This window comes from Paralichthys olivaceus, chromosome 9 (assembly GCF_024713975.1).
Source record: "Paralichthys olivaceus isolate ysfri-2021 chromosome 9, ASM2471397v2, whole genome shotgun sequence".
NCBI classification, from domain to species: Eukaryota; Metazoa; Chordata; class Actinopteri; order Pleuronectiformes; family Paralichthyidae; genus Paralichthys; species Paralichthys olivaceus.
In genome coordinates this window covers 17,934,743-18,161,986 of record NC_091101.1, presented here as the reverse complement: position 1 = coordinate 18,161,986, position 227,244 = coordinate 17,934,743, and the positions used below count along the sequence as shown (strand labels likewise).

The 227,244-nt window shown below is 41.2% G+C and overlaps 4 protein-coding genes and 1 long non-coding RNA gene across 23 annotated transcripts; 2 read left to right on the top strand and 3 right to left on the bottom strand.

Annotated features, from left to right (window-relative positions):
• The first annotated feature begins 28,756 nt into the window (after window positions 1-28,756).
• On the top strand, window positions 28,757-30,939 carry LOC138411421 (uncharacterized). The gene is made up of 2 exons (XR_011244055.1): window positions 28,757-29,176; window positions 30,592-30,939. It is a non-coding gene; the product is annotated as an uncharacterized lncRNA (long non-coding RNA).
• Window positions 30,940-62,087: 31,148 nt separating this feature from the next.
• Window positions 62,088-149,663, bottom strand: fgf13a (fibroblast growth factor 13a). Of its 6 annotated transcripts, none has more exons than XM_069531769.1 (7): window positions 149,440-149,663; window positions 147,120-147,282; window positions 107,782-107,949; window positions 83,665-83,775; window positions 78,191-78,294; window positions 67,250-67,448; window positions 62,088-64,087 (listed from the first exon to the last, which is right to left on the bottom strand). In XM_069531769.1, the coding sequence occupies exons 2-7, from the start codon at window positions 147,166-147,168 to the stop codon at window positions 63,951-63,953; spliced, it is 768 nt and encodes a 255-aa protein (XP_069387870.1). In that variant the 5' UTR covers window positions 147,169-147,282; window positions 149,440-149,663; the 3' UTR covers window positions 62,088-63,950. The 6 variants fall into 6 exon arrangements, with proteins under 6 accessions (XP_069387870.1, XP_069387869.1, XP_019938105.1 ...); XM_069531768.1 differs by having other exon boundaries at window positions 149,469-149,663; XM_020082546.2 differs by lacking the exon at window positions 149,440-149,663 and adding an exon at window positions 147,546-148,073.
• Window positions 149,664-159,371: 9,708 nt separating this feature from the next.
• f9a (coagulation factor IXa) lies at window positions 159,372-163,567 on the top strand. The gene is made up of 8 exons (XM_020108746.2): window positions 159,372-159,454; window positions 159,648-159,895; window positions 159,976-160,000; window positions 160,190-160,303; window positions 160,665-160,799; window positions 161,480-161,814; window positions 161,926-162,049; window positions 162,901-163,567. Exons 1-8 carry the CDS (start codon window positions 159,397-159,399, stop codon window positions 163,488-163,490), a joined length of 1,629 nt encoding a protein of 542 aa, XP_019964305.2. The 5' UTR covers window positions 159,372-159,396; the 3' UTR covers window positions 163,491-163,567.
• Window positions 163,568-164,096: 529 nt separating this feature from the next.
• Window positions 164,097-185,222, bottom strand: mcf2a (MCF.2 cell line derived transforming sequence a). Of its 8 annotated transcripts, XR_011243984.1 has the most exons (31): window positions 184,969-185,222; window positions 180,063-180,131; window positions 179,837-179,951; window positions 179,301-179,391; window positions 177,149-177,268; window positions 176,439-176,555; window positions 175,946-176,095; window positions 175,734-175,849; window positions 175,420-175,549; window positions 174,966-175,085; window positions 174,676-174,867; window positions 174,399-174,590; window positions 174,072-174,243; window positions 172,769-172,845; window positions 172,517-172,602; window positions 172,313-172,379; window positions 172,006-172,121; window positions 171,309-171,378; window positions 171,106-171,198; window positions 170,793-170,885; window positions 170,354-170,479; window positions 170,014-170,235; window positions 169,389-169,481; window positions 169,015-169,093; window positions 168,697-168,760; window positions 167,318-167,418; window positions 167,075-167,177; window positions 166,756-166,868; window positions 166,380-166,492; window positions 166,189-166,292; window positions 164,097-166,089 (listed from the first exon to the last, which is right to left on the bottom strand). XR_011243984.1 is itself a non-coding variant. In XM_069531141.1 (30 exons), the coding sequence occupies exons 1-30, from the start codon at window positions 185,081-185,083 to the stop codon at window positions 166,049-166,051; spliced, it is 3,357 nt and encodes a 1,118-aa protein (XP_069387242.1). In that variant the 5' UTR covers window positions 185,084-185,222; the 3' UTR covers window positions 164,097-166,048. The 8 variants fall into 8 exon arrangements, 6 of the variants coding, with proteins under 6 accessions (XP_069387242.1, XP_069387243.1, XP_069387246.1 ...); XM_069531141.1 differs by lacking the exon at window positions 167,075-167,177; XM_069531142.1 differs by lacking the exon at window positions 167,075-167,177 and having other exon boundaries at window positions 175,420-175,534.
• A 1,022-nt stretch (window positions 185,223-186,244) lies between these two features.
• atp11c (ATPase phospholipid transporting 11C) lies at window positions 186,245-226,020 on the bottom strand. Of its 7 annotated transcripts, XR_011243983.1 has the most exons (32): window positions 225,378-226,020; window positions 211,761-211,880; window positions 210,245-210,334; window positions 204,962-205,042; window positions 202,898-203,005; window positions 202,200-202,328; window positions 201,699-201,787; window positions 200,994-201,044; window positions 200,498-200,562; window positions 200,303-200,384; window positions 200,053-200,203; window positions 199,165-199,362; window positions 198,096-198,266; window positions 197,461-197,672; window positions 197,228-197,299; window positions 197,062-197,135; window positions 196,851-196,954; window positions 196,526-196,707; window positions 195,485-195,751; window positions 195,210-195,387; window positions 194,983-195,085; window positions 194,741-194,886; window positions 194,372-194,431; window positions 193,607-193,734; window positions 193,011-193,146; window positions 192,844-192,909; window positions 192,589-192,692; window positions 192,298-192,454; window positions 191,495-191,585; window positions 190,481-190,589; window positions 189,118-189,149; window positions 188,702-188,876 (listed from the first exon to the last, which is right to left on the bottom strand). XR_011243983.1 is itself a non-coding variant. In XM_069531134.1 (31 exons), the coding sequence occupies exons 1-29, from the start codon at window positions 225,402-225,404 to the stop codon at window positions 190,485-190,487; spliced, it is 3,456 nt and encodes a 1,151-aa protein (XP_069387235.1). In that variant the 5' UTR covers window positions 225,405-226,020; the 3' UTR covers window positions 186,245-188,876; window positions 189,118-189,149; window positions 190,481-190,484. The 7 variants fall into 7 exon arrangements, 6 of the variants coding, with proteins under 6 accessions (XP_069387235.1, XP_069387237.1, XP_069387240.1 ...); XM_069531134.1 differs by lacking the exon at window positions 191,495-191,585 and having other exon boundaries at window positions 186,245-188,876; XM_069531136.1 differs by lacking the exon at window positions 191,495-191,585 and having other exon boundaries at window positions 186,245-188,876; window positions 190,481-190,586.
• Between the last annotated feature and the right edge of the window lie 1,224 nt (window positions 226,021-227,244).

Below are 227,244 nucleotides of genomic sequence, written 5' to 3'. Positions count from 1 at the left end.
CTATATTATGGACTGATTCACAGTGGTGGCCGCACATTAAATGGGCAATGACATTCATAATGGTCATGTGAGGGACAGAATGTGTTTTGCTTAGAACCTCGGTGGCTCTGTGAATAGCAGAGCAGAGTAATTAAATCAACAATGTATGGTAGGATGTCCGAGGAAAGGCCAGACTCTGCTCCCTGAGGGGATTCCCACTGAACGTCTGCCTGTAAGCCTCCTGTTTCACAGTCTTTTGCAGAGCACCTTTCTACATCAAAGCTTGCTCAGCACCATGTCTCAAAGTACCACATCTCCAGGAAAGAATGGCCTCTGCTGAGATATGGACACCTCTGGCCTCATTTAACGTGCACGGCCCCCTCCCCCTCCCCGGGCATGAATCCGAGGATAGAGTGGCTATATCTGACGAGATCACACAGAGAGGTGCGGGAACTTAAAGGCAAAGAGTTACCGTGCATCCTACCAGGAGTCTCAAAAGGGTTCTATTAAATCACGTTCAATATGCCGGTCAGGGCTTTCAAAGTGCTGCACACCCTCCAGCCCTGGAAAACTCAAAGGGCATCAGTGCACATTCAGTAAGGGGAATCTGGCCCCCATTAATTTAATGAGTCCAGGGTATTAGTATGCCATAGCCAGTTGTGAAGTCTCCCCTTTTTTTTTATCTCGTGTGGAGTTTTAAGGAAAGATCCACCAACTTGGGAGTGACAAAGCCGAGCTGGGAACGAGGTGCGCTCATCTAATCTGAGATCAATTTCTAGCAGTCAGTCCTCGGAGAGCAATTTCCAGTGGTTAAGATGTCTGTGAGCGAGCTGAAGATCCCGCTAAAGAATGCAGAGTGGCACATTTACTGTCACCAGGAGAACTTTGCTGTCTCTTTATCATGATTGCATCCTCTGAAAACACACGCCAAACTATGGGCAGGGGATTGGTGCTTGGATACATATTTGCATAACATATTTGGAAACATGCTGTGGTCATTATAGCACTGTGAGTTGTTTTTTTTTCTTCCATTCACATCTTGTCTAGACTCACTTCACAGTTAATTAGCTTGGTAAACAGGAGCGCTGCTTTGTAAAGCTCTAACACCTGACTTAGAACGCACAGCCTGACGCTATACAGTGAGCTGACACGCAACTGACAGTCACCTGTAAGAGATTACAGAGACAGCGGAGTTTGCCAGGGCCTGTCAACCAGGAAGTAGCAGCTGCTGGAGCTAATTAAAAGCAAAGTAACATGGTAACATAGCCGAGCTCAGGGCTACATCAAACACTCCTCTTCATGCCAGTCTGGAGTCTCATCTCTGGGATGTGGAGGCCCTCTGTGACCTGTGCCGGCAGCCTGCTGGGCTCCAGGTCTGACCCGCGAGCTGAGGGGTGAACCAGCGTGGGTTAGGATCACTGTGGGGTGCACCTGGACCAGACTTACCTGCGTCTGTGTATCTGCATACCAAAATGTGACCATGCGGCCGTGTGGGCGCTGGTACGTGGACTCTGACCTGCACAACAAAGGCAAAGAGAGAGGCCTGGGTGAGAGGTCAGGAGCAGAGAGGAGGCTCAGAGAAAACACACGTAGGACACATTGGCTAAACACGATCAGAGGGACACATGTGGGCTGAGGCAGAACCAGATGCCCTCAGATGTCCCGATGAAACATAAAACCAATGTAAACACGTCGCCTCCACGTGGATCGTGCTTCAATTATGCATAATACAGCGATAAGCTTCAATTACGAGTCAATAATGCTGCGTTTATCAGGTCAGCTCTGATGAGAAATATTACATTTGCCAACTCACAAATAAAAAAAGCTGCTCCAGATTACCATCTCTCAAAATAAAACTGAGCTCAGCCATAATGAGAGCTCTCACGGAACAAAAGTACCTGAAGCCCACTGAGGGAAGGTTGTTCCAGCCAATATTTATAGACATGTGATAAAAGAAAAAGATAAAAGAACAGATAGTTGACTCTCTCCCGTCGGTCTGTTTCTTCTCTGAATCTGTATGTCAGCCGTAGTGTGTATCTAACCAGAAGAAACCTATCCAAACAAATATCTTATGAAATTTACGCTCAGATGCCGTCTCAGCGGGTAATAAACCAGCAAAAATAATGGAAATAATTTTACCCCATTATAGAAAATATATTTTGACCTCACCCAAATTTCCTTCCCTTAATTATGAGTCAACCCGTAGATAAGCGCAGAAATAAGAAGCACTTTCTCTGCGTTTAAATTTTCATCACTTTCTGAGCCAAATGTTTTCCTGTTTACTCACTTAAAAGTAATTTTGAAGATATGTAACAGCGTGGCGGGGTTGATGAGCACAATCACATAGAGGTGACAGTTGCAGGGCTGATTCAATGTTGAATCTAAAAGGAGTGTGGCAGAAGGGTGTGGGCGTTGTCTGTGTGCAGTGATCTGGCCCTGTGAGGTGGACGGCTCCGTGTACTGCAGCTCTCAGGGCCGGTCCTGCTGCCATATCTGGGTAGATATCTGCAGTACGGCACCATGGTGAGTCTCCCCAGGGAGCCACGCGGCAGCACAAGAGCCACCTGAAGCAGGTCTCTGTCTCCACCTGCTACACAGAGCACTGACACTACATCATGCGGGGCTGCATGTAGGCAGGCCCGTCTGCAGGCATGTCACTGTCAGCCGAGACACAACAATTTGCCACTGTGTTCGGAGGTGAATAAGGCACAAATATGCAGACAGCATGTTCGAAACTGCACCAAATTCTTTTTCTCCTTGTCTCCTTACACTTCACAAAAGTAGTGAAAACTTCAACCGAGCCCATGTTGGATATTTCGCGTGCCTGCCGAGTCGTGGGCCTGAAGAAAATGAGAAAGCCCTTGACTGGATTTTGAAGGCCTAATATTATTCTGCCACTGTGGGCAGCCCAGGTTCTCTTGTTGTGTAAAATAGAGTGAAGGCAACTTTCCGCTTCACGTCGTTATGGCTTCATGCTCTGAGTGGCTGGCTGTGAGGGTCTGACTGCTGTGTTCTTTCAGCAGTCGTCGTGTGGTCTCAAGTTCTTTACACCTTTCACTGCCAGGCTCCTCTCGACCAGGCCTCCCCGAACTGTGTAATCAGCAGATGTCTTTATAAAGCAGCCCACTGCCACACCCTGCATTCTTTGCCAATTTCCTTTTTGGCAATGTACAATTTTTATTTCTTTCAGATTCTTCTTATTCCTTCGAGCTCAGCAGCCATGTTGAATTGGTACTTAATGTGCCCCAAGGTTGCAAACACTGCTTCATTCAGCAGTTTGAATTCAAATGCCTGAGTGATATATCCACAATGTACTTAGATTAGTCCATTCAATACCTGCAAAGACCTGCTGATTTAAACAAACTGACGCAGAGCAATTCAACAGAATCCTTCGCCCTTCATACTAAAGACAAAGTCACACCAGCGGAGCAGTTTTTCACCGTCCCAGAGCAGGAGGATTTTCAGGAAACTGACTCACTGATATTATTTTTGCCACAAAACATCCACAGCAGGAAGACAAATAATGCTGAGCTCTGTGTCATTAAAAGGTATCACAGAATAACAGGAGGTAAATATAGAAAATCAACAAATCTCCAGTGCACTGTTAATAAGAAGCTCCAGTTTTGTTTGGTCTGTAAACACCCTCATTATGTCAAAAACTACAAAATGTACAATGATGTGTGACATTTATGTAACAGTGACATTTGAGATATTGTACTAAAATTATTTTAAAAAATGATTCTTACCCATAATGCCTGTCTACGCTATGATGAAATGGACATCCTAGTCACACGCAAACATATGTATTTAACTTTGACTTTTAAAAAATGTCATTCTGCTTCATAGATCTTACTTCACGATGTGTCAGAGGGAAATATTGGTAAAAACTATACAAAACAACCTATAATTTATAGGTATAAAGTTGCATTGATAAGGATTAAGCTACACTAACAATATTTAAGTACAGTTAAAATTAGCTTAAAAAAACCTAACTGGTTACGACACTGACTGGGTGTGTGTGAGTGGTTATCATTACAAATATAACAGTATGAAACAGCAATATGATCCCGACAGAGGCCGCCTTATAAATATTTCTACTTTTGATAAATACTTTTTGCTTCACACAATTCTGCGCAGAAGTGGTGCTAAACTTTCACTTTTAAAAGTATTTCTACAGTGTAGTTTCACAACTTTAACTTCAGCAAAGAATACAATCAGCCTACTTCTGTCGATGTGAAAGTCAAAGACTGTTCGCAGAACTAACTTTTCCCGAACTGAACATTGTCCATCAACGCAGCCTCACTCCATTGTGGGCATGTGGAAACATGCATTTTCAGGACCACGAGCACCACCCTGGGCACAATCAGGGCACCAACATGCCAGTGTTCTTTGTCTGTCGCCATATTCAATATTGCTGCAGAAGGTGGCAGACTTGATAAGGAATGGGTTCTTGTGAATTGAGCTGTCAAAATTAACAGCATTTCTGGTTTGAATAAAAAGGCAAACTGGGTCAGGCGCTGAGGCAACAACTAAGACCCAAGAGGGACGCCATGATGTTTGGCACCAAGTAATTCTTCATTACTTTATGGTATCACATATCACAGGATATTTTCAAATCTCTAGTCGAGTCGGAAATAACGTGGCAGTTACTGCAACTAATTATTTCACATAATTTTGTTATGTTAAGAGTAATATAATAGTGTTGATACCTCTGTCTTACTCCTTAATGACTGACCTGACCTACACAAGCGATTGTGTTAATCACAACTCCATGAATTCACGTTTTATTAATTGGCGCAATTGCGAGGGTAATGACCCTGAGACTGATAGGTGTGTGTGTGTGTGTGTGTGTGTGTGTGTGTGTGTGTGTGTGTGTGTGTGTGTGTGTGTGTGTGTGTAATCCAGGTATTACTGATTTTGGGGGGGACTTGTCTTCCTTATGGGGATGAAAAGAAAGTCGCCATAACATAAATCTTTATATTTCAAGGTGAAAACTAATATTAGCGTAAGGGTTAGCATAAAGCTAGTAGTTTTATATCTATGTTTAAAATTAGAGTCTATTAGAAATGAATGTCGTAAGTCAATGCAATGTCCTCTGAAGTCATGGAGACAATGTTGTGTGTGTGTGTCTCATAAGTGGTGTTGTTAGACTTGGCAAGCTATTTTTTGTTACCGCTCCGTTTGGTGACAGATCGGGTTTAAATAACATTATATCTTCACAGTTGTGACTCACATGCCTCAGCGCTACAAAGTCAGGGAGAGGTTTCGCACTTCACATGAGGACGAAGGAGGACCACGTCGCCGCGCTCCATCTTTTAGTTTATCACTTTGTGCTGGGACTGAATGAACCAGTCACTCAGTCCACTGTGCACCAACCAAACCATTCTGTCTCCTCATCTCCTCACTGGTCCATAACCACAACACCTCCACAGTTTCCAGTAGTAAAACTGAGACTACTTGCTGCACTGTTCTTAAGATACTGAAGTTATATGCTTGATACTACTTAAGATGCTAAAATGTTCAAAATGCTTAAAAATGTGATCAAGTAAGCCACAAATATATTTTTTAAAAGTCTGCATAAGTTGTTATATACGTTAAATTCATCAACTCAGCTGGGCTGTTTTCAGTCATCAAGCGTTCATGCCATCAACGCTACACTTTTCAGCGTGGTTTTGAATCTTTCCGCTGGTGTTCTCACTGATCCCCAGGTAGGAGGGCGTGCAGGGGGGGGGTGGGCTCTCCGCTAATACCGACTCTGCTCCTCCAACATTAACGTTGCACTAATTCTCTGAAACCTGCGCATGTTACTGTCGGCCCTGCCCCCCTCATCAGCCATGTTTGTTTTTGAAGGTGTTTTGCTAAAGGCTAACTGCTATACAGCACCTCCTGGTGCTACCTGGGAGGAAACTTTGTTTTTCTTTTCTGGGGAATAAAGGATGCACACATTTAAAGGTAAACAAAGTTTTTTATTGTATTGTTATTTTTTCATAATTTAACAAAATGGGGTGAACTTGTCATTTTATTGCTGAAGGGATCCAGGTTGTGTGTGAATATGGGGCCTTTAAGATGTGAGGATCAGGGCTGATGATTGTGTTTGTGTCCAAAGATCAACCTCAAACACTCCACAGGTAACATCCTGCTCTCTACTGTTGCCCTTTCACTTTTATCTTTTTCGCTCAAACCTGACTATATGGCAGAAGAAGTATTTACAGGGACACGTCTTTTTTAAGCTCTAAGTGTGGAGTACTTGTTGTCCACCAGCGATCCACTGCAGTGTGGCCCCTGTGCTCTAAAGCTTTGCTTACGCTCCGCTTTGGCACACTTGTTCTGTCCTGAGCTGCCTGTCCTTCAAATCCAGGGCTTAGTATGAGTTGGGGCACAGAGGAGGGATAAGGGCTGTCACTGCTGCTGCTGGGGTGCCCACACCAGCAGTGCGTAGAAACTAATAAAGACACACACTGGCAGGACCCCGTCGTCCAAGCAATGAGATGTCACCATAAACAAGCTGCAGGAAGTTGGCAGTCAACTTCCTGGTTATATAATGCTGACCCATTTTTACTGAAGGGAAGATTTTAGGTCCCACTCACGTGTGCAGGACGAATCTAAATTGTGTGAAACCAACATGGAAGTAAAATTCATTTGTTTTTACATTCAGGTGCAGATTTGTTGTTCTCTTTGTAGCAATAATGTGATTTTAAAAACACGAGCCAAGCTAAAGGTGACTGTAGCACTTGCTCGTTTAAATCCAGCTCCTGCAGTAAAATGTGAGCAGGTCACATATCATGTATGTCATCTTTGCAGATGCTCAGTGACATGCAGAACATATTCCCAACTCAAAAGTGGTGCATGGCAGCTTTCAGCTCAGACATGTGTTGAGATGTGATGTGTTGCGATGGCAGGACAGCTGATACCATAGATAAAAAAAATGTTGATATTTAAAATAAACCTCAGCAGTCAAACCACAGTGCTGACGAAAATCAGATAGATGCGACTTCATTTCTGCAAAGTTGAATGTTTATAAGGCGCAGAGACCGAAAAGTTTCAACCGAAGTAAAAATAGGTGAAACTGATATACAGTTTTTATATTTCTGATAATTCTCTTATAAACATATTATTTATGTCCTCTACAAATATATCTTTATACATTGCTTTGATGAATTTAGTCATTTACTACTGATTGCCTGAATTGTAACTAAGTCAAAGAAAAAAGCCTGAAATCACTCATGGGTCTAAAATATTAGCGTGCTTTAATTTGTGTGTGAAATTGGAACATCTTTGAAGAGCATCCACAAAACCCAACTCCCTATTTATTTCTCATCAGTGCTGTGACTCTGACGACATCTCTTTTGTGCACTAGAATTGTGGCCGACCTCATTTAGGCCACGTTTAAAGAAATATGTGACCAGAAGGTGAATTAGGTGAAGCAATTTAACTCTACAAATTAAAACAGGTGAAATATGCAGGCCTCCCACCTCATTTAATCATTTCCCTCTCAGACACTGTGCTCATAATACTCTCATCATCATCATCATCATCTTCATCATCATTTTAGTTTCCTATATTCTATATATTCTAATTGGTGCCAAAAACATTTGGAATCTCAAAACAAAACGTATACTTCATATTTGTTAATGTTGGTGTCAACACGGTACAGATCCTTTGTATTAGAATTGAACTACAACTAATTGTCAATAACTGAAAAACCACATGTATGTTTTTAGTTTTCAATAATTCCGTCGCTTTTACCTCACCGTCATCATTGTAAAAATAATTTTCCATTTTCCGAACTTTAAAATTCACGGTATTTCCGTAAGAACGAAAAACAAAAATTAATATGACTGCCACATTTTAAGGACAAATGGTTGAATGTTGAAATTGTAATTATTTGGATAAGCGGCACTCTGATTTCTAAATATATCTCAAATTAAATTAGAGCAGACAATAATGTAATTTATATTTTGAACAACGCCGAGGTTGTCAGGTTGGTGGTTTTTGTTTTATCTAATTTTACTTTTTGCAATAGATAAACTTCAAAGTCAATAAAATTATTAAATAAATAATTTATTCAATATGTTAATGTGAAATATAAATACAGGGTAATTTTCAAAAACATTTAAAATAAAAGCGATGTATAAATATATATATATTCATTGTTTTTATTCTGTATTATAACATTAATCAAAATGTCTAATCACTGTATTAACAAAATGAATAAGAAGGCTTTAAAACATTTTGATCATAAAAAATAATGCTGACTCAAAATAATACTTTAAGTGTCATTGTTAGAATAAGCACAGGTGTCCCACCGAAAAAACTACATTTTTTCAATTTCATATTTTGGTCTTATTCGCACTCAAATACTTTTTAATAAATAGAAACAATGATAAGTGGATATCATAGTTTTTATCCTAATTTCTTCAGAGGGAGAAAAGAAAGTTATTTGAAAATCCTTGCTAACTTTTTCAGCTTATGTCAGACAAATATGAAATCTGCAAGAACAATGGGAAAGTAATTAAGCTGACTTTGTGTTAGTTTGTTGAAGAAGCCATCTGTTTATAAATGTCTTTGTGATTCTTCTCAATTGTTTCTACATTTGTGAAACTTAATGTGCAGCATCAAAAGACAAGGGAATTCATTAGCTCCCTATTTCAAGGTGCTATCTAATTGGCAGAAGATTCTTTTATTTCAAGTTTCTTCTTTTCTTCAAGGAACATTGTCTCGATTGGGACGCTCTCATCACAATCTAATAATATGCAACGATAAATAAGAGCCAGCGTTTTTGATCAAAAACTGAGTCAAGTCAGATGTTTGTCTGAGATTGAAACGTGAAACTTCTCTCAGTTTGCAGAATGAAAGGCCACCATCTGTTTTTCATATGTTCATGTGCAGAGAGGACATTGAACTGTCAGCAGTGTCCCTCCTACTTATCAGAACACTTACACATCCCCACAACACAAACCTTCAGTTCTTTACTGCTCCTTTGTATTGTATTTACATCACTGGGTCAACAGTATTGAAGGAGCGGACAATAAACATTTGCTTGTTGATGGATATTAAGTTCAAGTCGTTCTTTTAGTTTGAGCGAACGACCGAAAATCTTATTTTACGGGCAAAATTTTGCTACTCCATAAATTTAAGATAAAATACAGGTTTTATTTTTATGTATATTTTACTTCATTCATTTGTTTTTTTATGTCTTTCTTCGTTTCTTCTCATTGTTTCTACCTTTAACCTACTTTAACCTGTCAGGGAAACTTTAAACATTACAGAGCATATTGTAAAACCCCCCAAACACCTCCATAATCTAAACTTTAAAATCTGAGATCAGTGGGAAAGTACACTGGGAGAGAAAGTTACCAATCTCATCCTTTAAATCTCAATTACAAAGAAAACTATCTCTCACATGAATTTTCCAAAGTTAACCTAACGCATAAGGAGGAGGAGGAAAAAAAAGGATAAAAATTTGAAGGCTTTCCTTGTGTCATACTATGAAGGCTTTCAACTGCAGCGTCTCAAACAGACTTTCATATGAAGCTGTCACATTTTTACTCATCTCATAACTCACAATTCTGGCTGAAAATATTTACATAGTCGTACTCATTCTAACACTGAAGCCTGTTGAAGTGTGCCGCGTTTTTTTAATTTTATTTACGCAATCTCTCCGTAAATTGTGTAAACTGAAAACTATATCATGACAAGAAAACTAAATTACACATTTTAAAAGTCGATCACAAGTTGTAATGTGGGGAGAGAGCGAATCGCTTGTATAACATTACAACACAGACTTTATATGAGAGACTAAATGTGTGAGAGCGGAGAATTTAGCAAACGAGACAATTCGACGACGCGGTGTGGTGCAGCGCCTTAATGTAAAGTCAACTGTGAACGTGCAGCATCCTAAGAGATCCAGCTCCATCTTCTTCCTCCCGTTAGCTTAGCAACAGCGGCCATTTTGTCTGCATTTGTATATGTCCCGGTGTCTTTCTCAGTTCGTGCCACGTGTCACTGAAATTCTGGTTGGTGGACGGTAAATGCCAGTTTTCTTTTGATATTTCGCCGGAAGGAGATCTATTAATTTGTGCCTTGAAGTAGATATCCAGTGGATTATATCAGGCATGTGCTGTGCATGTCCCAGGCATGTATTGCTTTCATTTCCTGCTCAGAATGTACCAGACGGTGTTTAGCATGAACCACATGGCTGTCAGACAAATGCACATGCATACAAGACACATGTGTGTGCGCACAATGTGGGCGCGCACACACCACGCACACACACACACATGCACACACACGTTAAAATAGGATGAGCTGATCCCTTCCAGAGTCTGCATCAACCACCCACTGCTCCCACCACCACACTACGTAGAGAACCCACCACAGGATGTATGAGCCCAGCTGTCCAGAGGTCACCTTGGCGTGTTTACTTGACTTGAATGGATGCACCGAGGCAGAGTGGACCTCCACCATCCACTACAGCTCATCCACCTACATGCGCTCAGCTCTCGAGTCCTCTCGTCGTGTAGCATTGGTAAGTAGCACAATCTGTACTTTTTTTTTTTACCAAAGTCAGCTGCAGCGGAGAGAAAAAAAATGCAATGGACAGATCTGCTGAAGACTTTGCTCCCTTACATCAACTTTTTCAGAATCATGTCATTTACTCACAGGTCTTCAATTAGTTATAGATCTACTGATGAATGTTTTCCCTTTCAAGTTTTGCAGAATTATTCACTGGGACTCAATACATTTTTAATCTATGGTGTTTCTCAGGAGCAGTTGGGCTGCCAGGAAACGACTGTAAGACACTTTGCTGAGGCTGAACTATAAAATGACCACACTGTACTGTAGATGTTGCAGAGGGACAATGTCATGCATCTTTGTGACAACAGCAGCTGAAGACGGTAACGCAAACACACAAAGATCGAGGAGATCGAACGACTACAACATGCTGATGTGTTAACTATGTCTGCGTTTCAGGTTTGTGGGTTTGTTGTCACTTCACAGGCCGAGCTGCCAATCCTCAACTAACCAGGTACCAACTCATCTGCACTGTGTGTTGTCGCAGGCAGCTCTGCACACACACAAACACACACACAAGCCCACACAGACACTCACCTCAGCACTGCACTATGGAAACACTGGAGCCTCATCTGATTCTGGTAAGGTCCACAATCTCCACGTACTGGGCACAGAGGGGTAAAAAGACTGGGAGTGAGGCCCCGAGACTGGGCTTTCTGGGTTTCCTGAGAGCTGCCCTGACCACCCTGGTAAATATAGGAGAGCAAATCCTTTTCAGGTTGAGAGTATGACACAGGACTGCCACATAAATCAGTGCAGGCCCAGCCCGGCACAGACTGGGAGCGCCATGGGAGTGGTAGGCGGCTCTACGGTGAGGTTTTTTGGTGAAGGATTATGGATTGAGACGTACAGCTGGGAGGCTAAAGTTACACTTTTCATTACCACTTCGAGGGGGTCTTGGCTGCCTGGAAGCCAGTCAGATTTGTGAAGACCTCTCTCTCCCCCTGGAATGGTTGTAATTCTGCAGGCGCATTCTTCACCTGAGGATAATTGTTTTTGATATGGCAAAAACAATTTGGCCAAACGCAATGGGAAATGCTGTTTTCTTTTTTTTTCTTCTTCTTTTTTTTTCCCCAACAGAAGAATGAAAAAATAAAGAAAAAGGAGAGGGCATTGTGAAAAGTCCTCATTCACCAAAAGACCAGAGTAAAGAGAGAGCAGTATGCCCCCTTCTGGCTCTTTTCTTCTCTCCCTCTTTTCTTCTCGTCTTTTTTTCCCTGGCGTCTGGAGATGTGAAGAAATGTCTTTTGATCAGCTCTGACAGAGCCTGGGCCATGTGAAGAGGGTGGTTAGCGGGACTCTGCCAATCCATGCAAGGCAAAAATGTTCCTAATAAGAGAGTAATAAGCTAACGAGTGCTGGGTGTCTGTCTGATCCACATCCTGGGTACTGTTTGTGCCAGCACACCCAGTGTCTTCTGACGTGTACGCAGCTCTCACCAGTCTTTGGACTGTTTGCCAGGTCACTGCGTTTCACCTGGACCGTCCCATATGCTTTCACCAATGGTGCAATAGTCTGAAATTCAAGAACCTCGTGGGCTCGACAGAATTGAGAGAGGAAGTGTTTCTATTTCTGATTTTACACACTTTGCTGTTTTATTTAAATGTTCCGAGTATAGGCCACAATACGTTTTGTATTTGCTTTGCTGAGAACATATAGGGGTGGAAAAATAAAGTGCAGGGTCGGTTTTGAGCAAAGAAAATTTGTCTCACCTTGCCCACACAACATCAACGTGGGCTATTTCCACAACTGACTGCTTCCATTGTATGTGTGGGTTTGAAGTGGTCACATATCAAAGGGCTCTGTCTCTGCAGGGTGGATTCTCTGCTACTCTGTACAGCAGGGAGATAGTTACCTCTCACAGCTTCTCACTGCATCATCCCAGCCCAAATAAACACATCACCTCCACTGCAGGGGGAGGAGGACAACAGCACAGCTGCCACCCCCCTCGCTTTCTTCCTACCCAGCAGCACCACCAGCCAAGTCCACAGTGCTGCAGGGCATCCCAGGCATGAACAGGTGCTGTCGTGGTGGAGCCGGGCCTGGTCTTACAGGCCTGCGTGTCTCTGGGCCTGTGCTAAGTGCTGGATGTGTGAGGGCCAGACCGGGCCAGACTTTAATGGTGTGTTGGTGAGTCCCGGGCTCAGCGCTGGTAATTATGGTGGAGAGAAGGCGATTAGGCAGCGCTAAGCAGCCCAGCGAGGGGGACGGGCCCACACCCAGCAGGGAGGGGAGTCCTGCCATGGGAGGGACCAATCAAGTGTAAAGCAGAGCGCAGACCCTGGGCCTTGGTTCAGTGGGAAAAGGCTTGGCCACTGGTTCAGAGCGCCGCAACTTTCACGGATTAGTAGAGACACTATTCTGAAGACTGAAAGGGGGAGCACAGCACGGAGGCAGCATCAATGCATGCGTGCACACACACAAACACGCAGTCACACACAGTCTCTGTCTTTCTTTCTCTCTCTCTCTCTCTCTCTCTCTCTCTCTCTGTCCCTCTTACACAAAAAAAAATCCACCAACAGCTGGGAGGAGGGCCACAGCCATTGCCATATTACCATAGCAACGGCATATCTCACATTTGATCCCAAATGAAGACACTTTGAGCTGCAACCGAGATATTTATTCTTCCAGTTAATGGCAGCATTTTAATAGTTTCTCTCAGCGCTTGTAGAACGCTTCCCCCTGACTGAGTTAATGAGCTGCAATTGAAGGTGCTTGGTGCATCAGACAGGCATCTTGTCGTTTAGTGAATTACAGGATTTCTACACTGTGAATTTAACTCGTGCATTTATGTGGCAAAGGGGCTCCACTGTCAGTCGTGAAGACTTTTAAATTGTTGGTTAACCCTCATCACTTCCTCAGGTCGACGGTGGAATTCAGGGCAAACAAATGGATCAGGTAGTAGAAGCACTTTTAAACATAGCGATTGCAGTTTGTTCAAATTAGACGTTTTGTCACTGCTCAATGCCTTTGGCTGGTCCAACAACTTTGAAGAACAAGCTTACGCTGTGCTCCACATGCATTAGATCCCTTTATCCAATCGGTTTTAAATGTAATTCTTGAAAAGCAGATAAGAAACTAGGGAGCGCCGTGAAACAGCAGGGTTGGCTGCTCTGTGGAAAAAAGACCAGAGTCATGATTAAATGACTAAAAATGACAAGTTAGTGAAAGATTAGTTTTTTAAGAAACCATTTGGTTTCGAAAAACATTTAAAAGTGGTGCAAATAGAGTCAGAGGAAACACTTGACGCTTCGTTATAACACCATTTATACAAGAAATAAAATAAATTGACCATTTCCAATCATTGTGTTAGCAGTGGAAGGTAAAATCACACAAAGTATTCTGTATGTGGAGTTAGTTAAGTGAGGGTATTTAAGGTGAAAACAGAAAAAGAGTAACACAGCAAACATCTGGCCGGAAGTTTTCATCAGTTTTCTTCAGCTTGCTTATTTTCTGCGACTGTTTTGGTTTAACTTTGTCCTTGTTTTTGGAAAGAGCATAAAGTGGTGACTCTGATTTGTTTCTGCATGGGATTGGAGTATACGAGAGCTGGAGTTCTGTTCTGTTTAATGGCGTCTCTTCCCCAGACAGCCTGTGCGTTTGTTTGTGTGTGCACATGTGTGTGTGTGTGTGTGTGTGTGTGTGTATGTGTGTGTGTGTGTGTCTGTGTGTATGTGTGTGTGCATATGAGACTTTGAAATGAGGATAGTGCGCCTGCAAACCCCCCCCCCCCAATCCCATACTTGCTTTCGGTATCATCCTGCAAAGCTCTCTCTCTCTATCTCTCTCTCTCTGACACACATGCACACACATCCTCTCTCTTTCTCTCTCTCTCTATGAGCATTGCTCATCATGCTTCAACTTTGAAGTCACAGCTTTCTCTTTCCCTTTTTTTGTCTCTGTGTGGCTTTGATGCACTAACATCCAGTGACTAGTTCCTCTAATGCCTGGATCCTTGTGCCTCATTCTTCCTCCTCTGCCAGTGCAGGAACGGTGAGTTTCTCGCCTTTGAAACGACGTCCATAAATTACAACTTGTCAAGTGTCATTTTCCTTGTTTACAGCCATTTTGGGCTCCCACTCCCTTATGTTCCTCTCTTGTGTTTCACATTTAATTGCACCAATAATGTTGGTGGTGTTCGCCAGCTCTGCACATGCAGCTTGTTGCCGCTAAGGGGGTGCGGAAACTATTAAAATATTTTCCAGGCTTTGCGAGTTTTATGTGTGTAATTTGTGTGGATATATCCCACTGTGTTACCACCAACTAGGAGAACAGAATGAGATTGTGCTGTGGCCTGCGTTACAATAGTGAGAGGGAGTTTGGCGGAGACAGGGAATGGGCTCAGGGGTAAGAGGAGGAGTTAGAGAGGAAGAGAGGAAGAAAGAGAGCAGAGTCTGAACAGGAAATCTGCACCAAGTGTTCCTAAAGAGCTTGTGTTTTTCCTCCCCTGCACAAACAGCTTAATTTATTGCATGTCTGCTGGAGTCAACAGCCCTTTATAACCCCACAATAATTTCCCATATGTTCCATATATCACCACAGAGAGAGGGCAGAGGAGAGAGAGAGAGCGGAGAGAAAGAGAGAGAAGAAAATGACTGAGGCAGCAAATATGTTCAAGGCCCTACACACACATACACACACACATGCATGCATACACACACACAAACACACATGCATGTATACACACACACACATGCATACACACACAGGAGATCTGGCCAATTGCAGCAGGGACGTACTGTCAGCACCCTCGTCTCTATCAGAACCACATTGGTATGTGTGGATGTATGTGTTATTCCCCTCACACCACTACACCTGTGGGTGGGCTATGAAATATTAAACACTCTTGTTGTGGTTGTTTACTTTCATCATTAAGGGAGAGTCCTTGATAACAGAAAGTTTCTCTCCTCTGGATGTGAAGCAGGGAGTAAACCCTGTGAGGGTCTGGCACCACCTCCACTTCTCCAGCAGGAACAGTTTGTTCCGGTAATAAAAGAAAATACATAGATAAAACATTTGATTTGATTTGAGTCAGCAGTCTCAATATTGTTTTATTATTGCCTTTAATTTAACATTTATAAACACTATGCAAACATCTGATCATTTATAACACACTACATAGTAATTATAAGCTGAGATAAGGAGCTTTCATGGTGTTAATTAATGAACAATAACTATAAAGATATATTTTATATTCATACAATATGTTTGAATATCGTCATTCATTATCTGTGTATAGCTGCCACTTATGGATGCCCACAGTCAGGGTTATAGTTGGCTCTTATACACTTATACACATCTGCTAACATTATACTGTTCATTAAACGTTTGTATACTGCTTATCAATACTAGTGTTACAGATAAATCCACATTAAAGTTAGAAAAACATCATTAAAACAAATGAGAAAATGTTTTCTGAAACATTTATTTCCTTGCAATAAATGACACCAAATCAAATAACAATCATTCAACATGAAATATTGCATCTGTACCTACAGCAGCTTTGCTACCACAGTGGTTTATGGTTCTTTGTGTCAACTTATGTTGGCATTAGTAATAATAATGGTAATGGTAAAACTTTATTTAAATAGCACAAGATAAAAATGAATAGTGTCCTTTGTGCAGCCGTGAAAACCAATGGATGTGGACTTGACTCACTCCAGAGAAAAGAAGAAACAGGCACCCCCCTGTTGGTCTGGCTGATACAGACAGGAACGGGACGGGATGTGATTCTGGCTGATGGGGGTGGTGGTAGTGGTGGTGGTGGTGGTGGTGGTGGTGGTGGGGGGGGTAAGGTTGAGGTTGAGGATGTCAGGGAGCTGATCGATCCTCAGCTGCAGGTGGCGGAGCTGGAGAGCAGCTCAGAGCACCCTGAAACCTGTCCTGACTACCAAGGAAACTGCACACAAAGGCATGTATGCACAAACAAAGCTGCACATATGGACTTGGACATATGGACTATACGCTCCAGCAAACATCTAGTGAAAATAGTTTGCAAGAGTTGTTAGATTCAAATAGTTTTATACTGACTTCACTATCTAGAAAAAATAGGATTGACAAATTAACGCAAAAATGCATTTGAAAAAATATTTGATTTCTGTGCGTAAATAATGATCCTTGGGTTTGTTTGTGATTCATGATTTAAGATGGAGTTCTATTCTACTGGTCATTGTGGGATTGAAAGCTCAGAAAATGCATCCATCACATGATGGAACAACATCAACACCATCATTAATAAGGAACATTGTCGTTAATCATACACATTAGAAAAATATTAAGAAACAAAACGTTTAAAGATATTTCTCTCCACATCTGCACAAATGAGTGAATCATCAAGTATTATGGTGAGAAACCGCTTCATCCCTGCAACTACTTCTTCATAAAGAAATAGGTTAAGCCTTGATGTATAAATCACAGGCAGAGTGTAAATCTCCTCAAATCCTTTCATGCTTGTTAAGACAAAAAGGGTCTTGCTTGGGAACATGTATATAAGATCATAGTTTGTTGTGGCTGCGGCTACATTTGAATCAATATAAGGTGCAATTGTGTAAGAGATGGAGTCAGAGCTGAAAGACGGAAAAGAAAAGAGTCAGACGGGATGAATGAGAGGATTTTACTATAAAGTTGCCCTCACCCTGAGAGCTGTGGCGGCTCCCGCAGATGCACAAGTTAGTTCAAAATGGGAGAACGATTTAGTGTTAGGATCCCTGGAGACAGGAACTATCTGGACATAGTGTGCACTCAATAGCAGATCAATATCCCTACAGTATCAACCAGACCAAACCTGGCTCCCTCCTCCCACTACCCAACGCACAAACAACATGAAATGAAATCTTATTTGATGTGGGCAAATGATTGAAGGCCGCCTTAGGCTAAAGAAGATTTGGCAGGAAAAGAAAACTTAAATAAATCGCTGGTGCTTAATGACTTACTGTATTTACAGGGTCCCGCAGTGGAGAGCAGATGTGTTTATCACAACCATTGCTGTATGTTAATGAAGGTTTATTGCTGTTTAGTCTTGATGTAATATATTACCTTGTTATAAGGCATGTGCGCTCTGGGTCAGGAGGCAAAGGGGAGTTTTACTGCCGCTCCAGAATCGAACAAACAGGCTTTATTTGCCCTTTCCTATTGACCCTGACGTGCAGCAGTAAAGAGCTGATATTTAAAGCAGTGATGAATCCAGCATGTTACAGCTGGGGCCACCAGTCTGGCTCATAGTGGCTTGTTGAAGTTGTTAGAATATAAAGGGGGGAGAATTGCATCCTTGTTTAAATCCTCACCACTCAATGGATAGTCAAAGAAAGGCCGGAAGTTTAAATCAATGCCCCCAAAGACTGTATAAAGATGAGTGGATGATATGTGGTTGAGGCTTGAGAGGATTCACAATCCTGATAAGAGCATCTTTTGTTTCACTTGTCTTTCGCACAGATTCCTCCAAAAACAAACAGAAAAAGAGGGAAATCGTGCAGTTGATTTAGAGGAAATGAGTGAAATGTCAAGGACTTCTCTTCATTACCAGAAAGGCCTTCTCTCAACTCCTCCCGGTGAATGAGCTCCGGTGAATAGGCTGCAGCATTCACCCGCCATCCTATGCAAACAAGTTGTCCAAGTACCACATTGTTTCAAAGGACCTTGTGACATGCAAAAAAGCAGGCAGTGTCTTGGACACACATACTACCCCAGACTCTTTCACGCCCAGGCTAAACGTTTAGCCACCCGGGCTAATTAACTGCTGTGAAAGAGCGTGCATCAAAGGAGGGCCGAATCTGGAGTCGCTGTGGCCAACCCTCGGGTCCAGAGGTCAGCCCTCTCCAAGACACAAGTTGGAACGTCCTGGCCCTGGACCTCTGGACGCTAACCCTTAACCCCTGCAAGAGCATATCAAAGCTCCAGCAGCAGAGAATCGCACAGACAACCCCCAACAATAACAGGAGGACATCAAAGAGCTGGTTGGAAAAAGACGAGAGGAAAAAAAAATAAAAGCAAGCCAATATCAAATTCCCTCTTATTCTGCCGATATTCCAAAAGATGAATATAATTAATCTCTCCAAGTTGTCATGGGTCTAAAGGGCCCTTGCTGTGCTGCAGCCTCCTTGGGGCACTTGAGGAGAATTATGTGATTAAACAGACCTGTGAATTCTGGACACAGGCGGAGAGAAGAAAGCTTCAGTCCTCTTCATAATGCCCCTAATGAAGTGGCTGGTGGCTCCGTCATCCCTGGCTGGGCCTTGTGCAGCCTGTTCACAATCTGTCTAATGACAGAGCGGGGGCTGCCGAGCGCACCAGTGCTTCCCAATGAGCCACAAAGGGAGATCACAGGCTCCATTGTGGCTAGGCACAGGAGCTTAGCACTCATCAGGCCCAATAAACCTGTCTCTAGTCAGGGTAGGACACACCCCTCTGCCGCCGGCCAAGAGCCCCACACAGCACACTCCATCAGTCGCTCACTCTGTCATTATGACATCAGAGTGACATGGCCTCATCACCTGTTGAAATGCAACTTACACCCTCTCTCACTACTGTTTATATTTACATGTTGACACTGGAGTAACAGACCTTTTTTCTCCCCTCTAGGCGACCGCTGTTGTGTGTACTGTCGTGCAAATAATGTATGGGTATGTATCTGCATACAACTGGGTGTTTACTTGCCCGCCCTTTTGCCTCCATTTTAAACAGGGGCCGCTCCTCTTGGCCTGTGCTGCCTCCCAGAGCTCCTGCCAAATGTATGCAAATGAGCATGTCCACAATGGCGCCCACAGCTGCACGCAGTCGGCCAAAGACAGAGGACAAGGCAGCCGTCCCTTTCATCCGTAACCCCTGATCCCCTCTCAGTGACACGTCATGTTCACCCCAACACTGGTCCCCGCCAAAGAACCATGTCGCCTCCCAGCCCAAATACCCACTCCCTACAGCTCCTCTCTATACACACAGATGAGCCTTTGGTCTGCCTCTCAGGAGCGTCAGTCGAGAATGTGCCCCAGACACTCTGCGTCACGTTTCACATACCTCCGGCCCGTCAATGGCCCTCCAACCTTTGTGAGACCAAAGTGAAAAAGGAAATGTTGGGAAAAGTAAACAACTTCTGCCTTTTTTTCACCCCTCCATACTTATTGAACAGGCCTTTCCTCTGTGGTCATTATTTGGGCTAAAATTACTGCGCTGAGCGGACGAGGACAGAGGGAGGGAGGAGGGGTATCCAAAAAAAAAAAAAGTGGGGGTAAAAAACCTGATTGCTTTAATCTCAGTGCTCGCGGCGCACCCCTTTTCATAAAGCTCTTTGGCCGTGTGATTCAGACCCAGGCCCCAGTGTTCTGCGCCCCACTATTGTTCTCACATGAAAATCAATTCCCTTGAAGACTCTCCTTAATCCCATTTTTGGCGTCAACAATGGCCACTTGTGCACGGCCCTGATAGACTAAGAGCCGGGATGATGCGGCTGTCTGCTCTGATTCCAGCCCATTCAGGTAATGGCGGCCCGCATCACTTTGTAGTGCCAAGTGCAAGACTCGACAGGAAGACGTTTGCGATCATAATTTCCTGCAGAGCAGAGGCCCAGGCACCCTACACACCCACAAGACTTTTAATTAGGGGAGACAACCACAGAGATTAGAGATCAGTCTGTAACAATGACTGTCCCTTTGAACGGGCCTCAGCCTCTGTCCCCACTGAGCCCATATGGAGAGCATAGTGCCATGATCACGCTAATAACCATCATCTTAGCAATGGCACACAGTAGTGGTCTCCACACTGGACCACATGTTCTGTAGATCTGCACAGCTCCCTGTGTGCAAATGCAAATACTTATAACAGTGATGTTGGCTACTACAACTAAACTTTAAAACGTGTAAAAGAAAATATTTTATTCTTTCAAATCAAAATGTTGAAGTCTGGATCAAGGCTTCCTCTGACGTGTTGTAAAGGCTGAACCAGAAACCACAAACCTGCTTCCTGCAGGCCTCTGCTCATACATCTGTTTTCAGTTTCAGGTAGATTTTTAGATCCTCAGCCGTCTGTTTTGTGTCTTAAAGACAAAAACAGTTGTGTCTTGGCCCGTCACAAACCCATTTTCGACAAGTTCTGATGTCCGCTGATCTTTTTATTGGATTCATACATCAAAACAGCGCAGCTTCCATGATTGCCGGACTCCAGATATGAGCTTTTGATGCAGCCTTCCTCTAACTCTCCAAAGGCACACACAGGAAAGGCAGCAGAGAGCAGCATCACAGCAACAATCCCCCTTAATTACAGTCAGAGCTATATCGAAAAAATCCTGATGAGGGATACAAAGGCCTAAGTCTACAGAGGAGATTTCATTACTCGTTCCTCTCCTTACCTTTTCTGTGTTTGGCAAAGAAAAGGAACAAAGGAGGAACCCTACTGATTGAAAACTAGCAGAACAGTGAAACAACAGGACACAACTGATCGCTCATGCATGGCTGGGATTAGGATAAAAGTAGAAAGAGCATGGAGAAGAAAGCACACAACAAAAGAAACAGGGGACTGACAAACTTTTTTTTCTTTTTCTTCTGTGGTGAAAAGGATGGAATGAAAGGTCTGGTCATATGAAAAGATAGAGAGAGAACGATTACCAAACAGAGACGGTCCTCTTTCGCCGCTGTGCGCCTACACTCTCGCTCCTTTAAACCAGCGACATGAAAGATGGAGCTCTGGTCCCTGGTGACCAATATGAGACAAACACGCCAGATAAAAATGAATTGTTCATCGTGACATTAGTATTAATTCATTCATTATTTGTTGAAAGGCTATAGCCAGTTGCATGCACACCATCTTCAAGGTGAATTTCTAAGAACGCAAGAATAGAACATTGTGATTCCCATTGACCAACTGGCTTGTGAAACTTGTTCATTACACACTAACTAACAAGACAGCGCTCTTTTCAGCCCCTGCCTCCACTAAGTGGAGATCATCCAACAATACTTAGAGCCTCTGCTGCCTTTGGCCCTGGCTCAAATCGTTTTCTATTCTTTATTTATCTCCTTCAACAAAAAAAGGAGGGGAAGGCAAGTGATTAGAATTTCTGTCTTTGACTTCTCCTCATTTAAGGGGCTATTTGTGAATGTGGGGAGGTGAAGGCTACGCCTCTATTGCCGCCGGCTCGTTTTAAGTAGCGCGCCACTCATCCTCCCTCAGTTTGGACGGAGCGTTAGTGTGGGTGTAGGGTTAGGGGTGGGGGGGCATAGTTAACTTGTCTGGAGGTGAACGAGGTCACGGCGTGAGTGTGAAGTGGAGCACAGGCTTCCTCGATAGGGTTTGAAGAATGTATAGCTATTGTGTGGACGAAAGAAAAGACTTAACTTTCAACTTTCAACGCCTCCAAGTGTTTTTGTTCCATTCAGTGAAAGAGCTGTGTCCAAAATAATTGGTTTAAAATGTACTGTACCGTACCAACGCTGCGTCAGACACCTCTGTCTTTTTGTAAGCAGGTCCATTGTCCCACAGAAGTGATGGATTAGATTTTTACTTTCATCAACTGGTGATAATTGTTGATTCTCTGCCATTCTTGTCTTGATGTTGAGAAAAAAATGTGAAGAATAAAGCTGCATTCTCACAACTGGAGTTCTTACCCAGGTGACATTACATATCTACACAAATCTGATGTGATGTCAGGCATCTTTAAATTTTTTATAAGAGTTAAGAAAGTACAGAACAGTTGTGTTTTGTTTACATTGCTTTCACCCTCACAGAAACGAACAATGAATCATCATCACAACATTTTTCTGTTAAATATTTTTGTAATTTTTCTCTGACCTGACTTTTTTTTCTATGAAAAGTATTCAAATGTTTACTATTCACTTGGTTATGAACTGGACTTTTAATGAAATAACAATGTGAAACTTGTGAAAAACAGGTTTCTTGTGTTATATCTCATATGGGTTGTGTATGACCATATTGAAATTCATTTTTATTAACATAAACCTCATTCGAAAGAAATGTACAGTTCATCATTCTACGTTTTTGTTATTTGCGTTTCAGGTCAGTTTGTCCCTACCACCTCGTTAAATTTCTTATAAAGAAAATGTTGTAAAATTTGAATAACAGAGTTAGGAGATGTAGTGTTGCTTGAACAGTTCATCACAGATATTGAGCAGAGCAATATCAAATGTATTCAATCGTGTCCCACAGTTGGTGTCCTTGAAAGTCCAAACAGAAATGTTGTACCGTTTTCTGCAATGAATTTGTCTTTGGGGGTACTCAACGGATAAGATTAAGTTAATGAAATATTTTGAACAGTAAAAGAGGGCACAGGGTGTCCAGGATCAAATCAGAAACACAAGGGTCAAAATCACATATTCAGTATCACAGTAAATTAAGATAACGTAAGATTATGCAGTGTGAGAAGCAATGTGATAAAACAGACACGGGCAGGATTGGGTTTATCGATAAGATCAGTGTGGAACGAGCCAATCAGAGCAGTGAACTAAAACTCAGTTTGATGGATGCTGTGTTCAGTGCGACACCAGTGAGTCTCCGGAGAACATAGAAATCCCAGAAATACAGTTCAGCATAAACGAGAGGGATGAGTTTCTAAGTGGATGCTGAGATAAAATGGCCGACCAGCTGTGGAAGCACCAGCGAAACAAGGAGCTGAATAAAAGCTGTGAATGATTGCTTTTGCAAACAATAATTACAGGCTCCCACTCTATGACATTTTATAACCATAAAAAACTAAAGCAGTATTTTATTTTTGTAAGCTTTTCAAACATGATTTTAATTGAGGTACCAAATTTTTATGGGAGATTTTTATCTCAATCATGTTAAATGAAAACCAAGTAAAAGTATTTATTTATTATCTATTCAATGGGCACGTTTTCATATGTAGCTGTAATTATGTAGGTTTTTTTTCCCCAGATATGTTTTATTCAAATTTAGATAAACATGCAGTCAACATGTCCTCAGGCTTTAATGTTTGAAACTGTTCATTTGACCGGAGTCAAAACACACACAAGCAACAACCATAATGCTCCAGACTTTCCGTCAACACAAGAGACATCGCTGCGTTTTATTCATGTGTTTGCTTAAGAGCTCCTTTCTCCATGGAGGAAGTTCTCTCTGTTGTCATTAAATATAAACCACACGTTGTCACAGTGGCATTCTGGAAAACAATAGTGTCTGTCCTCGAATGCAAGGGATTCATGGTGGATTTTTCTGTGCCACCCCCAATTCTCTCGCGTCTTGTAGATGGCTCCTCTAATCACCATGACTGGCTGACCTTTAGGCCGGTCCCCCTTTGGGATTTATAGCTTTCACTGGCCTGACCTTTGCCACCCAACACTCCTACAGACACTTCCCTCACGTGAACTGGAGCTGGACGAGAGCCACCGCCGGCCGATGCGTGGGCTGCCACCGCTATACCTCAGCATGTCAAAATCTCTCTAGGTGGTACGATTCAGTCGGTGGTTCATTAACCCCCTCCTCCGACCACCCCCGCTACCCCCCACCACCATAAAGAAAGTTTCCCCTTTGGCCTGGAGCAAGGTAGACCTGCTTACAGCTCGGCCTAATGACGTGTGCCATGGTAGAGGAGGCTAAATGCCACCACCACATGTGGGGATGATTACAGGAAGTGGTGCAGAGTTGCAGGGGACCTAAGGACTTTGGTTGGGGGGGGGCACACTCAGTTGGGGCACAGAGGCAGTGAATTCCCAGAGGCCATTGTATGGGGCAACTCAGCAAAAGCCCCATCCTGGCCAGGTCACGCAAATTTAGGAGCCAATGAAATTTAGGTCTGACGGGGGGGTCGTGCTCTCTTAATCTTTAATTAAACAGCCCTCGCACTTTGTCTCAGTAGATTTCAAAAGAAATCTTCTTTAAGTGGTGAGTATGCGTGTACGTGGGGTGACACTGCAGTTTTTGGGAGCTCCTGAATGAAACCTGCTATGCTCGGTGTCGAAACTTCTAAATCTAACAAAACCTCAATCAGAGGAACGCTCCTCTCTCAGAATCACAGTAGCCAAAGTAATACAGCATTTCCTCTTCGGAGGTCAGTTAATCACCCCTGAGCAAACGCGTGTAGTGGAGCGTGAAGGCACCATTTCTCACACACTCCATAATGAACCTCGTTTTACTCAGCTGGCTGAGCCGGCTGCACAACAACTCGGACAGGCACAGATTTGTTTTTCGGAGTTTGTCTGCAAACGCTGGGAAATCAAAAATGGCTAAAGGTGTGAGATGAAAATGATAAAGCTAACAGGTTTGTCTCAGTTAACAGTTTCAACAGGCTAGACAAGCTTTTATTCAGATCCGCCAGAGTGAAGCTAACACTTCTGAGTCTGTAAGACTTAAGACTTCAAAGGTCACAAGTTATTATTTATTGCCTTGTTTGACTGTGGCTAATGAAATCCCCAGCACCTTAATGGAGCAAGTTGGTAACCTCCTACCCAATGAAGTGGTCTTTTCTCTCCTTTCTCACAGACAAACAAAAACAAAACAACAAAGAGAGGCGGTACATAAAGGAGCTTTGGTCAGATGGGTCACATGCTGTCCATTGAGCCTCCGGTCCATCAAGACCATTCAGCCGACTCTATAAAACCGGCAGGCTGCTTAAATACCTGACAGTAAGAAAAGAAACAAAAACAAAGAGAAAGAGGGGTAACAACAGATAAAATAAATAAGACAGCCCCTGTGACTGATGTGTATAGATGGTGCCAGAGAGTCACTGACAATTCAAGAAATGTGGCTGTGGCTACAAAAGGCGGCTGGAAAATACTGAAGGAGCTTGCTGGGCACATTTTTTAGGACTTTCCCACTTGGACCCCCTTTTGAGTCTTTGTCTGTGGTGTGTTCCATGAGAAAAGTCAATCACAGACACTTGGTTTTACTTCTCTTCCAGCTGCTAGTTCCCCCCGTGCAGTATGAAGCCAAAACCAAGATACACAGTGTTTATGTAACTAATTAAAGATGGGGATGTCTGCTCTGGCGAATCAACAATTAAAGGAAATGGTGCTTTCCCTGTCACACCCTGATTAATATGTTTCTCGCACTTTAGCACGAAAATGTGGCGACATCAAAAGATGAGTGGAGAAGACAGATAAATACTGGGCAGTGATTAGGATCCATATTTATGCACCCAAATTTTCTCTTGCAAGGGAATTCAATGTGTTCATTTTCAGGCTGCATTTGATCTGTGCTGAAAAAAGAGATGTGTGAACCTCAGGGGCCTGTGATCCCTGGATAATGCATGGGGCAAAAACAGTCAATTGTATTGTAAATCATGAAGAGAAGGGTGACAAAGTGTTTGAACGGCACATTTGAAAAAATAGATTAAAAATGTCTGCAAAACACAAAAATAAACAGGTTGGATCCGTGAGCAATTGGCAAAAGTAGGATAATCACAGTTTGTGCAGCGGTGCCGCTCCACTCAAGCAGATAAACAAGAAAAATGACATGACCTGAAAATACCTCACAGCACACAACAATGTCACGTGAAGTCTTTCAGAGACTTTTAAGAGCAAAGTTTACATACAGTAAATGCTTCTGCAATCCACTTCCACGTCTCTGTCCTCTTGAATAGGCAAAACATGAAGTTGGTGTTCAGATCTTTCATTTCCCAATTCCAGTCAAGTAATCCACGATTGCACCAGCCCCCCTCTCTTCCACAGAGCCCCCAGAGGAGCTCAAGCTCCTCCACAACTCTGAGCAAAGATTTCACAGCCTGTGAAAAAAAAACAGCTGTGGCGAAGTTTACTCTTTATTTGAAGGTCAAGTGTTTTCATGTTCAAGCCAAGGAATCAGTGTATAATTTCCCCAATGCCCCGTGTTCTTGCAGTGTTTGCTATAGGTCAGAGTGTATGTGCCCTTGGGCTGTGTGGAGAGCGTTTATTTACACTGTGTCAGGCAGAAATCCAGCTCAGTGTGCAGCCTCAGCCTCATTCTGACTGAAGATATAAACCCTGTAAATCACAAATATTAATGAAATGTTGCTCTTAGTCTGCAGCTAGTTATACATGTAGTTTTAATCTGTATAGTTTTACCCTTTAATCCAGCCTGAAGTATATTTTCCATTGCAGAACAGGAGTCTTTCATGTTGTGATTGTCAGTAATGTCATGTACAGTTTGTGCGTATCTCTATGTATCTCCAGAAGGTTTGTTTTGCATGAGTAATTAGATAATTCTCGAAAACCATTAGATTTATGTCAAAAGTTAGTTTGGTCTTTCTTGTTGTGTGTCCCACCCGTGCACCAATGTTCAAGGAAATTCATCCAATCGTTTTTGTGTAATCCTGCTGAAAAACAATCAAACCAGTGGCACACAGCGGAGCGTATACCTTCGCTAAGGCCCAACATGGCGCCCTTAAATTCAATCAAGCTGCAGCAATTCACACACACTCGTAAATATCCCCCCCCTAAACATGCCTGATTTAGGTTTTCATCGAGATCCATGAATTTTTCCCTGAGAATATGATGAAAATGTCGAAAAATGTCATGTTAAAGAAAGTGAAGAAATAAATCCCTTGTCTGCATCAAAATGTATTGAGTTCTTTCTTTCTTTAAACCACATCCTTCCACCAAGTTTCATGGAAATGGGTTTAGTAGTTTTTGCGTAATCCTAATGACAAACAAACAAACAGGGGTGACAACGTAACCCCCTTGGCGGAGGTAATGATTTTTATAGTAAGCAAACAAATAGAACAGATAAGATCTTTCGGCATCTGCTCTGTAAAATACATCGTGACAAGCTGCAGTGAAGACAAATGATGATGTGTTCAACTGTTTTGTTCCACTCATTCTGGTTTGCTTCACATGTGCATTACCAAAATTGAAATTCCACTTTGTCACAGTGACCGGTGAAGAAAAAGAAATCCACTAAATATCAGTTCATTCTCTGCTTGAAATAGCATCTACACGAGCAATCATCTGTTATTTCTTGCGTGATGAGTTGTGGTCGGCTCTGCGTTTGATCTCGTGCACTCACCAGGAAGGAGTAGATTAAAAGGTTCATGAAATCAAAATAAATCTCGAATGGGTTTTTAGTGGGGGTGCTTAAATAAAGAAAAATAGCTTTATGCAAAACATCATGGTGCACATGGTGGCAATACCAACAGCTGCTTCATATACTCATACATTTCTAACATCCTCCTTTGAAATACAGTGCCTGCCAGCCAGGCCCGGTTTCATTAAGGGATCACGTGTAACCTGAAAATCCACACTTTTAGGTTATGCTTTTACATGTGCTCTGAGATCACAGTCTATAAAATAATAAGCATGTCTTTGGTCATATTGCTGTGTGGTCAGAGGAAAGATGAGGGCTCCTTTTAGTGCAGAGCTGAAGTCAGGGGGTGGCTATTTGAAGTGAGCACAGAGAGCTGGGTTTGATTGGATAAATCTAGGGCTTCACAGAGGAGCTGCCCCTGGTACAGGAGGGGGAGAGTGGATGATTTTTTTTTTTCCTGTGGCATTTTTCACCATACAAGAAAAAAAAAGATGGGCACTGGAGCTAGGCTGGAACGTGATCATAGGCCAGCACCAGACCATAGAGCTCCCCATTAAGGTTTTGGGTTATAAACAGCATCTGTTTCAAATGGGGCTAAGACTAGAGGAGCTCTCACTCCCTCTCTCCCTCTCTCCCTCTCTGCCTGTACCACATATCTGGCACTAACCATCAAGTCTCTCTTCTCTCCCCTTGCTTCTCCCATCTCGTCTCATCGCGTCTCTATTCTCCCTCCTCTTTAGAGTTTTATACGCCTCCTGCTCATTATGACCCACAAAGAAAGGGATTTATTTAGTGCAAAAAAAAAAAATAGCTCAGTACAGCATACGCGTGCGCGCTTGGTTTGTGTTTTGTGCATTAGCTCTTATGTGCAAGCGCTGCCTGCAGCCTACAGAGCCAGAGAAGTGACAACATAAACCACAAAATCACCAGTTTTCTTAACTGGGCTCTGTGACATTGTCCTTATTATCCCTCTAAGCACAAAATAAGAAGGACAAGGACACTTGGAGCAGAAATGGAATTGACATGTGGCCTGCAGTGAAAAATAGTCCTTGCAGGTTCTTAGGTAAATAGCCTGATATTACAGTTTAAGCAGCTTTTCAATTGCCCTAAACTGCAGAGAGTCTGCCAGCTGAGGCCGCCTCTCCTCGCAGGACTCAGAACGAGGCTGTGTGCCGTCCTCTGCTGGACAAGACGTGCAACTATTTCCGTCGCTGCTGAGGGAGCTCACTTCCATAGAAGATACATTTGGTTCAGTTTTCCTCCATAATAAATGTTTGTCTTTTTCATTGATTTACATTTGATTAAAATGCAAGTTAACAAGAGGATTGTTTACAGGCGGCTCATTGTGCCACTTTCAAATGAAAGAACAGCATCTTTGTGTGAAGACGCTATAAAGCTTGAGACAGGCTCAAGTTGTGTCTGCCCAGAGTAAACAGGAAGTGTGTTATATTTACACCACAAGCCCACTAATCCCTCCTCAGTGAACTGGTTTCATTAAGGACGAGCATGAGAGTGCTCTTGGCCACTTTCCTACTCAAATAACAGCTATTATATGGCTGCATGTTTTATTGTGTTTTATTTCCACCAGTGAGCGCGTGATTCTCGGTCTTTCTCTGGATAATTTTTCCGTTGGTTGATTTCAAGCTGAAAGACTGGAGAGAAGGTGGAGGTACTAAGTCTTTGTTCCCAGCTTGTTGTGTGTGTGTGTGTGTGTGTGTGCGTATGTGTGTGTGTGCAGGGCTCTAAACTGCACCTATTGAACACTGTGCATTAAAGTTTATGGCAGCTCGAGGCCCCTGGAGTGAAGGAGAGAAGTGAAAAAGAAAAAAAGAAATAAAAAGTTTCCAGGGAAAAAAAACAACTAGTCACAGCTTTACTCCGACATGACGAAACAAAGTTGTTGCTTTGTTCTTCACCTTTTTACGCTGTGACAGCTGAGCTACGATGATAAATTTGTATGGAGGAGAGGTTGTGTACACTCTGTTTCTGACACTGCGTCAAAATAAGCTCTGCAAAACACTTTTACCCCAATAAGAGAAGAAAATGAACAGCTCACTCTACTATTTAAAAGACTTTCCAGACTAGACAGGTCCACCACAGTGCATTAGACTTTTGGCCGTGATACCTGGCATGAAAGTCTGGGGGGGGTGGACTGGCTTACGCTGTCACAGGACACTGTCTGGACTGAGACTGGTAAACAGATGGTCACCTGGATTAATAGAGTCAATTAATTCATCCCATTATGTAATTAAGGATGGAGTCTGATGAGCAGAGTGGGCCGGGCCTGGCCTCCTAAGATGTTAAGCAACTGATTTATCTCCTAAAAAAAGCAAAGTGGCGCCAGTTATCTATCAAACAGCACAGGGGTGTGAAAAACACAGGCAAAAAAAGTAGTGCACACGCCGGGGGAGGCCACACCTGCTTTTGTACAAATGACAAATTGAAATGTTTGTGTTGCCTCTATCTCTCATCTGGCAGAGGATGGCACCTCCCAAATACACAGTGACAGATGCATGCTTTTTATATACTTGTCTAAAACACCCTCAGCGCTGGACTTTATGTTTTTCCCCCACTTCAGCATGGATGTTCTGGAAGTAAGTTGTAATAAATAGTTTGAAACACAGAAAAAGACCATTTATTATGACTTTATCTTACATTATGTTTCATTCAATTTATTTTGTGTCCTATAAAGGCAAGGCAGGGTGATTTCATACCGAGGTAGATTCAAGGTGCTGTGCAGAGACATTAAAAACAACACACAGATCTGAAAGCACAGTTCAAATTTCACAAACTATTTTCATATAAGGATTAAAAAGAGCAGAATAAAAGAGCTGAAAGAAAGAAAATTGATAGATCTGTGAAGATTTAATAATAAGTTAAAAGAAAAACGATATGACAGATAAACAATGAAGGAATGACCGTGTAAAGTAGCTTAGTTAAAGGCATCACCAGCAGACCCCTCCCCAGTGATCTCAGAAGTCCCACTTAATTATTTTGCACTGACACAGTATAGAAATAAAGGTTTACAATAAAGTAGGATTAAACATTGTGACACTTGCCTCTTTGCTTCGCTTTCTCCACTAGAGGGAGCCCCAGTGCCACAGCAGCAGCAGCAGCTCCCCCTGCTGAACAGATGAGGTGCAGAGGGGACCTGAGGTGAACTCAGTGTTTTGAGGCCACAGCTGCTGAGACGTTGGATCTCAGTGAGGAAGAGGAGAAACATGAAAGCGTCGACGTCTTACTGTTCGCTGCCTTTCTTCCTTTCCCCGAGATCTGCTGCCCCACATCCATTACATCTGGATTCAGACAGAATTAAGTGGCCTAATCTTCATTACGTGCCCTCCTGTGTTATTGCAATTGCTTTGCAAGTCTGCCTGTGTTTTCCCCAATCGCATCATTGTATAATAAATGCTGCATTTACACATCTGGTAAGCTGGAATAGTCGGTGTGAGTGATTTCCTGTCATGATCAATGCATTTGATATTGAGCTCTCGCTGGTTGTCTCATGTTCTAATTATAAACCGTATTTCTGTTCTGATGTAAGCCATCCTTGCAACATGTGTTCTGCCGTGTCCAAAGCAAAATCAAACCACACACTCTCAGTGTATTGCTTTATCTGCTTATAAGAGTTCATTTAAAACTGAAATGAAAAGCAAATGCGCTGAATATGATCCTGTAATTCAAATCACATGTGTGTCGCTCAGTGTCATTGTAATCATTTGTCTGAAGGAGCAGAGATACAGAAAAGCAGGGAACCTCTTAAACGGTGACTTTGGCCAGACATTTCCCAGTAGGGGGCACAATCAGCAGGGGGGGGGGGATGTCCAGCTGGAGGCCTGGGGTGAGCTTGGGGGTCACATGAACACACACACACACATGAACACACTCCAATACAAGCAAGCATTTTGTAATCTCAGCTACTCTTATTAATTACCACTGTCTAATCTCCCAGGGTTTTCACACATATCAAGATCTGGCCCTGTGCTCATTTAATTTAATGTAGGTTAGCAGGAGAGGATAAGAGGCAGGGCAGTTAAGCTGATCCTCCCCCCCCCCACCACCACCACCACCTTTTCCTTAACATCCCTCTGAAAACCCAGCCCAGCCAGAGAAAGAGGATGCTGTCTAAGACGTCTAATCTCTGCACAAACTCTTAGTCTCGCCGGCGAGCAAACTGTTAGATGTCTAAGAACAATGCTGTGTCTGAATCCAATGGCCCCTCGTTGTTGTTTTTTGTGGCCTGAAAGTCGGCCATTTTGGGACCTGGCTGATTTGATTGCCTGTTTATGTGTCTTTGGAGCCTTGAGGTCTGAGCGAGGAAATGAGTCGGCCCTCAGAGTGCCCCTCAGTGTGGCCCTCAGTGTGGCCACCGTGGGTTTGTCTCTCTGCCCTTTGCTGGATTGCGTTTGCTACATCAAAGAGCCTCATGTTCTCTGTGCTCATCCCAGAGCAAAGCTGTTTCCAGTATGGACTTTAGTTCTCACTGGGGAACATGGGAAAAATGAGGTTAGTGCAGCACAATTTACAGGTTAGAGGAAGAGGAGAGGAGAGGAGATGAGGAGATGAGGAGAGGAGAAGAGGAGAGAGAGGAGAGGAGAGGAGAAGAGAGAAAAGAAGAGGAGAGGAGAGGAGGTGACACCAAATTCACAAACTATATTTGTAGCTTTTAAGATTAGATTCTGATAAGAATGACACTTATGTAATATTACTAATCAGTCCCATCTATTTTCAACACCATTACATAGATCCCATTATAAGTTGTTTCATTTATGTTTCTCTGACTAATATGCATCATCTTAACTGTATTTGTTTGTTTTTCTTCTTATTATAATTTACTTATTGATATGTTCTTGTCATTGATCTTCATATTATGTTTTTGTAATATTATTCCAAATGAATAAACTGAAAATCTAATATGAATCTGAAATACATCCTAAATATTAGGCTAAATAGTAAGAGTTTAGAGAAGAAGAGGCGAGATGTGATAGCTGTGTGTTTAAATGCTAACTCCATGATGATCCCTCATCTTAACTAATATCAATTGCACCACAGGTGAGATAAGACACTTTATCAATTTATCTGATATCAAATTGCAGTTATAGTCGAATGTGTACATAGATAGAATATAGATTTACATTTGCTCTTTAAATTCAAAAACATGTCCCACATTTCCTTCTGTTCGACAGCAGATGGCAGCATTGCACATGAAATGCAGTCGCCAGCAAGTGAAACAAAAATCAGTTGCAAGTCACAGAGGTCAGAATTAATTCCATCTGTCTGCTTGATGTATTTATATCCACCTCATTTCTGTTGTCGTCGGACGACAAACGACACAGACTCTTTTGAGGCAGCCAGATCATTTTAACGCTCACGTAAAACAATGACAGAATTCAAGACATGTTTTGACATGAGTCTCATGGGACTGTTGGAACGTGCACCTCTGTCCTCTTATCATCTCCCTACAGTAACATCTGTCTGACTGCAAATAGACTAAATGAAGCAATTGTGGAGAATATGCAAATTTGAAACATTTTTAAAAAGTGAAGGTCCCTTGCTGCACAGAAGATAACAGTTATCTTACAATATTAGTCTGTTGTATTTTTTTATCGTCCCACTTGAACTGAACAAAGTGCTTGTTGAGATTTGAACCATCAGCGTGGAGCCCTGAAGCCATGTCCCCATAAAGAGCCTTTACTTGTATGTCTTATCACACAGGGCATGTTATTGACCCCTCAGTGTGAATGGATCACACTGATAGGCTGCAACTCTACAGGGAAACATTCCCACTTGTGAGGGCTAACCTCAGGAGCACTAACGCAGGCCGTGGTTGACTGTGCGTGGACGCCTAATGCACTAAAACGGAAATGGAGGGGGGCACAGCAAAATCAGGAAGTTGGTGCAAAAGTGGGATGATGATGTGATGTGGCTGATGAGGAGGAGGAGGAGGAGAAGGAGGAGAAGGAGGGGGGATTGGCACAGCGAGCCAGAGGAGGAAGTGTGGAGCTGTTAAGAGAAACATGACCCCGGGGCATTTTGCCATTGCAGAGATCAGTGTAAAGTGAGATTGGCCGGACCACAGGGGGCTTTAACACTGGAGACTCTGGCGTCAGTGGTGGATTGACCGGGGGTTAAACTGAGAGACTATCACAAGATAAGACAAGGTGAGTGTACACAGTCAGATATACAGTAGTCACGTACGGTCTTCAGATAACCTCCGACTTTCTGCTTCTAATTCATATGGAAGTCAATTTACTCAGTATTTCTATGATCTGTGATGAAATGAGTACAAACGGCTGCTTTTCTTTTTATTACAAATTACAAGAATTAAAAGTTTGATGTTAATCCAGCCATGGTGATGCATAGTGTACTTTACTCAAAAACAAAACTGGCTGTGACAAATGTTGCTCTGCAGACGCATCACAAGCATCTTTTCAGGCTTTTAACTTTTGCACATTCCAGAGACATTCCCAGAGACTTTTGAACGGCTGTACGACTTTCACATTGATCTGCACCTATAGCTATGGTGGGTGCAAAGAATTGTGATTGGAGGTCTGCATTTGCACTCTGCTTTCTGTACTGGTTCAAGTAGACGCTGCCCAATTGACAGGACGGACGAGTGAGAGCCTGGGGTCCTCTCTTGGAGCAGTCTCAGACCACATCACGTTAATAGGGATAGAAACCTGCCTCACTTCGTGAACAAATGTGGCATTTAACTTGATTGGTTTGTTCATGCTGATTTACCTTGACCCCAAGATGTTGGGTCAGTCAGAGGATTTAACTGAACTTTATTTTATTTAAAATTCCTCACAATCCTCTGGACTTCATCTGTGAAAATCATTCACTGTTCATTAAAGGAAGACAGAGCTGCTTCACTCCTGCAGACGTCGTCCTCACCCATCACACCGGTCTCAACCCACTTCCTTTGCGACCTCCATCTTTTAAACATCCAACACCTCAAATAGATTTCTTGCTTTCAGGATTGATCAGTTGATCGATCAGAAACTATTATGACATGATGATACCCTCCCACCCAGAAATATCCAATATATTCAGAGGGTGTAGACTTCTCTCTGGAGCTCACAGAGGCTTTCAGGTTTATAAGAGAGATCTATATCTACAGCCCGACATCCAACGCTGTCAGCCTCCACAGGCCCGGCATGCTGTGATTGCATAATCAGGATCTGAATATGAGAGAGAAGACAGGAAGAAATAGATATACTGTACCGGTGATAATTATCCAGCACTCCATCCCAGCACTGCAGCAGCCTCTGATAATCCCGGCTCTACAATAGATCAGAGGCACAAACTTCAAATTCAGACTTAGGTTCTTTGAAAAGTGAACAGATGTGATCTTTTTTGAGGGTGACATTAAAAATAGTCTCTCTGAGTGTAAGATAGCACCTCAGCAGCATTTGTAATGACTTTTTAAATAATGGCTAATCTAATGACGATCGCCCTGCAGTTTACGGTTAATAATTAATGGTGAGGCAATAAAACAAGGGGTGGATGATCCAGATTCAAATACAAAGATTAGAATGGTTCTCATTGGGGTGAAAGTCACAAAGGACCTCAGGGTCAATGAAAATCCACACCGCCGCTCTGTAATAAAGCAGTTGAGATGTGACCTCGGAGTCTAAGAGGAATATCTTCATGATCTTTGAATATTTCATCAAGCTCGGATACGTGTGTGTTTAAAAACCTCCCCAAAAAAAGGAGGCTCTGTTCGTTTTCTGGTCTTTGTTCTTTCATTTCTCAAAGAAGCAATGTTGCATTCTTGTCTCTTTGCTCTTTGTGAAAATGCCAAATGTTAAACCGTGTTTATTCAAGCCACTTGAATTTTCTCTCTCTGCGCTCCAGAGCCAAAAGATGATAAACTTTACGCCCTCAGACTTTTACAGGAGACACATTTGCTGCCGCAGGAGTCATGTTTATGGGCCCAACTGGGTCTGCCTGCGATGCTGCGTCCTCCTGGGATCGGTGAGGTTGGGGCTAAGTGCTGTCAGAGGTTAGGTCAGGGTTGAGGCCATGGGTGACGTGACTGAGCCTGTAAATTACACCGAAGGAAGCAATGAGACAGAAAGAAACTGAACACCAATCTGTGTCGAGGGGAAGTCGAGCATTTTATGCGCCCTCTGCTAACTGTAAAACTCTGCGACCAAAGGCTCACCGGCAGCTCAGTGGGCCAGATGGAGGGAGAAAAGAGAACGACTGCCCTCTGATGTGTCAGCGACATGCGGACTACACTGACACGGACTCTGGGTACGTCCCCTGTGGAACTTGAAAGGGCTCAGTTACGGCGCCATTAATTTCCACCCATAAAGCTGTAACTACAATAGGTTTCTTGAACTGTGTCTCACTATTCAAAGGCCAAAAGAATGAGGTTAAATCAAAGCACTTGAACCTGTAGATGTAGTAATTTGCACATGCAGTGATTGACTTTGTTTGGAAATACAAATTGAAATTAAATTAAATCTAATCTAATAACTCTAAAAAAAACAAAATGAAAATGAAATTTTGAGAAGCAGAATGTGTTGGAGCATGTTTGTGTTTGCAGCAGCAGTGTGTTTGTGTAGCCTCTGCTAACAGGTCACCTGTAACCACTGGCAACCTTGTTTTAAATAAAATTCCAAGTCTGTGCCAGGGTAGAGGCGGTATAAACAATTCAACTGGTTTATAATATTCAGCAATAACAAATGTTTTTATTGATCTGATTCATTAGAGAAAGGAAACCACTGTTGCACTTTTTTCTGTTTTCCTTTCCAGGATTTTCAATGGCTGCAGAAAGCCTCTAGTAAGAAGACACATTGTGAAATGTTTCCCCTTGTTACATCATTGATTTGGTCCATAACAGAAAATGCAGCAGCAGAGAGACAGCACTGACACAATTTGTCACAGAAACATCCGACATGTTGTTAGAGATTTAGCACACAGCGGTGGAAAAGAACAAAAGGTTTGGGGTCATCATGATGTCATGTAATCCTGTCGAGTCACTAATCCATAAAGGGCAGAGGCAAACTCTACTAATCATCGTAAACACCCTGATCATTCAAGCACTATAACTTTCAAAATGACACTTTCTCTCCACAGATTCTGTCCTCGGCGTCTTTGTGTCTGTCCCTTTGACTGTCGGATCATTTTTCTGTCTGACCACACCCAAACCTCTATCTCCGCACTCTGCTCCTCAACCTGTCCATCCTCTGTGCCTCCTGATCCTCCCACAGGATCGGCCTCCTTCTCGATGTCTCTCATGGTGGCTCCTCTGCTCCTGTGCCTGTTGTCCTGGTTGACATGAATTAATGATAACAGCAGTGGCTTCACAGACCAGGCTCATCCATTACATAAGCCAGGCCGGTCTGCCAGCAGATGCACACTGTTCCTGACACTTAATGCACAGGAACTGTACCTCCCCTCCAACGACTGACCCTTTTTACCCTGCTTTTCTCATCTCCTGTGCATTTGTCGCTGCACATGACATATGGAGCAGCCATATGGCAAGTGTCACAAGTACGCTATCGGTCAAAAGTTATAGAACAGCCCAAATTGTAGAGTGAATAACCTTAAATTATATAAAGGTAAGTGGTGAAATGACTGAGGTAAAAAATAATAAGAAAATAAAACAACTATGAACTATTGTATTTTTTCTAATTACTTTTTTATTGATTGAATTGACGTTTCTGCAGCATTGGATGTAAATTAAGCCTTGAAAGTGAATTAAAAACACTTTGTAGAGTTGCCCCAACTTTTGTATACTTAAAAACCTGCTATACAAAGGCAGCACTGAAACAAACTGTGTCACTTCACCCTCTGATGCATATAGGACAGTGCTGTACCACAGGGAGTAAAGGGCTACAGTATATTGCTTCAGAACGGAAAGATAATGTTAAGACAACAAATGAGGACAGAAAATTATCCTAAGCTTCAGAAGAAAAGAACAAGAGAGTGGCTTGGAGCAGCAGCTTCAGCGTCCAGACTTCAACCCCATGGAGCAGGTCTGGGATGAACTGCATAAAAGGTCAAAGCAGAGAAACTTACAACACTGGAGGGAAGTTTAACCAACCTATACCAACAAGTGTGTTCAGCTGCAGAATGAGTCCAAAGTTCAGATTAAATTCAGGATTTAAGATTCCTCATTGTGAGGACCAAAGGTGACCAGACCTTTTCTGTCAGGGCTGCCACTCTTTGGATCAATCTCCCTGAGGAGATCCATCTGGCAAACTCTTCATCCTCTTGTAAATCTTACCGTCTGTTTTAATCATTTTATAATATTTCATTTTATTCATTTTCATTTTATTTCATTTGTCTTTTCTCATCTACAATTTTTTTTTTTTCAGTATCTGGGTTTTAATGCTGTGTGATAATATTTTGAATACAAACACTTGCACTGCTGTACAGAAAGAGAAATCTCCAGATGTTTAACATTCAAAGATTTTTCATTCCAAGTTCCTAACAAACAAAATGTTCACAATCAATCACAAGGACATGGATCGTGTTATTCTGTTATAACACAAAGGGAGGCTCAGTATGTGCTAGAGGAGTGGGAATCTGCAAGTCATCTCTTCACTGCCATTAGGCAGCAAGTGGCTATTATGTGTGATCATTAATAGAAATTCATCTGCTTCAACACCCCAGGGAGGCCTGAATGCCGTGGGTGCTCCCAGCACCTCATTATGTACACTCTGCAAAACCACACAGGAGACAAGTAGGTAACTAGAGGAGGTAACTAGATGCTCTTTTGTTGGAAAGTGTGCAAGCTTAGTCTCAAAAACATTTGCCCTCAGAGGTGTTTCCACAGGTCAATGTAAAATCTTCAGAAACTCTCAACAACGATATTCAAATTCTTATTTTACCTGCTCACGCTGTTCACATGTTGAACTAAGAACCTGCCCTCTGAAAAGTCACTTATTGTGCAGTGTGAATGACTACAGTGTGTTTTTAATGACAGCCCGAGGTGTTTAATCTGACAGTATAAATTTAACATCGCTCTGAGACAGTTAATCAAAGCACTGTCAGAATTTCCCCATATGGACCGTTTCTATTCATCCCACATTCCTTCTGCACAACAACCTAATGAAATATTGAGTAACTCCTTGCAGAATAACAAACCTGCACGCTGCCCGTCCTTGTTTTGTTTCACCCTTTTCTTGTTCCCAACATGCTCGACAAAGTAAGTGCATTGATATGGAACAATATCCGTCATCTCTCCTGTACTGGGGATTGAAAAACTACATTTGGTGTGGAAAAAATCTTCTGCTGTAAATGAGAATGTTTTAGGAACCAGTGCTGTGAGCCAAGAGTCTGTAAATGTCAGTTTTTTTACATCTTATTCTGCACAAATAAGAATATGGCAAAGTTGACAAATAAGCAGCAAGCACTGTTAATGCGACAGAGCTGATCCAACCTTCACATACAGTAGATGTGCATCTGTTCTATTCTCTCAGCCCTGTGCTGTCTTTGTTGACAAGAATGTTAATTTCCTACTGACTCCCTTCTCTTTCTGTCTCGCTTCTGTCTTCTAGACTGAGTCTTACTGTTTTTTTCCTCTTGCTTCATCTGTCTCCCCCTCTCTGTCCCTGCCCCTCTCCTCCTCCTCCTCTTCTTCCTCCTCTTTATCCAGCTTCACAGTTAAAAGATGGCCATTAAAAGCTGTGGAAAAGCTGAGATAGGCTATTAACAATGGATTAGCCATAACAATTCCATTTCCTCTCTGCTCGTGTGTAGTTATCAAATGCTCCAAACCTCTAATTATAGGCTCTTTGAATCATTGTCTCAGAACAAAGGGCTGGGCTGAATCCACTGAATTTGATTTACACAATGTAAAAGGTGTGTGTCAGTTAATACTCAAGTTATTGTCCAAAATGTATATTGTAAGTAAACTGGGTGTAATGCAAACAGTGTAATAATCTAACTTTGTTTTTTTTTTGTCTTGTTTCTTTCCCAGGATGACTGGACTTGCAATGTGCAGTTCTGCTCTGTGGCCAAGGTAGTCTAAATCCAGAGGGCTTTTAATACATACACTGAGACACACACACACACACACACACACACACACACACACACACACACACACACACACACACACACACACACACACACACACACACACTCACACACATACCCGTTCAAGCCAAAAAAGTGATCTTAATCATTTCTGACCTTTGCCAAGTTTGCACAGCTGTTAAAAAGTAGGAAAAGCACAAAAAACACTGTGGCTGTAATGGAAGTGTCATAAATAGTTCATAGCAGTTTTCCTGCAGGCAGCAGCACCTTGCAGCCTCTGAATCGCTGCTCTGCTTTACAGTGGGAACTCCTCCAGAATTACATAATGCATCAGAAGTGTGTCTTGTTTGCCAATATGCTGGCACACAATGTGAGTGCTGCTGGACTTACATGAAATTAGTGCTTTCTTTCTTTCTTTCTCTCTCTCTCTCTCTCTCTCACACACACACACACATGCAAATGCACGTGCACAAACCTGCTTTGTGTTGATCAGCCTTTCCTCTGTGTGTGTTGTCTTGTCACAAAATCACTTGCATCTCTGTATGGTTATGTGTGAGACGGTGAATACGTAAGTTGTGTGGATTTATTTATTCAATAACTGCTTATTTGTGGACCAGATATCTGTGTGTGTTATCCACTTGAATTTAAATTTCTTTTCGCTGCATGCTGGGAAGACATTATTTTAACCAGTTATGCCAAAGAGACAACAGCCCAACTAGCAGGGTGCTTAAATGGAGGCAGAGCAGGGAGAGCAGCTAATGAGCATGCAACCCTGAATCCCCTGTCCAGATATTTCTATTAAACAAGTCCTTACATAGACATCACTTGGGGAGGTGCCTTTGAATGTTTGCCTGAATGTTTATTGTTGAATCACAGCAAAGCGTGAACAAAGTTAATTGAAAAGAAGAGGGGGTTGTTGGGAAATTGATTGCATTGCCTCTGCCATGACTCACTGCTTCCCCCTCCTGTTGTTTCCACCTTCTTCGAATTGCCATAAACTGCATGGTAACAGAGAATGATATGAAACCAGTTCAGTTAATTATGTTTAAGTTAAGTTTTATCACATTTGAATTAAAGTGACCAATGACCAAAATGTACCTTTCTATTCTTCCTTTAAGTGTGAGCACAATGAGAACAATTCTGTATCCCAAAAGCATCTTGATCGCCATCTGGTGGCTGGTTGCAGTATCAGTCGTAATTCCCACCTATGTTTGTGGATGGGACGTTGACCAAACTAAGAAGTCAAAGCACACGTCATCTATCTCAAAGATGTTTTCTGTGATTTTAGGTGACTCTTATCCCACTGATCTATCTAAATTTGGTTTAAATTACTTATTTGATGCTATAGAAAAGAAATAGAAATGTTTTCATCTGAGACTGACCCACAATTGGTCAAGAGCATGTGTTGCCAGGACCTTGATACCATTGCTCAATTGCTACTGTGCAGCATTTGGCTCCAAATTTATCCGGCATATTTCATCTTCATTTCTGGATAGTAGGAGGAAGTGGAGACACATCATCCATCATTTTATTCAGGGCAGCTCTGGCTCAGCAGTTGTCTTCTAACCAGGAGGTTGGAAGGTTCAATCCCTGCCATTCCACATGCCGAAGTGTCCTTGGGCAACATACTGAACCCCAAAGTTGCCTCCTCTCATAAATGCACTGTATGAATGTGTTTGTGAACTGAATAAAACGGTACCGTGAAGCACTTTGAGTGGTCATCGAGACTAGGAAAGAAATATTTAAATACAGAACCTAAAAAACTTGGGGCAATGATGCTCTGTGGTTTGTCCCCCCTTGTAACTGGAAGGAGATGTGTAAGTCTTGAGTATCTAGGATTTGTTTACCATTGTGTCTCCAGCTGTGGGTGTTTCACCAAATTGTTTTTTTCACTTTACCATTTGCCAGTCAGTGTTGTCAGTATAATCAATATGACTAGACTCATGGTTCAAGAGCAAGCCAGAGCAAACCGATTTACATCGTAACTCATATGTAAAAAAAAGTAGTTTATCTGTTTTTATCTTTTAAAGCTGATTTCAAAGAGTGGGAGAGAAGGAACACACAGTTTGTGAGGCCAGAAGAACATGCTGCCTGACAAACAATAGAAAAAAAGAAGGTACAGAGAAATTACCTATTATCACGTAAGCGTTTTCCCCTGAAACCCTCCCGTCATTGATTTCTGCATTAAGCAGACCTTTACACTAACATTGTTCCCAGACACTTCTCAGAGAGCTTATTGATTGCGGTGGACAGCCAGACACCACAGACGCATCCACAATCACCAATTGCAAAATCAAACATGTCCCTACGATAGCTGGGTATCTAATTATAGTTTGAGTTTGGAGGAAGTATGAGTGTTGCTGTGGAGGGAAACAGAGGGAGGGAGGCAGATAGACCCTCTGGCCTCACATTTCAAGATAATGAGGTGAATCACTCGTGCATGGAGCAGGATAATGCAGTATTTGTGTGCAAGTGTCAAGGGTAGGTCTGTACAGATTTGATTATTTGAATGTTAAGATGTTGTGGAAAGATATTTATGGGGTTATCTGCCAAGGCCAAGTCACAGGACATAAGCACACAGCCACAGCACTATGGTAAATCACTGATGTCTAACACAGGGCCATGTGATGTTCTGCAATCAATCTCTCCGTGCCGTCATATCCTCCATAGTTGAACTGTTGATTTTTGGCTCCACCAGTTCTCCTTGTTGAGATGTTTGTCGGTGATTTATGCTGATCACAAGAACATTCTTGTTTATCTTTGGGCAGAATGACATAGCAGTGGTAGTTCCAGTCCCAGAGCTGCACACTGTTTTCCAGACTTTGTACATATCTTTACCCACATCCTGAGGCTTCTGTTTCCTTTCAGTCCACAGACACTTAATGTATAGGAAGATGTCACATGCATTGGTTTAATGACCTTGTGGCCCCTCATACATCTTGGACACAACCCACATGATCTGGTTATTCTCCTCCAACGTAGACAAGCATGTTCCATCCATAGAGACTTGATTCACTTAACACTGTCTCTCATCCTTTACATGAAATATCTCCATCAAGGGTTTTTAGTTCATATAGGTGCCCATGCTTACTATTCATTTTACGACCTGTATCTCTTATTTGCTATGCAATTAAGAAATATCAGGCTGACACGTGTAAATTGTGAGTATACTGTAAAATACATCACTTTGACACACACACACACACACACACACACACACATTATACTCAAGATGCAGTACATCAAAACTGAAAAGAGAAATGTGAGGAGTCAACTGTGGTCTCCATGACAGCAAGATCCGAAGGTGGGCGTCGGACTATTCACCAGGGATTGGCCTCCGCAGTGTGACCCTGATCAGTGGAATCAGAGGAACCAGGCTACTCGCCTCCATTGGCCTGGACCTGGAGCCAGGCTCAGAGATGCCCTCTCCTCTGCTCCAGGCTACATCCTTCTCAAAGGCATATTAAGTCCTGGGCAGCATGATTAAGGAACACAGTCAACACAGAAGCACAGTCTCCTGCATGGTGTTTGGTGTGGAATGCAGAAGCCAGTGGGCAGAATGTGTGGGATTGGTTCTGCATACTGTACTTGGCTTTCTGTGTGTTTGAACAGGATGTGGTTAAAACTGCTCGACATATAAAATATGTATTGGTCTATAAGTAGGTCATAAATGAGAGAAGATTTAACAGCCCCGCAGATGTTTCTACTGCATGCACAAACTATATATGGGTGTATGCATGAAGGTATGTAAGTCTGTCTGTTGTATCTATATTTTCAATGTGGAACTATCCTAATTTTTTTCCTGGAGCAACACTAACATTGGTATGACTGTTGTACAGGATGTGTGTATGCATATATATGAAAGTTTTACCATCACAGTGTTGTTTTCTGCAGTAACATGTCCAAAAAGCGTTGTGTATAATTCTTTACATCAGATATATTTGTATGAATGTACTGCAGAGTTCACTGTGTTTGTGGAGCACAGTCATGTACCTATGTCTTGATCTGGAATAGTGATGGAGGATGGTTGGCGAGCGGGCTGCTCTACCGAAGTGGGGTGATCTACAGGGGTGCATTTCGGCCCCCCTGTTGAGGCGCAGCAGGAGGGTGTGTAAAGGTGAAGTTCTGGGTCTCAAGGCCCACAATGTAGACCCCCCGGAGAGGGTAATCACCATGAGGCCAGCAACAGTCAGCACAGCAGTGGCCTCTCGTCACAAAGACACTCCTCTCCAGAGACATGGCTGCGCCTTTGTGCTGCCCCACAATCTGAGTGTGCCCCACTCCAGGGGGCTTGAGAGGCACCACGGGGTGCCCATTAAACCATTACAAGTGGAGGAGAGCCCTGACAACCTGAAGAGCCCTGACAACCTGATACACAAACACACACACTCACATACAAATACACATAAGCATTCTGAACCTTTACACGTGTACAGGACACAAGCGCCTGAGATGACAAAAGCAACGTATTGTTAACATCACTCTCAGTCAACTAGAGCTCAAATGGCAGAACAGTCTGGCACGTTTGTTTACTCACGCTCTCGCTGGCTTAGTCACTCGCTCACTCGCTCACATAATATCTCACAGTCAAAAGATCAGATCCTATGAAAACCTCACGCTGCCCCATATACTGTCGTGTAGAGTGATTACATAAACAATGACGTACAGCTGTCTTAGTGTAATTTAAATGATTGCTCCCACTGAACGCCCTTGGATCATCATTTTTATCATCAGTGGACATAATTTTGTTAATGGCTATTGCAAACACAGATTTTATTTCTTTGCATAGATAAGGTTGATAATCAATCAAAAAAATGATATATATTAATTTTAATCAAGATAAACTCAAAATATTGATATTATTGGTATGATCTGTGTAAAATAACAAAGTACATTTCATTAGACAACTCCCCATCTATGTACCTTTGCAATAATTAGCAAAGAGAAAACTGGAAGGGAAAAAGATAGATTTACCTTTTTGTGTTGTGGACTTCCAGTTCAATGTTAAAAAACGATGTGTAATTTATTTAAAATATGTTAAAACTAGTTCAACAGCTGGTTTGCTTTAGTAGATGAACAACCTGGAGACCTGGAGACTTTGGCTTGGTTGTCCTCTGTGAAGTGTTCAGTTTTTTTGACAGCACCTGAAGGCAGCACCAAAAAACGTAACCCCCCCCCCCCCCCAAAAAAAAACAACGTCAGGAGAGTGATCGACCCGTCCTTTTTATGGATCGATATAGGATCATTCAAATGAAGATCAATTTTAATCAGACATATAAAATTCAGAAATCTGGAACTACTGACGAGGCGAATGGAAATAAACATGAAACAGAATAAAGTTGACCAACTGTGTGCGCAAAGTACACATTTCTAGAAACTTCTAGATCCAGGTCGATCTGCATTCTGGTCCTCTAAAATCTTCACTGTGATTTATTCTTCAGAGGAACACCTGAACCATCCGGGGGCCACAGGAAGTGAGACGTCACGCAGGAGTACATCCTGTTGGCATATTTGGTTGTGTCACGTGATCGAGACGCACCTGGAGAACACGCGCTCAGAAACGGAGCCACGTTTTCTGAACAGTGTCAAGTTATATTGGTGTCCTGGACTTTCCTCAGGAGGAAGAGCTGAAGCTAACCTGCCGAGCGGCTTGTACACGTCAGACAAACGAGTGTTCAGGTCGAGACAAACTTCAGGAGACATGTTTGACTGATTCTGGCGGGAGGACTGGTTGTGTGACGTCAGCTACCGCGTTTCACCTGGGGCCAGCGGTGCAGGTGGAAGCTAACAGCGGCTAAGAACAGGCGCAGGTTCAACAGAGAGGATTTAACAGACACTAAGAGGACACAGCTCAGCCTACAGGTCTCCAGAGGGACTTCAGCAAACAGTAAGTGAGAGAGGCATTTTTATCTTTCTGCTGTTTGTGGGTTGTTTGTGTTGTTGTTGTTATAACTTGAGCTAACTGCTGTCAGACTTCTTGACTTGAACTTGCTCCAGTGCAGGTTGTTGTTGTTGTTGTTGTGGCTGCTGAGTTGTATCCATCCTGTTGTGATCACTCCTCATCATCAACCCTTTTTAGTAATATTGTGGTTTACGGTTTTGTTATGTTGGCTGCCATCCCATCATCATTTACCTGCGACTCTGCAGTGACACTAAATGTTAAAGTCTGATGTATCAGAGAGGAAAGACATATATATGTAGCCTGATTATTATATGTAGTTGTGGTTAAATTACACTTTTCACTCCCAAGGACAGTGGCATATCCCTGCTTCAGTATTTGAGACATTATTTTGACATAGAATATGACCACAAACTGAGCTGGGCAATAAAAGAAACAAACTTACAAACAAAATCATTTTCATCATTTGAAATATAACAATTGTTCATTATAGAGTAATTGAATGTCTTCGCGTCACATCTACCTCAGATTTGTAAAATTGTATTTGTCATAATCTGCTCATAAAGTGTTTAAAATGGCAGCCATCCCTCAGGATCAAAAATCAGTCTCTAAACTTGAAATAGAAATAACATTTATTATGATAATTACTGATTTCAACAAATAGGACATACAGTATCTCCAGGGCCTATAGCACAAATGAAGTTCAAAGAAAAAAATGGTCAGAGCTTTTCTTCCTCTGTTCTTTTGTAACAAATTTGTGCATAACTGTATATGTTGGCTAGTCCTGTGTTGGTGTTGTAGTGTGTTTACTGCAGGCAGGAACATCTGTTTGCCAGTAAGCATCTGCGTGCGTGACTGTGTGTGTGTTCAAATATGGGATGGATGTGTTCTGTCACATTGTGGCTCATCTTTAGAAAATCAGGTGGATTTTAACTGCCTATGTAGGTCATTGCCTCATTATTTCAAATAATCTTTTTCTCACAATTTTTTGGGGTATGTGGGACATTTGACACAAACAGAGTTTTTCCTACAGCTCTTCTCTCCAGTCCATACACTTATAGTGTAAGCACAGACCTTGGGACCCCAGACAGCTCCACTGCCTGAGCCGGAGGACGAATGGCTCACAAACTCTGTTGTTTTACCCAGTTTGAGTTTGCACGTGTCCGAAAACTCTGTTTGTGTGTGTCTGGCTGTCTGCAGGTCAGCGAGAGAGAGAGAGAGAGAGAGAAGTGAGCCGTGGATTCAAAGTGTGTGTGAGTGTGTGTGTGGTGCCTTTACCTTTCCTTCAAGTTCTGAGACTATCAGACAGAAGCTACACAATTCATTTATAGTAATCAACCGCTAGTAGTGATGAATTTTTCCCGGGACAAACGTGATTACTAAAAGCGGTTTCCTCTGTACAACAACTTTGACTACAGTTTGATGGAGGCGGCCGGCTCACAGTTTTCTATGCAGGAAAATCCCTGACAACTACAGGGCCTGCTCCAACACTGAGTTGTAATTGCACACCTGTAGTAAACAAAACAGGGGAATTTCTTTTCTGTCACAGAAAAACACGAGTATGAATCAATACTTATGAACATATTCTGTCAGCTTGTATTCTGTCTGATGTAAAAAAGATTCTTGCTGTGGGCATTTACAGACCATGATTTATAGCTGTGTAGGAAATTCATGTCACTCTTTAGAAATGATGAATTGCATGCTGTATTCTTGGGAGTGCATTTATACACTTGGGATCAAGTTCATGCATTGGTGTCATAGAACACTACACATATTCAGTACAAGTTAATACGTTTTGCATGTACAGATTCTTCTTATACGGTACACTCTGTCTATGTACAGTGTCTTTGGGACTCTGTTCTTGCTCGTTGGTAAAGTGCAGTTCAACAGCAGCCGTGGTGAGTTTTTCAGCTTAATTTGACCGGCCTCCTCCATCTCTGTCATCGTTGGGCTGTTTTTGGACCTGGCCAACACATTATTAATAACGTTGATACATTCTCATTTGGCCTGCCAGGGGAAATGAATTATTCTAATGGGCTTAATTCCACTGTCGCTCCAATTCCCCCCGTTTAGCGTGTGGGGCAAGATGGATGAGATGTGTGATTGAGTGGAACAGTGACATGGACGCAGCGATTAAATCTCATAAGCTGAGATATGAATGTGACTGAAGGGTCTGTGTGTGCTGCACAGAAAAAAACCAAAACATTCAACATTTTCATCAGACGTTTACTCGAGCGAGCACAACGTGAGAGACAGTGTTGGGGGTAGGGAGCCGTTCAGTGAGTAATGAAGTCATAATGTAATGAATATTAATTATCTGATATGAACAAGGTTCCCTCTGGCCAAACAATCTTTTAACTGTTCACTCATCTGTGGGAGGTCAACCAAGCCAGTGCTGTCCAAACAAAGAAAGCTGTTGTTTATCACAATGACTGCTCTTACTTCCTCAATCACAGTCTCCATTTGAGAGTGTGCTCTCTCCATCTCTCGCTCTCCCTTGTCACACTTTCTGTGTGTGTCTGTCTCTCTCTCTCTCTTTCCCAGCTCTTTCCATCAGCCAGTGTTTTGGTTCAGGATAACTCAGCTCTTCTACACCCAACTTTGACAAATGTGTTGTCTATGATATATAATAATAAAAAAAAAAAAAAAAAAACAGCAACCTTTGCTTGAGTTGGTCCAGAGCCATACTCTAATTGGAAACAGTGCGATCGTGCTGGACTCTAATTATGGTTTCCATAGCAACCACACCAAAAGAAGGCCTCTACAGTAGAGTGGTGATAGCTTTGAGGAAAAAAAAGAGCAGAGTATAGTACGCTTTCATCTTTCCTGTTCCAGCTTGTACTATATACCTGTAACATCTGGTAAGTTTACATTAAATTTGTATTAATGTTTTGATGTCATCCTGCCAAGATACAATTACTGTAGATAGAGGATGGTAGAAATTCTTCTGTGTATATTTCTTCTGCAGTGTAGCTGCGTAAACTTATCTTACCCATGGTGAGATCTCAGGTCTGTGAAGTTATTGAAGTTTAGAGTTGTGGAATAAGTATCCCCGGGTTATTGTTTTCAGCTCCTTCTTCTGCATACTTTCTCTCTCAACTTTAAAAAAACAGTGCACGAAGACAAACACACAAATATGCAACGACTCATACTTTGCTCTAATTATTCATGCATGTACATATGCATATTAAATTATTTTAGGGCGACTACAGTGAGCCAACCTTAAAGCACAGCAGAAGCATATCTTGGTTCTGAGTATGTGTGGGTGTACACATTCGTGTGTGTTTGTTTTTGACAAAAAAAGCGGCTTAGTTAAATATAGTTGGTTGCAGAGTTCATGTTACTGATTAATGAGCTTGTAGATGATTAGATACGACCATTCAGCCCCGTTTAAACAATATTAATAAAGCCGATCTTTTGTAACTCCACACTAATGGGTTTTTAAAATTACCTTTAATGCCAAGAGTAAATACTGTTTTAATATTATCCATGCAAGAGTCTGTATTGTTCTTTTGCTATTTATTCAGTTAAGGTTGCTTAAGATGTAATACTGTATTTCCTGTAGATATTAATTCAGTGTCAAGGTTCTAAGTCTCTGCTTAAATACATCTGACAACACTTTGCCTTGTTCTTTCTATTTTGGTTCTCAAGATAATGCCACATAAAAAGGTAAAGTCTTGTCATTACTCGACACAGAGAAAACCTGCTGCTCTCCTGCAAGATTATGCAACAACGTCAAGACATCTTGTCCACTTGGTAAAGATGTCTTTGACGAGTGCATGCAACTGGGGAGCCGGATGCAGGGTCAGGCTGAGAGTGTGATGGAAGCAGTTTTCCAGTCAGGCGCCACAGTAACGTAATAATCTCCCCTTCACTTAGTAGGAGAATGTAAAGCTCACAACAATAGTCTCTGGCTTTACTTGGGTATCTAGTGTGGGAAAAAAAGTATGTTGCACATTTTAGCCTGATTAGTTAGCATAGTTAGCTCAGAGCGATAAAATACCTTGTTTACTTCATTTATGTGAACGTCATCACTGTTGTGTTATTTGCCTTTTTGTTGAAAAAAAAAAAAGTAAAGGCTACTTGGGCCGAAATTTGTCACCCTTCTTTTTTCACCTGTTGGCACCTATATTCTAGTCACAAATGCAAATGAAACACACTGTCAAACTGTGATGGGATAATGATATGACACATACAGGACAGGGACAGTGTCTGTCTGTTCTTGGAAACCTGTGTTGCTCCATCTGCTGCTGTTAGGCAACCAGCTGCCTGTCTCCCATCGGCCCAGCAACACTAGCCCCAACTACTCTGAAACCATGGAAACCGGCTCCCCTCTGTGGGCTGCCCAGGATGCGTGACCCTCCCCCCCTCCTTATCCATCTTTCCTTTCTCTCATGCTCTTTTTACAACAGCGTTGAGGATTATTTTTAACTGAACTCTGAATTTGAAATTCAACTCTTCCTCGCTCGTCTTCTTTAAAATCTGCATTTAATATTTGGAAAATCCAAATTTAATCCTGAACTGTGTTATACATTGAAATGTACTCACATGAAGCATTTTGTCAATACAGGGTGGCACTGGGAATGATAATGCTCTAACCAAGTGCACCTACATTACACACCCACATCACAGTGTCCCAATTGCTCACAGACTCAGTAATTTGCAGACACAGACGTTCCAGCCATGCACACAGGCATAGTAACTTTTACACCAACTATCATCGTCTCTCCGTCAGCCTGAAGTAAACAGAACTAGGGAGGATTCCTTCCATCCAGCGATGGTCTCTCTTTTCTCCCCATCTCCTGTTGAGAGATTGATTATTAGCTCTCAGAGCTTCAGGGACCCCCATCCCCCCACACTCTTCAATCCTCATCACCAACAGATATTTCACTCACTTCTCTTGTTTTTTGTGGGCATACACACAAAACATCAATTTAAAAACAGTAGAAAAGGCTCAGAGTTGATCCTTAAAGTCATAATTGTAGTCAAATTGTAGGCAGATCATAACAAGTCAAATGTCTAGATTCATTGTATATCTGTTTCTATATTTGTATACCTACACATCTTTATCTATATACGTATGGTATGGTTAATATATTAAACAGTACATTCATTTCTGATGTATATATTTGATGATGCATGCATATATACAGTATATATGAAATTGTTCTTATGTGTGCTTCAATCATTCATTCATATGATGGTGCAACATCTGAGGGAGAGAGTATGAGATGTGGCTATGACTGACTTTCTCCCCCTCTGCAGTTGTATGTAGTGTGTGATAAACTCTTTTGTTATTTAGGATCTACCATGTTGGTCATGGCTGGGCCTGTACTAAGCAGGACCACAGCAGCATAGATATCCTCTGCTGCATAGTGGAATCACAGCATGGCTTGGCATGGCTTATCTCAAGTGTACCATCACGGGCCCATGGAAAAACCCTAACTACCATTCATCAAGGGCAGAAATACTTGATCACATTTTACTTAACTGACTGGGGTTGAGCCAAAATTCCAATATGCTTAAAATGTAAAACCCTCAGCACACACTGCAGCATGGTTTGTCCGTCATATGTGACTCAATGTTGAATGACTCTCTTTAACCGTTGAAGAGAACAAAACAGAAGTTATTTACATGACAGAACAGATCAACTGAAGCAGACCTGTCCTGGTCATGAGAGAAGTTTCACGTCATAATTCAAGCGGGATCTGAGTCGCTACAAGGACATGTCTCGGTTCAACTTTTATAAACACTATGAATGTACAGTATGTGTGATGAAAGCAGGGTTTCTGCTGGGTCTTCAAAATGTCCAACTTTTAATAATCAGAATTTTAGGCCCTAAAAAATCGGAAATAATTTCAAATATTAGGCATGAAGTCTAAATTATGGTAATACTCATTTAATGCAGCTTTTATTGTTCTTAAGAAACATTTTGGCTTCATGCATAGTTTATAATGTCTCCATGTATTGTAGTACTTTGTCAAAGATACATATATTAGTACACTGTTATAAAACTACAAACAAGACCAATGTGGAACTAACTTGCATACGACTTGGCTGTGAGAAACACCATGGATACTGTCTCTGCCTGTACTTTTCAAGATGACTTGGTATTTTGAGGGTTATTCTCTACTAGGCTACTTTACCGTATCTTGGCATATACTGTATGTCTTAAATTACATTTGTTATGGTCTTAAAAGACCTCAAAAAGAAACCTGCAGAAACTGTGTAGTGTATTCCTGTGGTCTTGTTACTCTGTGGGCCCGTATTTGCAAATCTTTGTGCACAAAAGTACATATGTGTTGCTGACTAATAGTGGGCAGTGCAGATGCCATCTTCTTGCCAGCTCACCCAGCAAGACTGGCAGACATTACTGCCTCTTGGTGAAACAGGCTCAGCTCTCGGCTTCTCAATGTAAACACTGGTGGCATTAAATACTTTTGTTAATATCCTATGCGTATGTATGTGTGTGTATGTGTGTATATATATATATATATATATATATCTATATATATATATAGATATAGATATTTAAACATCCTGGTGTTTTAGTACTGTGAACCACAATAGATTGAGGCATAAACGGCAGGGTTGCTTTCTTGAAATGAGATCATAATAATTATTAACAATGCCACTGTTAACTGTGATACTGGCGACAGATTGTAGAGCTTCTGAGTATAATTGAATATTGATACTTTGAGCCCAGCAGGTTGATATGTCTCCCGCAGCTGCTGTCTCCTGCTCGAATTGAAAAGCTGATAGACAGTCAGCCAAGATATTGACATCCTGGTTCATCGGAGCTCAGAGCCTGAGCTGTTAATGGGGATTTAAGCCACATATATCCAAGCATGTGCATTATTCATCCTCACCACAAGTCCTTCTATTGACAAGTGGAATCAACACCAAATGATCAGAGAGAGGGAGAGGTGGATGTACTGGATAAAAGCAATTTCTACAACAGTGGTGTAAAGCACAGAGACAACAATCACCCAGAGATAGAGACTAAAGATATGATGCACAAGTACAAAGCACAAGAAAGCTTCAGCCGTAGGGAGAGAGAAAGTGATGTCGCACAGGAGATAAGACCGGGAGATAGCAGAACAGAGAGCCATGAGATAAACTGAGAATTGGAGTGTAATGTGTGGAAGAGGAGGGGAGACGGTGTGGAGCGGTGTGATGTGAGAGGGAGAGAAATAAAGATGAGAGAGGAGAGAGATCGGAAAGGTAGCTCGGCACTTGGTGTGTGTAAAAAGAGACGCACACTAGAATGTTGGACTGATTATAATGATTAATATGAAAGTGCTGCCCATAGATGCACTGTATGAATGTGTGTGTGAATGGGTTAATGACTGTACTGTAAAGCGCTTTGATTGGTCATCAAGTCTAGAAAAGCGCTATATGAATACAAACTGACATTCTGCTGATGTCAGAATCATTGTTGTTGTGTTGACTTGAGTTTAAGGTGGCTTCTAGCTGTGTACATCTAATAGGATGGAACAGATACAGTAGAATTCTTCAGTTTTCACAGTAGCCTGCTGCTTCTATGCTCTGTTCACAAAACAGTCAATTATTGCAGCAGTCAACCTCCGAGGGCTTCCCTGTAAGGAGCTTGATATTTTGCCCCCCCCCTTTTTTTTTTTTTTTTTTTTACTGTGTTCATTTTATAATCTGTCTTCTCCCTTCACCCATTTCCTCTTGCTCGCGCAAGTCTTAAAGCCTTTTTGTTCATCTTCTGTACACTCACTCCATTCTCTCATCACATGCTTCATGTCAAGGCCATTTCGTTGTGTGGGGGTGTTACTGGTATGCATATGTTGAGGAGGAAACCGCCCTCACACACTGTCGTGTTTTCTCAGCAGAGCAAATTGCTTTCCTCAAATATCAGACCAGTGAATCACGCCATCCCACCAATATGATCAGGACGGTGATATTGATTTGTTCCTGGACCTGGGCTTGTGACAGTCAATCCAGCAGGATATTAAAGCCGCTCGTGTTATGACAGGAAACAACATCATAGACTGCATCGTTTCCCCATTCTGTTTTCATCTAGCTGTTTACCAGTGATATTTATTTTAATGTAATATCAAAATATTACGACACATTTCATTGTGTGATCCTAGTCATGGATTTTTATCAGATATTCTGTAGATATCTCTCTTCTACACACATTTTCTTGTTCAACAGGCAGTGATCTGAGTTCTCATTAATGTTGCCTCAGGCTCTCTCTGTTTATTGTATCCCTATAAGTCTAGTGTACTGTATGTTCCACCTCCTATTTTGGTGGAGGGGTTGGTGCAGGACAGGATGGTGGACCGGAGGCAAAAATGTTTTCCCCACACAGCTGTTTACCAAGTGTTGTCTGCTGTACTGTAGCAGGACAGGGGAAGAATGCATTTATGCTGCAGAGGCTTCATGAATATTGGATGTGGCCCCTGCCGGCCTCTCACTGCCTGCCTGATTGCTTGACTGCATGCTAACAGAGGTGAGTGCTGGTTGTCTGGCTCGTCCGCTCCCTGTTACGTAATGCCTGACTTCATGCACTGCAGTGAGGCAAGAGTTGGGATTCCCTCCTGCACATGGAAAAAAACAGCAGGGAGAATCTAGGAGTAAGACAAATGTGAGGAAGGGAGAGAAAGAGGACAACTTGCAGAGAATAAATGGATGGTTGATAACAATAGCATTGTTGACAGGCAGGATGGAAGGAAAATATTGCATTTCGGCTGCAAAGATGATGCTAAAAAGTGGTTGAGTGGCTGATGATGGGAAATGATGTGGGAGATGATATTGTGAGTATATTTATCAGGCACGGGCAAATATGTAGTACACCAAGTGTTTTCTCTTGTCCTGAGGGAATGACTTTGCTTTGCAGGGCTGAAATTTGAATAAGTTGAGGTTTAAAGTACAGAAGCAAATCCAGTTGGAACGGCTAAAGAGGTAAGGAAACTAAAAAAGGGAAGCGTTCGTGAAATGCTCTGCAGTTGCATAACACTCCATGCTGGTTGTTTGGGCATCTCTTGAATGAATCTAATTTCAAATAGATAGCAAAATTAATTGTTAATGTCCCTGTCTGTAAGATTGTTTTCATGACAAATACTTTTGGTACTATACTGTAGAGAATACACACAATGATGAACTGATAATATAGAAATCTTGTTGGTGGGTCCGACACGAGAAACACCTTGGGTTGACCCAAGCATCTGAAAAGACATGACTCAAATGGTGCAGTAACAAATGAAATGGTTAAATCAAGAAAAGGAGACAATTATGTAACATCTCTCTTTCGATTGGTGTGGAGGAGAGTGACTGCGGAGACTGAGGAGAGGGAGGGTATGACCTCAGACCGTAGCTGCTACTTGAACCCACAATATGAAAGCAGATGAAATGTGTCTTATGCTCTTCTTTTACATAAGACTCACAGCGATACAGTCCCAGACTCAGTGTACCGATGCATAATTGTTTTCTCCAAGTGATATGACAGTTTCATACTGAATATGCAGGAAACAGTCTAAAAAAAACCTTACATCAAAGATAAAAAGTGTTATTGAAAGGATTAAAATACAGCTAATCTTATCTCTGTTGTATCACATATTACTCACTCACAATAGGCAAAGTAAATGAAAAACATAGCTTAGATATTTATCTTTCTGTACCAAATAACAGGTTTTTATTTTTACACCAAAATGTTCGGCTTCCTCACATTTCAGTTTTGTGTCATTGAAGTATATGCAGCATATTTCACATTCCCATCACAGATAATGTCATATCACTTAAAAATATTTTAAAGGAACATCTCTGCAGTAAACATCGAGCTTTGGTGTCAGTGCCTCAGATTCAAAGTGGAAGAGCCAGATAAAATCTTTCACTGACATTTAATAATCCTTCAGGGAGAACTGCATCATTAATGAACCAGAGATTCTACTCTCTCCAGACATAAATGTCAATAGACCAGAATACTATACAGCCACTAGGTAATACTGTAATTTATTGTAAATTTGTTACTTTAGTGCAAAATAACATGTACCTTTTACCACCTATAACCCACCAAACCGTTTTCTTCTGTTATGTCATATTGTCACTACATGCTTCATGTAAAGTGTTTTTTTTAGCTAACATGATGTTGAGCATCTCATTAACTTTGTCGTTGGATAAATTTTGCATGTGTCTCCATAGACTGCTCTTTAAGCATCTTAGAATTAGAGATGTTCCGATGCTTTTACCAACATCAAAAATGCTAGGTCGGGCATTGGCGAGTACGTAAATCTATTTTCTGATCCAATGCCACGTATTTAATGTGTATTCATTTCACCAAGAAAAAACGGCACCAATCTGACAATATTCCACATTGGAAAGTAAAGCACATTTATAGTGTATGCAAGACTTCAGTTTCGAATGGTAGCACTTGAACCATTTGACGAACCATCACATGAAAGAGCATGAGGAATTAACCAAGGCGAAGAGAAAAACAGAAGAACTGCAGCACACTTTGAAAACAGCATTTAAACGACCTGATAAATTCGACAATGAGTCCCAAAGCAAGAGAGATAATGGACACACTTGATGAGTTCATTGTTGTATATTCTCTAATGGTATTGGAACATCTCTACTTCTCTAGAATCATATTGGGGTGAATTTGACAGTGGACTTTACTGCACCTTGAGTAGACTACATCAAGATCACAGTAATTGGATAAAACATGTAAGGCTGGATATTAAAGCTACTGTAACATCCCACATGGATAACTCCTGAGCTTGTCCAGAGTTTACATGAAAATATGATTGCAGCTGGTTCTTTTTTTTTTTTTTTTTTTTTTACCCTAGGGCCATACAGAGGTTAGGATGTGATGTGGATAATAAAAACAATAGTGAAAGCAGCTGCCATACACAACAGAGAAAACATTCCTCCTTACATTATCCATAATTCACATTCAAAGCATGCCCTTCTATGGTATTAACTGGAAATTATTCATTAAAGTAATGGGTTGCTCTCCTTGTCTGGATTATAAAAATGTTAATCTGTCTTTCCTGGCTGAGACCGGGATATGTGCTCAATCATTGGTTGGTCAAAACCCTGTCAGGCTTTTATGGTGCTGCATCAACCAATTACTGTAAATAATGAATTAAAATTGCAGTTTTTATGAAATTTGTTCAAACATACGTTCTATATCTATTGAGATAAAGCAGGGTGATAGTGTAATTACAAGCTTCCACATTATGCAATTTCCCTGTAGCAGCCAGAGGTCTGTGGATGTTCCAAAAAAAAAAACCCTGCATCTCTGATCTTGCCTCTTGAGTGATACCTAACCCACAGCACTGTACACAAGCACTCATTTACATTACATTTGAACGTTTCCAACACTACATTGATCCTGCTGCAGCTACTGTATGTTGTATCAGTGGTAGATGATCTTATATGTAGTGTTTCAGGAAGTATTAGCACAGTGCTAACTTCATTGGCCTGGCTTTTGAGAAAACAATTGTGGTTGGAGAGATGTGCCAATCCACCACTTTGGTCCTTACTGAAATATCTCAAGGGCAACTGTGGGGATTGACAGTAAATTTTGTCCATGCATTCATGGTCCCCAGAGGAGGAATCCCACTGGCTTTGAAATATCTTAGCATGGACTGGCATTTTCTCAGGATTCCACAAGGAAGATGAAATACCCCTCAGTCTCAGTTATACTGTGTGTTTTGTGCTGATCAGCCAATGTAAGCATGTTAACAAGCTAATTTCAGATGGTTACAGTGGTATAAACTACACCTGCTATACATCAGCATGTTTGTATAAAGCTTATGTACAGTCTGACCAAGCTGGTTGAAAGGCTGTAGGCTCTTGTCATGGTGAACTATATTTGGGACATTTTAAATACAGGTTAACAATTGTACCTGAGCCAGGTATATTCAACAATCACAGAGCATGTACCCTATTAAGTGTAGAAGTTTGAGGACATTCACCTATATTGGACAAGTGAACCGTGTAGATCTCAAATCTCTTGCTATGCATGGTCCCAATGTAGCAAGCCAATTTTCTTCAATGTACTAACGAGGCATCCGAAGAGTTAATTACAATCAAACTGCGGAATGTTTTTGACTGACCCAGTAAATCACCGTACCTCTATCTACATAATCATGGCTGAACACCAGAATGGGGTCAAAAAGTCCCAGAAACAAACAAGAAGTGAAAATGGAGAGTTCTTCACAGGCATCCACTGATGTCTCAGGTCCTGTTCATAATTGACATTAACATGCATCGTGTTAATTATCTGATCATAAGTGTCCAGTGCCAAGTGCATCATTTCACACCAGTGAGAATGCGTGACCACTTGTGATCTGATCTCACTTCCCCGTTCTTGCAAATAAACACGTACGTCATTTGTTTTTGACCAAATGCTCTGTTGTTCTTAGCCAGTCTGACAGACGGCTCTGGCGTTGATGATTGTGTGAGTGAGTGTGTCCATGAGTGAGTAAGAGAGAGAGAATCAGTGCACTGCGCTGTACTAACACACACAGCAAAGGGTTGCGGTGGTTAGCGCTCTTACCTCACAGCAACATGGTTCCCTGCCACCACCATAATATCAGCATTGACATTTAACAGGTTCCCAGTTACGCTGATGACCTGTCCAGGATGTATCCTCAATGGATAAGCAGTATATAGATAATGGATGGATGGAATTCTAAACAAAAACTTTAAATAAACATGTATTGTGGTGGTACAGTCACAAATTAACCAATGTAACTTAAAAATATTTTTGGTTCATTTCGGTTGGTGCAGGTCTCACTCATTACTAAAAGATCTAGGCCGAGGTGCCTGGTGGCTCACCTGGTGTCACATGTACAGAGGGATGAGTTTTTGTTTCTCATCTCCCTTTCATACTGAAACTCTGTCCTATTAATTAATGCCATAGTACCCCCCAAAAAAGAATGTGGGCACAGCCACAGATTGTTGCCTGATTGATCTGATCTCAAATGCCTCCTGTCCACTTGTCATCACATCACCAGAGACCAATGTTAATTGCTAAAAGGTTACAGACCTCAATAAATCAGTGATCATCATTATACATGGAAAGGGCAACAATTTCTATTCTGTTTATCTTATGAATGTAAATACTCTCAAATCAAGGCTTAGAGTCAGTTCTGTAACTCTATACGTTCCGGAGTACTGAGCCAACACAAGACAAAACTGCCACAAATTCTATATTATGAATTGTTGCCTTTTTAGTTAATTTTCTGTAATCACAAGTAGGTCAAGCTTCCTCCTCTGATAAACAATACACATGAAATCCAACTATAGCCTGAACAATAAGCAGGAGGTGGCACCCCAGCTGCACTCCACCACTAATGGGGTAGGCAGCAACGTCTGATGCTATTTGTGGTGGATGTTATCAATGTGCATTCTCTGGTGTGTGTCTTTCCCATCTTTTCTGCCAGTCCCTGGTGCTGTGATGTGCTGGTAGCGCTGATAAGCAGAGGTGTGAGACACTCTCTGCTCAGGGTAATCTGTTGAGAATGAAGCTACTGCCTTTTCTGTTCCAACCGGGGGCACAGAGGGAGGATGATGGAATGGAGGTTGTTACAGGGACAAACGGCAGTAAACTCTATCTGGATTCTCGGCTTGCAGAGAGCACTTGGGCGAACAGGGTGCAGTAGGGTTAGCAGCGGTGCATTTCATTAAATTTCATCAGTTTCTCATCCCCGTAATTTGTTTTCTTCTATATTTGCTGAAGACATGAAAAATGTCAGCTTTTTCTTTGACTGCAGTCACCTGATGACAGAGTAAAAGAATGCTAAATTGTCTACAACAAACGGATATGACACCCTGAGAGGGAGCAGAGGAAGAGGAGTAAATGAGAGCTGCAGCTGCTCCTCGTGGGAGGTTTCTGCATCAGTCATTCAATTAAATTCAGTTGTCTTTGTCTTCTCTGTGAGGTTATAAAAGCATCAATACTTCTTGGAAGCTGCACTTTACTGTACAATAAATGCAAAATGGAGCAAATCATTCCAGCTTGTTTCATAATTAGAGTAATTTCATGCAATGACTTCTTGACTGGAAGGAGGAAAATTGTACAACACAACTCTTGTGACAACACAAAGAAGAAAAAGAATCATGAAAGGCAACAAGCCACATTTGTAATGTCTGCATTTTAAATGAGGACAATACCTGGAAAGAGTATTTAGTTAGTGTTGAGTTTAGTTTTCAGCTTTATCTTTGGGTCAGTCTAATATACCTTAACAATCAATATTTATTATCACGCAGGGGTTGTGAAGTGTTATTTATTACTTCCTCAATGTCCATAATTATTTATTATATTTTTATGGTTATGTTATATTTTATTACTGATATGTTGAGTCTTAATCAATAACTTATATGAATATATGTGACAAAAAATAAAAATTGGGAAGTTGTGTCAAAAGTTAAAAGATCATGCTGTGAGCCTTACCATTCAGTTTGCCATATTAAGCTGTTAATAGAAACGTTGATGTCATTTCTGTGCATGAAAAGAATGTTGCACTGTAATTGAGTTTCTAAAGGAGATAACAAAGATGGAGTGGCAGAAAGGCAGATGGGGTGGGAGAAATAAATGAAGCTAGGCAGGGTGATGAAGGGTAATGAGTTATAGCATTCACAGGTACATAGTGCTCACATATATCACAGCTCCAGCAGCTCTGTATGATTCGTGACAGATTATAGCGCAATGCTCTCACTCTCAAATCTCAAAATCGCACTAGCTCTACTTTACGTGTATATGTGTGTGCGTGAGACATCACATCCTCAGGTTTTGCCTCTGTTCTTATTTGGGGCTCTGCAATAACTCATTAGTCTATCCAAGTGAGGGGCAGAATGAGTGATTGGTCAGTGAGTGAAGGAAAGTGAGAGGAAAAGAGAACAGGAAGAGAGAAAGACACCCTACCGAGGGAACAAGGCTGCTCCTCGCATCACCATCCCCAGGCAGCCTCAGCTAATAAATTGGACTGTTCCATGCTAATGAATGGAGTCCAGAGATTAACTAGAGGAAATGAAGGGAGCAGGGGGATGTCAAACTACATGAACGATGAAGTAGCTCATATCAGAGCCTATATTACAGAGGCCTATTAGTTCTCCTGTCTCTGCTGGCAATAGGCGTAATGAGGCAGTCTCCAAAGACCAAATGGATGCCTTCTCTATCTCACGCTCCACGGAATCAGGAATGAGTTTATTGTAGAGTTGTACAACGGTCCACAGTGACCAGCAAACATCTTTTTGGTTGTATAATGACATGACTCATATGTTAAGACCAGTGTAAGATTTTTTCTTTTTCAAGGTCCTTACCAGTGCTTTAAGCAGCAGATGATAACTGCTGTACATTAGCAGCACTCTGAAAAGAAAATTCCATTTCTCTAATTAGAATGTGCAGTCGCAGTCTTTTGCTGTTGATGAGAGAAGACAACTCTGAGCTGAATGCGACTCACAGACTTCTTGGAGCATTAACACGGATCAGGAAATGCATATGGACTTGTGGCTTATTTTCATCATTTCTGTTTATTGTAAAGAAAAATATGCAGCAATATCCAGTGCTTCATTAAATAGAATGTGCCAGTCTGGCTATAGGACGACAGGCTGGTAAAAAAATTTCAGTTGTTGTCTGGGTCATTTGTTTTGTAAAAGACTAAAGATACATCAATGTTTCCATTGAAATTACCTTTTACTTTTTTACTGAATAAAACCAGTTTTATGACAAAAAAGCTAATGTATCTGGTTATTACCCTCATGAATGTTTTTAAATATATTTGTATCTTTTTCTCGGCATCACGTTTCGACACACTGCAGCCGAATCTTTTCTGACATGCACTGTAGGCTACAATCAGGGCAAAGTGATCATCAGCAAAATTATTAAAGATGATCCTTCTTTCTGAGATGAAGGAGAAGGTGAGGAAGAGGGCTGACCTAATTAACAAAGCCTGTTAACACAATGTCATGTCATCATTCAGATCACTCTCTCCCAGCTTCTTTTAGCTATGACAGACTGGCCAGGTAATTATCCTCCTGTCATGTCCTCCCTGCACACATGGAGACCCTATAGCGCAGAATGGTTCCAATTTAATCCATCGAATTGGAGTGTTGTTTTTTTGTACTTTGCTAATTAGTTAAAGACATGTTTGATCTTGTAGCCTATGGCCTGCAGTCTGGGTCTGGATGTGTGATCTTGTGCTTTGGCCCAAACACAATTTCTTCTTTGGGAAGAGAACTTTCGAAATATCTTTACTAAAACCAATCTCAAGGTCAGTAAAATTGATCTTCCTTACTTTGAGATGTTCCTGAGCCAAGGCAACCATCATACAGACGCAGCGAAGAACCACAGCAGCTGAGCAATTTCCAGGTATCTACCCTTTAGCTTTTCAAATCCAGATCAGATTGATTTATTAGATGGAATGAGCCCTGTAAGCCTGTGCACCAGACTCATCTCTGAGGCAATTAAGGTTATATCCCACCTCGATATGTCGGCATCCACAGCTCGAAAAGATGCCATGTATGAATGTATGTTCAGGAGTTCCTCTAGAGAGAAACTTGAACGCATCATAGATGATTCACACTTGTACACCACCAATTATTGCAGATCTTGCCAACTAACATCTACTTCCATAAACCCAATCTCCTATATATTGTGATGGCTGCATTGTATCTGAAAAGAGAAAGAAGACACTCTCACACATTTTAAAAGTATATCTTAATATAAACATTTTATTCAGTGCATTTTTGTGTATACAACAAATAATAAACAACTGGAAGTTATCAGACAGCCACAATGTCTGTCTGTATATGTTGTTTCATCAGATTTAGCCTGGTAGTTTGGAACACATGATCCAACATGGGTTAATACACATAGCCTACATCATGCAGCTCTAGACCAGAATTTCCCTGCTTTCTCCCATGCAACAGATAGGTTCACCTAATACAAACCACCTCCGGAGGAAACCAAGAAAAGAAAGCCTCCCAGAAGCATGTACCAGAAAGAAGTTATGTAGCTGAAGGGAAGAGTACATAGCCCACAAAAAGGGTCCTTTTTGTACATAATTGTGTTTGTACATGCCCTGTGCAAGAAAGGGAAGATGTTCATTTTTGTATGTTTTTTTTTTTTTCATTTTAGTTTTTTCACTTTTACAAATATGACGTGTCCTATAAAATGTTAAGCCACCTAAAAGTCCACAGTTTTCTTTTTTTTTTTTTAATATAGAAAATTTTGTCACCACAATAAGTTACTCAAACACATAACAAGCATCCTGGGAAAGGGCTTGTTGCACCATATTCCTATGGTGAACTTTATCAGTCAATAGAAGTCGACAAAAAAGGATGGCAGGGCGGGTTGAAGCATGACACAAAAGGTTAAAACCCATCACGAGGACAAAAGACGGAGACATTGTGAACACAGAGGTAACAGAGGGAATGGGGACACAGATTAATTGTTTCAGACCTCGGCCATTGAGCACATCAGCAAAAAGCACGACATCAAGCACGCTGCCAACTTTTAAGTGTTTAAAATCACTTCCTTTTACCATTGTTCCTTTTTGCCCAACAAATCTTTGCTTTCTTTCATTAAAAATGTACAATGAAAATAAATTCCAGCTTTGCCTTTATTCTGACTTGGTTTTCAGTGGCTTAAAGGGACACTCTTACGTTCTGTCTTTGGTTTGCTGGAACTTCTTTCAATGATGAAACGGTGACAGAAAATACAAGTACTGAACAATGGCAAGGGAAGAGAACAACAGGGGACAAAAACAAAACCAGTTATCAAATAAAAAGCTCTCTGCTAATTCAGAAAATTAGCAAAAAACAAGGTGCAGCTGTGGTATCTCTGGAAAAAAACTGCAAGAGAGCCACACTGTCCCTTGTATATTTCAGGTCAGCTGAACATAGGCTTCATTTTCCCATGCTAGAGAGCTCAGTCTCGGAGCGTGTGCACTAGGATGCAGGAGAGCTACCGTCTGGCTGGCCACAGTCCCAGCAACTCCAGGCTGTGCCACGCCAGGGAGTTTATAGGCTTTGTATTCACAGAAGCAGGGAAGAGACATAGATCAGGGCTTGTACTGAACCACTGCAGCCTTTGTACACCAGCACCATTACTGGTTGCCCTGAACACCTACATGTCTAACTTCCTGTCCCTGTCTGACAGATGCACGAGTGCTTGGTGTCTAAATGAGCTAAGAAAAGTTATTGTCCACATGAAATTAAGACAAAACAATGTGAGATAAAGATGAGCTAACTGGTATGCAGTCATCACCAAAAGAGTGATCAAGATAATAAATGGATCTCAAGGCCAAAATTAAATATTTAATTCTTTTTTTTAAGTCCAGAATGGTTTATGTGCCTTTAAGTTTCATACTTATTGATACTATTTTTGAGACAGAAACAATGATTGACAGTTTTTTTTAATATATAGATGGGTTGTGGGTCTTTGTGTGTTGTTTATTGTAGCTAGTCCTGAACTGCTGATCGGTGAGAGAAGTCTGCTTGGAGTCACACTCTGCTGGAGGTAAGGTTTCATGGTTCGGCCACAGGCCTGGATTCGGCGACCGGGCTACGTCGACTCGTTCTGGCTCACGGCTTTGCCTCCATTGAGTACGGCCGAGGCGCTCCGACTCTTAGTGGGCGTGCCGCTGCCAGAGCGGGAGAACTCTGTCAAGTCATGGAGGGATGGTTCTCTGTACATCGCCACTGTGGAAACACAAGAGAAGTGTGAATCAGACAGATTGAAATTGGGCAAACATAACAATAAACAAGAACTGTGGTAATGGAAATATTAAGTGATAGTCTGCTTTGGTTATTAGAGAAGGTCCTGCCATAGTATAATAAGGTTTTACTTATAGTTCCCTTCAAACTGCTGAATCAAGAGATCCCAGCAGATCTGCTTGGTGTTAATGTAAAAAAAAAATTCTACATTTACAGCAGAGCATTATAAATTCAGGAGTAGCTAGTGCTCTCGCTTTGCTGTGTATGCAGTTGGTCCAATCTGCATCTCAGCAGTTGCTTTTCAGAAGAAATATCAGAAATCTGAGGTTCACAGTCTTTGGTTTCAGGATGTTGTCAACATCCTTCTGCCTAGAATGCTATTTGATGTTCCTTCCTAAGGGAATCTGTGGCTGAAACAGCAAACATAGTCTTTTAGACACTTCACTTAGCCCAGCAGTTTTTCCTGAGCTGCAATCCAGAGACCATCCTTGTGCATACACATCAATCAATGGCAGGGTACATTGGGAAACTGCTGGTGATTGGTAGCGGTCTTGTTAGTGAGAGTATTGCAAAGTTGCAATGTTTGGCTACTGATCTAATGGTCAGGGTATCACCTCCACAACAACACAACTACTACTATTCATTTTTAAACATAATCCCCAGTAACCACCCATCTAGTCTTTTTTTTCACATTTCTCCACACAAGTCTCATTGTGTCGTCTGTGGAAGACACCACTTAACAGGATACACACTTCCCTGAGCTCTTTGTGTCGTGCATCAAGACTTTCTGCAAGAATCTTAAGAGGATTTTCCTGTTTGGGCTTGACTGACGTGAGCTGAACTTTCTCCATCCAGAGGAAGACAGAATGAGAGGCTGTGGGCTCAGACTCACAGACTGGAACCAGAAGAGCAGTGAGTAATGGCTGCAGGCAATGCCACTGCCAATGCAGAGACAGCTTCTTAATTGGTGCCCTGTAACACCACTGCCTCTGAATCTTTATGAGCTGCTGGAACAAATTCTCCTAAATTTTTCGCCCTCTCTGTCTTTGCCACACAAAGTGCATTACAAACAACTTGTTAGCAACATCTGGAATTTGAATCACGTAGGAGTTTCAGTAAATATTTTGCAGGTCTGGCTTATTTAAAGTGTGCAAAAGATGACTTACATCTTTGAGTATTACATCTACACATCTACACAACACATCTGTTTAATAAAATGTTATCTTTATATTTCTGCCTCTGGATAAAATACATAAAGGGATGCTGAGGGCAAGGTTTTTTGCTGTCTGTTAGAATTAATGTGTCATCCAGCCTATATCTATCCTTGTTGTTCTCTTTCTCAGTTTTTTTGCTCTCAGCATAAAGTGAGGCAATTACTCTTTAGCTGTTGCTCTTAAGTGTGTTGGAGACCCCCTGGACTGCCTGTTAAATGAATGTGAAAAGCTATTATAGTGATCTCGCAGGGCAGACATGGATTCTTAATAAGATGCTTGCTGGAAGGGCTCCAGCAAAGATGCAAGGGGCAGCGTTGCGTTGACAAATAAAAGAAATTGAGAATTTAATTCACTAGTGAAATCGATGTTATGATAATATCTAAGTGAAGCTGCTCATAAGGAGTATTACAAAGATAGTTACAGATGTATTAAATCTACAACCTCTACTTTTTTTGCCGTGAGGATGTAGAGAATCTGGCAAATCTTTTAATAGATGTTTTGTGTATTTTTATCCATTTGAAATAATTAAAAAACGACAAAGTTATATGATACTGTACTGTTTTGTAAGTCGTGATAATATATTTTAATACAAGAATATCCAGATGCATTTCTGTGTTAATTCAAGTCAAAATTGATTCTTTTTCATAAGACATCAAAAAAGGAGATTCATTTAATTGTTGATTCAACATATTAAATTGTTCAAAAACTGCCGGAACTGCCGTTAAAACACCAAATAATTTTCACTTTGACTATTTGACCTAATACTGTATCTGATTCTTCATAAAACCAGTAGGTTAGATTACGTATACAACCAGGATTTCTAGCAGGCATGCCATTGTGTGCACACACAAAAACAAGCATCTCTTATTTTATTCCACTCAAGTGAAAATGGACTAACTGTCGACAGGTAAATCTGTTTCTTATTAAGGATGAAAATGGCCTTTTCAGAATATTTTCCTTGTGTCGTCAACCTGTTTTTTCCCCCAGCGGTACTACCACACACATGGTTTAGGTGGGAAGGGTTCTCTTTGGCTTTCCTGTATAGAAAATTAATCCTGCTACTATTAACAGCATTTAGATATATTGTTCTGGCTGCCTCTGGTCACACATGATGGCCCGGCTGCTCTGTATCTGCAGTGGAGTGTGACCAGCTAGAGGAAGCCACTGAATACATGCTTAATGGCAGAAAGTCATCTAGAAAACATCTCATTTAGCCTTTAGTATAAGAAAGTCCAGATTGAAAATCAGGACTTTTAAGCAAAAAAAGCTTGAGCTCAGAAACTGGCTCTTATTGGGAAAAATACCCTTTTGCCAGCTAGACAAATGATACTGCTGATTAATCAAGAAAAACATTCTCAATAGATCATGTAGCTACAGCAAGTTTATCCCTGATGCCTAGCATTGCACGCTTCTCAAGTTGCCAGTATTCCTGCATTTTTGCTTGTTGGATGGTTGGATAGCTTCAGCAACACAATTCCGCTACAATTTTCCATAAAATGACAAGTCACACCCCCTAAACACTTTGATTGGTCAGCTGTTCAAAGCTGAAATATGAGCACAGATGTGGACTTCTCTTTTTAAACTTTTTTTTTTCTTCGTTCACAACAATAAAGAAAAGGACTACAAATATCTCAGGATGATAGAGATGTGCCACACTCGTAGATGACGCAGGCAAATAGTCAACTTGGAAAGATGATGCGTTTCAAGAGCATTTGTTGATACAGGTCGGTGCTGGTGAAAATATTCTGTAAAAAATAACTGTGTTTCCAGCTGCAGAATTTGTACATCATATCCTTCCCTTCTGCATGCTCTACTGAGCTCTACCCATTATTTCAGACATTTTCTAAAGTTCATATTTAAAAATTCGAGAATTGACAACCTTGACAATGCATCACTGTCGACAGCAGTAAAGTGTGCAAGAGGATATGCTCACCCTTAAGAGGTTTGGGAAGGAAGTGGGCTGCTGGCTTGTTCTTCTTGACGTGGTTCCCCTTCATGATTTCTCCTTCCTTGTTCAGACCGAGGTACCAGCCCCTGCCCGACTGCTGCTGCCGGTATATCATGGAGGAGTATGTCACATAATAGTTCTCGAACACCGACTCCTTGAATTTGCACTCTGGCGTAAAGTGTTCCTGAGGGAAAAGGGAGAAGCAGATACAGTGTATAGTAGCTGTTGAACAGCAATTCACAAGCTATCATAAGTCTTGACATCCTGTTATGAAGAGAAGCAGCAGTTCATTATTGGAGGGGGCAACTTCATAACGGGACATTGCTCTGCACGTCCAGCGCACACTCGTGCACGAAAAGGGCAAAGGGCCCATCTCAAGACGCAATTCCTGCTTTAGGAGTTAGTCTCTTGAGAATTTTCCAAATCTATTCATTCCATTTACTATAGTGAATAATGCAGCACTTTATAGCATAGATAACAGCAATATGACAGATACAGAGGAGCATTAATAAAACATCCAGGCCAGATCAAGAATATATTCTCATTCTGCTCCTAGCTGTTAATTATGCATGGGCAGTTCATCATCTTTCAGAGTGTTATCCACAGTATTTATGAATATGTTGGACATGATAATTTATTATCGTCATTTGACAGACTGTAACACGTAATATAATACTGACCTCTTAAATCACATTAAAATTGAAATGCTGTCACAAAGTGGCTTTAATAGGTTTATATATGAACTGTGTGCACCCTGGTAGTGCACAGAAGGTATCTGCTTCTCCACCTGTAATTGGATGTTATTAGGGTACTTGCTTATCTTGCTTATCGTTTTTAGTCATGGACAAAATTATGAAAAAGTTGTAAGACAGGTGACTTTGCCGTTCATTTTCCAGACTCTGTTCTGTGCAAGAGTTCAATGCTTCTCTCTGTTTGGTTTAAAATACCATTTAGGATTTTTGCCATTAATGCTACAACAGTGTGGCTGAGGTTTATTTCCCCCGAGGCATGGTTTGGTGTGTGGGTGCACTGCCCCAAGTGTATATGTGTATGTCCTTGGGTCTGCAAGTGTGTGTGTGTTTATCCAATTTGCAGAGCTGTTTGGGCAGTGAGTCTACAAAACAGTCTAATCCGTTAGAATGAAATTCCCTTTGAGAGAGACAGAGGCAACTAAAAACCTGTGAGGTTGGGGAGCGCTTAGTTGTTTTTCTGCCATAATTTTCTTGTAAAGACACTGCAAATAAAAAACACAGTAAAAGCAAACACCATCATAACAATCCGTTTGACACAGTTGGAATAACCAGTGGGTCTAACAATTACAACGTGAGCTTTCTTACGAGAACGATGGATGTCTCTTTCAGATTGAACGTCTAGCCAGGATCAGTCTTATCACAGCTAAAAAAAAAAAACATATCACTTGTGGGTGTCAATGGCGAGAGTGATGAAGTGTCCTCGGGCCAAACTCCCTGTGAGTCCATGACAAACAACATGCCACTAACAGACTGAGAGTCATCGATAACAGCCACTCTTTTTTCTTTTTTGCGTCATTCTTCGAGTGCGGCACTAAGAGGACTTCAAAAGGCTGCATGAGGTTCATGTCTGGTTATGATGTCTTTTGATCTATTTTTGAAATGTGCAATACAGTGTAGCTAAAATATTTAAAAGACATTTAATGTAAAACAGTGAACAAAAATGGCCCAGACAATGTTCACTCGTTGAAGTGGTTTAAAGGGAAACCTTGTGTACACGCCTTTTGTCACATCCAGTCAAAGAGCCCATTCAAGACACCAACCCTAGACCTACTAAAATTTCCCTCCCTCGGTTTTTCTTACGCACCCACTACATCCTCAGATCAAAAAAAGACGAGGTATGAACCAAACAGTGGCTCAAAAACCGACGTCCAAACCAAACTATGGATTTGGAGAATCATTACAGCCCTAACATATACCCAAGTGGCTACTTCAAGCAATAGCATGGGGAAAACAACATAACCTTTTTCTTTACTGAGATTAGTCCTCGGACATCGATATGTAATGTCCTGGCTGTTGCAATTGCAGTCCATTAAAGTGTAAGAGGACCAAATCCAAAGTCCTTACTCTGCAAAATGCCTTCCCTCGGTCAACTATAGCTAACACACAACGATATGCGACAACATTAAATCAGTTGACTGGTTTTAATGTTGTGGCTGAACCAATGTAAGGTGGCAGCAATGTGAGTAAGACAAATAGAGCTTGAAATGTTATCTCTTCTATCTAACACTAATTTATTGTAATGTGATGAACATTTTAGCCACTAAGGACATCAATCAGAGTTTATGGTCTGTAGTCTAATGCAGGTATTGGTATATGCAAATCCTTAAGCCATTACTGAAAGATCTCTACTGTTCTACTATTAGATCTTGGAGGGGATTCAAGATCTTTTCCACAACAGACAGTTATTGCAGGATCTTCCTCTCCAAACTGTTAACAGCTCCAGAGCAGTTCCAGCTCAGCCCCAGTGTTTTTTTTTAATCAGCATATTCATCTTGCTAGCTTTGCCAGGTCTGATGATTCTGCCCCAGCAGACTGAAACAATATTGCTCTCAAAACAACCAAGTTGTTAAAGTTATGTAATGTCTTGCTGTGTTAATTAAAAGAAACAAGCTTCCTTAAGAAATAAAGACTGCTTTGTGGCCCTTCCCACAAGCACCTTGGCATTTACCTTCCAGTCCAGTATGAGGGAAATATAAACCTCAGTTTGAATCAGATAACTATAATCTTAATGGGAATCTTTTAAGTGGTCGTCAGATACCAGTATCCTTTAAGTGTTGTGCTGCTTTCAGACATGCACTGACATTTGGACATTTTTCAAATATAATCTGGAGGGGCTGTGTCTCTGAGTTAGTTACTCTGGACATTTTCTGTAAGTTGTCCTGCCAGACCCTTCGTATGATGTCTGGACAATGGTTGTACAAAAATCTCAGGATGAAAAAGAAGTTCCATACAAGTAGAACAGGCAGACAAAGATGTCAACAACAACTTTTGGCGATAAGAGCCAACATCAGAGTTGATGTGTTGTAAACAAAATGATGACCTGCCTCCTTTGTGCTCTACCCAGGTGCCACCACACACCTGATCGTTTTGATTTTTTATTGTTGTGAAAGTGTCTGATCCAGACAATCTCTCGCTGCCTTCTTCTTATGTGAAAGGCAAACTCCAGGAAATTTCCAGGACTCACTGTCTGGACATTTTCTTGTTTCGGCTGATTTGCAGCAGATTTCAAAGAGCTGGACAATATCCATCTCAGTTATGAACGAGCAGCAGCCAGAAGCCATACAACTGCTGCTCAGTTGTTGAGCCAGCTCTCGAGCCAGGAGTTCTGTTTTACCTATAATAATGAGCTTATGTGGATTTGGCTGGTTTCACTCACCTTGGACAATAATAAGAGTCTATTGATAAACAGACACATACAGATACAGGCACATTCAGAGCCAAAATGGAGGAGTGGCTGCTGGCAAGGAACTGCTGTATTGGACTTGATCTATGGACAACAGCCTTGCTCACACTGACACAAGGAGGGGCCAAAATGGCAGGGGATCCCCATTTCTTGTCTGACAGGGCTGTGATAGACAGAAACATTCAGGTTCTTTTGAATGGGTTCCAGTTGTGTCTTTTGCAGTCAATAGCATATCTATTGTTCTCTGAATCAGTCTCCCAATGAAAAAAAACTAATATTGCTTTAATCATGACTCCAGTGCCAGATGGAGAGAGGGGAAATCACTTTAGAAACAGAAAAAGCAGGACATTATCTGCAAAGAAATAATATCAGCATTGTCATCTCCCTCCCTCATTTATCTGTGTTGGTTTGGCTAAATTGACTTTTAATGATCCCATTACACTACATGGACTTTTCCTTGAAATATGCTACTCTGACATGTTCTTGTCCAAATGATGCACAGCTGGCAGCCTTACTTATATAATGTCCAGGCAAGCACTTAAAAAAAAGGATACAAATACAGCATTGTGTATATTACACATACTGCTGTTATGAGCTGTATAGAACCAATTAGGTTAAAAGAAAATTAGATGGGAAGCTCTGGTATGTTCTATGCAATAAAGATTTTGATGAGCTGCATGCATGCCACTGTTTCTGTAGCTATATGAGGAAATTCATAATTGATACTTATTCTCTCCTCTTTTCTAAACCATCAATGTGGAGATTTCACAGTGTTTCTGTTTTACTCTATAGACGTCTCATTGGAGCAAATAAGTGCAGAAGAGCAGTTTAAAAACTTTTTGGTCTCATTTTCTGATCCACCTCCATTTTGTAACCTAATGCAGTCCCAACATGACATTTAGTTTATGCCTTTTCTGCCTGTCTATTATTTACGTATTAATTATATGTTTATTTTCATACAGGGATTTTACATATATGTATGGGGATTTATTTTTTCCATGTTGGACCAGTAATTCAGAAAATGTAGAATTCCACTGTATAGTCTTTATCTTAATGAAAACTATAAACAGAGCAGCCATAATTATTTTTCAAGTTTGGTATCCTGAAATTATCGGGATTTATCTTATATAAATTTCAGTTTTAGATTTATCTTATAGTTAAAAGTAATTACACAAGTAGCCCAAGAAATACTTTCTTTCCTTGGCATTATGCCTGTGTTCTTTTGAACATTTCTGTAGTGCAGCACATTTCAGTGCAGCATATTTTCACTGCACTTGTATATATATGCTTGTACATACTAAATAAAAAATCTTAACTGTCAGACTAAGTGAATTTTGTCTCATGTACAAAGACCAATGAGAGATGGAGGAGGTTCTTGTGTTTTGCAGCGGGGGGGAATCTCTGCTGAAGTTACGATCCAACAACGGCCTTTTAGAGACAAAACATATAAAGGATGATGCAAGTGATGCACTTATGGTACTTAAGGATGTTTCCCTGTCGTTTGTATTATCCATGAATATAAAACCCACGGGCACACATGCACAGACACCGGTCCCTACTGAGAAACTTGTTTTACTTCTATCACACAATTACACATTTCAACAGTGATGAGGGAAATCGTAAGATAAATATACTCGTAGCGAAGCCGCCATGTCAAGTAAACACTATTGATTATGATGAACTCTTAACAGTGTTCTGTTGGCTCCTGGGGATTAATTGCAGCTGAATAATGTTTTTGCGATCCAATCAACAGGAGGAGAAATACTAGCATAATGGATCTCATCTCCTCTGTGAACATATTGGCCAGATTTTACATTCGACAAACCAAATCAATGCTGCAAGCTGCCCTGTGTGTATTCAACAGCCACGTTGAAACTTACGGGACACCAATTATGCCAATGGAATCAGGGCTGAGTGCTGGTTCTTGTTTCTTTACAAGCTACATCAATGCTTGTGAGACTTACAAAAGCTAATCCTGTGGCTGGGCAGTGAGGAGAAATCTAGCTAAATCCGGCTTTTCAATGTCTGTCTTTTCAGTAGAGTGGAAGTGGATTAAAAAAGCACCTTTTTATTCTTAAGCTAAAGATAAAGTACACTCATTTTATTCATTTGTTTTGGAATAAATTGGAGAGGTTTAAGCTAGTGGAAAAGATCCTCACAAATATCAAATACAAATAGACACACACACACACACACACACACACCACAAACTAGTTAATGACACAGCTCAGTGGAGTGAAACCTAACAGCAGTGGTTATTTACCAGAAGCATTGTGCTGGTTGAAAAGGTATGGCTGTGAGCCAACTACATAGTTAATAGTGATGTTTCCATCTGTATCATTATTGATCTTTCAAATATACAACGAATAACATTTTATTGTTAAAATATTCTCCAGAAGCATTCTTTTGAAAACAGAATTTATGCCAACATCGAGACAATTACCTTTCTTTCCATTATACTTCAAACAGTACTTAATGCATATCCAGAGTTTCTTTGACGATGTGATGTAATGAAGGACCTGACCATTGCAGGGGTTTTAACCGACGTGGTATTTTAGGTACAAAGAGATATTAAATCTCCACGCTAGAATGGTGAATAATTTCACCCCCAGAGCCCTGAACTCTCCATTTTACATACACTCACACACAGCAGTCTAGACGAGACTGAACTGGAGCCTCGGTGACTCACACTAATTCAAAAATGACCGAATAGGAAATTAATAACACCACTTCAAAGGCACCACGTACGATATGTGGACACTACTTAGCTCAGGACCTAAAAATAAACCCACTATCGAACTAGAATTATGACACTGCGGTTGTATGCCTCCACAAACCACTGAATTTCCATGTTCATATTTCGAATAACGTAATTACTTCATCTTTGGGTCCAAGTGACAACTGATGAAAAGTGAAAAAAATTCCCTCAAGTAGTCATTCAAGAGGCCAAAATCATGTTTTTGAGGCCATTGTGACCTTGATCATTGACATCGAGTCCAAGTGAATGTTTGTGCTAAATTTGAAGATACATTCAATCAAGCTGATCTTAAGATATCATGTTCAATACAAACATGTCCAAGTGAAATCTTTGTACCAAGTTTGAAGGAAGTCATTCTTAAGATATCTCATTCACGGGAATGGGACAGATGTATGGAGGTACATATGTTCCCACATTGACTTCTCCTGTATTTCTACTAACATAAGGCCAGGCACAGAAAGTCTGCAGAAATTCTGGAGCGTCTCACTCGGACATTTGCGTTCAGAAATTCATTGCATGTATGTAAAGCAGCAAAATTTGTCCGACCACTGGCTATCAGTGGTGCAAAAGCAGAAAAAGTTCATGTTTTTCAAGTTCAGTAGTAATATATACTGCATTATTACTTTCTTTCTCTTAAATGTATATATATTTTGTCTAGAATAGAACATGCTTCTGTAGTTGTGATGAAAAACTTGCTCTATATCCTCTGCAGAAGTAGAGAACAGGAACAGGAAAAGAGAGCATAGTAAAGTTAAATACATATTAATTGGTTCTTCCTCTCCCACACATTGATGCTGATGGATGAATATATTTTCACTGGTGCATTGTGCCTCACCCACACATGTGCACTCTTTTCCTCACTCCTCAATTCTCTCCCTCTGTTTTTCTCAGTCTATGTTCTCTGCTTTTATACGTCAAACAGAGTTACATCCAAGTGGATGCACATACACCAGATGCATGTGAGGAGACTCAGTGTATGCTCTGTAGTGCTCTAAAACACTCAGATTAATTGTAGTGATGGAAATGTATGACAGTAGCTTCACTCTGGCTGTGGCTGAGGGGTAGAGCGGTCATTTCTCCAACCATAAGCTCAGTGGCTGGACTCCCTCTTTGGATAAAATTGTAAGCTAAATGACATGTATTGTAATGAAACTAAATGTACTCATGTATTAAATAATTTAGTTTGGACAATATGTCTCAAAACATCTAAGTAGATTAAGCATGTAAATCATATGAGTTCTATGTATCAAACCCATTCATACAGGTACTTACGCAGACACGTGTAGAATAATCACAGACACTCAGATCCCAGCAGCGGCACTTCATCCCCCCAACCCACAATACGTCATCTGTTGTCTCTCCACTTTTGATTGGGGATCTCCTTCCAACACAGACCTGCTATTGGCTTGTTAAATGTGTGGTTTCACGGCAGCACTTTGCCATAGCAGCAATCCCAGCAAGACAGCCACTATTATGCAGCCAGCTTCACATTCAATTCAATTCTCTAATTTAGCGCTGAAACTAAAAGCTCTGCAACCCATCCCCCCACTGCACTCCTCCAATTCCACACCTACAAAATATACTGTATTTCACATGGAGGCTGGTGTTCAGCATAGCTGTATATGAGTATATATGATATAGTGTATGCTGGCAGTATTCTTCTTGGATTGTAGTTTATATGCTGACTAAAATACATACCTGGAAAAAAAAAACCTAATAAAAAATACATAAAATAGAGAAATACATTTTCTGATTATGCTTTTTAATTCCTGGTTTCTTTTATTTGAGTTCAATATAAGAAAGCAAAAATATTTTATAGATGTAAAATATATTGTAAGTAAAATCCACCTCTGTTGTCACAAACATTGATTTTCTTATTAACAGTATAGTATAGCAATCAGGTATAGTTCATCTATACTGTTCTATACAGTACTTAGAAGATTAAGGACATGAAAAATCAAGGATTAGCATTAAAAAGGTAATACACTAAGAATGTAAATGGGGTCAACACATTAGTCAATTCCCACAGGATTGACCACATAGTGCTCTAATAGTATACCAATATACAGTGAGTAGGTATCTAAGCAATGGAAAGTATGAAGGGGCGATCAGAGACAGTATTAAAATTACTATGAATTAAGGAAAACTCATTCAAATACTAAACTAAAATCTCACATGCATGAGTAAGATGCTTTTACATATAAGACATTCTTGCACAATTAGAAAACGTATACATAATTGTGACATTCTCAGTGACTTGATATGAAACTCTTTCTGTCTCCTCTTGAAATTAACTTGGCCTATCATGAGGTAAAAATTAGAAGGAGGTCTTATTATTAGTTTGAGAGGAACAATATAAAAAGCAAAGAAAATGGGACCTGTGAAGGAACCTTGGGGCACACCACAAGACAGAGTTACACATTAGAATGCAATTTACAGAAGCAGCTGAGAAACTATCCCAGAGATAGAGCAAGAAGAAGTTAATTAATTTAGAATACTATGATCTCCAACGTGAGCAGCACTCACAAACAGTTCCAAAATAGATGACTGTCCTGTCTCACTGTGCATTAAGATGTCACTCAAGGCTGCAAACAGCTGTTTCAGTGAAGTGCAGCAGACAAAAGCAAGACTGAAACCTATTGCATGCTTTGGCATTCCCTTCCTCAAACCTTAGTATTAAAAGGGTATTTAGAAATAGGCCAGTACTTCTACTGCAGTATCTCTCTGCTTGTGCAGCCCTTGCCAGCAGGATCCCTCTTTATTAAATTAATCCTACAGCTTGCTGCATGTGCTTAATTACTTGACAGCCAAGCTCATATCATTAAAATCACTCACTGGGAGCTATGGACTACCGTGGAGCCATGTTAAATACAGTGTGTGTGTGTGTGTGTGTGTTAGAAGGGGTTTAAAGAGTATGTTTTATGTCAATTATTTCTGTATATTCCCCCACAGGCCTGCTTAGCTGGGGCAACCCATTTGGATATGTTGTCAAACAATTGCTAACACAAAATGTAATTATAGGCAGAACATACAATGACCACAAAAGGCTGCTGTGATTATGTTGTTATTCTTTGGTCTCACAAATACTATATTGAATGGTATTGTTGTTTCCAAGCATAAATTTACCATAATCTATTTTCAGTTGATGAAAAAATGTAACATGAATACTGTTAATAAAGTGAATCAGTGATTTTAAGAGATTTGAGACAGTATGTCCCACTGGATGAGCAGCATTTTACTTCCGTGTTATTGAACAGATTTACTTGTTTTGACTGTTTGTTGCAATGCAGTGAAATGTACTTAAATATATATATGTTATTTGTTTTATACTGCATCTCTATGTGCAGTATAAATATATGATGCTGATGCTGTCACTTATCACAACAACTTAATCTCCTATTTTTATTATCTATTATTTATTATAACTATGAACCTTTTGCTAATGTCTCATGTTCATGATTATTTTAGTCATTGCAGGGTTCTTTAGTTCTTTCAACAAAATTCTTGTTGCTGCTTGGGTTGAATTGAAAGCTCCCCAAAGGGTGGAGCTTCTTTTACCAAATAAACCATTTGCAGCTCTTTGACATTAAGTGTATCTGAGTGAACTCATGCTTGGCAAGAGCTAGCACATTAACCCTATTTATTAATGCATTTGTGTGTTTGTGTACTCTGGGGAGAGAGAGATTTAGATCAGAGGGCCAGTTTTCCTTCAGTGTTCATCACATTACTGTCTAAGAATGTAACAGGTCATTTGTCAGCAGCAGAAAAGCTACTAGATCATTAGGTTTGCTTTGCTGTTTCTAAGCTTGTTTCTATCAATCACCATTGAATCTGCCAACTGAAACCTTTACCTCACAGAACGATCTTTACAAATTTGACTATGAGGGTTGTCTGTCAACATTGACTGCGTGTGTGCACGCCCTCTGGGTGCAGATCCAACCAGCCTGTCAGTCTTCTCCGCAGCAGCTGCCACACAATGCAATGGTGGCATTTGGAAGGAAGACGAACAGAAACGTTACTCGGCCTGGAACTGAATTATTCATAAACTTGCACATTTCATCAAAGACTAATAGCCAGCTGCCACGGTCAGATATGCCGCTGCTCCACCCGCTTACACAGTACTTGAACCTTTTATTGACAACGAAATACATTAGAAAATGATGCAGCTGTTTCATCAGGTTTTTGATGATTTTGTGTGAGTTTTAAGTCAATTAATACAAATTAAATAAACTATTAAAATATAAAGACTAACATCAAGTAGTGGCAAGACAGCTTAACTGTTTTAGGTGATCTGACAGTTTCCCTTGGCATATTTGGCACCCTACTTTCTGGACATCTTTGCAAGTTTGGAAGTTAGCCCAGACATATGACATGTCCAGGTTTGAGAATAAATAATGATAATTAACATTGATGAATGAATTGTGTAATGAATAATGTTTGATGTCAATTTCTTATTTCATGGGCTTCTTGAATTTTTTTTGTGGTAATGAGTAAATAATATTGATATAAATAAATCACAGCAGTCAAATACTGATCCATTCTTCAACTACCAAGGCAATGGCTAAAGCTTCAAAGCATTTATCTTATAACTTAGTTTCTTCCAGTCGCTTATGTCACCATAGTAATTTGTATATCTGTCAGAGACCAAATGTTCTCTGCATACAGCTGGAGTGCACAGACACCAGGACCTCATCTTATACACACACATGCACACAAACAAACATTATACTTACTGATGTGTACAGATAGCCCTCACTGTTCATAGCCAGATAGAGTTTGGTCTGCACCCCCTGGATGGCCACCACTCGCAGCCCCACTGGAATAAGGTTGAACATGGCTGAAAGAGATGGACAACAGAGACTTAGTATAAACATGGTACATCTTCATCTCCATTCAATACACTTACATGTAATAAATACTTGTTAGATGTAGCATTTAAAAATGGTGTTCAGGGCTGGGCAGCTTGTAACATGAACATATATATATATATATATATATATATATATATACGGTACAGGTGTATTTCAGCTAGAATCCAAGTTGAACTTGACTGAGGCAAGTGTAAAACTGCTATTTGTTACAGTTTCACTGCACAAACCAAAATAGGACAAATGTTACTGTAAGAAATTCAAGCTCAAGAGCACTGTGCCTAGCTGCTGAACTGTTGTATTCACCATTGAAGTGTTCCTTGTCCCTGTCCGAATGTAAGAGTGAGTTATCAAAACCAAACCACAAATAAAGGTAAGACATAAGCTCAGGGACTCAGCTACTCTCTCCCGAGGGTGTTTAAAAAAAAAAAAGAGGCAAAATCAGAGACACTGCTGATATGCTGATGTCGCTCACAATTGGATGTATTCCCGTAAGGCAACAATGTCATCGGCTCTGTTAAGCCTATGTTTTGCAAACAGATCATGTAAATGAATAAAATACGAAAACAAATTGTGTAGTATTTATAATAATGTAATTATTGTTATTTGAGTACCCTGCTGTCTAAAGGATCTACCAGTGTTCACTCTGTATCTAGCATTACATGTGAGTGTGGGAAGAGAAAAACTGTCACAGCTTTGTGCGCACTCATGCTCACACGAAGGCACGCACGATGTAAACCAGTCTGTTACCAGCAGAAGCCCAGTTAAGTACACCTCTTTCTAATTAATGTTGGCCTGTACTGTTTGTGTGTGTGTGTGTGTGTGTTTCATAAGATACTGCCAGGAAAGGCACAGGCTGAATAGAGGAAAGCACACAAGCGTCCACCTGAAAATCTGTAGCCATGCTTCTGTTCCCAAAAAATAATAAAACTTCTGTCCTATTGTTCTGACTGTTGGACACTCTCCCAAATATTGAAGCCATCACCACTTGAGTGGATTATTGCTTCATCCTTTTAATAGCTGCCACACAATAATAGTACCAAACACAGTAAATAACTACAGGACAGGACATCAGAGCATTCCTCTTAAGTTTGCCTCTTGATTATTAAGACTGTACATTATCACACTGGCAGAGAAGCTTCTGAATTTAGACACGTGAGAGGAGAAACAAAAGTAAATCCTTACATCAGTTAAGCTGTGAGTCACTGTGCCTTTACTATTATAGGTCCTCTTGTCGATCCACTTAGTAGATTCCTATCTGCAGACTCCTTTGAGCGAAGTGCACTATAGTGGCTTTCTGATGGGTTATTTCATCTGCCCTTTTCACTTTAACACTGCGGACCAGCTTCTCTCAGGCTTTCATTGTAAACAACAGCCATAGGAATGCATAATGTATTTACTTGGTGGAGTAAATGGGCATTTGCTGCAGAGACTTGGTTCAGCAGAAAGGCGTTTAAGTCCCAGAACCACTGGCTCTATGATTCTCCATGTTCTCTTTCTCTCTGCCTCTCTTCTCCCCCTCTATCTTTCCATCTTTCTCTGTTGTTACATCAGTGCCTGTTTTTTTGGTTCCTCACAAGCCACGAGAAAGATCTTTCTATCTGCCTGTCCATTGGGAACAGTTTAGTGCACTGAATGGTGCATTGGTTGATCTAATGTGAGATATTTCCTAAAGAGTCATTATGAGCTCCTTTCCGTTTCCCACCACTGTTTTTAATTATATTCCAAGATACAGTATGGTTGAGTTATTTGCTAAAAACTTTACATCACATTAAAAAAGCACTTTAACAATCCCGAGATGGCTCCCTGGGGAAAGACACGCACTGTCTAGACACTATCAAAATGACAGATTGGTCTATGTTTTTTGGACAGTATCTTTGGTGATGCCTGCTTTGGCAGCTATAAACAGAAGAAGCTGCCAGTAAAATGTATATCTCAAACAGATAAGACCCACTATTTACAACCTAAATATCTGCAGTATTTTGAGATGTACTGTACAGTAATCATGACCATTCAATGCGCTGTAAAAACTTTACTTGGTGTAGAGTGTCTAAATCTAAATGATCACTTAACTACTATAGTTCACAAATCACCTCAAACATTTTCTCATTAAAAGCTTTGGGGGGGTCCAAAAAAAAGCAGTCATTACGACACGACTACACCATTTTAGCACAAATTCTCCCTTAGAGGGGGAAAAGCCTGTAATACCATGTATTTGTTTATTATTATTATTATTTTGACACATGTCTTCTTGAGTTTTGCAGCCTTTTGGGAAGTTTGTTTCAGTGCTGCAGTGCAGAGGCTAATCGATTTCTTGCCAGAAGTTCATGCTCCCAGGTTACAGATGGTACTTTCAGCAAACATTCTCCACAACCATTTTTCAGATTGATCCATTCCTGATTTGCAGTGCACAGAGCTAGAGGGGCTGAGGAAGTGTTTTTGAAGGAAATATCTCGTCTCTAGTATGGCACACTGACATTTGCAGGCTTATTAAATTATAAATAAAATTAGGTTTTGATCAATTTTTTTCTAATATATTTTATAATGTTAGATTTGATGATTTGAGCAGTTCCTATCTTTATTATTACTCTTCTTCCATTGTGTCACTAACTGAGTTTCCTCCCTTTGTACTCTCACCACGAGGCACACACACTTCTGCAGACCTCTTCATTTCAGAAGGATTACCAGCCACTATACTGATGGAGATTTTCAAGAGGGGAAACTCAATTACTTCCTGCTCCTATAAACACCTGAGCACACTGAAGAGGGTGGTGGGGCTGCCACCCACTTGCAGACTTTCTTGGTGCAGAAAAGCACATGGAATCATCAGAAGGGGGGAGGAGGCCTGAGGGACAGTTATCACGATTGCTTGTCGTCTGTCTCCTAGTGTCCCTTTCACCCACTAACTAGTCTGGGAATCCTAACCAGTTCAGAGTGAAAATCATCCTGAATGTTCCCAGTAAGAGCTACTCACTTTTAAAACATTTATCCTATCTGTTCCCACTGTGGGCACAGCATGTCTGCAATTAGAGTAGCCTGAATACGACAGCACGACAAAGTATTGGAGCTCAAAACCAAGCTGCTGCGACAACATTACACAACACTTCTGTGGCCTGATGTTTAATTACATTGGTTCTTTGCATAAGGAAAACTGGGTTGCTTAAAGAAAATGTCAGGCTGAATAACTGGGTAAATAATGCAAGCCTATTCAGCATAAAAGCATTAAATGTGATTCGACTGCATAGCATAGTATGATTTGCATGGTAATATGATTTATATTACAGAAGAATGTGTAATTTGTAAACCCACATATTGTAGCTGAAATTTTGCTGCAAATGAGTAAAAGGATTTGGAGATGTCTTCCTGCCGAGTTTTTTGTCTCCAGATACCCAGTGGGTTTACTTGGTAGTGATGTAATGCAAGAGAATGGCTGACCCTACATAAAATGTGAGGGAATTCACAGAAATTTATGAGACTTGGATTTGTTATTTCTGCCATTCTTTGCTCTCCTAATGAAAATGTCACAGAAATATCAAACTTCTTTATTACCGCAGCCAAATAGCCAAAGTCCTCCCAGCAAGCCACAGAAGCAAAGATCAAGTCCTGTGTGTGGTTACGTGTGTGTACGTGTGTGTACATGTGAGTACGTGTGTGTGTACGTGCGCATTAGAATAGGTCCTCTCCCACCATCACAAGACACCAGAAGCTCCAAGAGGACTGTGCTCTCCGTCACCATGGAGACAAGTGCGCCCAGCGCCTAACAATGCTATTTTTGGAGCAGTGCAAAGAGCTTCACTCTATCTCCTCTTCCTATTCAGCAGTACTCTTTAATTTTTCTCTTCAAAAACTATTTTGGTTCCATCGCCGGTCATTTGTTTTGATAGTTGAAGTGAATCCCTGCAGCCATGATGGTTGGGGTTCTCATTATGTGATGTGAAGTATAATGTTGTCTGCGAGTATGTGATATTGTCAGCTGTTTTGCTCTGTGTCTTATTTAACTGTGCGATCATTTTATTTAGGAAACTAAATCTACACAAATTTAAAAGTATCGTTCTGCTTAGACAACGTCCCACTTGCACAGATCTGCTATTTATATATAAGATACACAGCCATCTCCACCAAGGGGCTAATTGAAAACAGAGGTACTAATTCAGAAGCTTAGCGTTGGGATTACACACCAAGCATTACATTAAAGCTGTTTCAGTGTGCCATGCAGATACTGTATTTCCCTCAGCAACATTGTTTTTGGAATGAGGTCAAAGTTGATTTCATGTACCTCACTAACAACTGCGCTGGTCTAATCTTTAAAAGCATGTGCTGTTAACGGCACTGTCTAATTATAAGTCGGTTAATATCTGCTGCATTGATACCGGACGAGTGGTTGTGCTGTTAATCTTCAGGGATCTCCTCTGTAATCAGTCTATTGGGAAAACAAAGTGCCGGTGGGTGTAGTGGCAGTGATAGGAATGCATCAATACATCATATAAGACCAAGCTGGCTCTTTCACCACAGAGGGAGCGTGTAGGAGAGTAAAAAGCTGATCATCATCTCTGCTCAGGTTACTACAGAATCCCTTTGATTAGATCATATTAAACAGCTTCTCAGTACTACAACGCTTCAAGGATTCAGTGAACGTTATCAAACCCAATACAAATAAATCTTAAAATCAATCAGTGGTTAATAATTTGATGTTAATGTTGAAATTGTGTTGATACTCCATTAGAAGGTTTGAACTAACAACAGAAATCTCAGTTTACTAAAATCGCACATTTGCACCTACTGTTGTTTGCAGTCGTTTGGTGATGGGGGAATGTGTGTTATCTCAAAGTTTACTAAATCCTGTCTTAGACTACATTTATTTTAAATAACCATGAAAAGCAGTATTTATTTATAATTTTAAATCATTTAACCTAATAATTAAATGTATAAAAAGCTCAAGGATTTAACACCTGAACACAGACTGGTGAGCCCACCCACTATGCCTTGTTAGTTGTTTTGCTGTTTGCAAACTTGCACTTTTAGTCACTTTTGTTTAAGTAAAATTCAGCCACACCGACAATTTCTTTGACAAGGTGTCAGTTAATTTGTAAACAACCCCTGAGTAAATGCTCAGTGAATATTTAGTAGGTAAAAGCTTTTAAACCAATGAGAATAGGTTTGGACAACAGCACATTGACCAACGATTCCAGTTAAACAGGACACACCAGCCCTAAAAGCTGATGCACACCTGTCAGTGTCGTACATTGGATTCTTTATAGCGAGATGAAAAGTTCCTCCTGATCAACAGTATAACATGGCAGTGAATTTATACAAAAAAAATTTGATTAGATTTCACTTACTGTAACCATTGTCTTCCTCCTTCGTTCCATCAATGGTTCCATCTGCCTGCAGCTGCAGGTGGAAACCTTGTCGACTGTACAGCTTCGTCACAATCCCCTTCAGCTGGGGCTCTGTAGAGGCAGAGAGGAAACAGAGAGGGAAGATATACAAGAATGAAACCACATTAAGTTGATAACATCAATGCAGTAACATGATGTTACACTTTCTAAAGGGACATTTGGAAGCTTCAGTTTCAATGAAATGCTTGTCGCCATTTCCTGGAGCCACAAACTCCAATTTAGTCAAAGGGTAGCAGGGCTGAGTAGAGCAGGGGTGGGAAAACAACAACTATTAGACTGACTGATAGGCTGAGACATCTGTCAATCAAGCTATGACCCAAGATCATTACAGAGAAATGAAATTCAGCTATCGAGAAATGGCCTTGTGGAGAAGAATTATATATTTTTTAATGGAATCCTGTATTTTTAGATATAGTTTTAAAGGTAGAATCTTGCAGCCATTTTGGGAGTTTAAATTAAAGATACTTTTCACATTAGCTCGACCACTGACAGTTATGTTGTTTGCTGCTTTATGAAACAAGAAGACTGATAAAGTCTCTGGTTTTGCTGATATCATATTCAGACTCCTGCTGATCTGCAGCCACTTTCCACGCACCATTTCATTCTCATTCTCCATGGGATATATAAACAAATACAGTAAGTCAACAGATGAATTGAAACGATTTAAATAACATTTATTTATATATTTTAATGAAACTGCAAGATCAGACACTGCAGTGAATATTCATTGAAACTGATATAATGTGAAGAACTGGAACAGAGGTGACTAAAAAAATTCTGTCCCTGTGGCTAGACAACAAATATGATCACAGATGAACGAGAGCAAATTGTATCAAGTCTAAAATGGCTTAGTTTTTCAATAAAATAAGCTACACTATTAGGGCATTACATCAATCATCTGTAGTCTAAAAGACAATAATTTTAAGTGGCAGAGCATTTACTTCTGAAGCGGCCGGGCAGCCTGTCTGTGTTACATCAGTGTAATGTCTGATAAGAGCTAAGTGCTCTCCATTCCCTGGTTACTGTCCCTGGTGGAGTGTTCTTTACTGTGGTTAACCACACCTTTCATCTATGCTTTCATCTCATTTACCCTTCAGCTCTGCCTTTCCTATCCTTACTAACTTTACTTCTACTATAAAGACAGTTTATTCAGTCGCATATTGTGTACTCAAGTCATCTTAATTTATTATGGTTATGACACTGAGGTGAGAAAAACTGTTTATTGAGTGGCGCATTAAGAAATGTAGACCTATACGTCAGCATGTACTGTGAACACAAAAGAGCATGTGATTGCGACATAAGCAGATAAAGGTACATACACCAGTCCACACTATTTTGAAAGATGCCAGTTTTTGTTTTTGGTGAGGCCCCATCTGTAAGTAACACTCAGACAACGCCTTCTACTTGGCGCTTATTGCTTCCTCCACAGGATAGAAATGGAAATTGGAAGTGAGAGTGGTGCAAAAACTGTTCTACTGTTGCATAAACAGACACCCTAACCTCCAGGTACTGTTATAAAACAACTTGGACGTGAATAAAGTGGCTGGAGCCGAGTAAAGTTTGGGAGAAAACGCACACAGCTGAATTTCGTGCCGTGCAAGGCTGTCGTCATGTCTATACACATCGTGAAACTGAGAAAAAAGGTGGCCTGTGGGCCTGAGGAAGATGTGATTAGATCAAATATGCAACTGTGGCGACTTCTGCACTGGATTTGTTAGGGAGTGGCTGCTACAGAGACACACTCCTGTCACTGCAAAAATAAGAGAGCTTTGAAGCCATGCTGGACCTGGGCTCATATGTGGAGGGATACATTAACTCTTCCATTTTTAGTGTTATAAGTACAAGTTATCATTTTACAAATAGTTTTGAAATCTAGTAACTTTATTGCATTTAGATAAATTATAATAATGTCAGAAACAAAAAACTTGTAGTCTGCTTGACATTGTGAATAAAAGTTTTGACCACATCAAGTTGGCTCTCTCACTCTCTCTTAAATATTACAAAGAAACTATATTCAATGTATAGTCTACTCAAATGAGCTGTACATTGGTCTTGGGAAGCTCATGAATCCATGTTGGAGACTGATGATACAAGAATCTTGAGTGAATATTTGAACAGTGAGAAATGAGTGGTGATGGTGAAGTTTTCACAAGCTATAATAATCACTGTTGTGTATAGTCCTCTTGTTCTGATTAACAAGACCTTGAAGTTAATATTTGCATCAGCACAGCCTGAGGTGCCAAATGTGACTTCTCTGTGGACAAAATTCACAAGGGAGCCGCCTTATTCTCCCACCAAGTTAGGCAGCGTCGATAACCTTATGAAATGTCATAGACATAAATTACATTTTGTTTAGATGTATTTTGGATTTTGTAGTAACACTCTGTTAAAGACAGTCAGTTATGGTGAGGACGTTAGCCTGATGAAACAGCACCACAGACCTGGCCGTCTCCTTCGCCTCTTCTTGGAACCAAAGAGTTTGACTCTGGAGAAAACGTTCAGTCGACTGGGTTTTTCACAGCTCCCTTTGGCTTTACTGGGGCTGCTCACGCAGCGGCAGGCATTAGACTTCTCCCGCTCCCTCGCCTGCCTCTTCTGCCGTATGAGGGAGCTGGCAATCGCTGCAGCCATGGCCAGTTTGGCAGCGCTTTGGAAAAAACAACTTGCGTGGAAATGATCACTCCCTTTGAATCCAGAAAACTGGATTCTGAAGGGGAAACGTCCAGGCGCGGTGGTAACAAGCTGAGGCAACTACAGCGATGCGTTAAATAACAAAGCAGAAAATGAAGAATTCACAGTCAAATAGTCCCAGCAGTGCGGTGAGGCCTGTTAGATGAGGTCCAGGCGAATCATTTTTTACTCAGGAATTGTCCGTTGCATGTCCGAGAACAGAAGTGAAACTTAAAAAATGAAAACCACACATTCCACCGTGATGCTGCGCAAAGACTTTCACCACAACGCGCCGCATGTTCCCCTAATTGTACCATTTCCTCAGCAGCACAACAAATACGCACAAACCCAGTCTCTGCTAGTAGCTTTGCATCATGACTCTAAACTACATGTGCAGATGGTGTTCGAGGAGGCAGGCAGTCGTGAGTTAAGCTCAGTGCGCAGCCATAGGATGGAAACACCTGTTTGCAGCAGCCGGGAGAGTGTTTGCAGTGCTCTCGTTTCTGGGTTCCCCCAGTCCCTCACTGCTGCTGCCAGAGAAGAGACCTCCACCGCGTTTGAGAAAGACAACGAGGATGTGAGCGACTCACTGAGGAACCTCCATCTGTTCCTCTGTCTTCTGCTGAAGAGAGGCAGCGCAAGGTAAAAGCAGGAGGCGCCTCGTCGTGGATGCAGTATCCGAGCGCAGCGCAAAGCACAGACTCAGCTGTTCTGCTGAGAGCATCCCACCTCCAACCTGGGGAATGAGCCGTGGAGGAGGAGGAGGAGGAGGAAGAGGAGGACAGGGATCCTCACTAGTGACACACAAACCCAGTCCATGTGCACAGTTACATTATCTCCATATAGGCTGTGATGTGGGATAATACATTTCAAGAACAAATGGGCGTAGTTGGAGAGGCAAAGAGGGAGAGACGCGAGAAAAGATGAGAGAAACCCACAAATTCTGGATATTAGATTAGATTAGACTGGACTTGAAGTCGCAATAAAGAAAGCTAAGCACTACTGATGCAGCTCAGCCGCTTTAACTGTAACCATCTCTATTTTTCACACTTAAATTGAACATCATACCTTTTGAACTAAATATCCAATATAGCTAATAATTAAAATATTTGGTTATTTATTAACTATTTTTCATCGACCTCTATAACAAGCGAGTATGAGGGATATACTAGCAGGTGTGTTACAGATTATTGTAGTGGAGGCCGGTGGATTTTTCTTGTAGCTAAAGAAAAATACAGTATATGAATGTCTGTTTTTTCCACCTTTAAGATGTCTTTATCCTCATGTAACTTTTAAACCAGGCTCCTATTGGTAAATTATGTATTAACATCAGCTCAACGCTGTTTTACTGACTATAACTCGCAGAGCAAAGTTTATGTTCTGGCTCTCTGTCCTCTCTCACCCTCTCTGACTGCTCCATCGCTCCTCAGCTCTTCCTCCGTCCTGGACTGACCACAGTGTACAGCCTAACCAATAGTGCCATCTACAGTCCCCACACAAAACTGTCCTAGACATTAAGTTCATTTCCTCTCATTTACACTTGAGCACTGTCAAACATAAGATTGTGATATTTTTTATTGTAGAACACACAGACCTGGACAGAGTATTTATTCAGCAAGAAGCAGGATGTGAGCTGATAATATCTCACACTACAATCATTATGAAGATTTGTTAGTTGTATGAAAAACATTATTATTGTTTTTGTTTGTGGGTCATTTTTGTTTTGTGGTTTTTCTTTTATTTACTTATTTACTTTTGTCTGCTTATTTCCTGATATAGCTTTTTATCATGCATATATATTTTTGAATTATTATGATAAGATTGTGGATGGTAGGTGTGGCACAGACAAAGCTGAAAGCAAATGTGCAGTAAATATCGTAAAAAGAGTAAAAATGTTTGAATGAAAACTCTGACAAAGGTGCTCACATAGTTCCTCTAAGGCCACCTACACTTCAGCACCACGGAGAGCTCCACGCCAGTTTACTATACCAGAAACACTGAAGTCAACATTTCTTAACTTAATACAAAATAAACTACCAGCACATCTAAAAACAATAAACACAATAATTCAATAGTGAGGAAGCTTGTGCGAGCAACACTTAAAACCTAGTTTGAAGCCAAACAACAACACAACAAATGCAAAGTGTAAATATAAATAGAACAGCAGCCATACCTGAAACAGTTTTTCTCAAGGGGAAAGTCATGGTTCGCTTCGGGTGATGGCTAAAAGCAGTGACTCGCAGTGATATAGTTGCAGTCCCCGGCTGTAGTGAAGTGTGGGCGAGTATAGTCTACTTGCAAATCAGCAAAGTTCAGACAACTGTTAGAGGCGCGGTGGAAAAGAGAAAGCATCGAGGCGTGGCCATCAACAGGAAGATCATTATAGGACATTAGCGACATGCCATTATGACTCCGAAAAAAGCTCATTAAAGATTCATCTCGAGGTTTGCTCCCTTCACTGCTTCTACTGCTGCTGCTGCTATGAGCTCCGTGCAACGGGGCAAGATTGAGGGAGAAAGTGATCGAAAACGCAGCCTGCACTTCCTTCCCAGGCCAGAGACTTTGCTCTCATGTTACAAAAAAAATGATGTAAAATGATCCGATAATGCGTTGACTAAACCGGTTATACAGGCCTGGTCACTTTGCACTGAAATATATCGATGTGCAATCAGTTGAGACAACAGTGTGCATTAGGAAGAGTGATGTTTTTACAAAGACAAAAAAAACTGTAAAGGAAGCTTTTTCAAATCATCCAGTTGAGACTGAAATCTACCAAATATGATGTGGGTTTATTTTTTACTACATAAATTTTAATAAAAAGCATGAGATTCGGTTTCTTAATTTGCTTTCTCACCTCTATTTCATATCACACTTACAAAATTCAGTAAGTGAATGCAGATGATGTTTTATGGCTGTTTGCAGATGCACTGTCAATAAGAACAGATTGAGATATGATGACTCTTAGTCGGCACTCCTGTGGGTCAGTCTACCGACTATGCGCGCCTGTGAACACTAGATGGAGCAAGTGGACCAAATATCAACAGCAGTGCATGGACCAAAAACCAAACAAGTCATTTTTAAATTCAACATAAAACCATCAGAACTTAAAGTTACCATTTTCCACATTGCTCTGTTCACATTAAATTAGCACCTATTTCAATCACTTCAACTTGTAAATGGGTTTGATTAAAAATAAAGATCATTGTGATTCAGAAAATATCATATAAACATCACTATTAAATATTCATGTAGTTTTTTTATGCATTGTCTGAGCTGTGCTCATACACATACTGGTGATATTGGAGATTGGGTGATAATGCTAAATGCAGTCGGCCATACACAATAAAGTACTTGCCCTCATAAAAGGTTAATTTACTTTTACTACTTGCTCATCTAAATCACTTGATAGGAATATAAATTGTTAATGGGGCCGGGATCAATACATTGATTTACAAAGGATGTGGTTTAAATAGCATGAGGTACACTGTGGAGATAAATGCATTTGTTTTCCCTTTCACTGCCATCGATGTTCTCCATAGATGGAGTGTAACCTTTAACCCCACACACGCTAAGAAAAGATGGTGGCCAGAGGTTGTTTCAAGGTTCAACTCGGCTTCATAGAATCATTATTGTCTTGGAAAACATCCGGAGCCACAGAGGCAACACTGACTGTGATAAAGAGTGGGAATATACAATATATATCAAGCAACACAAAATAAAATGTTTAATGCAGTATGTCATGATGAAATTTTACTCTCAAAGTCTTAAACATGCACAAGGCAAATACAAATCAATTAAATTCATTTGAAATATTAAATAATAACTATACTTTAACTATTATAACAGCTTACTTAAGTAACAGGGTAGAATGACTTAACATATGTGACTTAAACAGATTTTAGCTTCAGTCGTCCCACCACTGATAAACTGGTGCCATCACTCAAGTACAGTGTGGCTCTTTAGAACGATGGCTGGGTTTATCACCGACACTTAAGAGGACAGAGGGAGCTGATGAGAATCAGGCTGAATTGTACAACAGCAACACTTGAACACCTGAGATGATATCAAAGAAAGGACCAATGTGTACAGGCCTGATTAAGTCCGTCCTGCTACCAGCACTTTCCCAAGCAGCAGCCAAGCTGGAGTAAAGATACAAAATATCATACAATGGCTTAAGTGGAGCTGGTAAGATAAGCAAAGGACTGAGACAAATTTCATAAAAATAGTAAAAATCTTACATATTTTCACAATTTTTATACTAAATTCTTTGAAGCAAATATAGCTCTAGTCCTCTTTTGTCAAGTGGAAAAGGACTGTATATGTAGATTTGACACCTTGCTCATTGGTGATTGAAGGTTTGGCAGCTGCCGAGAACATCATTCATGGACTTTGACCTTGCAGGTATAGAAGATAATACAATAAAAGCATAATCTCCTAACCCACAAAAATTGTCTGTCTCAACAGACATGAGTGACCTCTAGTAGATTCAAATAATGCAAATAAGAAAGAAAACCAAGAAATACACACACATGCTTTGGTTAATTGTATGGCAATGTATCAAGGGGGCATTAATTACTCTTATGCTCCAGAATGCCAGTCTACTGTGACCTCCCAGGGGCACCTTCATAGTACTGGAGTCACACACACGCACACATGCACATGCACACATGCACACACACACACACACACACATATGGGGTGAGAAAATAATAGGGAATGTCTAAAGCCATTCAGTTCTATAAAGCAATCATGCATAATGCCCAAAACTACAAATATCAATCTGTTTGCATTACCTTAACACTTCATTGCTAAAACGTGTTTAAGAAAGAGGACAGTGAAAAAGTCAAGTGCTGCCGTAGATGTAGCACTTAATCATCCATATAAAATTAACTGTTCATATTTCTATGAAAAACACAAGTCAGTCTTCAATTACACAACAAACAAGGACCGCAAGACTTCCGACAGACCCAGTGTCCCAGCACCCTGCTGCTCATTCTACCTCCGGTCACTAGAGAGCAGACCTTCAGAGGAAAAGAGAGACCAGCCTCTGTGCTGCCAAGGTTGAGCACTGTGATGACCTTTGTACTATTAAACACTGCCAAACAATTAAAGCTATCTCTTCTTACTAATAACCTGAGGCTGTCGAGGCAACACCCAGAGTTTAATGAATATTTTATATTCAGCGGGAAAGGAGTTTGCCTCCAAGGGCAAACACTGAATAAGTGGGGAGGTCAACCTGCTCATGGTGCTTAATAGAGGGCAAAGGATCCAGCCACTGATTATATTGAGATATTTATAAATATTTTTCTATACCTTAGCTCATGTACTGCAATAAAAAAAAAATTTTTTGGTGCATAGTGAGGAGATGAAGTGACATATCATCAGAGGAGAGGGGAATGATCATGATAAGCTGAAACCATTCAGCCTTTTGGCAGCATTCTGCTGGCTGTCTGCTCATTGTGTGTGCTGGTACAGTAAATCCACCACAACAGTCAATTGCAGCATGCTGGGCCACCAGTGCTATAGTGATACCATGCGTTACCATGGAGACTGCACATACGTAAGAGAGGGTGTGTGTGAAAGATAAAGACAGAAAGAGAGAATGCGTATGCTGAGAATGGGGGTTGGGTATTGCAGAAGAGGAAACCAGTGGAGTTTCCAGTAGAGGAGGGGGATACAATACAGTCATGGCTGACTAGCAGACCCATGGCAATGATTGTATGATTTATCCTGCAGCTCCGGAGCCAGAGGGCTGTGTTCAGTTCAAGAAAGCAAAGAGTCAGTAGACTGAAACTAGAGGACACAAGTGCCATTATTTCCCTCAGCGGGTAAAGCAGGATGATCTCCCTCATGGGGACCAACAAGCTGGCGGAGTGTAGAGTAAGTGCCCAGAGCTCCTCAGTGGGAGCTATGCATCAGTGAGGAACAACTTTCTCTACACTGAATGTTAAATATAGACATTAAGGGTCATGATCTGGGCTGCTTCATTATTTGGTTCTTATCCTGTGTTTTGCACTTTTCATTTACTGAGAGAACAATTTACTAACAGTGAAAACAGAACATTTCTTTTCGAAGAGATTAATTCGGAATTATAAACATGAATATCTGAGCTGCATGCACCGCATTAAACTACCACCACCCCACCTCACTTTAAAATGCTAAAAATAATAATAAGGAGCAGACAGAATGCCTGGCAATTGTCGTCTAACCTCTAAAAACTGGCTTCAAAGTCTTTGTCTGCTGCTGATCAGCGCTGCCATATTTTGTCTCACACAGAAAGTAACGGCAGAGCTGTTTTTACTACCTGGGCCAAAGGAACACAACTCTATTTTATACATCACTAAAAGTTAAATATGGCACTGAAGCACAGAACTGAAGCCATTTCAGGGGCTGAGCCTCCGCCAGCCACTTTGGAACAGTTTGTCTGACAATGACACAAATTGTTGAGGAGGTGCGGCGCTGAATCACTTTCCTCCATTGGATCTTTATTTGCAATCTGCTGCTTAACGACTAAATGCGAGACTTATAAATATAACATAATGTAAATAATATGATTCTATACAATACCACATCCTTCCACCAGTTAATGTGGAAATCCTTTCAGTTGTTTTTGTGTATTTTTTCTTACAAACAAATGAACCCAAAAAAAATACAGAGGGGGGTGAATACTTTGGTGAAGGTAAATAGGTCCAACTATCTGTAACAATCATACAGTTGCATGATTGCAGAGCTTTGAGTATGTTATCATTCAAACTGTGAGTTATTTAAGAAGTACAATTTGACCTGAGTGTTTCTAAGTGTAGTTAAAATAAGCTGTCCCCCGGTATAACTTGGTACAACTTTGACAGAAATTACTGAATGGAACGCCGCAAATACACTGGTGAATATTTTCACACAAGCTTACCTCGACAAGCTGTCACCTCTTAATTTAACTGCATGTGAAGAACATCATTTAGCTTAGAAGCATACTGTTGAATTTCACACGGCATGGCCCCGTGCTCTTTATGTATGTATGCGTATGTATCTCTGTGTGTGTATGTGTGTGTGTGTGTGTATATCTGTGTGTGTGAGAGAGAGAGACTAGGCTGTAATGACGTGGAGAAATCTCAATCAGAGGCACCAAACGGTGTGTGAAATAGCCAGTGCTCAGACAGCAGCCAGCTCAGAATGACTAATGCTGTAGCAGCGATGTGCTCTCATTACCCTCAAAGAGTGTAAAACTACAGACCACAATGTCTCTCTCTCTCTCTTTCTCTTGTCCTCTAACCAGCTGACTAAGGGTTAGTGTTGGGCTACTAAGGGTTAGTGTTGGGCTATGGTTATGGTTAAGACTCCAGGAAATGATTGTCAGTAGAGTCCCCAAAGGTGACACATGACAACAGGTGTGTTTGTGTGAGAAGTGTAGGTATGACATGTGTTGTGGGGACCTAGACCTGTTTGCGGGGACTTGTTTTAAGGTTACTCAAATAGTCAATGTAATCTCCTCTGAGGTCAATGAGATGTGACTTTGTGTGGATTTGCAGTGTAAGTGAATGTGTTGTAAGCAGAAGGCAGGTGGATAAAAATAAACAGGTGAACAGCATTGTGTGCAGCAGTGGTGGGTGGCTTCATGGTTCTTCAGAGTCCTGCAGCCAATCTTTTCTTCCACAGCTCAATCATCCCAGGTCACTTTTTCAGTTTCAGAAAGAACGCTGCAACCAGCATCACCACAGGCCCAGCATGGCACTCCATAAAGGTAAGTTTAGAGGGGGCAGTCATCTGTGATGCTACATTACTATTCCATCAGCCGTCTGAGTCAGGGCAGGTGGAAGATGAGATCATACAGCATGATGTATGCACACAACCACTTGAGTATGATATAACAGACAAGCCCACATACATACATATACAACAGATGCACACATGTACCCACAGGCAGCGAGACTGCCAAAGCTAATGAGTCTCCAAATAGCTGTTATCAGAACTACATCCAGCATTGAGTCAAGTGTGGGAGATGGTCCCTTGCCAAAGATGGTGAGTCAATGGTAGCCCTTTGGCATTATCCATTATGGTGAGAAAGCATTTAGGAGTTGAAATTATAAATAACAAAATCACTTTTATGCTCTTTCAAGTTTTTCCTCCTCCATTAAGCAGAATGCATCCAGGAAATGGGTTTTGTCACAGTGAAGAGGGACATCTGCTATCAAAGAGAAATCAAGGAAATGTGCTGCAGCTAAAATGTAGACACTCAGACTTTCTGAAAGTTTGGATTAATAACTCCAATCTAATTATATCCTGTCTAGCAAGAGTGGTCTTAGTCCCAGAATACAGTAAAATGGTGTGATGTTGTCCTACATATCCCTTCCAGTATGACACATCAAGGAAAGGAATGGAGTGAGATTAAAGGCATCATTTCAGACACCAGCAGGCTTAAACTGTCAACTTAGTGATGGAGACAAAGGAAGCTCTGAGACTCGCACAAGAGCACAAGGTCACGTTTGCTTCTTTTTTAAGAGTTGCTAACTTAGGACACATTGTTGTCTTATGTGATAGACACTTCCTCAGAAGGATGATGAAAGAACATACTGTGCTTTTCTTAAAAAAGCCGGACTGCAGCTGACACGTTTTTTTTTTAGATTTATAAATGACAAGGAAACAAGGTGTGAAATGTGAAAACACCTTGTTTCTCTTGTTAGAAGAAACAAATCGAGGTATTTGTCCTCTGTTTTATGCAGGTGTTTGTAATAAGCTCAGTTCTTAGCCAATAAATAGATCCCTGTCCTCAGAATAACCGTAAATATTATGCAATGAGGTCAAATGTGCAGTGCAGTGAACTGCATGTGAACAGTAATGAAGCTCATTTTAGTACGACCACTCTCCTGCCTCTGATGCACTTCCTGGAGGAAAGGGTTGGAGCTTCCCCCTAAGTGGCACAGTGATGTCTCATGATGCCCGACTGCAGATCAGAGAAACACATGCAGGGTGCAGAATGCTTCTTCAGCTGTTGTGTATACAGTAAATGATGAATGGTTGTGTATGCATTTCAAGCCTATGGTACTCCCGTTGCGGTTAAATGATTATAAATATTTGTGAGAAAAAAATAATCAGAACGTGTGTACAGATGCCAACGTGATTGGATGGTTCAGATTGGCATGGATTATTCCACTATACTTAAAACCCCAACGTGTGAGGTGGAACAGATCGGCTAAGCTGGAAGTGACACGACAGGAGACATGACTCAACTGACGGTAGTGGGTGGGTAAATAGGTCATGTTCCCTACCCAACACAGAGTATCCCACTTTTCACTTTCATCCCCTGTGCTTGTTAGTGAAGTCGGCACTCAGAGAAATCAATGGCCTCATAATGACATGGATGGTAGTGGACCAGCGTTTGGAACATAATAGGAGGGAGGAGCTGTGAAGCGCTGATAGAGAACCCTACAGAGAGGTATGAGAAAAGTAGGCCAAAACTCAGCAGTGAAGCAGTGATGTGGTTTGTAGCAGGCTTATAATATAAAATGCAACACTATTACAGGACAGCAATGGACTTGTGAAATCATAATGAAATCACCACTCATAATACATTGTAATCTAATCCCATTGCCTGCATTACACTACTGTAAGACATTAATACCAGCCACTAACCAAAAGCTTGGTAACCACAGTCAAGAAGGAGGACTTTGACTAAACTACAATAAACTACTACACAAATCATTTTCTTTTTGTTTCTCTGTGCTGGACCCTGTAGTGAATCTGCAGTCCTGTCCTTTTATTTTGAAAAGCTTCATAGATATTAATATGAATCAAAAACATATTGCAAGGTGTCAGAGAAAAAATATCTATTGATGCTAATGTCAAGCTAAGGCTACTGAATTATTATCATACCGTCCCTTTAAGTCTGAGTTGTGCCAAACCATTTCTCACTACAAGTGTCTTGAACCAAAGATAATTCAAAAAAAGTCTGACTTGGCAAATGACATGATTCAACATGCAATTGAAAGCCTATTGGGGACTGCAGCATCACTCATTCTCTGCAGGGAAGCCAAATAAGTGACCGTTGTGTTTGTTGGTTATCATCGCATCGTCATCTCTTTAAAAACATATTTTGAGAAGCTTATGTGGTGCAGAGCACATTCAGAAATTTAAAGTATCAGTAGCTGAGCAGCAAAACTAAACTACAGGTTCAAATTTTAAAGTATGAATTTGTCAACAATGTTACAGTTTCGTATCTTTGTAGACATAAACAAAAAACACATAATGTAACAGAAGTGGATCTAAAGAATTTTTCAGTTTTTAAGGTAACTACCTCCCAATGCAGCCAGCTGACTCTTCACATCAGAAATCTGACTATTTTAAAAAGCAGCGCAGCATCTTATATTTTTGCATCCCTTTGATTTGAGTTGTGAACAGTTAAATAGGAATGATCCATGTGCAATATTCATGCATTCTCCAATTCTGCTGGCTTTATGAAGCCATCAAAAAGGATGGGGGGGACCCAAAAGATCCAAAGGCAACACCACAGACTCCTTTCTACAGTGTGTGTGTGTGTGTGTGTGTGTGTGTGTGTGTGTGTGTGTGTGTGTGTGTGTGTGTGTGTGTGTGTGTGTGTGTGTGTGTCCAGCCGTGATGAGGGAGCCGGTCTGGAGGATTTCAAAGTAGTTGTGCCTTTACTTCTGAAAGATATTGTCTGACTCGCCTGTCTATTGTCTGAACACAAGATTTATTGTACAGTAAAATATTTGTCTCTGTGTATATTTGTGTGTGTCTTCTGGCATCGGTAGAGGAATAAAAGTACTGTAGAGTAACGCCTCTGCATTTTTTAGTCCTGCTCTCTTATGGATACTACACTCCTGATTCTCAGCACTTTTCATGCAGTCATTATTTCTCTCTGAGCCTTTTGCTAGACTCTTGATAAAAGAGTGCCACAGGTATAAATGATAAATGGCTGTATACAAATTTTTTGTGGTGCTACATTAAAAAGATTATAGGATTTTGTATTTACCTAAAAACTCCAAATGTGTATTCAGCAGGTGTACAGACCTATTTCTCTTCATAAAATCTGCATTCCAGGTCCTGCCCATCTACAGTAGCACAGTTCATAAGAAATTGATATTGTAACCCACTAATTCAAATGAGTAGGTACTGTACGTTTAGTTGTACTTGTTAATGGTTATTATGGGCTGTTGCCTGGACTTCAAAATACAAACAATTAATCAGCAAGCACAAAAAGACATGTTGTTTTAATTTTCAAGATAATAGATTAGATGAATGTAACACTTGGGAATACAGATGTGATTTAGAGTGGCTGATGACTTTGAACGGCTGTAAAGGGAATAAAAGCAGAATATCCTTTGCTCTCTTTGGGCTCACCCTCCAATCAGACCCTGCAGCCAGATCGACCCCTGTGGCATACAGCAGGTCAGAGGTTAGGCTTTATCATGATTAATCAATGATTGCACTGAGCCCTCTGCTACCAATTGAAAAATCGGTGTAAATGACCTCAGCCCATATTACGTTGCTAAGGCTAAGTTCCTGCTGTAGCACAGCTGCTGTGGTGTTTCGTGTCTGGAACTCAGTCAGTTTACTGAGTAGCCGTCACAAACCTTTTCTACAAGTCAGAGCAATCCTCTCTTAGTGCTGCTGTGTCAGATTTTTACCACAAAGAAACATCCCTGAATCTCTAGACATGACTTCGGATAAACACTGTCATCCACTGTCAAGTGTGTGTGTGTGTGTGTGTGTGTGTGTGTGTGTGTGTGTGTGTTTGCGATTGAGAAGATAACATGAGGAGATTAGGACATATTAACCAATGCTTTGGCTTTCAGGAGCATAGATTAGTGACGGGAGGCTGCGTGACACTGGCCTGTTGTGATGATGGTTTATGTGCTATCATCAGTGTTGCTGAAAGACGGCCTCTCTGTCTGTCTGATTGCTGCCCATTACATCATTCTGAACATGCATCTGAGGCCTGTGACCTCTTACTCACATGCATCAACAGAACAGAGTCAAGAGCACATTCCTGGTATTAACGAGTACAGTGAAGAGGCACCATTTTACTATAGCACGCAATCCACTTAAAGTCACCTCTCTTTGATTTAATCACTTTGAGCTTTCATAACCTTTTGAACTCGTGATTTTTTTTTTTCATTTTTGTCCTCCCTTCATTCTGAGTGTGTGTGAGGGAGAGGGACAGAGAGAGGAACAAAGGGAGACAGCTGTCAATGTACCCTAGCAGGGCTTGATGAGATGTGCAACGTCAAATTATTTCTCCAGCCAGTGGATTAGGGAGCGACACTAATGTATGCCATGGGTCCATAGGTCCCAGAGACAGACAAGTGCATTCACACAATTCTTCAAATCTAAAGTGGACATATGTGCCAGACACTTCATAGGCGGAGAGACAAATCACCAAAAGAATCTTGCATATTAAACTTCCGCAATGCAAAAAATGGCGATTGCATGAGCGAATTCCAGCCCCTCCCCTGAAACAGCCAATCATCTGCTGAAGCAGGAAACTTTGCACTCCAAGTGCAACTGATTGTGGAACCAAGTGCAGACAGACTTCAAGTAAACATGGAAGAGGTGGTTATCAAGACTTAAAAGTTGTGTAATGCATTAACTATATATTATTATTATTATTTTAAATACATAAAATGCCTTCGTTCAAGTACTTTGGTGGGATGAGCTGATGATGTGAAGTTATAACATTTGGTGTAAACTTGACAATCTTCTGCCCCTATTCCCCATTCATTTAGAAAGGGCCCTGGCCCTGATGCAAGATGGCTGTTGAGTCGGATGTAGTGTTTTTTATAACTTAAATTTGGGGCTAGTTGCTATATGACCTGAACTATCCCTTTAAGGATGAATTTTGTCAGAAGAATCTGGTATGTTGCACAGACCGCACAATGCAGGACCTAAATACAAAAGTAAATGTCTTCATTGCTACAGTCCATATACATTTGTATGTGAGCAAGCTTTCTGCTTTGTCTCAGCAACATCTGACAGCTGAGGTTAAGCACAAGATGCAACACCTCCATGCTGTTGTTTATTCAGTCCAATGCACCAGCCTGTCCCGCTCTCCGGCGCTCGTATGCATGCTGTAAAATTAGATTTGAGTCTGCGATAATGACTTACGGGGGCCGCTGTTCCCTGCATACTGATGAAAAACATCCGACCAAGGGTGTGTGTATTTGTTTGTGTGTATGGTGTGAAAGATCAGGAGGAAAAAGGCTGTACGCCTCAGGAGCGCTACAATCTGCTGGAGATTGTTTGAGGTAAAGGGCACGTCACACAGGTCAATTGAGTTACTTACATCAGTGCTCATTTGAATAACACCTGCAGAGGGTAATGTTCACCTCCGTGGACAGAAACACATACTGGAGGGAGCTGATGTCTGTCAACTGACAGGGAGTGATTGAGAGGGAGCAGTGCTTGTCAGTTTCATTAGCAGTGTGCATTATTTACATCCATCGATTGTTCAGGAACATGCATCTACATTAACCTTGTGAGATAACACAGGGCTACTAATGGACACTTTTTTTTTTCTTTCACTTGTGTATTTGATATACCTTTGTCCATAGTTTTTAACGAGTTGGGTCATTTCATTATGAAATATGAGTTATGGGTTATTCTGTAATCATACTACAAAGTACAACCAAGCTCTACAAGCTCCCCAGAAGGTAAATATAGTTACTGGCATTTATATTAAAATGACTAAATCACATCCAGAGCAGTGTTGATGATGTAGGAAAAAGGGTCAAGTTGGAGACAAGTTAATGGAAGCTAAAACATGGAGAGTGCAGGAAGTGGAGGAGAGGTCATGGCGCGCTAATGTAATGGATTTCATATTTGCTGTCTGCAATTTTGCAGTAACAAACTCGTCTTGCTGTTTGTGTTATAAGCTCCCTTGCTTTCTCTGTATTTGAGATCCTCAGTAAGTGACTCCGTGTTCCATCGGGATGCAATTTGATGGGATCACAACACTGTTTCTGAAGACAGCTAAATCTGCTGGCGATGCAAACAAACTGTGGCATCATCTGTCAAGTCAGAACATCCACTTCTAAACTGCAGTGGTTTCCTGTCAGTTCCCAACTCAGCCAATCGTGATAGATCAACTTTTCCCCAAGTTTATGACTCCAAGATCTCACATCACATCAAACTACTCAATGATAAAAATGAGTTGTGACAGCACCCTTTTAAATAGTTTTTGGTATGTTGCAGTCTATTTTGTTGCAGACCTGTTCCAGACCTCCTTTATTGTTCTCTAATGCAATAATGATGTCGGTTGGTGGATTATGTCAAACTGGGGTGAAACATGAGAAAATCTGTGAGCAGAAGTGTAGAAAAGCAGATTAAACAGCCCTTATTATACCATTGTAGTGATTAAATATATAACTCTGATGTTAAGCTGTTTTTAATAGTAGCTGCTGTTGCAAAGTTGGTGTGGTCGTTACACAGCACCCAGATCACACACTCAGCATTAAATTGGCTCAGGCAACTGTGGAATACCCTGGACACTTTCTGTCTAACATTGAGAATGAAGTAAATAAACTGTCACTCCCTCTCTGTCTCTAATATGTTTCTAGTTCAGCACACAAAGATTCAGCCAAGAGAGGGAAACAGAAAAAAGTGGCTGGCGAAGCATTTTACAACAACTTTTCACCAACTTCTGGCAAAATCGCTGTACAGTGTTTTCTGCATATGTGGAGGACAGCACAACTATTCTCGTCCTTCATCTGGGTTTCATCAGGCTCGCTAAAAGAACCAAGCTGTCTCTGGGGCTGGCAGGCGACATGATGGGAGAAATTGGGTGTCTGCATGAATCCAAGCCAACATTAGCCCTGGCCAGCAGCCTGGCATATTACTTGGTGACCCCCTGAGATGAAACATGTAAGGACTTTACGTAATCGTGCCAACACCCAAGATGACCCTCCAACTGTCTGTATGTGTCTGAGCCAAACTAAACTCTTGGTCTCTTCTACTTTGATGCTTGGGCAGCTCTGGAAATGAGGGGGTCTGAGGAACTTTTTAGGTCATGAATGTGCAAAATGCAATTTTTAGTGACTTTTCTATCTTTAGTGTCAGGGTGCCACAATTAGGCAAGTTTGACAAGTATAGTATAGTAAGTAACTATATGCGTACAGTATGACATTTTCGAAAGGGATACCTTAGTTTGGGTATTAAATCTGCCAAAGAGGTTATGTTTTCATCTCCATTTGTTTATTTAGTTTGCACGATTACACACAAACTACTGGATTCCCACGAAACTTGGTGGAATGTGGTATCCGTTCTACCAAGTGCCATTCTACAGTTGTAGTTTAAGAATTGTGATTGGGACATTAAGTGGTTAAAACATTAATTCCATAGTGTTCTCTGCTGGACAAAATCTGTTTATTAAACTAAATGTAAATGACCTCAATCACATCTTTGGCATATCTAGTCCTTTGCAAATTCCTATTGCATTGATTAAGAGCTGACATATAAGACAATATCTAAAAACTGGCATTTGTCTAATAAACATTAACAGCATGCAGAGGAATAAACCAGGATGCAAGTGAGTTACACACTCTAATATTTGAATTTGGCTGATTAACATGGTGTCAAACCACCATATACGACCCTGGATACCACAGGCTGTTGGATAAAGGCATCAAATAAGGCTTTACAAATAGTTTGGATGACAAAAGGGAAAAGATTTAAGCATTTAGTTGCTGCTTTTTGTCTCACAATTAAGTACATGCAGTATACATCACATCTGTTTTAGTCTCATGAGTAAACACTAAAGGAAAAAGAAGCACAGAAGGGGGAGAGTGGGAACAGTTGGTACCAGTGAATGTCTGTGTTTGTGACGGGGAAAAGAGGCAAGCTGATGAATAACGAGCAGAAGCATGCTGCAGTGTTGGCAGGCGACCAAATTCTGTACATAGTGTGCACCCTATTGACTTTGACCGGGATCATGTGAAGTACTCTATAGCTTTGGACAGTATGGGTTAAATAATTTGTCATGCTACAAGGCTTATGTTGCCAGAGAGGCTAAAGGAATAGAATCCTCTGCAGAAACGGCAAATCGAAATCTCTACCCATATAAAAAACTCAAAAATCAATAAAAAATCAATTCAAAGATTCCTGAATCATATAAAAATGATGTGGTGATCTTCAAATAGATTTACTTAACGTCTAGATCTTGACCCACCGCTGCATGAGTCAACAAAGATGTACTGTTGTTTGTATAAAAATATTACTTAAGACTCATTGACTTGTTGATATATTACAATACTACTCCAATTACGGACTCAAATTTGCAGGTTTGCAGTCTCTGTACCCACAGCTGTCAGGGGGACACTTTGCTAGCCTCCCATTAATGTTGTGCTGACTGAGCAGTTTGCCTCATTGCCCCAATTAAATAGCTTAACGCTTGTTTACTCTTGGGAGAACTTGCCCACCGTTTGTGTCACAGTCACTTTAGGCTGACTGCTCTACTGATTGTTCCTGTTCAGCTCAGATTCAGAGTCGACCTCTGGTTAAAAAGAGGAACAGGAACTGAGTAAAACAATAGCAGAGTGAGTCCATTAGTGGCATAAGCTTGGATTTTAGTGTCAAGCATTTTGTAATGTTTGTCATAGCTGAGGCAGTAGGAAGGATGGGGACTATCTGTGTCTAGAGTAAAGCTGCTAATGTAGACTAGAAGAATAAAAGCTCATTCTGCATTTGGCTGGAACATAAAACTACATATTACTGCTGTGCTTGACTTGCATCTGTGTTAGGTGATGTACACTTAATTATCATATGACGATGTATGCAGTGAAACATTGTACAGATCCCAACGCTTGTTTGGAAAGACATTGTTTTAGTTTGAAGACACTTTCCAAACAAAAACGTAGTGTTATGGATGTAGACTTGCAGAAGTAACATGACATGCATCATATACATGTCAGTATGCAAACCTCATATAATCCTAACTGTACAGTTACTATTCATTTATAACAAACCAGTTGTCTTGAACAGAAGGCTCCTGTATTTCATTCTGTGTGGCTGTTACTAAGTCTGCTACAAGGAGAGAACCTGGGACACATAGACGAATGAGAGGGAAGTGCTAATTAAACAGACAATGATTTAATGTAATAGGCCTGGCAACTTTGCTCAGCTTCACTTATCCGCCAGTCTCCAGAGTAGTTCCTCGTTAATGTTGTCATATACACCCACTCTTGCTGTTTGTCTGTGCCTTGGTTCAAACCCCACAGGAGCCACAAATTAACACAATTTCAGATCAGACTAAATCTGAGGAGGTAAGTAGTGAAAATACATGCAAGGGCGATGCACTCTACCCTTAACCATCTCATTCTGCTATAGTCTTATATATTTAAACTGCAATTAAGTGTGATATTATTTGACACGCATTGTCTTACTTGCTCTTTTTAGAAGGACTTGTTTAAAGGTTCTTCAGGTGCACTCTATCCATCTGGATCCGCTAATACATTCATATGACGCAAATTGGAATTTTAAGCTCTCACATGTGACCAGACCCGTCAGGTAAGTACAGCAGTGCTGATGTGACACTGACACTCTCCTGCTGGCCTCCTCTCTCCAGGCACTGAATCGCATTAACATACACATTATTAATTCATGCACAGTCTATTTATGTATTGTCGTCGACAAACAGAGCTGTGGCTTTCATGCAGAAAGGCAAAGGAGAAGAAAAAAAATTAAACAAGCTTAATTGGAGCACAAATGCATCCTGAGGTTGCGTGTTTGTCCCGTCAACATCGCAGTAGTGTGTGCAGGACTTCTCTGTCATAAGGAGCAACACTGGCCCCTTAAATGTAATTGCGTCATGTCAACTTTGTGGTGAATCACTGCCATGCATTTTACATTGGGTGTGGGAAATGGAATGGGCTACTCATTCCTCTTGCACATTTTCTTGGTTGAGTGAGCAGCAGATGAGTTATTTTGTCAATAAGGCTGAAACAGATTAGATAGGGGAATATATGTTGTGCTGCACACACACTCTGGACCTTATTCTGTCTCCAAGAGACAAATGACATCACAGATTTCATTATATAGCTTGAAACTGTAATAGGTTAACTGGTGACTGATTAGATAAAGTAGATGTAGCTTTTTAAACAGAGTAGTATTGGCCTTGTTGACTTTTTCTTTACTATATACAATATAATTCAAGAGCAGACCGTCTCTGTGTTTCAGTCATTCAGCATTTTAAGACTTGTGTAATCTAAAGTCCTCATTGAACACACACATGCTGCTGCCTTGTAAGTCTGTATTTACATATCTCTATAGATATCAGTCTCTCTGTGTATGCATTGCACAACCTGAAACCATAAACACAGTCTCGCAGTCATTTGAATTATGGATGAGATATTTACACATTGGCCCCTCAGGCACCATCTTTTGTTTCCTCTGCGGAGCCAAAGACACAGAGAGAGAGAGAGAAACGGAGGCAGAGGAAACAGGAGAGAGAGATTTGAGAATGGAGAGGAATTGAGAGGTGGTGACACAGAATTAGCCAAAGAGAGTACAATAGAGAACAAACTGTGTGACAGCGGGCAGCAAACACAGGCCTGAGGCTGGAGGAAAGAGAGTCGGGTACACTCTCTGTCTGTGGTCTCTCGCTCCTTACACCTCTACAGAGATAAGCTCTACAGAGATTTGAACTCATTCTCTTGGGTGCTACAGTCCAAGCCCATGTGCTGCTGGTATGTTGTTGAATCATGACTCCAATAAGCCAATATTATGTTCTCTGCACCAGGCAAGTCATTGTAATGTTGGAATGCATCAGGAGTAAGAGACTCAGGCTACGTTGATATGACTACGGTTTCCTATGAAAATTATGTTATCGAACTAAAACTAGTAGAGTAACCTAGCAGAGATGATTCATTTTCAAATGAAAACATTAGTGTGTATGTAGCATCAAAGGAAACAATACTGCAAATTAGTGACATCATCAAAGCCCCTGTCAGATCACTGTCAGTAATTCACCTGCAGCAGACACACTCCAGCATCTAAGCACAAACACAGGTTAAACCTCACAGGGGAAGAACTTTTGAAAAGTCTAAAAGCCTTTAAATTCAGTATCTTTATCAAAACAGCTTATAAGTAAAGTCTTGCATTCCATTTACAGAGATGGTGGAAAGTAAGAGACAGTTGCTAGGAAGATAATCAACTCATAAGCTACTTAAGGTCCAGATCCAGGCATGGACACATTATTGGCCGCTGAGCACAGATAAGTAAAAGCCCCCCTTCCACTCGTATATAGGCCACATCTCTGTGTGTTGCTCATTTTGTCTCTCTTTGGGACACTTTTGTTTGTGTAGTAATCTGTGCTGCAATCCACATACCACGTCTGCTTAACATTTAGCCACTGTAAGTGCTAATTTAAATCATCATCAAAAAATTATTAATAAGTGCAACATAAAGCAGTGGGCATGTTGTTGCTATGGTAACAATGTGACAAGGCCGACTTTCGTGCTTAGATCCCTCAAAACAAACCTCCCTGTTTTTTATTTTCAAAATAAAAATGGCTTTATCATCAAAAGTAAGTGCTAATAGGGATGGGTGATGAATAAAGACAGAAAACTAAAGGATTGTGTGGAGTGATGAAACAGGTTGTCAAGGCCTTCATTCACAGGGCATGATGTTGCAGTCAGCAGACCTATGGGACATTTTTAGGATTGACTCAAAACACTAAATGAGGGAATAGCTTAAGAAGGATTGCAGTTCATTCCTCCAATAGAAACCAGAGACTTGTATCAATGCTAATAAGCACTGGAGCTGTTCTGGTGGAATTTCCTTTGACTCCATAAGAATTAGTGTCCCACGTGTTTTGGAAAGTAGACTTTATCGTAGATTGTGTGTTTCTGTGTCTGTAAACCCTACTCCACACATGGTTAAACACAGTTTCCATCAACATCATGCATCAATAGTAATGACGTCCTCATCATCAGCTTACGTAAGAGTTATATTCTGCCCTCCTTCCTTTGTAAATTCAGTCACGTCCAACTGGAGCTGCAGCCAAACTGAATAATACATCTGTACGTCTCTAGCCAGACCTCTGCTAGAGATTCCACTTTTTAATCTCTCCCTCTCTCTATCCCGCTCTCTCTTTCTCACAAGGATAAGTGCATGTGCTTCAGCGGCTACACAGACAGCCTTCAACAGGTTAACTGATGTCCAAGTTTAGAAATACTGTACCAAACACGGCACGCTTTTTTACAGACAACAAGAGATAGAGCAGTGTATTGCAGAAAACACATCAGCGTGAGATAGGTTATGTCTTACCGAGCTGGAAGTCTGCAAAGAAAAAGCAATTTCTACAATCTTAGCACTCTATTGGGGGATAGATGATAAATGAGGCATTCAGAGAACCTGAGTACCAGACAGTGCAGGGTATGCTTGCATGCTTGGAGCACTTTTTTATTTTTATTATTCATTTCTGTACTTTACTGCAAATCCTACAACAGCTGACAACATAAAAAGAGTTCAGACATATCATCATGCTTCAAGGAAGGAAGGACGGAGGGATGGAAGGAAGAATAGAGGGAAGGAGGACATAAGAGGGTACGGAAGGATGGAAGGAAGGAAAGAACAATGGATGGAAGGAAGGAATAAGGGTAGGATAGAGTGAGGGAAGGAAGGAAGGACTGAACAAGTCTGTAACCACAAGACTACGGGCAGAAGCAAGGAAGCACAGGGAACAAGAGGGCGGGGTTAGCTGACTTGCAGTCTATAGCGTTGTTGAGTCATGAATATGAAACCTTTCAATCTCACATAGTCTTCAGGAGAGGAAGATTAAAAGAGTTTCCCTCTTTTGTTGTATGAGGTTAGTGGAAGTGGAAGGAAAAACTGAAATTGCCTTGTCATTGAACTCATTAAGGAGGCAGCTGCCTCCGTCTACAACCCCTTTCTTTTTGCACTTTGTTTTGGTCTGTGCATGCGCCTCAGGGTAGCAATGACCGAGTTAATGGTTTGGGATAGGGAGGGGTGGGCAGGAGCTACAGATGCTATGCTGCTCAGTCCAACCTATGGGGTGTGCAGACACACACACACACACACACACACACACACAAACACTGGACAAGGGCAGAGATGAAGAGGTGCCCTCGTACAGGTTCTCTGTGAGCAAACATGCCCCAAGCGTTCAGTCTTATACTTTGCTGAAACAGACTCACACGCAGACCCTCACACACGTTCCTGCACAAACACATGCATGCTTGAAAGGGGCAGAGGCACACCAGATGCTCTCTAAAAAATGGGACAGGAATGAAAGAGAACTTAGTTTGGAGGGGAGGAGAACTATCAGTTCACACAGAATATGAGAGAGGGGGGAAACAAGACGGGAGTAGGCAGGGGAGATGAGAAGCATCAGCAAATCAAAACAAAGAGGGGGTGCAAACAAACCTTCGGGCTCTGTGCTCTCTTTGTGGACGGCTTGCTTCAGCGGGCAGCAGAAGATTTCGTGACACTTAGCACGAAAGGGGGACCCTTTACTCCTTATATCCGCAGAGTGGATGGAGTCCTGCCGTAACATAATGTACTCCTGGGTACCTGGGGCAGCGTCATCCTGGACTGCGGTGGTGCCATAACAGAATGAACTGGGGTTAGAATGCTCACCACACACGGAAACCAAAAGAAGACAACAACAACAGCAAAGAACACAAGGCTTAAACACAGGCAAATAAAAATACAGCCTACATTAGATAGGGCAATGGCTTTAAATAACAGTAGATAACTAAGGAGAGAGGAAAGGGGGACAGAAGACAAATAAGAAAGATATAGACATGCTTAGATCAAGGAAACTCTCAAAATAACTCAAATTAAAGAGAACTATAAAACAAAAGTGAGGGCTCCGCTAAATATATCCTCGGTCACTGAAAAAGTGACAAAATAACACAAAGAAACAATAAAAGGAAACAAGAACAGTTTGACGTTCAAAATCATTGTTATGGCAGGTTTTCAGCAGGCACTGAACCAGGACCCGCTGCACTTGAAATGAAGCGATTGTAAGGTTGGTAGAGAGGGAAAAGGTTGTGGGACGGAAAGGCAAGCCTGCTGTCTTCAGCCATATATACCTAGTCAGCATCGCTTAAACTGAGTTCAGGTGGTGTGTGATGGTGCCCCCCCCCTCCCCCCCGCATCACCGCATGTCCATCCCATTTACTGTATGAGCAGGCAAGCAGATGCAAAGGCATGCAAAGGCCCCTGGGTCACACTGCGGTGGCCCGATTTGCTTTCATGAAGTCATGCTTATACTCAAAGTTATATGAATATGAGCTCCTGCAACTTCCCTCTGCAACGTGTCTGTAGAGATTCCGTACTGGGATCCTGTGAAAAGCCTCGTGTTTTTGTCCGTATATGTTGGGCCTACTGCATCTGTCCTCTTCTGGGCACAGGCCTTGGCATCGATCATTGACCTATTTTGTGTTGATGGATTAGCTACAAGCAAATCAGCCCAAATATATTGTATCTTCTTTTCCTACTGGATTTTGAGAGCCAGACCTCTGACACATTTACTACTTTGTGAAAATGACTTGTAGCCACCACCACACCATACACAACTCCATTTATAACACGTATGACGAAAACAATTTTGTTTCACTAAACTCAAAAGAAAAATGGCATCCTCAGTGGTGTAAGAAATTCACTCATGACCCATTTTCCCCCACACACAGAGTTGTGCTTGATGACCTGATATCCACATTTTCCTTTGTGTGAAAATATCAGGATCTTGTGTAAACTTTTCATCCTCAGCGATGAATCACGACTGTGTTACTGTGCTGCCTCACTTTCTACTTCCTGTAAGAATACACTAAGCTACTAAATACACTGACAGAATATCACACACAGACTCCCATGTGCCGTATTTTGACAGAGAGCACAAAGTGTTTCCTTCACAACAAAAGATCAAGAAACACACACACAACTGTCGTTGTGTTTCAAATAAACCACAAGGAAAAGAAACAATACCACATATTAGAGGCACATGGGTCTAATATTGTTTGAAATGATCTTTAAAGGGACGAGGCAGAATTAGAGCATACTGAACACTGGACACATGCTACCAATGTGCAGGTAAAGCTGTGCGGTGAAAAGTAGCTCTTAGAATTCAGAGGCAAAGTGATTAAAAACTGATTTAGGTCCATGCACGTGATGAAAATGGTTTATGTAAGCATAGTTTTTATATCGGACTAAAGTAATCTGACCTGAGTGGGTGCAAACTCACAGGCAAGCAGCAAACTCCATAAATGTTCTGCTCTCCATTCATGACACACCACTCATACTTATTGATGCCAACCATTATATATAGAGCCAAAACTACTTACTGCTTATTATTGGCACAACTTTCATTCATAAAACCCTTTACACATATATTATCTCAACTCAGTGATCAGTCCTTTGGATTGTTATTGGTCTTGCATCCAAATTTCAAACTGTAATTCAGAATTTTGTTGCTATGTTGATAATACGTTGAATGGTTTGTTAAGAGCTTAAGTTTGACAAGGCAGCATATACTATGTATCAATACATCATTAAACTGATTTTTCATATGATGGTCAAACCCAGAGAAATCCCCAATTTTATTCAAGGTAACAGGACGTTTCATTTCGGGCAACCTACATATAACAAAGGAAAAACAAACTGCTGGCCAATCAGCCAGTCAGCTGTTTTTTTCCTTCCACTCTTTGTATTGGTCCCTCATTAATCGCGATCATTCATTTCAGTTTGTTGTGTCACAGGCATACAACTTCACCTAATCCGTGAACATGATTTGAGTCACGTCAGTTAGATTTTCATTGGGCAATTCCAATGATTCCACGCTGCTTACAACGTCATCAAACTAGGTCTTGGTTATTTTTTTCAATTTAGAGACGTTTAATTGCATGCAAGTTATCCAGTTCGCCGAAGTTAGGCCAGAAGGCCAGAATGCAACTGATGGTTCTGGAGCAGATTCACTATCCGTCAGGTCAGCCATTGCCTGAGACTAGACTCTTGTGTTTTTACCCCATAAAACACATACACACACACAAACAGGCAGCAGATAATCAGGGCCCCTCGCCCGGTGCAATTAATCAACCACATGCCTCTCCCCCTACAGGACTTATCAGTATCTCAGTGCCTCCTTCATGCTCCTAAATAACCTGCTACACTAACACTCCCACAGCAGCAGAAGGTTCTGAGAACTCAACTGATACAATCCACTGCAGCATGAAACTATAATGGTGCTTTGGAATGACAGAGAAGAGAGCTATAGTTTCCTTCAAGGAGTATTTTTTGCTCCTGAGGCGCAGAGGTGCTGTTACTGTACTTGAACCAGTGGACACAGTGAGATAACCTGCTTTTCACAACTGTTAACGTAACACAGATGAGCAGAGGAAAAAACAAATTCTTGTCCCTAAAAGAGTTTTTTTGCCCTCCAAACAAACCAAACAAAGAGTTTGTCTCATCTGCACCAGACATGCGTTACTGAGACACCTCCACAGGTTAGATGACAAAGGATTGAACTCCACTTTGCTCACAGGCACACAAACATTAATGCACCCTGGAGTTGCTTACAGTCTGTCATCCTCACCATCCTGTCTGCTACTAAGTATTCCTCAGTGAACCCATTGATTGGGCGGGAAATGCAAGTGTGGAAGATGGAGGAATCGACTTTTGAGAACTTCAATAACTGCCTGATTCCAGTCGCCATTTATTAACGAGGCCGCTAACCACCGCCTCATCAGAGGTTATAAAACTGAATGACGGTAGGACTGGGAGGACGAGAAGGGGAGAGGTGGGCACCATCTTTTATGGCCTGTCTCCTTCATCCTTGTCCTAGCCTTGATGTAGAACGTATATTGGGATTGAAGGATTCATGATGGATGGCACAACAGGGCGTGGGACCTCACTCTATCAGAGCAGCAGCCACTCAGAGTGAGCTGTCAGCCAGGTCCATGATAGGCAGTGATCTACAGGCACCAGTGTTGCCACACTGGACCTTCAGAAGACTGCAATGGATGTCCTTGCCCCTGTGACAGGAATAAATCTTACAGTAAGGAGAAATGGGTAAAAATAGGAGGAGTGGGGGTGTGTGAGATGTATCTTGCTTCAGGTAGTTGCTCATCTATTTAAAGCCTCATTTGAATGACCGGGCATGTTCAGGTTTTATGGCGACAGTATGGAAGATGTGTTATCTGCGTGGCCACTATTTACCTGGAGTATAAAGCCAGTGATATGCAATGACTGCTGTGCGTTTGTTCATGTGTGGATACATCTGTTGGTTGGGTGAGCAGGCTTAATGTGTCAAGGCGTCATCAGTGACACCCAGGCTCACAAATACCACCGATGTCATGTACGAATGGGGTTCAAGGACGCGTGCAATCAACTGAAGCACTGCATGCTCCGGAGAAATGAACTACACGTCCTTTTATGAGGTGCAATCTGTACAATTTACTCCAGCCATGGCAGATATATCCATCAAGGAAGTGGAACGCTTTCATCATGACTTGACAAATGGCATACTCACTAAATTAGAATCAGAATTAAGCACAGAAACAGGTCTGTAGCCTAAGGTTTGTGTTTCGAAAATAGCCTGGCCTCGATGTGATTTTACAAGGAGCAGAATCTAGCACATTGTCTTCTGGGAAGCCTTTGGTTCAGCATGGCTCCGTCTCGAGAAAGAATAGTTTTATTCTGGTTGTAAGTCACCTTGCAGGTACCAGAGACAGTGACTTGAGGTTTTCTTTGAAACACAGAATGAGCTTGCATTTTTATTCACGCTCTATCTCTCTGAGCTCATTGCTTATCTCTCTCTCCCTCTCCTTCTTTGTCTCTTTCTCCCGCTTGTTGTGTTGTCCTTTTTTGTTGTAAATAGAAACGTATTGTGTGACCTGATAGCATGGGACTGATATTTTGGCCTTTTGTAAGCAGAAAGATGTAAATTAAAATAAATTAGAATTTTTTTAGGGCTATAGTATACCTCCTTTATTATTTTTAATTATGGCTATTAGCTTTATGGCAGTGTAAAACACAGCTCCCTTTAGGTTTAGCCAAATGTAAAATACCAAGCTTGTGCATGCTCCGTTACTAATGTATTACACATATTTGAGAGTCTTAGTTTCATTAGGATAGAAAAAGTATGATGCATAAAAGATGCATATTTCCATCGATGCTCGCAATAAATCAAATGCAGCACAAGAATGTCATCACGGCTCCAGTCGAGCTCTGTGCACCAAAGCAATTCATTTACGCTGATATGCAGTATGTAAAGAAGCTATGAATCTGCCTCAGAGGGCAGTCAAGCCTCTTATCTTATTCACAGCATTCAACAACACTAAGTACACCCCCTGGTCAGTATCACTAAAACGTTAAGTCATTACAAACTGTCTCCATTTAATACCTTTTCTTCAAAGCCACAGAAGAAAGATGGGCATTAATTTGAAAAACAGAAATGTTTGATTATTTAAACTATAGTGAAAATACCAAAAACAAAGAACCAGCTGCTAGAAAAGTCAGCAAACCTTCATTTGGTAGATTTCAGATGTCCTCATAAATACCATATATTTGATTCTGGGCATGAATGATCTTGCACAAATCTGTAAAGAGATCATTCATCAGTCCAAGCTTCTCTGCCCTCCACTCTAAAATATTGCCTATGTTTTTTAGGGTTACATTCTTGGTCAGGTCATAGTTTAGAATTTGTTCTGCTTTTCTTTCTTGTGTTTGGAATCAGTGTTATGTTGGAAAATTCCTTTCCAGTCAAGCTTGTTCATCTTTTCTTACAGCATTTAAAATCATTTCCCAGCACATCATTGGCACTCATACTCCCTGTATCAGCAGATTCCAACCTCCATGTTTCACAGTCAGCACACTGTTGTGGTCCTGGTCAGGTCAATGCCAAACATGCTGGTCCCTCATCTGACCGAAGACTGTGCTGCCAATATTCATCAGGCCTCCTTTTTTATTCTTTGGCAAAATTTACAATATTGTGAGCAACGGATTTCTTCTTTTTAAACCATCTGTAGAGGTGGACTTCATGCAGTGTCCTTTGCACTGTGAGCTGCCAGCCACCAGTTTCCACAGATGGTCCTTGTTCAAAGTCAGAGGCACTTTCTTAATGCAGGATTAGGAACTTATGTGTGGAGGCATTTCTTTGACAGCAACTGCACCCTCTGTTTGTGAATGTTGCATGTTTTATTCCTCATCAAATAATCTGAGGTATATATTTAAACTTTAAGATTTGGGCTGTGCAATATGATGATCTTTATCATGTGACCAAAAAAACTCTATTGCTTCATATTATGCTCTCTTTTATTTTGTTGTGACACAAATCAATCTTTTTATGGCAACATTTTACCATTGACGTTCTTGTTCTGTGTGTGTGCGTGTGTGTGTGCGTGCGTGTATGGCGTGTGTGCATGCGTGCATGTTTGCTTGCAGAGGAATGGATTGAGCAGGTGGAAGGGAGCACGAGTAATGCTGCTGCCTGCCAATACAACACGTCTGCAGAGATGAATGTGATGAAACTGTTGTTGAGGGCCCAGTGATAGACACATATACCGCTTACCTGAAAAAGTATTGATCCAGCATCAAAGAGTGGCCTTGCAGAGAGCTCACTTTGCCTCATTCTGACACCTCGTCAGCCTCAGGGTTAACAGTCCTCACACTCCCACGTGATGAGTAAGAGATGTATGTGATATTACATCTGTTTACGAGCTTGTTTGTGTGCATATGTGGTGGCTGGGGGCTGAGGGCTGGGGTAGAACTATATAATATCACTCTTAAAACACTTCAAACGCCAAAGAGAGGCTCTTCTCTGCCAAAAGGTCAACTTTATGAATTGGTCTCCAGTTTATTCTGTTTTTCAGGGAGTAATTATACTAGAGGGCCACTCAGTTATGAAATTGTGAGATGGGGTCAAAAACACTGAATGGGCACACACATTCCATTTAACACTCGTCATCCAGTGCCACATCTAAAAATAGCGGTTAACATCTTCAGAAGGCTAAGGCCTCGCACAACGTACAGGTTTGTGGACCTCACAGTGACGATATGATTACATGGACAGCAGTAATCCAACCTGACCTTATTGACTCCACATGTCTTAATTGGATAATTGCTTATTCAGCATACATTTGGGTTCGGTGAATCAGAAAATGCTATCCCTACCTGGCAGCTTATTCAGACTGTTGTCTTAATCAGGTTGATATCGGAATATTCTTGTCCACGTTAACATGTCTATTGAGAACTCTGTGTTTGACAATTTAATTGTGATCTTATCCCCTCCTGAGTTCTGCCTCAGCTTTGTGATTCTTCTCGACAGCTCTCTCTGATGCAGTTACAAACCAAGATCTATTTATATCGACTAATTATAGAATATTTATTAAAAAACTATTCTTTCTTCAGGTTTTCATCCTGAAAACTATTTTTGTACCCAGTCGTTTCGTTTTGGAGATTTGAAACCCTGGAATGCATCAGTCATCTTGAAAATATGCCAGACTGAGAAAATCAATATTATTACAAAAATACTGTTTGGAAGTGAACTCATTCACTTGCTATTTCTTTCACACACACAAACTGTTTTATGTTACTTTAATGTACAACTTTGCATTTTAATGGCTGAGTGAAAGCAGATATAACTCAACGACACATAAAAACATCCCGATACAAACATTTACATAAAAACCATGAAACGCACAAACTTAATGTGACGTTTGCTGAGATGCGACTTGGTATAAAATTTAATTATCGAAGCAGAGCATCCACAGATGGCTATAGTCTGAGCATTAAATCTTGCGTATTGACATTGTGTTATAATTCTTTGTAATGTAGCCCTGTATGCCTTGATGATAAACCCCATGCAAAAGAGTATGTTGGCATGTCATGCACACAACGTCTATCCTTATCATGGATTCAAATGTTTCAAGGATAACGGTCAACAGACAAGGATCAAACACTCACTCCTGCTAAGGCGGATTAATGCTAAGGATTCCTTCCATGGCAATTAACAGCTGACAAGAGCAAATAGGATTGTGAAGCATGTACTACAGCCTGCCGATCATTAGGCCTCTGAGATCTGAAAGACTGAAACACAGTGGGAAGAGGTTCAAGTTTAAAAGGATCAACAAAGCCTGAGCAGTAAGTGATGCCAAGTAGCTTATGATATATGTCAAATCCAATTCAAAGGCCCATATGATTCCTATGCGTTCTATTCATGTAGATTCTGGGCTTGCTGTCAGATGTCAAACATCACCTGTACATGTCACTGTGGTTCGACAACTACTGATAGTGTCCTTTATGTGCGAAGATTAACCGTGACACTGACACAGTGAGAGTTGATACAACAATCATGTAATAATGTGTAATTTGCTGGAAATGGCTGTTGATGGTGTTGCCATCATTAAGCCTTGTTCTTCCTGGAATTAGCCTTCAGAAACGTAAACTTTACAGATGATGAAGTCACCACAATCCACAATCCCTCAAGAAAACTGACATTTAAATGGCACATTCTGCTTTTTTAAAGGTGAAATAACACACTCGACTCCAAGCTGCACATTTGTTGCTTCATATGCCACGTACAGCAATATGGATTTTAATTCAAATCTCAGCCAAGATTTAAATACAAATTAACTTTGAGATAGTTGACTAGAAAGATGTATTAAAGTATCTGGCTTCATAAAAGCATATTTCACAACTTGGGGAGAGCAAAATTATTTACCAGTAAATGTTCCATAGCTACTGCACTGTAGTAATGTATCAACCACTTTGAAGTAAACTCACATGCATGTCCTCCGGTGGCCCAGGGGTAGGAGTGGCCTCAAGTGCTCAACAGAAAATGTTCCGTGCCAACAGAACACTGTCGTGGTGAGTTGCATAACAGGAGGTGAACTCAGTGTGAGACCTGCAGCTCACAGCGAGAGAGACTCAGAGTCTGAATCCGAGCATAAAAGTCAGAGACCAATCTGCTGACACATTACAAACTGTGGAACGGCATCAGATTTGACGTTAAATCACTTAGTTCAACCCACTGAATGCTACATTAAATGTGAACTCTGTTTTTGTTGCAACGAATAGCATTATACTGTAAGATGGGAACATGAGAGCATGATGTGAGCGGCAGCAGTGACTGTCCCTGACCTTCTGTCCTGTCACAACCCATAGTGCACTTACTGACGTCTCAGTGAGCAGCTGACTAAGTGACATTCCTCTCCCATCCATCGCCACAAGTAAATGTGTTGTTGACAGGTTCTCACTCAGTGTTGCTAACACCTCAGCTCTGCCGGACAACAAAAACTTCAATGATCCTTACTTGTTTTTCCCTCTCTATATTTCTTCTACCTGTCTACTATCTGATTTGACAATTTGACTAAAACTTCAGTACAAGAGTGATTTAAAAAAAACTAGGAATGACTCAGAGAGCAAATCCCTCCACAAATTCCTCTGCCAACAAGATTGCATCCTTCCCAGATGGACATCCAAACCACTCACCCCTGCAGTTTATTAATGCACATTTACAGCCTTTCCTGTTCATCATAGGAGGGAGTGTAACAGAGGGTGAGGGGGTGGTGAAGGCGTGTATGCAGTTTTGTAGAACAGGACTAAAGGTGGAGCAGAGAAAAGGGAGGGTGACATTAAAACAGCATTAGTACGAGTCTCAGCCCTGCAGAGATTTCACTGACTGTCTTAAAATCTCTAATTAATGACCCATCAATATTTTACAGAGAAAGGGCCTGTTTTCCTAACAGATTCTTTTAGAATTGATTTAAGTTCCAATGATATTAAGATGTATAATTTTAAAGGATTGTCGTTAAAAAATTAAAACAACGTTGTTGAATTTATGTATATCTCATTTTAAAATAGAGCACTGGGATCTTACATTATTGTAGTTCCTGTGCACTTTCATTAATTATTTCAAGGCTCATAATTCTAGTGCATATAGTTTATTTCTACAGTTTTTCTGGTTCATGGGAACTATACACATATTCCAGTTGGCCTATTATTAACATTCCTTCCTTTGTGTGTTGGTCTGAATTTGTTCCTATTTGCTTGCGTAAAGATGTTTTCTATTATTTTTTATGGCTTAAACCCTAACCCTAACCCTGACTGGGAGATTATAATTTATCTTTGCTGGCAGATGAAGATGAACTCCAGGGAACAATAAAACCCTTCGATGAACCAACTAATAACCACCAATAAACACTTGATAAACTCTCCACACTGGCTATGGACAACTGCAGAATTCAAATAATAATGCAGCTATGTATAATAGCATGATTTTTACATGAGGCATCACATTAATGACTTCATCTATAGAAATGAGATAAAATCAGGTAAACATTGCGAGGCCATTGGAACAGAGACGTCCGGCCCCAGTCAAGGAAAAGAACAAGAGCAAGAAGATCAAACATTAGCCCTGCATGACGTTACTACATAAAATAATTGAATAAAAAAATACACTCTCAGACAAAAGGATTATGGCAGTATTATGGCTAACGCTTCTGCTATATTACCAAGTCATGAACACACTTTCAATTCCAATTGACCCTGGAGTCCCAACTAGCTTGGCCTTGATGCAAGATTACATAAAGGATTCAAATCCAGGCATTCAGAGGGAGGAGATTTAGGAACAGCTAACGCCAACGCTATCTGAATCACCAAATATACAGGATTAGTGTTTGATGGCTCAGTTTCGTGATGATGCATTTTAAGAGGGACAAATCCACGCGCACACACACACACACACACACACACACACACACACACACACACACACACACACACACATACACACACATAGTTGTGATCTGAGCTTTTATTTCGCTTTGTCCAATCCGCAGTAAAAAGGCTGTTACAGGAAAGAAAAGAAAGACAGAAAATAAATGAGACAAGTGAGATCTGTTTTCTAGTCTCTTCTCTGAGATGACAGATTCTGAACTTAAGTGACAAAAGAGTTCATTCATTAACTCACTAATCATGTGTTTCTTGCATGTGTTTTGTTATTCATGCTTTTCACACATTTTTATTACATCTCACTATTCACACAAGCTCGTCTTTTGCAGCTAATCCTTCTTACATTTACTGCAACATGGACAAAATTGTCAGAATTGTAGATAAGACTTGAAAACACCCCAGAAATGCATTTAATTAGAATTAATAAATTCTATTAAAAAAAGATCTGTTGTGATGGTGGATCCTGATCATGGACTGTGATTACAACAAGACTTGATATACAACATGCCTACTCACATACTCTACCATTACTGACTATAACTCCTCCATTTCAATTGTCATTGCTGCTCCCTTCATTTCTTTCAGACGTTTTCTCATGTATAAATACTTTAGGGTTAGGGTTAAAACAGTTTCTTCCAATCAATGTTGTAAATATTGTAATTTAGTTGATGTGTTCAGCTGCACGAGGCATCTATTGCACGTCTGTCTGTTCAGAGAGAGGGATCCCTCACATGCGGCTCTGTCTGAGGTTCGTAGGGTTTTTTAGGTAGATTTTCCTGACTCTTGTTGAGGGACAGCGGATGTTACACCAATGACACAAATTGTGATTTGTGAATAAAAATAAAATTTTTAAATTGATTGATATTCTGCAGCTGTTGAAAAATTGTATGGAGAATTAACTTCCTGTGTCATAGAACAAAACAAACTACAACAGATGCATCGTCATTGTCATTTTTAAAAGAACATTTTCTGAGTATTGTGTCTGACACTGGATGGGTACTGTTCTCTCGCAGCTGTTCCACGGCCTGAACATTTCATACCTCAGTAGCCAAATCATCCCAGCTGTTAACCTATCATGTGCCCAACGCACACACACACACACACACACACACACACACACACACACACACATACACATACTCGAATGGTCAGAAAGGGGGGGTAACGGGGACAATGAAAAGTGGTGATGGGAGACGCCAGAATAGTTTGGGTGTCCTCAGAGACAGCGATGCAGACTAAAGGCCATGTCAGTCAACATGGCGACACACAGCTTCACAGAGAAATCGTGTCGACTGTAGCAGGATCACAACAGAGGCTTCTTTGTGGCTTCTTCAGGATCAACTATGTTCAGTTAACCAATCAGATTTCTGTCTGAAACAATATAATTTGTTTCTGTCACACAATGTATTTTTGTATATTCTAGTACCATGCAGGAAATGTCCATATAGGTGACTCTCATTTTGCCATCCTGGTGAAATAGTCCACGACCTCTGTCCATGTACCATGAAAACAACAGGCTGGCCTGTTGGATCTGTCACTTTGATGAGACCGAACCATAACGTGGGCATGTAACACGCATGTCAGCAATGACCATAATATCCAATCTGCTGTTGACAGTGAGGTCATGATCGCTGGTCATCTTGCTTTCCATGTTTCTCAGAACTGACTCGCAAAATTGCTTGTGTGTGTACATGTGTGTATGTGTGTCTAATATAACAAATATCACAGTGCATATTGAAGTGTGTGTAGGCAGATCTTGTCCAGGGAGTCCATCTGCCCCATGGGCCTCAGGGCGGCTGGACACTGTGCATGCACACATGTGCCTCAGTTTGTGTTTCTGTGTTTATGTACAATGTGCATACAAAGATTTCAGATTATAAACAATGACCAACACTAACAGAAGTGACCGTACGACATGCAGCTTTATATTAATTTATATTTTGTCCACCATTGCTAATGCTAAATTAAGCACTTTATATCAAAGGATAAACTGTGAATTTCTTGTGTGCACATTCTTTGGGTAACTTGTGTATTTGTGAACAAACCCAACTTAACCCCTGCAACGTGTCATCTGCTCTGGACTTATCTAAAGTGGCACTCTCTCAGACTTAACACTAATTCACTCCAGCAAAGGCTGTCCAAACACATGCACACACAAGCCTGTACGCCACCAACTTTAGGGCACGTCTGACTTCCCCTAATAGCTCTAGATGTTAATTGATAATGTGTCCCCCTAGAATGAATGTGGAACAACAGGAGAATAAATTAAACACATCACCAGAAGGGCACAGAGCAAATCACACCTGATGAGTTCTGCAGCCGTCTGTTCAGTGGAGCAGCTTCTGTGATTCTCCACCAAAGATTTGTATCAAACCTTCAACACTACATTGAACATATTGTAATTCCATCCTCTGTTTAAAAAAATGGCTCAAATCTTATTGTTATGGTCTTTCTTTCAATTATTTCAACCCTGTCTTATCTTTCATTGTAATCTTAAACACCTTTTTAAATGTTTTTCAGTTTTAATATCCTTTTGTGTCATACTATGTTCTGTTTTTAAGCTTCTCTTTTTCTACATAGCTACTTTTTCATGCACCTTTTATGTTTTAAGAGGGCTAGATTAAATACGTTTTTTTTATTGGTAATATTATCAATAAAAGTAGTGGTAGCAGATGCTGTATTAGTAATACATAAATATATTGTTGATGATATTGAAATTTTAAAAAAAACTTATAAGTAGAATATAATGTACAACATCCTTCCAAGTTAGCACACAGAGCATGTTACAGGCAAGATGTAACGTTTGGACCACAGGACAGTGTGATAAATAAAGAATGGCTACAAAGAGCTGCAATTCTAAGTTGAGTGCAGTTCTGGTTCTGACTCTGTCCCTGGTTGTTATAGTGTGCACGTCTGTGTTTCCTTGTGTGTGTGTGTGTGTGTGTGTGTGGAGGGGGTAGGCTGGGCATTAGTTGATGTTACCAGCGTTTTAAGACTAACAGAACCCATTATACAGTTGAGAAGTACATGGGGGGAGGGGCGCTGTAGGATTTAGCTCTACACGAGGACATGAATTATGAAGTCAGGCCATCCAGACATGTAGCTGTGTATCTTTTATAAATGCCTTACAGAGGCACAGCAAGTTTAGCTAACGTTTGCTTCCACCACCACTCAGTGCTACAAACCAAAAAAGAGCGAACGTGGGGGTGGGGGGGTGGGGGTATCTCAGCAGCAGAAGCTTCTGGCAAAACTGAGAGCGATGCAGCAAAAAAAGAGTTCATACCATCCTTCTCACGCAGGCACTGCACTCAACGGATTTAAAAATGATACGCGGAGCAGAGTCTTCCCCGCCTCCCTCACACTCTGATCCTGACTGAGGGTTTTACAAGATTCACACTGGGTCATGACCATAAATAGGGCAAGGGGCACCATTTCTGCGAATTTGGGATGAATGAGGAGGGTCATCATGTTAAGCCCTGCAGATGGTGACCAATCAAAAACACAAGTGCTGCAAATGGGCACTCATTTATAAAAACATTTTCAGCCATCATAGCAGTAAACGCTTTGGTTTTTAAGGACAATTCACATATGAGAGCTCCACAGAGGACTAGGTGCCAGGTGTGTGCAAGAGAGAAAACGAGAGAAAAAGTGCGCATGTGTGTGTCCGACGCTCCGGGATAGGTTTACTATCTGGTGTTTACAGAGCGCCTGATCAGAGGGATTACAATTACACAGGAACTGCTTAAGTCAGTTGCTTTACTCAGCATTATCAAACCACCCACACTTCCCATATACTGACGACCGACAACACACACACACAACAAGTGGTAAATGGAAATCTACACCGTTGCTATAATTTACGAGCACTTGCTCCACCAACAGGTGACCAACCAGGGTGCTGGTAGTTTTATTGTCAACATTTGTCCAGAGATTACTGGCATCCAGGCATTTCTAGCAGGCGTCTTAAAATAGCCTTATATTTCAGTCTGATGTGTCAAAAGAACAGTTCACACAGTGAAGTATTCAAACAACCTTTTTATAAACTTTAGACACTAATGTATTCTCAGTGACAAAACCCATCAACTGGTATCTGAAGTTGAATTACCTGTATACTTGACTAAAACAGAGTTTACAGGACTTCATGTGTAGATGACATTGGGTTTGATTTACAGTTCAGCATATACGTGCAATCGCTGCATTTATGTTCTTTCATTCACAGAGAGAGACAATCACTTGAGCATATGGTTTGCAGTAGTAATGGCTTTGCCATAGAAAGCAGCAAAACTTCCCTAAAGGTGTTTTTTGTAGGAGAAAACAGAAACCGCTCAAGCTGCTCTACCACAGTTCCTCTGGTCTTCATGCAGAATCATCCCATCTAGCTATGAGACGCATGTCAGCTACTTCGTGGTTATATGCTTCAGGCTTCATAGCTTTACCCTAATCCCTTTTCTCACATCTATAAATCCATCTTAAGTAGGTTAAAACATGTTAAAATATGTATTCTTTCTGTGGCAGCATCCGCAAAAGTTAATTTTAGTTGTTATTCTGATGCCAAATGCACCAATGCAGTCTAAAATCATATGGCACATGTACTTGTTCTATGTAAGACATGACAGTTTTCAGTTTCAACAGACTTGAGTCCGCTCCAGGACTATCAAGCAAATCAAGTGCACCCATTTTGGACTTGGACTAAAGACCCAAACCACTGGAGAAAAGTTGGTGATATAATTTGGCACAAAACTACATCAAATTGTTCTGACACGACGGCAAGTTGATCCTTTTCACCTGGACATAAGACAGCAGCTAAAAGCCGTAATATTAATGATATCATGTGATAGTGAATGGCAGCTATGGGAAGGGGGCAATGTGAGGAGTGGGAAAGTACCAGTTGCTGATGATCCTCGTGTGAAAACGGTTCTGTAACTGAAAACCGCTCGTTGCGTCGCCACAGTTTTCCAGAACACGCTACACTGTGAGGCCTGAAGGGGAGCAGCTGGAGAGGCAGACTGAATTCCTCTGTCTCAGGTTGACCTCCAGTCTAATTCCTTTTTAAAAATATGGTGACATTGATTTCGTTCATTTATTGTTGAATGGACTGCTGCTACTTACATCTTCCTCCACCTGCACAGAGAGATTATTGTGTTCTTCCCTCTGTTTATGGCCTCACAGCTGTTTGGGTGTTTGTTTGTGTTTGAACAGCCACCTCTGATGAGCACAAGCCAAGGCCACACAACACTAAACTGCTTCACCATGTTGCAGATAATAACCATGACAACATCCACAGCTTGATAGGGAAAACAAGGTAGAGAGGCTGGTGTACAAACACTGCAATGTATCTATCAGATGAAGCAGGAAATCCCCTGTGATGCTGGCTATTGGTTGTTTTTTATATTTGTTTCATGAGGAACAGTTGTATCAATAACTCCTTAATTGCTTCATCAGAGTTATCAGTTCTGATGCATACGCTGTTGAGTAGAGTAAAGTAGGCTTCACCTGACGTTTAGTGTCCCACTTGATTCTCGGCAGAATGCAGCCAACAGTTATTCAAATCCAGCAGAGATAAATAAGTGTGCATGTGTATATTCTTGTCTATGCTGCTGCTAACTTGAATTCTGTATAGTCTGAAGAAAACAAACCATAGAGGTCGCTTCGGCAAATGCCCCTGAAATAAATAGCTGTGTTTTTCATTTGCTCCACTGCAGCATGAGTCCTTGTCAACTACACTATGGTCTATTAAATATTTGATGGCCATGTATGTGCAGCAAAGAGCTATTTTCAGCAAGCAATGCTGGCTTTGATTCAATCACTGCCAAGTGCATTTGCGCTGTAGAGTATGTGCAACAGATAAGAATACTGTTGTGTTGTTTTTAGAATAAACAAAGTCTGGCCTTTTCAGTGCTCTAAAAGCGATGCACTTTTATTTAGTTATTACTGAAGACACATATAATGCATCTGTGCTTCCAATGTAGCCAAGGCCACATTACTGCACTAGGAAATGGCATTGACGAGAGAGATTCTTGATACAGTATCCATTTCTTCATGATATTATGGTTGTGTTGTTAGAGGGCCAGATGTCCCATTCAGCTGAGATGAAGAGATACTAAGAATAAACCTAATATCCTCCATCCTTCATTATATTACAGCTTGCAGCATTAGAAATCATGCGGCATGACTCACATCACCTGCTGATCAATAGCAGTGTTTCTCATCTTGAACCGGAGCCAGAATCTGACCCATGCATGACACCAGAGCTTTAAGACGATAAGTCAATATCAGCTCTCAGTCAATTAGTCTCAATGGCAATGCCTTCACACTTCATTTTCTGTGTTGTAGTTTCATTTTGAAAACTATAAAAAAAAGTGGCAGTGGCAAAAGAAAGAAAGGATTTACGATTTGTAATTTGGTGTTGTACCATGTTTCTATTAGTGTTGCAGCCATAGTAAATTTGCAATAGTCTCTTCAGTGATTATAGCATAAATGTTAAATATTTTGGTTGCCATGTGTCAGAACAGGTGCTACCTTTGGTTTTATATCATAGTAAATTAAATATTTTGGGATTTGAAGCTTTGAACTTTCACTTTTTGCTTGTGCCAAAGAATGAATCAAACAATCTAGATTTAATCTCAGATTAATCAATAATAAAAATAATCAGTATTTCAAGTGCTTATACCCAAAGGATAGAGGAGTCACAAGAAACAGCTATTTAAAAATGGTCATAATTGAACCTAGAGACGCTGAGATCCTTACTTTTAGTCCCGTTACAAGTCAAGCTGTCAAAGCTCTGTATCTTATTATTCCCATCATGCACCTGGACACGGTCTGTCTCCTAGATATCTGCTTCTTTCAGCCCCTACACCTCCTGTGTGTAAAAACCTTTCTGTGTGAGTAAAGCCTTAGTCACGCTCTTTGTAACAGACCTTCTGTGTAAAATCAGTGGCGTGGCCCTTTATCTAATGTCTTGGTCACAGCCCACCAGTGTTCCAAATGAGATTTTTGATTGTAGAACTAATGATTGAGTTTATAACAGACAGAAAAGACAAGGTGTCCCACTTCCACATCACAGGTGTGTGTTTGTGTGTGTGCAATGAGGGTTTTAATGGATCCATTTAAGTGTTTCAGCTGGAGCATGTTGTGTTTCTGCTGCTTTACACCACAGCCCTTTTTAATATCACAGCTGTAGACATTAGAAAAGATGAACATGCTACCACAGGCAACATGAAGCAGCTTACAAATGTAGAACATCATCACAGAGTTTACAACTGCTGTTCTCTTCACACTCCATCAGGTTTAAATCTAATGCAGACTGGATTAGCCTTTGTCCTCCACGTGACCCAACCACAAACACTCCATCATGGCTCCAAGCCATAATATCCAGAGGGACCGTAGTTGAGCACATAAAGCACCTCTGGTCTGGTGCAATTCCCTTAACTGAACTTTTCCAGCGTAACTTTGATTAGCAAGGTATCTCAAAAAGCCATTGGGGTCAAGTTCACGTTCTACACAATGGGCTTTTTTGTTTGCTTCACATTTTGTTTGGTTTGCAATTGTCAATCACTGTGGTTTTCACTCAGAAAGCCTGAAAGTGATAAAATATGGTAAAGTGGAGATGAAAAAAGATTATTAATGTGTGAACTAACAGGGTGGGCTTAACAGCCAGGTTTAATAATGTAGCTTAGCAAAACTAATCAACAAAGCGAGCAGTCGGGGTTTTCCGATGACCTTTACTGTTACTGGACGGCAGTTTATCCACAGGGGACTGTGGGTAAAGCAGCAAAGGTGAAGGGAGGTGTCTTTCAGGATTGCATCATTCTGAAGGACAAAGCAGATGCGTATACACAAAGACAAGGAGACCTATAGGAGTGAAGACAGACAGAGAGATAAAAAAGACAGCAGATATCTGGCTTGTAGAAGAAAGCTTTTTGCAATTCATATCTAAATTTATGCAGTGATCTATCCAGTGCAGTGCTAAATTCAGATTTTCAGAACCTGTTTTTTTTATTTTAAATATTTCTTTCAATCAAATGTTCCTCGGCAGTTAAGAAGACTACATTCAGCAAAGTAAAGCTATTTAACCCCAATGACCTCATTCCTTTTTAGCCGAGTTGTAGAACCCAGTTTTTTCAATCCCTTCACCTGTCACTCTCCGGCACCTCAGGGGTCACCTTCAAAAGAAAAGCACCACAGCCAAACGATGAGGCAAACACTCCAGGGCAAAGAGCAGCACATCACTCCGTCCGTCATCATTCATCTCATCGTCAGCGTCCCTTCTGACCTGTTCTGTGCTCTGCCCCCTGACCTGTTCCATAAGCAGCTGTAATGACACTATGTTGGGGCGAAACTGGGAACACGGCATTCCAAGGCTGAGCGCACAATGACAGCTTAGCGACCAATCAATTCCGTAAATAAAAATGGTCCTGCAAGACAAAAACTGAGGTTTGATGACTTCAGTAGATAGTGGCCTTTATTGTGTGGCTCCAAGAGTACAACAAGGTGGTGTTTAGTTTTTCTTGCGTTTACCTTAATGGGATATCTAACCCCCCCCTGCACTGAAGCTTTGACCTATGTTAACTCCCACTGTTAGAGCAGGGTGAGGTGTCGACTGCCTAGTATTTCTTCTGATACATATGGACAGTCATTAGATTCCTTTACGGGTTCCCCACTGAGACCACTGCCAACTGTGTTTAAGAGGGCGTCTGGCCAAGTTAGAAATTACTCTGCTGTGAATCTAACCTGTGCCAGAGGTGAGGGGTTTCTCTGTTGAGCCACTGAGTCCTTTTACAATGTGAGTTTATGATATTTCTTTCCTTTTTTTAAACTATATTTCATTTACAAAGGTAAGGCTAAATGTTTTGATATTATATAAAAAGAGCTTCCTCAAGTTTCTCAGTGATCAATAAGATGAGTTGTGTCTTTCCGTGGCAGACACCCACATTATGTTTCAAATGTCACAGAATTGAAAAACACTGAACAAAATGAACACCAGTTTATTCTAAATTTAAAGTGTCAGTGGTTAAGTGTTCGCTAAGTTGTGAGGTGAGGATATCTTCTCTACTCAACCCAAACATGTGTCTTCTTTGAAATGATCTTTCCATGAGTTGAACAAGAGCAGACTCTGACTGCATATGGTCATTAGGACATGAAGATTACTCATATGGTGAATAAGCAATAACCTGACCAACTGTGGAATGCACGTCAATTTTGGACATCATTTTATTCCGAGACTCCTCTCAGTAGCAGCCTGAACATCACATACACTAAGACAGGCGAGTTGCAGGCTCTCAGGTGAGCTCGATTTTCCATAGTTCAGGAGGTGGTGGAAAGAAAAAAGATCATGATTGTTTCCAAATCAATTTAATTAAAAAAGAACACAGCCACAGAATCACAGGCGAGATTTGAAAATCTCTCGCAGCAGATACAAACAATTAATTTAACATAATGGAAGATATCTGTTTCAAACCAGAGAGACAAAAGCATGATACAAAACCAGTTTCAGGCAATTACAGCAGCAAACACTTATTCAAATTAATTTCTTTTTAAACCCTTTGAACATTGCTGTTACCCTCTTTACACACTGTGTGATTTGAATTTGTCAAATAAAGAACAAAAGAGGGGAAAAAAAGACAATACAGTATTTCAGAGGATTATATTTCTATTCAAATGTGACTCCAGAAATAGCTTGTTGTCAGCTCCATCCAGTTTAAGCTCTCGCTGATGAATAATTCAGTGAGAAATTTACAGGTGAAAATCAACTCATCCACATATCCAGTGCTGCCTCAACAACAACCATGCTAAGAAACACCCCACCATACTCAGTCATACACATCCAACTATACATGACATCATCATACATGTGCTACATCACATGTGCTGGTGGCACACACACAGAGTGGGCCACTTCATGCAAATCCCCACTTTACTCACACACATCCTGTGTTACCGTACCTATTGGTAAGCCTGTAGCCTACATTATGACCTAGATGGGAGAAAGAAGGACAGGAAGGAGACTTTTCTCACTTTTTCTCAGTCTGCTGTCGATATAGAAGTGCACATCCATTTCTCCGACATGCTTCGCCACTTACTGAGGCCTTGTTGGTTTGTTTTTGTGTGTGTGTGTGTGTGTGTGTGTGTGAGAGAGGGAGAGAGGGAGAGGCATTAATCCTACCTCAGCTCCCAGCAGCTCTACAACCTCCTCAGCAGCCACTCTAGGCTCAGGCATGGAGCATGCTTGTTAAAGTCAATTTCCCAACACGTGAGTCTCACACAAGGCTTTGTGGGAAATTGCCTGCTGCATTCAAGCCTTTATGAGAACCAGGTTGCTCAGTGCAGGTTTGTGAGCGGAGTGGATGAGAAGAGCCACACCTGGCAAACGCACAGTGTCTCTAGAAGAACTTGGGCTTTTGCAAGTTAAATCGACCAGTTTGAGCTTAAGTGGGACTGAGTAACTGGGCTAGTCCGATCTCGTCTAATCTGGGCCGGGCTGTTCTGGGTCTGTCTGTTGACTGTCCCCTGCTCAGCTCTGCCAGTTTTTACCCAGAGGGCCTGTTATTTTGGGAGCTCAGCTGAGAAGAGATGACAACATCATGGGCTGCTTAAGCTGCTTACATTTCCTCAAGCACTCCCAGTGCACCCTGGGATTGACACCCTTGTGTTGCTCCTGTCACTGTTGCTCGACACACATCTAATGCATGTGAACAGTCATTGTGTTGGTGTTGGTACATGCAACACATTTGAATCTGATCTGCGCAAGATGCTAATCACAAAATACATGCAGATCGTCAATGAAGCAAGAAGAGCCTTGAAAATGAGAAGGGTGGAATAGGGTTAGGCGATGGAGGGATGTGTGTGTGTGTGTGTGTGTGTGTCTGTCTGTCTGTTTGTTTGGGGAAACACTACTCAACCACACCACACTACACTACATGTAGCAATTGTAAAAGCTCTCCATAACCGTGGAATATGCAGTGTTACTGATGTGTTCATTGTGGAGGCAGAGGAGATCAACAGGGTTCCCGGGTGAACTGTCAGCATCGCCCTGCTCGATTATGTGAGCTGATACTTTACAACAGCAGGCTTAATGCGTGCATGACTGGCGCACTCCTCTGCAGTTATTACTGCTCACCCTGTACTCGAGTAGTCAGACCCCGACGCAAAAGGCACAGACAGGTCCACAGTAAAACTTCTGGCCCAGGTTGTTACAAGCTCGTTGGCTGGCAGAGCAACATAAAATTTGACAACGTGAAATCTAAGTGTCGTCGGGGGAGGAAGAGGAGGAGCCGAGGGGGATGAGTTATTCTGAGTACGATGCTAAGAGAGGAAATTGGTGTGGAAGTAACAGAAGGAAAAGTAGACTGAATGATTAGACACTTTTTTAAAAAGGGGGAACGAATGTTCTGCTACAAGTAGTATGGAGTGATTAGAGCGTGGTGTGCGGAGAAAGGAACGGTGTGGACAAAAAGTCTGTAAAGTTTTCTGAGGGTTGTAGATTGTATGTTATTTTTGAGGCATTTAGAAAAGAAAAGGTCTAAATTAGTGATATTAATTTCTCCATCAATCAACTCTTCAATAATGCAGTAACCTCTAATTTGCCGATACAGTGCAAGTTTGTTGGAGTTGTACTAAATGTGTGTAAACCTCAATCACTCTGCTAAAGCTGTAAACTAATATGTTCCTCTGCTTCTCACTCGCTGGACGACACAAAAGGTTAAATATGAGGTGAGGCAGACGGTGTGAGATCAGTTGCAGGTTATCTGTACAGGCGTTCATCAGCATTCAAGCTGCTGCTGGCTCAGACGGCATCCTGCAGCACGCTCCAAAGTGAGAGAGACGCAGAGAAGCAAGAGGCAGAGAGAAACCCTCCAGCCTGAGCAGTCACAAGACCGCATGCACGGGCCACAGCAACTCTCCTCATACATACATCAGTTTAGCAGCAATACTGTATTAAGCGCTGTGTTAAGTGAGTGGGTGCTGCTTTGACTTGTAGTAAAAACTCCTACAGCTTGATCTGTTTACAGTCATCTCAGGTTCAGTGATCATTTTAGCACATTTAGTCCAGGAAACCTTTTCTTCAAGTGTAAACTTAAGGGTGTAATATTCTGTGCAATTACAAAACATTTTAAAAACAAATCTGGGACCGAAAAAATGATTCAATATATTTGAAATGAGCGTGAACATATCCTGCCATCCTGTTTTAACAGGCGGCATCTGTGCAGTAATCTGAGCGACGAAGCTGCGCCTCAGTGAGAACTAGGACGAGCGTGTGTAGAATATATTCTGCGTGTTACCACCAGCTGCGACTTCATTCACGCTATGATCTTCATGCCACAACACACGCATGCAAATGTACATGAATATCCTTATGAGCAAATGTGCCTCCAGACTCAATCAGACAAGGACACACACACTTTGTTTCTAGTAACGTCTTCAGAATGAACTCAAATTACCAGACTGCTCTCCTTCCATACTGTGTATTAAGTGACACACACAGGAGCACAGGGCCCTTCAGCAGCCCAGCACACACACAGCAGATGGAAAAGCTATTAGGTCTACACTAGCTCACACAACCCCTGCCCCCGAGGGCTTGCTTTTTACACAGTCTGAGTTATGGGTTCAAATACTGATCCTTTAAAATAAAAGCTGGGATTTCACTTGACACTGCTGTTGGAACCTGACTCCACACTTTTGAAAAGCAGGGATAAACCACAGATTAGCTGACAAACGTCTTTCTGCTCTTCCTTCGACTTCTTGTCATATTTAACACCTCGACACAGTTAACAACAAACACTCATTCTAACAATACATATGCTAGTAACAAAAACTGAAAATAAAATGTCAAACAGACCATGTTCAACACATTCTCATGAATTCCAACCTCCAAGCATATTTTACACTTGTCATAGTGAATAATTTAAAGAAGTAAATAGAAAAAATCCATTGGTGAGCTTAATATGTTCTAATCATTGTTTTTATGATTTCTGAGAATGCTTTAGTTTGTTGACTGTCTCAAGCCCAACCAGCGGTTAATCAAATTTAGGAATAATATTCAAATAGACGAAAAAGAGTGCATAAGTAATTTATGAGAATTGCATAATATTTCCATCACTTTTTACACTGTGAGACTTACAAACATTTTAATGCATTCTGGTAAACATGAATCCATGTTGGCCACAGTCCCAGTTCATGAAGAAGTAAATCAAGTAAATCAAAAAAAATGATAGTTTGATCTTCAAAAGAAAGACTCTGAGTGGCGTACAAAGTATACCATTATATACTTATTTACTCATATTTGTATAAACCTACTGAATAAGACTTGAGTGTGGAACAGCATCTCTCTCTTTCTACTTAAACATCAGTGCTTTTCAATTAAAAGAAGCCTGCACTGTCTATAACCTCCACAGGAACCTTCAGAGCACCCACACGACTGCCTGTTAACAAGCCCAAGCTGAAGTCAATGCGGGGAAGCGTACGACGATCCTCAGCACTGCCTTCGAGAAAATCTGCCACCCTCGGGTCATTTTTCTTTCATTTCTCTGCTTTCATCTCCCCTTCAATCAGTAGGCAGGGTGCCGTGACACAACCACTCATTAGTAAGCGGCAGTGGGCAGGCGGAGATCGCTTTGCAAAGACAAACAAGTTAATTAATGGCAGCACAGTTTTAATAAGTTCTGCTGAAAATAGTTTGGAAAAGCGCGAGAGAAACACAACATCACCGGCGCTGTAATTATGTCTGGGCTGGATTTGGATTTCACGTTTGAAGGGGAGGGCACCGTTATTGTGGCTGTCGTTTGCTGAAGCTTTCACTGTGTTGTAGGTTTTCTCCTGGATGTGGTGTCAACAAGTGATGCAACTGTTTAAACTGATATAGTATGATTATAAGACATTTAATTGAGCGCGCGCGCACACACACACACACAACTCATATGTAAGTCGATCCTTTGAGCAATTATTTGCTTTACATTATTAATTTGAGAAATTCTGTAGATTTCTTCACCCCTTAATAACGAACAATATCGTTTTTGTGTGTTTGTTCTCAGGCTGTAAGAGATGATTGAATAAAATCACTTGGCACATCCAAACAGCAGAGCAGGAGTACTACTATCAAACCCACTGTCCCCTCACTTGCACTGTGGACTGTCAATGTTACACAGGTTTGCACTGCATCTTTAATTCAATTATTGATCCTAATTTGCTTGTAATTAGTGCCTGATTATTAAGGTAATTAAGTAACAACAGAATGGCACTGGGCATTAACGAGATTTACTGGAGGTAATTCATCGGAGAACAGCAAACTCAGAAGAGAAATAAAGCCTGATATATATACTATATAACATTATAGAGTAAGAGCAATATAAATACACTTTTAAAAAATCCATACACTCTGCCATTGATACAAATGCAGAGAAATCGTGTGGCGATCGTGTGGCGATCACACACTGTATGGGCACACACACACACACACACACACACTGTATGGGCGCGTGGGTATCGCTGTGATGCCACAGCCAAGACCGGATGGAGACCCAGAGCCAAAGACAAGAGACCGGTAGACCAAATCACAAAGAGACTGAACAGCCATCTGTCCCTCAGAGCTTTGCAACAGAGTACTGAGCATCCACCCATACAAACACATGCGCACACGTTCGTACTGTACACAATTTAGCTGATGGATTCTGTGCATTTGTAGAGTAGCAGGTTATAAGCACCACGCTTAAGCACCGAATCCCCCAGAGACGGTGCCTGCGCCATATACTACTATACTATGGATCGATTTTGCTATCTAAGATCAATGCTCATATATTTGTCTTCATATTCAGCAATCCGCTAAGCGTCTGCTATGTATGATGTATGACAGCCATCGACAACAAAAAAGGATGCTTTGCAATGTTATGAGATGGGTAGAGGGTGGAATTTTTATGGAAAAATAAATTCTTCATATTTTTCTGTCTTCTCTGCGAGATTAAACGCAAAAGCAAAGAAAATATAACGCAGTGCACAAAGTTCAACAACCCCATAAGGAAAAAAAATAATCTTTTTAGCTTTCCTATGTCTTACGGCAAGGAAGAAATGCAAGTGTTTTCCATATATATATATACATATGGGTGTTATGACTGATATTACAGCAAGTGTAAGGACTGCCTCCACACAGTGTTAACAACACATTCTGTTCATCCGACCAAAATACCCACAAGATCCAAATACAGTTTTGTAGCAGACACACTAGCTTACACATTATGTAAAATTAACCCCTAAAACGGCTGCAGCACAGAGATGTGTGGAGGTAATGATGTTCAGATTAATACTGTCTGAAAGGCTGTTTAACTCTTTAGCTCTGTATCAAAAACCGAATTGACTTTCACTGGGATGATTTTACTGGTGTTTTGCACATGAAAGCAACTAATACAAAGAAATTATTTGGAGATATGAGTTCATGTGAGTGTCTACAGATGTTCACATTCCCTAAATTATTCATGCAGCAGTTTGAAGGGTTTATAATTTAAGTGCATGAAACCAGGGAGATTATTATTATTATTATTATTATATTATAAGACTCCGCTGCAGCAGAGCAGACAGTGCAGCATCTCTCCTGCTCTGTTCCAGTCTGTGAAGATTCAACTCCATCACAGAAGAAAGGAAAGTAGGAAGGAGCAGAGAAGAGAAGAGAGAGAGGGAACATACAGGACGCAAACACTTCTTTGCTTCCTCTGCGGATGGGTTTCTACTGTGGTTCATTCTTTTGCAGAGATACAAATAATAGAGTGTAAATAAAGATGGATGACACTTCGGCTACTTCCTCCCACTATCCAGAAATGGAGCTAAAATATCTTGGATATGAACCCTACCATGTTACGCATTTGGAGCCAGAGTTTGCGCACGTGCTTGATCAAATCACAAATCAGTCTTTCAATCATGATGTTTCGCCCCATTTTATGTCATCAAATAACTAATTAAGACCAAAATTACTTGAACATTAATCAGTGTGATAAAAACTGCCTAAAATGACAAAAAAAATCTTTAAGAAAAATGCATTTCTGATTGTTTTCATTTGGTCCATGTCCCATTTCATACAAACATGCATATTTGATCAAACTATCATCTTTTCAAAAATAATTAATAAACCATAAAACATGGAGGATTTCCAATTTCACGGCCAGAAAATTTTGGACAGACTTATTGTTCACATTCTCATATTCATACATACATTATGATAAATTCATATAGACAATCACAGTACACAAACACAAAAGAAAAACAAATCTGGGCTCTGAACAAACACCAGATGTCTTCTGTTCTGAACTACCAATTGAAGCCAATTTCCTGCAACATTCTGAGATAACACTGGCAAACCAGCCTGAAAACACAAGGACACACATGCACACACAGACAATCATACACAGATCATCATGTGAACACAGGAGCCGTCTCAGACTCTTCTAGCCAGGGTTGCAGTATATTTCCTTCACTGTCAGATACGTTCTGAAGTTTGCTGGGATACAAAGGTCTTTCTGCCATGAATAGTGCAGCAAAGACTTTAAAAGAAGAGGTTTAAAGACCGTCTGTTGAGTAAGAGCAGGGAGAACAACGGGCCGCATGATTGCACAGCGCACCAAACACAGGCACATGGCACAAGCTTCTCACTGTGGAGTTTTAGGCAGCGCTTTATTTAGACCCTGAAATATTCTGGAAATGGCAGGAAAAATATCGGACATATGCATTTTCACAAACAGTTCATTGCATTTCTGAAAGCAGCTTAATATAGAAACAAAATGCCTGTAATTAGTATTGAAGGTTCAAGTCAAGGAGCCGTGAAAGGTGAAGGAATGAAGCAGTTCAACATTGTCCCTGTCCTAATTTTCCACTGTAACCTTTAAGCAAAGCTGAAGCGTTTAGTCATTATTGCATGTAACCTTTTCATGTCGCCTACAGCACTGTTCATCTCCTTTATGGAAGCCACTTCTGCTGTTATGGATTACTGTTAGATCACCGACTACCATCTCCCTCTCTCTCTCACTCCCTCCCTCTCTTTGTCCCTTTGCTTTCCTCGCCATCTTTTTCTCTTCTCTCCCTCCCTCCCTCTCTACTGCAGTGTAGGCAGAGACTTGTCTCTTCTAATTACACTGAAAATGATGTGATCATTCACCACAGAGAATCTCTGATGACATCTGACAAAACAAAAAGAAAAGTTTGTCAGGTCGGAAACTGAATCACACTGTGGGGTAGCGAAAGGTCTACCCCACGTGCAGTTCCACACGAACCGTATCCTCCGAGTGGAACTGCAGCACCAACGTATATGTTTTCAACCATTTTTTACAATTCATACGATATCAAGCAGTAAAAATGTGGATCTTTGAGGCCAATATTTTTCATTATGCAAAAAAACAGAAAGTTAATTTAAACATGTATTGGTCTCACACTGTGTTAAGACAGGAACAGGCATCTCTAGACAGTTGTTTCACTGTCTCTTTTATAGTTGTATAATTTAACTTTAAGCGGCCGTCTGACAGCAGTTGGATTGCATGACACTCAGATTTGAGAGGCATCACCTGTGGTTAGCTGCCTTCTTTAGCTGCTTTCAGACATGCACTTGAACTCTTCTAGTGTGGCTGTGTATGAGAACGCAAATATACGAGTCAGTCGCTCTTGACATTCTCCAGAACCTTTCCTGTGAGCCCCGCCCTGAAATGTCCCAGTGAGCCCATGTGTTCACAGTTCACAGCGAGTGAAGCGTTTCATATGCATATAAGACGGCAACAAAGGTCTCAGTTTGAAAAGATGATGATATTCAAGAGTTTTTGATGATGAAGACCAAACAACAGGTGATTTCAGCAGTGGAATTTATACGTTATATCCTGCCCCCTGGGTGCTACACCTCCATACCACCCCTCACCATGTCGCATTTTCCTGTTGTTGTGAACACAATCTCCTGCTGCGTTCTTCATGTGTTAAAGGTCCAAAAAAACGATCGTACGCAATTTTCCTGACAGTTTTCATTTCTAAAAACTGTTTACATGTTAACCAACAGAGAGGATCTCATAAAATGCAGAACCCACTAAATAACATGCCGCACCACAGTAAAGTTGTTCTCAAAATAGCTCCGTGTAATGTTCACACCACATGTTCACAATTCCCACCCGCACATACAATCACACCACACACACCTCCAACCCTTCTGCCAACACCCCCCCAGAGGACCACTCATTTACTGTCGCCTCACCACGCTGTATTTTCTAATCAAGTGGGTTTCTCCACTCTCTCTCTCTTGGGCTCAGAGCATATGTTTATGTGTGTGTGCATGTGACAGTACATGTAACTGCAGCACCCAACACATCAAGAGCGCAACGTTAGGAAGGCACCTTGGTATCCACCACCCATGAATGACGACTCCCATGCTTATTGGGGCTCTGTTGCCGTGGCAGCGTCTCATTATGTAAATGATGTCTCCCTGATGAGAAGGAGGCAGGCGCAGCCGTGATGTTCACTGCTCCAGACTGTGTAAAATTGGCTTCAGGGACCAGTGAAGGACCGCTGCTATATTTAGCATCATCATCTTAACAATGTTTTTGTCCCCCTTTCTTACTCACATCGTGAAAACAGAAGTCATCCTAACAATTAAGTCGCGTCATCGTTTTTCACACAGCGAGTGCTAAAACGACAAAAGCTCGCTCTCACATTTCATGTGAGAGTTTGACATCAGCTACTTTGGGGTTTCATACACAGTGATTTTAACCATCCACCATTTCATCTGAATTTCTTTTATCTTCTCCCTTTTTAATATTTCACTTCTAATGTTTTACTCTTCCATTATCTGTTCTCATCAGTGCTGAACAAATGAGCTTTCTCTGAGGAATGGTACTAATGGCTTTCTGCTATATGTCATCTTTCATACTCCAGCTCAAGAGAAGCCAATGTTAAGTGCCCCAGTCATTCCAGACATTAAAGACATGAATCCTTACAGTCCATATATATGACTTTGAAGTAGCTATGTTTGACATAATAGTCTTTTAGCTGTCTCTGAAGATGTCAGTGGTTGTGTCCATTGTCATTAGTCACATAACACACACAAATATGTGGGCCATGTTAAGCTCGAGCAAACACTTGCTCTTGGCTGCATCCTCAGTCTTCACATTAAAGATTGCATCCTGTATCTCTGATCTGATGCAACTACTACTTTGAGTGAGTGACCCAGAGATCAATAAGGATGATTAACCTCCATAGTGCACAGTATCTTGGTGAAGGTAAGGGGGTCAAGGTCTTAATTAATGAGACACGACTGAAACTCTTTACTCTTCCTAGACGCTTACAGCTCTTGCCATATAGCGACTATACATCCTCTCGTCCACCCAACACCCAGCTGGCTACATAGCAATGCCATTATTCATCACTTTCATGTCTATGAGCAACAACAATTCATTAAATGCATCTGTTTAACAGTTAGATATTCATGAAAATCCATCCATCCACTTTTTTCCACTTATCCTAGATTGCGTTACTGAGGCAGCAGGCTAAGCGGGATGTTCCAGATATCCTTCTCCCCAGCGCACTTTGCAGCTCTTCCTGAGGGATCCTGAGGTGTTCCCAGGCCAGATGGGATATGTAGTCCCTCCAGCAAGGTCTGGGTCTACCCCTGGGTTTCCTCCCAGGGGTAAACCTCCAATGGAAGGCACCCATGAGGCATCCAGATAACACGTCCTAACCATCTCAACTCGCTCCTTTCAACATGAAGGAGCAGATGTTTGGATGTTACGCTTTGGAAAGATCTTTGTTCCTGGTAAATTATTCCACTGCCTCAAAGTCTATTACCTACTGAGGCTGTGTTGGACATGAGAGACACTCTGGAGAAGAAGTACCAAGATTTAAAAAACATTGGGTTTTCTTCTATGGATGATGAAGTGGCCTGTCTGCTAACCTGGTCCATAATAAAATTCCTCTGCCTCCAATTCCTCAACCTGCTGACAGTGTGCTGTACACGCTGATGAGGAGGACACTTCAGGTCCCCTTCTCTGGATGACCAAACTGATAAAAAGCATCCTGCAGCCTCAGGAGGTTCCGCTGCTACCAGACCCCCCGCCTGCTGATGCTGCACATCATGTTAAATGCATCAATGAGAATTTCCCAGATTTAATAATCACTGGGTTTTCTTCTCTGCAGAATGAACTGGCCTGTTTGTTGACCCAGCATCTCAGTGTAAAGGCATGTGATGTTCCAGTGCCTCCAACAACCCCCCATCTGCTGACGCGCCACATTATCTAAGATATACCGATGAGAAGAATTCAGAATTCCTGTTTAGTATGGTTTCCTACCCTTGATGATGAGGTGCGAGATCTGACGTCTATCAGCCGATTGGCAGATATTCCACTGTCAAGCCTTACACTTGTAGAAATACCTCAATTTATCTATTGTTGCTTTTCCATCTCTGAACGATGACACTTACGTTTAATTTGGTTGTTTTCTCTACCTGGCTCTCAACACCAATCACTCCTTACAAGAAACCATCAGGTAGCAGAGAAAACTTACATATAGCAACTTTAATGTGATGAAACCAGGCAGGGTTTTAATCACTGCCACTTTTCTGGTATTTAAGGAACATATCATAGTCTGGTCTGCCAACAATATGCCCATGCTTCTTACAACAGAAGCAATGTTGCACATCCAGATTCAGGCTTAACATTGGAGCTCAGAGCGAGAAGTGAAACCCTCTGAGCAGGGCCTCAGATGAGTCTGTGAGAGATGAGTATTTGACTTCAGGCAGATGGTTGCCTACAAAAGCAGACTTGTGGGTCACCACAGATTAGTCAGATAACCCTGCTTAGAAACGTTTTACTCATGAAAAAAGTTAGCAACAGCTGCTGTACAGCTTTTTTTTGGAGGAGTTTAAGCTGATCAAGAATCTTTACCCTTTAGGGTACATTTGAACAAACTCTGCTTTTTTTTCTGTCTCTTAAACATTTTAAGTGAGGTTGTCAGGTTCTTACATTCCATATTTTCCTAGTCTCCTTTTACTTATTGAGTATGTGTTATGTAATGTAGCAGTATTCCTTCTTGAGTACAGCTTTCAGATATGCTACCTACATCTGCTGAACAAACAAAACTGCAAATAGCACTAACAACATGAGTTGTACAAAAAACATGTCCTCTAAACAACTCAGTGGTTTACTAGTCACCAAATCATCCCCACAAATATTAACAAGAACAAAAAAACTAAGTGCACACACTACAAAATAAAAACATGTAATGCTTCCTGCTATGGTGCAAAGGTTTTTTGCATCTCAGCTCTCCTTAACTGTTTTTCCAAATTATTTTGTACACTGTCAAAATTGTGCTTTATATAATACCCATGTAGTTTCTCTTTATATCTGCAACACAATCAAAATATGAATTCTGTTTACAGCTTAAAGCAGCACTTTAGAGACACGCCACACTCGCATAATGTCATCAAACATTATACGTTAAATAACCTTGAATTCTTTGTGAAACCTGCTCTGCTCTCTCCACACTGTCACCATGGATATCATTAACTGATACTGGACTTGACTCACAATGTGCCCATTGTTCAGGGTTTTAGAGAAGCTCAGGGCGTTTTTTTTATTTTTATAAAGCCCTTTCCTGTCTCTTAAAAATGCCTGAGCCCTGAGCAGCAAATTTGATGAAGAGGAAGATGAATGTAATCCTGTTAATTATTGTTGTGTGCATAGGAGATGCTGGTCTGCTGTGTTGTTTCCATCCTGGTGAATCATCACCAGTGAGTCCACAGCTCAACGTTATGAAACTGCCAAATCTGCATTCTGCTCTAAAAGGAGGCAATCATTCCCTTATAACCATCAGGGCGATGAGGACCTGCTGGCCAGTAAGAGGCTGCCTCCCAGTTCCTGTGCTATTCCAGTGTGTAGCTCCTGTTTATTACCACTGGTCTTAGCCTCATCGCCTCCCTTTCTTACCTCACTTTAATCCCCTTCATAATTTTCACCAACTTTAATTAGTTCATGTCCACAGCAACGTTTAATCCTGGGCACGATTTAAAATATAGAATCCAGCCGCTCATAAAACCTTTTAGCACGAAATGATTTTGAGGCCTTGACTTCACACAGAAATATTTCATCAGTGACAGTCTGACCAGAAAACAGTCCTGTCTTCAATCTTTAACGCTCAATAATTCCCCTTGAAGATGCTCCAGTCCCTCAAGGCTCCGTGCATGTTGTATGTTGTCGGCAGCAATCCATGGCTCTTATGGTAACCTTGGGATACTGTAATTGCTTCTGTGACCTCTTTGTGCGGTCAAAACCTACAGCTCTCCACGGTGTCATTTGTGGTCTGTTGTCGTATTAATTCATTTATTCATGAAAAACCAAAGAAAACTACCAAGATTGAAATCGATCTTGTTTGTGCACCCTTAGGTATAGTCCTGGGTTTCACTTCTGTGTTTGCAATATGTTTTGCAAAAATATTGAACTCTCATCTGAAGCAAGCATGATGACATTTCCTTTAAGGACTTGCTACATTACGACACATGTGCATTCACATAAAAATACACTTGAAGTCTTTCAGCTCTTCAGTAGGGCTTTTATTCTGAGATAAATCAAGACGACATCGGTGGTGTTCATCTCCTGCAGAAATGCTGGTGGCACAAGCTGCACACAATCTGAAAGTGAGCTCAGGGTGGTGTGAAAGCTTACAGACAAATGAGTCAGTGCTGCCACATGCTCCGCTGAGCAGATGAGCTCTTCCCTTCATCTCACATGGGCTAAAAGCATTTGATCTGCGATGAGCTTATTAGCACTCAGAGTCAGTTTGTCACACACCTGGCAAAGGTATACGTGGGGATGAATTGATTCTGTGCAGCTGTCATCTCTATATGATGAATGTAAAAAAAAAAATTGAATACAATGCGATTAAAGTGCGCTCTCTTCAGAGCGGCAGAGCGGATAAAGACATGCTTAAGAACAATTTTCTGCTGATGTCATCTTGGTCTAATTTAGCAGATAAGAAGCCATTGGAAAAACTGTCATGTCCTCCACGTCCTTGTCCTATTAAGGCTGTGCATCAAGAAGAATTCTGCTAACCTCGACTTCTACAGGCATTTGCATTTATAGTAAAGGGTTATTGGTTCCCATATAGCTGATTCCTTATGTCTTGTGTGACACAGTTTTTAAATACGCAGTAAAAAAAATCTGTCCTCCCTCTCTGTATTAGTATTTGATTGTTCTGGCCCTGTGCAGAGACTCTTTTATTGTTATTAGGGATGTTTGACACTCAGAACTACAATTTTGGAGGATTTTCTTTATATGGGGTAAACTACTATAGCACGGAGTGCATTTCTGAAAGTAAAATTGCAGTGATCTAAAGTCCACAGGTTGTAGATAATCCCACACCTGTTTATTCCAGAGTTATGATCCGCACCGTTACTTTAATGAAAGAATTTGGGTGTAGAAATTAGATTACGATCATGAGCCGTGTTCAACATCTGTGGTTCACAGACAAATATGAAGCAGGCCATAGAGAGAGAGGGATTTATTAAACAGTAAATCATCATTTGGCTCCAAGGATGGCCCGTTTTAGCCTTAACACTATAAAAATAAAATACCTGTGCCTGTCCCTCACAGCTACAATGTCACTACATAAACATTTAGTGATTTTTGAGTTCACAATAACATATAACTGCAGAGCTGCTGGGTCTGAGTGTTCCTGCGTTGTGGAACAGCAGCGAGATTTAGCAGAGAGCCAGATGTTTTAACATTCATGGCCATTTTGTTAACGAGGATTAGAACCCTTCAGTCCTTCTGAGTGACAACATTTAGAGAGGAAGCCAAATGACACGAGCAACTTAACGCCCACCAAGAGGAGCATCGCTACATCGAGAAATGGAAAAAAAGGGATCAAGGATAAATGAGAATAATGCAGAGAAACAGAAAGGCCAAGAAGATGAATACAAGAAAGAAGCAATGCAGGGATACCGGTGACATGTCTTCACCGGCTCTGAGGCCTCACAAATAACCAGAGGCAGGCATGTTGCAGTGAGAGCTGAGGGGACAGCTCGCAAAGCCATTCACCTTAGAAGACATGCAGCTCTGTGGATTACCAGCAGCAAGCTGACTAATGCACCAGAACAGCCAGGTATTTAGAGATTTTAGGGGCAGAGCACTTCTGACAGCGATGACGTAAGAAGAGCGTGATTCCAGTTCTTAGTCAGGAGAAATTGATATGATGAAAAATGTGTTTTTCCTGGACATGCTGCAGATACATTTCTCTGTTAATTTATAAATAACTAAGCTCTTCAAACTTTGGCACAACCAACTCCAACGATGTGGCAGGCTCACTTAAAAATAAAACGTTTTTCTCAAAGAAACAAATTGTACAAATTCCCAGAGAACACAGAGGACAGAAAACCAGAAGCCATTGGGCAGCCCATGTCAGAAACCCAATCTGACAGAGGAACCGAGGAGACGGGCTTGCGACATTAACAAACAGTGATCAGAGCGCTAGTCAGCGATGGAGAGTGGCAGATCTCTGATGCGAGGCGAGCCAGTTTCCTCTGGGCTGCGTGGCTGGATCTGCGTCAGTACCAGGAAAGCATCTGACAGCCACCCTGACACCTCAAATACTTCCAGCTGAACATGTCCTCACGAAAACCCAATGTTTATACAGTATGTGACAAACAGTTTTTGTTGTGCTGGATATGGAATATAGAACTGAATGAGCACTTAAGTTTTTTCTATTTTGCTTTTTTGATAAAATACAAGTTTTGAAAAAGAATCAGTCTTGGGCTTACATCTCTAAAATCAAACCATGAAACACTGTTACAGGATCGGCACAGTGTTAAGTGTTAAAAAGGTTGGTTTTGATTCTTCATTCTCCTACATGGGTAGAAAAAAAACCTCCTGAGCTGAATTTTGTATTAATAATTTAGAAAAAAAAGATTTTAAGCTGACCCCGTCAAATAGCAGAAAATCCTGTGAGCTTGCTGGGTTCAAGATTTATTATGGAATCATGTCCCAAACCCTGGGATTAGAATTTGAGGACCCCAAAATGAAAATCTCCTTTTACTACCAGCTGAGCTCGCACACACCATGGTGTGACTGCATGTGAAACTGTACACTGTGCTGCTGTGATCTGTCGATGCGTGTGCAGTGGCATGTGTCCGTTGACAGCTACAAAAAAAATAACAGATGAAGTGACTCTGCACTTGTTCTTATCTTTTTTAAGTGAGAGACGACCTAACAGCGCAGATACTGACTTCATCTAATTTGATTTGATAATAATTCTCCAACAGTCAAATCCTCTCTTGACCACACTCTATTGAGCGAGGCTCCTCAGATTAAATAGAGAGATCTTAATGACAGTGTACACAGCTCATGGTTTTGCAGATGAGATTAGAGCAGGTGTCAGTGTTGAGGAGGACAGAGCAGCCTGTGCTGTGATTAATGAAGCAGCTACAAACTCCTCTCTGGTTATCTATTGATTCCGTTACTGTGTCGGGCCTCGCGCTGGATTAATCTGCCTGCAAATATGCACGACTTGTGCACTCTGCTCCTCGGACCTGCAATTTAAGGTTGGACATGAATCCACTGTTCGACACTCACGACCCAAGAGGGGGGAGTCTATCAATGCACTGTGCTGAAATGAAAGGAGGAGTGTGACAGGGGTGCAGTCAAAGTTCTTCACCAGAATGAATATGGGATTTCTGATTTATAAGACATGCAGACAGGAAGAGTGATCATAAAACTAAACTTGTTGGGTTTCGTAATCTAAAAATGTAAAATGTGATGGAAACTGTCATGGGGCAAAACAGGGTGGAAATATCTGCACAGTGCATCAGCGTTAATGGTTCTAAACAGTTCGTAAAGTTCATTTTCAGACTTTGTTTTGTGTGTGTGTGTGCGTGTGCGTGTGTGTGTGTGTGCGTGTGTGCGTGTGTGTGCGTGTGTGTGGGCGCGTGTGTGCATGTCATGCTTTGACACTTTGTCTGGACAACTTAGGTTCACAAGGACAAGCGGAAACTAACAAAACGTGATAGTTGATACTGGAGCTCTAATACATTCCACTTCCTTTTACCCCACTGCTTTTCTCTCTCTCTCTTGTTGTTCTCTCTTTCTTTTTCTCTCTCTCTGTGCCCTTGCAGACTTTCTACTTACCACAAAGGAGAAAAACAGTGATTCAATATAAAAATGAATTTGGAGGGAAGTAACTCCAGAGAGGGAATTTCTTTCCATCGATCTTATTTCTATTGTGCTTTGCAGTGTCATCTTTTCTGTGGTGTCAAAGTGTTTTCAATTGTTTTGAAATCTGTGGTTTGATTTCTGAGATTTGATTAGTTGAATTATGTCGAAACAATGAACAACTGACAATCAAAGGTATAAAACTAATATAACAATGATAACATGCATTCCTATGTCATTTTGCCTCCTGGTAAATAAGCATAACTGAGACACTGGATTGAGAGTCCAACATTCAAAACGAAGGGGAGATGGGGGGGAATGAGGGTAACAAAATCAGGGCAGTCCCTATCTTATGCAGGCGAGCAGCCTGCATAGAAAAGGCTGTGGAGATGGCAGGTGGTTCTGCAGTTAATGGACTGTTTCCCTGAAATAATTTGTGGGACAGGTGGCTGCCAGCGTTGGCAGGGTCAGTGCTGATATTCCCCACGCAATTCTCTGCCCCGGTGCCATTCAAGTCTCTGATGGAGGGCAGCTGGCACCAAGTGAACCTCTTAGTGATGCAGATCTTTTTTTCCCTCCTAAAACTGAAAGGCAGTGGAGTCACGTCAGCTCTTGGCTTTCGGCTGTGCAACTGTAAAACTAGAGCGGGCTTTGTTGAGCGTTCTTGTCTCAGGTGAAGATGTTTTTGTCTTCTCATACGAGAGTTTTTGGAGAGGGTGCTGCCCTGGAGCTTAAATGAGTCAGCCGTTCACTCATGCCATTGATTTCCAGAGGGAGATGAGAGGGAAAGTTGCTGTGGAGGTTAATCTAGAAATCAATTCTTTTGAGGGTGTCTTGCTTTCCTGTGTTTTCAGCAAAACATGCTGCGCGAGTATACCTCTATTCTGGGCTGCTTTATTTTTAGCCTCATAAGTTCACTGTTATTGTTGATGGTTGTTTATTTTTTATTGTTATTCACCAGGTAGAAAAGCACTAATCATTCCATAGTGCTAAAAAGCTCTTCAGCCCCAGGACGGGGGGGGGGGGCAACATAATGCAAAGTAAACGCATCATTATTAAATTGTTTTACTTGTTCTATTATCAATGAAAATGCAATTTTGCACATCAGTGCCATCTTGCACAATATTTTTGCACACATACATCTTTATAGGTACACAATATACTACTATTTAGTGTACTACAGTAAATTCATTCTGTTTAAAATACCTGCCTATATACTTTTATTGTCTCTATGGATACATCTATTCCAATATTATTTATTTCTCCCCAAATACAGTAGCCTATACACCCTTGTGCAATGTGCCTTTGGATTATACACAAGTATATTTCTCTACAAACACTATTTCCTTTGTGAAAGGTTATATATTATTATATACATATTCTCTTTATTATTTGTATTCTACCCTTTTTTTATTCTATTGTCTACATTATTCTGATTCAGTGTAACCAGTCATCGTATCTTACGTTATCTTAAAGGAACATAACAAAGAAATTCATTTATGCCTCGGATTAAGCTATAAATTAAACAAACTCTGACATACATAGTCATAATATTATTTAGGCTTTGTCTATTTAACGCTTCTGGAATTCATTGGCAAACTACAGGTGCTCAAAATGATAACTATAAATGCTATAACTGAAATAAATGTAAAGGAAAGACAACAACTAAAAGTGTCTTCTCACTGGCTGTGTCTAGTGCAGGTCTCCACAGTGCCATCATTACTGTGAGCACCACTTTTAGTAGCTTACATCAATGGGCAGCATCATCACTTGTAGCAGTACTGCCAAATATAAGCCAATTAGATTTATCGATTTGTAGCAAGCAACTTAAATAGAGCCAGAACCTGACAAAAGGGGGATCCAGCTGAAATATGAGTAAACAGGAAGGCTGTGATGGGCAGGCTGCCAGCTTGTTATTATATTACGCAGAGGAAAAGTCAGTGTTTGTACAGTGGTAATACAAATATTCTTTAAAGAATAGAAAGTCGTGGATCCTGATTTAATTTAGGACACAAAGACAGACTCAACAACAAGGTTTTTCAGGTTGAAATGGTTCCGGGTCTATAATACAAATTTACTGACGCAATAAAACCGCATCATTGTCAACAGGCGCACGATTTATTTATTTATTTATCTTTCCTGCACCGAGACAAAGGTGCAGTAATGTGTGTGCCGGTGCGTAAAGTGTCGTGCACATCCCCCCGTGTAGAGATGGAGCGGCTATGATTATGAGCACCTCCAGGTTTCTCTGGCAACCCAGCCTCCGCTCTGTCTCCATGGCAATGGACGAGCAGTTTACTTCCTTTTATCCAGAGCGGCAAATGGCCTGATGTGTTTTTTTACGGCGGCTGCAGGACCGAACAGCCTCCGCGCGTCATGATCGCACAGATGTGATGAGACTTTGCGGATAAGGTGCGAGCGAGAAACACAAAGGGACATTTCAACAGGATGCCAGCGACACACTACAGGCTGTCACTGACATCGCTCCAGCGGTAGAATGTTTATTAACCCCATGCAAACAGAAAAATAATTCTGTGCGCAACCTGTGCCACTGCATCCGACTGGTCTGCAACATGATCACCAGTCGTCGCTTTGTCTAATAAGTCAATGCAAGTGAAGCATGTGATCTGAAGCCAACACATCACACCGTGCAGCATGGAGGCCTACAGCAGCAAGTGCTCACATCTCAAACAGCAGTGGCCACATGCACCGTGCTGGGAATGGCTCACCATCCTAGTGGCTGCTTTTGTTTTCAGTCGAACCTTCGGAGGGTGATTTGAGCTCCATGCAGGGAGATGAATGGGTGTTGATTTGAACCTGTGATTTAAGGGGGGGGGGGGGGGGGGGGGGGGGTTAAGCAGTCTGTACAAGGCACGGCTCGCCTCTTACCCTTGGAAGCATCCTTGTCTTCTTTAGGCTTCGCCACTTTTCCGCTCATAGATCCCAGTTTGGATGTGTAATTCCCGATTTAGGTAAGAATCGAAATCCCTTTAACTGCCGAGTGTCCTCAATGAAATCCTTAGCAGAGGTTCCAGGTGCCGAGATAAGGGTTCTGTGGAGAGAGACATGTTTTAATCAGAATTAAATTTTCTTTTCATAACACTCACAGCAGCAGCAGCAGCAGCAGCAGCAGCGTTTGCTGAGGCTACAACGAGACAATGGAGCATGGGAGCTGCTCAGGCTGCCTGGTGTTTATCAGCTGGATATCAATGAAAGCCTGCACATATTGCTGCTCTCCACACACGCGACAAAGAGCCCATATGGCTCCAATAAACACCAAGAACCAGCCTGTGCGTCTGTGCACTAAAAACCCACCTTATCTCCTCCACGTTTTCTGCTACATCAATGCACATTGATGAAGGGAAACGCTCCCACCATGAATCCCGTTGTGTTACATAGAAAAATCACGACCTACTCTACTGTGACAACGAGGAGAAGCTGCGTAATGGAGCCCTGGTGGGGGTTTTTTGTTGTTGTTGTTGGTTTTCTCTCATTCGAGGTCTTCAATCAGCGGTTGAAAAATAAAAAGTGACAGTGGAGCGTCCTATCTACAAACAAGCCCCGGGAGAAATGCCATCCAGTGCGGCTCCTGCGACCAGGCTGTGGCGTGTGAGGCTCCTCTCACTGACGAGCTCTGCCACAATCAACAGGGTCCACAGCGTGAGCGCGCTCCCCCCGTCACACCGAGCACATCTGTCTGTTTCCTCCTCTTTCACTTCACCGAGCAGAGCCGAGACGAGGACGAGCCGCTCCATCCACACACGCAGTCAAGTGTGATGAGCTGTGCCGTCGGCGCGCGGTGGAGAATTAAAGCAGGAGCCTGCTGCTGCGTCTGCGTCTCACCGTGGCTCTCATTCACCCGCCTTTGCAGAACCATGCGTTATCAATACAGTGTGTGGTTATAACCCCATTCACACACAGCCTGCATGCGCATTTTCTTCTGACGTGGTCTGAGTTGTTTTCTTTGAGAAACGCAGGACGTGCAATCTGCAACAAATGCTTATTTGGAGGAAAATCAAATAAAGCTGATTAATTTTGCAGTTCATGTTAATTTCCTGGGAGTTTATGTGGGGAACTTCATTGAATTGCTTTAAAAATAAATATTTCAGGAAAACAGTCAATTTTCTTTTGTATATTCGTTGAGCAATCATGTGCAGCCCATTCCTTCATGGTATGAAAACTAGGGGAACTAGTGAAAATAAATGACAACTTGATTCACTTTCAGAAAAACCACGAGAGTTCACTTCATCTTGGTAACATAATACAATGATGAATTCATTCCTTAACATTCAGAGAGATCCAGATCAATATGTGATGGAAAGTGTTTGTTCCTCAGAGCAATAATCAATTATCTAGTTTTGACTTTACCCTATAAACCACCCTATATCTCAAAGCATTGGGTTCTGACATTATCTGGAGATTCTACTTTGACATGTGAACAACACAGCAGGAGATTGTCTGGATCAAACGCGTTCACAGGAAAATGTCCAGAGCGTTCATGTTAGGGTTGTGTCTAGCTGCAAGATGCCGGAGGCAAGACATGATGTATGAATTCCACTACAGAGATCAAGCCCTTATAGCCAAGAGCACTCAAATCTCCTGATTTTTCCAAGTTGACATTCATCTGTTTCTTCTGCCACCTCTTCAGTTATCTGAACTTTGTTTGTTTTTTCTGTTTCGTGCCTGTCGCGTGTTGAAAACGTCATCAAGTCCCTTGCCTGCAGTATTGTCACACGGGGTCAACTCCTCGGACAGTTTACGAACATCTTAGTGGGCTGGCAGTAAAAGTTTTGGAAAAAGTCAGATATTCAGTGCATGTCTGAAAGCAGCTTTAGTCTTCCATGCAAAAAAGTTTGGTTATATTTGGCTGTGTTTTCCCATGTCCAGGATCAGTAATGACTCCAATACAAGGAGCTGAATTGCATTTCATTTATGATTTTTCCAGAAACAAAGTGCCTGTTTCTCAGGCTTCTGCTCTTCACAGTGAACAGTTTGCAAACATTTGACATCACTTTCTGCAGATTATCCAGAGCAACTTGACTCTGCAGCAAAGTTCTAAGAGTAAAACAAACATTTTCCCGTCATTAGACTCTGGAGAAATGTTGTCAATCACGATTCTAGTTCCATCAGTTTTACAGCTCACATTGACCCTATTGATGTGTTCAGGTGTGTATTTGTTTTTAAAGCTAAACGTTTGTGAGGTAATTACCTTTAAAAACCTGTAAAGATGTTACTCACATGAAAACAATGGCGTTCCAAATCTCTAGTGAGCCAAGTTGATGGTCAGAAATCCAAACTGTTAAATCCACTTTCAAAGACACTGGTGTTCTCAGTGTCGAATATTATTTTGATCAGCTTTCATTCAGGAGTCCCAGTCCGATCCTCGTCCGATCTTTGAGGAATCTTTATCACTTCTCTTGACGTCGCAGGTCTGTTCGCACTCAGCAGCAGCAGAGGAAAAAGATCTGCGGGTTGAGGGTTACAAGATCTATATGGAAGCTATTTTTAGAGGAAACTGGAGCCCTTTCAAACTTTCTTCACATGCTCAGATCTTCCTGTGACGTTTAAGGCACACTGGTCCGTGCGGCCCATATCATTGAGTGACTCTGTCGGAAACGGTCAAATCACTGCATTTTTAAAAAACAGCATTCACGCTGAGTTCACTCATAACTTCTCTCTTCAGCTAGTTAGACGAAGTGCACTCAAATTGAGTTCAAAGGAGGATGAACACACCAGACAGGCGGAAATGTAATCTACAGCATTTTTCAGTGTTTTATTGTGTTTATCTGTTTCTGTCCTGAAAGCAGTTGCCTCCATTTATATGGACACTGACTTAATATAAAACTAAAGCCACAAAAACTGGTTTGATGTCTATTTAAGGTTTTCTGCATTGTATCCACGGCACACTCTCATTTCAGTTCATATCCTTGTTGTGTATTTCTTTAAATAACAGATGCAGGCTTTTTTTTATCCTTAGCATTTTTATTTATAGCGTCTGACGGACAGAACTATTCCTGTTAGATGTCCAGCTTGTCCCAGTGCTTATTTCCATAATTCCTTCATGTAGACAGCTGAGTCACTATCCATGTGCCTTTTTATTCTTATTTCATAAATTAAAGCCCGTCCATTTAGAGTTGTTGCTCAATCTTTTTTGGAGGAAATGCGTAAACTTATTCCCTTTCCTTAAATCACAGAATGTGACAGCTCATTAGCATTCACTGGCACTAAGAGGGTGCGCAGCTGTAATTTTTGAGAGCGACTATCTATCTTAGCACCAGAGCAGAATCGAGAAGACTGTGAATCAATAGGAGCTGACCACAAGGAGCTGGGAGGTCAAGGAGGTTACACTGGGAGAGGGAGGAGGAGTGGGCCAACGACTGGATGTCTTCATAAGAGAAGCAATCCCTCGTTTACGCACAATAACACTCAAACTACACATAAATATCACCAACACGACACAAGGTGAGCAGTGACACTCAACTGAAGAGAAATGAGTTTTAGTTTGTGTGAAAATAATTCTCTCATATTTATGTGTATGACAATTAGTTGAACAAAAGTTAAACCCCAAAACCTAGGACTAAACACAGATGCAGCAATTTCATTGTGTTCTGTGCAAATATGTCGCAGTATTTCCACAATATTTCACGGGATACTATGGAGAATTAGGTCATTGCAGGATCCATCCATTCATATACTGCTTATCCCTCGAGGATCATGGATCTGTATTCTAGTTGCCATTGGGCGAGAGGTGGGGTATAATTGTAACTCCACACAGAAAAGGCTCTAACCACTGGATACTGTACATTTGCCCATGGATACCGTTAAGCTGGCAAAATATCATGCCCGAAAATGTAGTTTGTATTTTCAAGTTGCATTTTAAGGGTTTTTAGGTTGAGATGTTGGTGGATTAATGTCAAAAGACCCCAAAGGGGGCTTCTGTTCGTACTCCACGACTTCTTCATGGCGTGTGGAAGTGAGGCAGAGCTCTGACTCACTTCCAAGTATGTAGGGAATGTGGTATAAAGACCGGGGGTTAAAGAGACTGTAAATGTCAGTGGGTTGTATCACCACTGTGTCCATGGCCTGTGGCCCCCTTCGACCTTTCCCACAGAGCAACACACACACCACAGTGCAACATTCACCTCCGGACCTGTTTAAAGTCGAACACCCTGCAACATGGCTGCTACAGCACAAACAAACTCCTGATGCTCACAACTCTGATGTCACATCTCAGGCTGCGTCCAGCCGTGGCATCAAATAACCCTGAAACCCGTCTGTCAGTCTGCTGATGGATGGATTTCTGCTGGAAACTGCATCACCAGCTCACGCCACACATGTGACGTCAGCTCATCAAACACATCTGCTGTAGTTCCTGATGTCTGTCATGTGTCAAATCATAATGCGTAAGCCAAACAACATCAGCCGTGAAGGCTCCAAGATGTGTAATCCACAAATGAACCTCTCTCACCTGCCTCTTTATTAGAACAGATGATCATTTTGTGGTATTTGCCAGAACACCGTGCAAGGTAACATGATGTTTTATTCATATCTGATGAAATATTTATCAAAATGTTCTGTTGAGAGTAGGTAATGATTTTATACCTATTCTGAGCTTCTTCTTCACCTAAATTACATAAAGTTGATAATTCTCTGCACAAATCCCTCTGAATATGACTCATTTACAAGTGTATTCTGAACAATATGCTTCAGTTGACAATCTTATAACTGCAAAAACTCACAGCTGGTTCTTAAATGATCTTTTTTTGTATTGCATCAGACTTTCCAGATATTCCTGTTATTTTGTCCATTCCTTGACACCGTACTATAAAGACCTTACAGTTTTAATTACTACGCATTTCTTAATTTTCTTGTGCACATATAGTTTATAATTTAAGCAGCTTTTAAAGCTGCTGCCCAGTTCTATTCACTAAAAGTGTGTATTGGTCATGGTCGTCAGATCAAAATCAATTTCCAATTGCATGGATAACACCCACTCCCCCAAACTGCCCACTGAACTGATTTATACATCCATTGCATATAATGACAGGGCAACACTGGACCCATAGTGAAGGATCTGCTTGATATGTGACTCTGCTGGATGGAAAATCACCCAAGGTGATATTTGTGGGGCCGGTACGGGTGCTTAGAGGGTTCAGTCCCAAAATTCATTTTCTGGGACAGGTAGTGAGGTGTTGGAGGGTGATTAATGTTCCAGCGTTGTGCAGCAGGGTGAACAGTCTGCCTCTGCTTATAGGTGCGAGCTTGATTCGAGCTCTGTGTGCAGCTGATAAGACAATCAGGCTGCGTCTGTTACAGGGACGATGATGATGCTGGATACAAGCTGGAGGTCGAGGAGTGTTTGTAGAATTTCTGTCTCTATGTTTTTTTATTATGAATAAAATTTATCACAGACAATCATCTGTGTCACACTCACACTGAGCCAAAAGTCTTGTGACATTCACTCTTACGGCGATTAACCAGGTGAATTACAGGTTTACTTGGTTTATATACAACATGGAAGATATAGAAAAATTTATACATTTACTTGAGCAAAGTGAATATAATATTTCCATGTTATTAGTGGTGTAACGATTCTGAAATTATGAATGTGCACAATCTTGTACCATGATGCGAGACAACAACACCATCATTTTACGTATAGTAAGCACGTATATTACATTTGTTTTATAGTCGCATGTATCTTGTGAATATTTTGGTCCAACTATGATTGAGACAATGCACCAGTGGTAAATGTTATTTATCTATTTATTAATTAGTTTATACTAGTTGGCTCAAGATGGATAATAACACTGATATTTCAGGCATTGATGTGGGAACATTTTCATTATCCTCACTTGCCAAAAAAAAGAAAAAATGTATGGTATGAGCCAAACTGCAGCTCAAAAATCATCGTCTGAACATAACCGTAAATCTGGAGAATCATCCCACCCCCTCTCGCTGTAATCATAAATGTGCAGAGCAGCAACTGCAGGATAATACAAGCAAAGAACTGGAAAGCAGGACCAGTGTTTGTGTATTTGTGTGTGTTTTTGTGTTTTCATGTGGGGTTTTTTGTGTCTTCAGTCCTGCACATAAAAGTGATGGATTCTATTAAACAATACTCACAGCACTCGAGTCCCTGCTCATCTATCTGCGAGCTGAAGCGCTCTGACCTCAGAGGTCAGAACAGGGTCAGCAAGTTATTTCAAAACTAAAGAGGTCAGGGTCGAAAGGTGTGACTCATATTTCTGTCACGTCTTCCTATAAGCTGCCACATAATTGGCTTGGCCGCTCCCCAGATTGCATTTTTATATCTCCCATGCCAGAGTCAGGGTATATATCAGCTGTGGGCAGATGATCGACGTGTTTGGTGCAGCTAACACTCATTTAACGCTGGTGATGAGGTTTTCTTCATCAGTCCAACGACAGGTGAGTTACTGTATCAGCACCAGAGGTAGGTTTTACTGTGTAAAGAAGGCAAAAGTCAGAATTCATTCATTATTATTATGAAAAATTCATTTGAATCATTTCCACCTCGTTGGTTTATTCTGAAGCAGCTTTTTGCAAACTCATTTTTGACATTGAGCAGGAAAACAGTGAGCTTCACAGGCACTTTCTGACCGGCAGGGATGGGAGCTCCACTTTTCATTAACGGTGGCTGAACATCACTGCGCCGCCAGCGTCTGTCAGCTCGGCTGCATCACGGCTCACAGAACCAGGAGTGGATTTGAGCCCTCACTTCTCAGCAGCTCACAATAGCACACTGTATTTCTGGGTCATTATTGGCAAGTGCAGCCATGTACTTGTACTCATGCAAACTGCAGCGCTGGATTCTTTTTCACAATTCAGCTTTATTGTTCCACATCTATATTTAGTGACTTTAAAGAAAACATGTTGGACAAAACAAGCTTCATGCACCTAAATGCATTTAGCTAAACCTGTGAACTGATTAGACAAAGTGTTACTGGGTCACCGACCTATTTAACTTCACCTTGTCTAAAGTTTGGAATCCATAGCTGAGAGGAAAAACGCTGTATTTGTGCATAAATGTAAAGATTTTTAACCAATCGATTAAGTTACACTCAATATTTTCTCAATCTTTTTATCATGTCGATATCTACAGCAATGAAGTGCATCATTGGTTTGAAAATCTTTTCTTTTTTAGGTTTTACTGGCAGCATTTCGGTTGACAGCCTCCAACAGTCTATTTCAGACCACTGGACTGTGACTGCTGCTGTAAGTCTGTAAATCCAAACACTACCTCTCCAGCTTCAGCAAAATATCAAGCCAACTGTTTAAATGTCAGTGTGTTCGGCCTGCTGGGCGATGCACGTGGGAAAGCGGAGGGGGAATGGTGCTGAAGTGCCGGGTTTTTGAATTACAGGAATGACTTATTAACGAAGCAGGACGCTCTCAAATATCACATAAATGTCAATGACTTTATTCGGACGAGGGGGGGTGGGGGTGGGGGGGGGGCTGCCATGCTTCTCTTTGCTGCTACAAGCTCAACACACTGGAGTGTAGTAAACGCCCAATAACACAAGTAACTATTTGAGTTTCAAACACATGATGACATATTTCTTTATTTACATGTGCGTTAAAACTTCCTGGCCAAAGTTAAGAAATAGAAATAAAATAATAGCCCATATTAATGATAATAGTAAACTACAAACATGAGGAGAACCCTAGCTTCTTTGGTTTTGTCACCACTGTTAGGCTGCTAGGCAACATCCAACATCAGCCTTACTAAAACCGCAAATTGTCACAGGATAATAACAACAATAAGAATAATAATAATAAACTTGAGTATTCTAGCACTTTTCAAAGCGAACTAAAAATGAGCTTTACAAGGTTGAAACCAGATAAAAATGCATTTGCTCGTTTTAAGTAATTAAAATAGAAAGAATACAAAAAAATTGAAGGAAAATTAATAAAAAACATTGAAGCTGAATGTTGAATAAAAAAACAAATTAAACACATTTGACTGTGGGCCCACATTAATAAATTAGTTTCATAAAAAATATTTTAAGACTAGCTTTGGGTTTACAGCAAAAAATCCCAGATTCTTTGTGTGTTTGCAGTGATATTTGCAGATATATTCACATAAAATTATCAGATTTTTTTCCTCCTTATGAGATGTTGTGTTCACCAGATGCACAGATAGACTGAGATGAGTCAAGAGTGTAACGCTGCTTGTTCAGCCTTCAGTTTGGGTATCAGCAGCTCGTCTCTGTCAGGCTGGCAGTGGGCTGATTACCCAAAACTGGCTCAGAGGAAGATATGGTGATTATAAAAAGAAAACCTGTGTGGTTACTAGCTTTTGTTCTTGTTAACGAGTCGACTAATAAGACATGTAACATTTACATGCTGTGGCCTAAAGACGCCCTGAACTCACACAGTCGCATCATAAAACCTGGAAGGAACGATTGATCTAATTAAACAATCGAATTAATTAAAAGTCCTTCACTGATGCTCTGAGATCTTTTCATCATGAACTCAGATTTATTCAAATGTCATTGTGTTCATCTCACACTTTAATGTTGCAGATACAATACTTCACACACCGAGGTTCCACTGTTTCATATTTCAAGTCTTTCAACTTAAAAGTTATAACCAGGTTTCTTACAACTTACTTTTCTTACTTTTTCTTATTGTTATTTCCAAACTGAAGACAGCTAGTGGTTGGGGGCATTATGTTTTCAGGTCGTCCCTCATCCCATTCTTGTGATCATGATATCTCAAGGATGCCTCAATGCTTGAGGCAATTTCTTCAAATTTGATACTAACATTCACTTTATCTCAACCAAAATGAAAGTAAACTGAATAGATCGTGAAAAGATCAAGGTCCCTATGACCTCACAAAACTTTTTTTGCACCTTGTGAACACAATATCTCAGGGACACCTCCAGGGATTTGTTATTAGTGGTCAAAGGTCACCGTGATCTCATGTTCTTGTGAATGCGATATATCAGGAACACCCTCACAGTGTTACATAACATTTGGCCCAAACATTTATGACCTGATGATTGTTAAGTTTGGTGGTTTAGGGTCAAATGTCAAGGACAGGGCGACCTCACAAAGCCTTTGTTAGCCTCGTGAACAGGAGGAGCCTTTAAAATTTGGCATGAATGTTCACTTAAACTGACGGAGTAACTGATGTGGATGGTCAAAGGCCCAGGTAATATTATTTTGAATGTAACACGTCAGATTGGTCCTTTAAAAAACACAACGCTCAGTTTTTTCTGTGTATTCTTCATTGGGCACATTTTCCCAGATCTCGCTGCCCTTGTTTGATCTTTGCAAACATTTTGATTCACGCTGACAGAGGTAGCTTTTTTTAACACAGTAAAACACGAGGCATCTGCAACTGACCGAGGTCCCTGGTGAAAGACTGAGGTCTGAGCTGCCTGATCTCCCTCGCAGCCCAGGAGATTCTGTAGAGTAACAATCAATAGCACTGAACAAGCTTTTGTGTTTCTTTTGCTATATGTGAGGCACTGACTCGATCCTCCACCGTGGTGACTAATCTAATGGGAGCAGACAAAGACTCCCCAGCTGTGTGTTGTTCTGCCAAAGCACGAGAGAAGTTGGAGATGTCCGGGAGATCTTCACAAATCAATATTCACTCACAGAGAACTTCTTTCCATTCATGCATTCACAACATCCGTCTAACACAGTCTTATTATTCTCAACCCACAACTCATCACCTCTTAACGGCAAAAACAACTGTTGCTATTTTCTTATGTACCTTCTATATTAATCTTGGTTAATGGTCTGTGTCCACTGTGCTATTAAACCAGCCTGAGAGACTGGGAGGAAGGTATGGTGAGGGGGTTATTAAGCCCACAGCTTCTCCTCTTCTCAGCAACAGACTTTATACATATGAGTCAATGAGAGTAAAGTGTGGCTGCTGTAATGTTCTGGCCTTGAGTTGAAAAACCTGCAATAAACTTTGTTGCATCAGGCATCGCAACTCTTTCTGTCTCTTTGGGCATCAGACAAAATCAACACTACTTAACTCTGATATTCATCCTGGCTGGAAGTGATGGAGAAGCTCTTGTATTGAGCAGACAGTGTTAATTACTCGAGTATGAATTATTCAGCTTTTGAACGAGTCAATGAAATATAAATGCCTCCAGTCAATAGATGCCAACATTCGAGAAGACTTTGGACTCCCTCTGGGGGGATTTTGGAGCCAGTGATGGGATGCATCTTATATTCAGACCACACAATGACACCAGAGGTAAATCTGCAGCTGGCACACTGAATCAGCACGAGCTGCACATTTACCCTGGCCACTACATCATTGTCTTGGGTATTGATCAACTATATGGAACAATTATGAAAGGGTACGTGAACATAAGATTAAAAAAAACACCAGTTATCTTCTGTTCCAATGATGTGCATGCTGGACATGTCTTTTGACAAACCAATTCAAAACACTCAATGTAAGAAATGCGATATAACTCTTACCTGTCATGAAGAAAAAGAAAATTAAGTAATTTAACTAAACTAATTAACAAATGCAACTTTAATCTTTTCATAAGTCTCAGCTTGAAGATGGAGAGCTTTAAAAGAAACATGTTGCCTAAGCTGTTATTTCACACCTCAATACTAGAGATGAACAACAACCTACAGCCGTGCAGGTTGTTGAGGTATAAAGAATATCTCTAAACGTTTTGCATTCCTTGTTGTGATTTATAGCAGGAAACATGTTTGACTCTTTTACCAGCTCCAGCCCCGGCTCCATACATAACTTAACCAAATGGAAATGTTTAATTAAAGCTTAATGTAAATTTAAAAAAAACATATTACAAAAACAATTTGTTGTAAAACAAAGTAAAGCCTGTAAAGACATTAAGTGACTCATTTAGATAAAAAATTTAAAATGTGTCTGATATTGAGACAGCACACGTTACCTGGATATAATAATGTCCCTTATGTTTTATTTTCTCCAGTTGACTGAATGCAAAACATTCTGAACTTATTCTCATTACGAACTTCCTCTCATGATAGATAATGAGGACACATGATCCCATTAACTGTAGCCTACTGTTTTGCTGTGGTGATGAATGACTGAGGTGTTTGTACGCCATCTAGTGGTGAAAGACCCAAAGTGCTATTCATCCACTGACCTGCAGGAAAAGAGAAGTTGGGTTTTAAGTGAAAGGTTTGACTTGAATTATATGCAAAAGCTGATTCAGGATTATTTCATTAAACATGTATCATCCGACTAATTCAAACCTGGTTCAAATGATCATGATACTGTAGCTGCTCAGATAGATTCATGCAAGATCACAACTGAGGGGGACAACTCTGAATCCACTGCCATGGAAAAAAAACTATTCCAATAATTTGAAGTATTTTCTGATAGTGTGTGGATTCAAAGAAAGGAAAATAAGGAAATATAAAGAAATATCACATTTGTGTAGTTCCTCTGTGCTGAGGTCAATGTGTGAAATATATAATCTCTTTTAGAAATATTTAACTATAACATCATCACACATCAAACGTATTAAAATGTATAAGAGGCAGTCCAGTTTTCATAACTAAATATAAATTATTCATGTATTTATGACTACTTTCCTGTATTCTACCCTTTTATCCAGAATCCAGAATCTTGCCAAATTCTAAAAAAACCATCCGTGTTCCATCCATCCCCCAGTTTCAAGGAAATCTCTTCAGTGGTTTTTGTGTAATCCTGCTGACAATGAAACAAACAAGTGGACAAAGGATAAAACATAACCTCCTCTAATGTCAGTGTAAAGAGTCTCTGGAGCAGAACACTGGACGGTTTAGTAAAGATAAGATATTCAGAATCTCTGCTGAACCTCATGAGTCCTGTGTGAAAACCCGACCTGGACCAGGGGTGAAAGTCAGGACACAAGTTGTTTTCAAAGCTGTTTTGGACGTAAGCTTCTTTCCTGGAACATGAAATCTAGAACCTTCCTCAGTTTGGTTTTACTGTTCCCATATTGTGTAAAGTTGGCAATGTTGGTAACATACAAATAAACATAGTGTCTCTTTTTTCCTGTTAACATTGACACGGTAGCTTTGCCAGATATTTTTTTCCCCAGAATAAACACAACTTATTGTGAGTGTACATGTGCAAACAGAGTTTTGTACTTTGGAGTGTGTGTCTGTGGAGACATCACTGCAGTCAGGAATGGAGCTGGTGTCTCTGCTGTTTTTGTCTCTTCTGGGCTTTCAGCTGGGCTCTGGAGGTATTTTAAGTTTATTTATGATGCTCACAAATCATTTCTCTCGTGCTTCAGGTTTATTTTAGGAGTGCATTCTTACCTGGGGAGTGTTGTTTTTCATATTTATTTGATTGAAGTATAAAGAATATCTTTTTGTATTCCTTCTTGTGAATTACGGGATGAAACATATACTCTTCGACTCTTTTACCGGCTCCAGCCCCTGCTCCGGCCCCGGCCCCGGCCCCGGCCCCGGCCCCGGCCCCGGCCCCGGCCCCGGCCCCGGCTCCGGCCCCTGGCCCGGTGTTTCTCTCAGGTCAGGCAGCCGACGGCGTTCTGCGGCGGAACAAACGTCACAACAGGGGCGTGTTTGAGGAGGTGCTGGAAGGTAACCTGGAGAGAGAGTGTATCGAGGAAGTGTGTGACCTGGAGGAGGCCAGGGAGGTCTTTGAGAATGATCAGACGACAGTAGGTGTTTATTCACTTTTTATTTCAGACTTTTATTTTTACTTTAGATATTTTTACTTATTCTTCTTTCTGTATTTCAGATGGAATTCTGGGCAGGATATATAGGTAAGACTGTGTTTAAACTCTGATTTCTATCAACACAGACAGAACATGACATGAAGTTCTCTTTATTTATCTCATGTGTGTGATTTTTTTCTGTCTAATCAATAAGAAATCAAACTTCTTACTCATTTTAAAATACACCCCTGTATTTAGATGACTGTGTACTGATGTGTTGTGTCTGGACGTCCACAGATGGAAATCAGTGTAAGTCAAGTCCGTGTCTGAACCAAGGCTCGTGCAAAGACCTTCGAGGCTCCTTCACCTGCGAGTGTGTGGAAGGTTTCATCGGCAGGACATGTGAGATCGGTGAGTTATAAATCCTGTGGCTGGATTTAAAAATGTGATCAAAAGAAATTAGATATTTGTGCTACATGATACAAATTCGTTGGGGATGTGAGATCAGATCTGATCGAATGTCAGTCTCAAAGGATAAACATCCTTTTTTCTTCTTTCTAAATTAAATCAAGGGCTTGCATCAAGCTTCAGTTTGGTTTTAGGTTCCAAATTTGGATTTGTCTTTTTTCGAGATTCTATAAACAGCAGCTCAAATAACCTCTGACTCGCCCACACAACAACTCGATTTAGCAGCTTATGTGGTGACAACATGTCATTGTACATTCAAAATTAAAATATGACTTTATTAATTTCTGTACGTTTTTCTCCACAGCTGTAACAAAAAGATGTGACGTGAACAACGGAGACTGTATGCATTTCTGTGAGATGATGGGAACCTTCGGAGCCAAATGTTCCTGTGCCGCAGGATACACGCTGATGGAGGACGGAGTCTTCTGTGAACCACAAGGTAACCGGCAGGCCACTTCAGTCTAATCAGGCTGCACCAAATTTCACACACCTAAAGATATCAGTCCTTAAGATATGCTTGACCTTTTTCATCTAGATCTATAGATTATTTTCAAAGAAAATTGTTTTTTCTTCGGTTGGATCTCGTAATATTAAAGAAAGCCAAAACAAAAATTCCAGGATCCGCCCTTCATCAGGATCTTTGCAGGATTTTAAAATGTTCTCTCTGGGCACATCCTTCCACCAAGTTTTGAGGAAGTCCGTCCTTTAGTTTTGTCGTAATCCTGAAGACGATCAAACAAACTAGAATGGCAGCTCATACCTCCGTCAAGGCCCCAAATTTCCCTTTTATTTCATCAAGCTGCACCAAATTCCACACACTCAAAAGTATTCATCCCTTTGATATGCCTGATCTTTCTCAAAATCCACGAATCATTCTCTGTGAAAATGTTGAAATGTTAAAGAAAGTGAAACGAAACTCCCGGGTCTGCACCAAAATCTAATTGCTTCCTTCAGGGCCTGCTCCACATCCTTCCGCCAAGTTTCATGGAAATACATCCAATCGTTTTTGCATATTCCTGTTGACAACTGGACAAAGGAGAAAGTAACCTCCTTGGGGAAGGTGATGAAGTCTGTGCTTGACTTTAACTGACTCTTAATTCAACCGTTTTTTCTCACCAGTGGACTTCCCGTGTGGCAGAACGTTTCGGACAGCAGTAGTCTCAGCATTCAAGAGGTCTCTGCTCGGCCGTGAGAACACGAGCCGTGAGAATACCACGTCACTGACCCACAACGTTACCACCACGTCCCCTCCTTCATCTCCAGCCAGCACCACAAAGTCTTTTCGAGACACAACTGATTCTGCAGTATACCGAAGCATAAAGAAGCTGCCTCTGTGGGTGTACAGTGAGGCCGAGAGCCCCAGTGAGGCCGAGAGCCCCACTGAGGAGCCGGTTCGCCCTTATAAACGCATTGTAGGTGGCTCATTTGTCACTCCAGGAGACATCCCGTGGCAGGTATCGTATGGAAGCATTAATTCATGTTAGGCTTTGTTCCAGGGAAAAGAAACAGCAGCCGTAATGTGTCCAGATCTGTGTTCACAGCTCTTGTCTTCTTCTTTCATTCAGGTGGCCTTGGTGTTACATCCCAGTGGTGAGATATTCTGTGGAGGCTCCATCCTCAGTGAGAGTTGGGTCGTGACTGCTGCTCACTGCCTGGCAGAGGTGGAAGGCCCCTTCTTTGTCAGAGCTGGTAAGAGTCACTGCTGTGAACTAGTGTCACCTCTGCTGAAGCATAAAGAGACTTTAAATGATCGGCCACTTTTTTTAGATGAGATTAGAGAGATCAAGCAAAATAAAGCAACATGATAACTTCTGTGTTGTGAAGATTTGCTGTGATAATAATATTTGGGACTGTTCTAAACAAGCTATTTTAAGACATTGACTTTTGTATTGGATCCATTTCATAGAATTCTAAAGATCAAATAATTTCCTGACTCATCAAGAAGACTACTGACCAATTAATATGGTGAAAACCACCAAGGTCCCCTTGAATTCATCAGATTGGACCAAATTTCATACCCTCATAATATCAGCGCCCTCAATGTGCCTGGTTCTTTTGTTTCGTCAATTATTCTCTGAGAAGTCAAGGGTCACGTTGAAGAAAGTCCCATCTCACAGTGTTAAAGAAAGTTTAAATTTACATTTATTTATTTAAAATTAAATTGGTTCGTCACCAAACCACATAATTCCACGTTTCACTGAAATCCATCCAGGAGTTGTTGTGTAACCTTAACAAATAACGCCAATGACGACATCACTTCTGGATCTGCCCCTTTATCCAGATCCAAAATGAGATGGATTCTCCCGTCATCATCATTTCATCCGTTCAGTTGTTTTGTGTAATCTTTGCTGGGAAACAAATAAGCAGGGGTGGAATCGGAGGTGGTGTTTACTCAATCATGAGAAAGTTTTTCCGTCAAGAAATAATTTGTACCAATTATTACACGTCTAAGGGGGAAATATTTGTGACATCCACTGCATGTGTAGAATAAATCTACAGAGTGAGTCAGTTATTTTTGTGTCTGACGTCTCTTCCTGCAGGAGAGTACAACATCTACATCAATGACGGCACAGAGCAGGATTATGAAGTGTTGAGGCAGCACATACACCCACGCTACAACACCAGCGTGAGCTTTTACGACCACGACATTGCCCTGCTGTACCTCAAATCCCCCATCACCTTCTCTGCAACAGTGCGGCCCATCTGCATCGGGCCCATGGCTTTCATCGAGGCCCTCGTGAAGAACTCCTCCCCGGCCACAGTCAGCGGCTGGGGCCGAACGCGCTTCCTCGGGGCCACGGCCAACACGCTGCAGAAGGTGGAGGTTCCCTTCGTGTATCGGACAGAGTGTAAGGAAAGCAGCAGCTCCAGGATCACTCCTTTCATGTTCTGTGCAGGATACTACAACGAGGCCAAAGACGCCTGTCAGGGCGACAGCGGAGGTCCTCATGCAAACAGCCTTCATGACACATGGTTCCTGACAGGCATTGTGAGCTGGGGGGAGGAATGTGCAAAGGATGGGAAATATGGAGTGTACACCCGAGTGTCACTTTACTACCGCTGGATGAACTACATCATGGGATTAAATAACCACAGGCTGGCGTTTGATGTGGATGATCCTGACCCATAAATTTCAAAATTATAAATTTAAAAATACAACTGATTTCACAAAAGTGTCAAATAAAATGGTTTTTTTCTTACAGGACATTCAAATATTGAAGTTGCATTAAATTGCATATTGATTTTTGTGTGTCCAACTCATGCATTTTAGTTTTAAATATTCTGAGTAGTGTGTCGTTACAGAGCACAAATAGATATGTAAAAATATACATGTGTAATTTTTATTGACTGAACTTGACTAATAAACTCCACCCTTAAATACAGAAGCAGGATTACAAACTATTTTATATTCTGTATTTAAAAAATCTGATAAAAACAACTTCATGTCTCCTCTACAAAAACAGTGTGCACAGCAAAAACCCAACACTCCCACCTGCTGGTAATCAAGTGTTTTACATGTTGAGGTCAGATAATAGTGAAAGAAAATGTATCTTTGCAAATGTACACTATATATATATGACAAAAAGTCACAAAAAGAGAAAGGTCTGCACAATTTGATCGTATAAATTTGCTTCTATTACAACAAGAAAACATAAATAATAGATTCAATCTAGGTGCATGACAAAGAGTAGCACGCATGATAGAATATTTGAATTATTTCAGTGACTATAGCAAATCAATTATTGCAATAAATAGTTTATTTTTGATTATTTCATACAGAAGTGAAGCTGTACAAAAAGAAGCCAGTTTAGAACAGTGACTGTCTCACGGTACAAACCTGCTCATTGCTCGGTTGCCATGCATTTTTCTTTTTAAAGAAACATTCAGCGACATGTTTAGGCTACTTGGCTCATCAGGATACACAATATTTCAATATTTCAAGCAGGTTTTCTTTTGTTTTCCGAGCTGGAAAAAGAAATGTGCAAAATCTGCAGCATTTTGGATTGAAGTTAAACACAAAAACATCCCATTTTGTCTTATGAGCTAAAAGGCGAAACATAAAAAACTAAGGGGCATGTTTTCGTGCAGTCGAGCAGAGCTACTGTAAATATGTGGAAACCTAATTTCATTCGGGGGCTGCATAGATACTTCACAATATAAGGGAATAACATGACAGCAAAATAAATAAATTAACAACATAGGAAATGTGTAGTGCGAAGCGGCCCCTGCTGCTTTCCACACTCATTTCCATATCAAACACAGCATATCAAAGGCAGGCCTGCGACTGGGGCCTCGATTTGATGTGGTAAATTCATATAAGTCTGCAATCAATATTTAATTAAGCGTTCGACACAGAGGGTATATTTCATGTTGGCTGTATGATCCCTTTTAATGCGGAACCAGAGATTAACAGAGCCGTAATGGTGGGGAGGTAACAATCTGCCTGCTTGATGGAGGGGCACACAGAACATAATCTCTCTTTCTCTCTCTCGTTTCTCCCCTAATCTGACTCCCTCTCCTCGTCTGCAGGCCGTGACTGACAGCCGAGCTCCCAACAGACCCCGAGGAGAGCTGTGCCGTTTGGTGCTCTGCGGCACAGGCCTCACGTTTGTTTACGGGACACACCGAGGAATACTTTGCCATCAATCTTCATCGCGTCCGCCGTGTCTTACATTACGATCACTGACATGTCGGCTGCTGCCTGCATGCAGGGGGTATGTCTCCCCTGCCTCCCTAACACGTCATTCAAGGGTAAACAAAGGAAGTAACAGCAGGAATGAGGGGAATACACAGCACCAGAGGTAAAGCAGCAAGCAAAGAAGACATTCAGGAGACAATAGGTGGCTTTTTTTTGTCTCTATTGTCCTTAATAATAATTAAAGTGCCTGTTTCATGAGGTCAGGTTGAAGCATGAGAAGCATTTGACTTTGCAAACAGTACAAGAGACTCCAAAAGAGCAGGAATAAAAAAAGGCAATATGGCATGGCACATTTTGGCATTTCAACCTCACAGACTGCCTCATGGAATGAAATGTCAGAAAAAGACAGTGACGTAGTTCAATGGAAAAACTAACCACGCAAAAAGATGAAACAATGACGTACAATAAATGTTAAAAATGATATTGTACATCTACAAAAGCCTTTCATAAACGTTTCTGGCAAAATCCTTTGTGCGCCTCCGTCCAGCTCACACTGAGACAACAATGAACACACGCACACTCAGATGCTGGAACCTCAAGTTTTTTAGCTGGAATGAAAAAGGGCTGAAAAATGATTCCAAGTCCACAGTTTGCAAAAGGACCCAGTCCTGCAGCAGCATCTTCACACCCTCACTGTGTGTGTGTTGCAGATTGAGCGCCAGAGGACCAAGAAACTCCTCATCGATCAGAAAAGAGGAAGACCAATCAGGACCTCAGGATCGGCAATTGATTGTCCAAAGGGGGCAAAGTAGTTCCTGTGCTGTCACAATCAGCCGGAAGATTGTCAATCAAAACCTTAGAGAAAATCAGGTCTCTACATTCCCACGTGTTTTTTATTTTTGTAATGACCGAACTGTGCTGAAGAGAGCAGACGGCACCAGGGAGGGAGGAGATAGTGCAACAGTTACGATTCAGGTGTGGCTCCGTCCGTTCCTTCTGCCTGGTCCTCGTCCAAAGGTCACTGAGATTCACATTCTGTGCTTTCTTCTCTACGGGGAGCTGAGCTTTCTCGCCTTCAGGTTCCCGGGGTCTATAAGAAAATACACGTTTTTAAAAAAGAAGTCAGGAAATTTAACAGCTCAATGTTACAGGTTACGTTCATTTAGATAGTCCAGGTGTTTTTCTTTACCCCCGAGTCTGGAGGAGTGTCCTCGGCTACTGTCTCCTACAATCAGCTGCAGGCTGGCGGCTGCTATGAAGCCTTCCTGTCGCCGACTCAGATTTTTCACCAGCCTGCATAGTGAGGACAAAGTTGAAATCAGATAAATACACTTGGAATGTGTCTTTCAGGTTTTGTGTGTTAAAAGGCTGAAAACTCACCAGCGTCCCTTGTTGTTCTCAGAGTGCAGTTGGATGACGTCCCCACACTTGACAGTGACGCTGTCTGGTCCGTTTTGAGGACAGTTGGCCAAAGCCTTGTATCTGCCGGGAGACTACACAGCAAGAAACTGTCAAGCACAAAGTAAGTGAGGATTTATTATCACTAGTACAGAGGCTGTTCTAAACCTGCATGTTTGGAATGTTGTGTTTGCTCGGCCTCATCCTCTGGAACATTGAAAGTTTCTTGTGTCTAATCGCACTAACTTCAACACTGCTAAATTCAACCTCCTCGGGCCATCAACAAACACTAGTGTGAAATCGATGATGATTCTTGAAAGTGGGAAGATTTCATTGTATCTGATGTATTCAGTCTCACCAGTGGCACCAAAACCTCCTCGTCTTTGTCAAACGGGCGGAAAGCGTCCCGACCTCCAGGCCACTCCCCCAGACCCTCGCAGTTGTCTACCGAGTGATGAGCTCCGGGCCAACCTGACACACACACACACACACACACACACACACACACACACACACACACACACACACACACACACACACACACACACACACACACACACACACACACACACACACACGACGTTAACAGGTCCTGATGAACACACTGTACAGAACACCACCACATTACAGGCATCATGTAGATACTTGGTAACTATGGCGACCCCTTCGTCACTTACTGGGAAAATAATAAGAACGTAGAATCAGAAGCTAATCTCAGTAGCTTTCTCCCCCAAATTCCTCCATGTGTGTGGTTCTTCAGGTCAAAGTACACCTGAACTGCTGAGGGGGGGAAAGTCGAATATCTACATCAGCAACAGTGAAAAACAAACGTGATGTGTTTCGATCGTGACGTTATTTTCTGGGATTTAGTTACTAAGTATCTACTTGATTACAGCGTGACTGTGTGTAGTTGTACTCACTCCTGCGGTTGTGCTGGTGTTTAGGGGAGTGAGGCTGGGGGTCTGGACTGCTCCTCCCCGACTCTGTGTCCTCCGAGCTCACTGACGCCCTCTGCTGCTTGCTTGGAGGACAACACAGGACAAATGAATAACACTGTATCACCAAATACTGTAAGTCAGCAGACGCACTCAGGATAGATGTTATCCTCCGTCACACAATCTGGGGACAGCTCTCGCTCTCTGGATCTGATCCACATCTATAAGAGGAATCAGCGTAGCTGGTCCCACATCAGTGCCGAGGAACAACCCTGTCCTGTTGTTTCCCTCACAGCCGAGACCATTCAGGCACCAGCCAGACAGCAGGACAGAACACAGAGCAGCATGAGCAAGCTTCTCTGTAACAGGTGGAAATAAGAACTCAGACTGTTTGCATGTGTCAAACACAAGCAAAGATCTGGTCTCGATTTATCGAGATCAAAATATAGATTTGATTCTTTTATAATTAAAATGCTGTTTCTTGAAGCAAATTCCTCAGAGGTTGATTAGATCTCAAGAAACGAGCCCCATCTTAAGAAGCAGCTGTCATGAGGAAATCAAGAAAATTCATGAAATGAAGCCAAAACTCTTTTCTTGTATTTTGCCCTTTGCATTTCATGCAAAATAGCAAATCTGAGATGCAGAGCTGAGAGTGGCTGTGTTTGATACAGTGTTAGAAATACCATGGCAGAGGTGCTGAGACTCATGGCCTCTCAACATGAACGGGGAGTGTGGGGTCAGTTATGAACCACAATGAGGTTATAAATAAAGGTTGCAGGTGACAAATCATTATGCAAACACAGTAGCTCTGGATTTTTGGTCCCCAAGCTGGGCCAGGTGGGTCATGCCATGGCGAGGCGAGCATGGCAGGGTTTACCACTGAGCTTTAGGGCAGGTCAGTGGCGCTGGGGGCGGTGGCGGGGGCGTGGCCGGGGCCGTTGCCGGGGGCTCCGGGGACGGGAGCTCCGGGAGCGAAGGCACAGAAACACGTCGGCCGACAGCGAGACAAAGTCCAGCCCCGGCAGACAGCCCCTGGGGACCCCTCTGGACGGCCGCATGCCCCTGCAGGTGGGGGATGGGAGGAATGGGGATAGGCAACCAGACAGCTGTGGACAGAGAGGGGCCTGCCCCACGTTCTCACACACCGCCACACCCACACAAAGCCTTCTACCACAGCAACGTGAAATGATATTTTCACAGTCACTCGAGCTGATGATGTAAACTTCAAACTTAAATGTAGATTTTGCTGCTGCAGCTGCACGTGTGTGTTTTCTGTGTCTGTTTCGTTTGTATGTTTGTGCAACTGTAGCCTAAAGTCATGCAATCAGCTCACCACTGTAAACACTGTATGTGTGAACACTGACCTCTCAGAGAGCGGCGGTGACAGCGGCATGTGTTCAACCATTTGTCCTTGTTGATACGCTTCATCTGTGAGGAGAAACAAGGTAATGTCAGGACACATGAACTTAGATTATCTCATTCAAGTGATTCTAATTTGAATATTAACATCAGTTCTAAGCGTGTATGTTCCTTAGTTCATCTTAAGAACTGTATATGGTGAAGAACAAGGTCCACTGGTGAGCTTCAGAGCTTTTGACCACATCTCATGTTGAAAAGCAGTAAAGTAAATGAAGCTTTGTGCTTACACCTCTTCTTTAAATGAATGTTATATTGTCACAGACCTCTGAGCAGCTTCTGTTGGTTGGTTAAGATTCTGCGCAGCTCGTTGAGCCAGGCCATCTTCACTTCCACTGTAGGAGCCTGAGAAACAACAGAGACATGGCAACAGGACAAACTAGAACAAGTCAGTGGATTACAGTGTTCTGTATATATTTCTTTCTATCATAGATCACCCACATGTCATTTCTTCTGTTAAACACCATCAGGATTTTTCCAAAAATCACATTTCAGAGGATGGAACATTCTTTCTGTGTGGAAGATATTTGCTATTTCTGCATAATAACTTGGCAAAAGATCAACTGATGATCGAAACTGTTACTACTGCTACTCGTGCTCAATTATCAGTTATTATCAGGCATTCATTTGCTTTCCTTACCTGAACCACATACACTTCCTCCCTGCCACTGTACCAGATCTCAAACTTTTTCACATCTCCTTTGACGTTCTCTGTGATCCCCACAGCCGTCATCTGCCAAGAGACGTACACAGATTACACACACACCTACACATGCAGGATTAGGACAGGCAGCACAAACAGCAGCTCATACATCAGACTTACATCATGTAACACATCTGTCAGAACACTAACACTCACAGACACACCTCCGCTGTGTGACGGCTTCCTCCCACATCCTCAATAATAAATCAAGAGCAGCAGCTGTTGCTGTCACCAGCCGCTGACTCCAGCATCAACCACTGGTGGCTCAGTCACTTTTCCAATGTTGTGGAAGTGTAAAAAAAAGCTTTCGACTTTAACTTTGTGTTACATCTGTCTCCCTTGGCTGATGTAGTGGTCAGGGTGACTGTTGCAGTGACATCATCACCTGAGAAGGTCTGCGTGTCTTACTAGTGTCTTACATTCCTTCATGCAGGGGGACGTCAGGAAGGAAGCCACCGTCCGTAAGATTTAGATTTTCAGTTCATATGTTCAAGTTTAGTATTCATGGTACACGTATGTTAACCAGTGGACACAAACAACTTCCTCTACGCTGCAGACCAACCTTGAGACAGTGCTTGAAGCTGTAGGACGGCGTCTTGTCAGAGCCATCTCCGTGCTCCTCCCTCCTCTTGCAGAACAGCAGCGCTCTCTCGTACAGGAAGAGGTGTCTCTGCATCGGTTTGAAGCGAGCCAGCTCCTTCATGCGTGTGGGACCTTTCTTATGGCTGATCCACACACTGAAGGAGCCCTGCATCAACACTCGGCCCAGCTCACAAATGTCACCCTGCGTATAAACGAAGGAGATAGTTGTGTGAAAGACTTCCCCGTGAATATATTCGATTTAAAAAAATTGTTATAACACATTAATCACAGGTTTATCATTAAATGGAAATGTGATTCACCTCATATCCTGTGATGGCTATCTGATGCATGGAGTCATTGACTGATTTGAGCAGGTCCAGCATAGCTGTTAGCGCCCCCTGCAGTTCAGAAGTCCCCTCACAGTCTGTACTGTATTTTAGCAGCTCCTAAGAGCACACACACAGAATAAACAGCCAGGTTGGAAAATACACACACACACACACACACATTCAAACATTCATGCAAAACCTTGAGTACTCTAGAGGCATGAACTAATAATAAGGCTGTCTGATGAACATTTTAATCGTACAGAGCGGCCCGTCAGAAGAATGAATAATTATACTGACTCACGTCAAAGCTTTAGACCCATTGCCAGTGACAAAATATCAAGAAATATGAACTAAACATTTGAGGCCAAGTATAAAACAACCTCCACTATACCACATCCACTCTGTGTGATACACCTGCTGTGTGTCTCACCTTGAGCAGCAGCTGGTATTTGGTGAGACGTTGGACCGGCTTCAGCAGGTACGAATCCAGGCCCAGTTTGTGCTCCAGCTTTTTTTGACATTCCTTCAGAGGAAAAATAAATTTTATTATTTTTCTTTAAGATTGCAAGATAAAGCTTTTTTAACATGTTTACTTATTTCCTATGGAGAAATGCACAGATTTCAAAACTGTAGTAGTACAAAGAAATATTTAATATTTACAGTACTTGAACATATACTGTATATATTGACAACAAGCAAATCTAAAAAGTTTAATTGCTGCTGGGAATCATGGTAAAACTGACCTGAAAGAAGGCACAGTCAGAGAACTGTCTCCACAGCGCATCTGAGCGTGGCTTATTCTGACAGTAGCACTCATACATTTCAAAACTCTCTTTCTGGAAGAGACAGAGAAGATTCTCGATTCGTTTGAAAATTATCAATCAACAATATGATCAAAATTTTAAGAAGGTCACAACATGGTCATATAAAATATTTCTCATCTCACCCGCTTCAGAAAACAAGCTCCCACGCCTTCAGGAGCCTCCAGGCATCCTTCCAGGTCCTGAAGGAAGACCCTGGATTCACAGAAAGGTCAAAGGTCGCACATCACGGTCAGTATAGTGGTGAATGCAGTTTGTTGTGTTTCACTACAGAACCCACTGTGAATATATAACGTAACTAGAGTAATGACAGAAGTGAAGAAAACTCAAGAAAGCTGGAGATTTTCGATTGTGTATTAAATGAATGAATCACTCGTTTCTCACATTGTAATATTACTTTAACTGTTTCTTTTTATTTGAATCATTTATTTTACTAATTACTAATGTCTCATTAAATGCTATTTTCTATTGTCTTACGTTGCTTTTACCATTTGTCATGATGCTTTATTTGTCTTTTGTTTAGCTTTTCTTATCTCATCTTGTGCAATTTTCTTTTCTTTATAAACAAACTTATCTTGCCTAGCTGTATTAGGTTAAGTATTGATGCTAACTTTATTATTCCAATTTTCAAGCACAATATCAGCTTTGAGTCTTCCTTTGAAATGATTCTGTTAATTTACTCTTTTTCTCACATGACAGATAAAACTCTGTGTCTCTTTCTGTGTGATGCGTGTGGTGATCAATGTGTGTTATCAGACATGCTCCTCTTTGTATGTTCAAATAGTTTTACAGTACGTTTGATACGTGTCATTAATCACTTGCCTGCTGTGAAAATTGTAGATCTCGGGCATGTTTCCAAACAGGATGTCTCGCTTGCTGCGCAGAATCGGGGGCAGAAGCACTGACAGAACTGGGTTCTCCATCTGAGCCCTGTAACCCTGCATTATTTAATCACAGCAACACATTAAAGGAAGTGTAATGTTTACGTATATATAAAAAATATGTATCATCAGGAATAATTTAACATAAAAACATCAGTGTAGACCATACAGACGACATGCAAGCAGCAGGGTTTACAATATTTATATTTGTGGGACATGCTTAAAAGAAAAAAAGTGTGTTTTCTCACCAGCAGCACTGACAGCAGCTCTTCAGCATAGATCCTCTCAGTCTCTATGAGTTCCCTCATCACATGTCTGTGTCACAAACACACAGGAGTAGACAGAGAGAGAAGCCAGAGGGCATCGTTAGCTCTGAACAAAGAGAATCACAAAGTCAACAACATCAAGAGCAGCGCTGAGGACAAACAGATGGACTGACGCCTCGTCCTCACCGCTTCAAGAGATCGGGGCTGTCCTCTCCCTCCAGGCTGTACGACACGCAGCCCCGGCTCTCCTGGTAGTCGTGGATCACCTCGATCTGAACACACCACATGAGGACAACACTGATGCTTCCATTTTTAATTCAGAAGTAAAATATAGTATTATATTGAAAAAAGAAAATGATTATTCAATGAAGTTGTGATAAAGGAAGATAATATATTGATAAACAATAATTAATACTTAATTCTTTTGTTTTTCCTTACTTTTCTAGGGTTGGGGCTCTTTCGGGAAGCTCTCTTCCCAGGCAAAGAGAGGTCGAATGTGAACTTCAAACCATCACCTGTGTGAAGCAGATCACAAGCAGCAGCAGCAGCTCATCAAAGAGGATCATTCACATGCACCGTATATTCCCATATGCTCTGATGAGGAGGACATAGTTCATTTGAGCGTCCATATTAAATCAAATGCAATTATTTTTTTATGACCATGTGCACAGAGTGAGCACAAAGGGATTTGCTTGCCCTGCCGATGACCCTTCCTTTTTAATTCTATAATAATAAAAAAAAACATAAATCGCTGATGATGAACATGTGAGCTAATCAATGATAACAGGCTGCTTCCTTTAACGGTTCAGTGCGTACACATCTACACACGTTCATTCTCCTTTTGATCCTATAGAAGCTGAATCCTTACATGATAGTCCAACTAAGTGTCGTGCCACATTATAGTCATACATGTATGTGCGTGCACGTGCCGCGTGTGTGCTTGTACCAGATCAAATCAATCAAAGATAACAACTGTTTCCTTCACCTCGTCACTTAAATAGCTGCTGCTCGGAGCGTCATCACCTCCCTCTGATTGTTATGACTCTCATTAGTTTTGCTTCCTAAAGTGGAGAACAAAGCCTTAAAGACATGAATGGACGTAGAAAGAAATCCTGTTTATCCTTTTACACTGACCTGATAGAGACGTGTTCAGTCACATGACAGATTCAAATACAATCTCACCAGATACAACACATACAGTATTAATGAGGTACTAGTGTATACGGCCAGCTTTGTGCACCTTCCCATGAGACGCAGAGGAACATGAAAGGCTCTTTAATGTATATGAACCACATATGGTTCTATAGCAGCTATCTGGACTAATAGAGCAGTCACATTTTTCCCAGTGGACTGATTATACCATCTACCCTTGTTCCAGCTTGTTTGTAAAGGTGGACTGCTAACCCCAGAGCCCGTTCAGGAACACCTTGGGCCTGCTCAGTGGGACCCTGTGATGTGTTAATTCAAGCACTGTGTCTAAAGGAAAGATGCAAGAGGGAGAGGGATAGGTGCCAGGCCCTACGGGGGTGGGATGAGACCCCATACTGGGCCTGGGAAACAGGGGTGGGTGGGTATAGGGAGTTAGTTCATTTGTGAAAAGTAATGTGCTGAAAACTGTAGCTCACAAAACGCTGCCAAATCACGAGTAAGATAAGTGTGCATGAGCGAAATGACAAAATCTGTGTGTGTGTGTGTGTGTGTGTGTGTGTGCGTGTGTGTGTGTGTGTGTGTGTGTGTGTACCATGCTTGGGGGAGAAGAGTGGGGACTTGGAGCGTGGTGGGTTTTCAGGCCTGGGTGTGACCAGTTGGACCGGTCGGACGTGTTTATCAGCCAGCTTCCTCAGACAAGCCTGTCGGTTCTGGATCATCTGCTGCAGCGCTGCATGCTTCTCAAATGTTTTCCCAATCTGGGCCTAACAGAGAGGCCGAAGGGGGGAGGGGAGGAAGAAAGGATGAAGAGGTTCACTGAAATGTGATAAATAAAATAAAATATCTTTCTGACAGCAGCTGCACTGTATACTTGACGCTTTTAGTTCTATTAACGTCAAGCCTCGTGTGGGGATCTAACCTGCAGATGAGGTGTGATGACAGACTCATATTCAATGGCCACGATGTCAGGTCCTGAGCTGAGAATAGACGGCGCCCTCTCCAGTAACTTCTCAATGTCCCTTAAAGCAGCTTGAGCCCCCTCCTTAGACTGGAAGTTTTCTACCAGCTGATTGGCCAGCAGGTACGCTCCATCATCACACCAGATTTGGGCCTGAGGGTGGAGAGCAGACGTGCATCAGTGCACAGTGAAATGTGAATGCGTGTCCTGATATGTGTGTAAAGAGACGTCTCAGTACCTGATCCAGACAGAGCAGCAGCTGGTGTGTGTGCAGGAGGTGAGAGTGTTTGGTCTTCAGAGCAGCGTTCAGTGTGTCACAGTGGTGGCGAAGCTCGTTGCAGCGCTGCATAATGAGAGCCACGGCGAAGTGGTGACTGGCTGAAAGCTGGTGTCCGTGAAGGATGATGATCTGAGCTCGAGCCACCACCTCCTGGCACAGCCGACAAAGGACGGAGACGAGTTAACTCAAATTGTTTAATATAAGTGACATTATTTACACGTTTGCAGCCTGATTGAGAAAACACTGACCTGTGCATTAGACTCCAGATTGTCCAGCCTTTTGAGAGCCTGTTCTGCCTGAGCCGGAGTGTCTACAGAGACAGACAGCTCCCTCTCCTCAGCCGTCAGATGCTCCAGACACATCTCCATCTGAACAGGAAACACACAAACACCATCACATACACATGGAGTCAAAAGAAAAACAGGCTGAAGTCGACCTGGTGACTCGAAGAACAAAAGTTCACTCCAAGCATTGAGTCTTAATGTGAGAGATCGGATCTCAATTCTTGTCTTATTATGGAAATATAACAAGTGGATCATTTCTGTGCCAGTCTGACCACGATGGAGGCAACCCACATTAATATTTGTGTGTTAAACAAGGAAATGTTTCTCATGGTGGCTGAAATGATCCTTAGGGGAGGATAGGGGCAGGTGCATGCAGACACAAACAAACATATGAAACATGTCAATGTGAAATCCTCACCTCCTGGAAGCTCTGCTCATATTTCAGCAGCTGCAGGTACTGGTGCAGTTTCAGATGATGCTTCTCAAAGAAGCCGTCAAACGCCGACTCCATGTCTCTGAGCTGAGCCAGAAGCCTACAAAGAACGGGACTTTGCCATAGCCATGTGTAAAGTAATCAGTTACATATTTACACATCAACTATGAGAATATAAAGCTAAATAATTTTCTTTTTTCAAGACAATTGTTTAGATTGTTTTTTTGCTATTTGTCTTAAAAATACACTTATGAACTTATGAAATAGAAGAAAGACAAAGGCTCTCGAAGGTGTTTTACCTCTGTACTGTCTCCCAGTCCAGCTTCACATCCCACTGAGAGTCATCGTCCCTCCCAGACGCCTCCAGGCTGAAGAGAAGATGACGACCTTCCTTTGACACTGACCTGATTGCGTCCTGTCAAAAAGACAAGAGATAAAATATATTATAAATGAGCTGTGTTCGAAATAGTGCTTAATAAAATATCATTGTGGTCACTTTAACATCTCATACCTTGAGTTTCCTGTACTTGTCAGTTTGAGACTCCAGAAGACACTCGATGGCCTTCCCCTTGTCTGGCAGTTCCGTCTCTGCCAGCTCCGTCCCAAAGCCCTGCAGCATCTGAGCAATGTCTTTGACTGTCACAGCAAAACTTTCAATAGCCTGGAGTGGAAGCAAAAAACACAGAAACACCACAGATGTGTTATATTTCAGGTGAAAGGAGGTGAACAAGCTATGTCTTTAACATACAGAGATTTGTGGATTTCTGATGACGAGGTGGATCAGTGTCCAGGGAGAGAACAAAAACACAATGCAACATTTATGAGTCACAATCCTATTCCCACAATTCCCTGCAGCAGCTTTATCAGCTGGATAAAAAAAAGCACAGTAGCTCAGTCGTATGTGAGCATCAGAAAACAAAAGAAAGACACAGACGGAGGATGACAGTAAGAAGCACTTTGATGTTTGGTCTCGGTGTGTTTCAGGACAGATCTGCAGCGTTTACCGTTCGTAAAACAATCCAGTCACTGTGACAATAATCCAAAGTGCCTCCAAACTCTGACGTCAGCTGGTTCTCACTGATGTAGCGCAGCAGGTCTGTCACAGAGCTCAGCATCACCACCTGGAGGTGCAGAGAACAACCAAGAATTAAAAAAGTAGGTGTCTTTAATACACTGGAGGAAATATGACCTGCTCATTAAAAGACATATTAACACATTAGCTTATATAAAGTTGATTGTTTCATTCATTTGCATATTTCTGTAAATGTGGCAGATGTGATTTTTAACTGCAGCTCTTTGGAAAGATGTTCTTATTTTACAACACAGGACAACATGGTGAATATCCCTTGTACATTTGAAGGTCTTCCTCTGAGATGTGAGCAGCCTCCAGCGGATCACCACCGGGGGATCAGGGTTAAATGTTACATAAAAAAATGATCACGAAAATCATGTGTCTCTTAAAAATATCTGGAAAAAAAGTCTGAGTTTCACTTTTTTGATGATAGAAGTAGTACGATCAATACAAATATTGGCTCCTTATCTGATGTACACCTGCAAACTTTTTTATCATTGTTTTAATAGTTTATTTATTTATACACTTAAATCTACATGTGTTCTTGGCTGCATCCACCACAGGACACTTCACTCATGGAGATCAGGGTCATGATGCAGCTTGTTGTGATGTGGGACATGTTTGGTGACTGAGCTGCCTTACTGGCATTTTGAGCATGAAGTCCTCTTGGCTGAAGCGGAAGCCGATGTCAGTCACAGTGCGGTGGAAGAAGCTGGTGGGTCGGAGCACCAAGACCAGGTGGAGGTTCCCGGGAAAAGACGCCTGGAGGAGGGAGAAGATGCTCACTGTCATATTAATGATGGAGGAGGAATGAAGCAGAAACTTTGGATTTAAGCTCACTGGTGTGCTCACAACACATATTTTCTAACATGTGCACCTTTAAAAAGTAGCACAACACAGGAGGAAGTGAGAGCACTGAATGGTTTAAGGCCAGAATACATTTCTGATCAGATCATCTGGAACAGGCCTGTCCTCTGTCCCCAGAGACAAAACTACCTCTATCTCTGACATGAGGGACGTGAGGTCTCAGCTCCTGTCACTCTGAAGATCAGACTAATGGATCCAAGGTTCAGTCTTTACAACATTCACACGCGTCATAAGCTGCATTAAGTCTTCAGGTGGTTTGAGGTCATGATTGTGCAGAAATTTCTGTTCAGCTTTTGCTTCATAGTCAAGACACACAGGTTCCATTGCAACGGCAAAAATGTGGTTTACCTGCATCTGTAAATGAGTGGTGATATGCACACAATAGAAGACAATGATTTTGATCAATAAAGTAAGAAGACCTACATTTCATTTGATTTATTTTAAGCTCACTTGCGTCACACAGGTAGAGTAAATAGAAAAAGGCTCTGGATCAATGCTCACACCTCAGAACCTGCAGCAGATCATAATCCACCACTGCTCCTGGAAACAACTGTCTATTTGCACGTGACGCGACTTTTGACATTGATTCGTCCTGACTCCGCCGCAGAGGTCGACTCATCAGACTGCTGGGCGTCAGGATGTAAACACGCATTAAAATACCACGCATCGGGTCTCACGCACAGCGGATTGCATGACTCAGCAGCGGTGCACCGCAGTGCATCAGTCGGACAGCAGCAGCAGACTCTGCCGCATTCACCCTGAGCCCGCCCCCCCCAAAAAACTTCAGCCTAAACTCTTCACCCGGAGGATTCATTCAAACCCATCGGCGGATCGTTACCGGGCTCCTCCGGATCCTCGGCACTCCGCGCCGGTAGAAGCAATCGGCCATGGTGTTGGAAGTCATCCCGGTGAAGTGTTCAGCTGGCCCGCTGGATGTATCGGTGCCTGCGGCTGGAAGGTGTGCAGCTCCGCGGCTGCCGGAGCTCAGCCGCAGCTCTGCCGCTGCTGCCTCTCAGACTGAGGGTGGCAGCGCTCACTGCAATGTTTCCCTCCCTCCCTCCTGACCTGCCTCCTCTTCCTCCTCTTCATCCTCAGCTTCCCGCGTCATCACTCAGTTTTTGCTTACTCATTCATTTGCAGCAATAAGCAATGAGACGTTCAAGAACATGCACAGGATTGAGGCAGCTCTTTAAACTGCATCATGTGGCAGAATCCTATTCATCAGGCTGAAACCACTCATGTATGTTTGCAAGGTAAAGGATTGATTTAGTGTCTGAGTCCTGCTCAGGGTTCAGCTCCAGGGACTTAATCAAACATCCAGCACGGTCACAGCTCACAGCAGTGATGGTGGCTCATGGTCAGAGATCTCAGACTGTGAATCCCATCGTGACCATGATGGTGGATAACAGGTCATGAATCATGATGGTGTGTCGTAGATTGTGGATTGTAATTGTGATGATGGATTCTGATGGTAGAACGTAGGTTGGGAATTTTAGATGGTGGATTGTGATCGTGGATCTAGATTTTTTAGATTATCATTACAATTGTCATCACTGTTCCCTCCTTCTCTGTTTTCTGACTTTTTTTGACTTTATCATGAATAGTGTTATTTTGTTGATGCGCTCTGCGACATGTGACATCTATGGTACCTATGTCCATCCTGGAAGACAGATCTCTCAATTGAGACTCTCAGGTTCCTACGCTACATCTTTTTCCCTGTTAAAAGTTTATTTATGTAGTTTTACCTCACTGTGGTCGAGGGTTAAGAGCAGAGGATGTATCACCTATATGAGGCAAATTGTGATTTGGGCTGTAAAATTAAAATTTGACTGATTGGTTGAAACAGTGATGGATATTTTCCTTGTACATGATGTCTAAACTGTATTTCTATTAAATACAAATCCCCTAGATGAAAAATAAAACTCACAGCTATCCTGGCGAGTGCAGTTTTGATCGAGGCCCATGTGTCCAGTCTTCTGTCTAAAATGATGATAAATTTCACTCCAGGTTGTCTCGTTCTGCAAGAGAAATGAGGCAGTTGTGTGAAAATGTGATGTTATTCATTGCACCCATTAAGAATATGGTGATTTAAAGCTGGAAGGCAGGAAAATGAGAATTTGCGAGGATTTGCGAGGATTTGCGAGTTAAGAGCAGGTCGAGTGGTAAAATCATGTCTAAAGCTTTAAATTTATATCATTTCAAGGAGTTTTACAACTACATACACCTGTTATTTAAAACTAATTTATCATTCCAAGTAAAAAAAAACAAGGTTTGATATGATTTAATATATTTCACTATATTTTTCCCAATCTCTGAGGCGAGTGAGGTGTGGACGCAGAGGACGTCAGGAGGACATTTGACCGTCAACTGGAGCAGCGGAGGCCAGCTGTGCTTAGAATACAGGCGTTTGGTGCACTGCAGAGAGGGAGAGGCTCAGACAGGAATAAATGAAGCAGGACACACCGAGGGATGAGAGTGAGGTACGTAAACACTTTGGTTAAAGCTTCCTCTGGAATGTCACTGAAAGCTGAGTATTCAGGGAGGGTGATGATGACACTGGAATCTTCCCCACGACCCCCTGGAAATAGAACAAAAGAAATTACTTGTTTTTTATGAAACAAGATTATGTCTAAAGAAAATGTAATAAAGTGAAAAATCGTTTTAAAAGAAATAGACAAAAAGGCCTTACCTGACAGGTAAGCCACCTGTTTCTCTATGTAGCCTCCCACCTCCCTCATGCTCACGGGGACAGTAACCTCTGGAATAAACCAAACATTTCAATAAAAGGATCTGTGGGTGGGAAATGATGTATAAACATAGATGCTTTTTAATTTTCATAAATTTCTCAGGGATTAATTCATGGATCTTGATCGTTGGTGCAGCGAGTCATTCTAGTTGATTCTTGTTGATTTAGCACTAAAATCACACTCTTCTTTCTCTTCTTGGTTATTTCATTCACCTTTTGGTGATTTACTTTAATACATTTCTTCATTGGTTGCAGCCTGTAACACCTGCACTTTAATCCTGTTTAATGGTCTAAATGTCGTTTCCACCACAGCCACAACAGTGAATCATTTTTCACTGAAGATTTGACATGTGACACAAGTAAATTTAAAAACAACACCTCTCACAAAATATCATCCATCAACCTGTATCCCAAATTTAAAAAAAACACAGCTGAAATCTCACCAATCTAAATCTATTAAACTTACTGTCATAATATTACTGCGTGTACTTCTATGATCATAACAATGACATCATTCATATATATATCGTCTGTATTGATGTTGGTGTAGTGTTTACTGGCAGATGTTCCACATCTCCTGCACGGTGCCATTAGTGTTTGAGAAGCCAATAAATGCATGTAAGTGTCTTATGGAGCTGTCAGTGAAGTTCTAAAGAGGCTTACATCCGACCTCTGCTGAACCGTTCAGTCACATGAGGCTGCAGACACACTGACTTCTGCATCATCCTGAGACTGTTTACATGTGCTCACGTTACATTTACAGTAAATTCAAGGGGCTAGATGGGCATGTGGATATTACATAATGGGGATAATGTCTCTTTAACACAAGCTCACAAAACAGGACACGGTAATAGTTGACACAGCAGAAACAGAGACTGTTGAGGCACAAACGTGTTAAAACCACACTAAACTAAATGTTTCGGTCCCCGTTGAGTTGTTTGTGCAACAGATTAACGGGGAAATAAATTTGCTCACACTTCATCGTTGCCTCATCTATAATGGATACGACATTAAATATGAATTGGAGCAGAGAGAAAAAAATGACAGAACGCAAAAGAAAGAGAGGAAGAGCAAAGGAGGTGTTATTTTCCATGAGTCCACTGCAGTAATAGTGTCGCTCAGGTTGACAGAATGAGCTCTGCTGGTACCTGCTAAATATTTGATCTGCTTCTGTAACAGAGAGGAGCTGAGCCAAGCCCGGGCCACTGAGGGACCTATGGCTGCATGGGCTGTGCACACACAGGTGGAGGGTTGAGTTACCATCACACCGGAGGAGTTATATAACCGATTGTACCCTGAGCCGCAACAGCCTCAGAAACGTGACACAAGATGTGTTAATGCACATTTTCCATTATACTGTTGGAAAGTTATTTATATAAAACATCGCAGGATTCTTCTGAAACTCATGTTGTAAGAAAAAGCAAACGCAAGCACAAGGCTACAGTCTAAATATGCAATTTATTTACATATTTTTTCAGGGCAAATTATCTTAAAATCTAACATGACATAAAATATTATACAATTTTTGAAGATGAATTCCATCCGCTGTGCCCAATCAGCAACATATCCCATTATCAAATGTATCTGAGGACACTCCCATGTTAAGTTCTAAATATACTTCATGAATCATGTCTTTTATCTGACAATTTGTGACTAAAAGAAAGCACAGAACCCTGAGCTCATTTCTGAATCTCTGTTCTGTACAAGTAAAGTCAAACTATGGTCAATTCAAACAGACATTCTTTTAACAGTTAGATTAACAGGTAGATTAATGTCTATCACAAATCACAGTGTGTTTTTTTAATCAGCGTCTTCGCCTCCTGACTTTTCCCTGTGACCTGCAGGATGGCGTGCACAGGTGAAAGTCAAATAACCACTGTTTGCTCTCCCGTTCTTATATCTACAGAGAAAGAGCAATGTTTGCCAGCGTCGATGGAAACTGAGATTCGCTGCCGGTCAAACAGACTCATACAAATCCTTTCAATCTACATGAGCTCAAGGTAGGGGAGCTTATCTGTGTTGTCCAAACACTGATTTCATCACAGCTCCTACAAAGAGCATTAACTCCCTGAACTTTTACATGTTTTATACTTTTACAACACTGAGATAGGGTTTTTTATTACGCTCCATTTTAATAGCTTCATGTCAAAGGGAAATTTGTATTCAGGGGCATCTCGAGGGGGGGGTTGGGAAATATTAAACTCTGTCTGCTTTCTGTGTAGAAATGAGCTATTTTTTAAAGGGAATTAAATTATATATTGTTTTACAGGCTTGCCAATTGATAGTTAACCAACAAATCATTTAGTAAAATCTTATTGAACGGTACAGAGCAACAGCAGTGACAGTAGAGAGTGCACGTACCCAGCCTGGATGCTACATTCAGTCTGATTTGGTAGAGACTCAAAAAGCGGACACATGTAATCCCTGCCAGAGCAAGAAATCCGCTCTTACACATACAAACATGTTCATGGTACACACAGGTCTGGCCTCAGACTGCTTTTAGGTCACAGGATATTTTGCTAAACAAAGCTTTCAGAGCTAAGGGGATTAGACTGGTGGGAGGATGCATCCTGATAGGGTAGAAGGAAATTGCAAATGTTTCTAGCTGAATATGTGGAGACTAGAGCTCGGTGGTAAAACCTGGAACAATAGCAACGCAAGGTTTGACTCTGTAAGCCCCAGCAAGGTAATGTTCAGACCTTTATACTGTTTGGTCTGATGTTTATCTTTGGCTATAGGAGACATTTGTTAGACTCATTTATTTGATAAGGTAGTTTTTAAAGTGACATATTGTGTTGTGGAATGAGTAATATCCATCATATCAAACTATCGAGAAAGGAATTTTAAATGTGCCTCTTTCTAATAAAATTGTAGGGGTAAACAACAGTGGCCGAGACAGCTCAACGCACAGCAAATTCAGAAAACAAATGCAAATAGTGATGAACCTGGCTGTAGTGCAATGCTTTGTGAAGTTATTGAAGTCTACTACTCGTCAGTGGTGATGGAACTTGAACTACAAAGCATGAAGCATTGAACTAGGGCCTGGTTCATCATCTTTTTGGGTCCACCGGCAACATTTCCGTTGTTGTTTTCGCAAATTGCAGCAAGTTTCTGTATTTGCCTGTGTTTTTTCTATTTGCATGTGTTTTTTTTCTTTGCAGTGCGTTGAGCTCTCTCAGCACCTTAGTTCACACTGTTTACAGGTTAAAATGTTTATATTTTTTCATGTGAAGTTGCAGTTTAAAGCAGTTCAAGTGTCAGTTGAACCTGAAACACTGACAGGGTTTTAAGGGTTGTGTGACATTTCGGTATTGAAAAGAAGTCAGTAAATAAGTAATTGCATCAGCAGGGAAAGAAGTTAAACTCTCAGTCGAGGTGTAAAAGACAAAAAGTTGAGCCGTCATTCTAAAAGTAAGTAAGCAATGGAAGAAGTAAAATGTTCAGTTAAAGATGAACTTTCAGAAATGAAGTTTGTGTCCTGCTAATAACTGAAGTGTAAGTTTAATACGTAAGAGCTGAAAGTGTCTGTTGATGAGGACTGACGTCTGTGGACAGTTGGAGCTGCAGTAAAAGGAGGAACATTCTGTCTTTACTGCTCGATTGACTGTAATTGATGAGAGATCATGATTCCTGTGGTTTTCTGTCCCATGATCTTATCAGACTGTGTGCTATTTACTATTGTACCATATAAATGTAAAAAACTAAACAATGCATGGTTACACAAACCAAACTGCAGAGGAGGTAAACCATGGGGGTAATTTAATATGATGTTGGGACTGATACAGGGAACAAGCTGAGCTATGTAAGTGATAGGATGTATCAGCTCGGGGAGTTAATGATGAATCTGTGGCTACTGGTTCATACACCGGCAGGTTCTTCACCGCTGTATCCTCTGTAAGAAGATCAGGACAAACCCAGAGACCAACGTTCACATTTCACTCTGAGGAAAAAAACTTGACCCTGTATTAATAGAACGTTAGTGCGGCTCCGCGCCCCGGCTCAGGTACAGTGAACCCACAGGAGACATTAAGAGGCTGAGAGCCATAAATTAAACAATGCCATGACGCTGCTAAGATCCCAGATTAATCACATTAACCCTCTGGAGGAGGCTGCGGAGTGCCGTCACTCACATCAGGAGCTATTTCTGCTCATCATCTTACCTTCACTCTCCAATTTCTACTGCTGTTTGCCAGACAGGCCTTCAGAGGGATGACTGTCAAATGATGATAGGAAATTTGTTTTTGATGCTTTTCATAAATGTGCGTGAAATAAGTAGTGTATTAAAAAAGGATATGGCCCAATCTCAATTTTCTGTATTAAATTCTGTTGCTATTTTCAGTTAAAAAAAAGGTTGACAGATTATTTAGCTTGTATTTCAATACATGACACAACAACATTCTCTAAATAGCAGAAGTTGCATCATGTTCTTTCTGAACATCCTGTGTTGACATAAACAAAGCATTTTCCTCCATCACAGTCTCGTACTAATCTACAACCCACAGTCTACAAATAACATATCAAATCATTACTATGGATAAATATCTATCCATCTGCCATGGCTTAAAATAGCTGACATAATCCCTGCAAAGGCCCACACAGTTGTAGCAAAGATGCTGGAACAGGCATCAAACACACTGACAAAGCAAAGATATAGTGTGCAGCACTCCGGTTACCTCATGTAATGGTTCTGTGAATCAAACTAAATGGACCTCTGCCACAGAACGTTTCAGTCTGCTGCACTGTGCAGTGGAGCAAGGTGAAATGTCGTAGTAGAAACTAGTGTCAGAGCACATAAAGGATTATATGCTAAAAACCTGAATGGAAACTCAGAGGTATCATGTGTACTCACGCTGCAGAGTACTCTCAAGCTGGGAGCCAGCCTGCAGGAGGCAGCGGTAGCTCTCCATCTCCTCCTTGGACTTTTTCTCCGGCTCTCTCTCCTCCTGCAGTGAGGCTGGGCCCATTCCCCCTCGACCGAATCAGGATCAAGCTGGGAGAATGGACTCTGTTGTGGGAGGTATTGACAGTGGTTCAGGCCTCATATCCTTATCAGAGCCCTCTAGTCTTCCATAGTGTCCGCATGTAAAGGCCGAGAGCCGCAGCAGGGAAAGTTAGGTCCTCTTGCCTCCGCAGGTCCCAAGATCCAGATGGGACAGTTCCCTGAGGCTGCTGCTGGATCCTCCTGACCTTGAGCTGCATAGAGAGTCTCTCACAGCTACATCACAAGACCTGGCCACAGAAGCAGAAAACAGAGGTTTGCTATCCTGTTGTGTCCCAGACACTGGCTGAGATGTGCTTTTCCCCCTCATGCACACTAGTGCCGACAGACTGTCCTGCTCTCAGCAGCAGTCAGCTACTCCAAAACAAACAGGCTCCATCTGGACACTGCTGTCTGTCTCTCTCGCCCCTCCCCTATGTGAGCTTCAGTGCGTCAGCTCTGCACAGTGCAGAGCTCAAGAGTCCACTCCTGACACACTGCCAGCTCCCTCCCAACTTTTCCTCTCACTCCACACTTGCATGCTCCTTTTTGCTGTTTCCTGTAAGTGTTGTGCTGACTGTATCATACAGTGAGGTTGTTTGGCTGCTGGGTTCATTAGCCCACTTTGTCCATCCATATTTCCATACTGATGCACACACAGAGAATAGATCTGTTGTAAAAATTTAAAATCTAACGCACCCTCTGCCAACAAGCTCAGCCCATGTGAAGTGTGGCCTCTAATACACAACAATCACATTCAGACAAGAACAAATATGAAAGGGTGTCATTGTGTACATACTGATACACAGAGCCTGTCTCAGTTCCCCACTGCTCGGCCCACAGCTACTATGAATGGATCAGTCCTCAATGACACCAGAAATGTTCTATATAAATGTATTCAAAGTTTGTCTACAGTGACTCACTGTGTTTGATGTTTTCTTGATGTCGGGCCACACATGGAGCAGTGGAAGAGCAGCAGTGCTCCAGCCTGATACGCAGCCACTCAGCTGATCCAGCTTAGCCTCTCAGCCATCTCATTACTGCACAGCATCTGCTTAGTGTGGTTAAAGACACACACACAGACACACACACACATCAGACAAAGCCTGCAGACACAACTGTGGGTGTAACAAAGCACTATAACACATTTTATCTTCAAAACATTCTGCTTTATTACAGAAGAACTTCAGGTTTTCGATACACTAGTTTCAAAGAGGTACATTCAGCTTAGAGGTTTGGAGTGTTGAGGCTGGAGGAAGCTGGAGGGCTGGAGGTGGCGGGGGTGTCCCTGCTGTGCGACACGTCGCTGCTGGGGTGCCTGAAGGTGTCCACCTCCACCCCTCACAGACAGCATCCACAGCCACAGAGCCTCTCGTGCTTTTTTTGGACATTTTGGTTATCGTACAAAAAAGTGGCTGGAAAAAGGTTGCATTAAAAATACAATTCATTCTTTTTATAGTTTTCATTAGACAGGCAAAAAATTAGATTACAAGAAAATAGCATCTCTGATGTCACTTAAAGGTTTTTTCATTAAACAAAGCAGGCAGCCCCTCTCAATGTGTCCTCTTACATCCAGTATATCACCAACACAGTGCAGCCAGAGTAAAAACTGCCTCCTCTGCAAACCGAACATCAGTAAAACAGACTTGAAAGTAGAAAATGAAGCTGAAATGGATGTACATTTTCCCATTTATGAACAAATCAATATTAACCTGATCAAAATCTCCACTTGGTTTTATGACTGCATGTGCCATTGTGTAGATGCACCGGATCAGACTTGTCAGGCTACAGTCAGTGGAGTAAAATACAAGACCAGCACTAAAAAGTATTGTACTGGAGTTTTTAAACTTTCAAATCAACATACCGATAGATTGTATAACAAAACTCATGGATCATTGTAGAAACAATTACTCATCAGTTTAAACCAAGAGTTACGTCACAGAACGAGGGGTGGCACTGGTTCAGAGGCTGATTTTTGCATGTTGGGAGTGTGGGATGGGGGGGCTGCCTGTCTTTGTATATATGACAAAGACAATCATGGGATTGGCACAGGCTGACATCAGGGCTGGGGTAACACAGGCTAACTCAAATGACCAACAAAGCTGACCACTCCTCCCCAATAATAACAGACTTATGTAATGAAATATAATAATTGTGAGCTAAATGACACAACAATAAATATGCCAAACAATACACGTCCGTGAAGAAAAAGCATAAGCACAAGTATTTCAAAACAGTATATTTTAAGAGTTTGGAACAATGGCATGTCTAAATGGAATGTATGAAGCACTACACAAAAGACGTTAAAGGCCGAACAGTCCAAAAACAAGAAAGAGGACGGAGTGTGGAGCCTCATGCTAACATTTACTATGTCGACTCTGCAGGTCTGGAGTTGGTTTTCTTTACATCCCAACTTCAGCCTGACTGAGAAGAAGTACATGATCTAGATGATGGATAATGAACATAAAGTAAATACCTCATTTAGGCTCTAGTGCATGTGTGTATTAAGTGTACAACGTGTGTGGTGACTGTGTATAATGTTCTCAGCTATCAGATATGTGCATGTGTATGCTCAGACATACTGAATACACGTGCTATCTACGCAATGAAGAAACGGTAATAGTGCAGGAACCGTCTGACCGAACTACATCAACGAGGTTCAAGTAATTCCGGTATTCATCACACACACACTGACATATCTCAATTTTCTCATCCAGTACAAGTTGCACATGACACACGACAATGGGTCACTTCCAGATCACAGAATCTGATCGTATTACGTTCATCTTTTTGGCTTTGAGCAGATGCTGTTATACATCTCTTACCTATATACAGTACAACACATATATTAAATATCTCATCTAAATTGGACTCTCTTAAATTATCTCTGAGGATGGAGGCATAGTTTTATTGCCAGAATAGGCTTGTTGTCTCTAATCTATCTCTCAATCTTACATACACATACGCACGCACGCACGCACACACACACACTTTTTGGACTGAGTGGTAATATGGTCTGTATTAGCTCGTTCTGAAAACTGTTTGTTTGCAGCTCTGAGCTGAATTGAAATTATATTCAATAACTTTTTAATTTTGAACCTGTGGATGAGAATATTTCTGAAACACAAAATAAGAATAACCATAACCATTGAAAGCGTATTAACTGTAAAGTAGAAGAACCTTTTCAATGTGTAACTAGTGAGAAAGGGATCTCCGTGTCTTTATAAAAACTTAGCAGAACACAGTGACTGAACATCAGTGGAGTAAAGCTTTCTTTTGAGCCTTCTTTCATGCAGGTGAACCATTCTTGGAGTGGATATCACAACTGCTTGTTAAAACACAGCAGTTAGAGCTACTGTCAAGGCAGAAGTGTATGCATTCAATTGGAAGCTAGTATTTAAAAAAAGAAGTAAAAAGAAAGAAAACTCATGCCTGTCATTTTAGTAGACATTTTAAAAAAATTATGCAGGGCACTGCTCTGCAGGCATGCACAGGGGGGGGTTAGGAGCTTTTGGGATTGAGCAGAGAAGGACGGAGCAGAAAGACACGTGTCAAAAGGCTGCTAAATCCCTTTACATCCCATCCCCCAGTCAGCATATCTCTCTTTTTCTTCTGATTTTTTTCCTTCTCTTCATCTCCTTCTCCTCTTTTCAGGTCAGCTCTGACCCAACTGGCACGACATCTTGAATGTGGCAGACGCCACTGTTGTTGTGAGTCCTCGCCGCCTTTTACTCACACTCCTTCAGATGCTTGTACGATATTAGTGAGACAGACGCATTCTGGAAAAACAGAGAAGCAGAAAGATTCAACTTATATGTTTTCATAACAAGCTTGTTCCAATAAGAGAAAAGAGGACGAGACACCTTGAAATCACCCCAAATCAAAATAAAAGGTAAGAGGCCACCTTATACGTTATATTATTATAATTATATATATAATTTTCTCATCCATGTTTATTGATCTGTTGAAGCCATGCATGGACATTGAACAGACGGTTAGGTTCATCTCTTTGCGGTTTACCTGGATGTTTGTAGGAGGCGACCATCTGAGAGCTACAGGGAGGATAGAAATAAAAGTTTAACAGTGAAAGCTGAGGTAAAAAGCTTGGTGCAAATGTAAAGCAACAGATGTCGGTGAGCCTGGGCAGTGATGTGAAGACATTGTGAACAATGTTCAGGCCTATCAACAGGGGGCAGCACAAAACATGTGAAAACACCTTAAGACCTCCAACACTTCTGCATAGTTACCCTTATCATTTACCCACGGAGACCAAAGTATTAAGATGTAATATAAACAATAATGAAAACAGACAAAATATTTAATAAACCATAAAACTTTATAATTATGTTTTTTAAAGATTAATCAAGGTATAAGGTTGTTCTTATTTAATCTGTTTTTATTCAATGTTTTAGTCAAACAGAGCAGAGGCAGTGCTGTGATTGGATGTTTGCTCATTCAGACCAAAGCATTGGCCAATAAATTAACACCGATTCTGCCCTTTTTGTCTTGATTGACAAAATTTTGAACGAACTGAATTAATTTATTGGAATATTTTATAACGTATCTTTCACATTTTGTTGGTATATATTTATATGATTTGTTACATAACACATATTTAATGGTGAAAACTTAAAAGTATTTTGTCTTTGTGTTTCCATTTATTTTGCTGTTTACCCCCTGTAGTTAATGCAGCTGCATTCAGCCTGAGGTTAAGGCAGCATCACGTCATGCTCTGCACTCACAAAATACATCCATCATTTTTCAAGAGATTAAGCAGACGACAACCACCAGCACAGGTTTGGATGTGCACACAAGACGGAACAAAAACCACCACATTACAAACAGCACATGAATATCATATTGGGGTTGTTATAATCACAGAGCAGCTCTATTGTTTCATACTTTCAGGTAAAAAACTCACATAAACAGACACACCCACACACTCAGAAGTTTCTTCTTCTTCTGAGATTAACTAAAATTAAAAACATTCAAAATCTGATTTTTAAAAGCACATGCAGGGGTAAGCTGGGGTTCAAAGGGAGGCTGAAGGGAACATGTGCCACAGATACAAGTTTCAATTTGCAATATGAAGCCTGGTGATGCATTCATATTATATTATATCAAAGAAATGCACCATTTGGCTTTTTAAACCAACGATATAACAACACAAAATATGGGGTTGACGTGAAAGAAATGTATCTCTTCAGCCAGCCAATGGCAGCTTACACACAGGAACACAGTGGGTCTTGCTGGATGTGACCAGTTTGTCATTATGCCTGATTCTCTTGTTTAAACCCAGAGTTAGGGTCCAGGACTGCAGGAGAGGTTGGTTGGGAGAAAAAAAGTATTTGATTGGCTTAATGGCCTGAAGATGGTCTGGTACCTGCTTAAGTGACAGTATTGGACTCATCAGAAAAGGTTCTCATGAGCAGGGGTCTGGCTGAAGACTGGGGAGACTGGAGTCCCCCCACGCTCGACTGAACCAGCTTCTTCTAGAAGGGTGAGGCAAGAGACACCAATAACATCACTACACTGACAGAACCATACATACTTCGTCTCTCTGTCTCCTGCAGACTTAAAGACATACACAGAGAACAAACATACGAAGACTCAAAAACTGGACAGGTGGTTGATGAAATTAAGTCTGGCTGCCTTTTCAGGATACCTTTCCTTGCAATAATAATTTTCAGACATCTTGACTCAGTCCAGATTAATCCATTGCTACCATACTTAAAAATTTGGCAGAGGAATGTACAGAAAACACACACACACACACACTCTCACGCACTAACACACACAAACAAAATGCAGTGGCCTGCAGGGATTGTGGTGAGGATCTAGGATGAGGTTTACTTGAGCCTCATGCAGGTTAAGTTTGGTTATTTTGACGTGCTGCATTCATCTAACTGGACATGCGGAGGCAGCAGGCACTGGAGCAGCACAGGCAGCTGGGAGGAGACTGACTGAGACAAGTGGACAGACAAAGATGGAAGACTGACTGCACATTTTCATGGACACCAGGTCCTACTCCACACTGCTGTCAGAGCTGGGCACGCACCATCCCAATTATCAGTATTGCTCACAATTTTCATAAATACAGATCTAAAGAAAAGCATTTAAGTCAAGTTTAAAGATCAGAGCCTGCAAGGATGGCATTCCTAAGGTAGTTACATTAAAAGTAACGATAATCGGTTTTAATCTGATCTAAACCCTCCCACTGAATGGGGACTGTAAACAACTACAGAACACCAGCCTGAGTTCTTTTAGAGGGGAAGGAAGGAGTCTAACAGTGGGAGAGGAAGGACACAACAGTTAGGAAATAAGCAAGACTGGCAGACACAGAAACTCTGCAGGAAGAGTCTTAAGTATAAGAGCTGACAGAAAGAGAGAGCGAGACCTCAGTCGCTCCATGAGAAGCTGTGAGTGCTAGCGGTCTGCGACAACATGAAGATAGTGGATGTCCCCGAGGAAGGAAGGCGATGTTTCATCTTTAGGGAGGCAGGTCCAGAGTGGAAGAAAGAAGATAGAAGAGGGTGAGACAGAGTGAGAGGACCAAAGCAATAGTACTCGTTAGAAAAACAAAGGTGGAAATGACAAAAATAGGCTAAAGGGGATGATGTTCTAAAATACAATAAGAACCATCATTTAATCCTGTGGACTGTAGACACTAACAAGATTGTTAAGTTTCTATACATTTTATGATTGATTCTGCCACTTACTGCTGCTTCTTACTTACTGCTAACTACAGATACATTCAAAACAGAATAAAAAAACAAATATATGCATTGTAATAAGTACATATTGTACGTATATTTGTACATATGTATTTTTGGCTGCCTTCAAAATTGTGCAAAACAATGGTTTGATTCATTAGTTTTCCCAAATATTTTTTTTTGTGTGGAATGTTCCCAGAAGCACACCTATACCCCCAAACATTTCCAGCTTTGTGGAAATCACATTAGTCTCATTAGAAGCTAATTGAAATGACAAAAATCATACATTGATTTAAACTCCTCCCATAACTAAATCACCAACCATGTATTTTGCTTCACTTGTAAATACATCAAGGATGAACACAGTTATTGAGAACCGATACATTGAGAAAACAAATGCATAAAATTGGGCCGGAGAGTTGACAGAATGGGAAAGAGGCAGACAAAGAGGGAGAGAAAGTGAAGAAGAGTGCAAATGTGTGTGTACCTGTCGAGTGTGGGGGCTGCGGGCCTTGCGGAATACTACAAGCAGGATCTCTGGCAGTAGACTGAGCAGGACGAGGAGGATGATCACCAGCCAGGCTGACACTGAACTCAGCATGTTGGCAAACACAAAGTACAAACGCTGCTGGCTCAGGAAAGGCCTGCAGGAAAGAGAACACTCACTGACTTATAATGGCTGGAAGAGCCACAGGGGTCGCATAAAACAGAAACATAATAGATGAAGTACAATGACTACTGAACACATAAGATAAGTAATTTTGAATTGTTTTCTAACCATATTGTTCCTCCCCAGAGGAAGCTGAAAAACACATAGAAAGCCAGAGATCCCCAGATCATAAAGTGGTTGATCCATGTCCAATGTCGTGTGTCCAGAGCAAGCTAAAGCAAAAAGCAGAGTAAAGTCAATAAATGCACATATTGAATATCTGACAGACTTTGCCAAAGTCTGTGTTCTGAAAGATAATGTAATGCATTATTTCATTAGATGAGATAAATAGGGAGTGCTGTTTTTTTTTATTTTTTTTTTTACCTTTAGTGTGACCGTGAGTACAAGGACTGTGAAGACAATTGTTCCATATGACCAGTTCCCAAAAACCTGGATTTAAATAAGACAAATGAGCAGATGTACTTGGGAGAAAAGGTTTTATCAAGTAATTATAGCATGCTTTAGAAGGTGTATTACATCAGAGAACAAACCTGGCCATTGTCCTGCAGTGCTGGGTTACTGAACAGAAAGCGAACACCAAAGAAGAAGAGCAAACCATGGAAGACTCCCAGCAATGTCCAGTAGAGGAATGGTCTCCAACGTAACATGGCATTCTTGGCAATCTCTCTATAAAAACAAAACAAACAAGAAAGATGAACAAACTTATTTTTGTGAAAATGAAAAAACTCTATAAAAAGTAGAGAATTTGAGAATATTAACGACTAAATCCAAAAAACTGAGATGCACCATGACATAGATTAAGGTGACTGTGCTTTTAATGAGTTTATAATTTTTATATAAAAGGACATATCTGATAAACTGTGACAGCAATTCAATTGAAATTATAGATGGTGGACAAAAGAGTACAAAGGAGCCCATTAGTATAAAATCTAATCTAATGTGGAGCAGGGCTACTGATTTTTTGCGTTTTCACCTTTCTTCTTCATCTTTACAGACCAAAGTAAAGATTGGCCATTCAATCAATTTATCAAGTCTTCAGTCCATAAACAACAATCCTAGATCTTAAAGACAACATCTTTATAAACCATGAAGTGTACTGCAGAAAAGTGAAGGTTCTCATGTTCACCTGTAGAGGGTAGCATTTTCCAGCAGATCCTTAATGCAGATGTGCTGCTCCAAGAGGCTGTAAGCCAGGATGGGCATAGAGGTGAAGCAGATGTTGTACATCGTCAGATAGACCGCACCATACAGGGGCTGGGGAGTACGGGAGCAGGAGGGGGAAGTGAAGGACAAGGGAAGGTAAGGAGGAGGAGGATGGGTGGGGCAACCAAGGATTAATATTATGGAGAGGACAAACCTCATACACACCATCATACTTACACATATAATGTGTGATATACACCGGCTTATATACATCTTTCATGTACTTATGAAAGATCTAAGCTATTCACCCGTACCTTTTACAAACAGACATACCAAAACATAATCAATTACCTTTATAAAGACAGTATTTGTGTTATATAATTAACTGATAATATATATTTCTGTCAGAAGCAGTTTTCAATTTAAAGCCAAGAGAATTCATCAATGTGCTCCACACAAAAAATCTTTGTGTTTTCACATGCCACCATGATTACATTATGTTCACATATGATGTACCATGGCGGCAGAGCTGACGTCTGACTGTATTATTTAACAGTGGTATGAAATATAAGTCAGTATATAACCATATCAGACAGGGCTCAAACATTCCAGGAGCAGAGAGGGAGGGGTCAACCTAACAAGAAGGAGTCTGGTATTCGGGAGGACGAGGACATGTGGATTCAAGGGACACCGCCTCCTTTCATGTTCAGAACATCTTTGAACCTCAAAAGCCTCGGGACATACTCACTTGCTGGGAATAGCCACAGAAGAACTGGTACAAAAACTGAGGTAAGATGAAGCAAAGGTTCTGCAGGGAAAACAGAAAGAAAACAGGCTCACAATGACGAGAGGAAAAAACATCAAAAGACATCAAATAGATTCCTAAGTAACCACATGATTATAATGTAGGTACATACATTTTAAAAATGTTATCCTCAGTTCAACCTCAAAATCTGTTTAACTTCAGTTTCTGTCAAATCTGTCTCTTCATCACATAATCCTGAAATCAAGTGAGTTGGTGGGTTTGTTTGGGAGATGCAGGCTTTGCACAAAAAGCTAGTTCATAGCCTGAGGAATGATAAAAAGTTAATGTGACTGAAGCAAATGTTCCTCCTACCTTGTAAAAGAAATACTGCACCAGGTGTGCAATGCGAACATAGTAGAGATGCCCATGAGCCAACAAAAGTTTCTTGAGGTGCATGAGTTTGGGTATGGCATAATCGCTGTTCCTCACTGCCTGCCGGCCCTCTTTACCTTTAATGCCTGAAACACCAAGAGTAATCACACATCACACTTTCCTTCATTGAAATTAATGTGAGATATATTAATCAGAATCAGCCTCAGCATGGGATTTCTTACCAATGCCAACATGAGCTTCCAAGATCATGCTGACATCGTTGGCACCATCTCCAATGGAAAGAGTGATTGGACTGCCTTTTGAGTTCTTCACCATTTTAACTATCTATATATGGAGCAAGAAATGAGGGCAACATTAAAAAAAATCAGCCAACTGTTCACTGTAAAAAATAATCTTTTCAATTATTTAAGGAATAAATATTTTCCACATTTTAACAGATTCTTCTGACCTGTGCCTTTTGTAGAGGAGCCATGCGACAGCAGAGAACAGCTGTGCAGTTTTGACAGATCTGCAGGAACAGGTTCTTGAAGAGTTTTGAGTTGGACTCAGTGTTGGAGTTGAGCACCATTGACAGAGTAGCTCCATCTATGATAAAACCATAGTCTTGGTTTGATGAAGACCGGCTCCTTTAACACCGTGAAGAGAAACAGGTTTCAAGTTTTTATCATCGGGAAGATTTAGTACAATTGTGTTAAGAGCATGTCAGCAAATCTAGAAACCAACCTGGTGACACCTGCTTTAGCTGGTAGGGCATCCTGCACAGTTTTTTTATGATATTCAATTAAGAGGTCATGCAGTCGTTGCTCGCGCCTCCTCCCTCCATCGTCCAGAGTGCGCACTGTTAGTTCCAGCAGCTCTGTATTTCTCTGGAACAATCTACAAGCATAACAAGTGGACTTTGCTGTCTCCATCTTGTCCCCCGTTAGGACCCAAACCTTAATACCTGCCCCCTGGAGGGCCTCCATAGTCTCTGCAGCCTCCTCTTGAAGCCTGGGGGAGAAGAGCAATAGAAAGAAGTGAGACACTTGAAAGGTTATTACAAGAACTCTAAGAAACAAAGCCTGAGCAAGGCTGTTGATTTTCTAGAAAATAATGGTACTTAAACGAGGTTGAGCCTGTCTCAAACAAGAGTCTGAGGGAGTTGTGGGAAATATATTGAAGGGGGTATATTTCTAAATATAAAATAATTTAACTTTGATGTAGATATAAACGTGTATCAGCTTAAGTGTGATGATGATGTTGACTGAGGTAATGAAGTGTTTCATCACTTTTTTGGTAGCATTTTTTATTTCAATGGTGCTTGTGAAACAAAATCTGCTGCCTATTTTTTAACATTGGATTGTGGAAGACAGCCTGATGGACCACAGAAGAAATTAAGTGTCTTTTGACTGTCACCACAAATTACAAATTAGCAATGTCATAATGGACAAAACACTACCGGGAAGCTGGTAAAAGCATGTAATGCAAAACAACTACAACTGTTGAGGTTACACTAACAGAAGGTAATTTTTACAACACACCACAGACACAAATCTTTCCTAAGAATAGTATGAACAGGAAGTTTATAACAAGTTTATTTCTGTCTTTTGCAAACCTTTGGTCTATTCTGAGATGTCTTTGTGGATTTTACCACCTACGAATCTTAGTACTGATCTTTAATTAGATGGAGGGGAGAGGAAGGACAACAGCAGCATACAGCATAACAAACATCAGCAGATTCATATGTGTGAGATGTATTGTACTGTGCCTTGTATGAACACCCACCGATCCTCTACAGCAGTGGCTCCTATCAGACTCATCCCAGTCTCCACTTGGTTGTAAATAGCCATGAGCCTCTCTTCTCTGTCCTGCAGAGCCAGTCTAGCTTCCTTCAGTCCTTTATCTGCCTGGTTGTACTCCTCTGCACTGAGACATTTGTAGGCAACACACAGTGTCCGGTAGCCCTCCTAAACAGTTAAAAACATGTTAACAAAACAAAAAAACAAGCACAACAAAATCTGTCCCAAATCACTGTAATCATAAATAAAACCCAATCTGACCCTTGAATAAAAAAGTACATACTTTTAAACTTAAATCTGGAGTCACCCACCTTTGCATTACGCTCCACATGCGTGCTGATCTTTTCAACCTCTTCCTGTCTGACGCGGGGGAAGATGGAGGAGTCCGCTCCCTTACAGAAGAGGAATGTATCACCTAGAGACAAAACAAACACAAACATACCGACATACAATGTGGTGAGGCATGAGGGCCTTTAATCATAACACTCCCTACAATAAAGCAGACAGTCATCTCAAGCTCACCTGATTTGGATCTGACTATGACACTCATACGCCTTCTGACTGGGTCAAAGTTCAACACATGAAGTAGTTCATACCTTTGGGAAGTACACAAATAAAATTAGTTATAGTGCATAAATAAATGGAAACATATGGCTAGAAAATGTTGCCAATATAATTTTAGACTTACATTTCAACATCGTTGTTCCTGTTGAGAATTTTCATGTTTTTACTTTCAAGACCAAGAAATGTGAAGCCGTACCTGCAGGTGGAGACAAATCATCAAAAATCTAAAATAACTTCTGTTACATGAGTTATTGTAGCTAAGAAATCTATCTACAGCTTTAGAAAATGCATTTGTGATATTCATATTCTGTTATGTCATCATTTTTACTCACTTAGTCATAATAGCCCATCTCTTACCTCATGGCGCCCTTGACCAGAGCAACCTCATCAGGTGAGGAGGCTATTAGGCCTCTCTGCTCATGTGGTGGATGAAGCCCCTCTCCATCTACCCCTAAGCCATCCACCTGGTCTGTCAGTCCATCGGCTTGGCCTTGACTCTGCTCTGTTGACTCCTTCACCTGGACTGTGTGGCACAGGCACAGGGCACGCAGAAACAGCTCTTCCCTCTCCTGATAACACAACATGATCATGGCTTAATACAGTAAAAATACATTTAAAAAATCACAATTTTAACTATAATAATTAAATAAACATCAATTGTTTTATATCCTGATAATAAATTTAAAGCCACATATAGAGCCATAAACAGTAGCTGGAGTTTAGATCCATGGATTTCCAACCATTCTATTAAAGTGACTTGACATGCTAAACATGCTGAAGTGCAACAGTCTCTGAAGTGTAATCAGGTGCTCATGTAAAGAGCACACGGCCAGTTTGCTCCCCATCCATATTAAGTGCATATGTTGACATGTCAAACGGGACTATATATGGATGACCTGAGAAGGGTCTTTCTGAGCAGTGAGCTATGTAATGAACATATGTTGCTGCTTGTGTGACTTTTACAACAGATGGAGGGACACCACAACACTCACCCTGCCAGCTTTCTGCTGTGGTTTGGTCACAGGTCCATCTGTGACACAGAAACCATCCAACTCTGAGCTTACGTCTTGGTACTTGTACTGGAAGCCGTCAATGCAGCACTCTATGAACTCCATGTTATTCTGAGTGAGGGTGCCCGTCTTGTCAGTAAAGACATACTCCACCTACAGGGAACGTGATAAAAATACATGACAGACTCTTCCAAAGCCATAAACATTCAGTTGCCCATTTTGCAGGCTACAACAATAAGAATAGGGAATTACCTCAAGAGAAAATTGTAGTGCGTTAATCAGTTTAACGAAGCATCAGCTTTGATTGAAGCAATAATTTTGCAAACCAAGTGTGACTGATGTATGGCAGCAGTAAAGGTGCCATAAATTAGAGACGTTAGGATAGCACAGCAATCTAATGTAAGCATAAGCAGCTTTTTTACAGTTAGTTTACAGTTGCACATTTATGATCAGCATTGAAACCATTTTTATGTTTTTTCAACAAATAAAGTATAAAATTAAAATCCAGCAACTATTAAATTGTGATAGCATTGAGAAGAGTGATTTAAAGGTGCAGTGTGTAGAATTTTGTGATATCTAGTGTTGAAATTGCATGTTACAGCTGAATACCCCTCACCTCACCCTCCCCTTCCAAACATGAAAGAGAACCTGTGGTAGCTTCAGTTGTCATCAAAACTCAAAAGGTGTTTAGTTTGTCCAGTCTGGAGTAATGTTAAAAACATGGCGGCCTCCTTTGAGACGACCCCCTTGATGTAAATATAAAGTATTTAAATATAAAGGGCCTTTTCTGGGGTAAAGAAAACTACAATTCATACAATTTAGATGAAAAAAACTAGTGAAAAGATCATAAGAATTATTTTACATTAAATTTCTGCCAATGGCGCTTTCACCTAAATCTTACTCACTAGACCTTTAAGTGCAAAAATATGATTTTAAAGTCCTACTTATTTGTATTACTTTTAATATATTCATTGTTTTTTTAATAATTAATGGGAATGAAACACACATTTCTGCCATTTATATGAATGATTTTCGTTTGTCCACTCCTAACCTGTCCCAGCTCCTCGTTGAGGTCTGAAGTGTTGACCAGTGCCCCTTCCTTGATTTCTGGGTCAAAGAAGTCCTGGTCCCATGTGATGAAATAGGATCCCAAAAACTTTTGCATCTCAACCGTCACATACATTGAAACTGGAATGATGAAGTTGAAGAGCACCATGAAGGACAGGAAGTCGGTGAACATCTTAAGGTACTGTTGGGGTAAACAAGAACACAGGCACATGTTTAAATATATTTATGTTATAATCAAATCTCTGAGAACATAGTGCCTATCTGAAAGAATAAATGTTAGAGTGCATTGATTCATTAATCAATAAGATGTCATACTCATAACTAAAATTAAAATAAGTGCATATCCATCATGTCTGTGATGTCACAATGTTATATCACCATGTTTGCAGGTCATTGAAGGCCAAGGCAGTGGGTTAACAACCAATGAAATGGACTATGTCACAATATAGGTCTGCAGTGGCCATTTTGCAGAGAAGGGTTTTACTGGTGCTGATTAAGAGGCAAGGGCATGTAAAACACTTTAACATGGTGGATGGAGCTTTACTCCCAGGTGTTAAAGCCCTGACTCACCAGATGATCAGTATTTACCATTATACACATTATAATATCCTGATGCAATGCTAGCAACACCCATTAGCTATTCTACTCACAGCAGGGGTAATCCCCATGAAGCTCAAGACAAGTATTACTCCACTTATTTCACTTCCAGCTGCTAACATCCTAATAGATAATATATTACTAAGAACTAATATAAGAGGGTTGAAATAAGAAATATTTTTGACTGTGTATACAATACAGGAGCCTCTAAGACACCTGACTTACAGGTCATTTTTTCCAGAAGGATAGGCAGGTTGCTAGAATGTGTACTTACTAAATTGGCGTCCTTCTCTCTCTGGGTTTTCTCATTGTACCAAGGCTCATCTTGTCCGGGTTTGCTTTGCCACACATACTTAAGTGTCGTGCACACTAGGGCCTTGCTCACCAATATGCAGAGGTAAACAAGAAGGAACGCATTGATAGACCTGAAAATATAAGAGATATCATTAATGACTATCAAAGATGAATCAGATATTTTTTAATTACTCTTTTAACTTGTTTACACCTTTTCTTGAGGTACTTACTTCTCTACAGCAGAGCGTTTCTGAGACTTTCCCTGGTAGTTGAGAGCCATCTTTGTCTCCATGCCAGTGTAAACTGCAACACCTTGAGAAGGCAAGAGAGAAAGTAAAAAGAAAAGGGGCTAGTTTTTAGATACTGGGCCATCTTCACAAATATCCTGCAAGTTATTGTAACAACGTCAATATCGTTTGACTCACCACGGATTTTCTGAGTGTTCTTTAAAGTTGATCCTTTCAGCAGTAGGTTTTCTGGGCCCAAAGATCTGCACAATCACATCAGTACATCAGACAATTCAGTCAGACAGAATCCGTGCAATTCACACACGCACTCCTATTTTCTAAATGGAAACCTGGCAGGCAAGTTGGCATCCACTCTAAAGTACGCAGTGACAATACACTGTATGACTGCAGTCTGGGCTTATAACAGTCCCAGCGTTCTTGGGAAGGACACTGGCATTTGTCTGTATGGCCATTACAAAACAGTCATTGATAAATGCCTGTGGGAGTGCTTTGGAAGCAGTGGCTGAAGCCATGCCAAGCCTGTTTTAATTTTTATGCTTGTTTGCAATTAATGATCAATGGAATAATGATTTGTTGGTGATGCAAAGGGAAACAAATGAGTGCTTAAGCAACTGTGTTTTGATTTTGCTCTCACTTAAAGTGGTCTGAGATGGTTGTGCATGAGTGCTCTTACCTCACTGCAGGCTCCTGGTTATTTGTGTAGATGTGCATACGGCCAACAAATCTGGAACAAAAGCCCATACATACTGCTGATCATCACACAAATCAAGAAATTTTAAAAAGTACATTTGACATTTGTTTTGCATATTAATCAATCGGTTAAAACTAAAGTAGAGTGGTGAATTTGAGGATCAAAATGCATTCCGAGGTCATTTACTTCACAAGACATCAAGTACTTGGCCTAAAAGCAGGTGGAGGCGATTGGGAGCCAAATAATTACAGGTAGTTAGCCTGCAGCCTGCTGTCAGTTTAATTGAGTCGGAATAGTGAGCATTTGGCACCATGGCTTACTTAGCACATCTCAAACACCATTATGAGGTCTGGCCTAATATTCAAACTCCTTGCCCAAAGGGGGAGCCAAAGGCTGTCTGTTGACTGAGATGGGATTTCTACAAGTGAATAAGAATCACATAACATCCATGCCAGGCAAACCAAAGACTACTGTAAATACCCGGCACATTTTTAAGATTGCAACTATGAGACCAACCAAACAAAGTGTACACAGTGGCTTACCAAAACATCTCCACTTAATCTACAAGTTAATATTAGAGTCACATGAGACATTTTCTACTCATACTGAGTTAATCCATTTCCCAACAAAGAACAGGCAATGTTTCTTGTAGTGTAAATCCTCTGGGACTGTATGATGAGTGCCTACTTGTAAAGGTCAGGCTGTGGCTGTTCACACTCAATGGTGGCATTAAGAGATTCCAGATCCCTCTCTATGTCTGGCACTGTGTAGTGTGTCTGGACAAGGGGAAGAGACAGAGTTTGAGTTGTGAGTATGATCTGACTTAAGTCAAGTGAAAATTGTAGCTTCCCCCTAACTCTCACACAAAGACATTACATAAAACAGGAAGACATTTTCCAAGATATTTTGACACTAAGAGGAACCTAAATATTTTTGGAAATAGACAAGACAGAAACTTAAAGCACTTCCTTCAAAGCACGGCTTAAAAATGCAACTTCACAAAAGTTAAGATACCTATATTTAGATTTATAATTTTATGACTGTATTAAAAACATTTCATTTCATGAGATTACTTTCCCTGTTGTAAATAGTTATGTCTTGTTTCCCAGTCTGTGACACCCATATAGATTCAATTCCCTAGTTTCTAACTATGTTGTTATCAATAAAGGGTAAAACAGTAAATCTTACTTTATGGTTGGACTCGCCATCCAAACTTGCTGTGGTAACGAAACATGTATCGTCATCGCGGCACGACTGCAGGAGTATCAAATCACAGGGAAAGGTCTGATCTTCCTCCACCTCCACAACATCTCCAACCTGATCAAAGAAACAACCAAAGTCAACCAAATATCACTAAATACTTTTCACAAATAGCTTCTTTCTACCTCCCATAGCACATCACTAAAAAATTATTGTGGCTCTCTTTGGTTTGGTAAAATAATGTTGGGTTAGCTCTTGACCCTTTAGCACTATAGGAGGTACCCAACAGTTAGTTTATGTGAGTTCCTGTGATGAGAGCAGCTGTCCCAACTGTTTTCGTTTTGACAGCTGTATGCTGATTCTCAGTGGTGTCACTGAGCACCAGTTGCAACTTACCACAACCAGGAGTCGCTTGGTTTATGTTAAATATAAAATTACTGTTTAAGGCATTTCTTAGCTTTTGAAAAGACATTCATCTTTGAAAATATTGTTACCTTTAGGATAAATTAATTACTATCACAGCCATGTATGAATGTCTAATCAGTTCAGTAGACAGAGCATTTTTCCCCTGTGCATATATCTCAAACTCAGTCATGCCAAGCTGCAGAAATCTTATCTCAAGCCATTTCTCTAAGGAAATACTCATTCCAGTGGATCTAAGCTAAGATGTGGCAGCTGAAAGGTACCTTGATCTTCTCGCTCTCCTTCAGTATCCTGCGGCCATCCTCTAGCACTGTCACTGGGTACTTATTCACCTCATTGTCAGCCTTGTGCCGTAGCCAGTCCTCATAGCCCTGTGGCAACATTTCAAAATCAGAAATGTGTTATTTGCTCAATACAACTAAAAGTACAAAATCCATGCAGCCTGGAATATTAAAAGCTAACACAGTGACATATATACATTCCTTCACACTGACAATCAACAGAAGAGTGTAAAACATTATGAAATGCTTATCGGTATGATATAATCTTTATATTTTGCATTTCATCGCATTGTGAAAAAGGACTGCAGCAGCAGAATTGGTTCAGCAGTGTACTGGAACAGTATACCATGAAATAATACTGAGTCGAGTAAAAAAAAAAGAAATTCATGGGGCTGCAGCAGCATAGGGCACAAAGCCTAGTGTAGACTTCATAAGTACTTAAAGATAGTAATGGAGATAGAGGCAATGGTGCAGAGATGCAGAGGGAGACCACAGTGGGTGCCAAGGCGGAGCTTGAGCCAGAAATCAGGATTAACAGGATAGGAAGAGACAGAAAGTCTGGTTGATTGATGCAGAGAAATTATGCCAGGTGGATGACAACATCCGCATTCCGTGGATGGTCTGTTGAACTATACAGTTCACTTCTGCCTGACTAATATAGGGTCAGACAGACCACCTTGGAGACCCACTTCAAAGTCTGGCTGAAGGCAGTCCAGCGCTAGCAGCGCGCCCCATATATTTTCACAAGGAAGTCCGCCCACTATTGTGCTAACTAAAAAGCCGAACCTAAAACAATATATTTAAAGCTGTGTTGTGGGAGCAACAGATTTTAAAAAACAGATACTCCCCTTGATAAGTTGTATCGCTTTAATAGTCTCTCTCTCTCTCTTTCTTTATGTCTCCATTTTCATACACTCCCAGCGAGCCTACTTCATCTTTTCCTTAATCAGAATCATGCACCAGCAGAGCACATTAATAGAAAACCCAAGAGAGCATTAGTCATTAGTCATATACTTAATACTAAAATCACAGCAAGGGAGTTATGAGGGCAGGGAACTTATATTATGTTATATTTAAAGAGGAAGAATATAATGCAATGACAGACAATATGAGGAAATGAGGACAGGGTTAGCCTGAAAACCAAACCAATCAGCAAGCTCAAGTTATTTTCTCTTTTAGATGGATTTCTCCCCCCGCCCGTTTAAAACACGTTTCCATCCTTCCTGAACCATTTATCTAAAATGGGGCAGGTTTGATATGATGTATGAGAAGGGAGGGCTGCTGAGAAATTTTCATTAGCAACCAAGATGACTGCCACTGGTGTGACAACATCTGTTGCATCCACTGTTGTGACAGTATTAAATGAGGTACAGAATATTTTCTCTAACATAAAAATAAACAACTGCAGGTGAAGTGCTTCTTCTTTTACATCCTGCTATGTCAGATGTTTCAGTTTTTTTGCTGTGATTAGTGGAAGGTACTTTTCCTTACGTATTTGTCCTGTATTATTAAGGTCACTGTGTGGCATTTGTCCAAGCATCTGGACACAGGTCACACTCACATGTGATTATTTATAGACAATAGTTCATTGTCTTGAATCTGGGATAGCTGTGAAGCTACTTATCCTGTAGATAGCAATAACAAACAGCCAATGTCTCAATGTCTTATTGGCACTTAGGTAATAGAGATATACCATGCGAGGGTTGTACATTGTGAGGTTTAGATGTAAAGTGTAGTCTCTGGTATTGTTGTAATAGCATTACACCTTGTTAGCTTGTATTGCTCATTTCTCTTCTCAATGCATCGCTCATCAATAAACTGTGTCTGCTTAAAGCTTCTGGGTCTCCTGGATCTTCTTTCAGCAGCTCACTAGCTTCTCCATCACACACTAGGACAGTATGTCTGTGACTGTTGACTCCACTTGGAAATCGACAATGAACTGAGAGGCTCCAGATGCATTAGCAAATACATTCGGTCTTGAGATGCCAGGCTAGGACAAGAAATATCAATTTAATGTTTAATATTATTTTTCAGGGGGCAGCTTACCTGCTTGATAGCTGTTACTGTGATCACAAAAAATAAGGGTATGCCACTGGTGACTGGGCTGGTGGGAGTGTCAACTATCACCTAAAGAGGGAGAAAAACAATCAATTTAGAGAAATGCCCAGTTAACAGTCAATGATAAACATATGACCTACAAACTGAAAAGCTATGCACTGACTGCTATACACCACAACAAAGTCTTGCTGCAGCACATGTGGTTACAGAGGGAGGAGTGTGTGGTGACGGTTAAGACGATGGTGCAGGCTCTCTGAATGCTGGGTGTAGTCTGTTTCTCTATGGCCTACAATTCCCTAAATTCTTTCATCAGTACAAATCCCGATATTTCAGTTTGAAGGGAGGGAGCACACTGTGTGTGAGGGAATCTGTGTTGCTGTTTTTGTATGGGTATAGCTAGAAAAAGTACAGGACCAGCGATCAGGTAAATCCTGAGCAGTTTAGAAGCAGCACCTGACCAAGGCTGCCAGCTAAAATCCCAGTACACAAATGGCTTGTGAGTGATTGTGTATTTCTAAAACCATCATAAGATGGATTTAGTCTGGCATTTCTGATCCTGTAGAATGCAAGCTGTTTTCCCCCTGAGCTCATGTGCGTATTACAGTTTGCACAGACACGTCACGTTAAGCTTGTTGTTATATGGACCAGATGCATTACAAGCTTCCAGATACAAATCAGCTGTGTAAGAGCAATAGATGTGTTTTGAAGAAATCTCTGGTGTTCTCCTCACCTGTGCTCAGAATGAGAATGAACCAAACCTGCTGCTATCTCACTAATCACATACAAATAAAAACACAGCCACATTCTGTCCCTGTACAAACACAGAATAAAGTACAAGGGCAGTGAGCTGCTAGCCTACCCAAGCTGTACTGTGATTACAATTAACTGCAGGATAAATCAATTACAACGCTGAGATGGACTAGTGCACATCGACCATTTGGAGGAGTGCAGATTCAGAGGAGAGTCTGCATTATATTTGTAGTAGATAGCAATTCCAGTGAGAAAGAAGTGAAAGTAATAATACTGCCGCAGTAGCCTCACATGCCAGGAGCCAGAGGTGAGAGTCCTCAAAAGAGTGTGTGTGTGTGTGTGTGTGTGTGTGTGTGTGTGTGTGTGTGTGTGTGTGTGTGTGTGTGTGTGTGTGTGTGTGTGTGTGTGTGTGTGTGTGTGTGTGAGGATGCTATAGAGGGGTGTGGGCTAAAAACTGCACCTGGCACTCCGCTCTAGGCAATATAGCTCCTGGATTATTTAATGTCTCTTGAGAAAAGCTCAGTTTACCTCAGTCATGTTAGCCCTTCACTGTTTTCTTATGACAACACCTTCAAAGTAGAGCACTCCCTGAAGCACAGGTGTGGTGATCATTCGAGAAAAGCAAAGAAGAACTTCATAATATCATGGCTCATTTCTCTAATTTACATGACTGGATTGAAATTTCAACAGAAAGAAAAATAGAAGCTACAGGAGGAACTGAGGACAGCGTGTCCCTCTGATGCAGCAGCCAGATGGCCAAACTTGAGAGAACTATTCACAAAGCGAAACTTTTCACTCAATGTTGTTTGATTTTGACTTCTTTGACAATTATGATGGCAATTGCTCAACAGAAGACTATAAAAAGAGACAAATTATGGCAGTGTTTTTTTTGCTATCTAAAAAAGAAAACTCTCATCTCGCACAACAATAGCTTAAGAAATCAAGGACAGATGTCATTTTGGGGTAAGGGTTATGACAATTAAAGGCAACTACACATGTATTTTGTTTCCATGCAGTCGGTTTGCGTATATTTGCTGATTCAAAACAATGACCATCAAACTTTCAGATGGCAAACTACCTTTCCTGCTCTGCACCAAATGAAAAGCCGAAAGAGAAAAAGAATCTCAGCAATGGGGGTGAACTGTGTGCAGCTGCTGATGGGCTGGTGTGATATCAGAGCAGCAGAGCGGAGCAGCACAAAGCCCTTCATCTGAGCCGGGAAGTGTGTCAGAATGAGTGACAGATGGCAGGTCCCCGGGCAGCACTGTGGGTCTTTGCATCCTCCTACCCCTTCACCCTTTCATTCTCCCCCTCCTATACTTTTGCCATGTGCTCTCTCACCGTTTCTCTTGCTCTCTCACAGTGCTCTCTTCCCATTTGATCAAATTCAAGCAAAGACATGCAGGGCTATTTATAGGAGAGTGGTGCTTTTTTATCAGCCTGTGTCTATTTGTGGCACTCAGAGCTACAGAGGGCTTCCTGCTGCTGACGTCAGCAGTGCAGAACTGCAGAGAGATGGGGGGAATGTGAGACAGAAAGGGGGAAAAAGAAAGACACAACGAATGATAAGAAACGAGGGAGACAAAACAAGGGCAGGAAAGAGCTAGACGGTGCATGACATTCGGTTGTTGCAAGAGAATTTGCATAACGCCTCTCAGTGAAAGGTTTATTTCTGTATCTGAGATGCAAAATGAGTGCACACAGACTTCGTGTACCTGCTTTTTTCTTCATCTTCCCTATATGATATAATAGCAGACTGCATGGGAAAGACTGAGTGGTTGGTATAAAGAGCTGCTCAAGAGAGGCTGGATTAGTGGAGAAACGCCAACCACGCTGCAGCTTGGGTAAACACCATCAGCAAACCCAGGACACCCACTGAGTCATACATCACATGCACCAGCACATACACATTCATATAATTCATTCACACACAAACAAACACGCTGCACACATCCCACACTGATAATCCTTGTGCTCATATGCAACAAAAGGCAGTTAGTGAGAATGATGTAAACAGGCTCGGTGGTTTACTTCAACATAAGCGCACTGCATTCGCTCACAATAATTTCATGTGTGAGCTTACAACAATTGGGTAGGTATTGACAATAACTATGATATTAACATATATGAAAATATCACATTAATAAGACAAATGCTGATATTCTGTAAATAATCCAGCACCCCAAAAATAAGTTACAAACAAACAAAGTTAAAGATGATTTTGAAAAATATTTCCCCAAAATGTTCCAACATGATTTCTTTTGAAAACAATAATTGTGGGGTGAAGATCATATACAGTGACAGTCCTAGGAAATAAGGACCAAGGGTAAAAACAATTGATCTGCTATTGACCTGAGAATAATGGAATTAATTTGTGAAAAGCTGCACGCAGATGTGACTCAGTTTGTATAGTGCTGCGCTTCTGGAAGCCCTCACTCTGTGAGTTAATTCAGTCAGTATGCGACTTGAGAGAAGACATCCCTCCTAGGCAGGCCCAACACCACCTGTTTACACTAGTGGGCTATTTGCTTCCATAGTTTAGGTTAGTGCTAAAAAGAGAGGTTATTTTCCATACACATGGATCGGAAGGAGAGGAGAGGACAGTTCACTTTAGAGTACAGAGCAGGGGAATAAAGATGCCAGTCAATACATTTTAGTCAGCGCGAGCTCACAGTTTCCACTTGAGAGAACAGGGCAGCATACACACAACATAAGGTAACAATGACAAGATACAAAGACAATTTTAAAATCACCATATAAGACCAATACAATCCTCACATACATGATAGATAAAAAAAAATACAATTGTGAATACTGAGAAGTATGAATAGTCTAAGGTTTGTGTGTGTGTGTGTGTGTGTGTGTGTGTGTGTGTGTGTGTGTGTGTGTGTGTGTGTGTGTGCATGAGGATGCTATAGTGGGGTGTGGGCTAAAAACTGCACCTGGCACTCCGCTCTAGGCAATATAGCTCCTGGATTATTTAATGTCTCTTGAGAAAAGCTCAGTTTACCTCAGTCATGTTAGCCCTTCACTGTTTTCTTATGACAACACCTTCAAAGTAGAGCACTCCCTGAAGCACAGGTGTGGTGATCATTCGAGAAAAAAAAAAGAACTTCATAATATCATGGCTCATTTCTCTAATTTACATGACTGGATTGAAATTTCGACAGAAAGAAAAATAGAAGCTACAGGAGGAACTGAGGACAGCGTGTCCCTCTGATGCAGCAGCCAGATGGCCAAACTTGAGAGAACTATTCACAAAGCGAAACTTTTCACTCAATGTTGTTTGATTTTGACTTCTTTGACAATTATGATGGCAATTGCGACTTGAGAGAAGACATCCCTCCTAGGCAGGCCCAACACCAGCACCACCTGTTTACACTAGTGGGCTATTTGCTTCCATAGTTTAGGTTAGTGCTAAAAAGAGAGGTTATTTTCCATACACATGGATCAGAAGGAGAGGAGAGGACAGTTCACTTTAGAGTACAGAGCAGGGGAATAAAGATGCCAGTCAATACATTTTAGTCAGTGCCAGCTCACAGTTTCCACTTGAGAGAACAGGGCAGCATACACACAACATAAGGTAACAATGACAAGATACAAAGACAATTTTAAAATCACCATATAAGACCAATACAATCCTCACATACATGATAGATAAAAAAAAATACAATTGTGAATACTGAAAAGTATGAATAGTCTAAGGTTTGATTTGATAGATTTGAATTGCCAATAACCTGCTAACATATTAAATTGGCAATTTATTTAGAAAGTTGGACCTATACAACAAAGTACTAAAATAAAAAAGGTCTGGACACAAAGTAGGCTGGATTGTTGTACATTAATGACTAACCTTGAAGCATAAGAGTGGTTATCTTAAGGGCTCAGTGTGTAACATTTAGGTAAAAGGGATCTATTGGCAGAAATTCAATATAAAATAATTCTACTCGTGTTTTCACAAGTGTGTTTCATCTAAATTGTACACATTGTTGTTTTCTTTACCCTAGAATGGGCCCTTTGTATTTAAATACTTTACATTTACATCGGGAGTGGGTCCTCTTAACGGAGGCCGCCATGTTTTTTTACAGTAGTCCAGACTGGACAAACTTAACACCTTTTTAGTAGACAACTGGAAGCTACCACAGGTTCTCTTTCATGTTTGGAGGGTGAGGTGAGGGGTATTCAGCTGCAACATGCAACTTCACTATTAGAGGTCAGTATATTCTACACACTGAACCTTTAATTGATAAATTTTTTTGAATTTTATTATCTTTTATCTTGCTGTCATTTCCTACATTTTCAGCTATGTAACAGCTATGTAACAGCTATGTAAGACAGCAGAATTGATATCAGTAAACCACTACACCTGTACTAAAAGAACATCCACACACAAGCACTTTGCAAGCAGCTAAGGAAAGCTGTTGTAGCTCTTAATCAACAGACATCCATGAATTCATTATTTGACAAAGATAAACAAACTGTTACCTTTGTTTAGTTTGAACATCCACAGTCTGTCCTTACCTGCACAAGGAAGATGATAAGGAAGTAGAAATTGGCAATTCTTCTAAACTGCTCGAACAGGTTCTTTGGAAGAAAGTTCCAAACCGTATACTGCATTGAGTAAACAGAGAAAAACATGCATGTAAGCCACAGAAACTGGTATTACACTTTGCTGATTAATTTTTGTTGCATAATATTCCCATTCAGACCTGATGTTCTCAACCACACTTAGGAAGGTTAAAGAAAAGAAGGCAAGGGGAGAGAGATTAGAGGCATTCAATATTCAAACACTCTTGAATATGTATATTCTGTCTAAGCTACGGAAGGGGAAGAAGGAAGGCAACTTCAATTGCTAGGAGTCTCTGTTCTTTGTACTGCCTAGGGAGATGGCCCATAGGGCACCACAGGTATTCCATTGATTCAGATTTGTGATTTATCTCTAATTTGGCTACCATTGAATGCAGAGCCAATGAACTTATCACGCTGGTGACTATTTCTGTGAGTTTTTCTCTTCCTTTTTTTAGGTAGCTGTGACGGCTGATAACATCACGGCTGAAACAACGCTTTTATCTGCTTAAATCCCTGGGAGATGGCTCGACAATACCCTGCAAGCAACTTTGTGCCACAGAACAGTACCAGGGTGAAAAACACATACACATGCATTCACACACTCACCCACACACATTTGCAGAGAAACAGCAATAAGGCACTGTTTATGAAGGGGAATGTCTGCATGGGGAGAGCGTTGAAATGCAGAGGCAGCAGAATGACCCATCTCATTTTGCCAGAGAAAAGAGAGTGAAAGTAATGAGAAAATGGGGTGGCAGCGGTGAGGGTGGCTGAGTGTGGTGGTGGTGTAGCAACAAGAGCAAGAGGGAGAGGCGGAGATTGGTCATTGAAGAGTGCAAAAGCAACAAGATGATGGAGGGCAAAGGCATGGAGGAGCATAAACCCCACAGCCAGGGTAATTAAAGACTGTTTACCCTGACATACTGGCAGGAGCCAATTGATAGGCCCATCCTCACTGGGACCCTCTGCACCACTATAAATCCTCAGCTGTCTTACTCTCACACCGCTTCTTTCTCCACATCACTTTCACCCTTCATATTCAGAAGCCAGCAAGCCAGCACCTGCCCGAGTCGGCTGCTGACACAGGGCTGAGAGGTGACATTTAGACAAGGGTGGAGTATAATCTATCAGAGCCTAGGGGGAAACAGCCAAATTGCCCACCCTGCCAGTACATTAATAGCACCTATGTATTTCACTGCTACAGCCAGTGACGGACAAATAGTCGACTTCTGTTTAGAGTGAAGACAAGCATGTGGACAGGCAGTGGGAGGAGGAATACAGAAAGGAAGGCATGGGAATGCTCAGGATTGTTCAAGGCTTCATTTTGCATTCCAAGTGTTAGATAAGAGAAGAAAATTGCCTGAAAGCAGTTAAATTGTATCACACAGCAGAGCTGAGATACAAAGGTATAGGAATTTAATCTTGGTGTATGGCCAGACTGGAGCCCTGGTTGGTACATGCTTCTTACCTTGGCGGACACAATCCTGTTATCACAGAACTTGGGTGGGATGATGGCCTCATTTGAGGAGCCTGACCGATGTCCAACATAGATAGTCCGTTGGTCTGCTCTTCTCTCATCTCTGCCAAGCTAGAGGAGAAAGCAGAAAGGGAGAGTGGACGTGAAAAATCAGGATGCAGAGAGAAAGGAAAGGGAGTATATGTTAGTAACTCTTGGTGCTTCTGTTCTCAGATATCAGATAACAGATATCACACAATGAAATAACCCACAATCTTCATGGCAGAAGAATAATAGTTATTTTCATCAAGATTAATGTATTATTTCAGTGGAAATTGGCATAAATGTAAAAAGTAAGTAAAAAAATACATTCCTGGAACTACCCCTTTGTCCAGATCCATGCCAAAGTTTAATCAATAGCAATAAATAAATGAAAACAAAACTCTTGTTTAATAGTGTGTTGTTATTTCAGATGCAGCAAATACACTTTGATCACAAAGGACTTTCTTGTGACCACAAAATGTCCCTAGTTTTAAAGGTCTAAATTCCACTTAGAGGTCAAGAATTAAAAGATTAGAATTTCTACTCTGGTGCAGAACATTAAGAAAGACTTGAAAAGCACTCTACCAGAAAACTGTTGAGCACAAGCCAATAATTCAGTGAGGGGACAAAGAAAAGTATGGCAAGGGTCAACGGGCCAAAATTGTGATTGTGTGGGGACTGTAACTTAATTTCTCTCTCCCTGGTGGTCACTTGCCGAAGATAAACAAGTAATAAATGTCAGCAGCCAGGAGGAAACACGCACACACACCGCACACACACCGCACACACACCGCACACACACACACACACACACACACCGCGCACACACACACACACACACACACACCGCACACACCGCGCGCACACACACACACACACACACACACACACACACACACACACACACACACACACACGTCTGAAATAGAGACAGCTTCAGCAACTGGATCAGGAGCCAGAGACACAAAAGAGGTCCCCTCAATATTAGGTGGCTGGAGCATTCCTCTTCCATAAAAGGTTGGTACAGTGAATCACGAAGAAAGGCAAGGGAGCAAGGTTGTTGAGGTCAGTATCAATGCCAATAATTATATAGCTTATCAGATTAGTGCAACAGTACCATCATAAGTCATTGTCACTGAAGAGGTGGTTTAGGCATGCAAAATCACAATGGCCCAGATCATTTACGGCATTCAAGTATCATAATCTGATCACATCTAAGTACGTCAGTTCATGCCTGACATTAGATTGTGTCTCTCCATGTGTCTTGACTGTTTTTAACTAGTGTGACTATGACAGGCAGGTCATAGTCAGTATCTATGAATGTGAGTGTGAAATAGAGAGCAAGACAAGGACTAACTAAGAGAATCAAATCATTGCAGCCAGCTCTTCAGTTACATAAAAGGAATAGGACACCAACATGTGGCAGTCAGTGTTGATATTGTGGAAGTGACCATCAATTTATGGGAAACACAGAGGTTTAAAATTACTTCCATTTTAAATCTGAAGCAGACCACAAGATGGCAGTTGAATATGCAGTAATTCAATGCCCTATGCCCCCCAGTACCTGCCTGACCTCGTCCACCCCTATACTGAATCCTAGTACCTACAGTCCTGGAACTCTGGTTAGACAGATATATATATATATATATATATATACAAAATGCCCCATCTCTGGACACTTAAAAAAAACTCCAAAAAACTCAACTATTCAAAAGGCTTTTTCACTAGCTCTCCAGCTACAATTATTTTTCGTCCTTCATTTGTTTCATTATGTTATTGTTTTCCTGACTTTAGAATGGTCTTGGGGACCTTGAAATCACTACATGAGTAATTTATGGGGGCCTAGGTCTGAGTGATCAGATCTCAAATGCATTGGGTTGTGTTCACACCTGTACTTAGTGCTGTCAACTTGTGAAAAAATCTCATGAGACAGAAGTTATTTCCAGGGCCAAATGAATCACAAGTACACAGGAAATGTTTCGGTCTTGCGAAGTGTAATCTTCAAAAAGCCTACACTGTTCTCTGAGTGACCTAAAAATCTTTACTGACATCCTGCACGCAAAGCACCACACATGCTGGAGGATCATGATAAAAACAAACTCAGGACATCAGATCAGCCTGAGCTGTGTAAACTAACTGATTAATCAATAAAGATATGACTAAGAAAAGCTATTGAACAAACCCAAGGCCTTAAAAAAAGTGTATGTTCTTAGTCCTACCTGAGCTGTTGTATGTTAGATTATTAGCTCTCACACTCTTACATCTTTTCGTTTACATATCACTAATTTCAATCAAAAAGGCAGTTATCTTAGGGGGAGCAAGGTGGAGAGCTAGGGTCCAAACAAGCTACACCTTTTAATGTGGCATCTTGTGATGTTTCAGTATTCCCCTTGGTTTCCTCCTCCATCAAGGTTTTAAGTACCTAGTGAAAACGGAACATTTCATTTCATCAGCAAGTGAAGATCCTCCTGCTTTTAAGTTGAGAGACTATTACAGTGTATGTAATATTAATATTAAGGTTATGCAGCCATGGGAATCTGCTTTATCTAATATAAACACCAACAACATGTGGGTTATGGGAACAAATTACCATGAACATCTGATCCTGGACAAGCACCAGGGAATGTGTGAATTACAGCCACCTGGACAAAAGGCTGGCCAGAGTCTGTTGCTGACAAAAGTTAAGATCAAAGAAAAGCCTCAAAGCTTAATTTATGCATGTGGGGATGAGAATACACTACATAACTCCAGTTCACTGAATAATATGTCTCTAGTTAATGGTCCAAATTTCAAATATTTACAATCATCTCTCCAATCCAGACCAGGGAGGGGAGGCAAGAGGCTTACATAATGCCCTCTTATACACGCGCAGCCGTGGTCACACCTCAGTATGGCTATCAAATCTACCATCCTCTACCCACTCGGCAAACACTGACACTCCTCTAGAGCGACTGGACAGACCTGGCTGCCAGAGGATGGAGGGAGAGAGAGATAAAGAGTGGGAGGAAGAAAGAGTATGAGAGAAAAAAAGTACAACAGGATTCTAGGACACAAACAGCATTCCAGGTTTTCCTTTTGAAACAACAATCAGCCCACAGGAAGCGCTGAAGGCCAAGAACACCCCCACAGACCAACACTGTTGATTTATTTGCATACAGTGTTTCTAGAGATTATTCCTCCTCTGTGTAGTCTGAAAAATGCAAAATTTCACATGTAATAACAGCATTCCAGATATACAATACAAAAAACACATATAACATTAGAAAAGAATGTAGGGACACAAAACATTATTATGTAGAAGAGCTATGCAGTCACAAAAATAAATGCAAGTAAGGTACAATCCCTGCACCAAATTGTCCTTGAGTTACAGGACCTGCTAAAGGCTCTGGCTTGGACACCAGAGTTACAGCCCAGAGAGTCAACAGTATTAGTTGGCTAGCTTCCACTAGCGTCAATTCACCTGTGCCCATCTCATTAGAATTGATTATGCAAGAGCCACTCTAATGCACGGTTTCAAGGTTGTCGGTCTATCAACCAAGTCTTCATGCTAATCCAATACTGTTGCTCAAAAGCAGTACCACAATCTGCAAGTTCTATAAGGTCTGGTTATCCGTGATGATTCTGCAAAAAGAAATTTGGCATCCACAAAAACCTACTTCATCCTGAAAATGAGTACAATTTAATAAGTGGTTCATATACTACATAAGAAAATAACTATTGAATAGTCATTGATTTAAGAGGCAGATTCACTGTAAAATACAACGAGGGTCAGACTAAGGGGCACACTTTTTGTGTAGTGACGTGATGGAAATGCCCATCTCCAAAACAGTGAGACACTAGAATTGCTAATGCAAGTAAAAATAGAATGATTGCATTATCTTTACCTCATTGTCAAAGTTCAAACAAAGCCATTCGATGCCAATGATGTTTGGGAGTAAAGCAAAAGTGGCCAAGATTCAAGTGCCAGTATGTCAATACCAAAGTAGTTCCATCCTTAAAGTAAAAGCATCAGCTTCAAGACCTAAGATGGAGATCAATAAAGCAAACATCCAATGCTCAATTGAGCTAACATTTAATTGCTAAGTCAGAAATAAATGGTGCATTAGAGAATTGAGTGTGTCTGAAACTTTTACATTAAATTACGCTCTAAATTAAATTATGCACACATTGTGATATGAGTCCTGGCTGGGACAAAGGGGGGGTAAGGTGCTCCACTGAGACTAAGACTGCATTCAGCCACTGCCAAACTCCTGATGATGACTTGAGTCTGATGACACTGCGTCCTGTCACACCATCTCACTATTCAGTCACTATCCCGCTTTGTCACACTCTGCATGCTGTTAGCTGAAGAGACACACTGGGTAACCAGAAAATGACAAGACCCTGTACATTGTAAAACAATCCACCACAATCAAGAACAATTTGGTTCTTTCAGTACAACCTTTTGCGAAAGTTTTTATGTTGTAATTTTAAGGAATTCTAGAATATTTTATTGCAGTGCTCATGCTTTCAGTTCCATTACACTGTACAGGTGTGAGATCAGTCAACTTGTATAGTTACATCCTCTTTCAGATAATCATAAGGTAATGCCCAACCTTTTCCTGGAAAGCCTGGAAACCGGTTCCCAGGCTGGGCTGGGGCACATCACATCAACCACAGTTCAAACCAATCATACTTAACTCAATGGTGAAAGTTAAAAGAAAGCAATATACACTAGGATTGTGACTTAGAATTGTTTTCATCATCAAGTGATCTACAGCCTTATTCTGGATTAATCCATAAACTGTTTATATAGTCAGGAATAATAAGGAATCATGTGACGTGTCAGAAAATTCAGGTTAGGTAGGTTACAGCAACATGTAATTCACTTACTAAAAGAGCAAATCGAGTTTCCTTTGACATTACCCGGTTCTTTAGCATCAACATATTGCCATTTATGGCCTGTGGGTCTTTCAGAGAGCGCAGAGTAAGTAGTTCTGGCTCTGGATAGCAAAGTTTAGTCTGATGCTGGCATCTTTTTAGTTTGGCACCAAGGTTTACCTGAAGCTTGGCCTGTTTGGTGTCAAGTAAGTTAATGTGAGAAGAATCACTAAGCAAGCAAAAAATAAAGATGTGTAGCAGAAAACAGTGTGTGGAAAGGGCAGAGGAGGTGTTATTTATCCTGACATGAACAGTCTTTGTGGTAAAAAGATAATCAATGGTGTTTTCAGATAAACGTGCTGAAGCCAATTGAATGAAGTAAGCCCAAAAATATACAGAGGAGTGCCCTTTGTTCTGATTAGTGTGCTATTGTGGTTTTGTAAGTTCAGTACAGAGGACAAAAACACCAGGCTCATTCAGTACAGAAAGCTTAAAAGATCCATTTGAAAAACCTACTTAAAACACATTTAATGAGGTGTGAGGGAGCTGTACAAAGAAGAAAGAGCACTGGAGACCTAAACTTGTACTTCTTTATGTCCTACATGTGTACTAATACCACTGCACTACACTGAGAAACACAGATTCATTATTCGACCAGAGTCTCATTTGACCTTATTATCCAATTCATGCTATTCTCTGGGTAAAGCCAAAGCAAACACTAAACTCTAATTCCTATTCACTAGTAAATGAGAAGAGTGAACCGAATGCTTCATCATTTACAACTACTTTACAATATCTGCTCCAGCTGTATCTTATCTACCCTATCAGGTTTTATGATGTCGCTGTAAGTGAATTCATCGCAGGTCAACATTATCTGCTATTGAGCGTGTACAATCTATAAGCGGTTTCCTCACACCACATACAACTGAATCCATAAGAGGAAAGCCCTTGGTGAAGATCTATGACTTTAAAGTAAACACAGGCCCTAAACATCAAGTGGCATTCTGAAGGTAATGGAAAGAATAAATTCCTAACATCCAGAAAACTGTTTCAAGAAATGTTGATGACAACTGTAAAAACAGCCCAACATAAAGTTGCTGTTATGACAGGCAGAATGGGGCTGAGTGATGAAAAACACAATGTGAGGGGAAAGTTGCAGGCATTGAGTCGATGCTATTAGTCACTGCAGTACTCCATCAGGAACTCTTTCCTTCTTTCATTTTCCCTCTCTTTCTTGTCAGAACACTTCTCTGTCCTCTTCCAACATGCTCACTCTCTATCGCTAATTGCAAATCTCAATGGTTTGATTACAGATCCAAGTGTTCTTCACCACAGCAGCAGAGAATGTGCAACAATATCTTTTGAATAAAATACATCACAAAGATGCATTAATAGCAAACCAAACTTTTGTCACTACAATCTCCACGTTTGCTGCCTTTCCTGTGCAACAAATTCATTCTTAATAAAGCTACATGAGCTGCTTCATCTAAAACAAGCACATAGAGCATCTGTTATATTTAGGTGTAACCTATTTTTGAATAATGCTCTTCAAAGAAAATCTCATTCAGTCTTATATAACAAGCTTGTCTCAGACAAAAATAATATTGAACATTTCATACCAGTATGTTCGATTTATGATGACATTATAATGATGTTTTTTCCAGCGCTCTTTAATCTTCCCTCTATCTAACTGTCATTTAGAGAATATTATCGTCAGCACACGGGTTGGGTGGCCACAGAATTGGTCCACAATGTAATTTTACAAAGATTTTTGGAAAAGCAACAAAGGTTCTTTGCTATTCTTGTAATTCTATGAAGAAGATATTTTGTTCATTAATACTATTTAGCCAGTTGTTTCTAACACACACTTTAACCTGAGAATACAACTCCTTCCCTTAATATGGCTGAACAAATATTTTAATGATAAAAGGAACCTGTAAGTGTGGTCAGATGAAGCTCCCTTATTTGAAAGGAGATACTAATAAAATGATTTGAGTACAATGCTACAGAACTCAACAATTTTAGTTAACAAATAGACCATCTCTTAAAAAAAAACAGTTTTACACACAAAAACTAAGAAATTAAGGAAAAGTCATTACTTTAACTGTAACAGGAGTTACCTCTATCATGGCTTATGACATGGCATTGTCAACGGACCACATATCGGAGGCTACTCCCCCTCTGTCCATTGTTTGCACACAGTGATGAAAAGCCCCACCGAGTGATAACAGTCCAACTTGAACTGAGGGCTGATCCGAAGGAGCTGTTATGGACAGGAAAAGGCTCATTGTTCTGCTAGCATCCCTGCAGCTGTACGAGACACAGGGTGTACTGTACGTTGGGCTGGTACTGGCCTACATTACATGGGCTCCCTCGACAATAGGGGAGGAGGGGAAACTCATCTAGACCTCGCACTGGGAGCTGCTTCCTCAATCATTTAGCCGCTTCAAAAAGCCACAGACAGTTGCGCTAGATACTTTTTGCAACGCCTGTGGTCTACTGACACTTTTTCAAATATCTGTAAAATAAAGTCGAGACTGACATTTTGTAATTTGGTAACTACCATAAGAAAAGAGGACTTCCCCCGAACAGCTCAAAAAGTGGCCAACAGGAAATGTGTTTGCAAGTTACACAGTGCTGACAGAAGTCTGTGGTCATTCAAAAAAACTGAGACATGCTGTTTCTCAAACACTGGCCTTACAAGTGGTTAACAGATGACACGGAAGTAGCCAAAACTTAAGAGAAGCATTAACTTGGCCAGTTATATTTTAACTGGATTGTAGTCTTAAAGCACTCATTTACTGAGGCTTTGGTTGTTAGAATGACATGTTACTCCTCCTTCTCTCAGCTACAACCCTCTAGACAAGCTCGGTAAGTTCTGGAGAGAATGACATTAGAAGAACATTATTTCATAGGTTCCTATGGAGAAACCCCCCACACTTTGTTTTAAGACCAGTTTAGAGAGCACATTTCGAGCTGCAGCTGCAGCCTTACACTTTAATCTATAATTAAACAGAATTTAAAGTGGTGTAGCCATAAATGGACTATGGTTTTTCTGACCAAGTGCACTCTCTGTACTCAGGTTTTGCTGCTTTCAGATATGCACTGAAATCCGCAGTTTCTCCGTATTTTCTCCGGAGGAGGTGCATGTGTGAACACAAATGTCAAACGCTCCGCAGTTTCTTCTGACTTTTTCCGGCTGACCCCCTTATATAAAGTACATATACACACATAAATCCAGGAGAAGTCGATGTGTGAACACAGCAGGGGATCCCCTGTGAGCAAGTGTGGGCGTCTGACACGCAACAGATCTAATCTTCTGGTGAAAAAGCGGTGACACTGACGAACATGTCAAGAGAGTTTAGGGTGATGAGTTGACACCGGTGTCGGGGTGCTGTAAACATGATTACGCGATCTCCGCAGCGGAGTTTATATGTCACTTCTTGCCTCTGTCTGCTGCAGACGGCTGCTCCACCTCTCACCTGAATAACGCAGAGGATTTGTTGCTGTTGTGAAGGCGTCTGTGCAGAGAACCTCCTTCTGCTTTGTGCATGTGTGAAAAGCAGACTGCGGGTAAAGTCCGTAGCCAATTCTCCGGATTTTACCCAGAGGTCATGTCTGAAAGCGGCTTTAGATGAAGGTGCTTGATGCGGCTGCTTGTTCCCTGTAGCATATGGGTTGTAACTGCATTCATTCCCCCTACTATGCTTGGCTGAGAACAAAGCAATACCAAGAAAAAGGAAGTTAACAGCGGACCCTAATGCTGACAAGCTTTAAAAACTTCTATCTCAGCTACTGCCCCACTGATGACATTATCTTTAATAATGTACCCGGCTACATTGGCCGTAACTGCTATTCAATTAATTATCCTTAGACATTGCATATAGGGGCAACAAGACTAATGACAAAAATCAATGTGGCTCTTTCCTTCTTCTGCTAAGAGGGCATGTTTGATTTCAGTTTGTGTTTTCTCACCAAGCATTTCCTCCCACTTAACTGTGACCACATTAAAAGGAGCCATTTTTCTCCCTGTGACTGAACAACACTGCCTGCTGACTCGCTAGGAGCTTGCCACAGAGATAATTATTGTAGACTGTTGCTTAACCTGGGTGTTCAGTGAGCGTGTGTGGCTGGGGGAATGTTCACATGACTTTTCCGTGCTTGTTAAATCCTCACACTTACTGGACTTTGCTGTTCCTTTTCATTGTGTCAGCAAGTACTCTATCATTTCAGGTGACAATAAAAAAACTGGGAGGACCAAACGTCACAGATGCTGCCATCTCCTTATCATGCCTCCACACTCAGACACAGAGGGTGACACACAGACAAAGAAAAAAAACATCCCTCCACACATCTCAGCATTCTCTTCACATCTCACTGCGAATGCTGTAAGAAATGCTAGAGCTGGAGCATGGCAGAGAAAATATGTGGTTGAGCCTTTATACATATATGGATGACAAGGATGCATTTTGAATGCCACTAGTCTGGCAAGGATACGTGAGTCAGGAAAAGGAGGAACGATGTGAGGAGAATTCAAAATAAATGAGGCAACCTGAATTATTTAGAGGTACAAACTGAGAATTCAACTTAGGTTTTAATGGAAGTGGAAAATTGCCACAAAAAGCCTTCCTTGGTCCCCCTGTATCCAACCAGGAACCACCCACTCTTATGTTAATCACTACAAGAAGGCTGAGAGTGCGCGTAAGATGGAGAAAGCGACCCTTCTGGTTTCACTCGAGTGTCTCATGTTTGAATCACGCAGGGCTTTCTGGACTCCCCCAGTAAATTTCATCACCTCGCTATCCCACAGCCAGTCTTTTTTCCCTTCACACTGCCTCCCTCACAATACTAATATATTTATTACCCTGCTGTGTGTTGCAGATGGGCTCCTTTGGCTGGGTTACCATTCCATATAGTGCAGGAGACCAGACAGGGAGTGGACGGAAGAGGAAGGAAGAGAAAAAAATCAGCGTGAGCAATTCTGTTGGCCAGCAGTTCAAGGGCAAGACTAATGGTGGCAAAACGGAGCACAGCTCTGATCAATACACATCTCTCCTAATCAAACAGGCCTGATAAATCAAACAGACCTACATGCCTTGTATGGTGTGTGGCATTCAGATGCACTCTAACCCTAATGGCTCACCCAAGGGTGACAACTCTGTTTGAGGGCTCTGGTATCTCAGCAGTTGATTAAATTGTGTTTCCAACAGGTGCAACTAACCGCAGGGGAGATAATACAACATAGCCAAAAATACAGTGATGCTAAAAGCTCAAGCGACTGCGCATTTGAAGTGGAAATAATGCCACATATTAGACTCATTACCTAAATACTTGCCAGTGAAAGTACTGTAATGTAATGGAGCAAGTAAAAAAAACATTTTTATTGCTGAACAAAACACTAGTATACCTCAGGAGGAGTGACACTAAATAAAGGTTAAATCCATACCAAAAAACACTTTTCATTTTAGCGTCCAATCACTAATAATCAGAGTCTTTATTAACACACCTGAAAAAACACATCACATGATCTTTTACTACTTCATATACTGGGCATGTGCATGCCAGTGTAAACAGGAAGCAGATTGTCTACTATGCAAAATAAGACGAGGGATTTCTCTTCTTGGACTGACAACTAGGTATACTGTGACAATATATGACAATTCAGCCCAGGGTTTTAAAACTAAAACGGGCTAAGCTGCATTTGCTATTAGGCGCTTGAAAGCCACAGGGTCATGTTGATGACAGGTGTACAAATTCAAACAGTGATACATTTTGAAAGTAAAAAATAGCAGTGTGGATGTAGCCAAAGTCTTATAAAATATATTGTATATATAAACTAAAGATGCTCTTACAAAATAAGCATTAAGAGAAAAGGTGTGCATGTGTGATGGTCTGCGTGCATGTCAACTTTGCCTGTACACTGGTGAGCACATGCAGGTTTACACAGGTTTGTGTTTACCAGTCTTGTGGATGCCGTTAGCTGACATGAGAAACAGGTTTACTGATCCCTGGGGTTTCCAAATGCATTTAACATGTGATCCTTCAAACACGCTCACACATAACATTTCCTGCCTGGTGGGGGCCTGTTTATTACTTGTGCTCTGGTCACAGTCAAGTAGAGACCGATCTAAGTCTGGCAAACCTCAGTGCATCAGCCTGCAGCAGGATAAATAGATTCGGTTAGAGAGAGAGATAAGGGTGAGAGGTAATGCCAGTAAGAAAGAGGAAGACCAAAGTGGTGCTGCACCCGGAGCAGAGGCAGAAAACATTTTAGGCTTTACTATGAAGGTGAATTATGTGGGGAATCCCCACCTCCTTTGAATAAGACACTTCAGATGTCAGCAGGACACAAGAAAAAAACTATTGCAAACAAACAACCCTGACATGTTACACCTCAGAGGAAATGAAAAATGCAAACATTAAAACATCCACAAAAATAACTTGCCAATAATATTTTTTTTGAAACTTGTCAGTTAAATTAGGTCAAATTAGTATTTATTATTTAGTTGTTGCCAGCAACTAATGATTATTTTGAGCACCAATTCATATGTTGATTTCTTCCAAGATTAATCGATCTGTGAATACATAGTCCAAAAATAAAGTTTAATTAGTTTTCTACCACGAAAAAAGGCAGCGAATCCTCACAATGTTTGACATTGGGTACTAAAAAAAACCTAAAATGTTAAATGATAACGAAAATATTAGGTTCGTCAAATTACCAATTGTTTTAGAACATTGCTCTATTATCATAAAATCCAACCACAAGGCTGTCAGAATGACCATTTACTTAGTTCACACAGACTTGTTGAGCCTCCCACCTCCCCCACTGGGCTGTGTAGGGCTGGGTGTACTTGTACTTGTGTACTATTAAGCAGAAGGTGGCTTTGTATCAGTTCTAAAACAGAGTCAAAATATGAAGCTGACCTTCCGTGTGTGATTCCTTGTGAGTAGGAGGGGTTTTATCAGTTACCATGGTGCAAATAAAAAAAACACCACCATGCTGCCTGGGCAGAGGTGTTTTCAGGCGTTGGTACTGTTCTCCTTGCAGCTGAGGCAGGGCTCCCACAATGAACACAATCAAATTTTCACCAGGCTCCACCTCTCACAGATCACACTGCTGCCTTCAAGGGCTTGAACGAACATCAAAGGCAACTGTGTGATTTTGCATTCCTGTCAGAGCATTACAACCTCTGGAGAATCCCCCCTGACGCGGAGCCCAACCCCACTCATTCCCACAGCCATCTTTAATGATTTTTTTTCCCAAAGACACACTCAGGATTTAGTGGCACAGTGTACCATAGTGGGAGAGTCAAGCGAATCACGTGAAGCCTCATTGTAGCCTTGTATGTAGCTCTCATTCCCTCACAGTCTCTAGTGTCTCTCCCTCTTCATATGCACATGTACCTCCCATGGGCAAGGGGAGGGGGGGTGTGAGTCAGGAGGCAAAGAGGCAGAGCAAGAGATAACGGTACCGTGTGCATCAATGACAGCGTGGCTGGCTGCTCTGCACAAAATATTATTTACAGCTCACACTGAGGAGAAATTACAGCAGCAATTCTCTCCACAAGCAGAAAAATCAGCTGACCTGGCAACACAAGAGAGGGACCAGGAGGAGGGTCAGGCACTGCAATTATTATATTGCTCCTCCTTATTGACTGTCAGTATCTATACTTCTCAGATAGTCTGTGGGGGATTCAGCCCACCGGTGACAACAGGTTACTGGTGCATGAGAGCATGATAAAGAGGCAGTAAAGGCAGTTCAGCAGTTATGAACCTGGCTGTGCAGATAGTTACTCCTTTCAACTAGCTCACTCCTTACTGATTAATCTATGAGGGGCAATAAAAACCAATGGATGAACTTTACAGGGGTAAGCATTAAACTGACCAAACGTGAAACATGATGTCAAAGCCGTTTGTGTTGGATAAAGACCAACTTCTTTTACTGAGCAAATCCAGTGGCTGAACCTACAGTAACATCAGGACTAAAAGGAACCGAAAAGGAGTAAGACTGAGAAACTCTTTGATTCACCAGTCAGCTAAATGTGAAAGTTAATACCAGATCAAAACTATGTTGAAGAACCGTCACTTGTGTTTTAAGAATGTAGGTTAATGTACATATCCTTTGTTCTATCAAGGTAACTGCTGTTGTTATTTTCTGCAAATGAAGCTGGACCCTACTTGTGATGTTTTATTTTCATTGCTCGATTAATGGCTCTTAAAAGTCTTAAATTGGCCAGAAAATACTCCAAAAACCCTGAGACACAGCAAATCCTCAACTTTAAGGAACAAGTGGGACCCCAGAGAAAAGCAGTCAGCATCTCTGGGGACAGGCACAGTGGTCTTTTAGAGAAGGTGGATCCCATTGTGGACACCAAACCTGCAGTACTACACCCCCTGTGGAAAGTGTGGTTTAATGACTCTTGAGTCCAGCTAGCATCTGTCACGACTCCCTGGCTGGTTAAATGACTTACCTCGTTAGCAGTTAGCTAAAGTGACAGACTAAAAGCAAGAGCCCTGAAGTGTGACAACATCTGTTCCCTGTTGTGTGTCAGTGTGAAGTAACAGTTTGTTGTAATCGTAGCTAGGAAAAGGAAATGACTGGAATTACCAGAGGACGATATTTTAACGTCAGAACCGCGGCGGTCAAAAAAACAGAAAAGGTTAGCAAGAAGAAGCTGGATGTGAGAAGCTAACAGTGTGTTTGTGTGTTGTGTTAGTGACACATACCAGACGGTTCAGTCTTCTCCGCAGCATCTTCTTCTTCTGCTTCTTCTTGTTCCGCTTTTCTCTTCTTCTATCTCACGGGTGAAACTCCTCTGATTCAACAGACGCTTCCCGGGCTCCGCTTCAGCCTCCCCGGGGAATAACTTTACATGTACGCGAGTTTGACCTGCTAGCTCCTTGGCTATCTGCTCTCTACTCTAACGTTAGTTCTAGCTATGCGAGATGCCGCAGCGACGCTACATCGTTCCCATTTCGTTTGGCTCCGGTCTCTTCTCACCATTCGCATTTCTCTCGCCGCCGCTGGGTGTTTTCCGCGTTGCGGTTGTGCGGGGCTACCACTCGCGCTTCCCACCTCTCGCGGCTGAATCGCTCCGTGACATGTCGCTCGGCGCCCTGTTGCTTTGCTGCTGCTGCTGCTGCTCGTCCGGACCTGAAGTGTCTGGCTCCCGCGCTGACCCCGGAACCTGCGCAGCGTCGAGAGCAGCAACACACCGACAACTCACTTCTGCCTTTCACTCCCCCCCCTCCTGTGTTAGAGTGTGTGCGGGTCCTCCTCACCCTCGCCTCCCCCCTGTCACACAGTCCTCACTCCCACATACCAGCGACAACGATCCCACGCTCGCTCAGGCTCCACCCGGCGAAGGTGCGGCGCTTTCGCTCACGCTGGATTGTGGGTAATGTGGTCCTACTCACACGGGCCTCCTCCCAGGGGTGATGGTTTGTGACTTCACTTTAAAGCTCCAGATTCAGGTGAAAGGGATCGATAGGCACACATTGAATATATAATAAGCCTGATGATGTTTTCTCTTGTGTGTAATGATCAAAACTGTATGAATGTAGTTTAATTTCCCCTAGAATGGGCCCTTTAAAGTTAAGTACTTTAAAGGTTCAGTGTGTTTAGTTCGTCCAGTCTGATCTACTGTAAAAAAAAAAACATGGCGGCCTCCATAGAAAGGACCCGCTCCTGATTATGTAAATATAAAGGAGCCGTTCTAGGGTAAAGGAAACAACAATTCTTTCTATTTAGATGATCACACACTAATGAAAACATCACTAGCATTATTTTGTATTCAATTTCTGCCAATAGATCCCATTCACCTAAATCTTACACACTGAACATTTAAGATAAGATAAACATGTTATTGATCCACCTACTGGTGAAATTCAATTGTTACAGCATCAGACAAGTCAGAATGAGGTAGACAAGAGAATAGAAATATGATAGAAATAAAAATGCTGAGTATGTTCACCTTTCACTGTAGTGGTTTATATAAAATGTTATAAAGAAAACTGTAGTGGCACAGGATGATTGCACAAGCTTTTAATCTTTGTTATTTTAGGCCATGAATTACTGTAATTGGACTTCAGCAACTCTCACTAAAACCTTTGCCAAAACCATAACCGCAAACATGCAATGTGTGTAATAAAAACAATGCTCAAGCTACGTGCTGTGAGTTACAAGGCATTAAGGTCATACATTGAAATCTGATATACTTGTGGTTTATTTAAGCTCATTTGTATTTTTGCCTGTCACTTTGTGAGTCACTCTAGCAGCATATTTGCATGTGGCACCAGGTTTGCATTTTTTCTTTCCTGGAAGTGAAAAGGGTGAATTTTAAAAACAGAAACAAGTGTAGAAAGAAGGAATTGTAGTTGTATTTATATCAATAGTTTTAAGGGCCCACCCTGTTTGCCCCTGTTTTCAGTTTGTGTTAAACCTAAAAAATGAGAAGATAACACTTTGTGTCCTCGATGCAATACAGTGAAGAATGTACACATAATCAAATCAAAGACAATTTAGAGTTTTTTTACAACTGCATTTAGTGTAACCCACACTGGCTAAGAACCTGTTTGAATGTTTGCATTGAGT

What these genes read in the sequence shown, in the direction of transcription:
- f9a (XM_020108746.2), top strand. Translation starts at nt 159,397, where the DNA reads ATGGAGCTGGTGTCTCTGCTGTTTTTGTCTCTTCTGGGCTTTCAGCTG. An exon ending in TTGAGAATGATCAGACGACA is followed by an intron (nt 159,896 to 159,975) that starts GTAGGTGTTTAT and finishes TCTGTATTTCAG; the next exon opens with ATGGAATTCTGGGCAGGATA. An exon ending in ATTCTGGGCAGGATATATAG is followed by an intron (nt 160,001 to 160,189) that starts GTAAGACTGTGT and finishes GGACGTCCACAG; the next exon opens with ATGGAAATCAGTGTAAGTCA.
- mcf2a (XM_069531141.1), bottom strand. Translation starts at nt 185,083, where the DNA reads ATGGGCCCAGCCTCACTGCAGGAGGAGAGAGAGCCGGAGAAAAAGTCC. An exon ending in TACCTCACTCTCATCCCTCG is followed by an intron (nt 179,392 to 179,836) that starts GTGTGTCCTGCT and finishes TTTCTCTTGCAG; the next exon opens with AACGAGACAACCTGGAGTGA. An exon ending in ACTCTTCTCCCCCAAGCATG is followed by an intron (nt 172,846 to 174,071) that starts GTACACACACAC and finishes TGCTTCACACAG; the next exon opens with GTGATGGTTTGAAGTTCACA.
- fgf13a (XM_069531769.1), bottom strand. Translation starts at nt 147,168, where the DNA reads ATGAGCGGAAAAGTGGCGAAGCCTAAAGAAGACAAGGATGCTTCCAAG. An exon ending in AGACAAGGATGCTTCCAAGG is followed by an intron (nt 107,950 to 147,119) that starts GTAAGAGGCGAG and finishes GCACCACCGCAG; the next exon opens with TCCAGGATGACGCTGCCCCA. An exon ending in CCTTCCCAAACCTCTTAAGG is followed by an intron (nt 64,088 to 67,249) that starts GTGAGCATATCC and finishes GTGTTTCCACAG; the next exon opens with TGGCGATGTACAGAGAACCA.
- atp11c (XM_069531134.1), bottom strand. Translation starts at nt 225,404, where the DNA reads ATGCTGCGGAGAAGACTGAACCGTCTG. An exon ending in ATGGCGAGTCCAACCATAAA is followed by an intron (nt 201,788 to 202,199) that starts GTAAGATTTACT and finishes CCCCTTGTCCAG; the next exon opens with ACACACTACACAGTGCCAGA. An exon ending in GCTAAAGCAGGTGTCACCAG is followed by an intron (nt 195,388 to 195,484) that starts GTTGGTTTCTAG and finishes ACGGTGTTAAAG; the next exon opens with GAGCCGGTCTTCATCAAACC.